The sequence below is a fragment of the Canis lupus genome, chromosome 5 (genome assembly GCF_011100685.1).
Source record: "Canis lupus familiaris isolate Mischka breed German Shepherd chromosome 5, alternate assembly UU_Cfam_GSD_1.0, whole genome shotgun sequence".
In the NCBI taxonomy this organism is placed as follows: Eukaryota; Metazoa; Chordata; class Mammalia; order Carnivora; family Canidae; genus Canis; species Canis lupus.
The window spans coordinates 24,738,636-24,959,596 of NC_049226.1; the positions used below are offsets into that span (position 1 = coordinate 24,738,636).

At 40.2% G+C, this 220,961-nt stretch overlaps 4 protein-coding genes, 1 non-coding gene and 1 pseudogene across 37 annotated transcripts in view; 3 read left to right on the plus strand and 3 right to left on the minus strand.

The window, feature by feature from the left end:
- SLN (sarcolipin) overlaps nucleotides 1-8,149 on the plus strand; it is a 15,250-nt gene extending 7,101 nt beyond the window's left edge. Inside the window, exons 2-3 of one of the 2 annotated variants that reach the window (XM_038535517.1) lie at nucleotides 3,772-3,876; nucleotides 7,535-8,149. In XM_038535517.1, coding sequence (XP_038391445.1) covers nucleotides 3,772-3,876; nucleotides 7,535-7,810 — 381 coding nt within the window. In that variant the 3' untranslated portion in view covers nucleotides 7,811-8,149. Of the gene's footprint in view, nucleotides 1-3,753; nucleotides 3,877-7,534 lie in introns of those variants that run through there. The other variant, XM_038535518.1, reaches the window with a different exon arrangement.
- A 34,428-nt stretch (nucleotides 8,150-42,577) lies between these two features.
- ELMOD1 (ELMO domain containing 1) lies at nucleotides 42,578-110,702 on the minus strand. Of its 10 annotated transcripts, XM_038536305.1 has the most exons (14): nucleotides 109,290-109,808; nucleotides 105,653-105,713; nucleotides 104,341-104,419; nucleotides 85,834-85,933; nucleotides 82,241-82,373; nucleotides 77,614-77,797; nucleotides 77,447-77,475; nucleotides 76,507-76,604; nucleotides 72,194-72,323; nucleotides 65,935-66,068; nucleotides 56,727-56,795; nucleotides 53,335-53,385; nucleotides 51,771-51,904; nucleotides 42,578-43,992 (listed from the first exon to the last, which is right to left on the minus strand). In XM_038536305.1, the coding sequence occupies exons 6-14, from the start codon at nucleotides 77,756-77,758 to the stop codon at nucleotides 43,820-43,822; spliced, it is 963 nt and encodes a 320-aa protein (XP_038392233.1). In that variant the 5' UTR covers nucleotides 77,759-77,797; nucleotides 82,241-82,373; nucleotides 85,834-85,933; nucleotides 104,341-104,419; nucleotides 105,653-105,713; nucleotides 109,290-109,808; the 3' UTR covers nucleotides 42,578-43,819. The 10 variants fall into 10 exon arrangements, with proteins under 10 accessions (XP_038392233.1, XP_038392231.1, XP_038392226.1 ...); XM_038536300.1 differs by lacking the exon at nucleotides 82,241-82,373 and having other exon boundaries at nucleotides 43,820-43,992; nucleotides 77,614-77,759; nucleotides 109,290-109,824; XM_038536303.1 differs by lacking the exons at nucleotides 104,341-104,419; nucleotides 105,653-105,713; nucleotides 109,290-109,808 and having other exon boundaries at nucleotides 77,614-77,759.
- Nucleotides 98,420-102,740, plus strand: LOC111096069 (annotated as a pseudogene).
- A 114-nt stretch (nucleotides 110,703-110,816) lies between the features above and the next one.
- On the plus strand, nucleotides 110,817-189,609 carry ALKBH8 (alkB homolog 8, tRNA methyltransferase). Of its 5 annotated transcripts, none has more exons than XM_038536295.1 (13): nucleotides 110,817-110,895; nucleotides 124,738-124,808; nucleotides 139,818-139,953; nucleotides 143,550-143,787; nucleotides 145,885-146,016; nucleotides 146,685-146,780; nucleotides 148,441-148,545; nucleotides 149,902-149,972; nucleotides 164,150-164,256; nucleotides 177,234-177,385; nucleotides 179,640-179,896; nucleotides 187,443-187,592; nucleotides 188,673-189,609. In XM_038536295.1, the coding sequence occupies exons 2-13, from the start codon at nucleotides 124,774-124,776 to the stop codon at nucleotides 189,219-189,221; spliced, it is 2,028 nt and encodes a 675-aa protein (XP_038392223.1). In that variant the 5' UTR covers nucleotides 110,817-110,895; nucleotides 124,738-124,773; the 3' UTR covers nucleotides 189,222-189,609. The 5 variants fall into 5 exon arrangements, with proteins under 5 accessions (XP_038392223.1, XP_038392224.1, XP_038392222.1 ...); XM_038536294.1 differs by lacking the exons at nucleotides 110,817-110,895; nucleotides 124,738-124,808 and adding an exon at nucleotides 134,721-135,171 and having other exon boundaries at nucleotides 188,673-188,876; nucleotides 188,987-189,224; XM_038536296.1 differs by lacking the exons at nucleotides 110,817-110,895; nucleotides 124,738-124,808 and adding an exon at nucleotides 134,572-134,708.
- Nucleotides 115,737-134,629, minus strand: LOC119871823. Of its 19 annotated transcripts, none has more exons than XR_005359342.1 (5): nucleotides 134,070-134,625; nucleotides 133,358-133,453; nucleotides 125,532-125,597; nucleotides 123,756-124,425; nucleotides 117,192-118,047 (listed from the first exon to the last, which is right to left on the minus strand). XR_005359342.1 is itself a non-coding variant. In XM_038536312.1 (4 exons), exons 1-4 carry the CDS (start codon nucleotides 134,328-134,330, stop codon nucleotides 117,054-117,056), a joined length of 468 nt encoding a protein of 155 aa, XP_038392240.1. In that variant the 5' UTR covers nucleotides 134,331-134,626; the 3' UTR covers nucleotides 115,737-117,053. The 19 variants fall into 19 exon arrangements, 8 of the variants coding, with proteins under 8 accessions (XP_038392240.1, XP_038392237.1, XP_038392242.1 ...); XR_005359341.1 differs by having other exon boundaries at nucleotides 123,743-124,425; XR_005359340.1 differs by lacking the exon at nucleotides 117,192-118,047 and adding an exon at nucleotides 119,805-120,206 and having other exon boundaries at nucleotides 123,743-124,425.
- On the minus strand, nucleotides 131,465-131,596 carry LOC119872063. The gene has a single exon (XR_005360263.1). It is a non-coding gene; the product is annotated as a small nucleolar RNA SNORA61 (small nucleolar RNA).
- Nucleotides 189,610-220,961: the final 31,352 nt, after the last annotated feature.

Below are 220,961 nucleotides of genomic sequence, written 5' to 3' on the forward strand. Positions count from 1 at the left end.
TGTCTAGATCCTTTTATGAATAGGTTTGACATTGACCTCAACATCCTCCACTTGTGTTTGCCGGGCAGGCTCAGACATGTCTGGGTCTCAGTAGGGGATGTGATGCAATGGAGGTGCAGACTGAGCCCCGTGCTATACATTCTAGAGCATCTATTATGATACTTCATTGTTTCGATGCACAGCTAGAGAACAAAAGAAATAAAAGAAACCATCCCTGCCTTTGAAATTAAAATCCAGTTAGTGAGTGAAAAAGTCACACGTGTGCCAGAAGGAATTGAGAATACAGATAATGTTCATTACTTTTTGAAGGACGTGGAGAGAGCTTCAAGAAATAGGGTTTCCTCTTTCTCTGGGTTAGTACTTGTGTGTTTAGGATAATGAAAAAGCATAGCAGAAAGTGGTTTCTTTCCTTCTGAGCAGCTCCACAAGAAGCTGGATGTGAAGATGTGAAGGTGAGAAAGGCATCGTCCTCATCATCATACTCATTACTGTGATGTGCTAAGAGCTTATCACCTTTCATCAGGCCTTGCTGATTTCTCCCGTCGTGTGGTAGACTTGACATAGAAGCCATGGACTGCCTCAAGGTGTTCCCTTTTTGCTAAGTAAAAAGGTGGTTGAAAATAGGGATTTAAATGAGGAATAAGCAGGCACAAGGGCTCAGCCCTGATTCTCAAAGGGTGTGCTGTGCCGCAGATGTCTAGTGGCGGTGAGGCGGGGAGGGTGCGGAAGTGCCAAGTGGATCACCAGGACCGACGTCAGTGTGAACACTATTTACTTGGCTTTTTTGGCCCTTGGCTGAATTCTACATTAATAGGCATGGAAATAACGTCAAAGGTTTTTCAGTACGTCTTTTGTTGATGGGTAGAATAGTACCTTAAAAGAAAGTTGATAGGGGATGAGTGCTGTTAAGTCATGGGAATTCCTCCCAGAAAGGAAAATATTAACAGACTTTAAGGAAGGTTAATTGAAAGGGATGCATTTGCTTTGGCACTGAGGTTTGAAATCTTGTTTTTTTTTTTTGTTTTGTTTTTGTTTTTATTTTGTTTGAAATCTTATTATTCTCGGTTTCTTAAATGGGAGACAGTAATGTTGCTGTTGTTGTTGTTTTAAGAGACCTGCAAATCCTCAAGGCTGAACTCTCCCATAGGCATTTGAATAGTTGTCAGGTGACTTTGGGTGGTTTGCATACTTTTCTGGAGAGGGTTAGATCAAACTAATAAGAAGCTAAATTCTCAATGTAATCACACTCTCCTGTGACATCACAGGATAAGCCACTAGTATGCAGAAGCTTCTGAAGCCTCTATCTGGGAATTTGTCAATGCACTGGGCAGAGTTGTCCCTGGTATAAATTGGATAAACTCAAACAGGACAACCAAGTAGACAAATGGAACTGACTCATGATGAAGCAGTAGGATTTTCCCTCCCGGTTACGTTGAAATTGACCAATTCAACCAAACTGGCAGCGTTGGTGAGCTGTTTTGGAATATGATTAACACTTCCCCATTGTATTTAATGTTTTAAATGTTTTACAGCAAATTCTATTTGAACATGTACAAAATAAATGTTTGTCTGCTAAATACAAGCTTTTTTTTTTTTTTTTTTTGTGGGGGCGTAGTACTTGGTTTATTTCTGATGCAGGGGAATCTCGGGACAGTGGCAGGTTCCGGGCTGAGGGGGTGGGTGTCGGGGACGGAGCTAGAACTCCACCTTGCTGGTGGGGAAGGCCTCGTCCTGCATGGACACGGTGCTGTTGCTGCCCAATCACATGGTATAGTATGAATTTGATTCTATGTGAATCAAAAAAGATAAAGGTTTTCCAAGTATCAGATTCCTTTACCAAAAATATCTTGGGAATTTGAGATTGTGTCTGTGCAGCCTGAACATGAATAGAAAGTAGCAGAATGGATTTTTCCCCCCATTGGGTGGGGAGATTAATGGCTAATAGTAATTTTCTTTATGATTTAGTATTTTCAAATGTCCTCTAATAAATATATAACTTTTTGATTGTCCCTAAAATAATTTTGAGTGGATTAAAAAAAGGTCCGGGTGTGGCTTGGTGACGGGAAAACACTCCCAGCGTTTGAAACGAGCTGGCAAGGGCTCCGAGGCAAAAGACAGAAATCTGACTACATTCAAGGGGTTTGCCAGATGGCAACAAATCAGTGCCAATGTTCGATTGAGCTATAATTATTATATACTATCTGTCACTTTACCAAGCTATCTTTTTACAAGGCATGTGGTGACAGAATGTTGTCTTAACATTTTCTTTCATTGAGTGTATGTTGAAAATGAAGAAATGGATGGAAAGTCTTCCTTTTAGAAACATCTCTGGAGTATGAGGCACGGTAGGGAGAGGTTTGACTATGAACACAACTCTACAGGGAATTTTGCTGGTTTATGCCTTCTGGGAATGCTTTATTTTGATTGACCCTAACCGGGAATTCAGAGGGGGTTTGCTCTAGTATCTGTAAGGAAGAGATTTGCTGAGCAAACACAGTTGCTGGGGTCCTATTGAAAGTGCTTCACTGATATACTTTCCAGTTCAGTTAAGTACTTCAGGGGCTCCACTCACCTCCAGACATCTGAAATGTTGATTGTAAGCTCATTGTAACAGCCTAGTTTTAGTTAGTGTTTGTAATAGAAAGTTATACAAGTCTATTTCTTGCAAGTAGGTTCCATTACTCACGATCGCACTAGTTTCAACCAGGTCTCCTTTTACCCTCTAGGTCTCTCCCAAGGATTGAGTTTTGCTGTATGAGTTTGCTGCAGTATTAGTTTACCGACAGAGAGATATAAACCATGGCTTCCACAGCTGTTTCAGATGAAACTGTATATTAATGTGTAAACTTCCAAAATACAGCTTAGCTGGAATGTTATGCAGAGCAGGTGACTGAGGAGATAGCTTTCACTGCTTGGACGAAGGTCAGTTTTGAAGGAGCTAGAGATGTCTGTTGAATTCTGGTGCCTGTGTGGTTTGGGAGGTGCATGTGCAAGGCAGAGAGCTCTTCTCATTTCAAATAGTTAAGGATATGGGTGGTGAAATGAAGTTGTATTTTTTTTTTAATTTATTTATTCAGAGAGAGAGAGACTGAGAGGCAGAGACACAGGCAGAGGGAGAAGCGGGCTCCATGCAGGGAGCCTGACGCGGGACTCGACCCTGGGTCTCCAGGATCAGACCCCGGGCTGCAGGCGGCGCTAAGCCGCTGCACCACCAGGGGTGCCCCTGAAGTTGTATTTTTAAAAAAGATTTTATTTATTTATTCATGAGAGACACACAGAGAGAGGTAAAGACATAGGCAGAGGGAGAAGTAGGCTCCCCATAAGGAGGCTGATGTGGGACTCCATCCCAGGACCCCAGGATCATGCCCTGAGCCGAAGGCAGATGCTCAACCACTGAGCCACCCATGCATCCCAAAGTCATTTTTTTTTTTTTTACATTCTCACATGATAAGTAGGGAAAGTGGCCAAATTCAGCACTGATCTGTTAATATTAATCTATCACTCTGGTTTTATGATGTTCGAAACACATGTTAGAGCTATTCATGAAGATGTAAAAGATAAATTTTAAATGCATATCAGTTGTGCCTGAAGTCAACTGGAAGGGAAGACTTTAAGTCCCTGTGGTGTTAGTACAAATAGGCAGCCAAAGGACTAGAGTCTTAGTCAACAGACTTCTATATTCCCCCTAAACACAAATAGCCTCAAACTTTTGGAGGTTGTTCCTTTGACATGTTTCATCAGTGACATCACGGTGATTGCCACCTCCCTCAGACTACTTTAGGCCCTGCCCAGAGTCCAGGAGTCCAGAGAGCCCGGGAGACAAGCGGGAGTGGGAGCCTGAGTTGGAGAGAGAGAGAAGAAGCCTACTGCAGCCAGGTGTGTCCTTGACCTTCTTTAGATGACAGCAGGATTTTTATACATAGCAAAGAGAGAGAGAGAGAGAGAAAGGAAAGTGTGTGTGTGTATGTGTTGTGTGTACAATTTGCAAATGAAAAACACAGAGGCATGTTTATATTTCTTAATGAGATAAGCAATACCTATTGTACCAAGTATTTTTTAAGGTGCAAAGAGTATTATTTATTCTTACTTGCCTTTTTTCCCCATCTCCTGGTATGCATTTCTCCCTTCCTAATTCTCAAAGCCTCCATTCAAAGAAGGTCAATGTCAGAGCTTTTATTTTTATTTTTATTTCACTGATATGGCAATCACTTTGGATCATATGGTGTGATCTTAACTCTGGGGAAGATTTACAATGAGGCCAAAATTGTCTTTGTGGGGTAACAACAGAAAAGCCAAAGGTTGCTGATCTGAATATCTACCTAACTTTGGTATAAATGTGTGTGAAAGTAAATTCCACTTCTTATTGTTAGCATATATGTTGATTAAATTGGATTTGTTAGAAATTCTCATCTTAACTCTTTGTGTTTTATCCACTTAAAAATATATAAAACAGCAAATATTCAAGTACACCATCAAAGTGCAAGAAATGGTAAGAGGTAAACTGTAGGAAATAAAGAAGTGTATGAGGTAGCCTGTCAATTCAGAGACTACTGGAGAAAAAAATGTAAAGAATCATAAAACCTAGTTTGAATACTAATTATAAAGCAACACTTGTGTACTATCACCCACATCAAGAAAGAGATCACTGCTGGCACATCAGAAGTCCATTCTTGATCATCTCTCCCTTTCTGGCCCACCATAGGTAATCACCATCTTGATTGCTAAGATAATCTTATTTATGCTTTTCTTTATGATTTTGCCACCTATGTCAGCATTCCTAAACTATAGTATTAAGTTCCCTGTTTTCAGTTTTGTATAAATGGAATAACATTCTTTGTGTCTTTTGTGAATTCTTCTTTGGCCTGACAATTCTATTTGTGAGATCCATCCATCTTGTGTGTTGCCATAGTTCATATATTTGCTTTGCTCTTATAGCATTCAAATGTATGAATATGCCAAAATTCATCACCCATCCCACTGTTGATGAACATCTGAGTTGTTTCCAGCTTGGGGATATTATGAAAATGTGGCTGTGAACATTTCTGTATATGTATCTTGGTGCACATGTGCTTGAGTTACTAGAGCAGAAGCAAAATAGCTGGATGATAGAGAGCACTAATAGCCTTAATAAAAAAAATGTCAAGTTGTTTTCCCAAAGTATTGAAATTTTACACGACTTTGTGTAGTCAGGGCAGTTAATTGCAGTAATAACTCATTTTTGTAATCACTCCTGTGTAGTAACCACAATTTTAACAACCAGTTCTAGTCTGCCAATTCTAGTTCTGCCTTTAACTTGCTATGTGCCATTATGCAAACAACATACCTCCTCTCTCAGTTTCTCAGCTACATTATGGGAGAGAGAAAAATCGTGGTAATATTTGCCTGAGTTGTGAAGGTCACAGAGTTGTGAAGGTCACACAAACACAGCTGTAGACGGCTTTCAATCACATTTTCTGATTGTTCTTGTTGGGTCACTATCCATGGATCCCTTTATTTAAGAGTTTAATCTAATAGGCAGATTTGGTGGGATAGTGATTTTGCCCTTCCTGAACTGGGTTGTTGTGATCATTATAAATATAATCTCTCTCTTCTTTCCCTCTCTCTCTTTTTGCGTATCTCTGCATTTCACCAAAATGCTCCCAAATAAATTAGTGTATGGAATAGGATTGTATTACATTAAGAGAGAGGAGCCTGCCTATGATTCTCATCCTTTGCCTCTAGGCTCCAGGCGTGGATTCATCACCTTCCCATTCCTCTCTGCTCTTGTATACCTTCTAACACATTCTCTCTACTTCCTTTATCCATTTATTTTCTTCTGTTTGCTTTCTCCTTCAAGCAAATCTTTGTAAAGAGTTTCATTGGAATCTACTATATCCTGAATGTGGAGGGTGAAAAGATGGATAACAATTAAAAAGGAAATGATACAAAAATCGGTCATTATCAGCCATTTTTAAAGCAAGATTTAACAAGCTACTGTTGACACCATCTAATCTGAACCTGTGTGTTAATTACACCAACCATTCCATAATATGAAGAATGATTATTTGGTTAGTGTATACAATTAATAATTTTGCCCATTAATAATATAATAAACAGTAATTATAACTAATAATTCAATCTGGTTAGATGGTTAAAAATGCTATTCAGGTCAAAAGCTTGCTAACCCTCCTTCCTACTCCCTGAACTCCCAACCTTAACAAATAAACAAAACTCTCCTTCCCCCTAAGCTTTTTCACTTCATAGTATCTAAAATCTTAGTATCTAATAAATATCTAGAAGTTTATCTTTAATCTTAATTTCATTTGGTTTGAGTACTCAAAGTACCAGTTGTACCACATTGTTGAAGGTAATAATCTCATCGATTGCACTGCACATGCTCTCAAAGTATGATTTCCTGCGTGTATATCTGTGCAAACTATAAAGATACCATCCCTGCTCTTTGAAGTGTTTACAATATAGGCACATCCTGCACTTGACTAAAAATAGCTGGCAGAAGCCCTTTTTGAAATAGAACCACCCATGAGGTTAACACTTGCTCTTTTGACTGAGTGCCTGTTATGCGAGGGACTTTTGGTTGACCCCCGTGGGCTCTGTGCCCAATTCAGGGCTTATAAGAGGCCAAGCAGCTGCTGTAAGCACTTCATGCGTTCATAGGCTTAGATGAAGACCTACGGCAGCCTGACATCTGAGAAATTATGGGATCCTACTTTTACATGCAGTTCCAAGCAAGAACAAATACTAAACCATACCTTTTTGTTTGTTTTTTATTTTGTTCTGGTGACCTTGTTTGCTGGTACCCCATGTTAGCAAGGCAAGCACACATATCCTGGGAGAGAGAAAATATAACATTTTGTGTTTTATCCAAAGCATCTATACATTCATTACAGGAAAAAAATCAGGACTCTGTTGGTCTTTTTGACATTGGGCAGAAAAGCCAGTTTCTTTTCATTAGTCAGGGTTCTTCAGAGAAACAAAACCAATAGGATTTGTGTGTGTGTGTGTGTGTGTGTGCCCTACATCTGTATGTTAATATCAAGATAGATATAGGTAGATATATGGATAACATTGGCTTAGGTGATTGTGGAGTCTGGCAAGTCCAAAATCTATGGGGGAGATCAGCAAGCTGGAGACCCAGGAAGAGTCGCAGCTCTAGTCCAAAAATAGTCGGAGGGCTAGAAGTTTAAGATGAAGGTGTTGGCAGGGTTGACTTCTTCTGAGGCTTCTCTCCTTGGCTGGTAGATGACTGTACTCCCTGCCTTCAAATGGTCTTCCTTCTGTACATGTCTGTGTCCTCGTCTACTCTTATAAGAACACATCATAGTGGATTAAGGTGCATCTTAATGGCCTCATTTAAACTTAATTACCTTTTAAAAGACCCTATCTCCAAATATAGTCACCTATTGAGACATTGGGGGTTAGGATTTCAACATACCAATTTTGTTGGGGCCACAGGTCAGCCCATAACACTCTCTTCTTCCACAACAAGGAAAGAATGCTTATGTATCTCCATGTTTTCTTTGTCACTCTCCATTAGGTGAGGACAAGCAGGAGCTCTTGGGTGTGCCCTCAGAAGTCTGCTATCAGTTCTCACCGAGCCAACTCTGAGAATGGGGATATCCACCCGGGAGCTGTTTCTCAACTTCACTATTGTCCTGATCACCGTTATTCTTATGTGGCTCCTTGTGAGGTCCTATCAGTACTGAGAAGCCATGTCATGCTCCTGGGATTGACTGCAACTCTCCAGAGCTGCTGCTCTGAGCTCCCACTGCTGTCATGGGATGCTTTTCTCAGCACCCCAGGGCATTTCTGACCCACACTCACAATATCTGAGGTGCCTCCAGTGTTAGGATTGATTGTGTGTACTCTAAAGATGCTGCTTGCAAGCGCTGCCAAGTATTTGCCAGTGAGCATTAGATTTATTCCTCAACTCTTACTGCAAATGTGTTAGACAAGCCACAAGGTTAAAATTAAATGATTCATGATGGTGTAGAATTGTAACAAGCCCCTGATCTGTCTTACCACACAGCCCTTCCACCCACACTGTCTGCAACCAAACACTAAATCAACTCACCAGAAGAAAGAAATGTTAGAGGAAGTCATTGTCAACCCCTGTAGCTATCATGTGAATAAAGTTAAGTCAACCACAAAATGACTTTTGGAATTTATTTCAGCTTCTATTTGTGATACTGCATTTGACCCTTGGCTGGGATTGAAGTGACAAATGTTACAGTATTTCTAGCATTTGAGATAAGCCAAGATTTCCAACTGCTAAGGATTTGAAACCAAGTCAATTAAGATTTGTCACATTTCAAATAATTCTGTTGATTCAGTGTTCCTCAAACTTTCCCACTAAACGAGCCTCCAGGGCAGAGAGAGAATAGATTTCACTAGGAGGTCTGGGGCATAGTTTCAAGGGTCCACTGAAAGCACACAATTTCCTTGAAGTTTTGCATTTTATCTTTAAAAAATCACAAAAAATGTATATTGTACTCTATAACACCCCTTTGTTTTAAATATTTACAATTATGTGCCACCAAGTAAAAGCAGGACATGAATCACATCTCTAAGAGTAGCATATTCCAGTTTGCTTATCATGGGTCGTTATGCACGTAGAGCTAGTCATTAATAAACTGCAGTTAGAGCAAGGAGGAAAATCGGAAATACAACTTTACATATGTGTGTATGAAATAGATGTTTCTTAAACACGTTGCTAGGATGCCCCATACTAGAGAGACCACACTTGTTCCTTGTGCTACTTCTGGGGATACCACAGAGAAAAGGAACATTGATAAACCTCATCTTTCAGAGCTCCCTCATGGAGGTGAGGCCCTCCTGGCCGAGAATTCAGCCCATCTCTGAGGCAATGCCTGCCTCACCTTGTGGTTCTCAGCCCTGGCCGCAACAGCGTATGTCCTCAGGGGTGATTTTACAAAATATTTACGCGAGGTCCTCTTCAGACCAATTAATAAAAACCTCAGGGGGTAGAGCCCAAGCATCTACATTTCCCCATATTCCTCTAGCTGAGTTATTACTGGTGTTTCCCTTACTCTAAGGAGACCTCAGAGAATCTACTACTGTTTGTGTATGTGTTTGAGAAGGTGTGTGTATGGTGGTGGAGAGGGAGGTGGACAAAATGAGTGACAACAGTCCCTTCACCTGAGTCAGTAATGGTGCCAACATTTACAATAGGTGCCATTTATTGAGTCTCCTATCTATAACACTTTCCATATGTCACACCATTTAGTAGATGTGGTAGCTGAGGATCGCAGATCTCACTAGCCAAATATAAGGGGTGAAGGTAGGATGACAGAAGTATCGTGTTCATCTTTGTTGGGACTGCAAACAAATCATGCTTTATTATAGATCTCCAAACCATTTGATTGCAAGTTTTACCCTCACATTCTTTAGCATTCTAAAACATCAGGCTAATGAGATAAAGGTAACAGTTTTAATTCTCTTTGTAATTTCTCTGCTTGTCAATCCTCATCTGCTTTTCTCTTGCCTTTATCTTCTTTTTTTTTAAATTTTATTTATTTATGATAGTCACAGAGAGAGAGAGAGAGAGAGAGAGAGAGGCGGAGACACAGGCAGAGGGAGAAGCAGGCTCCATGCACCGGGAGCCCGACGTGGGATTCGATCCCGGGTCTCCAGGATCACGCCCTGGGCCAAAGGCAGGCGCTAAACCGCTGCGCCACCCAGGGATCCCTCTTCTTTTTTTTTTAATTTTATTTATTTATTCATGAGAGACACAGAGACATAGGCAGAGGGAGAAACAGGCTCCCTGTAGGGAGCCCGATGTGGGACTCGATCCTAGAACCCCAGGATCACAACCTGAGCCAAAGGCAGAACCTCAACCACTGAGCCACCCAGGTGCTCCTGCCTTTCTCTTCTTAACTTGCTATGATTGGATCTACTGGTAGGACCCATTTGCAGACCGCATTACGGATTACCATTGTGGGGGTAGGACATCCACTAGCAAATATGTCTAATTTCCTCCACGTTCAGAAGTCCTAGTCATTTTGACTAAATTCCAGTTTGACTTGTAAGTCTCCTTTCCTTCTTTTTTTTTTTTTTTTTAGTATTTTATTTGTTTATTTGAGAGAGCACAAGTGAGAGAGTATGAGCAGGTGAAGGGGCAGAGTGAGTAAGAAGCAGACTCCCCACTAAGCTGGGAGCTGTACTTGGGGCTCCATTCTGGGAGCTAAGATCATGAACTAGGCTGAAGGCAGATGCTTCACAGACTGAGCCACCCAGGCACCTTGTAAGTCTCCTTTCATGTATGACCATCCCTGAGTCCTCAGGTACCTGAATCGTCACAGTACCCCCCGTGTTGGTACCACCCACTGAAACAAGACACTAGTTCTCTGCAACCAGAACTCTGAATCCTACTTGTTAGCTAAAGTTCCAGTTCATGGGCTTGATCCAACACTAGCTTCTTTCTTTTTAGTTCATTCATTCTATAAGTGCCTATGTGAAACTATGATGTGTTGGGCATTATACTTGCCACTGGGGATAAAAACGGCTAATAAGACAGGCAGGCCCCCTTCTCAAGAAGCATATCATTTAGTGGGGAGACAGATCTATGAATGGGTGGTTATAATGGCATAATGAGTTCTTCAAAGAGAGAAGGGTGGGGTGGGTGTTGTTGGAAGAGATTCCAGGCAGAGGGAACAGCAAGAATAGAAATTCAAAGGTCAGACAGCATGGCAATTATTCCAGGAAATTGGAAGTATCAGCACAGCTGAAGCACGAAGTACCTCTCCAACCCCTGGCTGAAGCTATGGCATGTAAAGGTGGTTCTCAAGGTTCTGACTGCACCTGACTTCCAGGTTGGACCATCTCTGGCTTTCCTCACTGTCATGTCTCCTCACTCACTGGAAGGGACCTCCTGCCACCAATAATCATGAACAGTGTCTATGCTTACATAGGAATTAGACACAGCCTGGGAACACTTCGCCACCCGTACCCACAGCAGTGAGTTGAATTCTCCCCACTTACCATCTCTCCCTTGGGGTGGCTCTTCGTTGGGTGATGGTCTCTTCTTGCCATGAACCTTAGGCTGCCCATTCAAACACCTTTTAAAGTTGAGCTGCTCACATTACGGTGTCAGCCAACCAAATGAATTTTAAGAAGAAAGTATTTTGAAGTGCTAGCTTTGGTTTTTCTTTCAGTCTTCCTTAAACTCACTACTAAATTGGACATCTTTTGGAACATCTGTTCCTGCCCCCAACCTTTAAAAAAATTTTTTTTAAAGATTTTATTTATTTATTCATGAGAGAGAGAGAGAGGCAGAGACACAGGCAGAGGGAGAAGCAGGCTCCATGCAGGGAGCACTACGTGGGACTCGATCCCGGGTCTCCAGGATCACGCCCTGGGCTGACTGCGGCGCTAAACCTCTGAGCCACCGGGGCTGCCCTTAAAATTTTTTTAAGTAATCTCTACACACAATGTGGGACTCGAACTCATGACCCAGAGATCAAGAGTTGCATGCTCTACTGACTGAACCAGCCAGTCAGCCCTGGGATGTCCCCTTTTTATCTAGTGATTTTCTTACATTGAGGAAATACACACATTTTTGTTAGTTGTTGACAGTCCTAACACCATATCTGGTTGCCAACTCTTCTCTTTAGGACTGCCAAGTAGTTGGCCTTATAGGTACAAGAAAATTATCGATATAATTCACGTCCCAAGCCCTGGTTCTAAGGAAAGAGCCCTAAGATATTCCAACCTGACCAGCATTTTTTTAAAATATTTTTTTATTCATGACACACACACACACACACACAGAGGCAGAAACAGAGGCAGAGGGCAAAGCAGGCTCCAGGCATGGAGCCCAATGTGGGACTCGATCCCAGGTTACCAGGATCACACCCTCGCGGAAGGCACCGCTAAACCACTGAGCCTCCCGGGCAGCCCTTGACCAGCTTTTCAATCACATTTCCATCTTTGCTCCATTCACCCAGACGGGGATATGTGAAAATCGTCATAAAATGATGATGCTGGCACTGTTGTCCCTTTTTTTTTTTTTTTTTTTTTTTTTAGATTTATTTATTAACTTAGAGAGAACATGTGAGCAGGGGGAGGGGCAAAAGGAGAGGGAGACTCCTCTAGCCGACTTCCTGCTGAGTGGGAGGCCCGATGGGGCTTGATCTCACTGCCCCGAGATCATGAACCTGGAGATCATGACCTGAAATCAAGAGTCGACTGCTCAACTGGCTGAACCACCCAGGGGCCCCGCAACTATTGTCTTCTAATGTTGGCTTTCAATCATTTTAGAAGGCATCTCAAAGGGACAGTCTACATTGCACTTTTGCTTTTTTTTTTTTTTTTACACTAACCATGAACTATATCCTCTCACTGAATAACAAATTGGGGAATCCTTCTTTAGAAGGCAATGTCACATTAAAAGATAAAGGTCTTATCTGCAATTTTGTTTTCCTCCACTTTCTTCCTATTTATTTAGAATCAAAATAACAAGATTCACAGAAAGGAGTCCTCTTTTGTTCTGCAAACCTGTCCCTTGGGTGGTATCCTGACACATCAATACATGTTTTCAAACCAAGTATGGATATTCTGGTCTCTTCCACCCCCACCTTCATCCATTGACCATCAGATATACTGGAGAAATAATTGTCAAACTGTATTGGAGTGGCTTGATCTTGTGTGACCTCTCACTTTCCTTTTAGCTCATGGTGAAGGGGACTGATTTTCTTTTTGCTTAGCTGTCCCTTTTACACCCCTGGGACACAATTCTTTGTGCCATTCACACCTTCCCACAGCCCTCTGGGCACGTGATCCATGTTATTCCTAAATGGGATCCCAGAGCCTTCCTCAGCAGGTAGGGTATGTGTGTTACCTCCTTGAGAGCTCACGATCCAGAATCCTGTCCTGAATGCCTAGAGTGCCCCCAGTAGATAGGGATCAAATAAACTAAGCTGGTTCTGTGCCTCTCTCCCCAAATATATTACTTATCATTTTTGAGATATGTTTTTTATCATTTTCCTGCTTTTAGAAAGTCTTTAAAAATATTTTGGCACTGGGGATCCCTGGGTGGCTCAGGTTTAGGGCCTGCCTTTGGCCCAGGATGTGATCCTGGAGTCCTGGGATCGGGTCTTGCATAGGTCTCCATGCATGGAGCCTGCTTCTCCTTCTGCCTGTGTCTCTGCACCTGCCCCCGCCCTGCCCCCCATGTCTATCATGAATAAATAAATAAATAAAATCTTTAAAAAATATTTTGACACAGAAGACTTTTCTCAGCTGACCTATGTCTACCTGTAGCTTCTCTTCTGTTTACCTGTCCTATATGCCCCGCTCCACCCTTCATTTCCTATCATTTCTTACTATTTGTAGTTTTCAAGTATGCCATACTCTCTTCTAGTGCTGTGATCTTGCACATCTGTTCCCTTTTTCTGAACTTTCTTCTCTTTCCTTTCTGGCTAATTCATTTGTTAAGATTGTCATTAGGTGTTACTACTTCTTGGAAGTTATCCTCGGAGATTCCCTTCTGCGAGCCTCATGCCTAACACACTCTTAGCACCTAACCCATTGCATAGTTTGTTGTTTGTCTCATTTCTGTTTAGTCCATGGGAGTCTCATTTCAAAGCTAAATTTTAGTTCCTAGCTGGTCGACCATCATCGCTAGATAAGCATCCATCAAGTCCATCAAGAAATGCTTGGCTAGGTATAATAATCTTGGGAATAGACATGTACCAGTTTCTATGATTAAGTGCATGATCTGTGCTCGCCATAGTGTAAGAAAAGAGGAGGCATGAGATCTGTAGTCCAAAATTTCTGTCACAGTAATGAGCAAAGCAAACTTCTTTTAAACTTTAGGCAGTTGAAACAGCTTTTCCAAAGGCAGTTTGCATCTTTATGAAATATTCATGGTGCTTACTTCTTTTGATCTATCTCTATCACCACCCCGAACAGTTGGACAGTGTTTATGAATGACTCAGCAGAGCCCAGTGTGTTGAGCACATATTTGAGTTCATCTACAAACAGGAAGATACTGGAGAAATGTCCTCTTTTCCAACTGCAAAAAGTTAGGGTAAAACTACATTTATAAGTAGCATAGTTAAATAAAGCTTACTGTACACCTACTGTATGTTAGAAACTTATTTCTCCTTGATCTTGTTAAGTATTCACTTTTAGTCATACCTTAAAAGTGAGAAGACTGGTCAGAAAGGCTCAGAAAGGACAGATGACCAGCCTTAAGACAGAGCTAATGAGAGGCAGAGCTGAGAGGCAAGTCCAGTTCTTTCCACCTCAGATCACGTAGAGTTCTTTTCAATCACAGGGCTGCTGCTCTGGATTATCAGATGAGTGACTCTAGGGCAGAAGGCATACTCCCTTACTCTGGGCTTAAAGTGCCAAAGGATAGTATATATCAGCGTCCTCCAGGCAAATAATTTAACTGCTCTACAGCTCAATCACACAGGGTGTGCAATGTACACAATTCTGTTTCCCAAGAGTTTGATACAAAGTCCTGGAATCAAAAAAAGAATAAAAAAAAAAAGTCCTGGAATCATCTTTTCTTTGTCAACTGGGCACTAGACAAGAAAGGACAAGAATATTGATGGCTGATTAAAGCTATTTTCAATGTGTCAGTGTTATCTATGAGGATTAAGTAGAAACGACAACTATGTCTACAGCATTAGCCACTTATACAAACTTGCAGGGATTTGTCACATGGAGATGTTTTCATCTGCTTATTAGATCATTTTAAAATAAAGAACTTGGGAAAGAAGGGTCTTTGGATTCACAGACCATATTTTGCATACTATCATGTGACCTCAGATAAGTTACTGAACTTTTGTGAGCCACAATTTTCTTAGCCATAAAAATAGAGAATAATATTTTCTTTGTAGGAAGGTTAGGCATTATTTAGATATCCTATATTTAATTAGATAATTAGTGTCTGTCAATTAGTAAATATTCAATAAGCAATAGTTAATATTGTAGTATCAGTAAAGTGTGTACAATGTTTGGAACATTGTGGCCCTAAAAAAGTGTAAAGGATTTGTGGTGGGCAATGCTGCTGAGATGCCAATGCTATTTAAGTGGGAGAATAATTTAAAATATTTTAAAATATTTTATTTATTTATTGGACACAGAAAGAGAAAATGAGAAAGAGAGAGTTCAAACGCGAGTGGGGAGCCTGACTCAGGCGCTGACCCCGGGACTCTGGGATCATGAGCTGAGCTGAAGGCTGATGCTTACCCAACTAAGCCATCCAGGTGCCCCAAGTTGGGATATTTTTTTTTTTAAAGCAGAGGAAAGGGATAGGAGAATTGCCGATTCCTTTACTCCAAAAGAATATAGCATTTTTCTCAAAATGCAAGGACATTTGAATAATATCTGGATTCCTGCACCAACCCTGGACATACTGATGGAATCTCTAGGGTGGGCCTTGCTACATTTTAAACTTACTCCCTAGATGATTCTTATAATCACTAAAGCTTGAGAACCACAAATCTACAACATCCACACATGCCAAACCACAGGACTTGTATCTCTAATACTATTAAGGTTTTGGGTGCTGGCTGGATTCACAAGTTCTCCCAGTTTCACTTTCTCAGAAGGATCACAGAATTCTCACCCCATTCCCTTGAATTACAAACTTATGTTCTTGTTCTTCCCCATGTTTCCAGGGAAAGCTCTCCTTGTACCCCTTATCCCCCATTCTTAGTCGTTCCCATGCCAGATCTATAGATGCTCTCAAAAGTATTTGGTTCATTGTATCTACAGATTCAGATGTTCTCTACACCTCCACTTTACTAATATGAATATTAATGGTAATGAAAGTTAGTATTTCTAAACCAGAGGTTATGTGCTGTGTTAGCGTGTATGCAAGAGTTCCATTTTGATACATTTTCAAAGAAAGTGTTGGAGCTGTCACTCAAATTTTGTGAGCTTTAGAAACATAGACATCAATAGATCTTTCCAAATTGTGTTCCCACTTGATCCTTGCCTTCTTCCTGACAATGTGACTGCACCCAAGGATAGAACATCTGCAGAAAGCAGTCTTCACATTAGATCTCAGATTTTAAAAATGCAGAAAGTTGTTACTTTCTCCCTGGGTGGATAAAGTGAAAATGACTTCTCAGCAGCAGCTGTTCCATCCAGGGTCTGCATGATGTGATACCGGTCTGGTGGCAGCGTTCACAGGCTCTAGCCAATACTGTCTGACCTCGATCCACCTGTGAGTTGCTTCTCTTCCAACCACTTACCCACTTTATATTCCTCAAAAAGGCCATGGAAGAAAAAAGTCTATTTTCAATACATGCTAGGTCTACAGTGACATGCAAAGTGATACTCAGCACTCCTACCTCCCTCCACATCCTGCCAAGTCCTACGATGACTTGTCTTCACATACAACCTTCTTAGGTGTTCAGAGATCTTACGGTGATTATCTGATAATTCAACATGAAAACTGCCCTGTCTTTTGCTGCATCTTCCAATGAACTTTCCATTTCACCCAGAATGACAAGACATTCTTAATGTCTTAAAATCACTTTTGAGATTTCTCTGTGAGTGGAGGAGCAATGCTTGGAATCAGGTGGTTCTGCACCGCTGTTTGTGAGTCACTACGCCCATACCCAACCTGTCAGAAGGAGTGAGACCCCATTCGGATTGCAGACTAATGGAATAAGTGGGAAATTAAACTTGTTAGATTTGATTTTGTCACATGTGATAATACCATCAAACCTTGATTTTGGAAAGGAGAGACAGTTATATGCAACTGGGGAGACGGCCAACATGAGGTACATTTTGCATTATACCATATGTCACTGACTTTAACAATGGTTCTGTACCAGTTCATTTTGAATATCATTTATGAAAGATCATATCATTGACATTTAATATTATTGATGATTAGCCTCTGAGCCATAAAGCATTCTCTTCCTGAGAGAGATATGTATAGTGAAATATATTTTCCTTGAAGATGTCTGTACATGGTTCCATCTTTTCTCTTCCACCTTCTCCTGGTATTTTCAGTGTCCCAAATATGCTTACTCCAATACCATAATGATTAATATGACTACTGGATGAGGCTATATTTAATCTGCAAATCAATCCCCCAAATAAAATCACATTTTTTCCTATTTATGGTGAAAAGGCAAGGCAAGCCCCATCTTCAATCCTAGCTGTATAAACCACATGACCACCATCCATGGAGATGAGAATGAAGGAATATCTCTTATGGGAGAACAGGGTGCAGTAATACCCAAAACAAGGCATATATTTTGATAAGTACTATTTTTTTTTTCAATTCAAAACTGACAAATGCTGGGGCACGTGGGTGGCTCAGTGGCTGAGCATCTGCCTTTGGCTCAGGTTGTGATCCCAGGGTCCTGGGATCCCATCCTGCATTGGGCTCCTTGCAGGGAGTCTGCTTCTCCCTCTGCCTATGTGTCTGCCTCTCTCTGTGTGTCTTTCATGAATAAATAAAATCTTAAAAAAAACAGGCAAATATTCTTCTGAATATTAGATATGATGACTTTTAAAAAAAGTTATCAGAGGCCTTTTTCTATCTGGGTGCAAGCAAAAAAAGAACTCAGTCTTTTTAAAAAAATTAATTTTAATTGTAGTTAGTTAACATACAGAGCAATATTGGTTTCAGGAGTAGAATTCAGTGATCCATCACTTACATATAACAGCCAGCGCTCATCATAACAACTGAAGAACTTGGTCCTGAAATATAAGTTGTTATATCTTACCGTACTACTTTAACTACAACTGGTTAGGACACTTCATTATAATATCTTATATTTTCTGGAGAGAAATTTATTCCAATTTTGTTTGGCTGGAGTTTCCCTGAAGCTGTTGGAACTCTTTGGTAGAGTGAGTGGTCTTAAGCTACTCTTCCACTAAGGCAACAAAATGGGAAGTAATGTTGACAGAAAATAAACAGTTTCTTAAAAAAAAAAAAAAAGAGGGAAAGGAAGAAAGAAATTAGAAACCTTTTAAATCAAGGCTTCACGTTGGGCCTCATCCAGTGACAGTACTTAAATTAGACCATGTGATGTAGGCACAAACTTCAACAGAGAAGCAAGAGAGATTTCCCCCACCATAATTTGGGGCTAATTTCAAACATAGGGAGTAACTTTCTCTTCACTACCAGACCTCCAATAAAATTTCTGGAATGTTTCAGCTAGAGAGAATTTCAAAGATAGTTGGTTCAACAGTGAAATTGTATGGTGGGGAGCCAAGCTTAGAAAAGTTAAGCAACTACTCCTGGTTTGTTAGTTGTAAGAAGCCAGATGCCTTAATGTTTAGGCCACCATTTTTCAACTGGAAACTCCAAATAATTGGATTTCTTTATTGGAATCTCTCTTCATAGCTCTCAGATCTGGGGATAAAAGGGAAAAATCTGATATTTTAGGCTGTGGTCCAAAGAACAATCTCATTCTGTATGTATACACCTGAAAGTGTGTGATTGTGTGGCTCTCCATGGCCAAGTTTGTATTTTCTGTAGGTCAAAAAATAAGCCAGATTTATCATCCTGGCTAGATGTCCAGGCCACCCCACTTAAAATTCAGCTTTATAATAGTGCAGTTACCTAAAAAATATGGGCTCAGGGGTACTGGAATCAGAAGCCTGCAGAATCTCTCAGAATTCTTCTTATGATTATTTAGCCTTCATTATTATGGCAGGAAGAAGGAAATTTTCAGCAAGGGTTAAAATTTTAGCCATGGGGAAGAACAAACAGCTCCTATGACCTCTGAGATTTCCTACAATATCATTGGATGGTTTCCCTGAGAACTTTCTTTACAACTCAGATGCTAAAACTAGCTGCTTTCAGATATCTTTCCCTACTCTCAAGGAACATGATCTAAATATGAATCATCATAGGCACCAAGACCTTGGCTAGAAAATCTTCCTAGTGACACAGTATCCTATTCCCTGAGAGATGCCAGAGAAATTCTTTCCACACCTTCTTCCTCAGAAGAGAGGCAAGAGGGCATAGTGGAAAAAAGCTCTGGCTTTTGCCACAGATGAAGTATTCATCCTGACTCAGCCATTTATGGGCTGTTTGACCTATGGTAAGTAAAAAAAATTCCTGGAGCCACAGCGTCTAATCTAAAAATGGAGATAATGTTATGTATCTCAGAAGGTAGTAAAAAAGTAGAAATAATACATATGGTCGATTCTAGATAAATTATAACTTGTAATTAAGACACGTAGGTTGAGTCTGATGACTAGAATGGAGCACCATCTCCTTAGAAGATAAACTTGTGAGAGTTTAATGCCCCACCAACTCCCACACATGGATCAGTGCATGTGTGTGTTGGGAGTAGGAGTTTGTATGAAAGAAGGCAAGAATAAGAAATAAGACCTGGGTGGCTCAGTCAAGTGTTTGACTCTTGAGTTTTGGCTCAAGTCATGATTTCAAGGTGGTAAGATTGAGCCCAAGGGCTCCACACTAAGCGACAGGGGAGGGGATCTGCTTCTCTCTCTCTCTCTGTCCCTGCTCCCACATGCACTCCCTCTCTTAAATAAATAAATAAATCTTTAAAAAACACCAGACCTAATTTTCATCCTTTTAACTGATTAGTACTGTCTTTACCCTTTTCCCTTTCTTGTTCCTTACTCATACATACTTAAAAAAAAACAGTTGATTTTAAAATCAAAAGGAATACATCAATATATTCTTGCTCACAAATGCGAACAGAAGCATCCTTGTAATTCCTTTTTTCTGGCTTTATGTCCTGTGTATTCACATTGCATTGGCTAGGTTCTCCAATAATATGTCAATTAACAGTGATAATAGAGGGCATTATCCTTTAATTTTTTCTTACTTTACTGAGAATACTTGTATAGTTTCCCTATTAGATATGATATTTGATGTAAATTTCTGGTAGATAACTTTTACCTGGTAAAGAAAGTTTCTTTTCTATTTTGAATTTGTTACTTAAAAGAATCAGGGTATGGATTTAGTTTTACCAAATGGTATTCCTTTGAGATTATCATATAGTTTTTTTTCCTCATTTGATCTAGTAATTAATTAATCTATTTACATTCCTGGGGTATATTCCTACCTGATCACAATGTATTATTCTTTCACTATACTACCTATTAGAGTGGCCAGAGATGCTGGTGGCAAAGATTTGTGCAAAGAGTAGATCAATAAGCAGGATGGAGTTTATTCACTCTCCAGGGGAGGAGAAGGCCAGACCTGGAGAGAGATGTAAGCCAAGTGTCTGTTAGGCTGGCCCTTTTAAGGGGTTTTAAGGATGTGAGAAGGTTGCTGCTGTACCGATGTGGGAGGGTCTGTGAGAATGGGGTCGACTCTCAGCCAGGGTAGAGCAGAGGTAACTTGGAAGGAGGGAGGGCTCTGTCCGTGGCTTGTCCAGAATGTGGGTTGTGGTCCAGCTAGAGAGGAAGATATTTTGTAGTTGTGGTCTATTTTCTGAGAATGAGGGGCACCATGACCTGGAAAAACAAAGAGGGCCAAGTACAGACACCTGTGAGTTTTGTTGGTAGGCTTGGCTGGGGAGAGGGCTTTGAATAGAACCTTTTCACTAACAGAGTAAGAGTGATCCATGAAAAGCTCAGAAGTGGCTTCATACACAGATTTAGGGCATCCACTTTGCAGCTGTCTCTCTCTATGATTTTTTCCAATATCCCCTAGCTCTCAAGAGCACCTTTTCATGGTCCTTAGAAAGCTGGAGTTAGAAAGCAGGAGTACTGTTTGTTTTGTTTTTTTTTTTTCCATGCAGTTGCATACTTTCCATTGCTGGGTCTGGCTCAGGAACAAAGGGTAGAAAAAAAGAAAGAGAACTCAATTAATAAAGATTCCTTCAACACTGTTCAGATCACAGTTCTTTTCTCAGTTCTTATGTAATAAAGAAGGATTTTGTCTGGGTTATAGGTGCCTGCATGCTCACTGATGAAGTTTTGGAATACAGGTGAGGCCGGAGCCGATGACCAAGAAAGAATTCTTGAATGTCTTTGGTGCAAAATGGTGGTTTTGTTAAAGCATAGGGAGGACCCCTGGGCAGGGAGAGCTGCTGCCCCGGGCCTGTGAGGGGTGGCTGATTATATACCTAGGAGTTGGGAGGGGTTTGAGGATAGTGTACTCTCTAAGGAATTTTGGAAGCCAGGTTTCCAGGACCTTGAGGGGGCTGGCTATTGTTGGGAAAAGGTCACTTATTACCGTCTAATAAAACCTGAGTCATGAGACCCTTCAGATATATATCCTTGGTGGGCCATGTCCTTGGGGGGTGATTGCCAACATGTATCTTAGGAGTTTAGAGATAAAAGGCAATTTCTGAAGGAATTTTTATATGTTAAAGTAGACTTACAGGCTCCTGTGGGTTGGGCTAAGATTGCCTTCTGTCCTTAGCAAAGTATGAACATCGAGGCAGCTGAGTCCATAGAGGAAGTTCCCTCTGTCTGTTTCAAGGACTTGTCAATGTGCTGCCCCAGGCTCGTGCCTTGTCCTCAGCTAGCCCTGTGTTCCTCCATCACTCACCACTGCTGCTCTGTTGCAAGAGTTGCAGCTTTCTGACTTGCTGAGGGGCAGGGGCAGGGGCAGGAGGTTAATAAAAGAAAAATGTGGGAGATTTCCTTCAAATTCACAATCCCCTACCCGGTCCTCTGACTAGAAAATACAAGTTTCTCTTGGAGCTATTCTGCTGATACATGCTGTGCAATTCCAGGACTTGGCAGAGTCTACATCAGAAGATTTGAGTAGAAAAATAAAACCCAGAAAACTCACCATTTTAACAGTAGTTTTGTGATTTTTAAGAATCATATAGAGTGAAGTTTATTCACTTTAGGCAAAAGCAGAAGTTCCTGAAGAGGGCACTTGATGGCATGAGCACTGGGTGTTATACTGTGTGTTGGCATATCGAACTTAAATAAAAACAAATGTAAAAAAAATAAAAGAATAGTTATCAGCTTTGAGTCTTATGGGTGCAAAGTGTCTGTGTAAGCACATAGCTCTGCCACATCTGGAAGTTTGACCATTTAAAGCAGAGGTGACTAAGAAGAGGCCAGCAACTGTGGAACACTGTACACTGAGTTATTCAGAGCAGCTTGCTTTTTTATTTTTTAGATTTTATTTATTTATTCATGAGAGACACACAGAGAGAAGCAGAGACACAGGCAGAGGGAGAAGCAGGCTCCATGCAGAGAGCCTGATGTGGGACTGGATCCCAGGACCCCAGGATCACGTCCTGGGCCAAAGGCAGAGGTACAACCACTGAGCCACCCAGGTGCCCTCAGAGCAGCTTTCTTTGAATATGGTTTCTCTTAAGTAAAAAGAGGTACATAACTGCCAATGCATCTCCCTTGTCACCACACTGTCCAAACAGTATCTGCTGATGTATAGATCATACACTCTTTTCAGGCAAATATGATATCTTAAATAATTTGCTGCAAGATTAATTATAGCTGTTTTATCCCTTCTGTTTAAACATTTTCTTTATAGTTACATGGCTCATCATGACATATGATATGATTTATTAAAAGTGTGCTTTACATGGGCATTCCTCAGAATTTGTCTATTCTCTCAGTTGAGGTGCTTCTACATCCAGGTGTTTTTAGCTAAAATCTCAGTGTGCATCCTATGTGTTTTCTCTCTCTCTCTCTCCAGAGGATTTTCAGACATGGCAGGGCATGGAGTCCTATGAGCTGTTCTTCCATCTACCCCACCACCTCTTTTTATTATTCCATTATTACTTACGGAGGGCCTATTTATGTTCTAAACAAGATATAAAACCTGAGCCCAAGGGGCACCTGGGTGGCTCAAGGGTTGATTCCAGGGTCTTGGGATTGAGTCCCATATCGGGTTCCCCAAGGGGAGCCTGCTACTCTCTCTGCCTATGTCTCTGCCTCTCTCTCTGTTTCTCATGAATAAAGAAATAAAATCTTAAAAACAAAAACAAAAAACAAAAACCTGAACCTGGGTGCCTGGTTGTTGCTGAAGTCAGTTAAGCATCTGTCTCTTGGTTTTGGCTCAGGTCAGGATCTCATGGTTGTAAGGTCAAGCCCTGTGTCCAGCTGCATGCTCGGCAAGGAGTCTGCTTGGAAATGTCTCTCCCTCTCTCCTTCCTGCATGCTTTTTCTCTCTCTCTCTCTTTCATTTTCTCTACAATAAATGAATAAGTCTTTAAAAAAAAAAAAAAAAACCCAAAACCTGAGCCCAAACATTTTGCTTTTTCAAAAAACAAATGACATGGGTGATTGCAGCTGTAAAATGGATGACCACCCCCACCCCCCCAACACACACACCTCGTATAGCACTGGCGAGGGAAAGCAGTACCACCTAGTTAAGGAGACAGATCCTTTGCCTGGAATGAGCCATTCTGGAAACTTCTAGCTACTTGAATTCCCTCTACCTAGATGTGTGAACAGATCTATAAACAGCAGAGGGCGCCCCAGTATAACACGAAAGCCCCAGGGCTGCTGACCAGCTCCGCAGTTACTGGCTTTGCTCCTTTCTGGCAGATCTGGTGACAGCGGTCAACAAACATCTGGTGGGTGGTTTTTATGTGCCAGGCACATATACACTTTGGGCTGAATGAATTTGAAGATGAATTTGGCTCAGTTTCTGCTCCTAAGAAACTTACATGCAGTCAAGTAGAGAGATAAGAGTCTGTGTTAACTAAAAATAACAACAGCTAACATTTATTTTCCACTTACTGTTTCACACACCGTGCTAAGGGTTTTGCCTTCATAATCTCATCTATTATCAGTGAGATTTCTTTAAGTTAGGTACCGTCATTATGGTTGGCATCACACTGTGAGCAGTGAGTACTGTGACTAAGGAATAAGGGTGCCTTAAGTTTACTGAAGGGAGTCAGGGAGTGGAAAGAAGTAAAAAGTGACATTAGCCTTTCCTCAGCTGTGAGCTGGTTTAGTGTTCAGGTTCGAAACCTTAGTACCTAGCCTCAGTAAATATCTCATGGTAAGAGAACAATGCTTGAGCTTGATCTTGAATGATGAGATTTTCATAATATAGGAGAGAGGAAAGGGGCCTTTTAGCAGTGGGTGCAGGATAATAAAAGCAGTGAGATATAATTGTGAGATAGGGAATTTCAAGTACTTTGGCATGAAGGAATATCACAGTACAAGGTAGGGGCGGAAGGAGAAACTGAAAAGTAGGTTGGCATCTCAACCATGCTGTGTAATAAGTCACCATAAGCTATTGCTGTGTAATAAATTACCATAAATGTAGTAGTTTAAGCAATCAGAATTTATTATTGTTCATGAGCATACAGGCCAGTTGGGGGGTTTTGCTGATCTGGCCAGACTTGGCTGACTTCAGATGGGCTTGGTTACAAGTCTGTGGTGACCTGATGGGTAGCCTAGGGGCTTCCTTGCCTAGGATGGCCTTATCCACATGGGTGGTGGTTGGCTGGTGAATCAAGGTGATTGGGCCTGTAATCATTTATTAGGCTAGCCTGGATTTATTCACTTTGGCAGTGGCAGGGTTTCAAGGTGAGTGGAAGTAGGCAGGGCCTCTTGAGATCTCGGCTTGGAATTGGTACTCTGCCATTTTTGCCATTTTCTGTTGGCCAAAGTTAGTCACAGTCCAGCCTAAATTCAAAGGGTGGGGAAATTGACTCCACCCTTTGATGGGGAGAACTGCAAAGTCAAACTGCAAAGGGTGGGGATACAGGGAGGGGTGAAGACTTATGAACATGTTAGTACTCAATCTCCTGCAGTAAGATCACATACCAGAGATTATCACCATCTGAATACCAAATATGGACAATATTTTGTAAAAATGGGAAGCTCTCAAAGGCATGACATGGATTTGGGTTTTATTAAACAAAAATTTTTTTTTCATTTCTTAAAATTTAGATTCAATTAGCTGACATATAGTAAATCATTAGTTTCAGATGTAGTGTTCAATAACTCATCAGTTGCATATAATACACTGTGCTCATCACATCATATGCCCCCTTAATGCCTATTACACAATTACCCTAGGCCCCATACACTTCCCCTCCAGCAGCCCTCAGTTTGTTTCCTACAGTTAAGATTTGTCATGGTTTATTTCTCTGTCTGGTAACTTCCCATTCAGTTTTCCCTCCTTTCTCCTATGATTCTCTGTGCTATTTCTTTTATTCCACATATGAATGAAACCATATAATTGTCTTTTCTGATTGACTTCTTTTACTCAGCATAATACCTCCAGTTCCATCCACATCAATGTAAATGGTAGGTATTCATCCTATGGCTGGGTAATATTCTATTATATATATATATATATATATACCACATCTTCTTATTTTTTTTTAAAGATTTTATTTATTTATTCATGAGAGACACAGAGAGAGGGAGAGGCAGAGACACAGGCAGAGGGAGAAGCAGGCTCCCGGCAAGGAGCCTGATGTGGGACTCAATCCTGGATCCAGGGATCACGCCCTGGGCCAGAGGCAGACACTCAACTGCTGAGCCACCCAGGCATTCGTAGACCATATCTTCATCCATTCTTCATTCAATGGACATCTTGGCTTTTTCCACAGTTTGGAATGTCTACAATTGGACATTGCTGCTATGAACATTGGAGTGCAGGTGCCCCTTTGGATCACTACATTTGTATCTTTGGCGTAAATACCTTGTAGTGCAATTGCTGGGTTGTAGGTTAGCTCTGTTTTTAACTTCTTGAGATTTGGGTTTTAGAAGGATATCTCTGGTAGTGGTATGATACAAAGTTTGGAGGGAGGAGAGATTGAAGGTAAGATGCCTTTGAGGTGACTAATGCAATAGTTCAAGACTATAAGTTTAAACAGAACCTCCAACATTATTAGTTCACTCTATCTAGTGATCAAGACCACTTCTCCTCTCTGTACCCACCAATTCATTTTCATAGAGATTTAAGGGTTTGAGTCTAAATGTGTAGGCCTATAAATTAGCTTAAGTGGCCTCTGCATTTCTTGTCTATATAAAATTTCCATCATTTTAAGAAGAGCCTTGTCTATGGTTGTTCCAAATGCCTTGAGGGTGAAATACTGTCTAAAAGTTATTTCTTATATTAAAGAAATATAGGTTGTGAGGGATCAAGGAAGTTTTTGTGCAAGAGAAGATGTGATCATAGATATCACTTGGAAGGTGAGTTTCACAAGGAATAGTAGAGTATATTGATGGAGGAAAGTTGTAGAAAGGGAACTGTTTGGAACCACAGAGATAATTCATGTAGGAATTCTTAAGTCCTGATTTAGGGGGTGGAGTGTGGGGAATGGGAACTGGGAGTCAGGGAGGAATGATCTGGAAGGTGTTTCTGTTCAGCTGGGGAGAACTTTCTGCAAATAGAGAACAAATTGTTGGTTGCCACTGGGAAGGGAGGAGGAGGATGGGCAAAATGGGTGAAGAGCAGTATGAGATACAAGCTTCTGTTTGTGGAAAGAGTAAGTCGTGGGGATGAAAGGCACAGAATAGGGAATATAATCAATAGTATTTTAACAGCACTGTATGGTGACAGGTGGTACCTATACTTGCAGTGAGCAAAGCATAATGTATAGAGATGTTGAATCGCCATGTCATACGTCTGAAACTCATGTAGCATTGTTTATTAACTATACATCAATAAAAAAATAGTATCACATGTAAACAAACAAAAAAGTTTGATAAATTGGACCTCATTACAATATAAAACACATTTTCTTAAAAGTTTCCTTTAGGAGAGTAAGAAGATAAACCACTGAGTGAAAGAAGTTTTCAATATGTATATCTGATATAAGATTCATGGACTATAGAAAGATATTATGTCAATCAATAAGAGAAATTGGGCAGCTATTTTTTTTTAAATGAGTATAAGTATGGAACAGGAATTTCACAAAAAATATTCAGATGGCCAATAAACAAATATAAAAATAGTTAATTTCATTAATTATCAGGGAAATCTAAATTAAAGCAAAAATGATATGTGTACCTGCCAAAATGGTTTAAAATAAAACAAACCAATGTAATAATACCAAATGTTTGTGAGGATGTAGAGCAACCGCAATTTTCATATACTGCTATTATGATTTAAAATTAATGTAGCCATTTTGAAGTTAACAGAATCACTTTGGAACATTGAGAAAGCTGTATGTACAACAAAGGGGGAGGGTATGTGCTGCCTTAACTGTAAATAAGAGCGAGAACAGCAACAAGGTTGGCGAAAATCCTGGTATAATCATTCTCCTGGCTCACTCTGAGAGCAACTTGGACCCATGATTGGGTCCTGCATAGGATCCTCTGAAAAGGGGGGTAATGTGGGACCCAGGAAATTGAACAAAATCCCCTACCCCTGGACAAGCAGAGCAGGACTGACTCTATTTTGGGCTGCACCTGCCTTGAGCTGACCTGCTTCTTACTTAGGGCACTGCCCCGCCCTAGTCAATGACCAGGACACACCCTAATCGGAAATCCGGATCAGCGGACCACATGACTGTGCAACTTTCTGCGTATCCCATTGGCCACTGGCCCTATAAAGTTGCTAAGTCTCTTAGTCTCGGGGTCCAAGTCCCTGCTTCGCAGTGGAGCAGGGACTTGGACCCAGACTCCAGCTTGTAAATAAACCCTCGTGTGTTTGCATCGGTGTCGGCTCCTTGGCGGCTTCTCGGATTCGAGATTTTGGGCATAACAGTATGTTAGTTTTATGATTCAGCAGTTTCACTGAATGTACATCAGGAATGTATGTATATAACAAAAGACTTGCATGGGAATGTTTATTACAGTACTCTTCCTAATAGACCAAAATAGAAAACAATCAAAGTGTTCATGAATTGTAGCATAGGTAAATTATAAAATTCAAACAATGGACTATTATTTGGCACTGCAACATAATAAAGTATTGGAGTATGAAACAACACACATAAATCTCATGTACATAACCATGAATTAAAGAGGCCAAATACGATAGAGTCCATTTCCTATAATTCCATTTATATTAAGTTCAAAAACAGGCAAACTAATAATCATTGTTGATAGAAATGTGCACCATAGTAGTTCCCTTTATGGAGGTGATTGATTAAAGGGAGCATGAAGGAGCCCTCTGGAGAGCTGGTGATACTCCCTTTCTTAATATGAGTGGTGATTACACTGGTTATACATAGGTTAAAAGCCATGTTTTATACATTACTGTATTATACTTCAATTAAAACTTATATTAGAAAAAAGTATAAATCATCCCAGAGGCCAGATACTTAATTGAAGCACCATCTTGTTTTGGAGAGTTTATGGCAAATTTTTCCACAGTGGAATAACTAAATACTAAATGGCCCAAATGGAAGTTACTCTTCTGCTAGAAAGTTGCACTATTAAGCTTTAGAAAATGATTAATTTCACCTTTTGCACAGTCACAAAAAGATCAGAGGGAACTTGGAATGTGACTGGTTGTAGGGGTATGTCTAGGAAGAGAAAGAGATGGACGTAAGTTCACTAATAAATGTCAATCTTTAGTCCCATCCATTATATCCCCAAGGTCACCATTTTATAAAAATTAAATTCTACTGCTTATGAAAGCAATAGCTCATCATCATGGAAAATGATGGCTTTTGGGAGGAGATAAACTTGAGTTGAGACAGGCAGTAGAAGTTAGTCAGATATAAGCATGAAACTGACTCTGCCATTGTTACTGAGTGTGGGACCCAAGGCAAGTTTTCACCCTTTCTGAGCCTCAGTTTCCTTGTATATGAAAATATGACTGTGCCTACTTGATATGTTGTGATAAGCATAAAGAATTGTTTGACAGTACTCAGTACATAATGGCAATAGCAAACAATCATATAGCATTTACCAGGTGCCAGACATTATTCTCATTCTCTTTATTACTTAATTTCTCAGGCAATGTAACTCATCGAATCCTCATAACAATTCAATGATGTGGCTATTTCTTTTATACTTATTTTACGAATGAAGAAACTGAAGCCATACATATTAAAACAGCTAGCTTGTTACATAGTGCATAAATGAATAAACTGAAATTTATTATTTTTTTGGAATTCAATTTTTAGAATTTTTTTAATTTGGGTATAGTTGACACACAATGTTAGGTTAGTTTAGGTATACCACATAGTGATTCAACAAGTTTATACATCATGCTTTGCTCACAAGTATAGCTACATTTATGCCCAATAATGTGATTATCAAAGTTAAAAAAAGCAACAAAACCCAGTATACTAATGGGCTACTTCTGTTGGTCAGGAAGACAGCAGGAAAGAGATGGACACATGGCTGTAGCCTGAGTAGGTTGCCACACTAAGCAGAGTAGCAGCCTGAGATCCTGGAGAGCAGGGCCAAGAGTACTGAAAGGAAGAAGTAAGTTGTTAACACAGGTAATTTGCAAATCAAACCAATCGACATACAAGTTTCAGTTCACACATTTTTTGATATACTATTAAGTGATGCAGATGTCTAGATCTTGAGGCAAAGATAAAGGAGCTGGGGACAGGAGAAGCCAGCTCATGAAATGAGAGAATAATGATCCTTGTGCTATGACCAAGTGCACACAGGCAACATGCAGGAGCAGAGGGACATACAACCAGATTAGGGAGATGGCCCTGGGGTGCAGGAAACTTGAAGGAGAGAAACCAATCCAGAGTTTCCCATGAAATGGGAAGAATATAATCCCTGGAATTTAGAAGCTCAGTTTACTAAAGGATCTGAATCATGTTGTAAACCATAAAGAAATCTGGAAAAATTTTCTCATTGTTTTTGTGCTAGAACAGTAAAAGCAGAGTTGACCTCAGGAAATATGAGTTTTATTTCTGCTTGACCCTGGATAAGCCACAGAATGTCCTTGGGTTTGCGGTGGGGGGGGGGGGGGGTTGGTTGTTTTTTTTTTAAGATTGATTGATTGATTTTTAAGTATCTCTATACCCAACCCAGGGCTCGAGCCCACAACTGCAAGATCAGAGTTGTACCCTCCACTGACTGAGCCAGCCAGGCACCCCAGAACATCATTGGATCTTAGTTTTCTCATCTATAAAATGAAGAAATTCTGTAATCTCTAACATTTCTTCCATGTCTAAAAATTCTCCATCTCTCTCTCTCTCTCCACCTCCCCCACCCCGCCTCTATATACAGCAAAAAAAAATATAATTTCTGGAGGATTTCATTCACTTTAACTTTGGTCCAAGAATCAGCTCTCCTCCAAAGAGCTGGAAGAGGAGAGAAAAACCAAGCCAACTCTCCGGTCAATGCTGAGGATGAGGGAGATATATATATATTCATCTCCAAACATATAATGAAAAAGAATGGTCTTTTGGCATTACCATTTTCCAGAAATGTTTCAAATATCCCAACAGTAATGAAGACTCTTTTTTGACACTGTGAAAATAATCAAATGTCTTTCTCGCCTTGGAACACTAACCTGTTTGATGATATAAGGAGTGGTAATTCAATATCAACTCTCCTTGCTCTCTTAATACATGTAGTAGACTAGATAATTATTATGCTTCCAACATGCATGACCCCCGCAATCCTAATGGTACTCCAGTTTTCTTGTGGGGAAATAATTCTCCTCCACTGTGTAATCTTAGAGACAAGAAAATCTTTGGAAACCATTTCCCATAATAGAAGATGAAGGACTCAGATCCTCCTTCTCCTGGCCCTAGGGATAGAGGGTTGGAATGATGCAAGTAACTAAGATTGGCCAATAAGACACATCGTGAGGACTTAGAATTTGAGCCAGCTTCAGCTGAATTAGGGTTGGGTGTTACTCTTTCACCACAGTTGTTTACCACACTGTTCCTTTCCCGCAATTCCTACTGAGACTTTCCATGGGTTTTTATGGGCCTGGTTGTTTAGCCTCCTATCTATTGTGTTGGCTACCTGATATCCTACCAAAAATTCCCTTAGCTTAAGCTATTCTGAATCAGTTTCCTAGCCCTCTGGTTGTACAGTAAAGGAAAACTGAACGTTTCTGTGAAGAGTGTTCCACCTGTGTAACAGGACCATATGCAGGTCCGCAGGGGGGGTATATGGTGCTGCTGAGTGGGAGAAGCAAAGACTATTCAGGGTCAAGCAGTGAGATGAAGACGAATATGGTCACTTGTGCTGAAACTGTCATTCCTTGTAGTCGTGATAATAACAAGACATAAATATTCATGGTGCCATTATTCAGAGACTTACGAAGTGTTGGCAGAGGATGTGCTGTCTGGAATTTTTGCTTCAGTACCTGAAATTATTAGTGACAACATTTTTTTAAAAGAGAAAAACCCAACAAACTAGTAGTCTCAGAGCCAGTGAGATAATGAGAATCTCTCAAGGCAATGGCTTTGTGAAAGGAGGGTCCTGGCCAGCACCAGCCCAGGGGCCTGCCATCTGACAGGGAATATTTGTCAGGCTTGGGCTTTCACTTCCTTGGCAACCTGGGCCTGTGATTTAAGACCCTTTCATCTTTCCTGCCAAAGAGTGTGTGTGTACATTTAGATTTCTGAGGCTATTCTTTTTTCTCAATGTTGTATTATTTTTTTAAATAAAAACATTTATTACTTTCTTTAGATTATGAATGCATGAAAGAAAATCTGCAACACATAGATGTGTATAAAATAAAAACAGCTTCTACCACCCAAAGGTAGCCAATTTGGTATATTTTTGTTCAGTTCCTTTTCTGAAAAATATAGAATCTGAGTGCTGAACTGGGGGACATAGCACAGAGTTGTGTCATAGAGACCTTCATTGAGCTGGAGAATGGGGTTTGAGGCATATCCTTGTTGACTTCTAGCTGGGAAGCTTTGAGCAAGACACTCAAGTTTTCCTCACCTTGGTTTTCTTATTTGTAAACTGTGGATTAAAACTGTATCCCACGGAGTGAGTCTGAGAATTAAGAGACGATGAGTATAGAGCACTAGACTGAGTTGTGTAGTGTGGAGTTGGTGGCCAGCGATTGGTAGCTATTTCTAATGGCTTTAGTGTTAATAACTTGTTATTCTGTCCCAGAAGTCTCCATATGCTCCTACCCATCCTCATCCCTATATCTACCAGTCACCACATGCTGTTGATTTTACTTGTTCTGTGCTACTCCCATATTTCCCCTCCTCTCTGCAGGGAGGCGATCCTCAAAAGCATCCTCCCAGTCTCTGCTTTGGTTTAGGCCCTCAGAATTTCTTGCTTGGGCATCACAGTTTAATTTGCTATTTTCCCTGCTTGCTGCCTTCCAAACCATTTTCCATGCAACAAGCAAAGAGAAGTTCTTAAATGTAAATCTGACCATATCACAGCTCTGTGATAGTCCTAGAGTTGCCATGTTTATCTCTGTGCATGTGTGTGTGTGGTTCATGCAGGAGAGTGAGAAAGTGTGTGTGTGTATTAGGATTGTGAGGGTGAGGGACGGAATTTTGTGCTTTAGCCCCAGAAGAAGCGTGGAGAGGTAGAAATGTGTCTGAAATCCCATCTGGTCCTGAGACCTCTCCAGTGGAGGAGAGGAGTTTGGGCCAGAGCCTGAAGGTACTGTCTTCTTCAGCATTTTTGATGATACCATAGCTACAAGCAGTGTTACTGGAGAGACCTGGTGACCAGGGGGCTCTAAATTATTTGCCATAATGTCTGCACCTACAGCTGCAGTGTCAGCTGCCAAAGCAGCAGTGAAGCCAGGAGGCTGAGCTGCCCAGCAGATTCTTGGGAGGCAGAAGCCTCAAGGAGGGCTCCAGCCTATTGCCACGGCCAAGCCTCCCCTCAGTGGTTTGTGGGAAAACCTATCTGGATGCATGAGTATTCCTAGACCTTTTAGGCAAGCTTTTGAATAAGAGCTCTGTGTTCCTGTAAATGAGCAGACCTGCTACACCACGCCCTTCATGACTGGGCCTTGCCTTTGTCTTTGGTTCCTGCTTCATTTCTAGTTAGGTACCAAGGAGTACTCTGTGCACACACTGTTCTGAGCTCCTGGTGTTTCCTGGTTGGGTCATGTATGTCTCTGTGCTTTGTGCTACCTGATATATTAGTAAGGATTCAGTCCAGTTACAAATAACAGGGACTTAGATAAAGAACAGCCTAAGACACATAGTTTATTTTACTTTCACATAAAAGTCTGGACAAGACAGTCCAGGGCTAGTGGGCTTGCTGGGGTCCTCAAGGACTTAGGCTACTTCCAGCTTACCACTCTGACATCCCTAGAATGCACCTCTGGTATTTATGGTTCAAGATGGCAAGTGTCACATCTAGTTTATAGCAGCAGGATGAACTGAGAAATAAGTAAAGGGGCAGAGGGTGCGTTTTACATTTCTTTAGTGTAATGTTCTTAGAAGCTTCCCACAAAACTCCTACTTATATAATATTAGCCAGAATTAGTCAAGTGATCATACCTAGCTGCAAGGGAAGACAGGGAATATAAGTCTTTACTTTTGAGTAGCCACAATTAGGGGTTTCAATCACTATGAGAGATGGGTCAGTCAGATATTGGTGAATTTCTGGCAGTCTCTGCTGTATCTAGAAAATTCCTGCTCAACTTTTATGTACAATGATTCAGCTCCTCTGGAAATTAATTTGGGTCTTTCTTAAGAAACTAAATGTGAGGCATCCCTGGTGGCTCAGTGATTTGGCGCCGCCTTCACACCAGGGTGTGATCCTGTGGACCTGGGATCGAGTCCCACATTGGGCTCCCTGCATGGAGCCTGCTTCTCCCTCTGCCTGTGTCTCTGCCTCTATCTCTCTGTGTCTCTTGTGAATAAATAAATAAAATCTTAAAAAAAAGAAACTAAATATGCATTGCAATCTCTTGTGTCTATTGATAGATGAATGGGTAAAGAATATATATATATATATATATATATATATATATATATAGTGTGTGTGTGTGTGTGTGTGTATAATGCAATAATAGCCATAAAAAGGAATGAAATCTCACCATTTGCAACAACATGGATGGAGAGTATAATGCTAAGCGAGATAAGTTAGTCAGAAAAAGACAAATCCAATATGATTTCACTTATATGTGGAATTTAAGAAACAAAACAAATGAGCAAAGGAAAAGAGAGATACAAACCAAGAAACAGGCTCTTTTTTTTACTCTTTTAAAAAATTTAAATTCAATTTGCCACCATATAGTATAACACCCAGTGCTCATCCCATCAAGTGCCCTCCTCAGTGCCCATCACCCAGCCACCCCATCCCCTCTCCCCTTCCGCAACCCTTTGTTTCCCAGAGTTAGGAGTCTCTCATGGTTTGTCTTTCTCTCTAATTCCCCATTCAGAAGAAACAGACTCTTAACTATAGAGAACCAGCTGATGGTTACCAGAGGGGAGGTGGGTGAGAGGATTGGTGAAATAAGTGATGGGGATTATTTTCACATAAAAATATGCAAACGAGTATTCAGAGAACCTTTTATTTATAATAGCCAAAAACTAGAAACATTTCAAATATGCTTCAACAGATATATGGTTAAACTGTGACATGATTAGTCCATGGAATACTACTCAGCAATAGAAAGGAATAAACTTTTGACATATCAAAAAATTTGGATGAATCCTAAGGGAATTATGCTGAATGAAAAGCTAATCAAAAAAGGTTACATAATGTATGATTCCATTTATAAAACATTATTGAAATGACTAGATGATAGAGATGGAAAACAAAGTAGTGGTTGTCAGAGCTTAGAGACGGGTTGGGGAGGAGGATGGGTGTACTTATAAAAGGTTGCATCATTATGGTGATTGAAATATTCTAAATATTCATTGCGGTGTCAATTACACAGATGTACACACAGGATAAAACTTCATAGAACAAAACTTACATAAATTGGTACATATAACACTGATGGATTGAGGGTGATTGTATCAATGTTAATTTCCTGGTTGTGATATTGTGCTATAGTTATGCAAGGTGCTACAGTTGGGGGAAATGGATGAAGGGTGTATGGGATCTTTCCATATCATTTCTTTTTTTTTTAAGATTTATTTATTTATTCATGAGAGAGAGAGAGAGAGAGAGAGAGAGAGGCAGAGACACAGGCAGAGGAAGAAGCAGGCTCCATGCAGGGAGCCTGATTTAGGACTCGATCCTGGCACCCGGGGATCACGCCCTGAGCTGAAGGCAGACGCTCAACTGCTAAGCCACCCAGGTGTCCCATATCATCTCTTTTAACTGCATGTGGTAAGATGTATAGTTATTTTAAGAAATTTGATTTAAAAATGTTTTCAGAAGCTAGGAAAGTAAACAAAATTAATGTATTAATCCATAAAAAAATAAACCCACAGTAAGTTAATGGCATTTTAGTTGAATCCTGTTTAGATGATCCATGTATCCTCTGCAAATAGTAATAATTTTTAAAAAAGAGAAACCCTCACATTTGTGTAGCACATTCATACATGTTAATTCATTTTATATTTAAATAGAGTCAGGAACATGAGTATAAGCAAGGAAAAGACCCAGCCAGGAAATTAGCTATGTGGCTTATTGTAAGGATAAATGCAACCCCAAACATAGCAGTTCCATAGGGACATTTAAATAGATTTCTTAAAGAAATAAAAAATAAAAAATGAAAAAATAAATAGATTTCTTATAGTTGGCTATAGGAAAATTAAAACCATTTAAATTGGTTTCAATTTGCCAGTTTTGTTCTAGATCATGAGAAATGATTCAGACTGTTTTAAGTCAGGTGAGTTCTTTAGTTTATTTAAGAGTAGTTCTCCCTTATTCTACAAATGTTTGGTTCTCTCGCTTTTTAAAAAGGTTTTTGAAGTTTTTATTTGTTTAGGGAGGGAAAGAGGAGTGGGGAGGGACAGAGGGCAAGAGGAAGAGAAAATCTTAAGTAGGTTCTACGCCTCCTGCAAAGCCCGAGGCAGGGCTTGATCTCGTAGTCCTGTCAGATCTGCAACATATGAATTTACCCTGAGATCCTGACATGAGCCAAATCAAGAGTTGGATGCTTAACTGACTGAGCCACCCAGGCGCCCCTTTGCAAAAAAAAAAAAATTTAATATATTTTTATTTAAAAAATTTTAATTTAAATTTCAGTTAATATACAAGGTAGTATTAATTTCAGTGTACAATATAGTGATTTGACACGTCCATACAACACCTGGTGCTCATCACAAGTGTGCTCCTTGTTTTCTCCTAAAATAAAATCAGAACACTTGGGCAGCAGAGCTGCATTATCCGATTCTTATCCTCTTAGTGTTTCCAAGCTTCTGGGTTTGCTCCAAGAAGCACATGCCTCAGACTTCAGATGACTTCTCTGGATAGTTACTAAGTTGCAGCTAGGTGATTTCTGTTCTGTGAGGGGAGACTTTGGCTAATATGTGAAGACTGTTTTCCCCAGCATGTAAGAGACTGGCCTTTGATAGATACCAATATAAATATAGTGAGAATAAAACTCTGAGAATGGCCTTCAGTGAGAGTGTGCATGTGGTGCAGTCCCAGCTTTGGCTTCTAAGAAGCGTTTGGGCTAGAAGGGCAGGCCATCCTCCTGTGTCCAAGCTGATGTCTTAGTTTGGGCTGCTGTAACAGAAATACCAGAGGCTGGTGGCTTAAACAATTTATTTCTCATAGCTCGGAAGCTGGGAAGTCCACGGTCAAGGTGCCAGCAGATCCAGTGTCTGATGAGGGCACTCATCTTGGTCTGCCAATGGCCATGCTCTCATTGTAACCCAGGAGAGAGAGGGAGAGGGAGACGGGAGAAAGAGAGAGAGAAAGAGAAAAGAGATTCTCATGTCTCTTCTTACAAGGACTACTCCTATCCAGGAAGCCTGATTACCTAATCACTCCCCAAAGGCCCCACCTCCTACTACCATTACAGTGGGGTTTAGGATTGCAGCATATGAAGGGGACACAGTGTACTGAGAGGACACAGACATCCAGTCCATCACAGCCCTCCTCCTCCTCCACGTTGACTCCTGTCTGCACTTCTGAGCAGATGACAACAGAACATGTAGTCCTTCTTTGCTTTCCAGGGTAAGTTGTGGGAAAACAAAGGGAATGTTTGATTTATTTCTAAACCATTAACAGTTGAGGCTTAGGTCTTGTCAGGTTTCAGTGGAGAGTGACCAGATCAATACCCTCTAGAGCAGTTCTTGTCAAACTGTGAAGTGCACACAAACCAACTGGGAGAGTGTTACCTGATTCTTGTTCAGTAGGTCTGGAGAGAGGCTGCAATGATTCATCCCTAACAGTGCTCAGGTTGGTGGCCCAAAGACCACATTGGACAAGTGAGGCATTAGATTTAGACAATGAGGTCTGTGAGACCAAGGACACTGTCTTGTTTCCCATTTTATCCCCAGTCTTGGCATGATGCCTGGCACAAAGTGAGTTCTCAATAAATATTTGCTGAATTGAATTAATGGGAGACACTGGCTACAAGGACAAATTTTATAGCTTAATTTTCTGTTAGGCTGAGCTCATAGCCAAAAACAAATGGATAAGTACCCACCATAATTAAACATGTGTTTAACTAGTACTTTGGAGTTTCCTAAGCACTTTAATTAATGATAGCTTATTTGATTTTTACTCTTAACAATAATCCTCTGGAGAGGAGCCGTCATTATCTTTCAGATACAGGTGATAAAAGCAAAGTCAGAGAGGGCAAGTCACTGGCCTAAGGAAGGCTAGCAGCAGGTACACTGCAGTGTGGGTCTTCTGAGTGCCAGTTTTTTTTTTTCTGCTGTACTTTGCAGAAATAATAAAAGCATTGACCAAAAGCAGATTATGTGACTTTTAGTATCATACAGCTGGAGGCTAATGATGTCCCTCTTCCTGGTTAATTGCCACACAGTTGGCATAGAAGAGCTAATATATTAAAATGTTTTTTTAAATTGTTTTATTTATGATAGTCACAGAGAGAGAGAGAGAGAGAGAGAGAGAGAGAGAGAGAGAGAGACATAGGCAGAGGGAGAAGCAGGCTCCATGCACCGGGAACCCGACATGGGATTCGATCCCGGGTCTCCAGGATCGCGCCCTGGGCCCAAGGCAGGCGCCATACTGCTGTGCCACCCAGGGATCTCCTAATATATTAAAATGTTAAATGTATGTGTGTGATGATGAGATTTGTCAAAAAAGAATTCACAAGCTCTCTTTGGGCTGCTTGACCAAACTGCCTGTGCCTGAAGGCTCTTTTCTTTCCCTTCAGAAGGGGTTGCTTCTATGCTTATCTTCTATTAGGACCAGAGATTTCCTCCCCAGGGTAACTAATCCACACACCTCAAATTTGCAGGGGGCAGGACAGCTGGCAACCAAATCCAGACTGCCTGGCTACAGAGTGATCCTGCCAGATCACCACGTTTCCCATGGTTGCTTTTAGGCTTGCCCTAAAAGAAGGAGGGCAGCAGGGGGATGGGAGTTCTTCACCTGAACTCAGACTGCAGGGTGTCTAGCATAGCATACAGGCCCTGGTGTGCTATGGGATGTGAGATGCACTCATATCTTCCTTCCTCTTGCTAACCCTTGATTTAGAAACGTCCTTAATAAAGTCTATTCTAAGACCCAAGCCTTGCGATGCTGTGGAGTTCTCATCTGGACTATTGTTATGGTAGATGGCAGTCTTTAAGGGGCCTCCCTTAATCCACCTTGTATGATGGAGGGGCTTCAGCCCTTGTTTTACAAGCTATATCTCAGCTTTCTCTTCTCTTTGCCACACTTACCTCATCGCTGTAAACATTTTATTTATTTATTTATTTATTTATTTATTTATTTATTTATTTATTTGAGAGACACACAGAGCGCATGTGCACACACAGGCAGCAGGAGTGGCAGAAGAAGGAAACCCTCTAGCAGACTCCATGCTGAGCACAGAGCCCGAGGTGGGGCTCCATCTTGGGACCCTGAGATCATGACCTGAGCCAAACCAAGAGTAGGGTGCTTACTCAACTGAGTCACACTGGTGCCTCAGGATAAACTTTTCATCTATGGCCTCTTTTGCAAAGCAGACCACTGTGCTGGGTACATAATAGATAAAATAACAGGAAGGCACCGAGCCAGGTTTTTATTTTTATAACCCTGTCCTAACCGCTCTCTTAAGCATCTGTGTAGGCATATTTCAGCCCGGGCTCTGCAGATCCACTGAGGAACCTCACTGAAGCTTCCCACAGGGGAGCCTGGAGGTGGTGTGCAGGCTTCCAGGACTCTTAGGGGAGACAGAAATCAGGAGAGAGCTCGTAGTCCTGTCAGAAATGTTCTTTGTGTTTCAAGGAAGAAATTCTAACCAAAAAAGGGGGAAGTCCTGAGGGGCAATATGGCAGCATTTGTGGTCTGCAACATAAGAATTTACCCTAAAGACACCTGAGCAAGAACTGTTTACATGTATATTATAAACTGTGTGTGTGTGTTGGGGGAGAGGGTTTATAGTGTATATGCATGTTTATAATCTACCTTGGGCGATAGAAAATAGTTCCACTTAGGGAGACACCATGATGATTAAAGTCAGGGCTTAAGGCCTTGGGTTTAAGATCTAGCTATGCCATTTACTTCTTTTCTGTACCTCTTGATCCCCTTCAACCATTTCACCCAGCTCCCCCCACCTGCTGGCAACCATGATATGTAGCTGTATCTGTGAGTTCAGGTTTTTTTAGATTCCACATATATGTGGGATCATAAAGTATTTGCCTTTTTCTGTCTGACTTATTTTACTCAGCATAATGCTCTCAGGTTCCATCCATGTAGTCATGAATATCAGAAGTTTCTTCTTTTCTATGGCTGAATAATATTCCTGTGTGTATGTGTGTGTGTGTGTGTGTGTGTGTGTGTGTATAAAATACATGAATAAATAAAACATAAAACATGGCATATATATATTCATCATTTGATGGACACTTAAGTTGTTTTCATGTCTTGGCTATTTTAAGTAATGCTCTAGTGAACTTGGGGGTACAGATATCTTTTTGAGCTAGTGCTTTCAATTCCTTTGAATAAATACTCAGAAGTAGAATTGCTGGATCATAGAGTAGTTCTATTTTTAATTTTTTGAGGATCCTCCATACTGTTTTCCAGAGCTGCTACACCAGCTTGCATTCCCACCCACAACGCACCCGGGTTCCCTTTCTCCGCCTCCTCACCAACATTTTCCTATGAGAGGTGATATCTCACTTTCTTGAAACCTGTGGCAATATATTTGATTCTCTAAGCCTGTTCATCTAGAAAAAGAAGCAAAGAGTTTCACTTTGTATGTTGTTAAGGAGGTGAACTAATGCAGATAAAGGTTAGCATGGTCCTGGCACATAGCATCAGTAGTCACTAAATGTTAGCTCTTGAAATGGAATCTATACCAGAATCTCTTTCATTCTACTACTTGATGTTACACTTCATTCTGCTTTTCTGCCATTTTGTTTCCAGATTAGAGCAGTTACTTCAAGCTCCCTGGAGAATTAGAGGCATTGCTTTGATAGAGTATGTCACTGTGGCTCAAAGTTTCCTAGATAGAACTGTGGTCCTAGATGACACTTTTTTTTTCCCGTCCCTCTTTTCTTCTGTTTCTCATCTCTGACCCCCACACTTCACCCACTCTGATCCCCTCCTGATATTTCTTCAGTTTGGATCTGGCTCCATCTGCTTACAGATCAAGATAATTTATGGCCATAGAGTTTGATTGCTGGGTTTTGTTTCCCCACTGCTGACGTTCTATAAGCCCAACCTATTCATGTGACCTTCTCAGATGAAGCTCATGCCTCTGATGGGTCTTTAAAATGTTGGGTAGTATCCTACATATCAAAATGTCTGTGTCCCTGTATGTACTTCTGCCAGAGGCTAGGACATGAAGAAATCAGGTTGCATTTATCTGCATTGTGGGTAGACAGTCTACTTATGTCTGTCTCTTGGTCTCTCTCAGGCACCTAGCATCTCAGTTTCCCTATACTGTCCCAGATTCACGCTGTTGTCCTAAAGAAATTATTAACAGTATCCTACTTTCCTCTCAAAAGTATCTTGATACAAATGCAATGAAACGCCGGGACACCTGCACCCCGATGTTTATAGCAGCAATGGCCACGATAGCCAAACTGTGGAAGGAGCCTCGGTGTCCAACGAAAGATGAATGGATAAAGAAGATGTGGTTTATGTATACAATGGAATATTACTCAGCTATTAGAAATGACAAATACCCACCATTTGCTTCAACGTGGATGGAACTGGAGGGTATTATGCTGAGTGAAGTAAGTCAGTCGGAGAAGGACAAACATTATATGTTCTCATTCATTTGGGGAATATAAATAATAGTGAAAGGGAATATAAGGGAAGGGAGAAGAAATGTGTGGGAAATATCAGAAAGGGAGACAGAACGTAAAGACTCCTAACTCTGGGAAACGAACTAGGGGTGGTAGAAGGGGAGGAGGGCGGGGGGTGGGAGTGAATGGGTGACTGGGCACTGGGGGTTATTCTGTATGTTAGGTAAATTGAACACCAATAAAAAATAAATAAAAAAAAAAGTATCTTGAGCTTGGGAAGATATATTATAAGGTCATCCTACCTTTTGAGATAGGTATATATTTAAGTTTTGTTTCAAGTAGAAAAGATGATGGGTTATCAGGCAAAAATATTTTTTCAGTATTATAATAATAAGTGTGATAAAGCAAGTCAAATGGAAGTCATAATTTTCAAAAATGGTATTTCAAAGAGTTTTCTTTCTGTAGTGCAAACTGGAATGTGTTTTTATCATAGCAAGTAGTGTTTTGGAAAACTTGGAAGAGGCTTGCTACATAATTTAAATTTTAAATGGTCAACCCTTGTTCAGTGGAATAAGGATAAGCAAGCTAAGAATGATCAAGGGGAAAACACATCACACATTTTTTTATGCTTTTGAAAACTTCTCCTCTTCTTTTTCTCACTTCACTTCATGTAACTGAGTAGAACGCATCTTTTACAAAGAAGTGTGAACAAGAAGTCTAATAATACTCAGAATTAGAAGGAGCTGGCAGTTTGTTCATCCTAAAATTGTACAGCCATATTAAGATACAACAGAGAGAAATTATGCAAGGAGCTGGGAGGGAAGACTCCCAGCTTTGTAACCATCAACTATCTCTACCTGAGCAGAAGAGACGTGAGTGGGTGTAAGTGCCACATACTATCAAACCATGTCAGTGATGGGGCCCGTGGTGGATAGAGAGAGACATCACGCACGTGGCTGACAAGGGCTGTGCTGAGTTATGGAGTGCTGTCTGCACACATGGCTGCTGCAGCTGTGGCGGAGCTCAGGGCTCCCAAGACAGGCCGGTTCGCAGGTTCACACATTCTCGCCCATAGAGGAATCTATATTCCTGTCATTCCTCGTGATACACATTGTGAGTTAATCAACTTCTTCCCTCCTCCATGCTGTGGAAGGGCACAGGGCTGTAATAGATGCAATGCAAAATGCTGCCACCTGGTATGCAGCTGAAACAGAAAGCACAATCCCAGAAAAGCTAGAATGGACGAGGAAACAAAAGGCAGCTTACGGCTGCCTTTATCAGGTGTCTGGCAGTAGACAAACCGGGCTTTATGGGAAGTTACAAAGAAGAAGCTGGATCTTATTCTTTCATTAGAGCACTATCAGGCCTCAAGATTAAATAAAATAAGTTTCTCAGACATGACACACTCTAATCTACACCTGGTTACTCTGAGCGATGGTGTGATTTACATGCAGCTCCAGCTTGTCTTTGACATGCTACCCACTCACATATTTGCATATTCAGAAGCTATACAAGCACAAAAATATTAAAATGAAATTCACTATACGTTACAGTAGAATGACATGTAATTTATTCATATAACTGACAGTTAGGCAGTACTCAGACTTCATTTAAATAAGCAAGTGATTACACAAATGTCTAATAATACTAAAATTGATAGTCAGAAGGTATAAAATACCATGGGTATGAAATGCCATGGTAAATACTATTCAACAGACTACAATCATAATTCCAAACTAAATCATGGTTTTTGAAATGATCTTTAGCAGTTTTGGAATGATTTGATTTTTTTTTCCCCTTCCAAGCAATTTACTTTTTCACTGATACAAGGCAAGGTCATTATTTTCAAGAACTATTACAAAAGGACACATTTTAGGTCCCTCTCTTGCAACACATTTTCTTGAAAATTGTTTTTTAATATAACCTCTTGACATTGAAAACAAACCAAGCACAGGTGCTTGGATCAGAACAGTGCCAGGGCATAACTCTGAGTTCAGCAAGAGGCAGGCAGTGAAAATCCTTTTGCAGCTTTTGAAGTATGCATACTTCTTTTCTGAGGCTCCAAGCATCATAAACATATTTAGGCGTCCAAGCCAGTAAAATTATGGGAATAAAATAATCGGGTATTCATATGACTATGACACAGTTGCAACTGGGGGAAGTTACAATATAATTCTGCCACACTTCAAACAAAGACAGCACCTACCTAAATTTGCTTCTTGTCAGCCTCATTATATTTTCACGAAGCGCAGCTGTGTTTGCAGGAATGGTTTGGCTTATCATGTGTCTGTCTGTCTGTATTACTTGAAAGTCATATACTTTATGGAATGAGTATACTTTTAGTGGAATGAGATTCAAGCGTGAACCTGGCCCGAAGAGCTAGCAACAGTGGTCATGAAACATATCAATAAATTAAAGGGCTTTCACAGAACAAGATTCAGCTAAATCTCTTACATACAAAATACAGCTAGAGAAATACAATTCTTCAATGCTGAATTACGAGGGGGAGGAAAACAATCTAAAAAAATAGAAAACTCTCTCCATACCTGGGTGTCAAGGCAAATGTAACACTGCATAATGCCACAATATGAACAGTCACTGGATGACAGGTACTCCAGAAATAGTGGTATCTGAGGGTCTGGTAATTATGACCAAGAGATGAAAATACTTTACCAAAAGGCATGCATACAATCATTGTGCATTCAGTGTGTGAGCTGGGACCTAAGCAGGGATCTAACACGACAATGAGGCAGTGTTCTGGGGGTATCCGTTAAAACCAGCATGGGTGACTACATGTTGATTAGACCTTCTGAGGCAGCAAAGTGTGGACACAATGCCATGTCTGGGTTCTGCAGCTGTTTTATGATCCTCTTGCGGAATTTCTCCCGCACACGATTAAATTCCATTATGTCCATGGGGTCCTCTTCAATCCAAAACTTATGGAACTCATGCATCAAATAGCCTGTTATAAATAAGACAGTGATAAGAATGCAGGAGAAAAAAAAGAAGTCCTTAATCACATTCAGAATCACTGAATGCTGAAAGAGGTGTTGGACCAAATGACAGCAACCATGGAGCTCAAAGAAGAGATCACGATGCAGCAGGTATTACTGTTAAAGATTATTCTTTAAAACTAGTGCAGTAGAAGCTACGAATCTGCAAGATTTTTGCAATTGGTCCTGGAATTATTCTCACTCTTCCTAAGGAGGAAGATAAATCAATTGTGCCATCTCTTGAACATGAATCACATCTGGAATATAATCCTAAAGGCCAACAGTCACTACTTCATCCTTCCCCCTGATTAAATTAACATAATGGTCTGACTTTTCAAAATTACTCCACTCACCTTTTTTTCTCTTGATATTCGATTTGAGTAAAGTTTTAAATTACTCTGACAAATCAAACAAATGTGTTCTGACAGTCTATTATGAGACAATAAAAATTGTAAATCAACTCTGAACACAGACTGGTCATTAAACTACATGAATTGTTAATAAGACCATCTTGCTCTGAAGCATGATGTAATATTGAAATACTCTTGTGTCTCAAAAATGTTATCACTGAATGATCTGGATTGGAAACATTTTTGGAATAGATGTTAAGTATTTGAATTTATTCACTGTGTTCTGTTTCCCCCACTGTGCAACCCTCTCCCCACCAGATTCAGTATTGAAGTGTGAATAGCTTTTTAAAAAGACAGTAATAGATATTTGTATGTAGTAAACCTATTACAAGCTCAAGTGTCTCATTATGTATTAGAAAAAAGCATTTAAGGCTTTCCTTAAAGCATTAAAGCATTCCTAGTTAAAAAAACCAAATGTTATAGAAGCTTTTCTTAGTTTTAGCATTAGAGGGAGCAGAATATATTCTGGAGCCAGAAACCTGGTTTGAATCCTAGCTCTTCCACCTCCACAGGAAGCAGTGAGCAGCAGAAATGAGAGGGGGCATGGGAAGAGAATTTGGGAACAAGTATTCTCAGTGCTAATAGTAAAAAAAAAAAAAATTGTTTTTCTATTAGGTAGCTACTTACAAGAAAACCTTTAACATAGGTCCATAAACAGATTTTTAAAAATCTTTACCATATCTCACTGTAATACAAAATTAGAAGTGACCTTCTCTCCCACCCCCAACACACTTCCAGATATTGATCCACTTCCACAAACACACTAGTTTCTCTTCTGTTAAATATGCTTATACATTTTTATGTATATGGTCTCTCTACAGCTACAGGAAGAAAGGTAGTAAGGAGAGAGAAAACTTATTTTACTTTTTTTGCATTTCTTTTACAATTGGATTATCTTTGGGCCCTCCACACATATTAACTGATGTGACAGTTTTTAGTATCTCTCGATGGGGACACACATCAACCTCACTCAAATACCTCTGGGCCATGGCCACTCTTATTATGGAACCTGATCATATCAGGGAAGTTCTAGACCACAGGTATCAGTCATCCCAGGGCTGTCCTATCCATCTCTGTTTGCTCTGGTGCTTGGATTCCTGGAGGAAGCATCTGGCCTTGAGCTCTTCTGATGACAACGTTGACATTAGCCTGTCTCATGCATGAAGAACCTATTTTTAAAGAGTTTTTCCTCATATTGGGCCAAAATCCGCTAACCTGTATTTCTTGGAACAGATTCAGTCCTTCTCCAACTCAAGTAATTGAAGTGTCTTTTATGCCCTGAGCTGCTCTTTTTTCTGGGTTAAGCGTCCCTATTTTTCCTCACCATTTCTCACAGTCTGTTTTCTATTCTGGTTGTTTTAGTGCATACCAAGAGGAAGTCGTTTCCTCTGATCTCAGTATCTTATTCAACCAAAAGAATTCAATCATCTGTCCCTTTCAGTGACTGAGAAAACTCCTAAAGTACCCTGTGGATGGTATAGGATACTCTTTAGACGTGCAGACCTCCCAGATCAACTATAGTTCAGTAAGATGAATCTCAGGGCACTAAAATATGAGATCCAGTGCTCTAAAAGATGCCCTCTTCTTAAGTTCCCTTGGCTTTTTTCTAAATATTATATTTTTTATGGTTTTAAGTGAAATCTATGACCATTTATACTTTATTCTTCCTGTACTATATAAAATACATAATTTTTCTGACTTGGCCTCTGAGCTCAAATAAATACACCTGAGCTGTTTTGTATCTAGCGTCAGGCTTCTAATACTATGAATTAAAATCATACATGATGAGTTAAAAGCATCTCATGAGTGATAAGGTCTTTACCCTTATTGACAGTAATAAGAAGGTACTGTGAAAATTACCTTCTAATGAAGAATTCACTTTTATCATCGTAATATAAAATATTCACCTTTCTACAGTGTGCTGGTATACTGGCAACTCATTCTAATGGTGATCTAGTAGAGTACAGAGTGTTAGAAGAATGCAGACCCATTTGGTTTCCCCATTTTTCTACCCTACATGCAATTACAGAAATACATTTTGAAAAGTTTAAAAGATAGGCAAGGATAAGACTAGAGGTTGGGTGGTTAACAATCAGACACTATTCTCCGGATCCTTCCTCTTAAATCTACAAAAGTGAAGCTGTAAAGCTTATAGACTCTATCCAATCAGGAAAATAGAGATTGAATAACATGATTTTAATCAAATTGCAGAAATGGTGGTTTGACTTTCAGGGTACATAATTATACAACTCCACTCATTTTTACATTACAGAGTGTTCATATATCCACTTGGTCAATTGGTCAGTTGGCTCATCTGCCAATTAACAAATATGCAACAGATACAAGAAAAAGGTAGAGTTTCTGTGCTCCCTACTTCTCTGTCTCCTGGAGAGAGATACCCTGGTAGACAATTCCAGCTGATGATTCATTAGGTAAGGAAGCTAACAAAATGGTGTGGCAAGTAGAGGTAGGAAACAGAGGTCAGGCTATTGCTTACAGTCTCTTAATGAATTCTTAACAACAGCTTTGTGGAGTGGGTAGTGCAGATATAACTTTATTTAACAGATGACAACACTGGGCTTAGACAACATATTTGAATGGTGTACAATTACACAATATAGCCGGAAATTGGAAGTGAGAACCTGAAATCATCTGACTTTCTACTACTGTACCTTTCCCAGTGGCTTCTCTTCCTCTGGTTCTTATTCTTACTGAATAGTCCCTTCATCTGAAGGTCAAAAGAAAGATAATTATTTTTTCATCTTCTGGTCATTGTACTTTCCTGTGCTCACTGCACCTAGCCTTACTTCATTTCATTGGAGCTTTAGATTGAATGCAATTTTTGTAGCATACTGCCTTGGCAGTGCAGTATTCACTGAATAATACTATAAAGTCAGAATGATAGAGACATTATTTTCTTATATTTTTTCACCTAGATGAAAATACCTGTTTAGAATACTAATTTAGTTTTCCAAGCCAAGTCTGTAGTGTATTTGTTGTTGCTTGAATGTATTTTGGTTTTGCTTCACTGCATTCAGTTGGTAGACAGCAGAGACATAAGCAAGGACACAGGTAATTGCAAGAATATTACAGAGGAAACGTGCAGAACTGATCGTGTCTGATGGAGGAACAATGAATTCAGGGCATGCTTTGATTCCTCTGGAGAGGCATGAGTCCCTATGTGTACATCCCAATTCATAAGGGGATTGCTGTTCTTTCTAAAATCTGGTGAGGGCCTTGGGAAATAAGTATCCCTATTGCATGCTACTCACCTGGGCTAGGGTTCTCTTAAAAGCCTATCAGTTCAGGCCAATGCTAAATTTTTCAGGAGAAACAAGACTGCCTTTCTTCCACAAAAGACATTATCTAATATTTTAGCTTCCCTCCCTCCCTCTTTCTTTCCTTCCTTCCCTCCATTCCTTTCTTCCTTCCATCTACTTACCCACCCACCCATCCAACAAATGTTTCCTGAGTACTTACTCTGTACAAGGCTCTACGTTGATGATACAGTAGTGATCACAAAAAACAAAATGCCTGTCTCTAAGTGTCAGTTCATACGATTCTAATTTTGATTTTCTCCTGCCAGAGCTCCCCCACTGGGCGGCTTTTATTTTCTCCTCAATGCTCATGAATCCCAAATCTGTCCTTGTAATTCCTCATTTTCCATTATTAACAAGTCATAAAGTATATGTATTCTTAAATTTGCTCATTTTTATCTAAGTTACACATGCACATAGTTTAGAGTCATATAGTTTAACAAGTCTTGTTCCAGAAAACAGGCAAAAAACTAGCAGCACCTTCTGCCTTAATTACTGCTTCCCTTAATGGACATTTCAGCTCGTGCTGATTCTTTTCATTATTGACCCCCATAGCTCTTTATAACATGATTGCCATTGCTTGATTTTTTGGACTTCCTTTATAATAAGATGAAGATTTAGTTCCCTTTCACCCATTCCAACCACATTATCATGTATTTTCTAACAATTTTCTTTGTGTAGTGTTACCAGCTTCCCTCTTTTTATTTACTTAGTTTTCACCCAGTTAACTCTAAACTATGCCATTGTCTTCACAGTGTGTTCAAGTGTGTTCAAACATGGTAGACATTCTATCAATTTCATATTCTTCAACTCTGCCAGAGCCTTCTAACCTGCTAAAATCTAGATTTATTATTCTCATCCTGCTGCACAGATACCACCTTGGGCTTTCCCTTCATCTTCATCCTTGAATATTCTCACTTGGTTCATATGATAGATTTCCTGCTCTGTGGACCCCATTTATTCCTTTCAGGATTACTCTTTTTGTGAAAGCATACACTTTAGGAGCTTCCTGTTAAAGGTACAAGGAGGTAAAATGTTTAAGACCTTGCATTTTTAAAATGTCTTTATTGTACTCTCACACTTAATTGGGAAGTTAGCCTGGATTAGAAATCTAAACTGAAATCATATGCCCTTAGATTAAAAAAAAATATTCTCAAGTTTTTGAAGACATTATTCTACTGTCATCTAGAATTCAATGTTGCTGTTGAGAATTCCAGTGTCATCTTCTTTTTTTTTAAATTCTTTTTTCCAGTGCCATCTTGATTCCCAATTCTTCATGTGGCAACTATGGAGATTTTTAGAACCATCTCTTTCTGTTATCATAAAATCTTACAATCATATGGACCTTGGTGTGAATCTATTTTAATTTATTATGCTGGTTCTTACCAGTTTATTTATTTTTTTAATTTTTAAATTTTTTGGTTCTTACTAGTTTAAATATGAAAAGTCATCCTTTAGTTACTGGAAATTTTTCTTGATTTATTTCTTTGATTTCCTCTTTTTAATGTTATTGGTCTTTTTCCAATATTCTTTTTCCAGAAATTCCATTATTCATATATAAGAAGACTTCTAAAATGGTCCTTTAATATCTTGACTTTTATTTTCTATTTTTCATTTACACTTTTTGTTCTACTTTCTGGGAGTGTTTCCAGTTTTATCTTCAAATCCTTTTTGGTGATTTCATTTACACTATCTGATTTTTAATTTCTAAGAGCACTCTTTTGTCTTCTGGGTGTGTGTTCTGTAGCCTCTTGTTCTTGTTTCAAAATTAAAATTTCTTAATTCCTTGGGGATACTAGTGATACATATTTTTGAAGTTTTCCTCCCCTGCATAGTTTCTGTTTCCTTCTAGTGGTTTTATTTCTGCTTGTTTTGGACTCTCTTTCATGCTTGAGGCTTTCATCACTATTCTTGTTATCTAGTGCTGCTTATGAAATTATTCCAAAATCTAGTGGCTTTTAATACACTCATGAATTCAGTGGATTAGGAATTCAGAAAGGGCCTGGGAGGGATGGTTCCACACATCTGGAGTCTCAACTGGGAAGACCTGAAGGTGGGGTGACTTGATAGCTGGTGGCATGAATCATTTGGAGGTCTGTGGTGGACACTGGCTACCAGTTCGGACCTCATCTGGAGCTGTCTGTGAGATCACCTAGGTATGGCCACTCCATCTGTCCTAGACTTCCTCACAACATGTAGAGATCAAAACTGTTACACGATGGCTCATGCCTTCATGCCTCTCAGCTCAGTCTCTGAGAACCAGGTAAAACCCTTGTCTCACATAGTCTTGGAAGTCACATAGTGTCAATTTTGCTATACTCTACTGGCCAAACAACTGGTCAGCCCAGATTCAAAGGGTAAGAGGAACAAATAAACCCTCTCTTAGTGAATGGGAGGAGTGTCAAAGAATCTGAGGACATGTTTTGAACACTAAGACAGCTGATAATCCTTGGCTGTCTGAATATATTTTACAAAATAAAAAGCCAGAGACTAAAAGCTTATTGGAAGTCCTGAGCATATAGGTAGGGCTTCTTGAATGTGAGCATGACTGTAGATTGATAATAGCTGGGTTGTTTCACTGAGGAGACCCAGGGGTCAGCATCTTGTAACCTCCTTTCTGTTGGGCTGCTCTGATAACCCAGAGAAGTTCCATCAATCTTGCCAAAGTTAGAGGAATGGGGAAGGAAGAGCCACCTGCATGATTCAGTCCTCATTAGCATTTTCAGTATGGTTTGCCAGCAGCTGTACCTGCTGCTCATCAGACCACAGACCCTTTGTTTTCTCCTCTTTGGAGAATAATCTACCACACTCTCCTGGGGCGGGGGGCAAGGGAAGGACAGAAGCTGTGTCCTAGGGAAGGGGATTTGGGCCTCTAAGAGTTTCTTAACATACTTTCAAGCAATCTTGCTGTTTTTGATCCTGCCTTCACCCCTATTTTCAGCACATCAAAATACTGCCAACTCCTGAACCTTTTGGGAGGTTCTGTGGAAATACATCAGATTGCTTCTTACCTTTCCACACTACCTATTTGGTATTTGCTTTCTCAGGATTACTGAATCAGTTATCATTTCATCTGTTTTCCAGCTTCCAAAATGAGGTTTTCCTGCCTCATTCTTGATTTTTCCTGTTATTATAAGGATTTTATGCTTTCTTGGAAAAATTCTTTTACATTAACTTTAGTGAAGTCTCAAAAGGGAACATGATACATGCATTAATTATGCCAGCATGGTTTAAATGGTTTAAATGACATTTCTCCTTTAAATTGCCCAGTTTGCTTAGTGACTTGGAATATCTTTCCATGTTTCTCCAAACCAGTCTGTGTGGCCTGCAAGGTCACCATGACATTCAGATTTTAGGATTCTGTCTCTAAGAATGGAAAGTACCACCTCTGGGCTCTGTCATATAGTCTTGGTCTTTATCTTCTGAAACCTCAGTATAGCTGCAACTCCAAGGATACTGTTCATTAATACTAACTTCTGAATCACTACTTGTGGTGGCAGGAAAAGCAGTGCCAGTGCCAGCTCCACCACCATCAGTTTCACTCACTAAACCAAGATTTCCTCTTTCTAATGTTCATTAGGCACTAACTATGGAACTATCTAATAAAAACTCTTTATCCATTATCTCACTTTATCTTCTTATCAACTCTACGAGGAAATACTCCTTTTATACCTGACATAACCAAGGCTTAGAGAGGTTGGGAAACATAGATTTGGGAGTCAACACAGGCTGTCTTCTGAACCTGCACTCTTAAGTGCTATGCCGTGCAGGATCAGAAGGAGAGAGATACCCAGACCAGAAGTTGATATGGTGGATATTATGCAAGAGCTGAGAAAGAGAAAAATCCATGATGCTTGAAAATATTACTGTAGAGTTTTGAATGAGAAAACAACAAACTCAAAACCAAAGGGGAAGTTCAAAGATCCCAAAGCAGCCAAATAGCAAAGATCTCTCAGCTTTGCTTCTTGTGTAGAATGTTCCATAGACACTATATTGATAATTCAGCAACAGGACACTTACAAAATGTTTGCTGGAAATGAGACAGTGTTGGAGCTTCTGGGGCGATGTTGTAGAAGTGAGTTTTTAGAGCTCCACTCACCAGTAGATTATATGCCAAATCAGTTATATTGATGCCCACGATTGCAAATGAGTACCTGCAAAGTGCAAACCACAAAACCAACTATGTGTCACACAAGCATTTAAAAATAATCTAATTTTTAAATTACTGCTAAATTATCAAAGAGGCAGGTTGCCATTCTGTTTCTACCCAATCTCTACCCTGAATTTGCAACTTTGAAAATGCGAGTAATGTAACCAAGAGAATTAAGAATCCATATGCTTTGATTTGGTAATTCCGTTTTCAAATATACAAGAGAAAAATATCAGAAATGAAGAGCTTTATACTCAAGGATACTCATTATAGCATTATTTATAATGGCAAAGACATGGAAACTATGCAGATATTCTAAAAAAAAGATGAATGGTGAAATAAATTATAGTAATCTCATATAATATAGCCAATAAATACCATATTCCTAAAGGCTATTTAAGTAGGAAACATTATATATGAAACAAGCCAGGTTTTATTATATGTTCACAAATGTGCACAAAAAGAGGGCAAGAATGAAGTGCCACCAAATATTACTGTTCTATGTTAGAGGAATAAGATTGGGGTGATTTCTTTTTTGCTTGCTTTCTTGTATTTTCTATATTTTCCATAATTAGCCATATATTACTTTTAAAATGAGGCAAAATTTAATTATCTTAACACTCGGTATATTTCCTATTTCCTTTTCTATATGGCTATCAAAAGTTAAATGGAATCGAGCTCTTTCAGTCTCTGGGTTATATAAATCTAGCACATAAAAGAAAGGAGTTCTCCATTCAGAAATATTTTTGAATGAAATAGGGCATTAAAATAAAACCTCTAAAGTAAATTTATAATTTAATAACCTGATACTTGATAAAAATTCTTAAAACTACTAGATAAATTCTTTTTTTAAAAAAAAAAAAAGTAGGTTCCACACCCAGCATGGAACACAGTACAGCACCTGAACTCATGACCTTGAGATCAACACCTGAGCTGAGGGACACTTGGGTGGCTCAGCGGTTGAGCATCTGCCTTCAGCTCAAGGTGTGATCCGGGGTCCAAGGATCAAGTCCCAGATTGGGCTCCCTGAGAGGAGTTTGTTTCTCCCTCTGCCTGTGTCTCTCCTCTCACTCTGTGTCTCTCATGAATAAATAAATAAAATCTTAAAAAACAAACAAACAAAGCCTGAGCTGAGATCAAGAGTCTAGTGCTTAACACAACTGAGCCACCCTACCTATGGAATACAATGATAAATGATGATTTCTGAAAATCATTTCCATATAGTTATATCTTTGTAAATATTGTCAGTGGTCAAAAGCGAAGTAGTACCATAGAATCATACAAATGAATCCAAAAACTTATAAACAGCTTCTTTTAAAAGTTCAGCTGGATTATATATTTCCATCAGGACATTCTTCATCTTTGTCATGTTTTAGGATATTTTTATTCTGGTTCTGGTTCTTACAACCTTTATATATGAAATCCCACACTCACCCAATTGCTTTATCCATCCTTTTCTTCTCCCATTCTGCTTTGCTGAATTTGCTGAATGAATAAAGAAATAAGATTTAATCTCTAATTGGTACTTGTACTCTTTTAATGTTTATATTCAAACTTTTGACTACATGCAGAGATGTCTGTAACTCAGTTCTCAAACACTAATCAATTTAAATGTTACCAACTAAAAATCCACAGTAAAATTTATGTGGAGCTCAGAAATGGAATTATTTAAAGACCTGCTACTTATTCCCTATTCCCTTTAGTGCTGCAGTGGGAGACAGTCCTTAAGGTGAAACACTAATGTACTTTTTTAATGGGATCATTGATTATCAACCAGTACTTCTTCCTTGAACCTTTGCCTGGTATGTCTCTTCTACCCAGGAGTGCCCTTGTCCTCTTCATGATTCCCCACTGCATTTCCTTTGGTTTTATTTCATGGCCTCTATCCTATTCACTCTTATTTGTGATGTATGGCTCACAGTAGATGCCAAATAAGTGTTTATTGATGAATAAAGTAGTGAACTAGTGAAAGGAAGACAGAGAGAGAGGAAGGAAGGATATATAGGTTTTAAAAATTCTGTTCCAATAAGTGCTATGGCATCTCCTCTGTCTAGGCTAAGACAGCTAAACTATATGAGTTCCACTTTAATCCATTTTATAATTTGAGCTTCTCAATAAGACTTTGTAGAAAGGGCTCTATCATTGAAGCATCCTGAAAATACTGCTTTGCGTTCTTTTACTTTGTGGATTTGCAGGTCCTTCCCATTCTCTCTTACTCCATACTGCCAGTGTTTTGTAAACAGGAACCACGTTCCACTTCTCTTTGTGGCTAATGTAATCCTCATTTTACAGTAAAAAAAAATGTGGTTAGCATTTGAACTAAATAACATTTTAAAATTAGAGTTATGAACATTTAGCTTCCATCTAAGTAGGGTTAAAAGACCCATGTAATACACACAGCACGAGACCAGGAAAATGTACAAAACTGATATTTTAATTGATATGTACTTTCTACTCTGCAAATGACTGGCTCTAATCAAAGTGACTTCTTCATTCATGTTAAAATATGCACCTCTTTTTAAAGTGTAGCTGCCTACAAACCAACCAACCACCCAGCCAAAAAGGCATTGGGAGATTTTTACTTAAAAGACTCACATCTGAACTAAACTGAATTAAGGGTGAAATTTAAGAAAATCTATATAAACAAATTTATAAGCACCTATTTTCTCTTAACAAAAGTTTATAAATATACAGTGTCTCTGCATTTGTTAAATGAAACCTCTGTCTGCATTGGAAATACAAGAAAGGGCCAAATGACCTCCACTCATTTGATTACTTACAGGATATCCTGATCCAAATAGAATAAATCATTTCTTTAAGACATACACAACAGCAACAGCAACAACAACAATCAAACAGACAAAATTCTCCTCTTAAACTTGAATGTACTTATGTCTCTCAAGGTACTTTAGGACTGAACAGATTGGAGGTTTACGAGGGCAGTAACAGCAGACAGGAGAGAACTTTCCTTAGTATACATTACTGCTCAACCCCCGAAATATTCAGGGTCTGACAATCCTTGCTGTCACAAGTGGTTAATATATACTTATTTCAGACATTGGTGAAGGATGGTATCATTTTAAAAACATTCTGCTTTGTGTTTATTGACATTTACCATAAATATGAAGTGATCAATATTTCGAAGTCTGTCTACTCAAGTTTATGGTGGCTTGAGGGACAAAGAAAGCAGGGTAGCTTTATCTCTATGCCCCTCACACACTTGCTAGTCTCTTCTTAAGTAAAAGTATTTATATACAGATTCTCAAATATGTCCTCTGATGGTTGACACAAGAGATAAAACTATAAAGCCTTTCTTTGAGAATGGCTCACAGATAAAATTTATCACCTCATAATGATTCATCAAAAAAAATATTTTAAGCTTATTGTCACTTCCCCGCGACCATGGAGGATTCACGTGTTTTTGCTGACACTCTTCCAGGAACACCTGAGTCTATACATAGATTCCCCAGACAATTTTAATTAGAGGGAGTTCAACATCTCTATATTACAGAAATATGCAATTCAGAAAATATTGTTAAAAATTAAAATAGCTTGATTTTAACCATGTGATATATCAAGAAAGAGCTGAGTGATTTTACTGTTTTTCTCAAAGTAAATAAAAGGTAAAGAAAATGAAAGTGTAATCTTATAAAAGATCATAGATAAAACTTTGGAAAGTACAGTGTAATTTAATGAGCCTTAGCCAAATGAAGCTCAAACAAGTCTGATAGTAAGTGGCAGGGACAAAGTCAATCTGTTTCTGAATTTTGAGAATGGTATAAAATTTTGGATTTATTTATTAAATATGAACACTATAAGAAACTTGGCATGCTGAAGAGAAAAAAAGTGATACAAAAGCATGACTGCAAAATGGCAGTACTCCTTATATATAATAACTATTACTTATAATAGTGAAGTTACAAGTATATTAATAGAAGAGCAGAATTGCTCTATGCAACAAAACTTCCAAATAAAATGTCCCTCTCTGAGGAGTAGATGAGGTCAGGGCATGTACTGATGTGTTCAGACATTAGGTGAAGTACTCAATGTGTTTCTCTGATCAGGTACAGCCATGACTGTAGAAAGGCTCTTTGAAATTTTCTGTTAGGTTGATCTAATCTGGTTTTCCTCCACTAACACACAACCCAAATATAATGAAATATATTAGATAAAAAGTTAGTGTTTGTTTTTTAAAATTTTTTCATGAATTTATATTTCTGTAAAAGTTCTTACCCATACTTATTTTAAAATAAAAGCAACAAAACACAAAAGCAAACAAAAAAATACCTTATTTCCTCTTTAGTGATATCCCTTCACGTAATCAGTTAAAGAAAAAAAATTAGGAAGGTAAATGAAAATGTAGACAGTTTAGGATCTAGATTTTTATCAAGGAAAATAAAAAAGCCTCAACAATCCAGATTTCTCAGTTGGCCCCTGACTTCATGACTCTCATCTCCTCTCTGTTTCCCCATCGTGGGGCATGTGCTCCATCGTGCTCCCTTGTCTCTGAAATCTTTCTTTTAGACTTTGCTTTCTCCTTCCATGTCTACCTCCTTAATCCTCTGAACACCTGCAATGTTTTCAGTCCCTTTAAATACCTGTCTCACTTGAACAGTGACACTTTACATCTTGAATCCCTTCAGGTAGTAAGTACCTAAGTTTTAACCCTCCTAATCAGTATTTGTCCAAAGGGTTCATTTGAAAGAGCTTTAAGCTTCACTTCTGGCGAGTTGATGTTCCTGAGAATCCCACTGACACCTCTGTGGAGGAGAACTTCCTCCTACCTAATACACAAGTCTAATCCATCTTTTATTTTCAGCAATTACCTGCATTTTGGATGAAGAGAGTCAGAGAGGACCTGCTGAGCCGCTGCAGAATCCCTTTCTGCAAAATACCTGTAGTTAGAGGGAAAAAAAGCCACAGCTCCATACCTGTTGGATGCATTCATTTTAATCCAGTTTCAGGCCATTTTGCATTCAGAGATACACAACAGCAGAAGATTCCCACTTGTTTCAGCTCTTCCAGAGAATGGATGGCTTTTCATAATAGAATTTTCCAGATAGGATGATGGTATAATAAGATAGTTGTAAAACCCACACAGATTTAGGAATTTATCAAGTGGGTTTGAAAAATCTTAACTTTGCCATTCCCCAGGGAGCTAAGGGTATTTGCAGTAAGAAGGGTGATAGACGAGGGGGCAGGATGAGGCCACTCAGAAGTTAGAAGTGGCCTGGATGAAGGGACATGGGGAAGAGCTGTGACAGCCAAGGGGCAGAGAGAGGAAGAAAATGGAGGAGGGGAGACACGATGTGCATTTTTCTTGGAGAATGTTCATGGGTATTTGAATTCTGGATGAATGCAAAATACGGTGCTAAAAAGCAAAATTCTACCCTGGGGAAAAAGGGCAAAGAATTTCTTAAAAATACACATATTTACCTACCTTCTAAAATACATTACAAGAAGTATTTCATAAAGACAGTAACAAAATAAAACATTAGCATTTGTTATTTAATTTGACATCTATATATTTCCCAATAAATCTGAAGCATAAAACAAACTCTTGAATTTTCTCTCAGGAAATTTCAAACCACAGTCAGCAGTTTTAATACACATGTCCGTGATTATTAATGAAATGGACTCTCTTTTCTTACTTTTTCTTATTCAATTCAGAGCTTTGTTTTGTTTTGTTTTTTTGTCTTTTCTTTTGTTGGCCATCTAGAAAACCTGGATGTCTTTTGTGTCTTATCCATACTTTTTGGTCGAGCATATCTAAAAATATCTTCAAACAAATAAGACAGATAACCCTATAGAGAATAATATCCTGGATAGGGATCATTTATCATTTATGTGAGTGTCAGACTTGGCTTGTCCTTCCACTTTGTTTATGGTGACTTATCTTACAGAAGTTTTTAATTTTAATGTGTGAAATCTACTGGTTTTTGTTCTATAGCTTATGTTTTTTTTTTTCTTTGTCTTTAAGGGATCCCTCCTTATATATCTGAAAGATTATCTCCTAGAAGTTATAAAGCCTTGTTTTTGACATTCAATTTGTAAAACCGAGATTGAGAAGAGATATTTTATTTTCTTTCTCCTTAGCTCTACCTATTCTTTTTTTTTTTTTTTTTAGCTCTACCTATTCAAAAGCTCATCCTTTCTCCACTGACAAGTGGACAATACCTTTGTCCTCAAAATTTACTTTTTATTCATTCATGTTATGTAATAATGTGGTATTTACAACATTTCATAAAAGAATAGGTGATTATTAAACATCTTAAATTTAAAATAAAGGCACAGATCTGGGAGAAAAATGAGGTGCATAAAAAATGACTAATGGGCATTGTAAGATGGCAGAGGAGTAGGTGCCTCAACTCACCTGGCCCCACCAACTTACCTAGATAACTTTTAACCATCCTGAAAACCTAAGAATTTGACCTGAGATTTAAAGAGAAAACAGCTGGAATGCCACAGACAGAAGGGTTTTCGTTTCTAACAAGGTAGGAAGGCGGGAAAAATAAAAAAGAAACAAGTGGGGGGGGGGGGGCGAGGAGCTGGGTAGGGCAGGTGTGTGTGTGTGAAAGGCTCCGGGCTGGTAAGCCCAGCCCGGGAGAAGCAGGAACTTTAAAAAATCCGCACCGGATTCTTCCCAGACAGAAAGGCGCTTAGCAGGGAACTGGGGCAGAACCGCAGGAGGGGCAGTGGGGCCTCCAGTCGCCCCGAGTCACTCATAGAGGAGGTGCGCCCGGGGGAGAGCGGCCACACACTGCGGGCCGAGCTCGGGAAAGGGCTGGAGCGCTCCGGGGCCTCGGGAGCTCAGGCGGTGGCTCCAGGCCGAGGGGGCTGCGCCGCCCCGGGAGCGCGATTCCAGCAGCGCAGGCCCGGGGTCCCAGGGATCTGAGCGGACACAGCCCAGCATCCTGTGCTCTCCCCGGGACAGGCAGAGGCGGGGAGGGCCCAGGACAGTGAGGACGCTCCTGCCGCCGGGCGCCTCCAAGCTGCGCAGGTCACTGCTCCTTCCCCCCCACCCCACCCCAACATCTAGGCCAGTGAGGACTGGGAGCTGCGGTAGTTACTGCGGGAGCTGACTCCAGAGCTAGAGACCTGGCCGCTGCCAGGGTGTTGTTCCTCCTTGTGTCATCCTGTGCCTGGGAGGAGCGGGCCGCCAGGGGACAGAGACCTCACTGGGTCAACAGCTCCCACTGAGTCTGGCACCCGGAAGGCGGCGGGGCAGCTCCCCCAGGTGAACACACCTGAGAATCAGCACAGCAGGCCCCTCCCCCTGAAGACCCGCTGGAAGGATGGGGGAGGAGCAAGTTCTTGGCTGAGCAGCACTGGAAAGCCCCAGGGGAAGTCGAGGGATGTACAGTATATAGAACTAGAGGTTACCCCTCCTTTTGTTTTTTTTTCCTTTTTCCAGTACAACTTGTTTTTATATCAGACTGTAAATATCCAATTTTTCCCCCTCTTTTTCCCACCTTAACTACAATACTTTACCACCTCTTCATTTTTAAGATTCTTCCTTTTTGACTTTCTTATTTCTATAATTACAGGCAGGTCCTAGGTATATTTTCCACTTCTAGATTCCCTTCAACATGCTCAACTTAATTTTGGGAGATATACAAGATATGTTTTTCTGTTTTGTGTTTTTTTTTCTCTGCCTCGTTTTGTTCTACAATGGTGGAAGTTAATACCTTCTAAAACATGACCAGCATGCACCCAGAACCAAGTGGTATACCGTGCTGGTTCAGTCTGTGAGATTCCTCATTCCCATTATGCCCCCCTTTTTTATCTCATTCATGTTTTGGTGGTCAATGTTGGGCTCTCTACAACTATTTCTGGTTTATATAAATTTGGGACTGAGCATACAGAACTTAATATACTCAGAAACAAGAGGATCACACTCTAGAACCCCTCAGGTAGACTACATTCTCCCTCCACTACAACTTCATCACCACCACCATCTCCCAGTACCCCCCCTTTTTTCTTGTCCTTTTTAATCTTTTTTTTGTTTCTTATCTTTTTTCCCCTCTTCCTCTTTAAGATTCCTGCCCTTTTTTTTACTACTTTGTTTTAAAATTTGTTTTTCATTTTAGTAGTCCTTTTGTTTTATTTCGTTCTGATCTTTGTTTTCAATTTCTGGTCTCTGCTCTCATTAGAATCATCTAGCATGAAATTTACTTAGGTCGTAGTTGATATTCTTGATGCAGTCTGCTCATACAGCCATTCTGCACTGAACAAAATGACTAGAAAGAAGAACTCACCACAAAAGAATCAGAAACAGTACTCTCTGCCATAGAGTTACAGAATTTGGATTACAATTTGATGTCAGAAAGCCAATTCAGAAGCACAATTATAAAGCTACTGGTGACTCTGGAAAAAACCATAAGGATTCAAGAGACTTCATGACTGCAGAATTTAGATCTAATCAGGCCAAAATTAAAAATCAATTAAATGAAATGTAATCCAAACTGGAGGTCCTAACGATGAGGGTTAATAAGGTAGAAGACAGAGTGAGTGATATAGAAGACAAGTTGATGGCAAGGAAGGAAGCTGAGGAAAAAAGAGAAAAACAATTAAAAGACCATGAGAAAGGATGAGGGAAATAAATGACAGCCTCAGAAGAAAAAAATCTGTAAATATGGGGTTCCAGAGGGTGCAGAAAGGGACAGAAGACCAGAAAGTGTATTTGAACAAATCATAGCTGAGAACTTCCTTAATTTGGGGAAAGAAACAGGCATTCAGATCCAGGAGATAGAGAGGTTCCCCACTCCCCAATAAATAAAAACCATTCAACACCTCGACATTTAAGAGTAAAACTTGAAAATTCCAAAGATAAAGAGAAAATCCTTAAAGCAGACAAGAGATGCCTAACTTATATGGGGAGATTAACAGCAGACCTCTCCACAGAGACCTGGCAGGCCAGAAAGGGCTGGCAGGATATATTCAGGGTCCTAAATGAGAAGAACATGCAGCCAAGAATACTTTATCCAGCAAGGCTCTCATTTAGAATAGAAGGAGAGATAAAGAGCTTCCAAGATAGGCAGAAACTGAAAGAATATGTGACCACCAAATCAGCTCTGCAAGAAATATTAAGGGGGCCCCTCTAAAAGAAAGAGGAAGCCAAAGAAATAGTCCACAAAAACAGGGACTGAATAGGTATTACGATGACACTAAATTCATATCTTTCAATAGTAATTCTGAATGTGAATGGGGTAAATGATCCCATCAAAAGATGCAGAGTTTTGGACTGGATAAAAAAGCAAGACCCATCTATTTCCTGTCTACAAGAGAGTCATTTTAGGTCTAAGGACACCGCCAGCCTGAAAATAAAAGGTCAGAGAACCATTTACCATTCAAATGGTCCTCAAAAGAAAGCTGGGGTAGCAATCCTCATATTAGATAAATTAAAGTTTATCCCAAAGACTGTAGAAGAGATGAAGAGGGACACTATATCATACCTAAAGGATCTATCCAATGAGAGGACCTAACAATCATGAATATTTATGCTCCCTAATGTGGGAGCTACCAAGTATATCAATTAATAACCAAAGTAAAGACATACTTAAATACACTAATAGGAGGCTTCAACACAGCACTTTCTGCAAATGACAGATTTTCTAAGCACAACATCTCCAAAGAAACAAGAGCTTTAAATAGTACACTGGACCAGATGGAATTCACAGATATTTACAGAACTTTGCATCCGAATGCAACTGAATACACATTCTTCTCAAGTACACATGGAACTTTCTCCAGAATAGACCACATGCTGGGTCACAAATCAGGTCTCAACTAATACCAAAAGATTGGGATTGTCCCCTGCATATTTTCAGACCATAATTGCTTTGAAACTTGAACTCAATCACAAGAAGAAATTTGGAAGAAACTCAAACACCTGGAGGTTAGAGAGCATCCTGCTAAAAGATGAAAGGGTTAATCAGGAAATTAGAGAAGAATTAAAAAGATTCCTGGCAACTAGTGAAAATGAAGATACAAGTGTTCAAAATCTTTGGGATACAGCAAAAGTAGTGCTAAGAGGGAAGTGTCTTGGGAGGCTTTTGATGACTGCTTCAATTTCCTCCCTGGTTATTGGCCTGTTCAGGTTTTCTATTTCTTCCTGTTTCAGTTTTGGTAGTTTGTGGTTTTCCAGAAATGTGTCCATTTCTTCTACATTGCATAATTTAGTGGTGTATAGGTGCTAATGATATGTTTTTTAAATCATTTGTATTTCCTTGGTATTGGTTGTGATCTCTACTTTTTCATTTGTGATTTTATTAATTTGAGTCTTTTTTCTTTTTAATAAGGCTGGCTAATGGTTTATCTATCTTATTAATTCTTTCAAAGAATCAACTCCTGGTTTTGTTGATCTCTTCTACAGTTCTGGTCTCTATTTCATTGAGTTCTGCTTGAATCTCAAGAAGAGAGTTAATAAAACTCTCTTCTTCTGCTTGGTGTAGGTTTTATTTGCTGTTCTTTCTCCAGTTCCTTTAGGTGTGAGGTTAGCTTGTTTTTGAGGTTTGTTGAGGTTTTTCCAGTTTTTTGAGTGATGCTTGTATTGCGATGTACAAAAGTCCAGGGCCAGATGGCTTCCCAGGGGAATTCTATCAAACGTTTAAAGAAGAAACAATACCTATTCTACTAAAGCTGTTCAAAAAATAGAAAGGGATGGAATACTTCCAAACTCCTTCTATGAGGCCAACATCACCTTAATTCCAAAACCAGACAAAGACCCCACCAAAAAGGAGAAATATAGACCAATATCCCTGATGAACATAGATGTAAAAATTCTCAACAAGATACTAGCCAATAGGATCCAACAGTACATTAAGAAGATTATTCACTATGACCAAGTGGGATTTATCCCCCGGATGCAAGGCTGGTTTAACACTCATAAAACAATCAACCTGATAGATCATATCAACAAGAGAAAAAACAAGAACCATATGATCCTCTCAACAGATGCAGAGAAAGCTTTTGACAGAAGACAGTATCCATTCCTGATCAAAACTCTTCAAAATGTAGGGATAGAGGGAACATTCCTCAGCATCTTAAAAGCCATCGACGAAAAGCCCATAGCAAATATCATTCTCAGTGGGGAAACACTGGGAGCCTTTCCCCTAAGATCAGGAACACGACAGGGATGTCCACTCTCACCACTGCTATTCAACACAGTACTGGAAGTCCTCGCCTCAGCATCAGACAACAAAAAGAAATAAAAGGCATTCAAATTGGCAAAGAAGAAGTCAAACTCTCCCTCTTGCAGATGACATGATACTGTACATAGAAAACCCAAAAGACTCGACCCCAAGATTGCTGGAACTCATACGGCAATTTGGCAGTGTGGCCGGATATGAAATCAATGCCCAGAAATCAGTGGCATTTCTCTACACTAAGAAGAAGAAGAAGAAAGAAGAAGGAGAAATTAAGGAATCAATCCCATTTATAATTGCACCCAAAAGCATAAGATACCTAGGAATAAACTCAACCAAAGAGGTAAAGGATCTATACCCTAAAAACTACAGAACAATTCTGAAAGAAATTGAGGAAGACACAAAGAGATGGAAAAATATTCCATGCTCATGGATTGGAAGAATTAATATTGTTAAAATGTCTATGCTACCCAGGGCAACTTACACATTTAATGCAATCCCTATCAAAATACCATGGACTTTCTTCAGAGAGTTGGAACAAATCATCTTAAGATTTGTGTGGAATCAGAAAAGATCCCGAATAGCCAGGGGAATATTGAAAAAGAAAACCAGAGCTGGGGGCATCACAATGCCGGATTTCAAGTTGTACTACAAAGCTGTGCTCATCAAGACAGTGTGGTACTGGCACAAAAACAGACACATAGATCAATGGAACAGAATAGAGATCCCAGAAATGGGCCCTCAACTCTATGGTCAACCAATATTGGACAATGCCTGAAAGACTAATCACTGGAAAAGGACAGTCTCTTCAATAAATGGTGCTGGGAAAATTGGACATCCACATGCAGAAGAATGAAACTAGACCATTCTGTCATACCATACACAAAGATAAACTCAAAATGGATCAAAGATCTAAATGTGAGACAAGAATCCATCAAAATCCTAGAGGAGAACACAGGCAACACCCTTTTTGAACTTGGCTACAGCAACTTCTTGCCAGATACATCTATGAAGGCAAGGGAAACAAAAGCAAAAATGAACTATTGGGACTTAATCAAGATAAAAAGCTTCTGCACAGCAAAAGAAGCAGTCAACAAAACTAAAAGACAACGTACAGGATGGGAGAAGATATTTGCAAATGACCTATGATAAAGGGCTAGTATCCAAGATCTATAAAGAACTTACTAAACTCAACAGCAAAGAAACAATCTCATCATGAAATGTGCAAAAGACATGAACAGAAATTTCACCAAAGAAGACATACACATGGCCAACATGCACATGAGAAAATGCTCCACATCGCTTGCCATCAGGGAAATACAAATCAAAACCACAATGAGATACCACCTCACACCACTGAGAACGGTGAAAATTAACAAGATGGGAAACAATAAATGTTGGAGAGGATGTGGAGAAAGGGGAACCCTCTTGCACTGTTGGTGGGAATGTGAACTGGTACAGCCACTCTGGAAAACTGTGTGGAATTTCCTCAAAGAGTTAAATGTAGAACTACGCTATGACCCAGCAATTGTATTGCTGGGTATTTACCCCCAAAGATACGGATGCAGTGAAACCGCAGGACACCTGCATCCCCGATGTTTATAGCAGCAATGTCCACAATAGCCAAACAGTAGAAGGAGCCTCAGTATCCATCGAAAGATGAATGGATAAAGACATTGTGGTCTACTTATACAATGGAATATTACTCAGCCATTGGAAATGACAAATACCCAACCATTTGCTTCAATGTGGATAGAACTGGAGGGTATTATGCTGAGTAAAGTAAGTCAATCAGAGAAGGACAAACATAATATGGTCTCATTCATTCGGGGAATAGAAAAAATAGTGAAAGGGAATATAGGGGAAATGAAAGAAAATGAGTAGGAAATATCAGAGAAGGGGACAAACTATGAGAAACTCCTAACTCTGGGAAATGAACAAGGGGTAGTGGAGGGGGAGGTGGGTGAGGGGTGGGGTGACTGCGTGATGGACACTGAGCGGGGCACTTGACAGGATGAGCACTGGGTGTTATGCTATATGTTGGCAAATTGAACTCCAATAAAAAATATACCAAAAAAAATGAGTAAGGCTTAGTTTCCTTTAAAAACACATCACTATCCTAACAGGATGGTGTCAAAGCACAAAGAAGCAACTGAAAAGGACTACCTTTGGCTTAAAAAATAGTGACTCCATATGACTTAATTTAAACATGAAAATAAAAGAATGAGCAGTTATTTGAATCACAACAAACATATAAAACTAGGAATTAAAAATTGTGTTAAAAAAACTTAAAAAATTTTTTTTGATCACTAACAAGGAACCTATGGCACCAACTCCTCAGTCTTGAGATTTGGCAACTAAATAGAAAATTTGAGCATCTGTCCTCTCTGTATTTTAGAGAAACTAAATAACCATAATTGATGAAGGAAATCAAGTCTTTACAGAATTCCAGCCAACAATTGTGAGAGGAATCACAGAATTGGAAAGTCACTTTTTGTACAATGAATTAACTTGTCCAGTGAAGATTATTGAAGGATGAAGTGATCAGATAAAGGGCTGAGGGACTTTATGATGGCACCATCAGGCTGTGATGCCTCCCTTCCCTCTCAGCAGGACTGAGAAGGGGACACTGCAGGCCACCCTCTGATGTCACCTGAACCTACTGAGGCCTTTCCAAATACCTCCAAACGCAATGAAGTTTGCCAAAGAAAAGGAAGAGGTAGTACCTTTTTAAATTTTAGGAACCGGAGTTATCTCTCAGAGGACCTCAGTGTTTTCTTGGAGTTTTCTACGAAGTGGCTTTTGGAACTAGTAAAACTCAACTTTGTCACTTCCACATGACCAGGACATCACTTTTTAATACTTAACCCTTCTGCGTTTTACTTACTGCAAATTGTATAGGCCCAGAAGTCCCATTCCTCGAAAATCAGTTTTAGGATCATCACCTTGGAAACCAATTTCACACCATTGCTTAGAAATTCGAGATTCCAATGGAGTATTGGGCTTCAAGAATTTCCATAACTGGAAGACAAGATAGAAGGTTAGCCTGTTGATGTAAACACAAACACTTTTTCCTATGGCAGATTTTGTAAACTACATTACTAGGAGGAGCTTTATAAAGCTGAATATAGATTTGATCATATTTCAATAATTTAGGACAGCAGCTCTCACTGTATGGTCTGAAGACTCCTTGGAGGGACTCAGAGACCTTTTCAGAGGATTTGGGAGGTAAAAACTATTTCATAATAAAACTTAAAAAAAATAATAATAATAAAACTTAAGAGGTTATTTGCCTTTTCTTTCTCATCTTCTCATGAGTATATAGTAGAACTTTCCAGAGGCTGCATGACCTGTGATGATGTCATTACTCTGGAGGCTATGGAATGTGTACTTGTATATTTTAGTGCTTTACACTTTTCTGTTTTAATTTCTAATAAAAAATATAACTGTATAATCTCCCAGAAAAGGTCCTCAAAAATTTATTTATTTATTTATTTTTATTTTATGATAGTCACACACACACAGAGAGAGAGAGAGAGAGAGAGAGGCAGAGACATAGGCAGAGGGAGAAGCAGGCTCCATGCACTGGAAGCCCGACGTGGGATTTGATCCCGGGTCTCCAGAATCGTGACCTGGGCCAAAGGCAGGCGCCAAACCGCTGCGCCACCCAGGGATCCCATTCCTCAAAAATATTTAAGAGAATGAAGATAAATGGCGAACAGGGAAATATTTTAGGCCATGTATTATTTTTACCCCAGTATTATTTTTTTTAATTTTTATTTATTTATGATAGTCACAGAGGGAGAGAGAGAGAGAGGCAGAGACACAGGCAGAGGGAGAAGCAGGCTCCATGCACCAGGAGCCCGATGTGGGATTCGATCCCGGGTCTCCAGGATCACGCCCTGGGCCAAAGGCAGGCACCAAACCACTGCGCCACCCAGTTTACCCCATTATTAACAAAAAGAAAAGTGGACTTGAGTTTCCTTTCTGACCTCTAGCAGAAGTGAGAGCAAACAAGCATCCTATAACCGGAAGAAGGAAGATCACTGATGTTCATGAATAAATAAACCTCAAAATATAGTATCCTCTTTTATAGTATCATTTTTAAGAGTTACCTAGAAGAATTTTAATATTAGTATATGTTAATTGACAAATATAAACTTAAATACTGGGCAGCCCTGGTGGGGTATCATAGATACTATGATCTTCACTGCTTAAGGAACTGGTTCTATTTTTCTAAGTTTTCTATTGAAAATAGATTCAGCAATACTATTACTTGAGAAAGTGAAACCCACAGCTGCATAAATATATAATGCTCAAACTAATCTTTCTAATAAAGAGATGGACATATAAGCAAATTTACTTTTTAGACTATTAATATTTTATATTGTGTCTTTATTATAGACAGGGACAAATACAAATATAAAATTTTCTTATTACTGTTTGAGACATACTTCAACTTCTAAATTGTTTATTCTATGTAATACGGACTTTAAATCTTACAGAGAACAGTAATACACAAAAGGCTTGCTTTACAATGTATTGTCCCATTTGAAACAGTGTAGAACATAATAGTGACAGGAAACACTAACGAAAAAGAGATATAATTCAAAGGATACAATATGTTAGTGGTACAACTGCTAAAGGGTGAGAGAAAAATTTCAGAGTGAACAAAGTGAATCTATCATGCTTGAAAGCAAAATAGCAAACATGAGTCTAAGAAATCCCTTTTTATATTATCCATATGAGAATTTATCAGTGTTCTGTGTTCATCAGGTTGGAAAATATTTGAGTTCAGTAAAGGAGCGCTAAAGAATGAGAGAAGAGCCTCTTTTAAAAATACTTTAGGGGAGTAAAAAGTTTGAATAATGCTTAAAAAAGAAATTCCGTTTTAATAATTTCATGCATCATGACAGACCAGACCAATGGCTAAAAAGTGTTCTTATTTATTTTTCTCTAAACATTTTATTTATTTATTTATTCATGAGACACACAGAGAGGAGAGAGAGAGAGAGAGAGAGAGAAGCAGAGACACAGGCAGAGGGAAAAGCAGGCTCCACACAGGGAGTCTGATGTGGGACTCGATCCCGGGACTCCAGGATCGTGCCCTGGGCCAAAGGCAGGTGCTAAACCGCTGAGCTACCCAGGGATCCCTAAAAAGTGTTCTTAATTAAATTCTTAATCCTATCTGCTTTAATAAGGGTCACTTTCTCAGATAATGAAAGTTGATTATGCTAAAGTATTTATATGAAGTGCTACCATGTATATATTTCCTGTAAGAATGAGTTACTGGATTCTCTTCTGATAAATAAGCTCTTTCCTGAAAAAGTAAGGAGAGGAGGCAGGGTGGCCCTGAAGGGTGAGGTCATTTCTTGCATGTAGGGAGATGACCAGAAATCTGAACCAAGGGGGCAGGCCTCTTTGGAGTTCAGCCATCTAAACCGTGCTGTTGGGAGTGGAGTTATTACAAAGCTACTGCCACTGGCAGGAGACCAGTAATAGAAAGGGTGATTCCCATGGCAGATGACAAGCTACAGATGTGGAAGCTGTACCCTGATGGACTGTCATCCATCATGGCCTACACTCTGTTTCACTCTTTCTCTTTACACTGAGCCTTTATCACAAGCTTATTTCAACACTTTCCTTGTCTCATGTCTGTTTCAGAAGAGCAAGGGCAAGGTCCTTTGTCTATCCATTCATTCAAGGAGAAGCAGCCTTTCACCAAGACCACCGATCATGGGGTTATCTCTTCCCATCAGGAAAGGATCTTTTAATTTTGAGTTTTGTTTTGTTTTTAGATAGGGGAGAGTGGGGCAGAAGGAGAGAGAGAAGCTTTTTTGTTGTTTTTGCGGTTGTTGAGAGAGAGAATCTTACGCAGGCTCCACACTCAATGCGGAGTCTGATGTGGGGCTCAATCCCATGAGTCTGAGATCATGACGAGCCAAAATCAAGAGTTGGATGCTCACTGACTGAGCCACCCACGTGCCCCTATTTTTTTTTCTATTGAGTACCTGACTCTACCTAAAATTTTCACTTTATTATTAATGTGGTCAGCAAATGTTTAATAGAAATGTTCATTTGAATAACTCACATGGACAGTAAGTACTCTATGAACATAAGGCAATGCTATTTAGTTTCATCTCACCCTATATTTAAATCAAATGATCATAAAATCTTGATTTTTTTAATACTTTAAGACTATGAACACTGATAATGGCCTCCCACATTTATAAATCAGAGCACTTAAACAGTATGGCAATGTATTATCTAAGCCTCTAAATCAAGAGTTGGCAAACTTTGTCTGTAAAGGACCAGATAGTAAATATTTTAGGGTTTGGTGGCCATATGGTCACTGCTGCAATTACTTAATTTTGCCATTGTAGTACAAAAGCAGCCAAATAGTACATACATCAATGAATGGACATGTTCCAACAAAACTTTACAAAAATGGGTGGCAGGCCAGATTTGGCCCACAGGCTTTAGTTTGCTGACTCCTGCTCTAAACAGTTCATGAAGTAGGTAACAAGAGTCTTATTACCATTTCAAAGATGAAGCAGCCTCAGGTCAGGCAGTTAAACACAAACCATGGACCAGCCTCTTGAAATACAAGTGGGAAAAAAGGCACGGTTTCTCCCTTGGGAGGTAGTGTAGTGCAGAAGCATGGAGCTCTTTCTAACAAGGTGAGCTGGAGCAGCATCTAACTGCCTGGCCTCATTTTCCTCACTTGAAAATGAGGATAGTGCTAATCTTTCACCACAAGGTTATTGTGACCATTAAGTGAAATACTGTTGTAAAACATTTACTGTAATGATTAATGTGTGCTAAATATTCACTGAATGTTTTATTATTACTAATTTTATTATCATACTTGGAATTTGAATAAACTAATGAAGAGAATGAAGGTCCCACTCTTAAGTGTTCCTGGGAGATTGGTGAAGATTTCAATATTGAATAAATAAGGATTTTAGAAAGAGCTGGCTCTGGCTATGAGGATACCAGGTAATAGAGGGAATTGCATGAGCAAATGCCTGGGCATATGGCATGGCCTGGACTGTTCTGGGTCAAGGTGAATGACAGAGCATAGAGGCTACAGGAGGTACAGCTTGGGGAAATAGATTGGAAAGAGCCCAGAATGCCAAGTTAAGGTGCATGAGCTTTCTTCTGTCAGACACAGGGCAGCTGAAGTTTTATTTTATTTTATTTTTTTTAAGATTTTATTTATTTATTCATAGACACACAGAGAGAGGGGCAGAGACACGGACAGAGGGAGAAGCAGGCTCCACGCAGGGAGCCCGATGTGGGACTCCAGGATCACACCCCAGGCTGCAGGCGGCGCCAAACCGCTGCGCCACGGGGGCTGCCCCGGCAGCTGAAGTTTTAAACCTGGGGAATAACGTGACTGGATAATCCCTCTGGCAGTATTTTAGAAGATAGAAGGGAGGAGGCTAATAGTGGCAGAATTAAAAGGCTATTATAACGCCCCAAGCTAGAGATAATGCTAAATGAGGTAGTGGGTATGGGAAACATTCAAGAGCCATTTTGAGGGATCTCTATGGATAAGATTTAGTGATTTTTTTTGTCATTGCATAGTATCTCCCCAATTAGATTGCAAGCCACTCGAGGGTAGAAAAGATGCCTTTCCTCAAGGTACCTAAAGCAGCAGTGGACTGCCCTGCCCTGGCTTTATGACTTACTAGCTGTATGGATCAGAATCTGGACTGTAATGCTTATAGTTTGTTCAGTTGTAAAGATACCAACCATCACCTTGCTTATTTCTTATAGCTATACCAGTAAAAAATAACACAAACTCAAATCACAGATAAAAGGTATATCATAAAACTCCTTGACTTTTAGTATCTAATGAACTACAGTAATTCAAGCATTCATCCCTATTTGTTGAAAACCCACTATGTACAACATCCATACAACAGATCAGCTAGGATGGTGCACAGCAGACACCTAGATGTCACTGATTCTGAAGGCATTGGCCATTCTAATGAATTCTTCAGCTGCCTGTGGCCACTCTGTTCATTTTTACACCTCTTTTCTCTTTCATTTACCTCTTATTTCTCACCTTGAGGTAATTTTAATTGAGCTCGACTACTTCTATCAGAAAATAGGATAAAAAAGGCAATAACAGGAAATGAAGCTCAGCCAGTAGGTTAGCTAAATTTAAGCAGAGCAGAAAGAAAAGAAAAACTGCTAAGAATGAGTGAGTCTTCTTTCATCTTTAAGGATTCACATCAGATATGGCACTAATTAGCAGACAAGTCATCTGTGTAAGTATTACATACACAAAAGTGCGTACTCCACACAAAAACACAGAATATGTTTTTAAAATTACAGCTCATATTGACATTTTTCAATAAAATAAGGCAGTTAAATGTTTCTTTCCAATTTTGTTAGCGTCTTTTGTATTCTAGCGAAGGACAAAGAAGTACTCCATCCTAAAAAGCACCTATTTTCAGAAGCGAATTTAGAAGATATTTCAAATGAATAGTTCTAAAGGTGAGTCTTAATTTCTTAAACTCCAAATTCAGTGTTTTGAGGTCAAGTTATTGGTGTTTAATAATGCACATCAGATCATATAAGATCCTTGAGGGTTTGCTTTGACAGCCAGAAGAAGTATATACAAGTGCACATTGTTCTTCTAACGGTTTTAGTAAACCAGATATAAACCTTAACCTCCTCTTCTGATACTCTTCAAGTTACATGAATAAATAATCAGCAATAAGATCTTAGGTAATTTCCCAAGAGGGCTTTTGCTGAAGCAGAAACCAACTTCATCTTCTTTTATGTCTATTAAAAGTCATAAATGGAAATCCCATGTCACCCTTTGACAAATGCTTTTTCTCCTACTGGCTTTCAATACAGTTAAACAGCCTAAACCTGAGCCAGACAATGAGTGCTTAAGGAAAACACCTCTGATGCTGTCTCAGATTTTTTTATTATTTATTTATTTTTTAAAAAGGCTTTACATTTAACTTCTCACATGAATTTTCTAATGAAGAATTTACCTCTCACATCTGAACCAGCAAGAAGAGTAGGCTTTCCCAGCCAGCTACACACCCAGTGTCTAGCACTTGGTGGGGCTTGGCAGAGGTTAGCTGACTTAAGAAAGCACTGAAATGTTTTCAAGGTCTAACCTTCAAAAGCATTTCTTCATGTTGGGGGTTATCAGAATCATAGGGTTCTCTGCGCAGTTTTTCCACATCTGCAATAAGATTTCTGTAGCCAACAATTTGCAAAAGGCAAGCTTGAAGAGAGATTCCCAACCTAAGGTGTTCAAAAACAGAAGAAACACACATGAGGAGAAACAAAACATATTTTGGCGTTTGTTCACTTGATGTGTGCACAATAGGACTTTCCATATTTATATAATATTGAGGAAATTGCTCATGAGATGTATTTTTTTATTGGAGTTCACTTTACCAACATCTAGCATATCACCCAGTGCTCATCCTGTCAAGAGCCCCCACTCAGTGCCCGTCATCCAGTCACCCTAACCCCCCGCCCACCTCCCTTTCCACTACCCCTTGTTCATTTCCCAGAGTTAGGTGTCTCTCATGTTCTGTCACCCTCACTGATATTTCCCACTCATGAGATGTATTTAATTGTAGTCTAGTTTTTCTTTTTGTGGACACAGAACCATATTTAGTTTATTTAGAAACATAAAGGAATGTAACATTTCCTGCATTGATCTCCCAATCACTTATTTGAGTGGAAGCACAGTTTCTTACTGAGGCTCCATATGGACAGTTGTAGAACTTGGCTAAAGTTTACCTCTTGTTCTGGCCTTTTCTTAAAGTTACAACAATATGGCTTAAAAAACAAGGGAGCTCTTTACGCAGGTGAGTTAAATAAGATGTAGAAAATATAGGTGATAATGAATTCAGAGGGATGATTTAACCCTGCTAGGTGGCTCTGTCACAAGCACCTCAGGGGTGTTGTGTGTGTGTGTGTGTGTGTGTGTGTGTGTGTGTGTGAGAGAGAGAGAGAGAGAGAGAGAGAGAGAGAGAGAAAGGGGGAGAGAGAGTGCTCTCAGGAGCATAGTGGAAGGAAAATTGCAAAACAACAATAACAACAATAACAGAAAAATCCCCAAACACCTGTGCTCGGGAGCATCCCTGACAGATGAGGCAATACCAAGAGAAAGAACTCACTACTTTACAGAATTTCTCATTCCCTTCTGACTGCTTTGTCTGAATGCTTTTTCTTATGTTGAAACAAAATTCGCTTTTCCTTATTACCAAGTGGTTCAAATTTTGTTCTCTGAGAAAATTCATTTCCAACTTTCCCTGGCCAAAACTATTTATCTTAAGACAGTGATTCTTTTTTCTAGTCTGATATACAGGAATCCTCACATCTCCAGGAATCCTCAGTTCCTTCAATTTCCTCTCATGGGACAAGGGTTTCACTTGTTTTACTCTCTCACTGTCTTCTCTGAATGTATACTGTTTGAATAACAGACCCCTTAAACATATCACCAGAAAACAGTCTGGCAAGTGTGATACACAGAGAATCACTACTTTCTGTGACCTCAATGTTGCTTTTCTCTTCTACAACATAGCAGATAAAATAGGTCACATTACATCTATAAAACAAGTGACCAAATAATCACCACGATCCTTTTTTCACATAAACTACTGTCATGTAAATTATTCTCCAGTACTTGTTTGATGGCATTTTATTTTATTTTTTAAAGATTTTATTTATTTATTCATGAGACACACACACACTCATACACACACACACACACACACAAGAAACACAGGCAGAGGGAGAAGCAGGCTCCATGCAGGGAGTCTGATGCAGGACTTGATCCCAGGACTCCAGGATCATGCCCTGGGCCGAAGGCAGGCACTATACTGCTGAGCCACCCAGGGATCTCCATTGATGGCATTTTAAAATCTAAAGGTAATATCTCATATTTATTTATTTATTATTTATTTATACTGTTAAGTTTCTTTATAGTCATTCACTTCTGTGGCTCAAAGATAGTTGAACATTGGCAATTTCATAGGATTCTACCCAGAGTTAACTGTCCAGTATCCTCCTCCCAATTCACACTAAATTTGAACATTTTTTGTTGTGGTGGTGTTTGTTACAATCATCTTTTTTTTGAAGGAGAAAATGAGATGTTTAGAGGTTAAGTCTAATGTTGGGAGCAATAGAGAATTATACATTTTAGGATTGTATACCTATTCCACATATTGAGCATAAGGTCAGATAACCCAAATACTAAACTTAAATAAAACTGAATGTTCAATTAAATGGCCCTTATATTTATCTGTTACCATAGCACCACAAAATCAAAGGAGAGATTTAAATTTAGGAAAAGGGCAGAGTGGCACTGGTCACCCAGAGAATCAATGTAGAACTGAGAAGAGAGTTAATTTTGAGGAAAAGAGCAAGAGAATATAGGAGGGAACAAGAGGAGCCAATTCGATTTCCCCCTATTTTTACTGTAGTAATTTCTCAAGTGCATTAGCAGCGCTTGAAAAAAATGTAAAACAAAATGTGGTTACTTAAGGAAGTAGTCCAAATGTCCATTGACAGGTGAATGGAGATAGGTGAATGGATAAATAACATGTGAGATGTGTGTGTGTGCGTGTGTATATATATATATATATATACACACGCACACACACACAAACACACAAAAGGTATATATATATATATATATATATACACACACACAAACACACAAAATGGAATATTAGTCATAAAAAAGAATAAAATCTTGTTTTTTTGCAAGAACATGGATAGATCTAGAGAGTACCATACTAAGTGAAATAAGTGAAATAAGTGAAATAAGTCAGAGAAAGACAGATACCATATGATTTCGCTCATATGAATCTAAGAAATAAAACAAAAACAAAGCAGAAAAAAAGAAACAAACCAAGAAACAGACTCTGAACTACCAGATTCTGAGATCACCAGAAGGGAGGGGGTGGAGCACCTGTCATGATGGGCACCGGGTGATGTAGGGAAGCGTTGAGTCACTATACCGTACACTTGAAACTAATATAACATTGTATGTTAACTACACTGGAATTAAAAAAAAACACAATGTATGGTTAACAGTAGAAATGGCTTGATAAATTATAACATATTTCCTCCAGTCTTCTCTATTTACTGTTTTTTTTTCCAGAAAACTATTTAAAAAAATTATATTTTGTCATGTCAGTCTAGGAAAAAAGGACTGAAATCCATATTGAGATGTAAAAATGCAATCTACTGCCTCTAAGAGTTTTTTCCCCAAAGGAAATCAAAAGCATAGATGGCAACTAAATGATCCTGAATGAAACATAGGACTTTCATGGAAAAGACTGAAAAGATTTACTATTAAATCAAATCCAATATCCAAATATGATTGTGGGTCTAATATATCCCTCATGCCCAACTGCAGTCTTAAATTTTTGGTTCAACTTAATTTAAAATGAATTGCCTTCTTAATTATCTTCCCAAAGAAATAAAATATATATCAGGGGTTTCAAAAAGACATTTGCTATATAATTAAATCACCCTTAATGACTGAATAAGGAAAAGATAGCTAATTAGCTGAAGTGTCTGCAGAAGAATGCTATGGAGACCATGTGGAAATGGGGTTTTGTGCTGAACCCCAATTAGCTAGTACCCAGAATCTCTCCAAGAGGCAGACCTATACAAAGCACACTCGGAAAGTCCCTTTAACTACAGTTCCCCATCTTTGGCAATTAAAAGCCTTTCTCAGCCATAACGTGAAGTTCTTGCCTGTGCACATCTAAAAGACAGTTTGATTGTTACCTACCTAAACTGTCTCTAAATATATCTGCCTGCAGAATTTATTCTACCCAACATCCTTAACCCAAAATTTTACTGAAAAACTCCTGTACCCAATGGGAAATATAAAGCTAATTTTAAAAGTCATGTACGTTGCCAAGTGCATTTTAATATTTCCAAGATGAGAGGACTAAATTACAAAGTTCTGAAGTCTTTGTATGAAAACCATCCTTCCCTCCCACACATGCCAGTCTTCTTGACAAGCATGTAGGAACCGTCTCCAAGATTATCAGCCTGTCATAAACTGAGGGGATATTTTTGATGGAGCAGAATCAGCTTGGGCACATTTACAACATGAACATTTACTGTTAATGTAAAACAGGCATTGTGTGGCATGATTGTTCATAAAATGGGTGCCCTTTATTTCCTCTTCTGATATCAGGGCATCCATCAGATTTCCTACATTCACTGCAGCTCAGAAGCAAAGGGTAAATCATAACAGAAGTAGAGAGCTGCTGCTATTTACAAATATGAAAAAGGTACCTTTTTTCTTTTTTCTTCATCTGAAAGTCAGAAACATTGCAGATGATGGTGGCAGGGAGAGTGGGAGAGCATGCCAGCCAGCTCAGCACTATAGAAGTACTAAGCACATGCCATGTGTTCTGTGTTTACAACAGCAGAAATACACTCTTACTGTGGATTTATGTCAGGGTTAATTTGTTTCAGTTCCATGATGTCCTCTATGGTTTTCTCAATGGCGTCAGGGTGAGCAGTCACTGAGGTCTGCAGCAGCTGGAAGACACATGCCAATCAGTTCCCTTGTCACAAGTGGCAGTGACTTGAGCGGGATCTGTTCATAAGGGGGTCTTGGGTATTTGCTTAGAACTCCTCAATGACACTAAACTAATACTAAACTAAAAGCAAAAATTGATTTTGTATTTGAATTCTAGTAACTGAGACATTTTTACAATGGAGGGGGACAGTGCAATTTTCCTGATTAAGATAATTAACATAAAACAGAAATACAGAAGTTTTTTTTAGTATTTTCATCTTTCTCAAGCTACTTAGGTTGAAATATTATTTTATTTTTCTTATCCAATATACATGGTTTCCATTGTTAACAGATAGTATGCCTATGACTGAGTGAAGGACATGGAGGATGTAGTCATAAAAATGCCCAAATTAAATAATAATGTTCAAGAATCTTGAAAAAAGAACCAACCCAGATTTTGTCTCTTATGTGGATGCTTAACAGTATGCTATAACAGCTAGCATAGTGGCTTCTCTGATTTTCTTGGGAAATCTTGAGTATAAAGTTAAATGATCTGGATATTTAAGAAATGCCAGAGAGTTAACATTGTTCTTATTTTCAAAGAATATTTATTCCATGATTTGGAAAATATAAAAAAGGATTAATTCAACAATAAAGTCATAAGTGTATCATAAATCTGCCTAGAAATTCACATTTGTGGCTACTCTCATGTCAAAAGTGGGGTGGCTTGTGATGGGCAAACAACTCTTCTCAATTTGCATACCCATTGATATATTTTTGTTTCTTAGTGTTTACTTTTTGATGATGGAGGTAGGCATCCAAGTGAATAGTTGCTTAAAAACATAAAAACAATTTTACTTACCTTACTTTTTGAATCCCTCAGTGATGTTTCTATAAAAATGACAATTAAAAACGTCATTAAAAATTATCCTTTATAAGTGGTTTAAAATTACTATACACAAATATAACACACAACATCCACAATCCCACCAAGCTTGTATTTTGCTCACTTCTTTGTTTCATGCTTACCGATTTTCATGGTTCTAGAAGCCCCAGGCTTGGTATTGTAGCAGATCCGTTGCAATTCACATCTTCCAGTCAGTTTTCTCATTACAAATTTTAGGCAGCGCCACAAAAATTTACAGTAAAAATACAGGCACACCTGGAACAACATTCTGTCAAAGACAAAAGACAGCACCCTTCCACTAGAACTCTGGAAGAGAGCAGAAAGCAGCCACCACCAGCAGGAAGAGCCCAGAAAAAAATCAACCATTAGACTCTGGGTTTACAAGCATATTTCATTTTTCTAATACCATGTTCTACTTGATGTATCTACAGAACCCATTACTAGGAAGGAAGCCCAAAGTCTGTGAGGACACACTATCACTGCAGGCAACTCCAGAATGCCCTATGCTAATAGAGTGGATATTCCCAAAACTGAGGGTGAGGCTCAGGAATCCTTTTCCTGCCTTTGACTAAAAACATTTTAAAAATGAATAGGTACCTCCTTGTGTTTTAGGAGTTATCTCTCCCTTAGCTGAGGGGAAGAACATAGAGCCTTCTTCTGCCTCTGTAGACAGCCTCTCAGTTAGCTCTGCTCGATTTCCAGCCCTGCCTTAGTGCCTTGTGGGGGGGGCCCTCTATTTTGATTCTTCCCTTGCTCCCATCCTTTCCCTCCTTCTCTCTGCTTTCCTTTTAGGCACTAGAGGACGCGGTTGTGTGGCACGTGTCTTCTATGCTCCCCAGTTGCACCACTTCGTGGACTGGTCAAAGGCCTCTTCATCAGTTCATTGAATAAGTGGGTTGACCTTTAGTTCTCCAACATCCTCTCATTTAAATTAAACTTCATCTCTTGACAAGTTTGTTCTTGGCTCCTTCTAACAAAGTTTTCTTTATAGCACCCTCTATCTCACTCTAGTAATTCCTCAACAAACTATGAAATGTATAGTTGCCAATCAGGTACTTACAACTTCTCTAGCATGTGGGGATTTGTGTTTTATGCTGACTTTCATTTTTAATATGTGAGTGTCTTCCACATCACAGTACAGTTTAGAGTCTCAAAATGACTCAAGCTACAGAAGAAAAGACTTCCCATCCAGGAACTTATATTCAACCCATCTTCTTTTCCTACTGTGCATTCCTAGGAGGCAGAATTATTTATATAACTTCCTTTTGTTGTCATTTCTAAAAGATGTTTATTTTTCACTGATGTTCAGTAATTCCCTCCAACTTTAACATGATCATTCAGATTAATGAGAGTAGTTAACGAATAACCTTAGTGATGTGATCCATCTATGTATATGAACCAACACTTTGTGTGTTCCTTTGCTTAATTGCTCTGGCTCTAATAGCTTGGACAGCCTGTGTTAAAATAAAAATTCTAATAGGCTAATTTGTACAAGGGCATGGGATCTATATCATATAAATGTAAAGGAATGGAGGAAACCAAACTGCTATACTAAGATAATACAATGGAATTCTTTGTAGGCAATAAAATTATGTTCTAGAAGAGCTAGTAACATAAGAAAATGTCAAAAAAACCATAAGAAAATGTCATAATATGCTTAACAAAAAGAAAAATTAGAAAGAAACACATATGATCTTCTTTTTCTTTGAAAAAATTTAATGGTGGAGCACTTGGGTGGCTCAGTCGGTTATGTCTAGCTTTTGATTTCATCTCAGGTCATGATCCCAGGATCTTGAGATCTTGCCCCACCTCAGGCTCCACACCTATGATCCTTCTTCTTAGGTGGATCCCCCTCCCCACCCCTCTATCTCTCTCTCTCTAAAAAAAGTAAGTAAATAAAAATAAATTAATGGTGATGTATGAACACAGAGAAAAAGATGCAGAATATACAACAAAAATGTTAACAGTGGTATTTCTGGGTAAAGGAAAAATAAGTACTTTCAATTTTCATTTTTGGCTAAGTATATTTTCCTTTTTGTATAATAAGTACATTTTATTTAAGAAAAAGGAGGGTTATAACAATTAAAATGTATAAAATGATCACCAAAAGCCCTTATAAAAGTACATATAAAATATCAATGTAAACTCAGATTCTGCTGAAATATATAAAATTGAATCACTATCTTTAGAAATCTGAAATTTAACTATTTTAGCCAAATACATCCTAAGATCTATTAAGATTTAGGTTATCCATTCCCCCGTTCCCCTCCACCTGCCCAAAGATAAACTAAAAATAAATTTAGAGGAACATCTTTTTTTTTTATTTTTAAAAATTTGAGATAGAGCACAAGTTGGGGAAGGGGCGAGGGGGGCATCAGGGGAGATAGAAGCAGACTCCCCTGATGCAGGGCTCCATCTCAGGACGCTAGGGTTATGTATGACCTGAGCTGAAGGCAGATGCTTCACTGACTGAGCCACCTAGGTGCCTCTAGAGGAACATTTTAATTAGATGGGTGAGAAATTTTGCAAAACTTCAACTTTCTCTCTTGGGAAAACTTTTCCATTTTTCCACCTAGTAGATAGCTATGCCAGAAGAAAAGATTGAGCAGTGGCAATGATATTATAGATTGGCTTTATTACTGTTACTAAGTTGAGGATAAAAGCTTTCCATGATGTGTCCTTATGGTGCCCATGTAGTTTATCTAGCATGTGAGCCAACTCCACAAATGAAGCCTCTGCAGTCCATGTGTCAGGACACCACGACAATTAGGTTCTTGTGGTACCAAATGTTCCTAGACAAAGGGTTCTGATTATTGTTTAAGGAGTATTTACGTATTTACTCTACTTAGGGTGCAAGCCATCAGACCGTTTTATAGCTTAAATTAAACTAGAAAGTTTCCCCCATGCAACTTCTCCATCAAATCCATACAAAGATGTGGCTTGAGGCCTAGAAGTGTCCTCTTAGGAGCAGGGAACATCCAGGTGTATAGTAGTAGCTTCTAGCCCATCTGTAATTTCTAACACTGGCCTCCTTGCGCAAGAGAAGAAAATGCCTGTGGAAGTGTTTTGCATTAAGACAGCTTTACATAAAAGAAGAGAAAAGATAGTATGTTCTGTTTGCTTTTATCTTTTGTTTTTTTCAATTCCCTTGAGGATGTTCCTACTATCAAAGACAGAAAAACCCAGTGGAAATCTATGGTGAGGGGTTAGAGATGCTGCATCATCTCTCTGGGCTCATCTCTCTGAGGTATAGGTACGACATCCCTCTCACACAATCACATAAACAGTAGTATCACACACTGTGAACAAGAAATGCCCATTCAATTGCAGAGTGACGTTTACACACTGGTTCTTTACTTTTGTAATTTCTGGGCCAGTTGTACTGATTATATTAATTATTAAGGTTATTATTTTAACTTTTTTCCTAATGGGCCAAAACACCCCTAAATATTTCATTAAAAAGCCAGCTCGCTATGCTAGGCACTATATTTTCTTGCTTTGCTAGGTACTTGAATTTTTTACAAGCCAGATCATCAGATCAGACAATGTTTTGACAGATATAATTTATTTGCATTTAGATCAGAAACCTAAGGCATGTACAGAGATGGAAACATCAGTTCTACCCTTTACTTTGGAGGCCTTGTTTTAATGACAAAACAATATCCAACCTGCTTCCTCATGAAAGGACCAGATCAACAAAGCCTTCATATGAGCATCTCAGAATGGCTGTGGTTCACCAATAGGTGTTGCCAGGAGCTTACTTTTTAAGTTTTTGGACCTATTTAAGTCCCTAAATTGTAACGTTTATGAAAAAACTGCTGAAGGTCCAGAGGAGAATAAGCATGATTAAATATTTTGGGAGAATGTTAAAAATGTGCTTGGCATGTTTATCCTTTTCTGAAAAGGAAGAAATTAAGAAATGGATTTTTAAATGCTTTTACGTTGATCAGTAGTTGGTTTTGGAGAAAAGGGAAGGAAGTTCCTACTTTTAGAATGAGACTTACAGCCATCCCCTGTCCACCAGCTGAATTCTATGTTCAGGGGTTTTATAAATCTGCTTGGCCTTTCCTCATGGACTAAATCACCAAAATAAGGGGCTTACTTTTAATTAGGGGAATCTTTTGCTTTTTTTTCTTCATCACACTAGACTTATTTTCTTAGTTCTGATGGAAGATTCTCAACTCACTATTGAAAAGATCTACAATTTGTAGGGACAACTCTAACATTCTCAAGAGTACTAGAAGAAAATACTGATCATATCTCCTGTTTTTAATAATTGCATGCATAGACAGCAATTTTTGTTTGTTTCTGTTGTTTTTTTTTTAACCACAGCATTTTGATAGTGTTCCAGAAGGACATATTGTAAATGCCTTGCACAAGCACTGGCAGAAACTGATTTAATAATAAGAATTACTTACTTATGGATGTTTTATTTCCAACATTTTCTATTACAGCCATTTATTAATATGTTGCAGAGTAAGGTGTATGGTGGAGTTCACAGCAGTGTTTTTCCACAAGGCAATTATGATCAGTTCTATTATTTAACATTCATTCTCTGGCTTGAACCAGAATAGCCATCCAATGTAAATTATTCAAAATGGATCATATCTCTAACACCAAATAAAAGTGAGCTCCTATTTTGTGGTGCTTTGTTAAAGGGATCTACTCAGCAGGGATAGGGCCTCTGAAATGGAAGAATCACCCTAGAACCATGTAGCCCCCTGCCTGCAGGGTGGGGGGTGTGGGTACCTGCAGTGCAACACTACTCCAGCATCTTAAATTGTGACTGACGTCTTCTTTGGGGATAATAAGAGAAAAGTGGCTTATTTTGAACAGTTTCAATGAATTTGCTAATGAAAGTTAATTCTTGCTTGAAGAAATCCTGTAATAAATAAGAAGCACACTACTGGTGAGGAATGATGCATACAAAATAATTGCAGTTCTTGGTTCAAACCAGTTTCCTAAACAAAACACTTTTCATCTAAATGGCCATAAAGAACAACAGACTGGTCAATGTTTCCAACATTTTATGCATTTTCTGAAATGATACTTTAAAAATCTTAGTTGTTCTATTGGAGTTCCTAATTAGGGGCACGGCAGTCAATTGGAAATTAACTTGTCAGTAGGGGTTTGACCTAGTAAATGCATGACTCTATATACCTTCTGCCCTTTAAAAGCAGTGGACAAGTTAGTGCTGAATGGAAATGCTGCCTGATTTCACATCTAGCCTGGACTTGCCACTATGAGCTGTGTGACTTTGGACAAGCTATGTTGCTTCTCTAGGTCTCTGTCCTCTCCTTTGTAAGGTGAAGGGGATGGACTAAATTTCTGGCTCTAAGCAAAGGCTAGACACAAGTCGCAAGGCTCAGTTTTCATCGGACTCTCCCTTCTCTCTAAGTCCCACTGTAGGTCTGGCCGAAAAGGTTACCATGCTTCTGGGCTGTGTTGTGTCTGGTCTGCAAGGTCCCCAAGAACTGCCTCAAGTTTATCTTTGCCACTTGTCTTCTACTCACGCTGAAAAGGGTCTATGTAGGGCCAACAAACCTAGACCACCTGCTGCTTGTGGTATCCAACCTGCTTCCTCATGAAAGGACCAGATCAGCAAATGGTCCTTTCTCAGCCTATGTCTCCTGCAACTTCTCCACTTCCCACACCCTCTGTCCTTATCTAAAAATATTAACGTCCAGCCTCCCTTTCTCTCAGCCTCATCTCAATGAGGCCTTCTCTGAAAATTCCTGCCACAAAATGCCTGTGACCCATCAGTGATCACGTTCCTTCTTATATCTGAGTTTTGTATGCGTGTGCAAGTGGTAGGTTAGGAGCAGAGATCACCTCATATTGGCTTTTGTATCACCTACAACACCTCACGACAGGCACACAGTGAGGAGGTAACACGGTGCAGAAATGATGAGGAACAGCTCTGAAGTCAGACAGGCCTGCATTCAGATATCTGTGTACTCCTGGATGAGTTATGTAACTTTGCTGAGCCTTCTTGCTCTGCTCTCTACAAGGGGATATTAATCCCTACTTTGTTATAAAGAGAAAATAAAAATTAAAAATGTGGAATTATTAGCAGTAAGTGCTTACTAAATCAATGAGTGGACTAGAAATTAATCAAATGTGAATGACTTAAAAAACCAATTTACAGATATTTTTGCTAATTGGAAGCCTTTATCTCATGATAGTGTTAAATACTTTCTCCCCATCAATTGCTTTATTTCAAAACCAATGGTCAATGAAAATCCTTAAGTTTCTTTCTTGATATGTAATCTGTTACCCCAGCTTCAGTTTCATATAAAGAATCAATGTCAAGTCATATTTATAAAATATGTCTCAAGTTAAAAGAGACGAATTTGTATCAGAACATGTAACTGATTGGGATGTGCTGGCTCTGGTCTTAGGGCTAGCCTGTGTGAGGTTAAGCAGTAGATTTTCACCAGACCAGTTCGAAATCTCAAATACAAATTAATCAAAAATGTTCTAATCTCTATGAAACACAGTGTTGCAGATGTTTAGCTTAATAGAAAACAGAAACAAATACTATTTCTCCTAAAATGGCTGGTTTAGAGGCTGCTCAAATTTTTCTAAAATAAGACTCTGAAGAGGGAACCCAGTAATATGAATCTTGCCACAGATTTCACCACTACCAGCTCCCCTTTGTCAGAAGGAGCTGCTGACCTCTAATCTTCATCTAACACTAGAAACTTCAACTAAAAGACCATGTTTACATTCAGGAGGGATTCATAAATACCAATTTTTCATGAATGTGTAAGTAAATAGATGGGTTAATTACCATGGCAACCAAAACCATGTCAAGTCAGTCCTGTGCTGGCAGATATCCTAGTGATTTTTCAAATACTGTCCTTTTGCACAGCTGAGATAAACAGGCTGAGGAATATTCTGTACAGTAAAACAAAAGCTAAAGCCGATAAACAGTTTAACAGGGACCTCCTGAAAGGTTTTCGTAATTCTAACACCAAAAGCTCCACCAAAACACAGTGAGTCCTGCACAGACTGATCTAGGTGTTCCAGACACAGTGCTGTAACCAAAATCAGTGAGGAAAAGAAAATCTTAAATGGCAGACACTAAAGGAATTAAATCATCTCCTAAAAGAAGCCCATTAATTATTTGCTTAGAGAAAACAGCCAGAGCAAGGAGTAAGAATGCATAATAGAGGTAGGCCATTTTGAGGAAAAGAAACTCCATATTCTGGAAGGTGGGTATTATTTTCTAACTTTCAGGACCAGAATAACTCTATTTTGTCATATTTTAATACGATGTAAAATTTCTCTGGGAATTTCATTAACAGATTGTGAATGGCAGTCAAATGCTCTTAAAAATAATTATGATTATAGGTCCAGGCAAACAGCTTTCAAAACAAAACAAAATCACCACAAAACACAGCAGTGTATATGTTACTCTGTACAGCACAATCTTTTTTTTTTTTTTAAGTTTATTTATTTATTCATAAGACACACACAGAGAGAAGCAGGCTCCCTGTGGGGAGCCTGATGTAGGACTTGATCCCAGGACCCTGGGATCTCGACCTGAGCCAAAGGCAGACGCTTAGTCACTGAGCCACCCAGTTGCCCTGTACAGCACAATCTTAAAGGAATCAACAATTAATGCAGATTTCAGAGGCATCGAGGCAGCAGGAAGAGCAAAAGCTTAGAATATACATATGAACATATATATTTTTTACTACCAAAAAAGAATGTTTGAAAATACCTGTATGATTGGCCAGCCAACCAAAATCTAAATTTAAGGAATATTTATGGGATGCCTAGGTGGCTCAGCAGGTTGAAAATCTGCCTTCAGCTCAGGGCATGATCCTGGAGTCCTGGGATTGAGTCCCACATCAGGCTCCATGAATGGAGCCTGCTTCTCCCTTTGCCTATGTCTCTGCCTCTCTCATGAATAAGTAAATAAAATCTTTAAAAAATTAACTAATTAAGGAATATTTAAAATTACTTTTTTCTCAGGGAAATGATTCTACATAAATTGTACTGATTCCTTGACTACTAATTCCTCAAACCTTGACTTTAAGGCTTTAGAGATGCATGGCATCCAGGCTGTCCAGACTATGCCTGCATCATGCTTTTGTGCCTGTGGTCTCTTAGAATCTCTTGTCATCTCCTCCCGGTAAGGGCTCTTAGCATCAGTATGTATAGCAGTAGCAGAGGAATCTTGTGACCAAATTATTTTTAGCCAGAATACAATGCTTATGCACCCCTAAGAGACCTGGTTATAGGATTACAAATGATGAATAGAAATATCTTCCTAACTGGAAAGGAAATATCTCCATTTTAGAGGGCTCAACCAGAGAACCATAGATACTTACCTTAGGAAGTGCTTCATTGCGCCTGTTGTGATTATCTATGTGTTAGCCACTGTCCTCAAGTAAATGCTTCCAAATTTGCCTTTGTCAGAGTACGTGTAAGCTGTGGGAAGAAATTTAATATATTTACTATTAATGGGACTAGAAATCCCAAAACCAAGATCACTGCTTACTTTAGTAAGCAGATAACATGTCATGTACCAGAATATGATCAACTAAACTGCTCACATAGCATTGCAATTCAGTGAATGGTGATTATAGCCAAAGGCTTTCACTTTATAAATGTAGTTAGTCTTTCATTGTAAGTCCCTTGCTGGAGAAATAATTCCTTTCATAAGCAGTCTAGTCAATAGTAAGGTTTTTCTCTGTCTTGAGTATTATTCCTATATTTTGAAGAACAGTATTTGTTAAGAAATGAAAAATCATAAAATGAACTATCATAATTTCTAGATATTTGGTGGTCTTAGATCTGGCAGCCTCAGCTTTCCAGAAGTACAACTCAAAAATAGCTAGAAGCCACTGCTGATATCTTTAAGCTAAAAATTAGATGATAAAGAGCCAAGTACTCCAAATGAATGAACGTTATACCCGCAGCCCCCTCTTCCAACATTTTTTTTGGCACTTTGAACAAAACAATGAAGTTTTCTATTTGTCTAGAATAGACAAATTTCTATTTTCCAGTTTGCAGTTTGCTTTTGCAACATCTACAGGCTATTGGTCTTCCTCCTCCCTACAAGGAGGTTGCCAGAAGCTGCCTGCAAAGCAGCAAGTTGGGACAAGATGGAAGGGTACAGACTAGAGAAGAGAGAGTGGCTGGAGGCAACCGAGAGAAGAGACGAGTGGGGCCCCAGGCTGTGGGAGAGAGGCAAGGAGCTGAGACACCACTGCCACCCAGAACAACCCAAATAAAAGCCAGGTTTTTCTCTTACTACATATGTTTCTGTAACTCTTCCATGAATGTTTGACAAAGAGTAAAAGAGTGTCTACACCTCCACTGAAGATTGCAGTTGCTTCTGGGAGGTGAGGGAAGGAGTGAGGACTGGAGTAAAGACCCCTGGGGAAAACTGGCCTTCGACTTCCTGGTTTTATTTCTTAACATGTATCTGAAGCCAAACAAAGGGGCAAGAATGTATAATAGACGTAGATGGTGGGAAGATGTTTTGTGCTTTTATGGCTTTAAAAAAAATGAATCCAGTCTTGTATTAAAGTGTTAGTACCTACCCAGCATCCAGATGGTGGTTCTGAATATGGTTGACAATAAAGGGACCTAGGGTTCCTTGGAGAAATGGCTGATTCTAGGGCTGGGGCAGGGAATATACAGGGTGTGCCTGAAGAGTCTTGTGCCAGAAAGTAAGGGAGTGCTTGAAAGACAAACAGTCAAGGATATATCAAATACACACAGGAGCCAACCAAAAAAGCTCCCAATGGCCAAAGCTGGAACTATTCAAGTAACAAAATAAATAAAGTAGTATTGGATTATTGCCCAAAGTAGGAAATAAATATCCATGATTGCATACTGATATAAATGACTGAATAAATAAATAAGGGGGAATATGTAAGTCTTTAGTACAAATGAATTCCAAATGGTTTATGTGGATACTCTGCCCTCAAGGAGGGGGAGTCTAACACCTAATCCCTTAAATGTAAGCTGGACATAGTGACTTCTTGAGCACAAAATGGAAAGGGGGGGAAATTAGTAACTTTGCACTAGATGAAGTTGGCAAATACTACCTCAGCTAAGTGATCAAGGTTAACACCACAATGACAAGTCATATTGAGACTCTGTACCCTTGATACGATGTGATATGAAAGGCACTTTACCTCTTTGGTCTACCTATTCCTCCAAAATAATGAGAAAAACATCAGATAAATTCTTATTGATACTCCATAAAATACCCAATCAGTACTCCTCCTAATTCTCAAGATCATCACAAAGAAGGGAAGTCTGAGGAACTGTCAGGGCCACAAGATTCCTAAGGAGACACAGATATTAAGTGTAATGTGCTATCCTGGATGGGATCCTGAAACAGCAAAGGGACATTAGGTTAAAAACTAATGAAATCTGGGGGCGCCTGGCTGGCTAAGTCAGAGGAGCATGTGACTTTTGATCTTGGGGGTTATAAGTTCAAGCCCCACATTGGATATAGAGATTACTAAAAAATAAATAAACTTTATTTTTTTAAGATTATATTTATTCATTCATGAGAGATACAGAGAGAGAGAGGCAGAGACACAGGCAGAGGGAAAAGCAGGCTCCATGCAGGGAGCCTGACGTGGGACTCGATCCAAGGTCTCCAGGATCAGGCTCTGGGCTGAAGGTGGCCCTAAACCGCTGAGCCACCTGGGCTGCCCAGAAGGAGACTATATTAAAGACATCTGAACCTTGTCCCACAAGCAGTGGGGAACTACTACAAGTTTTCAAACTGAGATGTGACATGATCAGACTTCTGGTAGTAAAAATATACTCTGATTGTAGTATGGAGAGTAAGTTAGATTGTGAGAGAACTATAGGTAGGGCACCATTTAGAGCGTTGTTACAACAATCCAGGCAGAGATAACCAGTGACCGGAGAAGACAATAGACAGAGATAAGTGTGATGGATATTTAGAAAGTAAAATCAAGAGGACTTGGGTTAATTTACTGATTAGGGAAAACTAGTGAAGGAAAGGAGGAGTCAAACACCATGCCTGTCCCTATGGGTAGACAGTAGGATCTTCCTTCCCCTAAGGTATGGAATTCTGGAGATGCAGATCTAAGGGTCTACGTGTATTTGGGGGTCTTTGCAGCGTTTTGAACTTGCAGGGTCAAGTGGTAGTGTGAATATACATGGATCTGAAAGTCAAGAGAGAAATCTCAGCTGGAGACAAAGATTTGGGCTTCCCCAGCATATAGATGGTAATTAAAACCACAATCCAGAAGGAAATACTAAGTCAGTAGTATATACAACATTTGTTGCTCATAAATAGTTCTTTGTCTTAGGGTAATAAATTAGAATTGTACTACTAAGGCAATAAAAAATAAAATGCATTTCAGAAAGATTTTATCAAAATAACAATAAAATCCTAAATTGTTAGTTTGTTATTTAGAAAACTGGTTTATCTAAAAAAATGTCTTTTCATAATGATGTGGGAGAAGTGTGGTATTGTAACACTTGAGCTTCCTGTGCTCTACATAAGTGTTCCTGAATCTATCCATTCCAAACAAACAAAACAAACAAAACACATTTCTGAATTCTATGTGCTAGCATCCTGCTGGGTATTATCACATAGTTTAATACTGCAGGGGAGCTTTACTATTTAAGGGAAAATTCAGCAAATATGGCAGTGTGTGCATGGTGCTTAAGAGCATGAGCTTTAGAGACAGTTCATATCTGGGATCTTCCACTCGCCAAGTGGCTTCAGACAAGTTGTTTAACCTCTCTAGGGTTTAGTTTTCTCCCTATTAGATGGGGAAAAAATTATAACTACCTTGTGGGGTTGTACTAAGGATTGAATGGACCAAAGCAAGTAAGGTGCTTAGCATAGTGTGACAGGTATACAATATACACTAAATGAGTTGGTACTCATTGTTAGGATTAATATTTTATCATTCTTATTAAAGACTCTTCTAAAATAAAAAGTCATTTTGTCAAGTGAAGAATCACTGAGGAGACTTTAGATAAATTGTGTCCCATTGTGACCTGACCTGGGACATTGACAGTGATGGTGGAGACAAGTGAACAGAAGTGGAAGATATTCAGAAGGCATTACCAAGTGGATGGGAAAAGTAAGGAGATGGAAAATCACACTTAGTTCCAATTAGCTGTCCCCCAAACAGGAAACAAAAACAACAATTAGTTCTAGTTATCTAATTCTCTGTCCCCCAAACAGGAAACACCAGAAGTGGCTTTGGGTGGAAAGCTTGTGTAAGTGCTATTAGCTCAGGACTCACTGGGTATTCCATCTGGTAACTTCGTTAAATGTTTTCTGTTACAAAAATTACTGCCCACTAACTTTTTTAAATCTAGTTTTGTTTTAAGGAGGCACAATTGTCGATGTCCTAGTTACTGTTAACTAGACCATCTGTGTAAAGATAGGAACATGAAATAGTTAGTGTGCAAAGTATGATACTCTGAGCCACTATGGTTTCACAAAAATGTCTTTTGAGTTGCTTTTCCCCAGAGTGGTGCTGAGTTAATCTATTCCTTTGTAGCCAAAGCATCATTTTTCAGGTGCTGGGCAGGGCCAGACATCAGGGAGAATTGAGGCTGCCTCTGGTCTGCACAGCATTGAAACAAAACGGTAGCCCTGATAGATTCTCAAGTATTTCATACACCAGCCTGTTGATTAACTCGATTAATTAAGTCACTTGGCTTTGTTTGTGTCTGTCTCACTACTTGAAAAACACTCCTATTAGCTTTTTGTTTAACTCAGAACTATTCAGGTATTATTTATATAAAGTTCACCACTTTTTTTTTAGTCAGACATGAACTCTAATGCCACCGGCTTCACAACATGCAAGGACATGTAGGAACTGCGCTGTGTGCCATCTCTTCCCTGTGACCTCCTCTCCAGAGGGGTTTTTAACCAGGTGGACACCAGAATTACCTCCTGCTGTTCTGAAGTGGTGCATTTCCTATTTCTTTCCTTTAGGGCACCAGGGAAGCCGTGGGGCCTGACACAACGCCTGGCACATTGAGGGGGGCGCTCAGGATGGGTCTGTTGGGATGAACTCTGCACCCTTCTAGAGGAATGCACTAATCCATAACTGTACCAGTAAGACAAAAAATCTCCCCACTGGAAGAGAAAGAAAAGCTTGTAGATTTTTTTTAACCAAAATAAAGAATATGATCATAATCGTGGGTTTCCTGATCCTTTCAGTTTATCTGCAGTGATTCCTCTCCACTACCCAGACCTGTTCCAAAGGAAAGGATCAAATGACTATGTTTGATGCATCAAACATCTCCACAGATCTGTTGACACTTCACTGCTGTGTGTGGGGTTATGTCCCCTTTGTACTTTTTTTTTTTTTTTTTTTCCCAGCTGGGAAGAAAGGAACAGCAGGAGTGATCTGCTCCTTTGAGAACTCATTCTCTCACCTGGCATCAGGGAACCTGCCCTGACTCCTTTGAGTGAGAAACCCCCTACGGCTCTTTGTAGAGTCCCTCAGGGTGACCCAGCCTCTCAGAAACCCTTCTGTCTATTGAGCATCCCAGGGAATGAATTAAGCACTCAACTAGAGGGAAGAGAAATCCTTTCAATAAAATCATAATCCCTGCATGAGACAAAAAAAATCGTATGTAGCCCTTTAAATTCTGACTAACAATTGTAACTGTTAACAACCAAATGCTTGTGGACTCATAATGTTTATATGTAAATAAAAGTCTACAAAGTGAACAGTGTTCTACTCTCATAATTTGCCTAATTTGGGATTATTCTAGCTTTAAAAAAAGTTGTATGGAACACATTTAAAAACTAAAATTCAATTTACAAATTTAGTCTCAGCCTAAAGTTTTGTGATTAATTTAAAAAGTGCTTACCATGTGCCAGGCAATATTCTGTGATATATTTGTTTATATTAACTTACTTAACAGTCATCCTGTTATGAAGTGAATAATAATAATTATCTCCATTTTACAGCTGGGACAATTGAGGCACAGAGAGGTTCAGCAACCTTCCATGGTCACACAGCTATTCCTGGCAGAGCTGAGATTCAAAGCCTTGCAGCCTGGCTCCTGAGGCATTGTTATGAATCACTCTCCTGTGCTGCCTCTGGAAACCACTGAAGTAAAATTCTGGACTGACAGAAGAGTGAAATAAATAAATAATGTATTCAACTAAAACTAAACTGCAGAGCTAATGATAAAGCCCAGATGTACATCTATCTGCACTTGAAAACTTAGTGTTCCTCTGTGACCTAGCAAGGGAACTCTTGCATAATAAGGGTTACTATTCCACTAAAAATTAAACTCTTTCCTGTCCTGAAGCAAATGCACTGTAGATGGGAAAGTTTCCAAACAAGAAGATTTTATGGGAAGTTACACAACAGAGCCCCAACAGGTGGGCTTTATATCCTCTCCTGAGGCCGCATGTCCAAGGACATATGAATCCTTAGTTGTAGAATGCTGAAATAACACATAGTGAAAGTTCCCTTCCCCTCAGTGTAAATCTAGCACTCCCTTGGGGGAGAATCCAATGAAATTCAAGCTCCAGCTGTTTGTGTGGTGATTTCATTTTCCCCAAATTACTCTTTGAATCATTGATTGGTGGGACAGGGTCTTCAAATCAGCATTTTCCCTGGGTTTGCTTTCAGCCCACCTGTTTTTGTTTTCATAATACACTACACCTTTTAGTTTACAAATAAAATACTTTTTTTTTTACTGTACATGAAATATATCCAATGGCTGGTAAAATATTCCACATCTACTTAGAAAATATGTACTAACTAGAATGAGTTTTCATAAAGTCATTGAAAAGCAAAATAAGTTCCATTCTCCTTTAGGTTTCTCTAATTGGTTGTTTTCTCTTCATGCTATGACACAACTGAGGAGGAAAAAATCAAACAGGTCAGTCTCAAAATGTGTTATTATAATCAGGGAGGAAGACACATTCCACTCTCTGTCCCCTGGGGTCTGGATTAAAAAGACAAGGTTTGGGCAACATTTTTTAGCAGAAGTGAAAAAAAGTCTGCTTAGCATTTGAGGGAGGGGGTCACAACTGCAACTTCACCCTGCACATGATAAAGTCAAGGTCAGCAGTAGCAAAATTATTTGCCACTGATTTAATTTCCTCACTTTGAGCTTTTCTTTTCATTTCACTTGAAAGAAGGAAACAATGATACATTGAACCATAGGGTCCAGAAATAAAACTTTCATAATTTTCTCCCCTAAAAATACATTTGATCGAAAGCTGCTTTGGGCATCAGAAGAAAGCCTATGGCTAATTTGGTTCAATTCCATTTATCCTGTGTCTTTATTATACTATGCCACTTTAAATATTTTCTAAAAGTATTTGAGAAAATTTCGTGATGGAAGTACTAAACTCCAAGTAAATGTTTTTAACCTGTGGGGCAAATTCCACTTTCCCCCCAAATATTCTTAGAGTATGTTACTAGTGCCGTGCTAGAGTCCAGTGAAATCACAGTATTGACATCCCTCAATCAGCCAAGGAGAGATTTGTGATGCTTACAGTAACAGATACAGGCTCCTCTTTTTCCACCCTTCCTTCAGCCTTAGCTATATATCTAGTGGGGAAGGAAAAACAGAGGAGCAAGGCAACTATTCCCATAAAGGCCCAATCTTACAGATATTTGAAGCCAAGATCATTTTAAGATGTGATTACTTCAAAATTGCTCCCAAACACGCATGTCTCTGTGGGAACAGAGACAGGGGCACAGATAGCTGTAGATGAGAAGTGGCTAGCAAGCCACCTGCCATGTGAGGGACCGGACTCTGGCTGAGCTGATCCACAAAGCAGAAGGAGGAGGTCAGTCTTCGAAATCTGGTGGGCCTGTGTATTTGAGTTTTTTTCCAATTTTTTGAGGGATGCTTGTATTGCAATGTATTTCCTTCTTAGCACTGCTTTTGCTGTATCCCAAAGATTTTGAACGGTTGTATCTTCATTTTCACTAGTTGCCAGGAATCTTTTTAATTCTTCTCTATAGCAGGATGATCTTTAACCTCCACGTGTTTGAGTTTCTTCCAAATTTCTTCTTATGATTGAGTTCTAGTTTCAAGCATTGTGTCCTGAAAATATGCAAGGGACAATCCCAATCTTTTTTTTTTTTTTAAGATTTTATTTATTTATTCATGAGAGACACAGAGAGAGAGAGAGAAAGAGAGAGGCAGAGACACAGGCAGAGGGAGAAGCAGGCTTCATGCAGGGAGCCCGACGAGGGATTTGATCCCGGGGCTCCAGGATCATGCCCTGGGCCGAAGGTGGTGCTAAACTGCTGAGCCACCCAGGCTCCCCAATCCCAATCTTTTGGTATCGGTTGAGACCTGATTTGTGACCCAGTATGTGGTCTATTCTGGAGAAAGTTCCATGTGCACTTGAGAAGAATGTGTATTCAGTTGCGTTCAGATGCAAAGTTCTGTATATATCTGTGAAATCCACCTGGTCCAGTGTATCATTTAACACTCTTGTTTTTTTGGAGATGTTGTGCTTAGAAGCTCTGTCATTTGCAGAAAGTGCTGTGTTAAAGTTTCCTACTGTTAGTGTATTATTATCTAAGTATGTCTTTATTAATTGATTGATATACTTGGCAGCTCCCACATTAGGGGCATAAATATTCATGATTGTTAAGTCCTCTTGTTGGATAGACCCTTTAAGTATGATATAGTGTCCCTCTTCATCTCTTACTACAGTCTTTGGGATAAACTTTAATTTGTCTGATATGAGGCTGGCTACCCCAGCTTTCTTTTGAGGACCATTTGAATAGTAAATCGTTCTCCACCCTTTCATTTTCAGGCTGGAGGTGTCCTTAGGCCTAAAATGACTCTCTTGTAGACAGTAAATAGATGGGTCTTGCTTTTTTATTCAGTCCAAAACTCTGAGTCTTTTGATGGGATCATTTAGCCCATTCATGTTAAGAGTTACTATTAAAAGATATGAATTTAGTGTCATCGTAATACCTATTCAGTCCCTGTTCTTGTGGATTAGTTCTTTGGGCTTCCTCTTTCTTTTACAGAGTCCCCCTTAACATTTCTTGCAGAGCTGGTTTGGTGGTCACATATTCTTTCAGTTTCTGCCTATCCTGGAAGCTCTTTATCTCTCCTTCTATTCTGAATGAGAGCCTTGCTGGATAGGGTATTCTTGGCTGCATGTTCTTCTCATTTAGGACCCTGAATATATCCTGCCAGCCCTTTCTGGCCTGCCAGGTCTCTGTGGAGAAGTCTGCTGTTTTGTTTTGTTTTTTAATTTTTATTTATTCATGATAGTCACACAGAGAGAGAGAGGCAGAGACATAGGCAGAGAGAGAAGCAGGCTCCATGCACCGGGAGCCCGACGTGGGATTCGATCCCGGGTCTCCAGGATCACACCCTGGGCCAAAGGCAGGAGCCAAAACGCGCGCCACCCAGGGATCCCGAGAAGTCTGCTGTTAATCTAGTAGTTCTCCCCATATAAGTTAGGTATCTCTTGTTGTTGCTGCTTTAAGGAATTTCTCTTTATCTTTGGAATTTTCAAGTTTCACTATTAAATATCGAGGTGTTGAATGGTTTTTATTTATTTGGGGGGGACCTCTCTATCTCCTGGATCTGAATGCCTGTTTCTCTCCCCAAATTAGGGAAGTTCTCAGCTATGATTTGTTCAAATATGCTTTCTGACCCTCTGTTCCTCTTGGCGCTCTCTGGAACCCCAATTATACGTACACATAGATCAGAGGAGCAGAATAGAGAACCCAGAAATGCGTCCTCAACTCTATGGCCAACTAATATTCAACAAAGCAGGAAAGACTATCCACTGGAAAAAGGACAGTTTCTTTAATAGATGGTGCTGGGAAAATTGGACATCCACATGCAGAAGAATGAAACTAGACCATTCTCTTACACCATACACAAAGATAAACTCAAAATGGATCAAAGATCTAAATGTGAGACAAGAATCAGTCAAAATCCTAGAGGAGAACACAAGGCAACACACTTTTTGAACTTGGACACAGCAACTTCTTACAAGATATATCCATGAAGGCAAGGGAAACAAAAGCAAAAATGAACTGTTGGGACTTAATCAAGATAAAAAGCTTCTGCACAGCAAAAGAAACAGTCAACAAAACTAAAAGACAACCTACAGAATGGGAGAAGACATTTGCAAATGACATATCAGATAAAGGGCTAGTATCCAAGATCTATGAAGAACTTATTAAACTCAACAGGAAAGAAACAAACAATCTCATCATGAAATGTGCAAAAGACATGAACAGAAATTTCACCAAAGAAGACATACACATGGCCAACAAGCACATGAGAAAATGCTCCACATCCCTTGCCATCAGGGAAATATAAATCAAAACCACAATGAGATACCACCTCACACCAGTGAGAATGGGGAAAATTAACAAGGCAGGAAACCACAAATGTTGGAGAGGATGCGGAGAAAGGGGAACCCTCTTGCGCTGTTGGTGGGAATGTGAACTGGTACAGCCACTCTGGAAAACTGTGTGGAGGTTCCTCCAAGAGTTAAAAATAGAGCTACCCTACGACCCAGCAATTGCACTTCCGGGGGTTTACACCAAAGATACAGATGCAGTGAAAGACTGAGACACCTGCACCCCCAATGTTTATAGCAGCAATGTCCACAATAGCCAAACTGTGGAAGGAGCCTTGGTGTCCATCGAAAGATGAATGGATAAAGAAGACGTGGTGTATGTATACAATGGAATACTACTCAGCCATTAGAAATGACGAATACTCACCATTTGCTTCAACGTGGATGGAACTGGAGGGTATTATGCTGAGTGAAGTAAGCCAATTGGAAAAGGACAAACATTATATGGTTTCATTCATTCGGGGAATAGAAAAAATAGTTAAAGGGATTAAAGGGGAAAGGAGAGAAAATGAGTGGGAAATATCAGAGAGGGTGACAGAACATGAGAGCCACCTAACTCTGGGATATGAAAAAGGGGTAGTGGAAGGGGAGGTGGGAGGGGGGACAGGGTGACTGGGTGATGGACATTGAGGAGGTCACTTGATGGGATGAGCACTGGGCATTATGCTATTTGTTGGCAAATCAAACTCTAATAAAAAATGTATAAAAAATAAATCTGGTGGGCCAAGTATCAGACTCAAATCCGGTAAATAAATAGGTCTGGATTAGCAAGTTTAGGGAATGTCTAAGCTTGCATGGTGCTTCCTATTTTGTGAAGTCCTAAGAAGCACTGTGTCAGGGAGCCCTAGACTCAGGCTTCGGAGGATAGAATGCAGTCATTTACCCTGTGAAATAGGGAGGGCAGGGCAGGGAAGGGGAAGAAAGAGAAGGTAAAGAAAAAATTTTAAGGTATTTTTGAGCATTTGAAACATGTATATAATGTGGTTTTTTACTTTATTACATGTATGCAGATGAGGGGAAAGAGCAAGCAAGATGCAAATTCACCATCCTAGAGAAATGGAAAATCTTTCAGATTATGCATTTACATTTCACACATGCTGGCCAGCATACCACATTAGAGGTATTACGCTCATGTATAACATTCTCCCTGAGGCCACATTCCAGAACTTTCCTCCTTTGGCAATTAGCTTGAAAAATGCTCAGCAGACACTCACTAAAATGACAACTAGGAAGGTTTTTTTCCCTTCTTCAGGAATAAAATACTCATCCAGGGTTTATTTTTATGATTTATAGCAATGGAGGCCCATGCCAGCCACAGAATTCAGGTTTGCCTGCAAATATATTTATGATCTCCTTTAAAGGTTTTCATGGAGGGAGTGAAGGTAGGGAAAGCAGAACTGATAAAATTTGTCTTTCATCTTTAAAAGAGTAAGGAAATTTCAAAATCTAAGTATTAATCCATTTTTCCACAGAACTACTCAATGTAGACTTTGTACGTTCTCACTTACATATTTGAGTTTAGAAGTTAAATTTCTAAATAAAACCATAATAAAAATGGTAAACCTATGTCTGTATAAAAATTAAATAGATATGATTTTGCCAATCTAAACTGATACCTTTTGTAAAATTTTCTTTTTTAAGATTTATTTATTTATTCATGAGAGACACAGAGAAAGAGAGAGAGCAGAGACATAGGCAGAGGGAGAAGCAGGCTCCATGCAGGGACCCTGATGTGGGACTCGGTTAAATGGCTGAGCCAGGGCAGCCCTGGTGGTGCAGCGGCTTAGCGCCGCCTGCAGCCCAGGGTGTGATCCTGGAGACCCGGGATTGAGTCCCAGGTCCGGCTACCTGCATGAAGCCTGCTTCTCCCTCTGCCTGTGTCTCTGCCTCTCTCTCTCTCTCTTTTTCTCTGTCGCTCATAAGTAAATAAAATCTTTTAAAATAATAATAATAAAAATAAACGGTTGAGTCATTCAAGCATTCCAAATTTTCTCTTTCTTATAATGAAAATATAGTTAGGGCATCTGCTAGAAACATTTGACAGGGAAATCCAAGCAAATTGGAGCATTTCCAGAGGCCTGGAGGCAAACAGAATATCCTGCCCCTAAGGCAGTTGCCGACCCTGATCACACAGATGCGTCACCCGTAGCACTCACTTATGACAAGTAGGTGTTTTAGGTTGGGCTTCTGCAACAATTCATACTGTAAAACAAATTAAAAACAGTTTTAAACTCACTTTAGAGTTATGACTTGATATGCATGACTTGATAAATTTTTGTTTGCTGAATAAATATTATTTGATCCTGTCCAATGGTATTTCATCATGGCCATCAAGGGAAAATGCATCATCATGTCGTGTGTCCTTAAGGAAGAATAAGATGCTGCTAATTAAACTGTGATGCGCCTGATTTCAGTAGTGTGTGGAAAAAAAATCTTAGAATCAATGAAATATAGTAAGTAATATAGTAATAAATATATATATATAAATATATATATAATAATATATATTTCAGTCACTTACATATTCCAGGCCCTGATGTTTCAACAGAAGAATCCATTGGTTGATGACAAAGAGCACTAATGGCCTGCAGCAGATCACACTACTGATTCCTACTCCCCAACTCAAACAGTTCTATTCAGGTTACACCAGGCTGAGTAACTCCATGGTATGTCACAGGTTGATTACATATGAGCAACTCATGCCCTTCTTAACTCACTGGAGATCCTCCCAATCCCTTACTACATAGTCTCTGGGCTCTGGTTCCCTTCCCGGTAATAACAATGCCTCCAGTCTACACACAGCACACACATTCACACATATACAAGTTCTCATACATACGTGGGACTCAACCCAACTTCCTTATGCTACCATCTTATGCCCTGACCATAAACATCTCAGGAGTGATAAACACGCCTCATCTACACAAAGAGTGAGTTAGTGAGTATGGAAATACTTGGCTGAAGACAGGACTGTCTAGTCCAAGCTCCATTTTTTTGTCCTTATCTTAGTTGATACAATTTCATGTGATGCTGCTTCATGAACACCTGTTTTTGGCTTTCATGATCCCTGTTCTCCTGGTTCTATCTATTTCACATTCTTCTGCCTCCATTTTAAGTGTACGTGTTCCACAGTGTTCTACCCTTGGGCCTTTTCTTCCCCTTCACCTCTTCTAAGTGACCTTCTCTTTTGGGGCCTCAGTCAGATCCAACAAATGACTTGGCCAAGGCCAGACAGCCAATTGGTAGGAAAAGACCTCAACTCTTATTTCTAGTCAATAAACATATTCACTTATTACATTCAGTTCTTTCTAGGCACAAAATAAACAGGACACAGACTTTGCCATCCAAGAGTGGGAAATTGGGTAGATCCCATACATGGAGTCTAGGGATTTTCTGAAGTCAGTATAGAAGCTCTGAGTTGCCTCAAATGAACATACATTTCAGCTATGTCTGACCTAACCAGACTATCCTCTTAGGTAAGGTTTCCTAACCAATATGTCAGTACTATGGACTCTCCAAGGATGTGTGACAAGATTCTGATCAGTGATTATATGATATTCTCTCTCTCTCTCTCTCTCTCTCTTTTTAGGGGGCAGTACATATTATTTACAGTAGTGTATGTTAGGTGGAATACTTCTTGCTAAGAAGGTTGTATGAATGGGTTAAAAGAGTATTAAAATTTACTATGGGTTAGGAGACAAGAGGAGTAAGCAAAACAAGTATGGCAATTGTGGAAGTTTACATAGGCAATATGAGATCCTTACTACATAGTAATTATTTCACTATAATTATTGCTGATGTACTTAACAGTATTTTACAACTTTAATTCCTTTTAAGTGTGCCCTTAAAACTTGTGTTATGGACTTCTATTTAAATATGGCAAATAAAAAAATAAACATGACAAATAAAACACACGAAATCCCGCCAACATGAGAGTAAAGAAATAAAAAAAGCATAAATCCATAAGGCTGAGGGCAACAAGGGCATACATGAGATATCAGCAGATTTCCAGACTTGAAAGGAGGATGGACAAATGGTAATTTACTTAGCCTAATTAATGAAGCCTGCAGTGAGGGAACTGACCCATAGGCAATAAAATTTAGAATACAGAATCTTGGTCATATTCAGGAGTTAGCAATGCCCAGTTCCTCTAAAACTGGTACTGTACAATGAAGTCAACTCAGAAGGGTTGTTTGACATTTTTCATAAGGAAAAGTTAGATCTCCTTCCCCATTCTTTGAAAACAAGTATAACTGCTCTCCATTTTATCAGAAGAGGTAAGACTTATTCTTGAAGAGGTTGAACTAGAGAGGCTCTGAACTTTTAGTTCATACTGAATCCAAGAAGCTTAGGTGAAAATGTACATGATAAATGTGAGATTTATCCAGGCTTCTTCCACTCAACTCTCAGAACAGAGGCAGTCATAATGCTACTCCTCAGGCTCCTGGGGATTTATCCCTCAGGAAATTAACCAACATACATGTGGATCTCCCAGTGAAGCACCAGCCCCTACCCCGGCTGCTGTGAAGCCAAATGGCCAACGAACCCCACAGATTCACAGAAAGCTTCCAATCAGTGTTTTAGTGTCTCAGTCTTAAATACAAATAGATGTCAGGGATTATCAGAGAATTAAGGAAAGTTTCTAACTTGATTGAATTATTGAGACAAAGAAAGGTGAAAACAGGGAATCTGGAAGAAACAGAAGCAATGCAAAGAGAAAAAAAACAATCAATACACCATAATTTTCACAAGTATTAGAAAAAATATTATACTCATGAAAGAGACATAGGAAATAATAAAAATCTACATTAAGAGAATAAGAAAATGTTCTTAGAAATTTTCTTTAAATGACAGAAAGGAAGTTGAAGAAATGTTCCAGATTTGAGGATATCTGCTGAGAAGAAATTTACAAAAAAGAAAAAAGTATGTGAAAAATTATTGAAGAAATAATACAAGAAATTCCAAGAACAGACGATTCATACACAAAGGGGTAAGAATCAGAGCATCCAGTTTGACAGTAGGAACATGAAAGCAAGAATAAAAATTATGGGAAAAAAGTATTTCCAATTTAAATTTCTATACCCAGCCCAAATATTAAGTATGAGGTAAGAATGAAGACAATTTTGGACACTCAAGCCTTCCATGTACCTCCCAAGCATGCCTTCTTAAGAGTTTCTGAAAGAAGCATTCCACCAGAATGAAGGTAGAGAATGAGAAGACACAGGACTCAGGAATTGGAAGATCCCATATTTGAGAAAGGTGAAAAGAATTCTCAAGATGATGGTGAATGGGGGCTTAAGAAAGGAGGTTTTCATGAAAAAAAAAATTAACTGACAGATTACCTGACAGACAACTCTATGATGCTTTGAATGATGGGTATTACTTTGAAAAAAACAAAAACTTAAAGAAGATGACATACCCAGGGTGGTGCTTCCTCTTCCAGTGCCCTAGACTCTGTCAACACATAGAAAGAAAGAAAGAAAGAAAGAAAGAAAGAAAGAAAGAAAGAAAGAAAGAAAGAAAGAAAACAAGAAAAGAAAGAAAGGAAAAGAAAAGAAAAGAGAAAAAAAGAAAAGAAAAAAGAAAAGAAAAGGAAAGAAAAACAAAGAGAGGTATCTGGGTGGCTCAGAGGTTGAGCATCTGCCTTTGGCTCAGGTCGTGATCCTGGGGTCCTCAGATCAAGTCCTGCATCAGGCTCCCCACAGGGATCCTGCTTCTCTCTCTGCCTGTGTCTCTGCTTCTCTCTCTGTGTCTCTCATGAAAAAAATAAAATCTTAAAAAAAAGAAGAAAAACAGAATAAAAGTAAAAAGGAAGAGAGAAAGAAAAGGAAAGAGAAACTAAGACTTAAGGAACAAGAGAGCTGCCTGCAGTAAGTGGATAGATTTGAAAAGCCCATCCTACTTCTAGAACAGTATCTGACTAGGCCCTAAGTTGCAAGTGTAGTGCTGGATGTGACATAGATGAAAATGCACTGAAAATATTCAACAGGAACATCACAATTTGCTTTAACAAATGCCGACATGGTTCAGTGTGGGTGTGCCTATTATCTAACAGAATGTCCAAGTCATTTTATACGGTCAGTAATTATAAATCTTCCTTTTGGGAATGAAAATAAAAAGGGGATAGATAAGAGTTTTCTGAAGACTTCTTTGGAAATGACAAGAACAGCAGCATATTTATATGAATTCTCAATGGAAAACACATTCATAAGAAAGCTACAGAATGGAAAATCAAGATCAATACTACTCCAAAGCTGCAATATAACCTACCAGCATCATATTAATTTCTTAAAAAGAAATCAGTGGACATGGAAGTGGGCCTAATTTGGTTTTCCTTTTAAAAAAACTCCAAAGACAAAAGCATCTTAAAACCTAATTAATGAATACAAAATTTATTTTAAAAAGTGCCACAAATTATACATTTTTTCAAGAATGTAATAATGATACTGCCCTTATGTGTTTTTGAAAAGTCATTTTATAGATACAAAAACAAATATTTATATATGGTATGTGTCTAGAATATGCTTCGAAATAAAATGGGGTAAATAGACAAAAGGTTAAAAATCAAACAGTGCTGGTCATAAGTTGATGATTTTTGAATATTGGGATCCATTATACTATTCTGTCTACTTTTGTATATATTTGACATTTTCCAAATAAAAATTTTTTTAAAAAGGTGTCTTCTACAAAATTGAGAATCACTATGACCAAAAGAGGAATTTTTTACAGCCAAACAATGACGATTAACACCTGACTTTGTTCATAATAGAAGTTAGAGGTAAATTTATTACTCTTTAACAGCTTTGGAAGAGTACAACAAAGATGAATAGGAATTTGGTATCTAACCCACACCAGTTCCATGACTGAATTAGTTCTCTTAGGGATTTTAAATCCTCTAGAGCCTCCATATGGTGTTAGGTGTTGCCATTTAAAAAATTTACTGAGGTGCACCTGGGTGGCTCAGTCAGTTAAGCATCTGACTCTTGATTTGGGCTCAGGTCATGTTCTCATGGCCGTGAGATCCAGCCCCACAACAATCTCTGCACTCAATGGGGAGTCTGCTTGAGATTCTCTCCCTTTTCCTCTGCCCTTCCCCCTCTCCTGTTTTCTATCTCTCAAAAAAATATTTACAGATCTTGTTTCTTAGGGGTTAAAACATGTAATAGTGTATATCAAAGACATATTTGGTGATATATGGTAGATGGGTTTAGAAGAAAAAAGTGGCAATTAAACTATGACACACTGGGGCAGCCCAGGTGGCTCAGCGGTTTAGTGCCGCCTTCAGCCCAAGGTATGATCCTGGAGTCCCGGGATCGAGTCCCACGTCGGGCTCCCTGCATGGAGCCTGCTTCTCCCTCTGCCTGTGTCTCTGCCTTTCTCTGTGTGTGTGTGTCTCTCATAAATAAATAAATAAAATCTTTAAAAACAAGTATGACACACTCTAACAATGTTTCCTAATTTCATGTTAAGATGGAAAAAAAAATGGCCTTGATGAATTGATGAAACAGTATTTTCCCAGAGAGCATCCTTTCTTATCCCAGTCTTTTATCCCCAGGCTAAATCAATCTTCAGAATCAGGAAACCCACAAAATATCTGCCTCCATATTATCTGACAGTAGTATCCCTATCTCCTCCTATTGGTCCCCACACCACTAGTTTGAAAATACCATGTTTGTATGCTTCTCCTGTCCAATGCCAAGCAAGGTGCCTTGTTCCAGAAATACTCATAAAATGAATAAACATTTCCTTTTGTGCTCTTCAGAGTGTACCATGTTCAGTATGTCCTAGTGACTGATAACGTCAGCATAAGCATGAACTTGCACTCTTTCACAGCCAGGATTTCTTATCACAAGGAACAGAAACTAGCTCTGCCTATTTTAGCAGAGAAGGAATTTGTTCTGAAGGTAACCCACAGACTCTCCAGCAGGGCCACAGAACTAGGTTTAGAGGTTAGGTAGCCAAAAATAGCCCTTCAAATGATGACATGGAGCCAGTGCAGTAAAGTCACTTCTATTGCTGCCACCAGGTCTGGACTCTAGAACAGGCCCCACTGATCCCCCAGGACTGGTCAAGGGTGTTGCTATCTGTAACACCTGCTACCGGAGCAGAGTCTGGGTCATGGGCCCAGGATGCAAGGATGATGTATCTAGCACGTTAGCTCCTATGGTGGGGAGTGGGCTCTGCCTCACAATGTGGGAGAGCTCCCAACATGGGACAGGGGTTCAGAAAGCAGTGTTCAAAAGTAACAACCAGGGTCCACTCTATAAAGAAATATTTTTGAAAGCCAAAACACAATCAAGAATAGTGGCATACACAGAGGACACTGAGTGAACACATTTTGCCTTCCATCTTTGTCTAAGTTGATTTAGGTATATTGTGCAATTATATTTTAAAGCCTGGACACATGCCTATTTTATGGCTATTCAAAATACATATCATTTTGAACTAAGAATTTCAATTATGATCTTAGATAATGAAAGAATACCTGGAAATGTCCTTTTAAATTTAACCCAGTGGTGGTCACAGAATAGATGCATATACTTTAAGTGATGATGATTAATTATCTAGGGAATAATCATTAAGTAGAAAAGAATAAGGATATTCATTATAAATCAACAAAAGGATATATAATAGTTACATTGTTACATAAATATTACTGAATTAGGCTGAGTTAGACATTGGCAGATTCATGTAGAAGTGCCTGGGAGCTCAATTTAAACTGCATAATTAGATTTAGGAGGTGCTTTTAAGGTCATGTGAGCCAGCGTCCAACTCAACAAAGGCAGTCCCCCTTTGACATCCCTGACAATGCATTCTTTGGAGTATAGTGTGTTATATTGTTTGTTTCTGATATGGGCTCTATTCATCTATGAATCTCACCAAAGATAGCACTAATTTCTTTTGTCTTGTTGGTTAATACTCAAGTGAACTGAAACTATTTTTTACAACCTGAACTGTTGTTAGACTAGGACTTCCATTCCATGTCCTTGGGCAACTGATTTTAGAACCTAAATGAAGCCAACATCTATTCTTTTTAAATACAGTTCTTAGTTTCAGCCCTTGCTCTGGGCTTAGGGATAACAAGTTTAATAGTGATTGTCATTCAAATTCACTAGTGAGCTTTGCATCATCAGCAAACCTAATATACATACCAGTCTAAGAATACCCGCATTGTTGATAAAATTATAGAAATGTCAGGTCAAGTCAAGAGCTCTGAAGCAGGCCAACATGAACCACCTTCTATGGTGACTTCCATACCTATGAACATTCTTCCGGTAGAGATGATCTACCCAGCTATTTGACACATCCTAGACCGCATTTCTGTATCTCACCCACAAAGATTACTCAAGATCCTCATTTACAGATGTCTTCAGAAGGATTGTGAGGATTTAAAAATTTGATGGTCTGGCTCTATTTTAAATACTCTAGGTTATCTACAATTTAAAAGAGTAGTAGGAGAAATTTCTGATACAACACAGAACTCTTCAGTGAAGCAAAAACTATAACCCAAACCTTTTGTAAGTCTTGATTTTCTTTGACTGGGTTTACTTTTGGGCTACATACACATAGTACATGAGTCAATATGAAAGTTAAAGTCCTACATTAGGCATTTTAATACAGGCTTTAAAAATCAATGATGTGCATAATACACATTTTAATTAAAACAACTTTGATAAATGCTTACCATTCTAAGAGAATGTATGATTTAACTTCTTGGATAAAAACAACCGTTTTACGTTTTTTGCTAACTTAAATGGATTCTAAGACCAAAGAAAATTAAAATTAAAGTATCCTACTGGAATGTAGAATCTTCAGAAAATCTGGCTTTTAAATTCTGAAGGGTGGAATATTCTTATTCTAAAGGAAAAAGGAAGAAATGTACTTGTAAATTCATTGCAGAGATCAATTCACACTTAAAATATTTACAATGCCAACCGGTGATGTAAAAAAAAAAGGAGGGGCGCAGAGTTTATGATGTCATCGATATTTGCTAAGCCAAAAAGCAGCTGTGGGATAAATAATTAGTTTCATCATGAATGAAACCTTCAACACACACACACACACACACACACAAACCTTCAAAACACATGGCAGCTTTTTGCCATCTATTTACACAAGAGAAACAGGAGGGAGAATTATAGCAGCTGAAATAAGCTCTTATACCAAGCATTCTAATTAACCAAGTCCTAATGCCAATAATTAAAATGGAAACTACATTTAAAAACTATGTAAAGACCTTTGAATTCTGCAGTTATTAGCTTGAGACTGATTTTTTAAAGAGGTTTAATGAGCTCTTTTTAAGCATTTACCACAATCATCATGCTTTGTACCAAAAAAGCAAAAAAATGAAACAGAACAAATTGTGAATTATTTCACTGGTGTCTAAAATGGCAGAGGGTACACAGACAATATACAAATCATCTAAAATGCAGTTATTTATCCCTCAGAACAGTTGTAACAGCTAACATTTATTTTATAGACACAGAGGATTGGAGTTGGCGCGATTTTCTTATTTTAAATGTGCCTATCTCCCATTTTACAGCACAGAAACTGATGTAAAATAAGACTTGCTCGTGGTCAGCATTAAGTGCGCTACAAGGTTAAAAGCTTCTGGGATGCAAGAACACGCTGTCTTCAGATTCTTTGAATTCAGAGTATTTACTGAGGACTTAGAATGTGAAGTGAGCACACAATTTCAGTTAAAACTCTCTCAGGGTGATAGTGCACATAAGCTGTCATTAGAGACCACTGCAGTAAGCCTTTCTTTAATAGGCCATATCCATGTGAAATCTTGCTGAAAATAAAACCTATGGTCTAACTGCCTGGAAATTCTAGTAAGTTCAGTATGTCCTAGATCACTTTCCTTCTCATCTACTATCAGAATCATAAGGCAAGGCATGCTTGGCAGAGAGCACAAAGAGGAGCAGTACAAATACCTGAAATGGAACTTTTCTTTTTGCTCTATTTTGAAGGATAATCCTTTGATAAGAAACACCCTAATTACTTCATTATACACTTTAGGATAGAGTAATTTTTATTATTTTTAAGACTTATTATAAAATATGAAGTGGAAACTTAACCATCTGGATACTCAAACATATGAACCTCTTCTGAAAATGGTCCCTAAGAGATCTGGATTTGTTGACAGAAGTACAATCTAGAATGGCACTCTAGTGTCATTTGCTTGAGATTGGCAAATTGGAATCTTCCAGCGATGAGTGACAGTTCTCTACATGAACTGTACTGGTTTGGTCTTCAACACCTCTGGAAACTTCCTGTGCTGATTAATAGTGAAAGTACCCACTGGGATTTCAAAGACACGAATGTAAGTGGTGTGCTATTTTTTGGAATTAATTGCTTTTGGAATATTCTGAGTAAGGACTCTGTGGTACTACAAGCATATGGTCATTTTCATATAGTGCTATTTCTGGAAAATCTACATTCTTTCCACCATCAGAATCTGCTTCCTTAAAGATGGCTGGACTATATCAGAAAATGACTGCAGGTTAGTATCTTCTCCTACTTGAGGTAAATTTGCTAAAACCAAAACATCTGCTAATTCCATGTCAGGAATTTGTGCCAAAAGCAACCGAATATTGATTGACATTTCAAATATTACTCTTAAATATCTACTTTCATACAAAATACTATATAAATACTATACTCCAGTATTACCTGATGACTTTTTACCTGAGGAAACCAGGATGGCAGTAGAATAGTGAAGGACCACTTTGGGTATTAATCAAAGGGCAGATCAATTGCTTTTTTAAATGCAGTGAGATGCATTCACTTAAGCACCATTTGTCGGTCCCTGCACTTGTCCTATCTCAGTTCCCTCTCATCAGCAATGATTTAAAGTCTTTTTTTTTTTTTTTTTTTTAATCTCCTTCTCACTTCCTCTTCAGCAAGCCACTCTGTCCTCTAACTGAGGCCATCAAGTAAAACCCTTCCACTTCTGGCTCCCCTTCACTGGGTATAAACCCAGAGTTTTTCCCACCCAGAGTAAGGATGAGATCTCACTCTCTTACTCAAGGCCAGACCCGTCACAAGTGCTGGTCATCCTGTCTGGAGCTGCCCAGCAGAATTCAGTGTCACTCCCAGGCTCCTGCACACACTTGGTGTAGCAAGCCTCACGTCTCATGCTGTAGATTCACCCTCACACACACAGTCCTTACTCATCACAGCGTTGGCACCTCTCACTGAGCCTAGCAAGCAGAGGTACTCAACAAATATGTGTTGAAATGAAACTACTAACTTTAAGCATGAGTTATTTTCAATAGCTTGAACCAGAACTGGGCTTGTCCCAGATTGTCTGCAGAACAGCATATGATTCCTGCTCCACTTTATTTTCAACCCATAAATGACCCAAAAGCGAGTGACTAGAATTGCCAGATAAAATACAAGTTGCTCCATCAAAACTGATTTTCAAAGGAACAACAAATACTGTTTTGCTTTTTTTTTTTTAACTATAAGTATGCCACAAGTAGTGCATGGGGCATGCTTATACTAAAAACAATTATTCACTGTTTATCTGAAATTCCATTTTAACTGGGCAGGCTGTATTTTTACTTGCTAAGTCTGACAATTCTACCAATGACTCCTTAACAATTCTAAAGAATGCTTCTTTAGAGCACTTGGAGATTTGTGTCCCAGCTCTGCAAACTTCTCAGTCGGGCAAGATTTTATGTCTTTTAATGCAGCTGGGTTTCTTTCTGAACATCTCAGTAACACGCTTTAGGAAACGCTGTATATATAATTTACTATATATAAGTTCCATCTATTTTGCTAATTTATAGAGGTTCTTTCAGTATCTACTAATAATTTTAGCAGAAAGAACACTGTAGCATTACTCAAAATCTTCTACAAAGCTGATATTCATAGTTATTACTATGCCTGAGTCAAGTCCTATCTCCATGTGTTAATAATAATTTTTAAAAATTTCGTATTTTCGACTGAGCCAGCAAAACACAATATTGAAAATAAGTCAGACTTTCATTTTGGGATTTCTTTTCATTAGTGGAGCACAGTGAGACACCCTGTCCTCATTCACAGGCTGGGGAGAAGCAGCCTGGCAGGCGGAGGTGGAGCCTGTGATGTAACCGCAGTGGGTCTTTGTTGGAGAAGCCTTCCCTAAATGGGAACATCTGTAAACCCAAGCGCTTGAGCTTCGGTGTGAATGGACTGGAAAGCCGTTAAGAGTTGCCTCTTTTGAGTATCCTGTAAATCTTGGAGGCTTGAAACCTTGGGCAACAGAAGAATTCCTCACGGGCTGTTAAAAGACATACTTGGCTCACTAAGGAAAGAAAAAGCAGGTTTCTTCTGGAAAGGAGTACCATTTTTGAATGCTAAGTGCTGTGCGCGCAGGTCTGCCGATGGCGATGGTGCAGGGGGAGTGAAAGGGACGAGCTTGTTCCCGTCCTCAAAGTTTCTCACCTTAACGTGTTCTCCTCTCAGTGTTCGTGACAACGATGGCTCATTATTTCAGACATTCCCTTCTTTTTCCCACGAAGGCTTTAAGGACCCCCCTAAGGAGAGGGATACCGGAGGGTACCTTCCTCAGAATTTCAACTGGCCTGATCTCAGATTCAACTTGGAGGGACAGGACTAAGTCCGCCGTTAACTGGTAGCTGCCGGGTGTCTGTCACACGATGGTAATGAACTAAGACGTTTATCCCAACACAAGCACAGCACCTGCTTTCCACCATATTGGCAGCTCCAGTTAAGGACGGCTGTCGAGCTACCGGCACCGCACACGCACACTGCAGAGATGCAGAACAATGCCTGGATGCCTGCCCAAAACCGGGCTCTCCAAACGACACGCTCAATTCATGGTACCGTTCCAGAGCTCACTGGGGGTTAGTGGCGTCATTTTCCTAGTTGGTGCGAAAAGAAGCTGAAATTTGGAAGCTTCAGGCACGGGGCTTCTACCTGCCTGCGCTGGGCAGCGGGGCCAACAGGCAGGCACGCGTTAAACTTGATCTGAAGCAAGCGAGCCTGCGAGGCCGGTCCTGAAATATTCATCAGGCGTGTTACCGGACTCGCGGCTTAGAGGCAGGGCAGAAGCACGCCGAGCGGGAGCAGCCCGCGCCCGCGCCCGCGGCGGCAGCACCCTACCCCCCACCCCACACCCCCACCCCCGCTCCGCTCCCAGCAGCTCCCGGCCCGTCCGCTTCCACCTGAGACGGAAAGACATGTTCTCGCAAGTGAGGAGTTTCCCAGCAGTTCCAGGAGCCCCTCAGACGGCCCCGCGGGGACGGGGGCGCCGCGGACCCCCTGGCCGCCGCCCGCACCACCCCCGGGGTGCAAGCTTCCAAGGCCGCGGCGGGGGCGGGGGCGGGGGCGGGACCCGGGTGGCCCCCCGCCGGGCCCAGGCTGCCGCTGGTGTAGCCTCCCGTGCTCTCTGCCTGGGAGGCCTCGTCGGGAGCCCCTGATCGGTCGCTAGGTGACCTGCGTCTGGGCCGAGCCGCAAACGGCCTCCCGCGCGGCCCCGCGGGTGTCAGGTCTGGGGGGGCGGCGGCGGGGGAGGGTTCCGGGCCGGCTGCCCCCGCAGCCCCTGCACCGAGGCCGGGCGCGCTCTCGTTCCAGCCCTCTCTGGCCACGACCCCGACCTCTCGGCTGCGCCCCAGACGCAGCGCGGCTCGCACGGTCCTTGTCACCACCTCCCCCCTTTCCAAGGGCATGCGTCCCTCGCCCCTCTGCCCCGGCGCAGCACTCACCCGACCCCGGCGGCTGCGGGCAGCTCAGCGGGTCCCCGCGCGCGGCGGCCGGGTGTCCATCCCCGCCCTCCGCGGGCGCTGGGGCTGCGCGCTCGGCGGCTGCGCTGGATGCGGTCCGTCCGTCCCCCGCGCCGCGGCTGCACAGGGTGGCCGCGGCTGCCGCACTGGCTGCGGGCGCGGGCGCGGGCGGGGCGGGGGCGGGCCAGGAATCTGGGTCGCGGGGAGCGGAGCGGGCCGGGAGGCACCCGGGCGGCCGGCGGCGGGGAGGCGAGCGCGAGCAGCCCGCGGAGAGCGTGCGGAGGCTTCCCTGGGAGCGCGACGCGGGAGGCGACTGAGCATGCCCAGTGCCCAGCCAGGGGCGCGGGCGCGGGGCGGTGGGTGGGGGGGGGGGGCGGCTGCGGGGCCCCAGGAGCCGGGGCTCAGCCGCGGTCGCCCAGGGGAGGTGGCGCCTGGGCTGAGGCGCGGGGGGCGCGGGGGGCGCGCGGTGCGCGGGGCACCTGTCGGCGCGGGTCCCGGAGAATCCTGCAAGGGGGCGGGGGTGGGCAAGGTGTGCACCTCGCTCGCTCCCCAGAGAACTGTCCAGAAGTCAAAGTTTGCTTTTAGCCCAGCCCCGGCCTTTGCGGCCTCACCGAGTGCCTCCCGCGATCCACCTGCTTTCCTGTGCCCGGACACCAGCCCTCCGGGGTGCGCGAGTAGCGCCCGCCTTTTCCCAACTCCCGGATCAGTCGGGTCAAGTTCCCCCAGAGCCAGCTCCTTAATTAGGTGTCATTGAGAGATGCTGTAAGTCCTCTCGGGTCACATATCTGCATTTCAACCAGGGCTTCGGAAACCATATCTTCACCCCGGGGTTAATTGTAATGGATGCGTGACACACACTGTGGGCTGGGGCTATTTAGGGAGCACTACTCCAGGGAGCGGCCTCTCCAAAACCTGTGCCTTTCTGTGGTGCGGTGCTTCACGTCTCAGGAAGAACATTTTCTGTCTATTTAGGCAAAGAGCTTCTGAACGTTAGAGGCAGCATAGGTAGGGGAAGACGATGAGCCTCGATTTCATTTTCATCTGCCACCCGGAGTCCCTACTCATTCCGCGCCTCTGTAAGCCTGGAGGGTGGTGATCCCAGCTTCCCTGGGCTGCTAGGAGGATTGAGGAAATAGGCAGAGCTCTTGCTACATAGTAGGTGTTCACTGAAGTCTCCCAAGGTTCCACATCCACTGATCTGTTCTCATGACAGGTTGGGTGAGCTGGTGAACATTTGTGGTGTCACCCCTTCACATTAAATAACCTGAAACTCAGATCCTTCTAACTCTTTGTAAAACAACAACAACAACAACAACAACAACAAAACATTATTGCTATCTTTTCTTTCCATGTTCTGGTTTCTTCCTACTTCCTTGAATAAACCTCTAGGAAAAAGCTAGACCAAGGCCATATATAGGGGCGATTCACCAGGGTTGGGATCATCCAGATAAGAATTTCATGCCATAGTCTTCTAAACATGTTAACTTGCATTCCCCTGTGGTCCTTGTTTCACTAGTACTGCATAAAGTAAGGTATGCCTCTATGGAAGGAAGTTTGCTCTGCATAATACTGTCCACTCTTGATAAGTATCAAATGATCAAAAACTCAACTTTTCCGAGTGCCTTAGTCAGTTAAGGGTCTGACTCATGATTTTGGCTCAGGTCATGAACTCAGGGTCGAGATCAAGCCCCATGTAGGGAGGGCTCTGCACTGGGTATGGTGTCTGCTTAAGACTCTCCCTCTCCCCCCACCCCTGTTCATTCTATCTCTTTCTCTCTCTCAAAGAAAGTAGACTTTTCATTATCTTCTAAACACATCATTTTCTTCATGCCACTTTGCCTTTATTTATGGTATCCCACTCTTTCTGCAATAGTCTTCCCTTTCCATTCCACTTCACAAAGTCCTACCCACTCTTCAAGCTCAAATGCCACCTTCTTTCTGAAGACTTCTGCATACCCCATGGCAGAGTTAATACTCCTTTGCCACACTGCTGTCTGCCTGTGTCACCGTCTACTGGTATTGTCAAAACCATCTAAAACAACCCCTGAGCAACTGTTACGGCATCATTCCAGGTGCCAGGATGATAGTAACAAACAAGATAGAAACAGGTCCCTGCCCTTATGTAACTTATAGTCTAGTTTGAGGAAGATAGGCAATAAACACCTAAAAGATAATCACCCAAGCCACAGGTCATGTATATTTTTGTCTTTGTGTTACTCATCAGATTAATGTATACAGTCTAGATTCATCCTTCCCAAAACATCAATAAAAATATTAATATTGGCCATATAGGCTGACCGGACTATATGGACATGGATCCCTGCCTGGTTGTTGCTGAAGCAATAATTTTACTCCCTCAGCTAAAATAGTCCTAATCCCAAACCATTGTAGGTAGGTACCCGCAATCCCATAAAATGAATGGAAGGGGATGGGAGAAAGCCAAGGAGATTAGCCCCCACACCAAATTATATCCTTTCTCTAACTTCAAGGAACGGCATTTCAAATGACTGGATTCAACTTGGATTCCCAGATCTCCTGAGTCCCAGACCTCTCTTCCAGGATCATGCCATGACCACACCCAATCCCTCCACCCTCTCTCCTGACCTTTGGCCTTTACTATGTCAACACTTATTCTCCGTTGTATGTCATTTGACTGTTTGGATCTATCTACCATCAGAATGACTCCAGCTTTTTTCTTTGATTTTCTTATTGTCTGAATGTGACACAGACTTGGCATCACTTAGAACCAACTTTTCCAAAGCATATGTGTATACATGTACTACATAGCAATTAGTGACAGCCTTGCCACTGTTCATTGTTTAACTCCAGGGCAGGACCTTATTCATCCTTATATGACAACACTTAGCAGATGACCATTAACCAACAAGTCCTCAACACAATATTGTGAAATGAATGAATGAATGTATACAAGTTCTCAGTTTCCTCAGACAACAGTTCTTTTCTAATTACTCTTTCTACTAACCCTATTATTTGGCTCAATTTCACCTTTTTCTATTTACTGATTTCCTCCTGCAACAAATATACAGATCTTTACACTTCAGGGTCCCCAGAGCTCTCTAAAGAAAACCTTAATTTATTAAATAACTGGTGTGTTATGATGAAAGTCACAACCTATTATCTGTAATAAATAAATCAGTAGCAGTCTTGTTTCCTCTGATCCACGGCAATTATCTTTAAAACTTCTCTTTGCCATCTCCCCCACCCACCACGTTTTGAACGATGTACCTCTGGCTCTCCCCACTGCCCCAGAGAAGAGAGACCATCAAGGGTCATTACCCTAGGAATTAGCTCATTATGGTGAATATACCCTCCAGATCCCCCCTTGCCTCTTCCTCTCAGTCTCAGCAGAGTAGATATCTCTATTCTTGGATGCTAGTCTATACCAGTAGACTATTTTCTTCTATCTTTATTCACTCTTTCCTGGTTGTCACCAACTTTTGTCTCTTTCTCTTCTCTCTCAACCACCTCCCATCTTCTAATAAACATACCCAGAGTTTGTTAGGAAGCCTGATTTGACACCAATGCCCTGTTAAGATGTCTAAAAATGACTGTCTGGTGTGACGCTCTCAGGGGTTCTTTACAGGAGACTCATCGGCTCTTTCCCAACTCCGGGCATTTCTTTTGTGCTTCATCATAGTTAGAGTTACAACTGCCAAGCTTGTAAGTACACCAAGATGTGTACCTCATGCTCTGCTAACTGAAAAAGCTTTTCTAAATATCTCCATCATCAGATATCTTTTATATTCTCGTAGAGTACCAGCTAGGCACTGTTCAAGGAAAAGTACTCTGATATGCAGTTTTGTCACAGGCCAATGAAGCATTTCTCATCAGCTAATCAACACAGGAATGCCATGACTAATAGTGTAGTAGGATGACATGCAGAGAGGCATATAGAATTTCAGGTAATAACCTTGTTGGAGACTGTTGTATCTTTGGGTTAATCCAGGAAGTCCTTATGGACTTCTAAACCAGTGGAGATCCTTGCCCAGATAGTTTGGAAGCAATTAATTGTTGGAATGAAGGAAGTGATGTGTGACAGTTGCTACAGCAGTGTTACATAATGATAAAGCACCAGCCTGGACATTCTGGAATCTAGGCTTTGCTCTTTTCATTCTTCTGTCCAAAGTGAGGATGACAGTAAGAACATCTACCTCATAGTGTTGCTGGCTGGCGGGATTAAGTTGATGATTTGTAAAGTGCTTAGCTTCGTGGCTAGCCCACAGTACTCAATACATGTGAGGCATGACTCTAGCTGCATTATTTTTGGATAAAAATCATATTTAACAGATGACCATAGGATCAATCGAGGTGGCAGCTGAAGGAATGGAGATCATCTGATGTAGCATTTAGATGTAATGAGTGAGGAGGGTCCATGGCGGAGGAACTTGTGCCATGAAAGCCTGCCCCAGTTACAGCAGTGGAGCTGAGGAGGAGGAGATGCTGTGCTCTGTCCTCTGTGGGATTTCACATTAGCTCATTACAGGTGACACAGAGCCTGGGTCTTTCCCAGGCAGGGGAGTTTTCTGCCTTGCTTGGAAGATATTTCATAGACCATCATCCTTAGGTATTTATTTGAATAAAAACCTCCCCACCCAGAGGTTTCTATTTTTAGCAAGGTTCAATTGAGCAATGGACAAGTAGGAGTTTCCCACCTGGATCATTTTCTGGGTGGGGTGAAAGTCATGGCCTATATTCTTATTTTTAATCTAGCTGTGGTCTTAATATTGTGACCTGAAGAACTGGTAGTAGGAGATGTACGTATTGTATATATTGGCTTCATAATGAGACTGGAAAGGCAAGCTCTGGGCTTCAAAGTACTAGGTCTTGTCTCATTTTGCTTAATTGTTGTGTAAAGTTTAGAAGTTAATAGAAAGGCATTCTGTTTTCCAATAGAATGGATTTTATAAGCCTATGGAGTTCTGGCTACAAAACTGACATGGCAGTTGGACCCAATATGCCTAATCTTTATATTGATAAAATTGTGCCCAGGATTGTGTGAGAGTTAGTCATCATGCTAGAGAATGCTTGAAGCCAAATACACTAAGGCTGTGAGACTTGCTGCCGCAGATACAGCACAAGATACGGCACAGAGAGGGCTTTACCAGGGCCTACACACTGGCCAAAATACAGTTTATATACTAATAATTTATTGAACACCTATGTATATAACATATTATGCTAGATACTGGGGAGACAAAGATGGATAAAATAGTTTGTGATCTTGAGCAACTCCTATATAGAGGCATAAACACCTGTGCGCATGTGCACATGCACACATACACAAAGTATGGACCTTTTCTCAGGTTTTTGCTAATTTAGGATTAAATCTCTACTGAACCTCTTTCTCCTCCCCGTTCAATCAGCCTGTCAGATTCCTCTGGGCCTAGTTTTTAAGATGTCATTGGGCCATAACAATGCAGGCTAAATATATCTGTGAGTCCTGGTGCTCAGGCCCCCACTCTTTTGTCAGCCAAGGCCAAGGGAGTTTAGTTAATCTCTGAAAGGATGGCTGATCCTGTAGGAATCCAAGAGCAAGAAACTGATGTCAGACAGCAAGGTAAAAGTTGGACTATTGTGGCTGACACTGCATATGATGCTCCTACTTGAATTGTAGTGGGCCGAGCCCGCAATGGCCTTCACTGATGCTCAGCCTCTGGCTGGGGCATTGACAGTAATAGGCAGCAGCTTCTATATAAGGATATCTTTAAGAAGAAAATTAAGTGTGTTTTTTTGTTTGATTGTTTGTTTTTGAGGACAGTCAAATTTAGTGGATTGGAGAAAATTTAGGCTTCTATGGTCTATGAAAACCAAGCTGTGATACAAATTAAGAACCTGTGTAATTTCTTCCTGAAAATTTATGCTATTTAAGTTGCATGGAAACCCTTTGGTGAAACTCTGAAAAGACAAGTTATCTGTTTGAATGCCATGATAAACTTCCAGGACAATTCAAGACACCTACAAAAACACAGATTTTCTATGGACAACAAATTAAAAAATGCATCCATTCAAAATGACATGACCTAAAATACATAAAAGTAAGTGGGAATATCATTGGCTTTGTGGATGGTGCTGGGCTAGGCATGGCTCTATAAGACATCATTTCCCTTGTTGGTCAAAACCCAGCCAACTTCTTGGGTCTCAGTAGTGGTGTGAGGAAGGCTCAGGCATATTAAAATTTTAAATTGTTCATTGCTGATCCGAAGATTGGAACCATGCTCAACATGGTTTAAGGTGGAATAGTGAAATTGGCTCTATTGCTTATGGATCTTCAAAGATGAGAGATACAACTCATGGCTCAGGTGGTCAGACTTGAAGGAATCAATGTGCAGGGGTCTCAGTACATACGCAGCTGTGTCCACCTCCCTGTTGCTTCTGGCATTGACTAGTAAGACATAGTCAAGAAGGCTGTGGCCAGAATGGCAAAGAAGTGGCTCCTTGTTTCTCATTTACTGGGGACAGAAGTCTCCATTTCTAGAAAAAAGGAAAGTTCTCATTACTAGAAAGATTTTTTTTTTTCCTTTTCTGAAAAAGATTTTATTTACTCATTCATGAGAGACAGCGAGAGAGAGAAGCAGAGACATAGGCAGAGGGAGAAGCAGGCTTCACGCAGGGAAACTGATGTGGGACTCCATCCCAGATCTGGGGATCACACCCTGAGCCAAAGGCAGTCACCTAACCACTGAGCCACCCAGGCATCCCAAGAAAATAGTTTTCCATTGGGGGTGGGGAATAAAGTGAGTGAGGCATATGGAAGATCTTAAATTTGTACTTTTCCCAATAATTTCATATATAGTTTTCATTAAAAGAATGTGGTCATGTTATGTTCTTTAGATGGTAAGACCATCAGTGGACAGCATTTTGCTGACTTTGGGGAGCACTCTGTAGATACAGTGAAAATTTTTGAATTGGGACCTAGTTTATTTAAAAGAATTCTAGCTCTTTGAGCAAGACGCGGTCACAGCCAGAGTGGAGCACAGGATGCCCTGCTCCTGCTCCGGACTCACCACTGTTCTCAGAGGAACAAGTCAGTCAGGAAGCCGCACTGCAGCCATCACATTTAAAGACACTGGGAAGACACCCGTGGAACCAGAGGTGGCGATTCACCGAATTAGAATTACTCTAACCAGCTGCAATGTAAAATCTTTGGAAAAGGTGTGTGCTGACTTGATCAGAGGTGCAAAGGAAAAGAATCTCAAAGTGAAAGGACCAGTGCGAATGCCTACCAAGACTCTGAGAATCACTACAAGAAAGACTCCTTATGGTGAAGGTTCTAAGACTTGGGATCGTTTTCAGATGAGGATCCACAAGTGACTCATTGATTTGCACAGTCCTTCTGAGATTGTTAAACAGATTACCTCCATCAGTATTGAGCCTGGAGTTGAGGTTGAAGTCACCATCGCAGATGCTTAAATCAACGTTTTTAATAAATTGATTATCTGTTAAAAAAGAAAAAAGAAAAGAAAAGAATTCTAGGGACCCCTGGGTGGTTCAGTGGGTTAAGCAACAGACTCCTGGTTTCAGCTTGGGTTGTGATCTCAGGGTTGTGAGATCAAGCCTGGTGTGGGTGCCATGCTCAGTGAGGAGTCTGATTAGGTTTCTCTCCCTCTGCCCCTCCCCCCACTGCACTCTCTCTTTTTCTCTCTTAAAAAAAGAAGAATTCTGCTGGATGTATAGCCTAGAATAATTTAAAAACAGACTAAAAATCTCTGGCAAAATTATATTTAAAACAGATGGCTTGATCATGTTACACTATTGAAAGGATACAACTGAAACACTATTAACAATTAGCTATTACAAAATATAACATTATTGCAAGTTTCTCATTCCAACACATATTGTGAATTTATGGGGTTGCTCTATTGCAAACTATTTTTAATAAACTATTCATGTTTACCTACATATGTACTGTACCATTTGCCTTAACCTTGAATATACTATTTACCTCACAATCAACATCAAACCTAGACTTTTTTGTCTGTGGAGCTGAAATTTTCATTTTTATTTCATAACTGAATAATCCTGATTCTTCTGAAAATCGATGCAGTTCATTCATCCTCCAGTGAGACAACAGTGAAGATCAAGTTTGTTATAGACGTTGTTTTTTTTTATTTTTAAAAAATTTTTTTAAAGACTTGTATTTATTTATTCATGAGAGACACAGAGAAATAGGCAGAGGGAGACGCAGGCTCCATGCAGGGAGCCAGATGTGGGACTTGATCCTGGAACTCCAGGAACACGCCCTGAACTGAAGGCAGATGCACTTAACCACTGAGCCATCCAGGTGTCCCAGATGTTGGTGTTTTAAATTTATTTTTTCTTTAGAATCTACCAGCTTGTTGTTGGAAGAGGGAATAATATAATAAAGTGTGGCTTTTCTCGTGATAGTTATCTATGTGGTGGAAAAGAATTTAAGTTTCAAGTTTTGGTGAAGGTTTTAAAATGTGTTCACTAGGGGGACCTGGGTGGCACAGTCAGTTAAGCATCTGCCTTTGGCTCAGGTTATGATCTCAGGGTCCTGGGATCGAGCCCCACGTCTGGCTCCTTGCTCAGAAAGGAGTCTGCTTCTCCCTCTCCCTCTGTCTCTATACCCCACCCCCACCCATGCTGTCAAGTAAATAAATAAAATCTTAAAAAAATAAAATGTGTTCATTAAATTCCATATTAGTGACTTATTAGCAAAAAATTTTGTACTAACAAGCAAAAAAGGTAATCATTGTGACTGTATTTATTTAATATCAAAAGCAACATATATACCCCTCCCCCCCATTTGGAAGTATGAGTTGATAATGTACTTTGAATAAATAAGGGATAGATGGATGGATTGATGAGCGGATGGCTAACTGGACGGATGGGTGGATAGATGGAGAGAAGGAAGGAAGGAGGGAAGGGTAGATGAATGAATACCATGGACAAGGCATTCATCTGTCCAGAATTTTCTGAGACTCTCCAGATTTCAAATATTTTTTCTCCTCAGAATGTGTTTCAGATGATGAATCTCAACTTTTGGTTCAGAAGCTGTGTTACCATATGCATGGAGATTATTTCTCTTACTAATTTAATATGCAAACTAATCCTGTCTTCATGCTGGATTTAGTGAGTGCTATGTGCTACATTCCGGTGGGCAAGGGGGACATGAAGATAAATACTGGGAAGACCAGCCTCAAAGACAGTAGCAATTTAGTAGCAAAAAGAGTTCTGGAAACAGATATATTTAATGCAAAAGAGTAAGTGGTGGACTGGAGATATGGACAGATTCCTGATAGGAGCCCACCGGAAGGCATGTCTGAGTATCTCTCAGCATGTCCAGCAATTTCCTATACACAAAATTTGCCCATCAAAGAGCATGTCTCCCCATAGCGCAGTGGCATGTCACGACTGCACCCTGTGACTCACGCAGTGTGGGTATGCAGCTTGTGAAAAAGGCTGTAGCTTTACATTTCATATTTAATCATATCGGTCATGGTATACAGAGCAGTCTGCAGTGATGTGCCTCTGAAAGTCTGACTTTTCAGCTCTTGAAATTCCACAGAACAGCCAGGCTTAGAGTATCATTCTTTTGTTGTTGTAGAAAGGGCATTTCCTCTGTGAAGCAGCTCTGAAATTCAGAAACATTACTTATAAATTCAGTTAACTTCCTTCACTTTGACAAGTGTTTCCTGAGTGCCTACTATCAATGAGGGAGGCCACATAGTTAGGTCCTGAAAATTAGTTGTAGCCCCAGGATGATAATAATACCTGAAGGCAGTACAGAATAATAAAGATTACCAACACCTCCACATTGCTCTCATGACATGCCACCAGGCACTGTTTTAAGCACATTATGTATGAGCTGAACTAAAATGACACGGGGTTCTCACGTCTCTGATTTAATTGATTTCTGTGGATTTGGGAATAAAGGAAATAAGAAATTTGTGTTTGGATGTTTTGTTTGCTAGATCACTTTAGCCAGTGTTTCCCTCGAGCCAGTATATAGAAGGGGCTGCTACAGATGGCTGGATTATCAATATTTTTTTAAAGGCAGAGAAGCAGCCAATGGTAATACAGAGAACTTCTAATGCTGGGGAGCTACAAGTAGGTGAACCAATATGTCTTTTTTTATTTATAACATCTATCCTTTTATGAAAGTAAAACACATGCTTAAAAAAAAAAAAGGTTAAATAAAGGAGAATTCACTGTATTTCTCCTGTCCCCTGTTCCACTGTTGTTTCCAAATCGAAGTTGTGTGTGCCTGGGGTACCTTACATAGGAATGTAAACAAGTGTCCTAAAATAAGAAGTAGGAGGAGAAGCACCCAAGAGAAAAATGAAAGTGGCAACGGTGATGCCATCATGCTTTCAACATTGGCTTCAGGTAAAGGAAGTGAGTTACAAAATTATCCACAAAGGCTCTTTTTTTGTTCTTGTCTCATTAAAATGGCAGAAGAACCCATAGAAGAGTTTCTAGTAGTTCAGTCCTCATGGAATATGATTCCATGGTTATGTGATAAAATTGAAATACAGACATCTTCTATGATTGGAGAACTTGCTAAGAAATTCCTAGTACGACTGGTTATGTGGGGAGTGCCATCAAAACTGTGGGTGATGTTTTCATTCTGGTTGAAATTGGGTTTTGTTGAATGGTAGGAGAGGGGCCAGGAATACTTGGAACACTAGTTTTGCATTGGAATCGCTTGGGTAAATATTTCCCACATAAACATGCCAGAACATCACGTAGGCCTCGTGAATACGAGTCCTTGGGGTGTGGGGCCCAGGTACGCATGTGTTTGAAAACTCTCCCGGGTGACCCTCATGCACACAGCTGATTAAGAACCACACACTCAGGAGATAAACCAAGTTCTGTAAAAGCATGAACAGGAGCTCATTTGTCTTATATTTTATTATATTCTTGCAATAAAGTCATAAAATGTATATGTTGCCCCAGGTTGAACCTTCTAAACAGGCCTATTGTGAATAGGACTATAATGTGGATATTTCCTTATTTTGCCTAAGTGGAACCAGTACTTAACTAGCATGACAGCAAGGACACTTAATAGGCACTCCAGGGAGAAAGCAACATTTGCCATCATTTACCATTAATGTTTATTAGGTTGTGGTAGGCATGGTAAGGCCACGGGAGACGGGGCCAATTCATTTATGAAGGAATATGATGTAGCAGACGGGGATGGGGAAGAGTCTCAAAGCAAAACATTTCTTTAGAATATTGTCCATCACCTGTACGGCCTCAGTTCAGGACCCTGTACTCACATGATGTCACTTCCTTGTTGTAATAATCATGAAGGGGAGTCCTTTTTATTATTCCCACTTTAAAATGAGGAACCCAGATGGCTCAGCGGTTTAGCGCCGCCTTCAGCCCAGGGTGTGATCTTGGAGACCCGTGATCGAGTCCCACCCATGCATGTCAGGCTGCTTCTCCCTCTGCCTGTGTCTCTGCCTCTCTCTCTGTGTCTTTCATGAATAAATAAATAAAATCTTTATATAAAAAAATAAAACGAAGAACCCAGGACACAGAGAGGCCAAGGTCATGGAGCCAGCAAGAGTCCAGGCGGTCTGACTGCAACCAGGGGATACTGTCTCTCAGAGTCATGGCATTGACTCTAATTTGGTGATAAGGAATAGGGTGCACATTTATCCAGCTTTATCTTTTTTTTTTAAGATTTTATTTATTTATTCATGAGAGACACAGAGACAGAGAGAAGAGGCAGAGACACAGGCAGAGGGAGAAGCAGGCTCCATACAGGGAGCCGGATGTGGGACTCAATCCTGGGTCTCCAGGATCACACCCTGGACCAAAGGCGGCGCTAAACCGCTGAGCCACCTGGGCTGCCCCAGCTTTATCTTTTTACTAAATGTTAGAGCAGCCCCACACCTAGTGGCAACTTGGGGTATGTTTTAGAGGAGGGTGAGGAAGAACACAGATGGCCATTTGCGGAGACCATGCACACCTCCTCCTCCTGCTGCTTGTGCTCTCCTCAGCCCCTCTGTCTTTTCTCCTTCTTCCTGCTCCAACATTTTTCCTTTTCCACCGCTCAGGCTGTCAGTCTACAGACATTACCTGCAGAAATTCTTTGTGTTCTTGGGAACCCTCAGGTATAAATAGGCAGAATAGAAGAAGGAACCCAAGTGTTGCACCAAGTGATGGAGGCACAGGTAAGAGCCCTATGGGAGGGAAAAGCTGCAGGAAGCAGGGATGTATCTAGGTGGAGTTCAGGGAGGGGGTGCCAGCTGCCTTTCCCACCTGCAACGGATAAAGCTCAGGAGAAGCTGGCGGAAAGGGAGGTGGGTCTGTGTCTGAAATGAGTGAGGTGCAGAGTGCAAAATGGAGCAAAACAGGGAAGCAGATGCCAACACAGCCCCATATGTTTCACCTCTGCAGATGCGGGGGGGTAGGGGGGTCTGGGAAAGGGGAGCAATGTCCTTGGCCAGGGCTGGATTGTGACCTGGTAAGTCACCTGTCCCATGTAAATGTCAATGAAGTTGCAGAATCCTATTATGTTAGAGTGAAATATTCGAGCCAAGTAATTTTGAAAAATTTTAGCCAGAATCCAGATAAATGGTCTTCTACAGTGAATTCCCAAATGCAAAACTGACACAAGCAGATCTGCTGTCTGTAAAGTGGGTGTGGGCCAGTGTCCCTCCCCTCACCCCTTCCCACCGTGCTTGGGGACTACCTGGCACAACCCTAAGAAACCCCTGAGGTTCAGTGAAACATAATTTAAAAATCAATAGTTTGGTCCAAAGGTCCCCCATGTCACGGAGAAGCAGTTGAGGTGCAGAAAGGTGACGAGACTTGCTGGAATGAAATACTCCTCGCTGTGCCCCCAGCAGTGTGTTCTCAGATGTACCTTGCTGCCTTTCAACCAGTGAACAGAATTAATCCTCAAATATATATTAGCACTATTTACATGCGGTACTTGATCCTGGGGGCAGCAGTGTAAGATCTAAAAGTATAAGCTAAGGCCTTCGAAGAGTTTATAGCTTAACTGGGGGAAACTGAATTAACAGCATATAAAAGTTGAATAGCTGAGAGAGACCAGGAGGCGGGTCCTACCCGACCCCTGCAGGGGCAGAAATCAGGCACTGGCCATCTCTGCTCCCCAAGGATTTGCACTGTCCCCCCAGGGGATGAACATACCTTCTGAACATACCTGGAGTCCTTGGCCTCCCACGTGGGGGCTCAGACCTGTCCCAGCTGTTTCCTCCAGAGGAAGGTAAAGCCTCCACAGGAATCCTCCCAGCTGCTCAGTGTCTGTGAGCTTAGTCTATGAGCTCTTCAGAAATGTTTCCTGTCCATTGCTTCTTTTTAAAACAGATTTTTTAAAGTAATCTCTAGACCCAATATGGGGCTTAAGCCTACAACCCTGAGATCGAGTCACATGTTCCACCGACTGAGGCAGCCACATGCCCTCCTGCCTGCTGCTTCTGAGCCCAAGTTATGGGAACTTGCTTTCCCTGAAACTGAAACCCGCTTTGCTTTTTTGTGAGTTCTTCTGAGTCGACTTCGTCCTTAAACTCTGGTGACCGAGGGCTCTTCCCTGCTGGTGGACTTCTCTGAAGATGTTTTGCTAGGAGTTTCAGTAATTGCCTGCTGCTGGACCTCTTCTTCATCATTGTTTTGGGATGACTCTGCTATCTTTTGTTGCTTGGCATGACACTGAGTCTGTCTGCTTTCTGGATGGCCTGTCTTCTGGCCACACTGGTGGCTGGATGTGTAGTTCTACATCTTCTCTTGGGTTTAAGCAGACCTTGCCAACAGTGCCTGAAGAGGTGCCGTCTCATCTTGCTGGTGGCTTCTCCTGGTCTTTAGCTGCAATTAATCTAACAATGTTGTTTAATGGAGGGTTGTTTTTTACAACCTAGTTTGCAAATAAGAACATGAATAAACTAGCAGCTTCACCTGTACCTTCCAGGCCCTGACATCCTCCTCATAACATGATGGCTCCTTGGTGTCTAGACCAGCAGTTACTATGGGAGAATGCTATTGGGAGGTCTTACATCTCCTACCTCACCAAGGAGGACAAGCTCTTGAGGACCAAGCACATGGGACATTCTCATCACAGTGCAGGTGGACACACATGGAGTCCTCTAGCTATTTGGTGTTGACCTACTTTTTTTTTTTTTTTTTCTAAGTCCTAGACTCTAGTCACGGACTCCTCTACTGATCACATGAAAATCAGGCTGAAGATCACCGGCCTCAAGAGGTAAGCAACCTGTTCTGTAATGGTCCCCAGGATAACATTTATGGAAAAACCCTGACAAATCTGGGGGGAGAAAAACAATGCTGGTATGAGAGAGAATCGGTAACCCAGCTTTTAAATTCAAAGGTTAGAAGTCTTTGAATTGAAGTGCATCATGAGAGAGAGGAGCTCAAGCCCCAACTGTTTATAGGAGACCATGTCAACAGTGGGAGTCTGAGAATGTTCCAGCTGCATGTCTGGTGTAGGGTGGAGATGGCTCAGCTTCACCTTAAAGGCCTGACAGCTCTCTTCCATGTGGGCTGCTTGTGTGTCCACTTCTGGCATTTGTGTATGACTTGGGACTCCAGCTTCGTGGCCAATGGTTGGTATGGGAATTGCCTTGTTTGGAGGGGTGGGGATTACATTTACCCCCTTTAAAAAGGGCTGGACCTTTGTCAACTGTGGCTACATCTTTGTGACAGACTATTGGCTGAAGCCTCAGTCTCCAGGTCCATATAGGACCTCATTTAATGGATGGCATCCTATCTCCCTCATAGTATTTTTTGGGGCAAGGCGGGGTTCTGTTTTTTTTATGGTCCAAAGGCCTGGATCATGGTGATCAAAGTGTGAATCTCAAATTCCTTAGTGATATCAGACTAGGAGGCTCTCTGCCCTGTTTGTGCAAGAAACTAACAAGGGTACTCTGGCTCTGGAACACTCTGATTTTGCTTGCTTGCCATTTTTTACCTGGGGGTCATCTCTGCCAAGCACTTGTTCCAAACCTGACCAACCAGGAGAGTTGACCTTGGATCCCTAAGTTTAAGAGAAAAGAGTTCAGAAGAGTGTTTTGGATCTGGCAGGAGCTGCGCTGTGTACCTGAAGCTGAGCACCAGGCCCTATTTCTTAAAAGAAGGATGGGTGCTGATTTCTTCCTTCATCTTGGGCTCTGGACCAGACAGGCAATCTGATACGATGCTGCTTTAAGTGAGAAGTACGGCTAAGGGCAGGAGCATTCCTGACACACATCCTCCCCCAGGAAATAGAAGGGATTGCTGAAATCTAAGTGTTTTTGTTTAGAACACCAAAGGTTCTCAGCTCTTCTTCAGTTGGTTGTTTGACCCCATTTCTCTGATGTCAGTGTTTTTAGGAAACAAAAGCTCCAACCATCACCTCTACTATAGACTTGGCTAGAAGAATAACCATTTTAGATCATCTTGAGACTAAGCCATGCTTTATAAGATGGGCAGACACTGACTAGAAGTGAATTATTTCCTTATGGTTAGGTCTGATGCCAGCCCCAACAACAATCTCTTCAAGCTCCTGGGGAGGAATGTTCATTGGCCTTCTTTATCTAAGGACACTGTGGTTTTATTCCTTATTCCTCTATTTAACAGCTAATGAAAAGGCTGTATCTGTGATCTGCACCATTTGATTGTAGCTGCTCTCATCCAGCACTTTAGTATGTCTCAAGAAACTGAACGACCCCCAAACATGTGATGGCTGTGCATCGCCAGAATACCTCCCACTTCAGACCTGAGTTCTCCCAGGGGTTCTCCCCACCACTATTCCAAGAACTAGCAGAAGGACAGGCCCAGCCTAGATCTTTGGCACTGGCCATGGTTATTATTATATTTAGTTCCCAGTCACATTTGCTTTCTGCTTTGTTCTATGACTTATGACCTGAATCCCTATTTATCATTCTGCTATCTTGTTGAAATGCTTTGGTGTCTCTGTTACTTCTAGTTGATTTTTCTTGATAGAAACTGGGCTGCCTTCTGAGAGACCCTTTGCTACCCTGGCTTGGTTAGCATTTGCTCAATATGCCTAACCCTTTCTGTTGGGACTCTGAATGGGAGAAGCCTGGGGTCACTTCAGGGACATGGCACCTCCTGAAGGCTTCGGTATCAGCCAGAAGCCTTTAGTGATTCTGGAGCTCTGGAGGGTAGGCCCTGATTTCCAAGTATGGGTATTTGCCCAGGATTCTAATTCATTTTTATTGTTTCCTATAAGTTCCTGTTGCCATTGCTGCCATCTCCTGGTTGGCGGGGCCCACTACATTGTAAAGGTTTGGGCTTTGTGCTTCTTGCTTTCTTTTAGGTCCTAGATGCCCATTTATTTAACACTTTATCCCTAACGCCTTTTGTTTCCTGAATTCCCAGCTAACGCTTGTCTGCCTGCCCGCTTCACCCCACCCCAATATCCTTGGATTAGATCAGAACCAGTTAATATGAGGCCACTGTCACAATAACATTTATGGTCATTGGACTGAAAGAGCACTTAAAACTGTGGAGGCATTTGTCCTAGAAGGGATGACCTAAGAAATGTCAGAGACTCTTAAATCACAATTATTTAGGTGGGCATGGAAAACATTTTTAAACTTGAGATATGGTCTACCTGTATTACCACCTCAATAATTCAAGTTCACTAAGTTTCTTGTTTCAAATGATTTTTCAAAGCTATTTGTTTCCATTATGGTGTGTTAAATTTCATGAAGAGCTCCATAATCAGTGCTAATTAATTATTAATTCCTCATCCTGACAATGTCCACAGGCTTCCTAGAGATGCTGAAAAGTAAATTCTAGGTCTAGTTGACTTCCTCTTAACCACATGGTCTCTGAAGCCATGATATGATCATAAATAGGTGAGAAAGTTATGGTGACCAATCTTATTTCTGACACTGAAAGCTGGAAGAACAGAAGACAATTAATAATGCTTGCCTTTTTATAAAGTTGACAAGAGAGCATCTAAACTTGCAATTGGGATTCTGGACACACTCTATTGAAGATTAAGTTACACTTTATTGCATGTGCTTGTTTAAAAGATGCAACCATGTAAGTGAAATACTTTTCATGTCTGTCACCTCTTTGTCTCATATTATTTGGACAGACTTCAGAATATCAACGGACTTCTTCCTAGAGTGATGTCCATGAGCATAATGTATACGCTTGGAGAAGGAGGGACCCTGGGACGGATGCTGCTCTGTCGCTAACCGTGTGATTTTCTTCATTGCTTCATCGCATGGAGCCTTGCTTTCCACATCTGTAAAATTGACAGTATAAAACTCCTAGGGTTGTTTTTGTTGTTAGGGTTGATTAATAACATAACTTAATATTATTGCTAGTATTTGCCAAAAGATAGCAGATATGTTTAACACAGAAAACTGAGCTCTTTTGTTCATGTGAGGATACAGACATGAAAGTTGATCACTCTCTTAAAAATGTCTATTTAACCAGCTCACATTTTGTCTTTAAGTCTCAGTTGATACATCTGTAAAATGGGATATGCAGTTGACAGTAATTAGAATTTTTTTTAAAGGTTTTATTTATTCATTTGAGAGAGAGAGACAGAGAGTGCACAAGCAGGGGGAGAGGCAGAAAGACCGGGAGAAGCAGACTCCTCGCTGAGCTGGGAGTCTGACGTGGGGCTCGATGCAAGAACCTAGAGAGCATGACTTGAGCTGAAGGCAGATGCTTAACCACTGGAGCCTCTGAAGTGCCCCTAGAATTGTTTGGAGACATTCATTTCACAGGTTCTGTAATAATTTAATAATTGGAGTGCTGTACCATTTGGTTTCTTGGTCCCAGATACCTTATATAATGAAAACATTTTACCTAAAATAAATCCCCAAAATATTAGAAACCTGGTCATTTGTCATTCTGGGGTAGATTTTTAAAGAGCTCTATGTTGATGAATATACAAAATTTTTCGATGGTTAAACATTTGTAAAAGCACCAGGATAGCTTGTTACACATGCAGAATGCTAGGCCCTGGCTGCAGAGATTTTGAAATGCACACTATAATGCACTGGGTTGAGAGAAGCTATTAAAACTTACATTTGCTTTAGCTGACTCATGTCTACTGGGATCTGGAATTCTTCGTTTTTAACAGGTACTGCAGTGATGCTGATGGTGGCCAGTCTACAGGCCACTCTGAGAAACATGCCCCAGTGCTGTGGCTTCTAATGTGCAGGCTGCAAGGCTGCGAGTGTCTGGAAGATGTTCAAAACTCTATTTACAGTTTCATGCAAAGCAAGTTAAACTTCACTCACAGTTAGTGTACTGGAGGCTTCATCAGGCCTGCGTGTTGGGTTGTCACATGTTTTAGACTTAGATACTCTAAAAGAAGAGCGGAGTGGGAGTTCTCAGGCAGAGGAGCTGCCATGGGTACCTTCCCTCCTTTGATTGAAGCAAGGCATGATTTTGGTGCTTGGTAAGTGCTTACATAATCCAAAAACGGTTTTTTTTTTTTTTTTTTAAAGGGACAAGTTGTCCCTATAATGAAGGTGAATAAAGATAAATCAGCCCAACTAACAGAAAATGGCAGAATTGCTGATTCTGGCATGAAGGCAGTCTTTGTTAGCCATGAAGGTAAAGCTAAGACCATCTAACCAGATCTAAAAAGAAATCCCCCAAATTAGAAATGATCATGAAGATGATACTGAAATACGGCTTTACATCCAGTGCAGTTAATGATGAAGCCTGCTGTCTTGAGGCAATTATCTCTTTATTTTGGTGTGTTTTTAAGAGATCAATGATAGTATGAAGCCATCAAAGTTAACATTTTAAAATGAACTGTTTATAAGTTTTTAGGATATGTTTTAAATTCTTGTAAAGGGAAACCTTTTTAAGAAGTTGCTTCATTTGACCATAACATTTGTAAACCACAAATCCCAGTCCTCTGGCCACCTCAAAGATTTCCCTGTATCCTCAGTTAACTGCTCTTTATTCTCTTCTACCTGAGAAATATGTTGCAAATAAGTATTCTGTGAAGCAGCAGGTCTTCAGGTTCAAGAATAAGTAAACCATTTTGTGGGAAGGAGGACCTTAAAACATTAATGTTTTTGGGTGGCTCAGTGGTTGAGCGTCTGCCTTTGGCCCAGGGTGTGATCCCGGAGTGCCAGGATCAAGTCCTGCATCGGGCTCCTTGCATGGAGCCTGCTTCTCCTCCCTCCGCCTGTGTCTCTGCCTCTCTGTGTCTCTCATGAATGAATAAATAAAATCTTAAAAAACAAAACAACATTAATGTTTTACTGGTAAAATCTTATGTTTTACAGCTGACCAAAAAAACCACCAATCCAAGCAATGGTTTATATTTTATATAACAAATTGAAGACTGGTCCCCTTTCTTTTCTCTTTTCTTTTTGCCTCTAATTACTGTACAGGAATTCTTTCACCATATGATTAACATAACTGCAAACTTTTCATTGAATTTTTATCACCAAAGCATGAATAATGCATTCCATCCTGAAATGTCACCGTGAACATCAAATGGTTTTACATAATGCATTCTTGGGAGAGTTTAAAGACAGCAATCCGGGAAGCATCAGAGACAAAAGTTTGGAAAGGAAACTTGTAATTTGATACAAACTTGTCATTTACCTAGGAAGGAGAAAATAAATAGCAGAAGAGTAAGTGGAAAAATTGAGAAAGGAAAGTTGTGTTTTTTTTTTAAACAACAAGTGGGAGAAAAAGAAGTACAAAAAGTAGTATACTTGCCACTGGGGACAAGTGGGGAAAAAGCCAGAAGGTAGCCAAAAACCAACAGTCTGGGTTGGAAGGAAGGGAAATTAGAAACTTCCTAAATATAGGAATTAATTCTGAAACTGCAGTGAAATGAAATCACAATTTGGAACCACAGTAAATATATAATCAGGGACTACTGGGAACATCTTCAATATTTTCTGATTGAGGAATTTTGAAGTAAATACAAAATACCATTAAAATTCTACCTTTCAATGCTTTATTCATTTATAATATTGCTCATCCTTCCAGCATCCCTCTCTTGGGGTTTTTTGTTTTAAAGATTTTATTTATTCAAGAGAGAGAGAGGCAGAGGGAGCAGGCTCCCTGTGGGGAGCCTGATGTGGGACTTGATCCCAGGATGCTGGGATCATACCCTGAGCCAAAGGCAGATGCTCAACCATCGAGCCACCCAGGTGCCTCTCTTTCTCAGGTTTTGAGATAAATCCAGCTGGATCAAGTGCTTAACCCACTTATGGAGTATGCTGTTAACTCGTCTACTCAACAGCTGTTTTCCTGTTTTTCTGGCTAATAGAACCCTAATTTTACTTTTCTCCAGGTAGAGTGTATTCTATCCAGGTTTCTTGATCACAGGGAGGATAGGCCTCATCTCAGACCCATGGAATTAAGCATGACTAGCCTAAAGCTGCCATGGCAATCCCACTCCCATTAGCTAGTGATTGACTGGACTAGTAAGCATGTGTAATAGTTTTCTATTGCTGCTCTAACAAATTAGCACAGATAACTGTCTCACAGTTTTGTAGGCCCTAAGTTTGGGTTGGCTCACTTGTTTTTTTTGCTCTGAGTTTTATAAGGACAGAATTAAAGTGTCAGTTGGCTGGGACCTGATCAGGATACTGTGGGAAGGATCTGCTTCCAAAATTATACAGAGTGTGGGCAGAATGCAGTTCCTTGTGGTTGTAGGACTGAGGTCCCCACTTACTTGCTGGCTATCAGCTGGGGGCTACATCCAGCTTACAGATGCTTCTCTCTAGACCCTGCACACAGACTCTTACCTCTCTGACAAAGTAACAGTGTGTTGAATCCTTAACACTTGGAATCTTTTTTATTTCTTCTGCTCTATTTCTCTTGCTCTGGCCAGAGTAGATACTGGTTTTTTTGTTTTTGTTTTTGTTTTTGTTTTTTTTTTTTAAGTTCAGATCTCATTTGAAACAGCCCAAAAGCTATATGCCAGACTGTAAGCACTGGGAGGCTAGCTTCATTGTTCCTTTTTCTCCTTTTACAACCACCAAGACCAGCGAATAGATCTGATGGGAAAGGGAACCAGAGGGTTGGATGTTCTATTCTTAAGGAATTGTGTGGTTCTATGCAGCCCCTAGATATTCTGTTTTGAGGTTTGCAAACTTAATTATTCCTTCATATTCATTGGTTCCAAGGATAAGAGTGTGGATATCTTTGGGGTCCATTATTCTGCCTACCATAGTATGTACCCCCATGTATGATGAAAGAAACAAGGAGGAATCCACTGTGAACTTCATTTCCTTGATGAAAAGACAGATTCTGCTCCTTTTTTCCCAGCTAGAGACACTAGTATGGGGATAAGATATCTGGAGCAGCAGCAGCCACCTTGTAATAGGAGACATCAAGAATGAGAATGAAAAGTCTACATGCAAAGGGTGGTGGAGCAGGAGAGTAGGAAACATCTGGGTTCTTGATGACATTTTTGAACAGTAGAACAAATACTAGTGATTGCTTTTGTCTGGATGAATTGTCAGTTGAGGAAGAATAACATTTCTTTAAAAAGCAGCCTGTCTATTTTACTGTCACTGGCAACTAAAAGCAATTCTGATATGTTACTCCTAGCCTTAATTTCTGGAACTCTACTGTGGGACAGATCTCTGTGTTCCATGCTTAAAATGTAGTATTGACTAATCTGATGAAATTCATTTATACAGTAATTCATAATAAATGTCTTCAGTAGTGGCACCAATCTTAGCTTTACCTTGAGACTGTGCTCAGGATTACAGTGCCCAGGAAGTGGGTTCAGGGGTCAGAAAACTATAGCCCACGAACCAAATCCTGCTGGCATAAGCCAGGGGAGCTAAGGAAGGTTTTTAGATTCTCAGAGGGTTGTTTAAAAACAAACAAAAAATAGAGCAAAAAAAGAGTATGTGACCAGAGACCATGTGTGGCTACAAAGATGAAAAATTATCTGGTCCTTTGCAGAAAATTCTTGCCAACCTCTGTACCTGTCACACAGAGGACTGCACCTACTAAGAAGCTGAGGTGACTTTTACTAAGGCAAGAGTCATTAGTTCAGCATTTAAAACCTTCGAGAAATTACTATAGATCACCATGTAAAGCTGGTGAAGATGAATTCTATCTTCAAATTAAGTTTCTTTTCAGCTCAACATTTATCAGATTTCTATTATTACACGATTATGGAAGACACTGGAGTTACATAATGAATAAAACAGGGCCTTAACATAGCTGAAAATCACTTCAGGGAGTCATCTTCTCTGGGAGAAACGATCCATGCAATATCCCAAGCAAAAGATACGGGCCTGTATGAAATGAATTTCATGCAAAATTTTATGTCTCTCTAACTTTTTCTAAGGATATGGAGGCAAGGATGGACTGTGGGTGGTTGGAAATATGTGCTTGTAACTCAAAATCAGAAGGATAGAAAAAGAATGAAGAACCATTTAATAGATACTTTACAGTAATTATTATATAAATCCCAAAAGGTGAATGGTGTTTTGCGGTTTCTGTGTCAGGTCATACCCCAATGCCCATATTATTTTTCCTAAACCAAACTGCCTCCTAAAGCAAAATCAGGGCTGAAGATAAAAGATTAAGGATTGATTCACAAATCTCTCAAACCCTGGGGCAGCAGATGGGGAAATACTACAGAGTAAGAGAAGACTGTCAACTGCAAAGCCTGAAGAATTGCTTCTGTTTGATTGTAGAAAGAGAAAGGCAAGCTAGTGAAAACCTCTGAAAACAAGTGATCACAATGTGTGGAAAGAACTCACAGAACCAAGGTAGTTTCACAGAGGCTAAGAAGTTCAAAAGCTTTAAAATCTTCAGTACCTTCAAGCAGGGTGGATGGGGAGATGAAATCACTGAATTTGGCCAACGGGATATTTTACACTGTTGTCCAGTTTGGTAGCCCCCAGACACATGCATCTATTTAAATTTAAATTAATTAGTTAAAACCACATAAAAACTTTAAAAGTTCAAAATTCAGTTCCTTACTTGTACTAGCCACATTTGAAATGCTTGAAAGCCACATGGTCAGCAGCCGCCTTACTGGACACCAAACATGTCCACCATCGCAGCAGGTCCTAGAGGAGCATGTTTCTGCAGACATCCGGTGATGCACAAGTAAGGACACACTGGGGAGATGGAGCAGGTTTCCCCTATCCTGTCTTCTGTGGCTGGTGAGTGTGCTTGATCTGACCGTCTCCAGCGGGCAACTGTTCACTGTTGCAATCCAGCCCCAGCCTCACTCTCTCTCCCTGGACTTCTGTTCTTTCCTCCTCCTAACCTAGGAGGCTCCGTGGAAGTCATGCCTCCACTGCACAGCACTCCGGTTGGAGCTGTTCTTCCAGGGGCAGGGTCCGCCCGGGGGCCCCACCGCTGCTCTGCGGGCGTGATTTTCTCCCCTTCTCTTCCCTGCACTCACATAGCTCACCGGGGCACGGGGACAGTACACTCACGTCCCACACAGGACATCAGGGCGAGGGCATGGCTAATCACCATCCGCTCCCGCGTCTTCAGGCCCCTGCTGGGTCCTACTCACTGTGTTACCATGTACTTGGGCCTCGCGCCAGTTTGCTCGTCTCCTTCCTTCTCTGCCTCCTCCCGCCTTCCACCAGCCGCTCCGCTCAAGAACTCCATTTCCTCCAGGCGCCCCCACAGACCTGCAGACCAGAACGGTTTCTCTCAGTACGAGCATCCTCCGCGACTTGGCGCAACCCATCGTTCCCGCCCTACGACCCTCCGCGGCCTCCGCAGATCGTCCTGCTTGCCGTGTGGTTGCCCCCTTCATTGCCACGTTCATGCACCTTCCCTCTCCTCTCCGTCGCCCGCGCGACGTCTCCTTCAGACCCCAGGCCCCTCTCTTGTTCCTCCAAGAAGATTCAGGAGGCGGGCATCACTGCGCGACCGAGGCGCACAACCGCCTCGATAGCGTCCCTGTGCGGAGCTACCAGAAGTCAGACGCGCTCCCGGTCCCCGCTCTTGCCGTAAATACGACGACCACATCTTCGCCGTAAGGCAGAGCTGTTCACGCGCGGAAGCCTCGAGGCCGCGCCAGAGACGAGGACCGCCGGGCGGCGAAGGGGGTTGTGGGAGTGCCTTTCGTCGCCCCGCAGACTCATGGGAAATGTAGTGCTGGCTCCTCCAACATGGCGGCGCCCAGGCTTTCCGGGACACAATGGTGAGGCTGGCGAAGGGGAGGGGGTACCGGCGTGGCGAGAGACCCGCCTGAGCCACGGCAGAGATATATGGCGCTTCATCCTGGCGGGCGGGATGGCTGCAACCCCGCCTTCTCCTGTCGGCCTCACCCGCCGGTGCCCGAGGACAGAACGAGGACAGGGATGGCGGGAGCGGGCCCCTGGGATGGTCCGTGGGCACGGCCCTGTTGGTGTTCGGTGCGGATGCTCACGCGGCGTCTATGCCGCTCCTCTGTCTCCTTTGGGGTGGGGGACGAGCGATTGCAGCCCGGGCGGGGTACGTCCGGCGCTGTCGGGGCTGCCCTCTCTGGTCCTCGGAGTGTCAGGGTGCGGGTTCAGCCAAGTTTATGTAACAGACGTTTACCGGGTTCCTGCTGTGCGCCAGGCACTCAGGTCTGGGACCTCAAGCAGACGACAGTTTTCTGGGCTAGCCCGACCCCCAAACAGGTGATTATAATACAACCTGAAAATGGCAGAGAGAGAGGTACACACCAAGTAATAGAGCGTTGAAGGGGACCACCAAACTCAGAATCCTGACGTGGTTTAGGAGATAAGAAGGCAAGGTAGGTTAAATGTGGTCAGTAAACGTTTGTGGGATGGCTGCTTGTTGCTAGGTCCTGTTCTAGGTGCTGAATGCTCCAGGGTGAGTAATACAGACAAAAATCTCTGTTTCATAGTTTATTTTCTGGTTAAGTTAGAGGACAAAGAGAGAAAATAAATTAATGAGGCATAAGAAAATACAGAATAGGTGTTCTTAAAGGAATTAAAATAGGGTGAGACGACCAGTGATGGAGTAAATTTTTTCTAATTATTTAAAATTTTATTTCCTTTTTTAGTAGGCAGTGCAATTTGAATAGCTACTAAATTCAAAAGTTATGACAGAAGAAATCTCCCTCTCATTCCTGTACTAGCCTACCCATTTCCCTTTCCTGGAGCCAACCCATATCACTAATTTCTTTTTTGTTCTAGAGATTTATATGTATACTCTTTATACCTGTGCTTTAATTTATAAACAGGCCTCATCTGAGAGGAATTTGAGTTCTTTCTAACTTTAGCTGTTAATGAAGCAAAATTTACCTACAAGCACAGGAACATTTTTCTATACTGCTTTCCTGCATTATGGATATTCTTTTGTTCAGGGAGGGCAGGTTCACACATTACTATTACCACGTAGGGCAATCTCCAATAGGGTATGTTGGGATTAAACTTAGTAGCAGAGTCTGTGTGATCTCTAACCTCGTGTTATCCTACAGAGAGTGCTTAGACTGTCTTTTATTAGACTGGACTCAGTATGGCTAATACTTTATCTAGTAAATAATGACGTCACTCCCGTCACATCCTGTAACACTTCTACACACGTGCCAAGGAGAATCCAAACCTTTGTGCAGTCGTGGAAATTTCTTGGCCAGGGATGTGTCCTTGTTAGAAAGGGGTACCTCCAGACCTCAGCAGCTGGTATCAGGCTATTCCTTTTTTTGAGGTGACTCAGACCTCCTGGGGCAGCACATTGCTAAGTCCCTGGAATGGGGAACAAATGGGCTTTCAGAGCTATCTGGATTTGTCTTTGAAAGGGAAGAAGGAAGAGAGGACAGAATGTGATCATGAGGCTCCATCTGCTGGTACTGGGCTCTTAGTGTCATACTTTTAAAAGGATGTATTCAGCATCCTGTCTTTCTTATTTCTTCCACTTTGCAGTGTTTATTCATGTGACATATTAAGAAAAGAATTTTTGGTGCATTCATCTCTTGTTTGCAAGATGCCATTCCAAAGATGATGATCTTGGAATACAATGACAATAAGATAGTTCCTTTGAGAGCCCTCAACTTTACTTTGTCTTCTTAATTCATTCTAATCTGGCCTTTTCTGGAAGTTATCAGCAATCGATTAGTAGACATATTTAATACTTTTGGCAAATTTATGAGATAGTGTCAGAGTTTAACACAGCCAGCCAGACATTAAAGTGTAGAAAACATTTTATTTAGTAACTCTTGACAGTAGGGGAAAGAGCTGAGCTCCATTCCAATTTGTGAGTAATGATTTGGGTGTTTTAAAGGTAGAATGGGGTGGGGGGCAGAGTAGGGGCTTTGTAGAGTCAAAGAAGTGAAAAATCACAAAGGGTTGGTCATTGCAAATGCAGTTAGGCCACCTGTGTTTGCTAGCCAGCAGTTATAATAGTTAGGATTCTATCCTATGAGAAACAGGCCCTATCCTTCCTGATGATTACGTTTCAAAGGAGTGGCTTGCAGGTCCATGAGAGAGATACTTTTTTTCTTTTTTAAAAGATTTATTCATTTTAGAGAGAGACAGCATGTGAGTGGAGGCAGGGGAGGGAGGAGAGAGAGAATCTCAAGCAGATTCCCCACTGAGTGTGGAGCCTGCCACGGACCTCCATCCCTGGACCCCAAGATCATGACCTGAGCCAAAATCAAGAGTCAGATGCCCAACTGACTGAGCCACACATGGGTTCTGAGAGAGATACTTCTGAGTTGCAAGAGCTACCTATTCACAATTGTAGTCCCCTTTTAGTAAGTGCCCTAAGAAAGGGAGATCAGGGTCCTATTGGCAGGTGTTGCTAGAACAAATAGTAAAACTTCCTGGCAGTTTCAGTTTTCTCAGGCAGACATTGTAATGGGGAAGCTGGGAACATCCTAGGGACAAGGCTTTATGCTGCTAGAAGCCATGGTAGAGTTTGGTCATGTTTTTTAGTGCACGGTTTAGGTTTAGTTATGTGCCAAGAACAGGCATTATTAGCCCAATTTTACAGATGAGGAAACCCAAGCACAGAAATAACTCACACAGGATTGTATAGCTAGTAAGTGGTATAGCTGAGATTTGAGTGTAGAACCTGGATCCCTAGACACTGTGTTATACTGTCTCCTAATACTCATGGGGGCTCTGGGGATTAAACAATTATGGTTTAATCCTTGTCCTTAAAGAGCTCAGAGTCCAATGGAAGGGGCCAAATATTAGAACAAATATAATTAGTGCAATGTCAAAAATACCTGTTCAGCTATTGTCTTCCTGTCTAATGACACCAAAAGCTTTCTAACCTGAGTTCTCCTTTTGGCTACTTCATATTGTTACCTGCCAGGCAGACATTGAAACTGTACCCCACCAGTGCCTCAAACCTGCTGTATCCTATGTCCTACTCATGACCTCCCTTACTCGTTACTGACTACCTCTTCCTGACCTCTTCTGACTTTCCAGTTTTGGAATGACATTGTTGGTCTCTCGGTCACTCAAGCTCTGTCCCCTCTGTTTCCCCTTTCCCTCATGTCTCAGTCATCCGCAAGTCCTACTGAAGGTACTAGAACTTTTCTCTTGTCTTTCCCCCGTCTCCCTCTATCCTTTCTTCTTACAATCTCCACACAGGCTGGATTAGCCCATAGTTTCTCCTTGCCAGGCCACATGAGTGTAGCTCCTCCTGCCTCTCGCTCCCCTGGAAAGCTGTCTGGCGGCCTGCTGTGCTGGCTCCAGCTCCTCACACGCACCCTGTGTATCAGTTGAGCTAGCCATTGGCTATTCTTCCAGTCGACTCAGCATCTTCTCTCTGGACGTAAAAATTAGTAATTGGAGTTTTGGCTGTTTATGAGCTGTTTTGGATTATGATTTTATTTAACTTCCTAAATTTATTTTGTTTGCTAACTTTTGAGGATTTTCAAGTGGGTGAAGAGTGGGATCGGTGGATCAGCCAACAGTTTCTGCTCTAAAAAAATTATGCCTACCTCTCGCTGTCTTTGCCAGACACATCCATTTCTGTTTTTAGCTCCTGCTCTTTATTGCCTCACTGGATGCCTCCCTTCCAGATGACTCTGTGTTCCTCTTGCCCTTCAGTGATCAACTCAAGGCGACTTCTGTTTTGAAGTTCTCCCAGATTTTTCCAGTTAACAGCAATCTTTTTTTTTTTTCTAATTCATGTCACATGGACAGACTCTACAGTTAACAATTATATCAAGATATGCTATTCTTTCATTGTTTAGTGTTTGTTTTCTTCAACTAGCTTATAAACTTGTTGAAAGCATAAACTGTGTATTAAAGTTGTAGGCTGCAGAGCGCAGGGACCAAAAATGGGCACAGGTGTATTTGCCCATTATCATTCATTTGTCCCTTCAACAAATTTTTATTGAGCTCCTACTATGTCTAGATTCCTCTACAATATGTTTTGGTGTTAGCCTGCCTTTGCTGAATTTGATGGGAGTTCTATGTGTCTCCTGAATTTAAATGATTGTTTCCTTTTCCCTTTCTTGGACTGTATATCCTGATGGGGAGATTAAACTACCAAACGCAAATCATCACAAATTATGTTGAATTCTGTGGCTACAGTAAATAGGCATGATGTAGAGTGTGAAGGCCTTTTTGGGAAAGTGTTCAGTAACTACATGCTGACTGGCATGTTTTAGAAGGAAAACACAGCTCTATGGGGATCTTAAATCTGTATTTAAAAAATTATAGATACAGATATATATATTTATATATACATATAAATAATATGTCTAGCTTAAAAAACAAAAAAACATCTAGATCACCATATAGCTTAAGAAATACCTTTGGTGCTCTTGTATGTCCCTTTTATATCACATTCTTCTCCTCCCCCAGAAATAACTTCAGTCCTGAATTCCATGTTTATTATTTACTTTTCTTGGCATTTTGCTGTATGTGTATTTTAAAACAATATATGACTTACTCTTGGGTTTTGAGCTTTATGTAAATGGAATCTTTCTCTTTTTTCTTTTCTAACCTTGTGTTTGTGAAACTTGTCTGTGGTACATTTTACCCAGGACTTCACAGGTAAGGGGATATATCACCTCTGGATAATAAGTGCATTTAATGGAGCTAAAGCATCAGAGCTTATAGTAGAACCCCCAGAGATGCTGGTAAATGTTCTTAAATATTCCTTTGTGGTTCAGGCATCTGTTTGTTTTCACTTCTTTTGGTTGGTGAAAAGTAAAGTAAGCATTTTAAAAAATGGTCACATAGAAATACTTACAAACTATAGAATATGTGAATAGCATTGTTATAATTCCTTTAGGATTCTTAATGTTGACATTTTGTATCTCCTCCCTCCCCTGCCCCCCCCCCCCCCCCCACGCCAGTATTGCCATGGACAGCAACAGTCAAAGTAATTACAAACTCAGTAAAACCGAGAAGAAGTTCTTAAGGAAACAGATTAAAGCCAGGCACACTTTGCTGAGACATGAAGGCATTGAGACAGTATCCTACGCCACTCAGGTAACCTAAAACTGTTACTGGTTCAATGTAATCTTGTTGCCATGTTAATGTGCTATAAGTCCTGTTTGTTAATAATTGCTCAGAGTTCAGTCATGTGTTACATTTTTATTCAGTGTACATGTGACAGGACCTGCTGACTTTTAATTTTGAGGGCATAATTTGAATTTCCATTGACCCTGTTGGTTGAGCTAGAGGAAGTTGTGGGTATATGTTAATAACAGAAACACTGTATAACTATGTAGAGTTTACAAAGCATACTTCTGTTCATTAGTATATTTAATTCCTTAGGGAATTCTTATATGATGGGTTAGAGGACTAAGACAGGTGGTATGTGCTTTAGAAAACTGAAGTTCAATCTTTTGTATCCTAATGCAATCTTTTCCCCTCTGTTCCTAACTTCATTTTTGTTATAAGTGATTTCAATTACATGCAACAAAACATTTTTAATTTATTAGACCTTATTTACAAAGCCTTTTCATTTTCTGATGCAATCATTCAATTATGTATATATATAATATTACAATATATTATATATCAATTATATTTATGAGGGACTGTGAGATGTCTGGGACTGTGAGTTCAGAACAACTTAGTTTAACTCTTAGCTTCTCCGCTTATTTGGACATGAACAGTTCCTTTGATCTCAGCTTTCTTTGTTTATAAAGGCATTTAGATTCTAGAGCAAGTGTGTGACAGTACTTACTAGTCATTAAAATTCCATGTGAATATAAAGTATTTCTTCTGGTCCTGAAGGGTAAGAAGGAAGATCAGCCATCATCTAACCAATGGCTGAACACATGTCCTAGAGAAGGTGAAGCTAGGATTAAAACTTGGGTTTCAGACCAATGGTCTTCCCTTATATCATGTTACACTGTTTTCTGTGCTGCATCATAGTTTTAGAAATGAATACTCTATTAGGGGAGATTTATTTACTTATTTATTTAAAGATTTGTTTATTTTAGAGAGAAAGAGAGTGGAGAGTGGGGGAGGGGGAAAGGGAGAGAGAGAATCTCAAGTAGACTTCCTTACTGAGCTCAGAGCCCAACATGGGGCTTGATCTTGCAACCCCAATGTCATGACCTGAGCTGAAAGCAAGAGTCAGATGTTCAATCGACAGAGCCACCCAGGCGTCCCTGCTGAGGGAGATTTAAATTTAGCAGGTAATAGGCCCATGCCTAGATTAAACACAGTACTAATGACTTCAGAGAATTAAACCAAATTTCTATAAAGAGGATAGAACACATAATAGATAGAAGTAACATGCCTGCACAGACTCTACTATTTCTGCCAAAAGCCACTGAGGCTGTGAGGCATTCAGAAGATTAAACTGACATAGTCTCTGCTCCTTCCTTCTAGAGTTGTGAAGACAAGTGTAAGGAAAGAAATGGATTAAATTTCTTTTCTGCCTTTGAAGCTGTTTCTAGTAGATCTGTTTTTGTTTTAGATTTCTAGAAGCTATAATCTCATCTTCATGGCTTCTAAATTGTTTTCTCATTTGGGCATGATGTTTTTTCTCCACAATATTTTTAAAAGAAATGAATAAAATTATAGAAGGACCTCCAATTACATATTATCTATCCAGGGGAGAACAAATGGTCTTTTCATGATGTAGTTTTTTTATTTTTTTATTTTTTTATGTATGATAGTCACACAGAGAGAGAGAGAGAGAGAGAGAGAGGCAGAAACATAGGCAGAGGGAGAAGCAGGCTCCATGCCCCGTTAGCCCGATGTGGGACTTGATCCCGGGTCTCCAGGATCGTGCCCTGGGCCAAAGGCAGGCGCCAAACCCAGGGATCCCTTGTGTGTGTGTGTGTGTGTGTGTGTGTGTGTGTGTGTGTGTGTTATAAGTATATGTGCCTTTGTCTAAATTTATAGCCATTGTAAGATTTTTCTAGAGCAGTGTCTTCAGATTGTCAGGACTAGAGAACTTAAGAAACCCTCTGAATTCTCTACTTCATATTATTGAGAAAATTGCTTACCTAAAGAATTATAAATAAGACAATTATTGCTTTTAATTATATTGTGTGACTCACATGCAACAGGTAATAAATTCCTCACTTTCTTCCCCCACTGCACTTGTTTTTGTGTGGTTTGCCTTTAGAATTGCCCATAGATCATTTAGACAGCATCTTTGAGGAGGGGCACTGGTATTCCTCAAGTCATACCTCACCATGCTCCTCAATTTCTAGATGGGGCAGTCACCCTTGACATTTATAACACCTTTGCAATTCCTTAGATTTGGGAATATAGAAATGTTTTTGTAACTGTGGCTGCATATAATCAAATTATTTTAGTACTTTAATTTATAAACCCTATTCAGCGAGGTTCAAGGCAAGCCATCTTAGACTGAATTTTATACCATGTTTTATATCATTAGTATATTTGTTCATCATGTGTATGTGTGTATTTGCATTCATAGAAAGTATTGGCTCTTTCATGACAGCACAGAGCTTTACTTTTCTTATCCAGTTTTATAATAATTCTATTACATTCTTTTAAAACAAGGTTCTAGATATTTGCATTTGGTATATATGAAACAAATACATTATGTTCTGATCTCCAGCTTTGTATAAATCGGGTTGGCAAAGTACTGTCCCCAGGTCAAATCTGGCTTGTAAACTAAGAATGAATTTTATATTTTCAAAGAGTTGTTGAAAATGAAAACAAAGAGTATGTGACAGAGACTTGCCTGTGAAGCCTAGTTTGTCAATACCTGATATAAACAATAAAACTGATAATGATTTACTTTTCTTATGCTACAAAGTTTTTAGGAGTCGTGGATTGTAAATTAAAAATGTTAACACTGTGTAGAATGTTCTACAAGAGGTGCTGGGCCATATGCAGCAGAAAAAAAGAGGAAACGTTTCCCCCCAAGCAAATCCCTTGAATAAAGTTTAGTGCAGGATTGCAAATGGCAGGAAGTAAGCAGGAAAGTAGGTGAAAGCATATAGTATGGTCTGGCAAAAAGTAAGTATTAGGTAACTCCTATTTCTTGTTTCCTTCCTATTTCTCTTTCATTGTGTTGAACTTATAAGCAGTAATAAATGTGACCTTTTAATTTGTATGTACGGCCATTAGGAAAGGAATATTTTACTGCAAAGGCTAATTTAAAAATCAATATTTATAAGATAGGTGTACTTTTTAATCCACAATATTTAATATATGGTTTATATAGTATGTATGAAATTAGAAAACCAAATAACTACCAGAAGGAAACCTTTTTACCCATCTTAATTACACCTTTGTGGAAATATTTATTTATTTATTTATTTATTTATTTATTTATTTATTTATTTATTTATTTATAAGATTTTATTTATTTATTCATGAGAGACACAGAAAGAGAGAGAGAGAGAAAGAGAGAGAGGGAGGCAGAGACACAGGCAGAGGGAGAAGCAGGCTCCATGCAGGGAGCCTGACATGGGACTGGATCCTGGGTCTCCAGGAGCATGCCCTGGGCTGAAGGTGGCACTAAATCGCTGAGCCACCCAGGCTGCCTGGAAATGTTATTTAAAAATAATCTTATTTTATCTTATTTGAAAATAAATGGATTGATATTAATTGCTCATTTTTTTCCTTTTTTTGTTTTTTTAAAGAGCCTGGTTGTCGCCAATGGTGGGTTGGGTAACGGTGTGAGTAGGAACCAGCTGCTCCCAGTGTTAGAGAAGTATGGGCTGGTGGATGCTCTCCTAATGCCACCTCATAAGCCTTACTCATTTGTGAGATACAGAACTGCAGAAGAAGCCAAGAAAGCCTATGTCACCCTCAACGGAAAAGAAATAGTGGATGATTTAGGACAAAAGATCCTTCTGTACTTGAATTTTGTGGAAAAAGGTACACAGGCATCTTATAAAAAGTAGTTGTTTCTTTTGTGTGTTTTCTTTTCATACCTAAGTTAGGAGGTGTGGCTATTATGAAACAATAACAGAACTTCGTTAGGCAGCTCCTTTTTGTCTGACAAACACTCTGTATGCACCTGGTTTGTGCCAGGCAAGGGGCCATGTTACATTAAACATAGCCTGCCTAGAAGGGGCTGAACCTACCACCCTAATGGTATATTTATTATCCGTGGTGCTTATTTTGGAACCCTGCTACCTAATTGTGTTTTTCAAATTCAATGCTGGGGATTCAGATTACCAATTTTATAGAGTCTACTCAGAAGCTTGCAATTAATCACTTAAGAATTCATTGTGATCCGAATGATTGTGTGCCAAATGTGCCGTTGATGGTGGAACACCTGTAGGCACCAGAGAGCCCTAAAGCTTCACAGTGGCAGTGTCCAAGGAACTTCCTGCAATGGTGGCAGTGTTCCTACATTCATAGCTGCACTGTCCAACATGACCGTGTGATTGAGGAATGGATTTTTTAATTGAATTTCATTTAAGGTAATTAAATAACAGCTTTATAGACTGATCTACAGAACTGCTGCAGAGATTATTGTATCTTTTCACCACTGTCCCATGGAAATAAGATGTATTGAGATGAACTTTGATGTAGACATCTGGTCTCTCATTGTATTCATTTACCTATTTAGGTAATTTAATGTTTTGTTCAGATACCCTCGAGATGGGTAGGTGAATATCATCTGACCGAATTTCTGTTTTTGTAAAATGGGATGCAGAAGAAACTTCTAAAGACTTTTTATTTATATATTTTTTCTAAAGACTTTTTAAAGATATATTTTAGGAGTTATAATTCTCAGTATCTATCTGTATTTAATTTAAAATCTGACTTAAGCTTTACAGATTAAAAAAACTGTAGTATCTGTGTATTGTGTTTATGGTCAGCTTTTGAAAACTGAATGGTTTGGGAGTAAGTTCTAATCAGGAAATGCTTTATTTATGGAGTGTTCTTTATTTGAAATCCCACATTAGATCTAGGTGTACTTCCAGGACTATTGTTATCATGTTTATAGCTTGAAAATAATTCTTAGTAGAAATGAATAGAGAACAGAACTGTGTCACAAATTTTTTGATACTTGTTTTGACTACTACCAGAGAGCCGCTGAATAACAAAAAAAAGGGTATTTTTAATTCTTTTTTTCTCAGATTTTTTTAGAAAACTAAGTATGAATTGTACTATAAATTGCCTGCCTTTAAGGAATTTTCTCCAAAGTTTTTCTTACATAATTTGGATAAGTAATATGATGCCTGATATATAATAAACACTTGATAAATATTTGTTAGGTAATTCACTATTTGTATTTCTGAAATAATAGTAAAATCTAGTAGACATTTATATTATTATTTTTGTGAATTTTTATATTAAATGATTCAAGTATGAAAACTCTTCAGCAGAAAAGCTTTAGAAGTTACATCTGTAACGTGAACGATGAGATCCCTAATGGTAAATGTGAATTACACTATTCCCTTTAGTCGTAAATTCTTTCCTCTTTTTCTTTCACAGCTGAACCTGTCTTATTCTTTGAAGGGCACAGGGACTTAAATTATTTTAATACATACCAAAGAATTTTTCATACAATGACATTTTATTTCTTTAGGATAAGTTTTTTGTTGTTTTACCTTTTTCTGTTACTGAACCTTAGCTAGTGTCAAGAACCTAAGGGCAAAAATGAGCATTTAAAGTTTTGTTTTCAGTATTTAGAGAGAGTCTGTCTTTTTAGTGGAGAGGCAAACTGTAGATATTAAGAGAAACCTTGTTTCTTAGTGAGATTTAAAAGTAGCTTGATCAAATAATATTTAAGGAAATACTGTTGTATTTGCCGTTGGTAATTAGAGTGGATAAAATGTATCATAATTTTTATCTTGGACTTTGTTTTTGTATTTTCCTATGTCATGTGCCTTTAGCATTCTTACTTTTGAATATGAGTGTTGGGGATTTTATGAACTGATAAATGGCCTCTGGGCACAATTATGTATATTTAGGAACATTAAGTTTTGTATGTGACTATTTTGTTTTGGTTTCCCACAGCACAGTGGAAAGAGTTGGGGCTTCAGGCCTTACCTCCAGGCCTCATGGTAGTAGAAGAAATTATTTCATCTGAGGATGAGAAAATGCTTTTGGAAAGTATTAACTGGACAGAAGATATAGACAATCAAAATGGTAAGTAAAATTTTAAAAATATATTTAATGTCTCTGCAGAATGCCATGTTACTGCTTCTTTTTTCCTCCTCCTTTGCTTTATTAAAATTTCTAATATTTCCTCAAAATTAGTGAAAGTAGGCTAGATCTAATATTAGGCAAGTCATACCAATAATTATTAGGAGCATTAATAAAATTGACATTTATATAGCTATCAATTTTAAGCTCCAAACTGATTAATATTTATTAGCTGACATTTGTAGAGCTAACACTGATAAGCCCTTTCACATACATTATCTTCTTTGATCTTCTCCCCCTAAGTCACGTTTCCTATGCACGATCAGCTGCTCTGCCAACAGTGGCAATGCAGGAAGAGCCTCCTGGAGATGTTTGCAAATTAGATTTCCTCTGACTCGTTCCACATCATAAATGGTCTTGTGAGTGGCAGCGCCCATGTTTGACTCTTTCAGATTGATGGGGTGAAATTCTATAAGGGTTTGTTACCATTTTAGACTGAAAAGAACAGCAGAGATGAGGTAGAATGGTTAATTTTATTAAAGACAATAATTTAGCAGTTAACAAAAATTACCTTTATTCAAGGAATCCCAGCTCACAATTTTGACTTTGAAATTGACAAAGGAAAGCAAATATTTTTCTCTTAAATAGTTTACTTTCTTCTCTTCATATAGTTCAAAAATACTTGAAACACAGGAGAGTAAAGCATTTTGGTTATGAATTCCACTATGAGAACAACAATGTAGATAAAGACATGCCATTACCTGGGGGTAAGTAATTGTTACTAAACGACAAACACTAGCTCAGAAAAGAAAGATTTAATATATTGGAAGTACGTCATACTATGTTTCATTGGTCATTTTTAGGCAGAATGTTGAAATAGCTGATTAAATTTAAAACCTTTGAATTGCATACAGTGGTGGAGTTTTGTTGTAAGAACTGGATACATAGAGCTAAGGGTCCCTTTTGAACATCATCCTTCCTCCATACTGCTCAGCAGTAGTACTGTTAGCAGGTGTGTACACATCATTCCCGTGCTGTAACAAATGACGTTGCATTGCAGGGCAGATACCTGTAAAAGTATACAGTTGTTAACATGTGTTATGCTGTATGCTATGTTGTATGTTCACATATTCCATGTATCCCTCCAGCCTGTTCTTCCTCCTTTATTAAATGTTTTGGAGATCTTACCCAGTTTTTCATTGTATTCAGTGTTCAGCAATGGCTTATTCAGTTAATTCCCAGTTGTTCAACATTTAGGTTATTTCTAGCTTTTAGCTTTTATATAAGGAGTGCTGCTGTGCATGTCTTTATATATACCTCTTATGTAGTAAGCAGAAAGTAGAATTGTTATGTTGAAGTTTTGTTCATTTAAAAATGTTAATAGATGCTGAAAAATTACCCCCAACCCAGCTGTATTGACATACTCCTATGGAGCGTGTATGTACCTCCTTCCCCTGACCCACACCAACATATGATATTATAAAATGTTTAACTATATCATTTCCTAATTACTAGTGAGGTTGGCCATTTTTATTTACCTTTCTGGAATTCCTTTTCATATCCTTTGTCAGTTTTTCCTAAGGAGTTGACTGATTAGTAAGATTTTACCGTATAATCTGGATATTAAACCTTCAGTAGGATTTTGTTGGAGTTATATTTATCTTTTTGACTTTTAATCTTATTTAAGGCTTACTGTCATTCATGAAATAATGTTTCTGACTCTAGTGAAAATAAATTAGTTCTACTTTGAAAACCATGTTTTGTTTTTGTTTTTGCTTTTTGCTTGTTTTTTAAATATTTTAATTTTTAAAAATTTTTTAATTTTTAAAGTAATCTCTATACCTAATGTGTGGCTCAGTGTCACAACCTGGAGATCAAGAGTCACATGCTCCTCCGACTGAGCCAGCCAGGAGCCCCTGAAAACTGTGTTTTTTAAGAGGAAATGATTTAGAGGAACCTGGCTGGCTTAGTCGGAAGAGAGAGCAAATCTTGATCTCGGGGTTGTGAGTGTGAGTCCCATGTTGGGTGTGGAGATTTCTTAAATGAATAAAAAAACTTAAAGAAAATAAAAGGAAATGATTTAGAATAAGTAAGTTAAATTTAAATTAAATTTAAATAAGAAAGGGTGGTCAGGCTAACTTCCAGTATATAATAGTAAGTTTTATAATTTTATTGCTGTTTTACAAAATGCTAAAATTGTGAGCAAAATTGTTCTTTTGGATATTTTGTTTGATTAAAATCAATAAAATAAAAGATTCTTAAGGTTTTGTTTTTATTTTGTTTTGTCTTATGGGTTTATTTTTATGTTTAGATCTTGACTGCTAAGTTAAAAGCTGTGGTTTTTCTCCTAGTGGCTTTTTTTTATTCTTGAGTAAAACATGCAAAGCAAATATCTTAATGTTCTATCTTTATGAATACTGACATCAGGTCTTCCTGGCATTTGTGATAGCTTTCTGGAGAAATGGTTGAAAGAAGGTTTCATTAAACACAAACCCGATCAGTTGACTGTAAACCAGTATGAACCTGGACATGGTGAGTATTTTCTTCCTTTAACATTCCAGTCATATAGTTCATAACTAAGTAGATTCTGTAACTCAAAGATATTCTTTTTTTAGCTTACACTGACTCTCCACAGGGATTTGCTTCTGTTTGTTACCGGTGTTGACTTTAGTCCCTTACAAATCTACGTTAGCCCCTCATGTCTCAAAGTTTAGATTAGCAGACTGGCACAGTTGCTGTTTGTGATTTTTTTTGTCTGCTTCTCAACATTTCATGTAGAGAGGGAGGAGATTGTTTTAAAGACATAGGAGACATGGGTAAGAAGAACCATTCGTATCATTTACAGATACCTGCAGGAGGCTGCTTGGTTGCATGGTCTTGCTCTTCCTTCTCCTCTGAGAATGTGAAGACAGTTCTAGGACAATACGTTAGTAAAAAATCTTGAGACTCTTGAGGTTTTTGCACTTACAGCAGCATCTTCATCGATAGTTGTAGTAATGAGATTATCTTAAGGATATTATTAATTGGGCGGCTCGGATGGCTCAGCCGTTTAGTGCCGCCTTCGGCCCAGGGCGTGGTCCTGGAGACCCAGGATTGAGTCCCACGTTGGGTTCCCTGCATGGGGCTTGCTTTTCCCTCTGCCTATGTTTCTGCCTCTCTCTCTCTCTCTCTCTCTCTCTGTGTGTGTCTCTCATGAACAAATAAATAAAATCTTAAAAATTATTAATTTTATTAATCATTTCCTAATGAAACAATCTTAGGATTTATTAATCTTAAGGCAGACGTTGTGGAGTTTTGGGTTTTTTTCCTGCTTTTATCACACTGTACTGTAATTGCTTATTTACCTGTCAGTCTTTCTATCGGTCTGTCTGCTCCTTGAGGACAGGGATATGTCTTACTTGCTTTATGTACTCTTACCATGTAGCAGAGTTCCTTTTTCTTAGGGGTTACTCAGTATACTTACATGAGAAGTTGATGGAGGAAGCCACATCTTAATGATTGGTATGCTTGGTTTTCACACCTGGCCATTGCTGTTGTTGTGCATGTACTTGGGATCCCTGTTGAAGGGAAAACACGACTTTGGTACTTAACCTTTCATGTCATGCTCTTGGGCTAGGCGTAGGTAAATGGCCTAGGTAAGCAGTGACTCTCACGTCCTGATTTCAGAATTGAGTGCTAGCAGCGCTTCAATATGAAGACATTTCTAGTTCAGAATTAGTTTGATTTTATGTAGTCACATTCCCCTTGAATGTTTACTTTTAACTAAAGTTATAGTACTTTCCTGATTACCAGTGTTCTCACCCTAATAGTGTGAGGCCGTATTTAGAGTCATCTGAAATCTACTGAAAGGAAAAATGAAATGACATGTTATTTTATTTTCTGTCCCAGGAATTCCTGCTCATATTGACACACATTCTGCTTTTGAGGATGAGATTGTTTCTCTCAGTTTGGGGTCAGAGGTAAATGTTCAAGCATTTTCATTAGCCATCAACAACTATTTTACCTTATATAATACTGTTTTCATAGGATTTCCTGCATTTCTTAATTAAAATAAGATTTAAAAATGAGAAGTAAAGGTGCTATAATACTTCCATTTCTTATAGAATGTAAAATTGTCACAGCCTCTTCTTTCAAGTGTATGAAGCTTATCTGTCAGCTGATCAGATGGTAGGAGAACCCCTGCTTTTTACACATTTTCTTACTTATTTCACTTGGACCTGGTGAATACAAGCCAGACTACTCTCCTTACTCGTGCAGCGTTGCCATCTAGTGGCGAGAGGTGGTAGCTGCAGGCCACGGAAAAAGGAACACGAAACTAAAATGTGTGTGCTCAGAATTTTGATACTTTTTCTCATATATTACCTGATTCAGTCCCTTCAAAAACTATAAGCAGTACAGGGTAATATCCTCATTTTTACAGATGAAGAGTGCAAGGCTCATGTTTATTCATTGACTTGTTTGTATGGCTGCACTTCACTTGAACTGTTAAAGAACATAAAAAGCATGATTGAAACGGATGAGTGCAAACCACAGATAAAGTTTTAGTTAAAGATCAGAATTTTAAGTCCAGAAGAACCTTTAAAATATAAGGTCATCTAATCTAACTAAAGTTTGCTTCAAAATCTGATCTTATTCCTGGAGGTAAATAACTGTTTACTGGGTTGTTTTTTGTTTTGTATTCATATGGTTCCCCACTTTGGCTCTTTAACTGATGCTGAGCTTGTTGATCCTGTTCATTCTGTGACGAGAGAGTTAGTGACGTTTGATGAGACGGGACCATCTTATCAACCACCTGTGTGGATTTTTATTAAATGCTTTATAAAATAATGAGGACAGGTAGGAAGAAGAAAAGAGCTCTCCTCTGTCTGGCTTATTTTTATCTTACCTCGGTATCCTGGCTCATGGCTTTAGAGGGTCAGTAAAGAACATCTTTGTCTTTTCCTCTTAACTGTATAACCAGCTGAGAAAGAAGACATAACTGGAGGTCAGAATGTCAGCTTCTCTACTGAGAAAGCATGGAGAGCATGGCTTTAGACCCACAGCTAAGTATACTTGTTAATACTTCACCTCTGAATTAGAGTGACAAGTCTCCTTGTCACTGGCACAGTCAGACAGCTGGATACCTTCCTCATAGAGGCAGGTTCTTCCTTGACATGAAGGAGCATGTAGTAGGTTCTGTGAACCAGCTGGACCTGAGAAAGAGAGGGAAGAGCTCAACCAAGCAAACGTGGCCCCAGGCTGGCCCTGGCTCAAGCCTTCTCTCCCGGGAATCAGAAGTGAAGGATTGGAGGGGCACCTGGGTGGCTCCATACATTAAGGATTTGACTCTTGATTTCAGCCCAAGTCATGATCTCAGGGTCATGAGATTGAGTCCCGCATCCAGTTCCATGCTCAGTGGTGAGTCTGCTGGAGATTTTCTCCCTCTGTGCCTCCCCCTGCTTGTTCACACGCATTCTTTCTCAAATTAAAAAAAAAAAAAATTTTTTTTAAGTGAAGGAATGGAGAAAAGCCAGGTATGTTGTTCTTACACTTTCACTCCTGTGGAAATTTGCACCTTACCTAGAGAAATATGAGGAGTGGGAACTACATGTTCTTCTACATTAAAAGTCAAAGAAGAGAAAACAAGCCCTTTACCCTCTCTGATCATCTGCTGCGCTTGTCACCTCCACTTGGTGTCTCGAAGGCACATAATTTTCAGCTGCCAATTTGAATGATGGGGTTCTTGGTTAAAGCCATCTTTGTAATAGCAGAAAAGAATGCATGTTACAAGTTACGACTAGAACAATAGATTTTCTTGTAAAAGATAGGTTTTGACAGGTAGCTGATCTTTGTAATTTTGGGAAAAAAAATTTACTAACCATGTAAATGTCTCATGCTATTTAAGAAGTTGACTGTATTTGCAGCCCTTTGTTTCATATGTAAAGTGGGATTAATACTAGCTCTTGCCTGGCTGAAGGATTGTGAGTAAATGTTGATGAACTGTCTAACTTAGAGCAGTTCTTATGTGTGGAGACTTCCTGAGATAAGCTGCTTCTTGGTCCCTCCTGGAAGGTTTCACTCTGTAACAGAGGGAAGGCCTCAAAATAAGACTTCCCGTGGTCACCAAAAAGAAGGCTTCCACCTTTTCTTGTTGTGTTTTCCCACCATTGCTCCTGTGCTCTTCTGTTTGCTTTTGACACAGTGTAGTTGGTTGCAGTCTCTCCTGGTCTTTGCCCCAGACCTAGAACCTGGCTCTAGACTTCTGTCCCTTTTTTATTTTCTTATCCTTGACATCCTTAATTGTTGTAAGAAATTTACTATAGTGTCTAGCTTCCATTCCATTGTAATAATTTGTCAGTGGCATCGTAGTTTTTTTTTTTTAAGTGTTTGTTTCTCCTTAGCTAAAATACTTAACTTTTTACTTGCTTCCTTTTACTAGAAAATTTCTGAGAACTCCTAACCTTTTTTTTTTGCCATAAATTTCCAAACAGTATATATTGATTTTAGGTGTAACATAGTGCTTTGAAATTTATATACACGGGGCACCTGGGTGGTGAAGCATCTGCCTTTGGCTTAGGTTATGGTCTTAGGGTCCTGGGATCAAGTCCTGCATCAGGCTCCCTGCTCAGTAGAGAGTCTGCTTCTCCCCCTGCTTGTACTCTCTCTCATTCTCTCTCTCAAAAAAAAAAAAACAAAAAACAAAAAAACAAAACAAAGCAAAAAACCTCTTTTTTAAAAAAGAAATTTATATACATTACAAAATGATTACCATAACAAGTCTGCTTACCTTCTGTCACCCTAAAAGTTACATCAAAATTCACAGAAAGACCAACCAGAGGTTACCACAGTGGGCACAGATGGCTGTTGGTATTAAACACAGTTATTTGGAGAAGTAGGAATTTTATAAGAAGTTGGTTTATCAGTAAATACTTTTTATCATGGTGATTTTTGCAATTGACTGGTCTGGGCAGTTGGGTATTTGGTTAATGAAGACTCTGACTATTGAATGCCTGCTAGAGGGCTCGTCTTTTATTATATTACCTGTTCTTTCTCCAGGCTCTTGGTTTTAGCAGTCATTGAGTCCAGCTTGATCTTCTGAAATACAAGATATTGAATACAATTTTTTTGTGAAATGTCTTGAGTGACCCGGTTTCTCTGTTGCCAGCTAAATAGGTGCGTAGGTTCTGTGGTATTTCCCCCCCAAACGCAGTGTAGTTTGCCCCAGGGATCTTCTGATGCTGGAGTGATTCTCATTGCTTCCTGTATTCAGGAATGACGACTCATAGGGTAACTTCTCTTTTTAGTAGTATATTGCTTTAACAGACAAATATTTCATTGTTTTCTTGTCCTCAGCACAAATTGGGGAAAAAAAACTGAAGATAGTTTCTTGATGGGACTTGAAACAACTAATACAGTCTGGACCATTAGAAAACTGACCTCATCTTTCTTTTCTTTTCTTCTTCTTCTTCTTTTTTTAAAATAAGATTTATTTATTTATTTATTAGAGAGAGAGAGAGAGAGAGATCGAGCACCCAGAGGGGGAAGGAGAAGCAGACTCCCCACTGAGCTGGGAGCCCAGCGTGGGGCTTGATCCCAGTACCCTGAGATCATGACCTGAGCCCAGGACGGATGCCCAACCGACTAAGACCCCTAGGTATTCCTAAAAGATATTTTCTTTTTACTAAGTCTGAGTGCATCTTTGTTTTTAACCGTTTACCACCCACTGCTATACTCCTGTACAAAACTCTTCCTGAGTTTCCTGCTCTGTTTAATTGTCCACCAATGCATCAATTTAGAACCTGGGAAATATTCTTGACATACCTTTTTAAGATTGTGAATTTTGCTTCCAAGTACTTTTTTTTTTCCCCCAAGTACTGTTTTAACTATGTCTCACAACACTTACTTTTAAAAACAGCTCCTGGTGGTATAATTGTCATGCAGTAAGCCACACATATTAAAATAGGTGCTCATGAAAGCTTCACCACTTTCAGGATGACAAACGTATCCATCATTCCCTGAAGTTTCCTTGTCTCCTCCTGTTCTTCTTCAATACCACAGATCACATAGTATTTTCCAGAGTCATCTACACAGGCATCTTAACGGAGTATACTCTTTGCTATATGGCTTCTTTCACTCAACATAATTACTTGAGATTCATTCAAAGTCTAAGCTTACTTGGTATCTTTACTTTTTTGCTGAATAGTATAGGAACATCAGAACGCTGACTCCATTACTTCCTTATAATTTATATCCTATTATTGTGTATTTGAATTTTCTTGATTTACGATTTTTATTTTTTAGATACTTTGACAGTTAACCTGAGAGAAATGTTCATTTAGACATGCTTAGCATTTTCTTTGCCCTTATTCTTTTATGTCACACCTTCCATCAGGGATCATTTTCCTTTTGCATGATGCAACACCCTTTAGATTTCCTTAATCCAGGTCTGCTGTGGCTCATACTATGTTATTTCTGTCTGCAAATGTCTTCATTTCACTTTCATCCTTCAGGGATATTTTCACTGGGTATAGAATTCCAGGCCGGCAGTTACTTTCTCTTTGTGCATGAAAGACTATTTTCTTCTGGCTTCCACTATCGCTCTTGTGACCTTTGATGATGACCTTTATTTATTTCTTTGGTTTCTTTTATTTTGATGTGCCTGATTATTCTATTTATTTTGATGAGTTTATTTATTTTGGGGATTTATTGGGTTTCTTGAAACGGTAGATTTTTTTTTTTTCCCATCAGTTTTGGAAACTCAGCCATTATCCCTGTAGATTTCGTCTCTATTCCATTCTTTCCATCTGCCTGTTTTCTGTAGAAGTTGTTTTGCTTACCCTCTCTTCTGTGTTTAGTGTATTTTATCTCTCCATGCTTTACTCCAGACATTTTCTTCTGTCTGTAATTCTCTTCTCAGCCATGTCTGATTTGCTCTTAAACCCATTCATTGATGGGTCATGGTGTTTTTCTGTATTAGAGTATTTGCTTGGTTTTTCTTCAGATTTACAATGTCTTAAAAAAAGTCATTTCCAGGTCTCTGCCAAAATTATCAAGCGTAGCGTTTTTATCTGTAAACATGAGAAGAATCTTTGTTTCTTAGCCTGTATCTGATATTTGCATATTTGAGGTCCCCGTGGTTTATTTCTGTTCTCCCTGTTAGACTGTTTTTTTTCCAGAGCAAATACTGTGGTTCATTCTGATTCAGAATGTTTGAGATGAAGGTTGATTTTCTGTACTTCTAGAAAGCTCACAATTATGATATTTAGTTAGGATTTTGAATTGTGGGAGTTAGAAAATGTTGAAATACTAAATCTATATAGTATCAACTCCAAAGGCAGTAGGATTTCTTAGTAATCTTTCCCAGAATAAATAGACATGGAAGAATGTAGGCACCAGGGGCAGTTGTGGTCACCATGCAATTAAATACTCCAACGCAGCTCTGGGAACAGAAAAAGTGAGAGTCTGTGAGCATTGTGTCCAGATCCTTAGGTGTTTGCACTGGGACTCGATTTGGCATTGGACAAGTTGGGAGAGTTGGGTTCTAACTCATCCCTCTTGGGGCCACAGAGAAATCACCTAATTTCTGTGCTTTCTGTCATACATTGGCATATGTTGGCATATAATTATTGAATTTTAGTTATTATACAGAATTGAGAAGAATTTATTTATTTTTTAAATATTTTATTTATTCATGAGAGACACACAGAGAGAGAGAGGCAGAGACACAAGGCAGAGGGAGAAGCAGGCCTCATGCAGGAGCCTGACGTGGGACTCAATCCCGGGTCTCCAGGACCACGCCCTGGGTTGAAGGTGGCACTAAACCGCTGAGCCACCTGGGCTGCCTGAGAAGAATTTAATAATAATGACTGCAGGTACGGTTGCCTCCACTCCTGCTACCAACACTAGTGTACTATGATCATCACCACCTGCAATGAGGTGTTTTCTTTTTTCTTTTGCTTTTTTTTTTTAAAGATTTTATTTATTCATGAGAGACACAGAAAGGCAGAGACATAGGCAGAGGGAGAAGCAGGCTCCCTGTGGGGAGCCCAATGCAGGACTCTATCCTGGGACCCCAGGATCATGACCTGAGCCAAAGGCAGACACTCAACCACTGAACCACCCAGGTCCCCCTCTTTTTTCTTTTTCGTGTGTGTGTGTGTGTGTGTGTGTGTGTATGTATTTCCTGGTTTGTTTTTTGTAATTGAAATATAATTGACATATAACATTGTATTAGTTTCAGGTGTATAACATAATGACTTGATATATACACATTTTGCGAAATGGTCACCATAGTAAGTCTAGTTAACATGTGTCCTCACACATGATTACAACTTTTTTTTCTTATGATGAGACCTTTTAAGATCTCTCAACAACTTTCAAATATACACTACAGTATTAATTATAGTTGTCATGCTGTACCTTGCATCCTCAGGATTTATGTTTTATAACTGGAGGATTGTTTACTCATTTCACCTACCTTCTGCTCCCTCCTTTGGCAACCGTGGTCTGTTCCGTGTATCTAGGAGTTTTTTCATTTCTTAGGTTCCACATGTGAGACCATGTGGCATGTCTTTCTCTGACTTATTTCACTTAGCACAGTGCCCTCCAGGTCCACCCATGTTGTTGCAAATGGCAAGATTTCCTTCTTTTTAAGGGCTGAATAATATTCTATTGTGTATAAATACCACAACTTTTTCATTCATATATCGGTGGACGCTTAGGTGTCCTCCTTGTCTTGCTGTTGTAGATAATGTTGCAGTGAACATGGGGTGCAGATATCTTCTTGAGTTAGTGCTTTCATTTTTTTTTGGATAAATACCCGGAAGTGGAATTACTGGATCCTATGCTAATTCTATTTTTTTTTGAAAGATTTCTAATTTATTTATTCAGAGAGACTGAGAGGCAGAGACACAGGCAGAGGGAGAAGCAGGCTTCATGCAGGAAGCCCAACGTGGGACTCGATCCCGGGTCTCCAGGATCACACCCCGGGCTGCAGGCGGCGCTAAACTGCTGCGCCACCGGGGCTGCCCTAATTCTATTTTTAATTTCTTTTTTTTGTTTGTTTTTTATTTTTTTAATAATAAATTTATTTTTTATTGGTCTTCAATTTGCCAGCATACAGAATAACACCCAGTGCTCATCCCGTCAAATGCCCCCCTCAGTGCCTGCCAACCAGTCACCCCCACCCCCTGCCCTCCTCCCCTTCCACCACCCCTGGTTCGTTTCCCAGAGTTAGGAGTCTTCCATGTTCTGTCTCCCTTTCTGATATTTTTAATTTCTTGAGGAACCTCCATGCTGTTTCCAGAGTGGCTGCAGCAGTTTGCATTCCCACCAACAAGTGCAGGAGGGTTCTCTTTTCTCCACATTTTCAACACTTTTTTCTCCCCTCCCCTCTCCTCCCCTTCCCTCCTCTCCCCTTTTTTTCTTTTTTTTGATAGTAGCCATTCTAGGAGATGTGAGGTGATAGCTCATTGTGGTACCTATGGAAAGTGCTATCCTAAGTGAGTTTTTTTAATGAGGAATAATCTAGGCCTTAGAGATAAATTCATGACTATTATTGTTCTTTTTACTTTAGCTGTCTCATTTTGGTTATCTGTGTATATGAGTCTGTTGACTTATTTTGCTTCAGGAGGAAAGCTCAGAAAATAAATAAATGGAATTTAGGAAGCCTTCTGTTCAAAAATGTAAGGTACATTACTCTGTTTTTTTCATATAAATTGCTTATGATGAATTTATTCATTTGTTTATTCAAAAATATTTTTTGAGTATAATCTACTAGACAGACTCTAACAAGTAATTAATAGGACAAAAATCTCAAAAAATGTTTTTTAAAGCTAAAATGTTTCATTACCTTTGGAGCTTTTTCATATGTAAAATAAAACTTCATTTTACTGAAATGGCTTGTGATTGACTCTTGGTTTTAGAGTCCAATTTTGGATGACATGGATTTTCACTTCACAGTTCCTATAGAGGAATAAAGCCACGGTGTGATAAATGAAAGCTCATAGTAGGTGGTCTCGTTGCAAACATGTGAGCATGACTATCTTATAGGCTTTTTTTTTTTTTTCCTAAGATTTTATTTATTTGAGAGAGAGAGCATGAATTGGGAGAGAAGTGGAAGGAGAGGGATAGGGAGAAGCAGACTTCCCACTGAGCAGGGAGCCTGATGTAGGTCTCAATCCCAGGACCCTGAGATCATAACCTGAACCGAAGTCAGACTCTTAACCCACTGATCCATCCACCCAGGCACCCATATATTATAGGCCTTTATGCTAAGCATTCATAATATGAGATATTCAGTGGTGGCTAAAGTATCTGCAATTTAGCATCTTTTCTTTCAGGCTTATTTTTCTGTTATGCAATGTTTCCTCTGCTCTCTTTTGTGCCTTTTGCAAATGTATTTAAACCATTAAACTTAAAAATGAAAAATGCCTCCTCTTTTGTCTCACATTCTACTGAGCTCAGCCAGATAAGACAGTTCCAAATCATGTGTATTTGGGAGTGGAGAGGTAGAGATGGCAGCTTCTATTCATTTGGCAGCTGAGACCTAGTTCTGTAAGGCAGAGTTGTACTGAGAGGTGGAATTTGCTGACATATGCTAAAAAGTAGATTTGTTTGTGAGGTTTTCTTTTTAAATTTGAGCCTCATTTTGCTTGTTTCACATGTACAGTACTACTGACAGGTTCCCAGGTATGTTTGCTAAATGCATACATGGTACCTGACCAGCTGGGGAAGTTTTCACACCAGAAACATCAGGTATCCCCCCTCTTAGAAGCAGTGAGAAGCAAGTGCATTGGGGCTACCATGGTATTTCACTCTTGCATGTCCTACTTGAGGGACCCCTTTGCTATGCCATAAAGCACTATCTCATGTTTATGTTCCAGTATGTGACAGTTTCTCTCTCTTGACAAGAATACTGAGACCTATCCTTTATTGTATCACTCCTGAGTGCAGAACAAGGAATTAGAGCTTGGTTTCCTTTGGTGATTTTCAAATGGGAGGCCCTGGGTTTTGTTGCTGCTATTGTTTCTTTCCTTTGAGTTTCACAAGACTTGGTGAGATTCCTTCTCCTGAGATTCCAGTTTTCAAGAAATTTAGCAAATTTCAAGGTTCCTGTTTTTGTTGTTTGGAAACATATCTTGCTAATGGGAATTAAGGAAGGGACATAGAGGGAAAGAGGTTGGTTTCAGTTTTTGATTTTTAACTTGCTTTAAGGAATGGAAACTGAGCAGGCTTATATGGGAGGAGATTGAAAGGTTATTGACAACATCAGTTGCTCGTCTCCAGGGTGTCCCAGAGACCCTGTTATTCCTATTCCTATTATTCCTGGAATAATATGGCACATCAGCAGGCTTCTCGTCCAGCTACTTGTCATCTGGGCAAAGTATACTTCTGGGAGTGTCATTTGTAGACAGAAAATTATACTTGTTTTACTAAAAATGTTCTAAGTTCCTCTTCTCTCCCACAGTGAACTAATTACTTACGATATGCTGGGATTCTGTATTTGTGATCTAACGAAAGGATATAAACGGACATTTTTTACTTACCCGTGATTCTTTGTCAATAGTTTGTAGCTTCAGTCTTACACATATGTAATCGTGAGTCTGTCTGCTTCTCTTCTTTCTCACTTGTCCAAACATGTTAGACATGCCTCACCTGTTTGCTGTTTTCAATAAGAAACAAATTCTTACTACATTTGGGTCCAGTGACAACATCAGAAGATTTATATTAGGCAGGCTGTGGGAAACAGGGACTTCTCTCTCTCTCTCCTCTTCCTTCTCTGCTGTGGGATCTCTTCTTAGGTCAAACACAGTGACTTCCATCACATTGGCATTCACCATTCTCTGAATCACATGTCCTGCTTCTCATAGTGTGATCTCTTGTGTATATGCCCCTCGGGATTTCAGAAGGCTAATCATCTCAGCCCCTTCCTAACCAATAAGGATCCACATTAAGTTTGTGTTCTTTCTCTGAAGTGTTGAAAGTAGGAATGTGCTCTCCATTTTCCTGTTTAGCTGACACGGAGATCTATTTATTTCATGTACTTTTGTGTCACGAATCTTCTTCTACTTGAGTGATAGAGTGATGGCTATGTCTGGGGTTTTCATTCTATTGTACTTTGGATGCTTAAAGGTTTTATAAGATCAGAAAGTCTAGGACTTTTTGTTTGCTTGCTTTGAAGTCATGCCCTGGAAGCTTGCTGGGACTTTGATCTTTATTGATTCTGCCATCTCAGAAAATAAGGAAAATAGGTAAAACCAAGAAGAATAATTGAAAAAAGTCCTGTGGAGCAAAGCTGTCACGTGGCAGAATGATTCAGGAGTTGCAGGAAGCATTATTGATTGTGAATCCTTTGTGAATTTTTTAAAGAACCCCCTTTAAAAAAATTTGGCCTTAACAAGCATTATTTAGTTAAGATACAGATACTTTAGATATGATGACAGTGACAGTATTTTATGATAGAATGTTTTTAAAAAGACTTAATTTTCACAGAAAAATGTACATTTAATTTTATAAGTAAATCTTTGTTAAATTGAAAAAACTGTACTCTCACATTATATATCTGTGAGGTAATAGGAAACATATATATTGGTCTTTGTCCCCAGTTCCTGGCAAAGAACTCCTAAAACACTTGCAAATTTCCCAAACGATAAGAGCATGCTACTGACACAGAGTTCCTAAATCCCTTGGAATTTCCTCAGGGATGGCAGGAAATTTTGTTCTAATAAGTTTACTCTAAGTGGGCGGTGGATGGGGGCTGGTCACCAGAAAGAACAGGCCGTGGTTAGAAGTTTGGAATTTTTAGTCTTGTCCTGATTCTCCAGACAGGAGCAGGGCTGGAGATGGAGTTAATAATTGATCATACCTATGTGATGAGGCCTCTGTAAAATTCCTAATAGTATGGGGCTCAGAGAGCTTCCAGGTTGATGAGCAAACTTGTGGAGGTCCTAGGAGAGGACCACACCCAGAGAGGTCAGGGAGGCTCTGTGCCCCCTCCCACATCCCTGCCCTGTGCGTCTCTTACATCTGGATGTTCATCTGTATCCTTTATCTTATCATTTTCTAATAAACTGGTCGACAGTCAGTAATCTGTTTTCCTGAGTTCTGTGAGCCTCTCAAGCAAAGTAAAAATGATCATCAATGGTAAAAATAAATTTTGTGTATATTTTCTAACCTAAGTCCCATAAAATTTGGCTTATTTGATAATGTATTTTTCTTCCTTGAAACTTGGTTTTTGTATTCAGGACAAGCATTTCCAAATTAATTAGTGTCACATTCATACTTGTCCTGTTAGTTCTAATCATTTGTTTAAACTGAGATTTCCTTATTTTAAAATCATTACTCCTGTTGATGGAAGGAAATGTGTTTGAATTTCACAAGTAAATAGGCACTGTGTATTTGTTACACATGTTGAGTGTTAATTAGCCAGAAACTCTAACCTCTGGGTGGGCAAGGACATGTCTCTCACTCAACATTGTGGCCTTTGATATTTCAATGAAAAATAAATATTTGTCTAGGGAATAAATTGGAGTCTAGTCTCTCAGAGTATTTTTCCATCAACAGTTTTTATTCCCTTAAGCCATAAATGATTTTCTCTAATAAAATAATTAATAAATGTGCTCATTCTTTCCTACATGTGTACCTTAGTGTTTCTCAGAAAATTGAAACTTATATGTATTAGTTTTAAATTGGGTACAGTGGGGATCCCTGGCTGGTGCAGCGGTTTGACGCCTGCCTTTGGCCCAGGGTGCGATCCTGGAGACCCAGGATCGAATACCACGTCAGGCTCCCGGTGTATGGAGCCTGCTTCTCCCTCTGCCTGTGTCTCTGCCTCTCTCTCTCTCTCTCTCTCTGTGTGACTATCATAAATAAATAAAAATTAAAAATAAATAAATAAATAAATAAAACGGGTACAGTGGACTTTTGTCCCCTTTCTTCAACTTTCTGTATGAAAATTTTCATATAGAAAAGTTGAAAAAAAAAGTTGAAAGAATTGTACAACAGATACCTATATACCTACTACCTGGATTCCACAGTTAACATTTTAATATATTTGCTTTATCAAATATCTATCCACTTGTCCATCCTCTTATCAGTATATTTTACTTACACATTTTGGGAAGTTGTGGGTATCAGTACACTTCACCCCCACAACTTTAGAATTCATTTGTAGTGTTTATTGACAGAATATTTTTAGAGTGTAGCTATTTGAAATTATATGCGATCATTTCGAACAGATAATTGTTAGAAAATTAAATTCTATCCTCTTTATTTTCCATACTTTCAAGGTAAAGAAAGCAGTTTAGAGCTGTATAATTCTTTGTAGTTTACAAGGAATTTTCATGTCTATTTTCTAATTTGGACCAATAATATTGCTGTATTGCTGATAATAACTGTAGCTAACAGTTACTGTGCCAGATACTGTGCTAAAAGTTAACCCATAACAGAGATGCTCTGTTAAATTCTGTTTATCCCACTGGTACTTGGTGATCATGTTTATTTTTCAAGTGGATTGATGTGTTCACTTAAAAATATTTTTTAGCCCTGTGGCATGCCTTTTGAATGCACATTTGTGAGCTGCTGCTATGTCTAGACTGAACTCTTTGGTATTTGGATTCCTGAGGACAAAAACAGTTTCTTGGGTATTGTATCTTTATAGGTTGTTATTTGTTTTTTAAGTTATTTATTTATTTATTTATTTATTTATTTATTTGAGACGCGGGGGTGGAGGTGGGCAGAGACACAGGCAGAGGGAGAAGCAGGCTCTGTGCGGGGAGCCCGATGTGGGACTCGATCCCGGGTGTCTAGAACCATGCTTTGGGCTGAAGGCTGCACCAAACCGCTAAGCCACCAGGGCTGCCCAATATAGGTTGTTATTTGTAATAATATTTGGCCACAACTTAGGAAGAGTTGCTGAAAATGTTCCTGTGTTCTTAGATTATCTTTTACACATTAACCTTTGATATCCAAAATGTTGTGTGACTTTAAAAGCAAATTGGGTCATATGAGAATAGGCATCTAATAATTGTTTAGGGGGTTACTAATTAATTTTTAATATCCTATGAATAATTATAGCTACTATTTTTTATATTTGTTGTATGCCAGATACTGTGATTTATGTGTATTGTGTATTTAATTTGTGTAACCAGCCTCTAAGGGCTGAGGACTCTGAGCACAGAGGGGTTAAGTGGCTTGTCCTGGGTCATGTGGCTAGCAAATGGAAGAGTCAGGTTATGTGTGTTTCAGCTCTAAGTCCTAGCATTTGGCCACTGCCCTAATGTTTTGCATTGTATGTATGGTACCCAGACCACCTGCATCATAATTTTCTGGGGCGATTATTAGAAATGCAGACTCCTGAACCTCATCCTAGACCTGCTGAGTTTGAACGTGTGCATGAAGTATGTGTTTCAGTCATTCATTTGATTTCTTTTTAAAGATTTATTTATTTGTTTGTTTATTTATGATAGACACGAGAGAGAGAGAGGCAGAGACACAGGCAGAGGGAGAAGCAGGCTCCATGCAGGGAGCCCGACGTGGGACTCGATCCCGGGACTCCAGGATCGTGCCCTGGCCAAAGGCAGATGCCAAACCGCTGAGCCACCCAGGGATCCCCTCATTTGATTTTTTAAAAAGATTTAGTTATTATTTTAGGGCAGCCCAGTTGGCTTAGTGGTTTAGTGCCGCTAGTGGGAGAAGCAGGCTCCATGCTACTTCTCCCTCTGCTTGTGTCTCTGCCTCTCTCTGTCTCTCATGAATAAATAAATAAACCTTAAAGAAAAGATTTAGTTATTATTTTAGAGAGAGAGAGAATGTGTGAGCATTCTCAGAAGGGGGGAGAGAGAGAGAGAGAGAATCTCAAGCAGACTCCGTGCTGAGTGCAGAGCCTGATGCAGAACTTGATCCCACAAATCTGAGATCATGACCTGAGCTGAAATCAAGAGTCTGACGTTTAACTGACTAAGCCACCTAAGCATTCCACTCAGTTGATTTTTATGTGCACTGAAGTTTGAGGACCACTGTGCCATATGCTTCTATAAGCATTGTCATGTTTTAATCTCTAATAACCTAGAAAGATAGCCAGAATCAATTAAAAATTCTTGTCCTTGGAGTACATGACATTTTGGGTTCATCTTTTTGTTTGTATCTTTCTTTCAAGATTGTCATGGATTTTAAGCACCCAGATGGTGTCACAGTGCCAGTTATGTTGCCTCGTCGGAGTTTGCTGGTGATGACTGGAGAATCTAGATACCTCTGGACGCATGGGTATGTATTGAAATGACCTTGGTGACAGAACACCTCTTGCTTTGTGAGAGTTCTCCTCTTTCCTGCTTGAGCCACCAGAATCATGCCCCATGTCTGCACATTGATGTGTCCAGATTTCAACACCCAGGGACATCTGTGCCCTTTTTATGGTAAATAGTAACCTTTTATTTTGATGAAATTCAAGCTTAAGGGGAAATTGCAAATGAAATATAATGAGGTCCTTTCATCTTTCTCCTAGATTTACCAATTGTGAACATTTCACCACGTATTTTATTGTTCTTTTTTTTTTTTTTTTTAATGATAGTCACACACACACACAGAGAGAGAGAGAGAGAGAGAGAGGCAGAGACACAGGCAGAGGGATAAGCAGGCTCCATGTACCGGGAGCCTGACGTGGTATTCGATCCCGGGTCTCCAGGATCGCGCCCTGGGCCAAAGGCAGGCGCCAAACCTCTGCGCCACCCAGGGATCCCTATTTTATTGTTCTTATATATATTATCATTATTATTACTATTGCCGAATCATTTAAGTTGCAGACATCATGACCCTTTACTCTTATATGCTTTATTGCATATTTCCTGAGAGCAAGTATATTCGTTATATCAGGGATCTGGCTCCTTGGCCAAATTCAGCCCTTAGCCTGCTTCATGTAGCTCTTAAGCGAAGAATAGTTTTACTTTTTTATTTGTATTTTAAAAATTTTTATGATTATTATGATTATGATTATTTTGGTTTTTACATTTTTAAAGGGTTGTAAAAAACAAAAACAGAACATGTGACAGAAACTGTATGTGGCCCTCTTTGCCTCAAATGTTTAGTATTTGGCCCTTTTACAGAAAAAGTTTGCCAACCTTGATAATATAAAGCTGCTGTGCAACTCAAATTCAGAAATATCAGCACTGATAAAAATACTCTTATACTGTCCATCTTCACATTTTGCTGGTTGTGCTTCATAGCATAGTACTATTGAAGACTGCCGGCAGTTAGAAGAACACAACCAGATTTTACTCAGGGACTATTGCAGTAGGAGGGAAGGGACCACAGCATAGAACTGGGCTGGATCCCAATTACAGCAAGGAGAAGTCAGGACAGATAGCCAAGGAGCTGGGGTGGGGCCCGAATAAATCCAAGTGGAAGCATCAGCGATGAAGCAGCAGTGGGAGGCTGGGTTCTGGCCAAGGACCATAGGGTTCTTGCTGATCAGAGGTCCCCTGGGGGATGGTTGGACAGTGAGGAATTGGGTCAGATATTGAGGAGGATCAGATGTCAAGAGTGGGGGATTCTTGTTAAACCAACTCAGCAGGACTCTTGCTAAAGTTGGGCTCTTGGCAGTGATGCCCAAGGATGGGGCCGAATCAGGCTCAGAGGAGTCCAACTAAGGTTTGGTTGAGCAGAGAATCTTTGTTACTGGTTTGTAGTATGCTCTCCCTCTAATTCACAATTCCGTCTTCAAAACTGATTAGTTGTCTGGTCTCTACTTTTCTTTACTTTGAAACAATTCCACAGCTTCTCTTTGTGTTTTGGGATGTTGGCATATTTAAAGGGGCCAGTTGTTTTGTAGAATGTCCCTCAATTGGAGTTTGTTTGATTTAATTTAATCTCAGAGAAATGTGTTATGCACTGTCAGCAGGAATATAGCTTTAGCCTTAGAGGAGAAGCATCAAACTACTAAAATTTCCATATATTCCACTTAAAATACTGCTGAGTTCTGTATTTATTAATAACGTCCTGCTTAGAGATTTTAACCGATGCATTAAAATAGGAAATCAAGGAAATGAATGTGTAAATCACTCTGTAATGTGTCCTGAATATGAGCCATAAAACAAATGGCCTGATTTTGTGCAATTGAGGCTTAAATTTACCTGATTTTTTTTTCATGGCCATCTAAAATATTTACACTTACAATAAATGAAAATGGTGAGGCGATCCAGTGGGTTTGTGTGTGTGTGTGTGTGTGTGTGTGTGTGTGTGTTTATTGGAGTTTGATTTGCCAACATATACTTTAACACGAAGTGCTCACCCCGTCAAGTGCCCCCCTCAGTGCCCATCAACCAGTCACCCCATCCCCCTGCAAACCTCCCCTTCCATTACCCCTTGTTCGTATCCCAAAGTTAGGAGGTTCTCATGGTTTACCCTCTCTGATATTTCCCACTCATTTTCTCTCCTTTCCCCTATAATCCTTTTCACTATTTTTCATAATCCCTGAATGAATGAAACCATATATTGTTTGTCCTTCTCTGATTGACTTACTTCACTCAGCATTATACCCTCCAGTTCCATCCATGTTGAAGCAAATGGTGAGTATTCATCATTTCCAATGGCTGAGTATTATTCCATTGTATACATATACCACATCTTCTTTAACCATTCATCTTTCGATGGACACCTCTGGACTCCTTCCAGAGTTTGGCTATTGTGGACATTGTGCTATAAACATTGGGGTGCAGGTGTTTTGGTCTTTCACTGCATCTGTATCTTTGGGGTAAATCCCCAGCAATGCAGTTGCTGGGCCGTAGGGTAGCTCTATTTTTAACTCTTGGAGGAACCTCCACACAGTTTTCCAGAGTGACTATACCAGTTCACATTCCCACCAACAGTGCAAGAGGGTTCCCCTTTCTCCACATCCTCTCCAACATTTGTGGTTTCCTGTCTTACTAATTTTCCACATTCTCACTGGTGTGAGGTGGTATCTCATTGTGGTTTTGATTTGTATTTCCCTGATGGCAAGGGATGTGGAGCATTTTCTCATGTGCTTGTTGGCCATGTGTATGTCTTCTTTGGTGAAATTTCTGTTCATGTCTTCTGCCCATTTCATGATTGTATAGTTTGTTTGTTTGCTGTTGAGTTTAATAAGTTCTTTATAGGGGCAGCCTGGTTGGCTCAGAGGTTTAGCGCCACCTTCAGCCCAGGGCCTGATCCTGGAGACCCAGGGTCAAGTCCCGCATCGGGCTCCCTGCATGGAGCCTGCTTCTCCCTCTGCCTGTGTCTCTGCCTCTCTCTCCTCTCTCTCTCTCTCTGTGTCTCTCATGAATAAATAAATAAAATCTTTAAAAAAAAATAAGTTCTTTATAGATCTTGGATACTAACCCTTTATCTGATATGTCATTTGCAAATGTCTTCTCCCATTCTGTAGGTTATCTTTTAGTTTTGTTAACTGTTTCTTTTGCTGTGCAGAAGCTTTTTATCTTAAGTCCCAATAGTTCATTTTTGCTTTTGTTTCCCTTGCATTCATAGATATATATTGCAAGAAGTTGCTGTGGTCAAGTTCAAAAAGGGTGTTGCCTGTGTTCTCCTCTAGGATTTTGATGGATTCTTGTCTCACATTTAGATCTTTGATCCATTTTGAGTTTATCTTTGTGTATGGTGTAAGAGAATGGTCCAGTTTTATTCTTCTGCACATGGCTGTCCAATTTTCCCAGCACCATATATTGAAGAGACTGTCCTTTTCCAGTGGATAGTCTTTCCTGCTTTGTCCAATATTAGTTGACTGTAGAGTTGAGGGCTCATTTCTGGGTTCTCTATTCTGTTCCATTGATCTATGTGTCTGTTTTTGTGCCAGTACCATACTGTCTTGACAATCACAGCCCTGTAGTACAACTTGAAATCCTGCATTATGATACCCCCGGCTCTGGTTTTCTTTTTCAATATTCCCCTGGCTATTAGGGGTCTTTTCTGATTCCACACAAGTCTTTTAAATTTTTTTAAATTTTTTTATTTATGATAGTCAGAGAGAGAGAGAGAGAGAGAGAGGCAGAGACACAGGCAGAGGGAGAAGCAGGCTCCATGCACCGGGAGCCCGACATGGGATTCGATCCCGGGTCTCCAGGATCGCTCCCTGGGCCAAAGGCAGGCGCCAAACCACTGCACCACCCAGGGATCCCTGATTCCACACAAATCTTAAGGTGATTTGTTCCAACTCTCTGAGGAAAGTCCATGGCATATTGATAGGGATTGCATTGAACATGTAAATTGCCCTGGGTAGTATAGACATTTTCACAATATTAATTCTTCCAATCTATAAGCATGGAATATTTTTCCATCTCTTTGTATCTTCCTCAATTTCTTCCAGAAATGTTCTGTAGTTTTTAGGGTATAGATCCTTTACCTCTTTGGTTAGGTTTATTCCTAGCTATCTTACGCTTTGGGGTGCAATTGTAAATGGGATTGATTCCTTAATTTCTCCTTTTTTTTAAGATTTTATTTATTTGTTCATGAGAGACACACAGAGAGAGAGAGAGAGAGGCAGAGACACAGGCAGAGGGAGAAGCAGGCTCCATGCAGGGAGCCCAACGAGGGACTCGATCCTAGATGTCCAGGATCAGGCCTGGGGCTGAAGGTGGCACTAAACCGTGGAGCCACCTGGGCTGCCCAATTTCTCCAACTTCAGTCTCATTGTTATAGAAATGCCACTGATTTCTGGGCATTGATTTTATATCCTGTCACATTGCTGAATTGCTCTTTGAGTTACTTCCAAATTTCTTCTTGTGATTGTGTTCAAGTTTCAAAGTATTATGGTCTGAAAATAGGCAGGGGGCAATCCCAGTCTTTTGGTATCGGTTGAGACCTGATTTGTGACCCACGTGTGTGGTCTATTCTGGAGAAAGTTCCATGTGCACTTGAGAAGAATGTGTATTCAGTTGCATTCGGATGCAAAGTTCTGTATATATCTGTGAAATCCATCTGGTCCAGTGTATCATTTAAAACTCTTGTTTCTTTGGAGATGTTGTGCTTAGAAAATTTGTCATTTGCAGAAAGTGCCGTGATGAAGTCTCCTACTGTTAGTGTATTGTTATCTAAATATCTCTTTCTTTAGTTAATTATTGATTGATATACTTGGCAGCTCCCACATTAGGGGCATAAATATTCATGATTGTTAGGTCTTCTTGTTGGATAGACCCTTCAAGGATGATATAGTGTCCCTCTTCATCTCTTGCTACAGTCTTTGGGATAAACTTTAATTTATCTGATATGAGGATTGCTACCCCAGCTTTCTTTTGAGGACCATTTGAATGGTAAATGGTTCTCCAACCTTTTATATTCAGGCTGTAGGTGTCCTTAGGTCTAAAATGAGTCACTTGTAAACAGCAAATAGATGAGTCTTGCTTTTTTATCTAGTCTGAAACCCTGTGTCTTTTGATGGGATCATTTAGCCCATTCATGTTCAGAGTTACTATTGAAAGATATGAATTTAGTATCATTGTAATACCCCTTTAGTTGCTGTTTTTGTGGACTATTTGCCTGGGCCTCCTCTTTCTTTTACAGGGTCCCCCTTAATATTTCTTGCAGAGCTGGTTTGGTGGTCACATATTCTTGCAGTTTCTGCCTATTCTGGAAGCTCTTTATCTCTCCTTCTATTCTGAATGAGAGCCTTGCTGGATAGAGTATTCTTGGCTGCATGTTCTTCCCATTTAGGACCCTGAATATATCCTGCCAGCCCTTTCTGGTCTGCCAGCTCTCTGTGGAGAGGTCTGCTGTTAATCTAATATTTCTTCCCATATAAGTTAGGGATCTCTTGTTTCTTGCTGCTTTAAGGGTTTTCTCTTTATCTTTGGAATTTTCAAGTTTCACTATTAAATATCGAGGTGTTGAATGGTTTTTATTTATTTGGCAGGGGGGTAACCTCTCTATCTCCTAGACCTGAATGCCTGTTTCCCTCCCCAAGTTAGGGAAGTTCTCAGCTATGATTTGTTTAAATATGTTTTCTGGCCCTCTGTTCCTCTTGGCGCCCTCTGGAACCCCAATTATATGTAGATTTTTTTCTTCTGACGCTGTCATTTATTTCCCTCAACCTATCTTCGTGGTCTTTTAATTGTTTTTCTCTTTTTTCCTCAGCTTCCTTCCTTGCCATCAACTTGTCTTCTATGTCACTCACCGTTTCTTCTACCTCATTAACCCTTGTCATTAGAACCTCCAGTTTGGATTGCATCTCATTTAACTGATTTTTAATTTCGGCCTGATTAGTACTTAATTCTGTAATCATGAAGTCTCTTGAATCCTTTATGCTTTTTTCCAGAGTCACCAGTAGCTTTATAATTGTGCTTCTGAATTGGCTTTCTGACATTGATATGTAATCCAAATTCTCTAACTCTGTGGCAGAGAGTAGTGTTTCTGATTCTTTCTTTTGTGGTGAGTTTTTTCTAGTCATTTTGCTCAGTGCAGAGTGGCTATATGAGTGGGCTGTGTCAAGAATATCAACCATGACCTAAGTAAATTTCACCCTATATGGTTCTACAGATTGAAAAGAAAGATCAGAATGAAATAAAAGGACCACTAAAGTGAAAAACAATTTTAAAACAAAATAGTAAAAAAATAAAAGGCAAAAAATCCCAAAGAAGAAGAGAAAGAAAAAAAAAGAGAGAAGAAAAAAAAGGAGGGGAACTGGGAGATGGTGGTGGTGATGAAGTTGTAGTGGAGGGAGAATGTAGTCTACCTGAGGGGTTCTAGAGGGTGATCCTCTGTTTTCTGAGTATATTAAGTTCTGTATGTTAGAAGATGCTCAGTCCCAAATTTATATAAACCAGAAATACTTGTAGAAGACCCTAACATTGACCACCAAAACATAAATGAGATAAAAGAGGGGGGCAGAATGGGAATGAGGAATCTTACAGACTGAACCAGCACAGTATACCACTTGGTTGTGGGTGCATGCTGGTCATGTTTTAGAAGGTTTTTACTTCCACCATTGTAGAACAAAATGAGGCAGAGAAAAGAGAAAACACAAAACCAAAAAACCATATTTTGTATATTTCCCAAAACTAAGTTGAGTATGTTTGAAGGGATTCTAGAAGTGGAAAATATATCTAGGACCTGTAATTGTAGAAATATAAGACTCAAAAAGGAAGAATCTTGAAAATGAAGAGGTGGTAAAATATTGTAGTTAAGGTGGGAAAAGAGAAAAAAATGGATATTTACAGTCTGATATAAAAACAAGTTGTACTGGAAAAAGGAAGGAAAAAAATAAGAGGGGTACCCTCTAGTTCTATATATTATAAATCCCTCGACTTCCCCTGGAGCTTTCCAACGCTGCTTGGTCAAGAACTTACTCTTCCCCTGTGCTTCCAGCTGGTCTTCAGGGAGAGGGGCCTGCTGTACTGATTCTCATGTGTGTGCACCTAGGGGAGCTGCCCTGCCTCCTGTCAGGTGCCGGACTCAGTGGGAGCTGTTGACCCGGTGAGGCCTCTGTCCCCTGGCAGCCCCGCCCCTCCCAGGCACAAGGTGACACAAGGAGGAACAACACCACTGGCAGCGGCCAGCTCTCCAGCTCTGGAGTCAACTTCCACAGTAACTACTGTAGTCTCCCAGTCTGCACTGGTTTGGATGCCCCTAGGCGGTGGGGGTGCACTGATTTGCACAGCTTGGGGGCACCCGGCAGTGGAAGAGTCCTTGCTGTCCTGTGCCCTCCCATGTCTGCCTGTCCCAGGGGGAGTGCAGGATCCTGGGCTGTGTCTCCTTGGCGCCCTGGATCCAGGGCCTGTGCTGCTGGAATCGCACTCCCGGGGTACGGCTCCTGAAGGCAGCAGGGTGCAGACCCCTCAGTCTGGAGCCCTCGACTGACCGACTGGCTTCTCCCCAAGGCCCCGCTGGGCTGCGCTCTAGCCCTTTACCAAGCTTGGCCCACAGTCTGTGCCACTCTCTCTCCCCGGGTGCACTTCCTGTATTAGTGACTCCCAGAAACTGGAGGCTTCACTGCCCCTCCTGCGATTCTGCTCGATTTCCCTGCTAAGCACCTTTCAGTCTGGGAAGAATCTGGTGTGGATTTTTTGAAGTTCCTGCTTCTCCGGGGCTGGGCTTTCCTGTCCCGGGGGGCTTTCACCGCCTGGCCTTAGCCTGGCTCTTCGCGGGGTCCCTCTCCCACTTGTTTCTTTTTTATTTATTTTTTTCCACCTTCCTACCTCGTTAGAAGCAAAAGCCCTTCTCTCTGTAGCATTCCAGCTGTTCTCTCTTTAAATCTCAGGTCGAATTCATAGGTTTTCAGGATGGTTTGAAAGTAATATAGGTAAGTTGGTGGGGCCAGGTGAGTTGAGGACCCCTACTCCTCTGCCATCTTGCCCCTACCTCTCGATCCAGTGGTTTCAAGTACTTCTAGAATTTTGAGAATATTCACAGTTTCTTTTTTTAAGCTTAAGCATTTTTACTATTGATGCACTTAAGAGTAATGGTATTTTAGCAAATATAAAATGAAAAATTACTTTTCATAGGCCTCTGTTATAAACATATTTTAATCTATTCTGGGTAATGGTACAGATTCTCCTAAACATCATTTCAATCACATTATTTTCTTTCTTTTTCTCTTTCTTTTTTCTAAAATTTTTATTTATTTGAGAGAGTATAAACATTAGGAGCATAAGCATTAGGGCAGAGGGAGAGGGAGAAACAGACTCCCCACTGAGTAGGGATCCCAACTTGGGGCTAATCCTCAGGACCCCAGGATCTTGACCTGAGCCAGCCAGAGGCAGACATTAACTGACTGAGCAACCCAGATGCCCCCAATAACATTATTTTTTTGTTCAAAGCATATTATGCAGTTAAATGTTAAGAATAGTTTATAATATTGAACTGCAGTCAATATTTGGTTTTAAGCCTTTCTCTTGTATCAAAATTCTTTACAATAATTTTAGGGGAGAAAAACCATCAGTGTTATTGTTAAAGGCTTCCATTGATACCCATTGGCTCTATTGTGATTATGTGTGTGTGTAGGGAAGGGGTAGAGTAAGGAGGGAGGGGCTACAGGTAGAGACAGGAATAGAAAGAGGCTGGCCAAATAATGATATACCAACCATGGAGGTATTCATTAATATCTCTGGGGAGATGGGAGAAGAGATGAAGAAGCATATTTAATACACTTAAAAATATGTATAGACCACAGGTAATACCCCTTGATGAAAAAAAAAACACTTTGATCTCTGCTGAAAACAAAGTACTAGAAAGCAGTACTGGGGGATAGGGATTGAAGGTTGATTTGGGGCACCCGGCTGGCTCAGTCTGTGGAACATGTGACTCTTCATCTTAGGCTTGTGAATTCGAGCCCTAAGTTAGGGGTAAAGTTAATTTTAAGAAAAAAAGAAGGTTGGGATCCTTAGGTGGCTCAGCGGTTTAGCGCCTGCCTTCAGCCCAGGGCGTGATCCTGGAGTCCCGGGATCGAGTCCCACATCGGGCTCCCTGCATGGAGCCTGCTTCTCCCTCTGCCTGTGTCTCTGCCTCTCTGTCTCTGTCTCTTGTGAATAAATAAATAAAATCTTAAAAAAAAAAAAAGAAAAAAGGTTGATAAACTCCGCCCTGTAATGTTAATTCCAAACTCTTAATTTGATCTAGTTCAGATTTACTATTCTAGCCACCATGCCTTAAATAAAAAATGGCAGCCTGGCAGCACATGAGTCAAACATAGCAGGCAGACATGTTCTGTTTTGGCTGGGCCAGTGGTGGTCTATGTGGTAGCATTTTAAAAAATTGCCTGGATGTAAAAATCAGCTTCCACCTAAAAATCTGAATCTTCAGCTTCTTTTGAAAATGGGACATCTTGGGCAGGCTGGGTGGCTCAGCGGTTTAGCGCCACCTTCCGCCCAGGGCCTGATCCTGGAGACCCTGGATTGAGTCCCATGTCAGGCTCCCTGCATGGAGCCTGCTTTCTCTCTCTCTCTCTCATGAATAAATAAGTAAAGTCTTTAAAAACAAAGAAAATGGGAAATCTGACAACATTGGGACGTTGGATCCCTTGGCCCTGGTCCTGGGGACAGTCTGGGGCCTTATAGAGATGAAGCCTGTGTTCTCAAGTTCTCTGCACATCCCACCACGCCTGGGCTGAGCATCAGCTATCAGGTATTACTGTGCTCACACTATCGTGTTTTGCGAGGACACAGTCACTTGAACGTGAACTAGAGTTTGTCTGTGTTAGAAGTAGGAAATGGGAAGCTAGAATAAGTGGAAAAGTGAAGAAAAGTGGAAGAGAACACTCTGTTTTGAAATAAACTGTTTGTATATATTTAACAGCGAACAATGTATTTCTAGACCAACCCACCTGCTTCACTCCTTGAGGTTATCTGACTGGCTTGGCAGATGTTTATTTATATATTTATTTGACTCTCCTTTTAAATCAGTTTGGGAGCATTTTCTTTCTGCTGGGCCCTGTTCTCAGTTTCACACAATTAGCTCACTTAACTCATACAAGTCACAGTGGAAAGTTTGTTCCATGGTTTTGTCCCCATTTTAAAGGAAACGAGCATAAAGAGATTATGTAACTTGAACAAAGTCACAAAACCATTAAGTAGCAGAGCCAAGATGAGAAGCCAGGCAGTCTGGCCTCAGGATCTGTGCCCTTAACCATGTTGTTACAGCTGGACCTGATTGCTCCCTCTAAATTCATGCTGTGACCTCTGGCCTTTACTCTCTCGCGCCAGCCCTTGGCAGTAAATTTCCTTTTCTTTTGTCTTTGATGTAGAGCTCAGCTCTGCCTTTATAATATGTAAAACTTTTTCTGGGTGCATTAGCCTGAAATAATTTCTCCCTCAAATTCCTAAAGATTGTATTATCTTAGAAGATAGAGATGTATCTTCTATTGAACTATTATTTAAACCTAAAAAATGTTTATCTTTTTATTTAATACTTTTTCAACTAGATTATAATTTGAGTAGGGAAGAAAGAAAAGATGTTCAGGAATGTCTTAAGAATTCATTATTTTAAAGATATGGATTACCTATTCCTAAAAGTCTGGCCTAACTGCTTTTGGCACTCCAAGCAAACTTCCCAATGAGCAGGGAGCCCGACTTAGGGCTTGATCCCACGACCCTGAGATTATGACCTGAGCTGAAATCAAGAGTCAGATGCTTACTAGACCAAGCCACCCAGGAGCCCCAAGGTAGAGCATGGATTTAAATGTCAAAGTGAAACTTTTAAATTGTCTAGAAGAAAATACAAGAGATTATTTCTGCAGCCTAGGGGTAGGCAAAGTTTTTTAAAGAAAGATTTTAGAACACAGTATAAAAGAAAAAAAAAAAGATTAATTATGTCAGAATTAAAAACTTAACTCATCAAGAAATATCATTAAAAAAAAAATGAAAAGACATGCCACACTCGGGGAGAAAATATCCAGAATACATATATCTAACAAAGGTTTGGCCTTAAGATTTAAACAGATCCTTCACCAAAAAAAGTATCAATGAATGGCTAATAAGCAGGTGGAAAGGTATATAGCATTATTAGTCATCAGAGAAATGCAAATTAAAACCACAATTTCAGGGGCGCTTGGGTGGCTCAGTTGGTAAAGTATCCACCTCTTGGTTTTGGCTCAGGTCATGATCTCATGGGTCTTGAGATGGATCCCTGCTTGGGCTGCTGGCTCAGTCCATTTGAAGATTCTCTCCCTCTGCCCCACCTCCTAGTCACCCATGTGTGATTATTATCAAATCAATCAATAAATCTTTAAAAAAAAAACAAACCACAGTTTCATACCACTTGCTACTCACTAAAATAACTATAATTAAAAACTCAGGTAATTCCAAGTATTGATGAGTATGTCAAGCAGCAACTGTTCCATATTATATGTTGTTTTCTGATGTTGATGTCCTTGACCCTCAACTAGATTTCACTTACTAAGAAAGTGTCATCCCAAGTTTGCTTGGGGTGCCAAAAGCAGTTAGGTCAGGTTTTTAGGAATAGGTAATCCATATCTTAAAAATAATGAATTCTTAAAACATTCTTGAACATCTTTTCTTTCCTCCCTACTCAATCTAAGAAAGATGTATTCAAAGCTATAATGATAATTATGTGTTTGTCTATTTGTCCTATTTTTGTGTTCACTTTTTGCTTTATGCATTTTGAGGCTGTGTTATTAGTTAGATGCATACAGATATACACAGTTTTTATATATTCCTGGATTGACTCTGTTGTTATGAAATGTCCCTTTTTGGGCACCTAGGTGGCTCAATTGGTTAAGCATTGGACTCTTGATCTCAGCCCAGGTCTGGATCTCAGGGTCATGAGTTCAAGCCCCATGTTGGGCTCCATGCTGGTTGTGGAGCCTGCATATAAAAAAAAAACGAGAAATATCCCTTTTCATCTCTAGTGATATTTATTCCTTTGAAGTCTACTTTGATTAGGATGGTTATACCACTTTTCTTTGGTTTTGCTTGGATCATGCAAAATACTTGTCTTCTGTAACATCTTTTTTTTCTATCTTGATTTTCAACCATTCTATGTCCTTATTTTAAGGTGTCTCTTGTAATCAGCATGTAATTGGACTTTATTTCTTTAGTCCATTGTGACATTCTTTGTTCTTTAATTAGATGTTGTAGTCTTTTTACATTTGACATAATTATTGATTGGATTTGAGTTTATCGTTTACTTATTTCCTCTTTGCTCCATGTGTTCCTTGTTTTTTTTTTTTTTTTCTCTTTCTCAGATATAGTTTTAATTAACAATTTGTGGGCACCTGGCTGGCTCAGTCAGTCAGAGGAGCATGCAACTCTTAGACTTGGGCCCTACATTTGGGTGTAGAAATTACTTAAAATCTAAAAAAATAAAATATTTGTTATTTTATTTATATCTCTTGAAAAAATTTTAAGTGTACAGTCTTTTTGTTTTAAAGATTTTATTTATTCATGAGAGAGAGAGAGAGAGGGAAAATGAGAGAGACAGAGACATAGGCAGAGGGAGAAGCAGGCTCCCTGTGGGGAGCCCAGTGTGAGACTCTATCTCAGGACCCTGGGATCACGACCTGACCCAAAGGCAGATGCTCAACCACTGAGCCACCCAGGTACCCCATGTGTACAATCTTTTAATATGATTACCCTGAGGATAACTTCTTAAAAAATAGAGACTTCTATTTCCTTGTTTTTTCTATAGTGCTTAACAATTTGGGGGAATCAAATAGATATTTTCCATAAATTCTTCTAAATTTGCTTTTTTCTTTAATATTTTTAAAAGGACCTGAAATATTTTTATGAATACAGTGTTAAATAAATTATTTTGACTGTTGTTTTTAGAATCACACCCAGAAAATTTGATACTGTTCAAGCATCCAAGGGTCTCCAAAGTGGAATTATCACCAGTGATGTTGGAGACCTAACTTTAAGCAAGAGGGGAATGAGGACATCATTTACATTTAGGAAAGTGAGGCAAACGCCTTGTAATTGTAGTAAGTATATAATTTTGATTCTGAAGTAAAATGGAGTACATTTAGTGTAAAAACCTTTTTAAGTCCCATCAGACCCAAGGGGAGCTTTGTCTTAACATCTCTAATGGGATTTCTCATGTTCCATATAATATTGTACTCGATATAGATTTTTCTTATCCACCCCCATGGAGTTTGTTCCTTGAAGGCAGCGACTGCATTTTATTGATTTTTATTTTTCCTAAATACAGTACTTGGGCATAGTTGGATGCCAAATAAACTTTTTTTTTTTTTAAATTGAAGTCACAGTTAAGGGTGCTAAATAATATTGTAGGACGTTAAAATATCACTTGTACAAAAATAGGTTTTATTGGAAACAGCTTATCAAGTCTCTAAATTACTTCCCTTAACCCAACGAGGAAGTTAGAGATGACAGGTTGTTTCATGGTAAGTAGGTAACTCTAGGGCAGTAAACAGTGGTTTGTGTTTTGGTCAATTTGGAAATCTAGGAGGAAATAAGAGAAGTGCTGAAAAACGTGTCGAGAGGATGTTATTTTGAATTGTCTATACAAGTATATCATGACCTGTATTTCATGGTCTCATTATATAAAAATCCCTTTCATTTTGTAAATAGTATCTGTTAGAAAACTTGAAATTGCTATATTTGATATCTTGATGTTAGTGAAGCTTAAAACAGATTTTTGTTTCTTTTGCTAAAAGTGTCATTAAGGCCCTGAAATATCAAATTTTTTATTAAAAATTTATTTAGTATTTGCTGAGTGTCTAACTGACAGTAGTTTTACAAGATACTGAAAAATAAAGCTTGAGGAACTGGAAGTCTAATTGGAGAGACACTGCAAATTTTCTTATGCAAAAGTTTCTTTATTGCAAATGTTAATTATAAAGGTAAGGCATGTTATAGAAGCTCTGAATGTGTATTCAGTTTACAGATGTTTTTCATCTTCAAGGACATCTTTTTGGATACTTTTGATCAAAATTTGAATTTTTTAGGAAAACGGTTTCTCCTCCCTTTAGATTACTTAGATATTTATAATTGCCAAGAGAATAAAATTTTACCAGGACTGGTTTAGGATCATTGTAGAGTGTGTGGTACTGTAATTCTAATGTGATCAAGATTACGTAACCAGTCAGTTTTCACCTGCACATTTTAGAGCTGTCGGGCTTTATACCCCCTTTTTAAATGTCTGCGTGAAATGTTTAGAGCTGCACTACAAATGGTAGCAGAAACCAGCTCTCTCCCACCCCCTTCTCCAGAGTTAGGAAGAATTCCTGAAGTCATGGACGCTGCTCCCCACATCTGAGCTGCCACATGATTTCTAACTATGCCTGTGTCCTGACTGCGGCTTCTCTGGGAGCAGCGCTCCTTCCTTCTGCATGTCCTGCAATAAAAACGTGTATCGTAGACTTCAGCTGAAGATAAAGGGAAATTATAGCATAGCAGAGGACGGGCAAAGATTTAAAATGAGTGTTAGACATGATTGCTGGGAACAAGAAATGACTTCAGAATTGATTTAATTAGGGTAACAGTGTACTCTCAGTTTCCTTTGTTATGTCCTTGACTTGATGGTGTTCTCCTTAGGGTGTACAGATTCTGTCGAAGGAGGCGATCGATGCCTGTAGTCCCTGAGATTGTGGGCTGTGCAATCTGCACTGGCTCTGAGGCTTACCTTGTTTGTCACTGCAGGACCATAATGTCCTGAGCTTCAGTGTTGTCTTCATCTGTAAAATGGATGCAATAGTGTGTCTCATGGTGTTATTGTGAGAATTGAGACTATCCGTCTCAAACTGCCTCAAGTGTTTTCATTAAATGCTCGTGATCATTACCAAATGACACTTTGCTCCTGGGGCTTGTTTTTCCAATAGTCCTAGGGCCCCAGAACTTCTGTTTCTTTGCTCACCAAGAGAAAAACTCTAAATTGTGTTAATTCAGCTAAATTCCTTCTGGTTAGGCCAGACCCATCGAGATGCCTCCCTAAACAAAAGGACCCTTAATCTCACTATGAAAAATCCACCTGCGTGATAAGGCAAAATTGCAGTCATGTCTTATTGCACATGGTTTCCCCTTCTTGTTACTTAGACCCCTCACACGTGTAATTGGACTTGTTAGGTAAGAGCTATTTTTAAACTGATAGATCAGAGCCTGCATATCCCTAGCTACCAAATTTGCATTGATTTGCTTGTTCTTTTAAGAAGACGTGATACTTTATGAATCACTTGGATAAAAATGAAAGATTTATATTCCCTTATTTTTTTATAGGTTACCCTTTGGTCTGTGACAGCCAGATGAAGGAGACCCCTCCATCATTTCCCGAGAGTGCTAGGGAAGCCTCACAGCTGGAGCAAGACTATGTCCATCGAGTTTACGAAGAGATTGCTGAGCACTTCAGCAGCACGAGACATACTCCATGGCCACGCGTTGTGGAGTTCTTGAAAAGTTTGCCATGTGGTTCATTAGTGGCCGATGTTGGGTGTGGAAACGGAAAGTATCTTGGTGTCAATAAGGAGTTATATATGGCAAGTCATTGTTTCTGGCTCTCTTTTTGCTTAATTTGTTACATTGTTATCACCTGCCTCCTGACATAATGCTGTCTTTTAGGTCATTGCTGAAAAGTTATAACCAACAGATGGAAAATTAACGAACACTCCTATTCCTTTTTTTATTCTCCTGAGAATTTGTGGTCATGTGTGCCATTATTTGTAGTGTGTGTGTGTCTGTGTGTGTGTGTTTTCCCCTCCCTTTAGATTTTGCTTCCTAAGATTATCAGTAAGACTATCTTATGTTTATAAAGCTCTTAACAGTCCAGAAGGGATATTTCTAGAAGCCACTGTCTTTACTTAGATCCTCCTAAGTATGAGAAAGTTAGAGTGTTGTGCCCAAGATTGTGAATCCGAGAAACCACCAAGGAGCTGACACCAATGCAAACCCACAAGGGTTTATTTACAAGCTCGAGCTTGGGTCCAAGTATGGTCACAGCGGAGCAGGGACTTGGACCCTGAAGCTAAGATGCGTAGCAGCTTTATAGGAGCCAGTGGCCAATGGGATTGTAACACACATAGAAAGTTGCACAGTCATAGTGACCATTTGAACTGGCCTGTCACTCTGGTCAGAATTGGCGGGCACAAGGCAGGGTTACATTTTTATGAGCCGATTTCGGGTAAGGGTGTGCTCAGTGGCTTGACTAGGGTGGGGGAGCACCTTAAGCAATAAGCAGGTCATGTGGGGGTCATACAGGAGGTGGTGGGTGCAGCACAAAATGGAGTTAGTCCTGTTCTGCTTGTCCAGGGATAGGGGATTTTTGTTAAATTTCCTGGGTCCCACAAAAGCTGATGTTTTTATCTGTTAGAAATGAAGCCACTGAGACTCACGGAGTACAGTACTTCCCTGCTGTCATATAATTAGGGGACTTACTGGAACTTGAACCCATGCTTCTGATGCCACATATGGTGTTCTTTTAGAAGGAAGAAATAAAGGTTACTATTTTGAGGTGTCTTACTGTGGAGGACACTAAGGCTTAAAATAGCTTAAACCCTGAGACCTAGGTTACAGCATGAGGCCCCGGATTTGAACCTACTTTTTTCTCCTGCCAAATTTCTCTTTCCAGTAGCTATGATTTCCTTGCCTAAGGTCCACTTTTTTCCTGCTATGCAGGGAAGTGGAACATTCTCCCTGCACTAGGGCATTATTGTAGGTAGCCATGTCCTGGCTGCTTTGGGAGGACTAAAGCTTCCCTTTTTCAAGATTCGGGGCAGGAGGAGCTGAGTAAGGAGCATAGCCGGGAGAGTAAGAGCAGCCCACGCTCACGGGCTCCTGGGGTGCATCCCACTGCGCATCCTCTGCATCTCGATCTCGTCCTCAATAATCTGTACCTCCATGAAGAAAGTCACTCTTGCACCTGAGGGAGGGCAGTTTGTACATTGAGACAGATAAAAGCACAGCTTTTCATTCAAGATAAGACCTTAGTATCCACCTATTATCATCATGTTTACAATTAAATTTTAGTTTATAAAGAATAAGGTCTAATGAGTTAGGTTTGTTAATGTGGAAGAAGTGAGTTTTGATGGGCCACTTAAAAATCAAATTGACATCCTCTGATATTTTCATCTTAAGGTATTATCCAAAATGTTTCCCAGTGAGCTCTGCTTTTGGACTTCCCTGATGATAACCCACAGCTTTGTCGAGTCAGGCAGCACTCAGGACAGTGAAGTGAGGCTGAGGTCAACGACACTGACGTAGTCTTATGGATTGCATCATCCTGTTACGAAGGAAAAAAATGATTTCTTGGTAAACTGAGCAAAAAAAATCGGAATCTGCTCAAGGAGGAATATGTTTAATAGAATTAGAAAATCACAAGTATAGTCCCTTCCCATAATTTATATTCACTTTATGGTTGGGAGTCCATGTGTACTGCTTCCTCTCTGCTCTTCATAGAGCCTACTGCAGTGTCTAGCCTCTTGGGAAGGCTCAGTAAGTGTTGGTTCAGTGGAGGAATGAAAACTCCTTGTCTGCTTGGAATTACGGTTTTCATTATACCAGAAACGGAATTACATGTGATAAACGGGAAGCCTGCCTTTTGAAGTTGCTGAAGCTCCAGTCTATATATTGGAGTGTATTTTGAGCAGCTGACTTTGAGACTGAAAATATGTGCATTTTTTTGATACTCATGAGGGAATGTGACCTGAGACATTCATTCGAGTTATTCATATGTAGGATTGTCTCAGAATTTTAAAAACTATGATTATCATTATTACCCGCTTCCTTAACAAAATATATTTTTAAAATACTAGCTTAGGCTCTCAGAGAGAGTTTTATCAGCTGCTTTTCACTTTTTTAGATGTCCTCAGTTACTCCTCATTTCTATCATCAACACTGGCTGCTGTCTTTATTTTCAGGGGTAAATTTTATAAGCAAAGACTTTATGCCTTCAAGAGACTGCTACCTTTATAATAGTACCAACAGTAGATGACATAGTATGGACCTCAGCATGGCTCACTCACTAAGTGATTATTCTGTACGTTGGTCTCAGACCACATTCACTCTGAATGTGGTTCGTAGATAAGTCATTACTTAATACGTGTTAGGGACTTTCTTGGTTGCTGTAAATAGTTGGGATTACAGGTATAATAATAATGCCAGGAATCTATTTATAGTGATAAGAATTGGAGATAATGTTTTTGTAAGACTCTTTTGTACATTTCTGTTTGTTTTGTTTTGGTTTTTGACTGTTGACTATCCCAGTAAAGGAGAGAACAGAAAGACCCTAAGAATATCCGGTACCTGCTGTGTGCTAAGTGCTGTGTTCTGTTTTCTCATGTAGTGTGTGGGATTGGTATTCCTGTCTCCATTTTACAAATGGGAGAACGGATGCTCGGTCACATTACAACAGGCCCAAGGTTATCTGATGTCAGGACAAGTACTAGAACCTCCTCTCCAGCTGCAGAGTCCATATAGTCTGGCGTTCTGTTGAGAGAGACTTCACGGCCAGCTCTGGTGACAGACAACAGCTGCTGTTGTCTTAGATGTGGCAGAAATCATGTCTCATTTGTTCACTTACTTGGCACATGATGGAAACTCATTGATGGTTTGTTGAATGGTGAGGAGCAAACCTGTGAGTTCACCTTCTATTTCTCACATGAAAAGTGAAATAGACACAGTGCTGTGTTCTGTAACCTTGAAGGAAATGGGACAGACTCACAATGGGTGGGCCCTAGCTCAGAATGACATACCTTGAGGATACATAGGTTTCTCTTGAGGATACATAGGTTTCTCTTGAGGATACATAGGTTTCTCTTTGTATCTAGATTCCAGGATGAGAGATTTTGTCCACCCTTTGTTCCAAATGGTAATAATAACATTTGCATAGTCCTTTGTGGTTAGGAAGTATTTAATATGCATCATTTTGTTTGGTTCTCCTATCAACCCTGAGATGTAGGCATTTTTATAATGAGGAAACAGAAGCTAAGTGCCTTTCCTAGGTTGTTCAGCTGGTTATTGCTGAGGCCAGACTTTAGCTCAAGACTTTAGGGGGCTGTTTTCACTGCACGTGACTGGCTTTGTCTGCCTGTTCCCCTGCGCTCTGAACTCCTTACTGCCAGTCTGATTTCCCTACAGTTGTTTGTTTTCTTAGCAGTTTTTAAAATGTTTTGTTTTTTAAGTAATAAAAATAGTTGCAATGCGGAAAATGGACAAACGGAAAGGTGTTTGCCTATAGTCTTAATACCCTAATAAAGCAGCTTTATATCATCACAAGTATGCATGCAACTTGATGACTCCGTATCACTTCATATTTCCACTATGATGTGTACCCTTACATAGTTACTGGACCTTATAACACTCTGCGAGGTTCCTTGTGTTCAGTGTGGAGTTAGTATACATAACACAGTAATGAGCACCTACTCTGAGAAACTTGTGAGTTTTTGGAGTGAGAAAGGAAGGAAGGAAGCATGTGGGTTTTTGGAGTTAGAAAGCCTGGGTGTAAGTCTGTCCCACCACTTACCTCTGCTAACTTGGGGCAGATTACTTACATGTGGTGAGACAAGTCTTCTGCGTCTGCCGTGTGTTAACAGATAACTCAAGAGTGTGTGTCAGGGTTGAGGTTATTAATACAAAGAATCTGCTGTCATACCTGGTGGCTGCTCCAGTAAAAGGCAATTTTTTTTTTTTTAGCCCATTTAGCTTTTTTTCATATTTTGGATAGTTTTTTGGGGGATGAATTTTTAGAAGAACAATTATTGGGTCAAAAGTTGTAAATATTTCTGGGGCACCTGGGTGGCTCAGTTGGTTCAGTGTCTGACTCTTGATCTTAGCTCAGGTTGTGAGTTCAAGCCCCATGTTGGGCTCTGCACCAAGCATGAAGCCTACTTAAAAAACAAAAAGAGTCATGAACATTTTTATCTTCCTTAAAAAGCAGTGTGCAAAATTGCTTTTGAAAATCAGTGGGGCCCGTTTGTACTGTCACCAGCACTTTGAGAGCGAGTTTTATTACCGCCATCACCAAAGCGCATTTTGGTTTTAAAGTATTTTTGATACTTTACTAGGAGAAAAATGAAACCTTGTTTTGCATTTTGCACCTTTGATTACTAGAGTGAAAGTTTTTTCATTTTTAGCAGTCCTTCTGGAATTGCATGTTTCGTGTTTTGTTGAAGATTCTAAAAATTGTAAAGGAGTGTAAGTATACAGTTGAAGCCTAACCAGTGTGTGTTTTTATGTCCCTGACCTCCATCCAGTGTACAGAATTATGTAGCTTGTCGTGAGTCCTTTAATAAACGTGAGTGCTTCTAAATCTTATTTATCAACAAGCCCTTTTCTCTCATGCTGTTGACACTATGCAGCATGATTAGGAAGAACCTCAGATATTGGGTAGTATCCTTGGTACGGAGGCTGAAGGAAAGTGAAAAATAGGAATGGGGAGAGAGGAAGTGAGTGACCATCTGATTGCAGCTTATGAAAGACTTGGGCAGGGTGAGCACAGGATGAAGGTGCTGAGCCAGGCATGCGTCGTGTCTGCACCAGACCTGCTGCTTTGTGGGTCTCATTGGCGCAGAGAGGCACTCGTACAGGTACCTGTGGTGGCCTGGCAGCCAGAAGGAAGGGATCTCCTCTTGTTTGCTTTGGCTTCTGTGTTCCATGTTCTGCTGTATCTGTGGTTCTCGGGTAATAACTTCCCTTCTTTGTTGAGCACTATGTCCTGGTATTTGTTTTGTAGTTAAGTTGGATTTTTTTTAGACTTTTAGTAAGATTTATAACAATCTGACAAAACTTCTGACTCCATGAAATGAATTTTATTGTAAAAAAAAAAAAAAGTAGCAACCACCGAAATGTAATACACATATTATTTGAGTGGTATTGTCAGGTTAATATTGTGACTGCTGGCTTAGCGGCATAGAATACGGATGAAAATAAAAGTAATGAGCCAGTTATGTATCTTACGTAGGTAAAGATGGCAAGCAATTGGGAATGGTGTCACTGTTATCAATAGGCCCTTCGTACTTTCTCATCTTAAAATATATCAAAGATACATCGCTATACTTTACCTCTAGCTTAGTACCTTTTATTATACTTCAAAAATTAATGCAGCTCTAGAATAGAATATAGAAGCTGCTTAATGCCAGTTAGAAATTGAGCAAATTCTTATTAAGTATGACTAGCATGGCAGTGTGATTTAACTTAATAAGACTTGTTTTGACACGAAGACTCGTATTCTTTATTCTCACATAGACTGAGGGAACCTAATAATCAGTGTTCACTGCATCTAAAATTCAAATGAGTAGATACAGACTTGAGGTGGCTACTTCTGTCTGCTGAAATCTATCACATTTCTTTTTCTCTATTTCATACAGAGTGAGTTAAGAAATATCTGGGGATAATTATTAGTGATTTAACATTTCTTATGCCCCTCCCCCTCCTAGCCCTCCCTCAGTTTACCTGTGCACATTGTACACAATGTGCTCTCTCCCTACCTGCGCACACACATGTGCACATGCATGCATATGGTACTCTCAGGATTAAACACAAAACTGTGTACAAAAATACCAGCAGAGCTAGAGAGGAGACACACCAGGTGGTGTGGAAGGTGTGTGAGGCCTCCCTGCCTGGAGGGGAGGAAGGGGTGCGGCTATTCCCTCAAGGCGATTGCATTTGACTAAACAGTTCAATTAAATAGTGTTCAACAAATTTTGAATTCATCACTTTATTCTTGATATATATAGGTTAGGTATAAATTTAGCAGAACAAGACTCAATAGCTTTAAAAAATGAAATAAATTATTTTACTTTTTTATTGTTTGGGGATTTTATTTTCTGATTGTGTTGTGCCCAAGATCGCGAATCCGAGAAACCACCAAGGAGCCGACACCAATGCAAACACACGAGGGTTTATTTACAAGCTCGAGCCTGGGTCCAAGTATACCAGCGGAGCAGGGACTTGGACCCCGAGACTAAGAGGCGTAGCAGCTTTATAGGGGCCAGTGGCCAATGGGATATGCAGAAAGTTGCATAGTCATGTCAGTCCACATGCAGGTGGCCGATTGAATTACATCTTACCCTATAGTATCCATTTGAGCTGGCCTATTACTTTGGTCAGAATTGGCTTGCGGGCACAAGGCAGAGTTACATTGTTATGAGCCGATTTCTGATTAGGGTGTGCCCAGCAGCTTGACTAGGGTGGGGCAGCACTTTAAGCAATAAGCAGGTCATGTGGGGGTGATACAGGAGGTGGCAGGTGTAGCACAAAATGGAGTTAGTCCTGCTCTGCTTGTCCAGGGGTAGGGGATTTTTGTTAAATTTCCTGGGTCCCACAATTGTACATAAAATATATTGAAAAGTAAAAAGAAGCAGGCAAATGAGAGGGAAATATCAGAATGAGTGGAAAATATCAGAAAGGGAGACAGAACATGAGAGACTCCTAACTCTGGGAAACGAACTAGGGGTGGTGGAAGGGGAGGTGGTCAGGGGGGTGGGGGTGACTGGGTTACGGGCACTGAGGGGGCACTTGATGGGATGAGCACTAGGTGTTATTCTATATGTTGGCAGATTGAACACCAATAAAAAATAAATTTATTAATAAATAAATAAATAAATAAATAAATAAATAAATAAATGCAGGCAAAACCCCAGCTGTCCTCCTGCTATCTGGGCCATCACAGTACAGTTTATGTCATGTCAGGAGACACCTGCAACTCTGCACAAAAATCTGAAGGTCTGTGTTTATGGGATAATTTCCATTTTTATACGCATGATACTACAAAAAGATCTAGATTCTGGTTGGTGATCCACTGGGATGCCAGTTAGGACTTCCTGTTTCCACCTTTGTCATCTTTACTCTAGTCCTTTTGTTTCCATTCAGTAATTTGAGTTCAGTTTGATGCCTGTGAGGACTAGCAACACTGCCCTGTAAGCACGTGATATGACCTTGTGCCAGCTGCAGGAGCAGAAAATCACAACCTTGCACTGTTTCACAATGTGAAATCTAATAACTTATACTAATGAATAAACCCATTGCCTTGTAATTTCTCTTGACATTTAAACAGGATATTATGCAATTCTTTCTTTTTCTTTATTACAGATTGGTTGTGATCGGAGCCAGAAGCTAGTGGACATCTGCAGAGAGCGGTGTTTCCAGGCCCTCGTCTGTGACGCGCTGGCAGTGCCCCTGTGCAGCGGGTCCTGTGACGCCTGCATCTCCATTGCTGTGATTCACCATTTTTCAACAGCAGTGAGTATCGCCTCTCTCTCCAAGAACCTATAGCTAAGGTGATGAGAGATGTTTGTGGAAGTGACCGCGGTGGACCTGATTTTAGTTTTTCTTTCCTTCCTTACCATTCTCTTCCTTGTCATCCTGAGGTTTGTTCACTCTGATGAGAAGGCATGTGGCCTGGAGAGGGGCTGCAGGGCAGTGGTGCTCCCGCAGAAGCTCGTGGACTCCACCCTTGGGCTACCCTGAGTCTTCTCATCTTCTCCTGGCTTCCCCGCATGCAGGGTCCCTACATTTCAGCTGTCCGGGCTGTGGGGGCTCAGCAACCTTGGGCTTCCTGCCCACTCCCTTGGCCTCCAAGCTCCTCTGTTTCCCCTCTGCCTTCCTCAGCCCCTTGCTTGCCTCCCTAATGGTTGGGTTCCCTTCTTTCCCATCCTTCCCTTTTTTCAAAATTCAGGTATTTAGCTGGTAGTAGTCTGCTACTCATGCTTCTAATTAGCCACATATGTTTCTAATTTTAAAATAAGTGAATTAAATGTTTCATATTTTTCTTACAAGAAGAAAAAGAATCTAATTTTTCCTGTGTGTCAGTGGTTTCTCCCCTAATCTAAGCAGTAATTTTATAGATTGCCCTGTGCTGGCATCACCTGATGACCTAAAGTGAATTCAGAATGAAATCAAGAAGAAAACCCTCCATGTCTATTTTTTTTTTTAATTTATTTATTCATGATAGTCACACGGAGAGAGAGAGAGAGGCAGAGACACAGGCAGAGGGAGAAGCAGGCTCCAAGCACCGGGAGCCCGATGTGGGATTCGATCCCGAGTCTCCAGGATCACGCCCTGGGCCAAAGGCAGGCGCCAAACCGCTGCGCCACCCAGGGATCCCCCTCCATGTCTATTTTATTAACGCAAATAAAAATGTTCTTTTCCCTGTTTCTTTAATACCTTTTTCCCTTCAATCACAGAACAGAATTTTCTTTTTCTTTTGTGTTTTATATTGCTGTTCATCCTAATTAAAAACAGCCCTCTCGTCAGTTATACTATCCTGTTTCCTCTCCGTATCTCCTCTTGGTTGATAAAGGACAATGTATTTTCTACCAGGAACGTAGAGTGGCGGCTCTCCAAGAACTCGTTCGGCTCCTGAGACCTGGTGGGCGGGCACTTGTTTACGTCTGGGCAATGGAACAAGAATATAATAAGAAGAAATCCAAGTATCTTCGAGAAAATAGAATTAGCCAAGGAAAGGAAGAGGGGACCAGCAGTGATACAGCCATGCCAGAGTTGCTGGTGGAGCAGGTGCCTAATGTAGGTAGTCGAGACTCCGAGTGCTGTGTCTCCTCTGTTACTGACCTCCCGGAGGGAGGGCATAAGGCAAGGACAGTCACTAATGCTAAGCTGCCTGTTCATACAAATAGGACCTCCTTTCCTTCTCAAGACTTGCTGGTTCCCTGGCACCATCAGGGAAACCCTGGAGAAGGCAAGCCTGGGCATCCAGCCGGAGCCCATGACCCAGGCCCTGTGTTTCACCGATACTACCACGTGTTCTGTGAGGGAGAGCTGGAAGCCACCTGCCAGACTCTGAACAGTGTCAGCATCCTGCAGAGCTACTATGATCAGGGCAACTGGTGTGTGATTCTTCAAAAGGTCTGATCATCTCTGTGAACATAGATACAGGGAAGAAATGCTCAGCTTGTTTTTTTAAAGATGAGATTTACTGTCTTTTTCATTAAAGAGAGAACTTGTGGAAAAGTGCCAAAGGAGACCGCCTGAGAGAAATTTGGGAGTAGAGATTAATTAGGATGCATCCAGGCTGCTACTACGCTGACTTCCTTTTGTCCATAAAAGTGGACTTCTCCTAAATGAGGAGGAACGGGGATGGTTTGTAAAAGTCTGTGACTATTTGGGATCCCGGAGTGAGAATACAATATTTTGAAGATAAACTTTTTTGCTATAAATGTTACTAATTGAACTAAATCATGTAGAGTCTTGGTAATGTAATCATATAACATTTTAATAAAGAAAATATTCTTGGTCAGTAGAGAAATGTCTGTGAAGTTTTTTTTTTTTTTAAGATTTTTTTTAATTTATTCATGAGAGACAGAGAGGCAGAGATATAGGCAGAGGGAGGAGAAGCAGGCTCTGTGCAGGGAGCCCGATACAGGACTCGATCCCAGGACTCCAGGATCATGCCCTGAGCCAAAGACAGATGCTTAACCGCTGAGCCACCCAGGCATCCTGTTTGTGAAGTTTTATCTTTGATTGTGAACTCTGTAAAATCACAGATGATAACCATTCTGTGCCCTCACCTCACAGGGCTTGACATATAGTAGGTGCTCAGTAAAATTTTAGTCCATCAGATAATAATTATACCTTAGTAGGAACTTCATCCAACAGATACTCATTGAACCCTTCCTATATATTAGTTACTATTTTAAGCACTGGTTGTGGAGCAGTGAACAGAGGCTCTTGCCCTCTAATTTACATTGTAGAAGGAGGACAAACGATAAGCAAATAAATAGATACTATGTGCTAGGTAGTGATAAATGCCATGGGGAAAATGCAAAATGGAGTGAGAGGTTGTATCTAAACAAAAGATTTATATTTAAGGGGCTGAGATAACCACTAATCCTGAGTAGTTCATTACCAAGAATTCATTGGTCTCCCAAATGTGTTCACTGGGTGCTATAGGCAGCCCCAGTATGCTCTTGTACTAACTCCTTTGTTTAAATAGCTAAAGTAAAAATTGTCAGCCAGACCTAATTATGCCCATATAGTCAAAGCCATCGTGTCACCGTTGGGTATTTCTAGTCATTCACAGTTTGTTCTAGTCTGGGTGCGATCAGCAGTTTTTACTTACAAATATGTCACAGTTACTCTGTTAACTTAGGTCAAGTTTCTAGGAGGAACAAAGGTAGAAAGTTAAGCATAGGTCAAATGATCATGTGGAAAGGAAAGTACTTCTGTAAATAACTGCCAGCATGCATTGCCTTTATAGTCATAATGCTTAAGACAACTTTGAGAGAAATTGCTTTCCATGAATGATGATGCCCAGACGATTGTATCTCTTGTTACTGTTTGTGATAAGTTGTTTTCAAGCATCAACATTCCAGAAACCAGAAGTGATCAATAGGTCTTGGGTGAGACAATGGTTATAATTATAATTGTTATAATTGTTCCCTCCAGATGAATTTATAAGGTTTATGATATGGAAAGAAAAAATATGGGGCTAAAAAGCAGTTTTAATCTGATAGAAATTCTAGGACTTCACATCGTAATTTGAAGTTCAGCTCATGCTAATAAATTTTAGTATATGTACTGCCAAAGTGAGCACTCATGCTAATAAATTTTAAACTCTAGATGGAATAGATGATTTTCAAGGAAGATGAAAATACCAAAATTAATGGGAGAACAGGTAGAAAATAGCATAGGAATTCAAAACTTTGGCTCTTGAATCAGATTTAAAGTTGAACTCTTGGTCTCCCCCCCCCCCTTTTTTTTTTTTTTTGTTAAGCTGTGGAACTCTGGACAAATTCCCTGATTTTTTCCATGCTTCAGTTGTTTCAGCTATAAAGTTGGAAGAGTTGTTATGAAATTAGCTTAAATAATACTTACAGAGCTCTTGAGTGCTATAAGAATATAGTAAGCATTTGGGGAAAATGTCTATTACAGTTAACTCCCAAAGAAAGCCCACAGGAGTTTAGGTATTGAATGATGTCAAATCTAATTTAATTGTGTAATAAAAACCTATTTTTTACTGATTTTTTGGGGGGGAATGTTGTTTGTTTGCTTATAAGTTGCAACAGATATATCATAATTTCCCATTATGATTATGAATTTCTCTATTTGTCCTTCTAGGTCTCAATAATAACAAGGCCATCAGTAGTAGAGTGAGTAAATAATGGTCAGTTCGTTGTTACTGCATAAGCGATGAAAGTGAATAAACTCCTTACAAGGTACATTATGAATGGATCTCAGAAACCTAATACTGGATCAGAGAAGCCATTCATGGAGTAATAACTATATGATTCCTGCAGAGTTCAGGTGTGTCTCTTAAGACCACCTTTGCTTCTGTTGCCAATTGTACGTTCAGGGGCTCCCCAGAGCACTCTCATGTTTGATAATTTGCTAGAAGGGCTCACAGAACTCACAGAAACTGCTTAATGATCATTGTTTATTTCAGCAGAAGGATACAGATTACAGCCAGCCAAGAGAAGTGAAGTGGCACCATTGACAATGGGAGTTACATGCATGGAATTCCCAGTCATCCTCTCCCAGTGAAATTTGGATGGAACTGACCTCTCCCAGAAAAAATACATGACAAATACACATGGAGTGTTGCCAACCAGGGAGGCTCACCTGAGGCTCACTGTTCAGATTTTTAATGGAAGGCCTATCTGCATGGACATGGTTAACTACCCATGCTGCTAACCTTTAACCTCCGGCTGCTCTGGAGGTCAGGATGAAAACCACTTGGCCTGAGGCCCCCAGGTAAACAGATGCTTAGCAGGCAGGATATTGCAAGGGCTTAGATAAAATCTCCTCCCAGGAGCCTAAGGAAAAGGTCAGACCCCCTTTTGGATAAGGTTTAACTCTACTATGCAGTTTTCTTGAGGCGAGAGTTTAAAAACAAGCAATAGTATACTTTTACAAGCCTGGATAATAGTGAACTTTTTAATTTAATTTTTTTAAGAGTGAACTTTTGAAAAGAAGGAACAAATGGGCCTTTGGAGTGTTCATAGGGTTCTTTCTCTGGGCACCCTTTACATGGGTGCTTGCTTTGTGTTAATTCACAAACATATTGAGTATGTGATAAGACCTTTTAAATTTTTTTTTGTGATAAGATCTTTTGATTTGTATACCTTTATGTGTAATATAAACTTCAAAATTAAAACAATTTGGGGGCTCCTGGCTCGCTCAGTCAGTTAAGTGTCTGGCTCTTAGTTTTGGGTCAGGTCATGATCTTAGGGTTGTGGGATTGAACACCGGGTTGGACTCTCTGCTCACAGCATGGAATCTGCTTCTCCCTCCCTGTATCCCTCCCTCGTTTACACTCTCCTCTCTAATAACCAAATAATCAAATAACTAAATAAATAAATCTTTTCAAAAAGAATTTAAAACAACTTATAAAAGAAAGTTCTAAATACACAAATGTTTTCAATATATTATGTCAGCTTCTTTTTTTTTTTTTTAAAGATTTTATTTATTCATGAGAGACACACAGAGGCAGAGACACAGGCAGAGAAGCAGGCTCCCTGCGGGGAGCTCGATATGGGACTCAATCCCAGGACCCCAGGATCACAACCTGAGCCAAAGGCAGATGCTCAACCACTGAGCCATGCAGATGTCCCTTTATGTCAGCTTCTATAAGGTATAATTTACATATAACATTCACTGATTTTAAGTGTATAGTTTAATGAGTTTTGACTCATCGCAGTGGATAGTCATATAATCATTCACACCATCAAGATAGAGAACATTTCCATCACCCCATGAAGCTCCTTCTGCCCCTTTTCAATTAGTTCTCTCCTTATAGTCAAGATTGATCTGCTTTCTACTGCTGTACTTTTGCCTTTTTTTTTTTTTTTTTTTTTTTTTTACTTTTGCCTTTTCTAGAATTTCTGGAATCACACTTGTAGACTTTTATGTCTCTTTTTTTCCCATTCAAGGCAATACTTTTGAGATTCACCTTTGTTCTTTCATATATCAATAGTTTGTTTCTTTTATTGCTAAGTAGTATTCTATCATAAAAATTTATCACAATCTGTTTATCATTTCACCAGATGATAGACATTTGGACTATTTCCAGGTCAGAACTTATAATTTTTTTAAGGCTGCTATGAACATTTAGGAATGCATTTTTGGGGCTCCTGGGTGGTTCAGTTGGTTAAGCGTCTGTCTTCAGCTCAGGTCCTGGGATTGAGTCTTGCATTGGGCTCCCTGCTCAGTGGGGAATCTGCTTCTCCCTTTCCCTTTGCCCATCCCCCTGTTCATGCTCTCTCTCTCCCTCTCTCTCTCAAATAAATAAAATATTTAGGAGTGTGTTTTTGCATCTACATATATTTTCATTTCTCATGAGTAAACACCTCAGAGATGAATACTGAGTCATATGGTAAGCGTATGTTTAACTTTATAAGACGCTAGCAAACTGTCTTCCAGAGTGGCTGTCCCAGTTTGATAGCCCATGAGCAATGTTTGAGAGCTCCAGTTACTCCCCATCCTTGCCAACACCTGTATTATCAGTTGTTTTAATTAGCTCTTCTACTGTGTATGTATGTAATAGTATCTTTCCATATTTTTAATTTGCATTTCCCGAAACACAAGTGATGTGGGGCATTTTTACATTATTTGCTATTTGTATATATTCATGGGTGAAAGTTGGTTCAAATCTATCAATTTTTAAAAATTGAGTTGTCTTCTCTTGAGTAAGTTATATAAGTTATGTGTGTTCTAGATAAAAAGTGCTTTATAATTCACATATTTTACAAATATTTTCTCCCAGTCTGTGGCTTACCTTTTATTTTCTTAGCAATGTCTTTGGAAGAGAGCGCATGTTAAATTTTGATGAAACCCAATTTATCTATTATTTTTTAATATTATAAGGTTGTCCTTTTTGTGTTCTGTTTAAGAAATTTTTGCCCAACTCAAATAACTTAAGATTTTCTCTGACAGTCATCTAGAAGTTTCATGGCTTTAGTCCTTACATTTAAGTCTATGATCCATTTCAAATTAATTTTTGTATACATGTTAAGGATTGGCTTACTTTTTTTGGATGTCAGTGTCCAGTTCCAACATCATTTCAAAAGACTATTTAATTTTTTTCCAAATGAATTGCTTGACACCTTTTTGGAAAACCAATTGAACATACAGATATGGATATATTTCGGCATAGTTTTTTTTTTTATCTGTGTATCTGTTTTTATACTAATACTTCACTGTTTTGGCTGCCATAGCTTCATGATAAGTTTTGGAATCAGGTTTCCAACTTTGTTCTTTTTTTTTTTTTAATAATAAATTTAGGGATCCCTGGGTGGCGCAGCGGTTTGGCACCTGCCTTTGGCCCAGGGCCCGATCCTGGAGACCCGGGATCGAATCCCACGTCGGGCTCCCGGTGCATGGAGCCTGCTTCTCCCTCTGCCTGTGTCTCTGCCTCTCTCTCTCTCTCTCTCTCTCTCTCTGTGACTATCATAAATAAATAAAAAATAAAAAAAATAAATAAAAGAATTTGAAAATTTATTAAAAAAAATAATAATAATAAATTTATTTTTTATTGGTGTTCAATTTGCCTACATACAGAATAACACCCAGTGCTCATCCCTTCAAGTGCCCCCCTCAGTGCCCATCACCCACTCACCCCCACCCCCCGCCCTTCTCCCCTTCCACCACCCCCAGCTCATTTCCCAGAGTTAGGAGTCTTTATGTTCTGTCTCCCTTTCTGATATTTCCTACCCATTTCTTCTCCCTTCCCTTCCATTCCCTTTCACTATTATATTCCCCAAATGAATGAGAACATATAATGTTTGTCCTTCTCCGACTGACTTACTTCACTCAGCATAATACCCTCCAGTTCCATCCACGTTGAAGCAAATGGTGGGTATTTGTCATTTCTAATGGCTGAGTAATATTCCATTGTATACATAAACCACATCTTCTTTATCCATTCATCTTTTGTTGGACACCGAGGCTCCTTCCAAAGTTTGGCTATTGTGGCCATTGCTGCTAGAAACATCGGGGTGCAGGTGCCCCGGTGTTTCATTGCATCTGTATCTTTGGGGTAAATCCCCAGCAGTGCAATTGCTGGGTCGTAGGGCAGGTCTATTTTTAACTCTTTGAGGAACCTCCACACAGTTTTCCAGAGTGGCTGCACCATTTCACATTCCCACCAACAGTGTAAGAGGGTTCCCTTTTCTCCGCATCCTCTCCAACATTTGTGGTTTCCTGCCTTGTTAATTTTCCCCATTCTCACTGGTGTGAGGTGGTATCTCATTGTGGTTTTGATTTGTATTTCCCTGATGGCACCGATACCAAAAGATTGGGATCGTCCCCTGCGTATTCTCAGACCATAATGCCTTGAAATTAGAACTAAATCAACAAGAAGTTTGGAAGGACTTCAAACACGTGGAGGTTAAGGACCATCCTGCTAAAAGATGAAAGGGTCAACCAAGAAATTAAGGAAGAATTAAAAAGATTCATGGAAACTAATGAGAATGAAGATACAACCATTCAAAATCTTTGGGATGCAGCAAAAGCAGTCCTAAGGGGGAAATACATCGCAATACAAGCATCCATTCAAAAACTGGAAAGAACTCAAATACAAAAGCTAACCTTACACATAAAGGAGCTAGAGAAAAAAACAGCAAATAGATCCTACACCCAGCAGAAGAGAGTTCATCAAGATTCGAGCAGAACTCAATGAAATCGAGACCAGAAGAACTGTGGAACAGATCAACAAAACCAGGAGTTGGTTCTTTGAAAGAATTAATAAGATAGATAAACCATTAGCCAGCCTTATTAAAAAGAAGAGAGAGAAGACTCAAATTAATAAAATCATGAGTGAGAAAGGAGAGATCACTACCAACACCAAGGAAATACAAATGATTTTAAAAACATATTATGAACAGCTATACGCCAATAAATTAGGCAATCTAGAAGAAATGGACGCATTTCTGGAAAGCCACAAATTACCAAAACTGGAACAGGAAGAAATAGAAAACCTGAACAGGCCAATAACCAGGGAGGAAATTGAAGCAGTTATCAAAAACCTCCCAAGACACAAAAGTCCAGGACCAGATGGCTTTCCAGAGGAATTCTATCAAACGTTTAAAGAAGAAACCATACCTATTCTACTAAAGCTGTTTGGAAAGATAGAAAGAGATGGAGTACTTCCAAATTCGTTCTATGAGGCCAGCATCACCTTAATTCCAAAACCAGACAAAGACCCCACCAAAAAGGAGAATTATAGACCAATATCCCTGATGAACATGGATGCAAAAATTCTCAACTTTGTTCTTTTATGCACTTAATCACAACTTCAAAACACACAAAACAGAATGATAGAAGTAAGGGCAGGAAACATAGACAAATCTGTAATTAGAGGTGGAAGTTTCAGTGATTTACAGAACAAGTACCTAGAAAATCAGTAAGGGTAGAACAGACTCGAACAACACAACCAACTTAAGCTTATTGACATTTATAGAACAGTCCAGCAACGACAGCAGAATACACAAGAATGTTTACTGAGAAAGACTTTTCTTCAAGGTCATAAAACAAGACTTGATAATTAAAAAGTATCCAAGCCCTACAAAATGTACTCTCTGGCCACACTGGAAATAACCCATAGATTTGCAAGAATTCAAAAGGGAAAATAGAAAGTATTTTGAACTGAATGAAAATCATGACATAGCAAAATGTATGCAGGAAAACAAAAAAACACAGCAAGCCTGACATTGCTATCCTTAGAAAGACCTACTTAGAAGGTTGGCCCTTGGCTGGTATCCATGAATTTGGATTTTGGTGTGGGGGGGGGGGGCGGGGGGCAGGCAGTGGCGGCACATTCCCACTGCCCTGATAAGATCAGCTCCCTGTGCCTGAAGTGTTTATACAGATATGGTGGTTTATGCTTAGCACCTTCCTTCTGGAAGTCTAGAGTTTGGGCACAGGTCCGGCAGACAGTGCCTACGTGATCAGCTCTCAGTAAAAAATGTGGGCACTGAGTCCCTAGCTTTCGTGGTTGGCAGCATTTTATGCTGGGGGAATTAGGCATGTCCTATGTGACTTTACTGGGAGAGGACTCTTGGAAACTTCTTCCCAGTTTCCTCTGGACTTCACCCCATGTGCCTTTCCCTTTGATGACTGATATATTTTACTACAATAAATCTTAGCCCTGAATACAATGATATGCTCAGTCCTGTGAGTCCTAGTGAATCGCTGAACCTGGGAATCAGCTTGGGGACTCCCAACACATTACGGAAGTAGTGCTCACAGGGAAATGTATAGCACTAAATAAATGCCTATGTTAGAAAAGAAAGGTCTCAAAAGAAGAACCTCAACTTTCTTCTTAAACAAGAAAGAGAAGAACAAATGAAATGCACAGGTTGCAGAGGAAAGGAAGTGATACAGATCAAAGCAGAAATCAATGACAGAAAAAAAACCATAGAAATTATCAGTGAAACCAAAAGCATGTTCTTGGAGACCAATAAAATTGATAAACTTCTCAACAGACCAGGGAGAGAATTCCACGAATTTTATAATTGGAAAATTTGATTAATAAAACATGTTAAGGTAGACTCTCATGAACCCATTTTTTAAAGACTGATGGTGGAAAGAAGTTTATTATTCTATTAATAATGCTTTTTTTCCCCCCAGAACTGTTTGCAGTAGGATTACTTCAAATGAGAACCCAATGTAATAAGGGAGTGTTTCTATCATCCACTGAGGAAAATAAGACACAGTTTCTGTATGAAAGAGGTATGATCTTAGCCAGTTCCTAAATATGTTTGAAGATTGTGTTTGAGAATTGGAGATTCCAGATAAAGCAAGTAAAGCCTATAAGGATAAAAATTCTTTAAATGTATTATTTATTCTTTTTGCTACTTTGCATATCTCTTTAGTCCTTGACACTTAAAAAAAAGAGAGGTTCTTTCTTTGCATTATTCCTTTCATTGCTTTTCTGCTTTGGAATGGCCACAGTGGCTAAGTCAGAAGTTTACTAAGTGTGTCCATTGTTCTTACCAAGAGCCTTAAGTCAGCCTCCTGAATGTTTTCCACTCACAGTGGGCAGAGAATGTATTAGCTCCCACTTCTGGCCTCTTCTTGATTCCCAGCTTCAACTCTGTATTTTGTCTTCCCTTGAAGATGAAGAGGAGTATTCAAGGTACAGTCTTCCTGGCCTTCTCCTAAAAGAACATTCTTTAGTTGAAGTCTTGATCTTGCCATAAAAGAATTCCCATATGGAAAGAGAGAAGGCACTGATTTCCAATTAGCTTTTGCAGTCATGACCCTATCATGTTGAAGAATTATCATTTTTCAGTTAATGAGAGAAAGAACCTGAAGTTTTAGCATAGAGTGTTATAGTGTGACTCATAATTCTTCCCCCTGCTGTTTGGTCAGATTTGAATGAAAATCTGGGGGCTGAGGGTAGGGATTATTTGGTTAGAAATATTAGCTCCCCGAATGTGGCTTCAAAACCTTATTTATAGTATGGAAGCTACTCTGTTCAAATCAGCACTGGATAAGATAGGACAAATGTATAAGAATAATAATGGAGCTCTGATCTGGCTCGAATCATATTTTATATACTCTAGGAATTATAGCCAGATCTTTGAAAATTAGTTGTGAAGAGCAGAGTATGGTGGAACTCTGTGCCTGCTTTACTTTTTAGGGTCTGCCTTGCTGAACACTCTTCCCTGGTGTCCTTCCGACCTGAGGCAATTGGTTTAGTGGTTCTAGAAAGAATAAAGCATTTTTAAGTCAGACATGGATTTGAAACCGAACTCCACTACTTACCAGCTGTAGGACCCTGGGGAAATGTGCATCTGTAAAGAGAGGCTAATAATACTCACCTTTCAAGGTGTTGGGTGGATTATTTGAGATTACATGTAAAGTACTGCCAGCACTTCATTACATCCTAGATGGTTATGTTCCTTCCCCCATCTTCTGCCTAATTGCATCCCTGAGAGCAAATCTGTCCTTTACCTTTTCTAATCTGTGTGTTTGTGGTGGGAGGAGGGATCAGTTCGACATAGGCATTAATTACCTGATTAATTCAATGCATGTTTGTTGTGTGCTTACTAGTGCCAGGTACTATTTTAAATAGTGAATGCATCTAGGAACGTAAAGAGATCCTATGCCCATGGGACTTACAGTCTAGTTGGAGGGAGTGATATATGTGTGGTGGGACAGACGATAAGCAATAAATCTAAGTAAGTAACCCATATATTATGTTAAAAAGGGATGTTTTTTTCCTCCACAGAGAAAAGGAGCAGAGCAGAAAAAGAGGTTTAAGGTGGGAGATCACATGGGTTCTGTTTGTTTGTTTTTTAAGAAAGATTTTATTTATTTATTTTTAAGCAATCTCTGCACCCAACGTGGGGCTCGAACTCACAACCCTGAGAACGAGAGCCCCACGCTCCATAGACTGAGCCAGCCTGGGTTCGTCTTTAAAAGGGTGGTCAGAAAAAAAAAATAAAAAATAAATAAATAAATAAATAAATAAATAAATAAATAAATAAATAAAAGGGTGGTCAGGATGCTTGTCTGTGAGAAGAGGAGGAGCTAAGTGTGTACTTGTCTGGGGAAGAGCCTTCCAGACAGAGGAAGAGACCAACGCAAAAGCAAAAGTGCCTAGAGGCTGGTGTGGCTGGAGCCGACTGCGTGAGAGCTGGTGGAGGTAAGGGCAGAAGGTGGTTTGGGAAAGGAGGTAGACCACGCAGGATGTGCTGGAAAGTCTGCAGTTTTTTCCATCAGACGGTGAGCTATTTGAGTGGTTCTGAGTGGATAAGCAATGTGTGGAGACCAGAGAAGATGATGAGGGTGGAAGCAGGGATGCCAGCTGGAAGGCCCTGGCCATCATCAGGATGGGAGATGATGACCGGCTTGCCACAGCATGGTGGCAGTGGAGGTAGCTTTAGGATATGTAATCTGAAGGTAGAAGTATCAGCATTGGTGACGGGTTTGAGGTGGGGTGTAGGGGAGCAGGAGATGCCAGCAATGCCCCCAAACTTGGGAGAGTGGAGCTGCCCCACAGGTTATCTGGATCTGTCCTGGTGGGCTTTATCCTTCAGTTCAGATGCAGTTTTGCTTTGCTCTGTTCTTCCCTTCATTGCTTTCAGGCACAGGTCCATCATGGTGCTGTCTTAAGCTCGTCCTCCTGGTAATACATCTGCAGATAAATCCAGCAGGTACTTTAAGCTCAGGCCACACTCCTGAGCAGCTAGATGTCCAGGCAGTGAAACAGAAGTAGAAATCAGTGCAAGGATTGTGATCATAAATTCCTTTAGGGGCCGTTAGGCTGAGATAAACACATACATCCAGAGATTCCAAATTAGGATAAGCAACAGAAAGGCAGGTGATTGATGGCACTTTATTTTTAGTAAATCACTGGAGAGAAAATGCTTCCCCAAGAAGAGCCAGGTGTGCATGAGCATAACCTTCAAATGCCCTTGGCAGGAAGCAAGGGGTAATAAATAGTGATGAAAAGAGGGAGTGAAGAGCTTTATTGTTGCCTTGCCTTCTGTTGGACCTTTGTTTACAGGTCCCAAAAAAGCCCTGAAAAGCAAGTGTGAAAAAAAAAAAACAGATATTCTATTATAGTGCAAAGTGTCATTGTCTTCCCTCTTGCAAAAGCAGTTGGAGTTTGTTATTGATTCATGAGAAATGGTGAATAAGCCTCAAATGCAATTTTAAAGAATGTCCATTCTGGCTTTTGTAGTTTCCAGCAAGGAAAATGGGGCAGTTAAGGAAATGAAAGCCTTTAGAAGCTGTTTTAAAGGATCAGCATAAAAAGCTAGAGAAGTTTGTACAGTTAAGGAAGGAATTCATCTATGGTCTGTGAATAAGCTTCAGAGTGTCTATGAGTGACCCATAACAGGATACAAATCTATGGGTACATGTGTACATCTTTCTTGGGGAAGGGTCCATATTTTTTTCCAAAAAAAAGTGCACAAGCTATAAACTCTAAGCAGTGACCTTTCCTTGCTTATGCTCATGAGATTTTTTTTAAAGATTTCATTTATTTATTTGAGAGATAGAGAACATGTGTGAGAGACAGAGCATGAGCAGAGGGAGAAGCAGACTCCCCACTGAGCAGGGAGCCTGATATAGGACTCGATCCCAGGACCCTGAGATCATGACCTGAGCTGAAGGCAGACACTTAATTGAGCTACCTAGGCACACCGTTCATGAGATTTAAAGACAGCCCCAAGTCTAAGCTCCGGAGGCACTGAGAGATTAGGATGTAGAGGTGCCCCCGGGATGTGGGTGCATGTAGGGGATAGTAGGTCTATATGATTATTACTTGAGTCAGTCCTTGATCTAGCTTTTTGAATACATATTTGAGTCCTGTGTGGGGAAAGACTTTAAGTGAAAACAAAGAAAGTATGTGGTATAGTCCTTAATTTTTTATGAACCTTGGGAGAGGAATGGGAAAGGCACAGTAGGTATTTACCAGGATAGTGGTTTCTTTTCCTACTGAAAACTCCCTTTTTCCCTCTTGGACAATATACAAAACAAGCTAGACTGGCACATCTCCTTGTTAAATAGAGCAGTTAAACCAATAGTAATGGAACCCCCATGCTTTCAGACAGACCAGTGGAAACATTAGCCAGTTCAAGGGAAAAACAAAACTTGCATGCCAGATGGTCCCTGGCTACTGGACTGTAGAGGATGGTGGTACAGGATTCTCTCTGATCTGTGTACTATCACTATGGCCAGGAGCATAGAGGGCTGATTGGCTTGGGCTGGGGTTTTGTGCAGTTCTCTATACCTGTCATTGTAGCCAGAGGAATTGGGATCCCTTGACAGGTGTAAGCAATCGGGACCCTCTTTTGTATATTCAGGTGGCATTAGTCTTGCACAAACCGTGGGATTGAGAATGGGGAAGAGATCTCTCAAAGGGAATTTGGCCTGCACTGACCAGAATGACCACAGATGCTAGGCTGCAAACAATGAGGGTTTTACAGCTGCTCTAGGTCCTCTCCAGAAAAGGGTACAAAGGAATCTACGTGGTGCAGGTTCACAGTGTTAGCACCAGGAGCCTTTCTGGTAGGGCAGAAATGGTGTAGCGGTGTCTTCTGGCCAGGAATGTTATTGCCATGGGATTAATAGCAGTGTCTATGATGACAGGCAGAGTGACAGGGACTGTCTTGGCTTCAACTAGCAACCAGAGCAACTTCAGAGCTGTGCAGAGCACTGATGGCGTCAGGGGCAGTGTTGGCAGCAGGGCACCTCCAAGGACATTGCAGATTTGTGAGGAGGCCCTAGGATCCTTGAAGAGCTATGTGGTCCCTCTTCTCTGAAATACATTGAGAGCCCAAGAACTGCTGTCAACAGACTAGGATCCCCTAAGCAGTGGGGATGATTGGATTCTGGGGTGGCAGGGGTGAGGTGGCTGTACTCACTACCAAAGCTAGGTGGGGTTGGTTACCATTGAAGGACAGTCTGACCCCAAGGGACCCGTGGCTCTGGTTGGCTGAGGATGGTGTCCCTAAAAGACAATGAGATGAGAACCTGCTAAATTTTTACTTGAATGTTGTAAGTAGGAAAGGTATTGTTTGAGTCTAACTTGAATCACTGAAATGAGTCTTGGCCCCTCAATCAACTCCCAGACGTGAGCCAGTTCCCAGCCCCAGGACTGCTTGAGGAAGGACGCTGGTCCACTGCCAAAAGTTCGTACTGTGAATGTTCTTCTCAGCCTTCCTCAAAGGGACATTAGCCCCTTACCCGGTGGCAAAGTCAACAGACCCTGTTGGGATTAGGGGACACTGGCTCTGAACTGACCCCAGTTCTGGGATCCAGGATGGCGCTGTGGCCCAATGGTGAGGGTAGGGGCTCCTGGAGGTCTGGTGATCACTGGAGTCTAAGCTCAGGTTGGCTTCCCATGGGGCCCAGTGGCCCCCCGCCCCCCAAGCCTATCTGGTGGTGATGTCCCTGGTTCTGGAATGAATAATTGGAATATCCCAACCCAGCAGCTTCTGAGTTCCTGCGTGGGTCCTGGGACCTGTGGAGTGAGGGCTGTTACTTTGGGAAAGGCCACTTGGAAGCCACTAGTAACCACCTCCATAAGGAAAACAGACCAGAAGCAGTTCCAAGCTTCCGAGGGCTGCAGAGATGAGCACCACCATCAAGGACTCGAAGGAGGCCAGGGTGGCCATGGCTGCCCTATCCCCATTCAGCTGGCCTTTCTGTGGTGCAGAAAACAGACGGATCTCCAGGAGCAATGGGGGATGATCAGGAAGCCCACCCAGTTGGTGGTGGATGGCAACTGCTTTTTCAGATACGGCTTAATTGCTTGGGCCAGTTATCATGTCCCCTGGTACCTGGTGTGCAGCTGGATGGGTTACCAGAATACATTCCAACTCATTTTACTTTTTATTCGATGGATACTGTATTACTTGAGTAGTTAAAAATATTTAGTAAAAAATATATATATATATTTAGTGACTTCGTGCTTTTAATAATGAGGAGCAAGCTGTGCTTTGGATTCCTGAGCTGCACTTAAATACAGAGCTTGGTTCTTTGACATCAAGCTTGTGACTGACTTAGCAGCAAGCAGCAGCTCCTCAAGGTCTCACAGAAGGCACCACCTCATAACTAGGCATTCAGATGCCTTTCCTGGCCTCTCCTCCAGCCCTTTTCAACTACTCTCTGCCCTGAACTCCATGCCACATGCTGCCAATAGCTCAAGATATAGTGCCATGATTGATTGTGCCTTGTGGTGTTCAGTCACTGCATGCATTTTAGGGCGCCATGTCCTACTGATGCCAACTCCTAAATATTCCATGCACTGATTTCTCCCCTGCCCTACGCCTCACCTGTCTTGATTTTCTACTCTGCTGCCAAAATGGGTTTTATAAAATCTGAAGACGTTTCTCTTTAACTGAACTCCATTAGTGACTTTTAATTCCCAATAATGAGATCCAAACTCCTGCAAATGTCAGATGTGAGTCTTTACAATGGTTCTCTGCTGGGTCTGCCCTGTCAATCCTCTCTGCCCCCACCTCATACCCTGGGGTTCCATTTGTTCCAAACCACATGCTCCTTCCCATGCATGCCTCATACTTTCCCTGCATTGTTTACAGAATCTTTCTCTTCCTGTTCCCAAGATGTTATTTTCTGCTATTTTCACATACTCATATCATCCCATTATTTTAAGGCCGCATTTGAATGTGATCTCCATAAAGCTTTTTGCAACCCCGCTCCACCCCAGGTAATTTCTTTTTCTTCTGATTTCCAAAGCATTTTATCTGGGATGGTCTTACTTATCCCTTTGTACCTTATTATATTCATTTGAACATATGAATTGCCTTCTTTATTTTAGGATATAAGCCCGCTAAAGATAAAAACATAGAAGGGAATCAGTAATTCTTTGTTGAAAGAAATGCATAATTAAAGATATTTGAGCTAAATTTTTGAGAAGGAAATATTAATAAGTTTGATATCTGTTATATTTGTATCAAGTTTATCTCTCAAGAAGCTCACAAGTGTGGAAAAACAATCTAGTGCAATAGAGTAAGTTTGGCAATAGGATTAGGAACTATATCATGCCATTGGGTTTTATTTATTTATTTATTTATTTATTTATTTATTTATTTATTTATTTATTTTTAAAGATTTTATTTATTCATGAGAGATACAGAAAGAGAGAGGCAGTGACACAGGCAGAGGGAGAAGCAGAGCCTGATGTGGGACTCGATCCCCAAACTGGGATCACACCCTGAGCCAAAGGCAGGTGCTCAACCTCTGAGCCACCCAGGAGTCCTATGCCATTGGGTTTTAAAAGAGGATACATTGAAAAAAAAAAAAAAAGAGGATACGTTGTTACTTTTTTTACTTCATTCTCAACTTTATTCCATTTTCTTGTGATATGAAGATCAGTGTAATCAAATCTATTTTATTCTTGTCTTATATACATTGGCACTCTTATTGTTTATATCTCTTATTGTTTTGTTATATAACAAATAATTATATAACATTATATAACAAATAATTATTATATAACAAATATTATATATATATATATAACAAATAATTATTGAATATTTGCTGTATGCCAGGCACCATGGTGGTCCTAAGTAGTGCACTGTGAATGAAACAGATCTGCCCTTGCCTTCCTAAAGCTTACTTTAAAGTATCCTGAAAAGGACTAACAATAAACAAGTTAGTATTCAAGTCATTATATAAGTTATAAATCCTGTAAATGCTCTAAAGAAATTGGATTTGCTGATAGGGAATAAAAGCAGACTACCAAAAAAAGTAAGTGCATTTTAAATTTGACATCTTAAGTAATATATTCACATGGTTCAGAAAATTTGAAATACTAAAAGGTGTTTCATTGCTGCACCACCAAGTACCTTTTCACTAACTTTTTTGTTATTTTAAAATCTTTGAATCCTATCCAACACCCTGTCATCTATATGCTCAGTTCCCCACATCTTCCCATTTCTGATTGTGGTAGCAAACGGCTCCCCATGATGCCTGCCTTCTGGCATTCATGCCCTGAGACAATCCCTTCCTTTCACATGTGCGATAGACCTGTGACTTGCTTTTGACAAACAATACGGCAAGTGTGATGGGTTGTCACTTCTGTGATTAGGCTATAGAAAGTGATGTCGGTCCTGCAGCAGACTCTGTTTTCTTCCTTCCTTCCTCTGTTTCCTGGCAGCCGGCAGCTGCCATGTGGGAGAGGCCTTGTGGCAAGGAACTCAGGGCAAACTTTGACCATCGGTCTGTGAGGAACACAGTCCAGCAACCCTTGAGAAATAGATGCTGCCAACAACCACTAAATGAGCTAGGAAGCCTATTTGTCCCCAGGTGCAGCTTCCAATGAGCCCGCAGATTCTGGGTCTGCATCCTGGTGACAGCCTTGTGAGAGACAGTGAGGCAGAGGACCCAGCTAAGCTGTGTCCAGATTCCTGACACCCAGAAACCGAGATTGAAAATGGGTATTGTTTTAAGCCTCTATGTTGTTACCCAGCAGTAGTAACTAAATACATATTCTTAGCTATTATAAAACCATGTATATACCCTTGTATATTTTTATATTCTTCAATAATATATCTGTAGGAACAACTCCAAAGTGTGGGATTCCTGGCTCAAAGAGAATGTGCATTTGTCAATTTGTTTGCTATTTTCAATTACCCATCACATAATTTATACTGATGTATAATCCCAACAGCAGTATATGAGAATAACTCCCCATCTGAATTTGTTATTGAGATGTTGGATTTTGCCAGTCTGATAGACGGAAATCATAGCTCAGATCATTTAAATTGCATTTCTCATATGAGTAAGGTTGAACTTACTGAGTAAGGTTGAGTAAGGTTCATGTCTTTTGACCATTTTTCTATTGACCTAAGTTTTTTCTCTGTTGATTTTTAGGGATTATCCCTTTGTGAGGTGAGTTGCAAATATTTTTTCCAGCTTTTTATTTGTCTTATTAGTTTGCTTATGGTATAGGTAGCCATACATGGGGCTTTGGTGTCAGTCTTTTCTTTCATGGTTCTGGATTTTGAATCAAACTTAGAAAGATGTTTCTTAACTTAAAGATACTAAGGAACTGTCCCATGTTTTCCATTCTCACTCTACACTTAAATTTTGGTAATCTTGGCTTTATTTTTGGAGTTTATCTTATGGCCTAGTGTACCATAAAGGTCAAATGTGTTCATTTCTTCCACATGGCTACTTGGTTGACCCAATACCATTTATAAAATGTTCTATATTTGTCTCACTGGTTTGAGATGTCACATTTTGCCACGTATTAATCTTCTGTATGTAAGTTGGATGTATTTCTGTGCTTTCGAATTTGTTTTTCTTTTTTTAAAAATTTTATTTATTTATTTATAGAGACAGAGAGAGAGAGAATGAGAGGCAGAGGGAGAAGCAGGCTCCTTGCAGGGAGCCCGATGCGGAACTCGATCCCGGGTCTCCAGGATCATACCCCAGGCTGCAGGCGGCGCCAAACTGCTGCGCCACCAGGGCTGCCCTAGAATTTGTTTCATGATTTTCTTCGTCAACTCATGTACTAGTTCTATAAAGTTTTAATTGTTGAAGATTTATTATATCTGATGAGTCTGGTCACTTCTTCCTCTGCACCAATTGCTCTTATCCAGAGTTTCTTGTCTGCATTTGTGTGTGTGTGTGTGTATGTGTGTGCAATTTTTCAATCACCTTAATTTTAAAAACTTGTTGTTTTTTTAATTTAGATTATAGTAAATTTATGTATTCACTTAGGAAGAGTTGGTATTTTTATGATGTTGAGTCCTCTGACCCAAGGACATAGCATGTATTTTAACTAGTCAATTTCTGTGTTTGTGTATAATGTTTAAATTCTGTCTACTAATTTCATACCTTCCAGTTGTAATTTCTAATGAGTTCTTTTGTTATTCCCACATACCCAGTCACATCATACACAGATAAGATAGTTTTAACTCCTCATTTACAATTTTTATGACTCTAATTTCTTTTTCTTGTCTATTTGCATTAGTATCTCCAGTAAATGTCAAATAATAACATAGTGATTTTCTTTGTCTTATTCTTAACCTGAGTGGAAATGATTCTCATGAATTCCTTTAAGGCTGAAAATGAAATTTTATTGTGATATCAAGTCTATCCCTATTTTATTGACTTCTGTTTAAACAAGGATGTTGTTAAGTTTTTAAAGTGCCATTTTAGGACCCAAGGACATGAATGTAATTATTTTTCTTTATATCCATAATGTGATAAATTATATTAATAAATATTTTAATGTCAACATAGAAAATTTTTCAGGTGAACCTCACTCACCCATGTATGTTTTTTTTTTTAATAGCCTAATATTTTGATCAGGATTTTGGCATTGTTATTCATGAACGAGAATTGTTTGTGGTTTTTCTTGCAGTCTTTGTTGGGTTTTAGTGTCAATGTTAAACTCTTTTCATAGAATTAAAATGGAAGTTTTTTTCTTCATCTGCTCACTTCCCTCCTCAAGCTCTGAGATGGTCACATAGCATTGGAGTGATGTCCTGGAAGGGTTGGTCCAGTTCTTTCATGAGGCACTCTGGGTCTTTCTGCTTTCTTCTGTTTGCTTTGTTGGGTAGTGATAGTTCTTTAAAAAATTCCCTATTTCTTCAATGGAAATATAATTAGATTTTCTGCTTCCATCTGAGGTCAAATACTGTGGCCTACAATATTATTGCTTTCACCCAGGTTCTCATAATTGTTTACACAGGGTTGAACAAAGTGATCTTTTTTAAAAAATATTTTTTAAAATTTATTTATTCATGAGAGACAGAGAGAGAGAGAGAGAGAGAGAGAGGCAGAGACATAGACAGAGGGAGAAGCGGACTCCATGCAGGGAGCCCGATGTGGGACTCGATCCTGGGGCTCCAGGATCAGGCCCTGGGCTGAAGGCGGTGCTAAACCGCTGAGCCACCCGGGCTGCCCCAAATATTCTTTCATGATTCTTTTAATTTTCTTTTTCTGTGGTTACTTTTTCTTAGCATTTCTTACTTTGTGTTTCTGTGCGTTGCCCCATTAGCAGTTGAGTCAGTCAGTACTATGTCTACCTTTCTCTTTAAAGAATTAGCTATTGGGGGCACCTGGGTGGCTCAGTGGTAGAGCGTCTGCCTTTGGCTCAAGTGGTGATCCCGGGGTCCTAGGACTGAGTTCTGCATCAGGCTCTATGCAGGAAGCCTGCTTCTCCCTCTGTCTATGTCTCTGCCTCTCTCTCTGTCTCTCATGAATAAATAAATAAATAAAATCTTAAAAAAAAAGAATTAGCTATTGGATTTACTCCTTAATTCTGATTTTTTTATTTTCTGACTCACTGATTTCCTTCCTTTCTGCTCTCCTTTGTGAGACACACTCTTAATTCACTTATTTTCATTTTACTTTTGTATTGATAGAGGTTTTCCATTGTCCTTTAAACTCTTAATGTCATGTTTCCATCACGATTGATTTTAAGAAATCTGGCAACTTCCATTGTCAAAGAGTTAATTACGTAAAAGACCTTTAAATTTCCCAGGCACAGTGGAAACTTTTCTGATTTTATAATAAATTTTTTAAAGTTCCTTTATTCTCCTCTTACTGCATTTCTGATTGGAGAATGACATTTGGGCTGTTTCTACTTTTCAATAATTTATCGAGGCTTGGTTTTATAATAGTAGGTTTATAATATTATAGGTTATAGTATTAGGTTATAATAAACCTAATATAAAATAAACCGTATCAATCAGATCTGCCTTATTAGGGGCTAGCCAACAGTGCAGGTGACACAATTAAATAGTGAAAAGTTTATTGTAGGGATTGATGACGAAAGTGTGGGCCAGGTTAGGGGAAGCTGTCAGAGAGAAGGAGCACCCATGGCTGGCAACAGCTGGGAGCCATAACTTTCTCTAGGCCTGAAGTCACAAGACCAGGGTAGGTGATAGTTTCTGGAACCAGGAGAGGGAGGGCTGCCTGATAGCAGCAGTGTCCTTTGATAGAAGAGCATATACTAATTCATCTATAGCCAAACAGGTAGGGAGTCAGGGGCATAAATAAACCTCATTCTCCTCCCTGTCCAGTCTTCTGCCTGTGTCTCTTGCTGGCTGAACCCAAGAGGAAACCAGAAAGCAAAGGAGCCCAGGGTGCAGTCCATGCAGGGCAGCTTCCTGGGGCACTGAGTATGGGGAGAAAGGTGTGGGGTGGATTTCCCTCGTGCCTGACTAACAACGAACTCCCCTTTGTCTTGAAACCCCCAATTTAATAGTTTCCTACTTTCCTTTCCAAGGAGCTAAAAGGCCTGGATATTGTTTTGAGAGTGGGGAAAATTCTTTTCAGAGAGGAAGACATGGCACTGGATTATATGCCAGTGCCCTGGAGGCTTATCCTTGGTATTATTGTTATAACTGGCCAGACACTTCTCGCCTTCTTAAGAAACCAGAGGATTGGGAAAGGCAAGAGACAGAAGTGTTTTGAGCTCAAAAACCAAGTGGTGCTCTAGAGACTAGAGAGTCTTATTTTAAAATTCAGTTTAAACTAGACACAAGGACATCCAATACAGTGTTCTGTCCTTTCTCTATATAATGCTATATAGGTGAGGGAAGATTCCCTTGAGGCATGAAAAAATTTATTGCCTCCAGTTAGAGAACAACCTTTATAAAAATTCTCCTCGGGAAATGAACGGACCCAAGTCATCCTGGACTCCTCAAAGTTCTCAGACAGAAGTCAGGATATTGTTGACATATTTGACCTCTAGAAGAAGTTTCATGCCAAAAGACCAAATGTCAGTTTTTATTCTTGCTGATGCTGAAAAGATGTCTTCTTCAGAATGTCAAGGTTGTTGTGAAATGGTATCACTTAAAATACTGGAAACTCTTCCCACAGAGGCAGGCGGTCCTGTTTCTAATCTAGGCAGAGTGAGTTTTTTTCTTTTTTTTTTTTTCCAAGAAGCCATAGAACACTACCCTAATCAACTGAACAGAATGTCAGTGAAGAGTCTCTCATGAGGGAAATTTGGCACGAAAGCTCTGAGCCAAATGAGTTTCTACAAAGCCCTTCTGAAATGAGAAATGCTATAAGTGACCTGTGCTTCCCAGAGGAGGAGCATAAAGCGAGCACACCTGTCATAATTCAGAGGGAGGAGGTTTGCACTGGCCACCAAGTGGACATCTGGTCGACCCACTGTCTGCTGGTCTGGAAGACTGATAGGTGTGGTTTTAAGAAGCAGCTTGCACAGTTACAGAGAAGATGCCCTTGGGCAAAAAGGCTGTGATCTCTACTGGCCCCAAAACTGGTTTTTCCTTCAAGTAATTCTTAATTATTGTTGAATTATTGTTTTACGTGGGTAATATGGTCCTTTGGAGGTTTTCCTACCATCTCCATATGGTGTGTATTCACCTACAGCAATTTTCTCAAAATGGGGCCCCTGAACACCTGTGCAAGGATGCCCTGGTGGTGCCCGATGGAAGTGCAAATTCCTGGACCTGAGCAGGTAGATGAGCCAGAATCTGAGACTAGGACTCAGCGTGTGTGTTTTGACAGGCTCCTAGAGTAACATTTGTGTGCTGCGATGGTAATGAGGATTTGATTCTGTTCCTGTTTGAAATATTTCTGACCCAATCATTAGGCTCAGGAGACCCAGGCTCCAAATGTACCAACTGTGTGAGCTTGGGGGAAAAACTCAGGCTCTCTGAGCCAGAGTTTCTTCATCCATATATTGGGGGTAGTTAAAGCCTCTGTTATAAATAAGAAAGATTGGGGGAGAGATCTGTGGAAGAACTTTATGAACTGCCAAACCCGAAATCAGTTATAGTTGATTAGTTATCACATAAGAGATTGTGTAAGTGAAAAAATTGGTGTAAGAATTTAGAGAAAGTCTGAGCTAGGGGAGCCAGGAAAGAGATTTATGGGAGAGGTGGTGCTCTAGCTGCACTTTGGGAAATGAGTGAAGATTCCCACGGGTGTAAGTGGGCTAATTACAAAGAGGTGAAAGCAGAAATGTATGTACCTCCGTGTTCAGAGTCTGGTTTGGCTTCTCTGCAGAGCATAACCACTTTTAAAAATTCAGAGGTCTGAGCCACCCCGCAGGCCAGTGAAAGAAGGACCTCTGAGAACCAGGCCTAGGCACCGTCAGGGCTTCTAACAGGCAGTCTGGGCTGAGAGGTGCTATTTAAAAAAAAATATATATATATATATATATATATATTATATATTTATATATATTTATTTATTTATGAGAGAGAGAGAGAGACAGGAGGAAGGAGAAGCAGGCTCCATGCCAGGAGCCTGATGTGGGGACTCGATCCCAGGACTCCAGGATCACGCCCTGGGCCAAAGGCAGGCCTAAAACCGCTGAGCCACCCAGGGATCCCCGTGAAAGGTGCTGTTATAAACAGTGATGTCTGCATAGGGGCAAGGGCAGTGGATGGGGCTGGACAGAGAGGATGTGGTAGGAATACAAAGGGCTTCAAGTGCTAGATAAGGAAAGTGGAGCTTACATAACAGGAGCAGCATCCTAGTAGCTTTTGGAGTGATTAAGTTAAAGCAGCAATTCGGGAAGGTTAATTTGGTGGTGGTGTCTAGCTCACGGAGGGTGGGAGGAGGGAAGGCAGAAGGGGTGCAAGGAAACTAATGAGCAGCCAGCAGAGTCGTCTGTGAATGATGTGAAAGAAAGACATAGAAGCCTCTCTTGGCAAAAGTCAAGGTCGGAAAAATGAATTTCTTCTTGAAGGAAGATGTGCAGCCTTAAAGCACCTAGTGCCTGACAGCTAGATTGAAGGTCAAAGAAAACATGTGGACACCAATGTCGAGGTATTTTGGTACCTTTTCACTCTAATAATTGACCTGTGACTGTGGGACCCAGAAAATTTAACAAAAATCCCCTACCCTGGACAAGCAGAGCAGGACTAACTCCATTTTGTGCTACACCTGCCACCTCCTGTGTGACCCACACATAACCTGCTTATGGTTTAAAGCGCTGCCCCACCCTAGTCAAGCCGCTGGGCACACCCTAATTGGAAATCGGCTCATAACAATGTAACCCTGCTTTGTGCCCGCCAAAACTGCGCGCCAATTCTGACCAAAGTAATAGGCCAGCTCAAGTGCATACTATAGGGTAAGGTGTAATTCAATCGGCCACCTGCGTGTGGACCGATGACTGTGCAACTTTCTGCGTATCCCATTGGCCACTGGCCCCTATAAAGCTGCTACGCCTCTTAGTCTCGGGGTCCAAGTCCCTGCTCCGCTGTGTCGGGTACACTTGGACCCAAGCTTGAGATTGTAAATAAACCCTCATGTGTTTGCATCGGTGTTGGCTCCTTGGTGGTTTCTCGGATTCGCAATCTTGGGCACAACAGTGACCTCCTCACTCAGAAAGAAAAGAAAATTCTTCTAGCACTCAGAAACTGATGGTTTACTAGTTTAGTTTTTCCATTCCCTTCCTCCCTGCCTTCCATCCAACAGATTAAAGGACCTTTCATCTCTTAGGCCTTTTAAGTGTTTCAAATATTTCTTAAACATATGCTTCAGAAATGTGAAGATTATAGATGATTTTAAAGGTGAAAATTATAGATGATTTTAAAATATATTTATTAAAAAATGTAAAAACTGGGGCACCTGGATGACTCAGCTGGTTGAGACTCTGACTCTTGGTCATGATCTCAAGGTCCTGGGATGGACCTCGAGAGGCTCTGTACTGTGGGGAGTCTGCTTCTCCCTCTGCCTCTCCCCGCACTTGTGCGTGCTCTCTGTCTCTCTCAAATAAATAAAGAAATCTTTAAAAAAAGTAAGAAATGTAAGAAAAACTTACTAAGTTTTTCTTTAAGAGGCAGGATATTCAGAGCCTATAAGAATTCATTTGTCTTTGTGGTGTTCAGTGAACAACTTATCACATGGAGGTAAAAAGTGATTTGAAAAGTTTTCCTGAATCTTAATGCAGAAGAGAATTGCCCTTGTTGGTGTCCCTGAGCGAAGTCCAAATAGAGGAAGGAGACACTGGCTCTTGGGAATTTGAGGTACCACCCTCTGTTCCTTCTTTTCACCTCTAGACAGGTAGAGAAGATAACTCCAAAGACTACAATTCATTGCCCTACTGTTGCTGGGAAAACGGATGATTATAGGGGAAGGGTTGGAAAAATAAAAGTAAGATGAAAACAGAGAGGCAGACAAACCCATGAGAGACTCTTAACTCTAGGAAACAAGCAGGGTTGCTTGAGGGGAGATGGGGGTAGAGGGATGGGGTAACTGGGTGACAGGCACTAAGGAGGGCACATGATGTGATGAGCACTGGGTGTTGTATGCAACTGATGAATCACTAAATTCTACTCCTGAAACTAATAATACAGTATATGTTGACTAAGTTGAATTTATTTATTTATTTATTTATTTATTTATTTTATGATAGTCACAGAGAGAGAGAGAGAGAGAGGCAGAGACATAGGCAGAGGGAGAAGCAGGCTCCACGCACCGGGAGCCCAATGTGGGATTCGATCCCGGGTCTCCAGGATCGCGCCCTGGGCCAAAGGCAGGCCCCAAACCGCTGCGCCACCCAGGGATCCCGACTAAGTTGAATTTAAATAAAAAATTTTAAAATAAAATACCCTCAAGACAGATTTCCAAAGACATATTCCTAGGATTGTGGCATCCTATTTTATTGTACATTTTCACTTAAGCTTGAAATTTCCTCTACCAGCACTGTCCAACAGAACTTTTTGTGATGATGCAAATGTTCTATATTTGCACTCTCAAATATAGTAGCCACCACCAGCCAGCCACATGTGGCTACTTAGCACTTGAAATGTGACTGCTCCCACTGAGAAACTGAATTTTTAAGTTTCATTTCATGTTAGTTAATTTTAATAACTGCATGTAGTTATTGGCTACCATACTGGACAGTGCGTTCTAGAAGAAAGAAATGGTTAAGAAATTGTGCCAGAGAACTATTGAAAAGTCCTCTCCCTGCTTCTGTAGCACACAGCATTGGAGAACAATGACCATGTCACTCTTGGTGATGGGGACCAGGGGTGACAAGCATTTGCAATTTCTGTCATTCAGTGAACCGCAGGAGACCAACAGCTGCCAAAGGCTGAGGTGTGTCTATGACCTATGGTTGTTCCTTCTGTGGAACCCAGGAAATTGAACAAAATCCCCTACCCCTGGACAAGCAGAGCAGGACTGACTCTATTTTGGGCTGCACCTGCCTTGTGCTGACCTGCTTATTACTTAGGGCACTGCCCCGCCCTAAACAAAGACCAGGACACACCCTAATCGGAAATCCGGCTCAGTGGACCAGCATGACTGTGCAACTTTCTGCGTATCCCATTGGCCACTGGCCCTATAAAGTTGCTAAGCCTTTTAGTCTTGGGGTCCAAGTCCCTGCTCCGCTGCGTCGGGTATACTTGGTCCCAGGCTCCAGCTTGTAATAAACCCTCGTGTGATTGCATCGGTGTCGGCTCCTTGGCGGTTTCTCGGATTCGCGATCTTAGGCACAACACTTCATAAGCAGAAGTTTCACTCACATAGAACAGGTCTTCTAAATGTGATTATATTTACAGATTGGAGTTACCAGGGAGTCAGATAGAATACTATATAATACAAAATACAATAGAAAATACTCAAACAAAATTGCTTTTTAGTACATCAAAGTTTTACTCAACCTATTAATGAAAAAACCAGCAGCAAGACAAGTCTGAGGAGTGTCTGAACAACCAGAATTTATAGTCTGTTAGAAAAGCTGAAATAACATTGCTGAAACAAATAAAAAATTGACTAGTTTCCTGCAGGGAAACAAAACGTTTTAAAGTTTTTATTTAGATTCCAGTTAGTTAACATACAGTATAATATTAGTTTCAGGTTACAATGTAGTGATCCAACACTTCCCTATGTCACCCAGTGCTCATCATGGACAGGTGCGCTCCTTTATCCCCAACACTTGTTTCCCTCCTTCTCCCCCTCCCCCAACATCTCCTCTGGTGACTAGCAGTGTGTTCTCTGTAGTTCAGAGTCTGTTTCTTAGTATCTTCCTCTCTTTCCTCTGCTCATTTGTTTTGTTTCTTAAATTCCACATATGAGTGAAATCATAAGGTATTTGCCTTTCTCTGATTGACTTATTTCACTTAGCATCATTCTGTTTAATTCCATCTACAGATGAACATACTTTAAAAGGTGCCATTACCCTACACTGGGCCATGTTGTACCTCTTACGTCCCTCCACCCCAACCTGCCCTGCTTCAGTGAATGCTGCCTTCTGGGGTGACACTTGTGCATGAAGGCACTTGGATGTCAGTCACAACCTGAGCTCCCAATCTGCGCTGTAACCACCTCGTGTGGACAGAGGTGGGTTGAAGGGAAAATATGCCAAATCCTAGCAAATTGGATGGGGTTTTTAGAGCAGAATCCCTTCTAATGGGTATGGTTATTCTTATTAAATGTACTCCATTTATTTTATGGAGTGACACAATGGGTTATGCAGGTTTGGGGGGGATGCTGTGGAAAATATTTCCATAAGAAATTAGGCAAAAGGAGAAAAATGCAGATCTTTGAACTTTCCTTTAAGCAGGTCATGATGAAAAGTAAGCTGAAGCTTGAGGAAGGAGGCAGAAGCTGCAGAGAAGTGGTGGCCCTGGAAATTCTATGGTAGAGCCTCCTAGCTAGCATATGGCTATGTTAGCACTGCTGATGTCCTGTCCCTCAGACAGCTGCCTCCTTAGATCACACTTACTGGGGAATGAGCATGTTCACTTTGTGAGATATCTAGCATCTGTTCACTAATGGCACTCCATTAATATAAACTAGTATCAACTGGGGAGTGATAAAAGTTGTTGCAGTTATAGAGCAAGGGGGGGGCGTAGTTGGTGCCACCCAGACAGGGCCTCCTACCTGAGGTGGAGGGTGGACTGGTGATTATCATCCACCCAGGTGTGGGACTCAGCCTTGCAGGTCCAGAAACCTCAGTTTTGACCAGGGAGCCAGAGTTGATCAGGACCAGTGGCCTGAGTCTCTGTACCTGAGGTCATAAGAGACTGATCAAGTCCCCTTTGTTCCCATCTAAACTAGGCTTCAATGCAAAAACATTCATTATATGTTCTTACTTGAATTTCCAGACACCCCCTTGTTGAAATTAAATTTCTTAGGAAGGTAGAAATAATCCGCAAAAGATGCTTGTGTAATCCATAGAATGACATGGAATTGATGTCCACTAGATGTGTGCCACGTGACGTCTTGGGAATCACAGTGTGAATAATATCACAGCCATGATAAGAATTGCTGAAACATTTCCAAACATCGCATCACTCTGGTAACTGCGGTGTCAAAGTCTCCTCTGCTTCTCCTCCTGGACGATGTCTGATGGTTGTTCTTAGCCATTTCCTTTTCTAGGCTCCCAGAGACTGTTCCCTTTCTATCACGTGGTTTGTCCTCAGAGGTTTCACCTCTGCTTGAGAAGGGGCATTTATATAAAATGTAATCTGCTTTGACCTGCTGTTGTACATAATCAAGACTGGGCTACAATGGAGATGGAACTAGAAATGTGTTCTCCACTATCTGCTGCTTTGTTAAAATTATACTGAACATCACTGCCTTTACTACTGTGGAAGGCCATAGAAAATAATTTGCAGGGAATTGTGCTGATGTTGAAATCATATTGTCCTGGGTTCTTGTGGAATGGCCCCTCTCTGCATTGCTCACCTGTGAAACGCCTTCCTCCCAGGGTCGTTGCAAGGACTTCAGGAGCTAACGCACATTAAATTGCTTAGCACAGTTCTTGGCATGGGTAACGTATTCAGCAAATGTGAACTTTCCCACTCTGCCTCCTCTTCTCTTTCTTTTTCTTGTCTCTCCCTGTCCTCTCTCAAAGTCTTGATTAACTAACTCTTTTGTTATAAAATTACTTTCACTATGAAGTAAACAACCATAGTGCCGAAACATGTCAACAGTGCAACAGGATGTCACTGAATTAATGTGTTCTCTCCTTTTATTTCTTCCTGTGTGATTCTCCTAGGAGTATTTCATTAGCACAACCATCCATATAGTCAATGCCTCACTTCAAGTCACACCCTACTTCCAGTCCTAATTCTACTATATTCTCTTGCCATGTGATGTCTAAAGTGGTCATGACTGACTCTTCACAGATGTATGGGATTTTTCTATAGTAAGCATGTAATCTAAATGTCTAAGCCAAGACTGACTGGCCTCTGCCACTGACAAAGCTCTTGTGTGATGTATTCTCCTATGATTATAAGGCTCCATACTCAGGAGAAGCAGATTCATTTCAATAAAATTACAAATACAGGGTAACTAGCAAAGTACATCTGCTGGGGAGAATAATGATGATCCAAAGCATTTGTTATTTAGGACAGTGCTCTGTGGGAATATGTCATTACTCTCTCCAATTACTATGGATAATTAAGAGTTGATTGGTACTTAAAACACAATGAACGTTATTCATGGGAAATATAAATTAGTATTTTGTTATTCCCTGCCTTTGTTGCTCACAGGACTAAAAATCCGCTGACTGTAGGCTCAGCTAACCCACATCCTGAACCCATGAAAGCCTTGTGTGGCAAAACAGTGGAAGTCTGGAGCCCACTAAAATGGGTGGGGTGGGTATCTTGACCCCCAGTCACACTTTACACCAGTGTCTCTATTGAGTGGGGAGCATAGGTGAATAGGAGCAGGAGTTGGGAGAAGGGGAGAAGATATGGTCCCCTCCACGGAGAGAAACTGCATCCGTAAAGCACAAGATCAAGGGAATTTAACCAGTTCTGCTCTGACTAGGGCAAAGGTCATCATCTAAGAGGTTTGGGGCAAGGGAAGACAGTGGAGAATCTTAGCTGTCTGGAGGGATCACAATCATTCAGGTTGGGGGATGCTACCCAAATAGTGTGAGGTAACAAAAGCATCCGTGTGGCAGCATGTAACTGACGAAGATGTGATGAAGTCTAAAATAATTATTGTTGACAAGTGCTGAGCACTGATGGTTTGGATGCACTCTTATCAGGTTTAACTGATTTTATGTCTTGGTATTTTAACTTTAATTCTTACCGAGGTTCTGTGACATATATATTATCATTATTCCCATCTCACAGGTGAGGAACCAAGGCATAAAGCAGATTACATCAGCTGGTGGGGTTTGTATTTAACCCAAGAGACTGGCTTCAGGATCTGAGTGTTTGACCATGAGCCAGTTCCATTAAATTTTTGCAGTTGAGGCTGGAAAACAGGGAGTTTTAAATCTGTGTTATTGACTTCAGCATATTGTTGAAAATGACTCTTGGCCTTTTCTTCCTCTGAAGATAGGCAGGCTTATGTTGAAAAAGAATTAAGATCTTCATGGGAGAGTGGCCATATGATATATCATCCAAACTGGGACACTTCCAAGAGTGGAAAGCTATTAATAACTTCACCAGAAAAACTGGACATATGGTCATCCCACTTATAGGCTAAGTTTCAACCTTCGAGACCTGAAGTTCTAGGATGCTGCACACATTACACATGAACACATGTGTGTTACTGTCGTCTTCTCTAGATGAGATGTCTGTATTTTCTGGGCAATCTGAAGGATTTTTGAGGATAATTTTGGCTGTGCCTGCCTTACCCATGGGTGATGGAACTTAATCCCTCCACAGAAACAACCCCATATAGACAGGTTAAGCATTTTCAAACCTTCTCTTATTGAGCAGGTGAGCCAGTGTGTAGAAAAATGTTTTTGATAGATTCTGTATGAACCGATAACTTTTGATTTCCTTCAAGAATTAGTATAAATTCCAAATAAATGAGGTTTGCAAAGAGTGTTTTAAAACCCTAAGTAGGGGATCCCTGGGTGGCCCAGCGGTTTAGTGCCTGCCTTTGGCCCAGGGCGCGATCCTGGCGACCCGGGATCGAATCTCACGTCGGGCTCCCGGTGCATGGAGCCTGCTTCTCCCTCTGCCTATGTCTCTGCCTCTCTCTCTCTCTCTCTCTCTCTGTGTGACTATCATAAATAAAAATAAAAAAATAAAATAAAACCCTAAGTAGATGAATACATTTCATTAGTTAAATCCATCCATTCACTGAATTTGTTGAGCTGCCACGTGACAGGCATTTTACTAGATGCTGGGGATACAGTAGGAAACAAACACACTGACGAAACCAAAAACAACTCCCAAACCCAACCAGCCAGGGTAGTTGTATGTAGAGGTAAGTGATAGTATGAATCTAAAATAGAGGATGTGTGACGGGATAGTGTCAGGATAAGGAGGTTAGACTGTGTGGTCAGGGAAGTTGTCCTAAGGAAGGGACGTTTGATCTGAGATGTTCATGACAAATAAGTGTACAGGCCCTCTGTGGGGGTGGGTGCAGAGAGGAGGCTCTGTGACCCAGGCACAGGGGTCAGGAGGCAGGAGGGAGACAAGGGGTGGCAGCCACGCAGCTCCTGAGCCCTGCACCTGCCACCTGCTCAGACACCAGATTGCAACAGCTGTTCCCTTGAGCATCGGCTGTGTACGGTGAGGACTGGAACCAGGCAGTGTTGGGATCGGGAAGGCTCAGGCCTAGGGCAGAGCAGATCCCAGACATGAACGTGGTGTGGGCCTGTGGGCTGCTCTGATCTTCCCCAAAGAGTGTCAGGTGGCCTTCCCCTGCCTGGCTTGACAGGGTAGGGGAACAGGAGTGGCAATAAAGGAGTATTAAAAATCTAGTCTCTTACTTCCTATTATGCCCATTTCCTGTGAATCTTTCAGTAGAAGAGACATTTCTTTCTCAATAGTAAAATGACCGACAGAGACTCCAGGTCACTGTGTAAGCCATACCAGAGTGGGCAGAGAATATTCTGTAGCAGGCTCTCCTGGCTGCCTGTGGGACTGGGTGGGCAGGTGCTGCAGCCTCTCCCTTCGGCCCTGCCCTGGCTGTATACCCTGACCTGAGAGCACCAAGCAGCCTGCAGCCTCCCTCATCCAGTGGATCAAATCACACAGACTTCGAGAGGCCCTTGTTGTTTTGGGTTGTGACCTACTCTGCAGTTTAAAAGATGGAATTCACAGCCTAGAAAACTGAAAACCACACGGCTTCTGGCAAACTCTTCGATATTATCAGACCTGAGGTGCGCTGTCCCAGCTATCCCCGAGTTAGCTAGAGGCACAAAGGAGAAGGAACTGGTTTACCCCAATCTTCCTTAATCCACATCTGTAGGCCAGCTGAAGAAGCGGAGGCTGAAACCCAGCCTCCTGTGCAGAGAACTATCTA

What these genes read in the sequence shown, in the direction of transcription:
- LOC119871823 (XM_038536309.1), bottom strand. Translation starts at nt 134,330, where the DNA reads ATGAACGTGGCAATGAAGGGGGCAACCACACGGCAAGCAGGACGATCT. An exon ending in GCGCGAGGCCCAAGTACATG is followed by an intron (nt 133,628 to 134,077) that starts GTAACACAGTGA and finishes GGATGTCTGCAG; the next exon opens with AAACATGCTCCTCTAGGACC. An exon ending in TTCAAATGTGGCTAGTACAA is followed by an intron (nt 118,048 to 133,522) that starts GTAAGGAACTGA and finishes CTTTTTTAACAG; the next exon opens with ATAATCAATTTATTAAAAAC.
- ELMOD1 (XM_038536298.1), bottom strand. An exon ending in AACCCTGACATAAATCCACA is followed by an intron (nt 72,324 to 76,506) that starts GTAAGAGTGTAT and finishes TGAACACCTTAG; the next exon opens with GTTGGGAATCTCTCTTCAAG. An exon ending in TCATTTCCAGCAAACATTTT is followed by an intron (nt 43,993 to 51,770) that starts GTAAGTGTCCTG and finishes TATTTATAACAG; the next exon opens with GCTATTTGATGCATGAGTTC.
- ALKBH8 (XM_038536293.1), top strand. Translation starts at nt 134,801, where the DNA reads ATGGCTGCAACCCCGCCTTCTCCTGTCGGCCTCACCCGCCGGTGCCCG. An exon ending in AGATATAGACAATCAAAATG is followed by an intron (nt 146,017 to 146,684) that starts GTAAGTAAAATT and finishes CTCTTCATATAG; the next exon opens with TTCAAAAATACTTGAAACAC. An exon ending in CTCTCAGTTTGGGGTCAGAG is followed by an intron (nt 149,973 to 164,149) that starts GTAAATGTTCAA and finishes CTTTCTTTCAAG; the next exon opens with ATTGTCATGGATTTTAAGCA.